Genomic DNA, 249,792 nt, shown 5'->3' on the forward strand with positions numbered 1-249,792 from the left:
AGTCACGACTGTTTCCCAAAACCGTATTGTCACAAATTGGTTGTTCAACCAAGTTGGTTAATGATGTCACACATGTGGTGGATTAAAAACTACTTTTAATGAATCTGTTCGAATTAATGATCGAATTAATGCTAGATGTTTTGCTATAAATTACGGACATGTCATCTGAGGACTCTCTCATATTTTTCTCAGTTATTTGCTTTATTTCCAGATTCAATCATAGGCTCGTTCTTATGCACTAGAGCACGTTCACACATGCACACTCTTCAAAAACGGTGCTTTAAATCTATTGACAAACTAAAAGACATAAAGGACATTTGTATGTCTTCTAAATAAAAGATACTGATTGTACTGAATGTCATCTTGCTTATTTGGCTCAAGATAATAATTTATTAAGCCCACATGTTATAATAACAAGAAACTCTGCTTCTAACCACAGGTCGAGAGCTGTCGTTCCAACCACACAACTCTGCAATGCTGTTTGCGAATGTTCGTTGGAGCGATGGTTTCGAGAAACACCGACTCGTTGAACTATGATGATAACGACGGAACTTGCTACCATAGTTGGCTAACGATGCTTTTGGGAAGCGCACCCCTGGTTCAGCTTAGCAGATGCCGCCAAGGCAAGTTCAAAACAAAGCGCGTGCTGTACTGTGATTGGTGGCTCGTTTGACCAGTTACATTTTTATCCACTCATAAATAAAAAGGAACGACTGATTTTGAAAATGTAGTAGAGTAAAAAGATATTTGACTTTGAAATGTAGTGGAGTTAAAGTAAAAGTCTCCCCAAATTTAAATACTTCAGTAAAGTACAGATACACAAAAAAGCTACTTAAGTACAGTAACGAATTACATTTACTTCGTTACTGTCCACCACTGAACATAGACATCTGTAGACATGAAGTGGCAGCTTCAGCCATTTGCAGCTATGAAAAGTTTGGCGGCTGCAGCAGCCATTTAGGTTTTGGCTGAGCCGGCTAGCCAGCCAATAACTTCATCAGCCAGCCATTATTCTCAAAACAAATGGCTTCGGGCTCTAGTTCAGCTAATAGGCATGCGTGTTCTCGAGTTGACTGACAGGCGATGTCTGTATCTGAAAGGTGATTGGCTTCCTTTTCTACACCCGTTTGCTGTTCCGATATCTCCCATTCATTTTAATAGAAGTGCTCCGTCTCTGCTAAACTGTCTCTGGTAACACACAAGAAGAAGAATGGAGGCAGCTGCCCATTAAACTCCTCAGACCAGGGGCGGACTTAGCAATAGGCAAAGATTGGCAACCGCTTAGGGCCCCCAAAAGCTGAGGGCCCCTTAAAAATACAAATTATATTTTATTATTATTATTATTATTATTATTATTATTCATGCAAATATCAATTTGATATTTGAAATATCACTGTTATATCACTGATATGATTGAATGGGTGCAAAAAAAACGATCGAACATGGTTATGCGATACAATTTGCACGCCGGTCACCCCGTTTCAACAGCGTTCTGTCTTCCACAGTTTCACCCAAAGACGCGCCAGTGATACAAGCCGAAATACACAATCTTATCGTGAAAAACGCGACATAGATTGTGCCAAATTGTCAAGCACAAAAAGGATTTTAAAGCCATTATTTTCTTTTTCCAAAGAAAGACGGCAGGCTTCGGCCATGCCTGGATCTGAGACATTTAAATTGTGCACTCATAAAACACCCATTCAAAATTATGACTCGGAACGGATCTTATCACATGTACGTGAAACTATGTGTCAGAAACACATCGCCCTGAGTCAAATGAGGGAGGAGTGTGACAAGGAGGAGGGCGTGGCCGAGCTGTGAGTGCACATGGCCGGCCTCCAATTACGCTAATCAGCCGAGGAGAGGGATAAAGAAGAGCCGGATGTGGCAGTTCGGGAGAGAGAGAGAGCCACATGCAGCTACCATGTGTTTAAGTTTATGTCTTTTTAAGTTTTCATTATTACAGCCAGTTCCCACCTCCTCCTTTCCCATTTTAAACCTTGTTACATCAATCTATCCATTGGCAGCAAACAGAACTTTTATAATTTGGCTTCCATGCAACCTTAGCATTGTCATCCCCTGTACCTCTGTCAACTAGAATATCTGCATTGGTCATATAAACACACTACAACTAAATGCCATCGTGCATTTGCTGGCGTGTGCTCCCCCTTGGTCGCTCCTGGTCCATTACTCCTGCTTTATAGACATATAGTCTGGTTTATCATTGTTATCACTGTTTATTTTATTTGGTGATAGAATTAAGTGTCTTTGCATCTGGAGTTTCGCAACAATGATCACTTGATTGTGTGTCTTATTGCTATTGTAAGTACATGCCAAGAAAATGTTGGCTTTGCCTTCGATCCATTTTGGATCCTGATATGTTAACAGTTATGGTATTGGCCAGGGTCATGTCTGCCTTGCTTGTCTGAGGTCATTTATGTTACAGTATTTGCCAGTGCCAGTAGGTGAACTTGGACCTGTACTGCAGTGCTTTTTTGCTTGTTTCTTGGTGTACTCTGGACTGTTCTTTAACTGTACATGGAGCTGAACTTGCTTTGTATTGTTGTCTGGTTTCAATGTTTATATTTTACAGGAAGTGGCATGAGTTTGCCCCAGGGAATCTAGTAACCGGGCGAGTGGGTGTCATTTTTACTTGAATATTGGTTCATTAGTTAGGGTGGCCTGAGCGCTGGTAAGTCGAGGGAGAACTAACCGTCATAGAGATGTGGGTTTGAATCCAGCTCTGGAGTACAAACCTTTGTATATCAAATCAGTTCTTTTGATATGGCAATAATACTGGAAATGTTTATTTTTAATCTGTGCTATAATATGTGATCTTATGATTTAATATGTCTTGTCTAAGAGCAAAACATTTTTTTATACTTATACTGAAAACAAACAGACGGTGTTTGACTTAAAGATGTTTTTAAGGGTAGAATTGTTATGAAATGAATCAAGGTTCAAAAAACATGTATAAAGGACATAAAGGATTGTGGGGGAGCGACACCAGCTGCCTCGTACCTGTTCACCAGGCCTGTGATCATGGTCAGCAGTCCCTGACCCTCATGTGAGGTGAGCACAGACATGAGGACCTTTCCGTGCTCATTGCCCACATTTGTGACCCAGGCTGCGGTCCCAGCTGCAGCTGCCACCAGTTTTTTGGCCACGTATTGTTGAAAACAGAATAATTCAATGAGCTGCCTTACATGTACAAAGGATCAAATGTATATGTACAGTTATATGTATTTAAAATAATCTGTGATTAATATGTTACATTTTTTGTGGAGCCCATCTTCAGGATGGAGCCAAAGACAGAGGTGACCCTGGCTTTGAGCTCACCATACCGGGACCAGACATCCTCCGCGTGGACAGAGAGGAGTCAGTTAGCGGTCGGTACAGGCGGCATGGGTGGTGGAGGTGTGATGGGCCAAGTTGTGGTGCCCTGGAACCGGTCACACACAGTGAGGTATTGCAGGGACCTCTCCATCCAGTCCTCACTATGCTGTTCACATAGCTTGTGATATAACATACAGGCACTGTTGCCGAGAGAGCGCTCCCTCATCAACTTAGCCACATGCATATCACAAGAGAACCTGTTAAAACACACAGAAAAAACAAGTAAAAGTGTATTAAAGTTTGTTTAAAGTGTAAATTTTTTCCCGAGAGTAGAGGGACATTTTTTATTGTTCAATTAGGATGGGCCGTTTACACAAACCGATTAGAACCACAACACCCTTGAAAAGTCAAGATTAATGGGGATGGGCCGCTTACACAACCCGAATAGAACCAAAACACCCTTGAAAAGTCAAGATTAATGGGGATGGGCCGCTTACACAACCCGAATAGAACCTCGACACCCATGAAAGTAAGTAACCTCACCGGTAAGTGAGGATAGCTGGGAACATCCTGCAGTGAGCCGGATCCAGCTGGTCCAGGATGTTGTATGACCACGCGGCCTGCTTCTTATGGCAGCGCTGACACTCCAGGTATTCTGTTGCCAGAAAATACCAGCCGTGTAAATTCAGCACCCGCCTCACTGTCTTGTAGAGCCCACAAGATGTCATTCGCTGACCGGACCGCCTGCAGTTTGGCAAGCTGCAGATCAGCTTGTAGGACCACATCCTGTAGGGCATCCACAAACACAGCGGCCAGGTGAAGAACACGTCTGGCGATGCTGGAGGCTGATGGTACTGCAGACGTGGCTGGGGAGGGTACCACCACATCTGCAGGTTATCAGTCAGCACTGCCTTTCCACTCTGTTGTCGGAAGAGGGAGCGGCCGATCCACTCGTGCTGTTCTTTAGGAAGGGAGCGCTTCCAGGCCTGGGGGAGAACAACCTAGACACACACATACACATATAGATTGATATGATAAAATTATACAATTAACATTTTTCAATATTTACTGACGAGACATAAAAGCACACTTGTGGTGTGGAAACTGTACCTCAGAAGACGCTGACACCAGAATTTGAGGGGCCAAGCGAGGTGAGCGGATCGGTGTGGAAGGTGGTGGAAGTACTGTGAATTAACATCCTTTTAACTTTATCATTAATTATTTAGTAATAATTGTCATAATTTTCAGTTTGAAGATGGTTATGGTTACACAACAATACAATATGATGTTAGTAAATGTATTTGTGATCATATAATACTGTCAGCTGAGCATGGATTCGTTTTTTCACCACACAACACTTACCCTGTGTCTCCACCTCCATGGCTGAAGCTAGCAGATCATCATCTGTTGGCTCTGTGGGCAGAAAGTTGATAATTTTATTCACATTTACATTAGAACATGCATAGAATTATGGCAAGAATAGATCTAAAAACTCACTGTGTGCTCTGGCTGGCTGGGAATGCCAGCTTTGGCTGGGAGGAGGAGAAGCCGGACGTGAGGGGTGCGGGACAACAGGCTGGGATGCAGAAGAAGTTTATTTTTCCCTTCAGCCATGATGTTCTGCTGGTCCCTCCGCAGGATGTATTTTTTAGGGCATCCATCTTGCTGCCTGCGTTGGTGTCCCGGCTCCTGATTAACCTCACGTAGCTGCATTGGAAACATATACAATGAAATAATACAAATGATAATAAAATAATACAAAACACCATACAATTAGCAAGCAAGCATAAACATATATTACCTTTTCCTATCCCTGTCCGTAGCCTCATAGAGCTCCTTGTAGGTGCTCTTCTTGTGGACCCCAAAGCCCACCAGACAGTCACCCTCACAGCCAGGTAAGGTGCCCTCTCTCTGCCTGCGCACTTTGATGGCTTCTGCAAGCTTCTTGAATACACAGGCATACTGGAGAAAGGCATCCTTGTTGGCCATGAGGGCACCTCTGTCCTGGCTGCCAGCCTCGCGCTCCCGCTGATGCTGATGGTTTTCCGCCTGTACTGACCAAACAGCATTGCCAGCAGCAGGTCATCAAAGGGATCCCCTCCACCTCGGATAACCCTGACCTTGGCCTTCCCCAGCACAGCCTCAGGGGATTTAGGCACAAAGGGCACTCCTTTGGACACCTGAGAAAGATTTAAGAAAGATGCTGCTGGACAGGAATGATGATTGAGTGTTTGAAGCAGCATGGCACTTGGAGGATGAGGGGATGATTTAGTGTGTCGATCAGCCAATCAGATAACCTGTATTTACATGGACATTTATGGCTCATTAAACTAAATTTTATTGTAAAAATTGGACCCTTTACAATGAAACCTCCTCATTTCTGCATGAATTGGATAAGTGACATGTTTTGCACTCAAAACTGCGAATGCTTCTTTTTTTGTATGTGTATTCTATATTGTGTGTATTGTTTACTGTACATTGTATATTATTATTGTGTTGTGTTATTATGTGTACATGAGATATGTAAATTCTGTTGTTTATTGTAAATTGGTATCGTCACTGCCATGACTGCTATGTTGCTCGGAACTGCACCCAAGACTTTCACCCACTGCTGCACTTGTACATATGATCGTGTGACAATAAAGTGATTTGATTTTTGATTTGATTTGAAAGTCGTCGATAAGTGACGAGTTCAGTTCGCATCCATAATCGATGCATTTTGTAGTTGAGGCATGGAGGATCAGGGGATGATTTCGTGTGTTGATCAGTTTTGGTGGACAACTTTGGGAAAGTTGACATGTCCTGTGGTGCTATATGCTGCATCTACTATTTTAAGCATGTTGCTGATTCTTTTATAATTAGTATTCATGCAGTTATGAAATGCCTGCGTACAAGTTCAGATCGTTTGACATTGTTTTGGGCTGCGAAATATCTTAATCTTTCAGAACTTTTAGACAAAGCAATGATCATTTACCATGCCGTTTCTGACGATCGATTTAAATATATATATATATATATAAGTGTTTTCAGCCAAACTGCAGCGAGAGATGGGGAGTACGTCTCAATCATTTTCACATAAATATATGTATTAGTCAAAAATATGTTTGTAAGTGTTGTATATTCAACAACGAGCCAGTGTGGCGCTGCTGAGCGCAGTCACCGTCACGTGCAGAGGCTGCGCTCTAGCGGCGGTTGTGCTCGCATTAATACATGATATATGTGGCATGTTGCACTTAATACATACAGTAGATAAAACAAATACAGTAAATGAATAAATCCTAATCAAAATATGGAGCGCTTCACGAATTTGCGTGTCATCCTTGCCGCAGGGGCCATGCTAATCTTCTCTGTATCGTTCCAATTTTTGTACATGTGCTGCCTAAGCAAGCACGATCTGCTAGTCTGGAAGAAATCTATTTATACCATGAACCTTCAAGTAGCTGTCTGAGAGGTGGTAACTAAACAAATTAATTAGTCAACTCACTTACAGCAGCTGTGACTATATCATAGTGTCAAGAATGCACACATAAACCTGTAGACCTTTAAAACCAGTAACATGTGAAAAAACACACTTTTGTTTAGGTTAACCGTAGTAATCTTCTGAGATACAGACAATATGCAAAAGAGCCTGCTCTCTATAAACTGGGATTGGCCCTCTGTGCGTGACGTAGTCGAGCTCTTTGTTACGTGTCTTGTTCCATCCCCCCACAAGACCTCCTCCGCAAGAGCTGCTCCGTCCCCAGCAAAGTCCACGTAAAGACTACACGTGCAGTCAATGTGGGCAGCCCAGAAATAAAGAGTTCTCTTACGAGAGGTGCTCTCGTATTGCGTAAGCTAGCTTACGCTACGGGAAAGATTCATCTTTTCTGAGATATTGAAGCCAAAAAATTATCCTTAATTTTGTATCCATTGTCAACGCAGTGCGGCAGCTGCAGACCTTGAGCGGGCTAGCTAGCGAGCTCATTGGTTGCTCTGCGGCAACTGCTGCAGCCTATAGACGAGCTTGGGCGAACTCGCATCCAATGAGAGGTGTCCGCGCGCTCACTGCATCAAAGCCCGCCAAAATGGGCGTGACTAGAGTGCGTAGTTCGTAGGCTGGAACCCTGATTTTCATCTCTTCAGCGAAGCTCTTCGCATCGCTGACCTGGAAGCCGCGTCGCCGTTCGAGGGGCATCAAGCAAGCGTGGACAGCGCTAGAAGAAGCCGGCCGTCTCAGCCACCTTCAGCCATCCTGCGAGCTACGCCATCCGACGACGTATCCTTTTATTCAGCAAGCTAGTTCTCACGTACTATTCACAAAATAGTACGAGCGTCTTTTTCAAGATGCCTCGCTCCACTTGCGCCTCATGTCGCGCCCTTCTCAGCACAGGAGACCGCCACATCATCTGCGCTCTCTGCCTGGGACTGGGGCACGCAGAGCTCGCCCTCACTGAGGGCGGATGCGATTTCTGCGAGGAGCTACCGATGTCGACTCTGCGGGCTCGACTCGAGCGCTCAAAGCAGAAACCGCCGCACCGCCTTACCTTCAGCCAGCGCAGGAAGAAGCGCCGCTCACAAAGGCTGCCGGAAACTGTGGTTGAAGCGACTGCCTCGCCGAGCCTCTCCCTCGAGCATCGCTTTCACCCTCCCGCCCCGGGACGCGCAGTTGCCGCCGGCGGCCGCACTGCTGCCATCTCGGATGACGAGGCGGAGGATAAGGGCCGCTGTTCCATCATGGCTTCGGACAGCGAGGAGTGGTCAGGCTCCCAAGCCTCCTCCTCGGCCCAGGAATCCAGCAGGACCAGCGCCGGGTCGAAGGGGAGTTAACACGCCTCCTCACACAGGCCGTCGACCGCCTTGGGCTCGAGTGGTCACCGCCCCTGAGCAGGCACCTAACAGACTCGACGGCTGCTTTCTTCAAAGCCATCGCCGCTCTACACCCGCGGCCGGGCCGCTCCCTTCCTGCCGGAATTACACACGGAGCTTGCAAAGTCGTGGAACGCTCCTTTTTCAGCCAGGTCCCGTTCCCACGTCTCCACCTCTCTCGCGTCGGTGGACGGCGCCACTGAGAGAGGCTACTCCTCCATCCCCCCGGTCGAGGACTCGGTAGCAGCACACCTTTGTCCGCCCTCCGCGAGATGGCGTTCCAAGCCTGTGCTCCCATCTAAGGCCTGCAGAGCGACTTCCGCCTATGTTGGCCGCGCCTATTCCGCCGCCGGCCAAGCCGCATCTGCTCTGCACTCAATGGCCGTTTTACAGATCCTACAAACGGACCTTCTTCGGGAGTGGGACGAGAAAGGCAGGCACCCAGAGGCTGTTACTGATCTACGAAGCACGACAGACCTCGCCCTTTGCGTTACCAAAGCTGCAGCCCAAGCTCTAGGGAAGTGCATGGCCTCGCTGACTGTGACCGAGAGACACTTGTGGCTAACACTAGCCGACATGGGAGAAGCAGAGCACTCCACGTTCCTCAACGCACCGCTCTCTCCGACCGGTCTCTTCGGCTCCGCGGTGAGTGGCATTGTTGACCGCTTCTCAGAAGTCCAGAAAGCCACCCAAGCCATGAACCTCTTCCTGCCGCGTCGCACTAGCTCCTCTGCAGGCCGCTCACGTGATCAGCCTCCTGCACGAGCCTCTTCACAGCGCCCAGTTCAACAAATTCAGACTTCTCAGCGTCGACAGGGCGGCCGCCCTTGATCGCGCTCAGACCGCTGCCCCCCCGCGGGCCTCGACCTAAGGTAACGCTGAAACCCGAGCAGCCGAAGTCTTCCTAACTGTGTTGAACAAATGACGGCTCAGTCCCGCCGCGGCCGGACCACCGTCAAAGCTTCGCCCCCTGTCAGTCCCCTTCTCTCAGGCTACTGCAGTGGTGAATTTAGCAGCCAACAAGCCGGTGACACTGCCCGCTTGCTCTGCACTCAAACGCCGTTTTCACGGCGACTCAAATAAATCTTGTAAAGAGCAAACATGTCTTATGTGTAGAAAATGTGCCCACAACCCAGTGTTCACCCCTACACACAAGCATAACACATTCCGTGCCCCTATCAGAGCACGCTCTCATAAAGCGGTTACTGAACCGCTCGAGCGTCAGAGTCAATGAAGGCGCCCACAAATGCGTCGTGCGCCCATTCTCTGGCCGCTCTGTCACACGACCAGCCCTATGTGTAGAAAATGTGCCCACAATCCAGTGTTCACCTCTACACACAAGCACTGCATGTCTCGTGTCCCCACCAGAGCACGCTCACATAAAGCGGTTACTGAACCGCTCGAGCGCTAGAGTCAATAAATGCGCCCACGAATACGTCGTGGCGCCCATTCTCTGCCCGCTCTGTTACACGGCCAGCAAACATTCCTCTGTGTGTAAGTCCCGTGCCCATGACTATGCTTGCGCATCACGTAACAGATGTGACACTTTCCCCATTCATTCCAATCGGGAGTCACTCACAAAACAGCCTGTTCATGCTGTATGCGAGCAATCATGCATAAACACACTAAACGCGCTCACAGATTTTGTTCAGCTCTGTGTGCGGTAATCAGAGCCGAATTGGCCATTCACCCTCTAGCCTTACGCTTCAAAGCGTGGGAAGCTATTCCAGGGATATCCAAGTGGGTGTTAAGCACAATACAACAGGGCTATTTGCTACAGTTCGATCGCCGCCCTCCTCGCTTCAGAGCTGCTCGAAACCACTGTGAACACGGAAGCAGCGTGCATGCTTCGTTCAGAAATAGCAAGCCTTCTGTGCAAAAGGGCCATAGAGAAAGTGCCACCCTCTCTGAGCTGAGTCGGGGCTTTACAGCCGTTATTTTCTTGTTCCCAAGAAAGACGGCGGCCTCAGACCCATATTAGATCTCAGGGTTTTGAACAAGGTGCTTGCAAAAGACCGTTCAAAATGCTTACAATCAGGAAACTCCTCGCGCATGTGCGCCAGGGGACTGGTTTATTTGTCTCGATCTGAAAGATGCATACTTTCAGATTCAGATAAATCCCGTCACAGGCCATTCTTGAGATTCGCCTCGACGGCCAGGTTTATCAATACAACGTCCTTCCGTTCGGCCTGTCCTTAGCACCCCGTACTTTCACGAAGTGCATGGATGCGGCGCTCGCACCCCTGCGGAGTCAGGGTTTGCGAATTCTGAACTATTTGGACGACTGGCTGATTATGGCACAGTCACATATGGAGCTTCTGTCTCACAGAGCAGTTCTCCTCAGCCATCTGAACAGTTTGGGTCTTGCAGTCAATTGGACCAAGAACTCACTACAGCCCAGTCAGACAATTTCCTTCCTTGGGATAGAATTAGACTCCGTGGCAATGACGGCTCGCTTATCTACACAGCGCGCGCGCTGTGTTCAGCGACTAGCCGCATCTTTTCAGATGAACAGCCTCACGCCTCTGAAGAAATTCCAGAGAGTGCTAGGTTACATGGCCTCAGCAGCAGCAGTACTTCAGCTGGGTTTACTGCACATGCGCCCGCTTCAGCATTGGCTAAACACCCGCGCGTCTCGCCGGGCTTGGGCCACAGGCCGCCAGCCCATCAAGGTGACTCAGACCTGTATTTCAGCTCTGCAGCCTTGGACAGTGGCCGAGTGGTATCAGCAGGGAGTGACAAAGGGAGCTGTATCTCGCTGAAAAGTCATCTCGACAGACGCGTCCAACACGGGTTGGGGCGCGGTCTGCGAGGGCTCTCCGGTTTTCGGCCTATGGTCAGTTCAGGAAAAGCTCCTTCACATAAATTGTCTGGAAATGATAGCGGTCGATGCACGCCGTGCGCTTTCTCCCGGTCATTCAGGGTCACCACGTCCTGGTCCGTTCGGACAACAGATCTGTGGTATCCTACCTAAACCGTCAGGGCGGTGTCAGATCCAGGAACCTTTTCCATCTGACGGAACGCATACTGAGTTGGTCCCAGTGCCACCTGCGCTCGCTGAGGGCGACGCACGTGCCAGGCCACCTGAACGACGGCCCGGACAGACTGTCCAGAGACAATATTCCCCAAGGGGAATGGTCCCTGCATGCTCAAACAGTCCAGAAACTATGGCACCTATTCGGCAGAGCAGAGATAGACCTCTTTGCGTCAGAAGAGAACTCTCACTGCCCAATATTTTTCTCGAAAAGCGAGGATGCACTGGCCCAGCCGCCCGCTTTACGCCTTCCCCCCCGTCTCGCTATTGCCACAGGTAATGCAGAGGATCAGGGAAACGCATCACTCGGTGCTCCTCATAGCCCCGCGTTGGGAGAATCAGACATGGTTCCTGGAGCTTACGCAGCTGTCACTGACAGCGCCGTGGCCCATCCCAGTGAGAGCAGATCTCCTCTCTCAAGCTCAGCGGCACAATCTGGCATCCCCACCCAGAGCTGGGCGCTGCATGCGTGGGTGATCAACGACTACCCGTCGCTCTGCCAGAAGGAGTAATAAATACCATTATACACGCTAGAGCCCCTTCCACAAGAAGACTCTATGCGTCAAAATGGTCTGTGTTCTCAAAATGGTGCACCGACAGAGACCTGGACCCGCGGACATGTGGGGTGTCGTCGCTGCTCGTATTTCTACAAGAGCTGCTGGATAAGGGCAGATCCCCATCCACGCTCAAAGTGTATGTGGCGGCCGTTGCGGCGTTCGCTGAATCCCTGCACGGCCAGTCATGGGGAAAAAACGAGCTGGTCATCTGCTTCCTTAGGGGAGCTAGAAGGATGAACCCCCCGCACCCCCCATCGGTTCCTATCTGGGATCTTTCTATAGTTCTCGAAACTATGAAAGCCCCCCCTTTCGAACCACTTCAATCCGTGGATTTGAAATACCTTTCACTCAAAACCGTTTTTCTGACTGCCCTGTCATCAGTCAAACGTGTGGGAGACCTTCACGCGCTGTCTGTCAGTGCTGCGTGTCTTGAGTTTGGACCAAGTGACTCCAAGGTCATTTTAAAGCCTAGACACGGCTATGTTCCCAAGGTGATCGGTACTCCTTTCAGAGCACAGGTCATTTCCTATCGGCGCTGCCAGCATCCGATAGCTGAACGCGACGGCAATCTCCTTTGCCCAGTCAGAGCACTGAGATTGTATACGCGCGCTCGCCGCTTTCAGACGCTCTGAGCAGCTTGTTTCGTTCGGAGGGCGCACCAAAGGTCTCGCTGCCTCGAAACAGACACTATCTAGATGGATAGTGGACGCTATTGCTGCTGCATACGTGTCAAAAGACCTGCCATGCCCGTTGGGCATTAGGGCTCATTCCACTAGAGGCATGGCATCCTCGTGGGCATGGTCCAGCGGGATTCCCATTCACGACATATGTGTGGCAGCGGATGGACTTCCCCTCCACATTTGTCAGATTTTACAATATGGAAGTGCCCGCTCTGCAGGCAAAACTACTAGTGGTTTAATACGCTACAGCTCCCCTGGTGAGCTGCACTGATGGGACACATTCCACACAGACCGGCACCGCCGCTCTGTCGCTCCCTTCCCACTATGTGCTTATATATTACACAAACACTGACCCGCATTCTTGCCGGCCAAATCTTATTTCCCCACTCATAAGGGCTCCCCGGTCCCCCTTAATTCCCTGGGGCTCATACAGTGGATGCTTGAGCGCACGGCGTTGACAATGGGTTCCGTGAGCGTAAGCTAGCTTACGCAATACGAGAGAACCTCTCGTGAAGAGAACGTATCGGTTACCTAACGTAACCTCGGTTCTCTCTAGATGAGGGAACGAGTATTGCGTAGCCGGCCGTGCTTCAGCGCCACGGCGACTTTTCGCTTCAGTCAATGAACCCCAGGGTTCCAGCCTACGAACTACGCTTATATGCACTCTAGTCACGCCCATTTTGGCGGGCTTTGATGCAGTGAGCGCGCGGACGCCTCTCATTGGATGCGAGTTCGCCCAAGCTCGTCTATATGCTGCAGCAGTTGCCGCAGAGCAACCAATGAGCTCGCTAGCTAGCCTGCTCAAGGTCTGCAGCTGCCGCACTGCGTTGACAATGGATACAAAATTAAGGATAATTTTTTGGCTTCAATATCTCAGAAAAGATGAATCTTTCCCGTAGCGTAAGCTAGCTTATGCAATACTCGTTCCCTCATCTAGAGAGAACCGAGGTTACGTTAGGTAACCGATACGTTTGGGCACAACAGGTCGGGAGGCTTTTTCTACTGTGCCACAGCAGAGGGAAAGACTGTGGAAGAGTGGCTGCAAGAGAGAAGACATGAAGGAAATCCTTCACTGTAAATATTTATTTGTAAATGTGTGAATATTTATTCATTGAAAATAGTTATTTATTTGTTATTGTGTAAATAAATGAAGGAAATCCTTCACTGTAGATATTTATTTGTAAATGTGTGAATATTTATTCACTGTAGATATTTCTTTGTAAATGTGTGAATATTTATTCACTGTAAATAGTTAATTATTTGTAAATGTGTGAATAAATGAATGAATTCCTTCACTCTAAAACGTTATTTATTTTTTACGTGTGATTTTTATATAAATATCCTGTTTCTATATACTTATTATTTGCCTTTTAATGAAACAGTCCTAAATTATTGTTGTTTATTTTAGAATGTTTATCTGCCTTCATAAAGGTCATGTAAATTGTCTTACCCATTTCTTTATTTGTATTGCTCAGTTTTGCCTCTATTTATTCATTAGGATTATAATGTAATTCAATTGTAATACAAATTTTTGGGAACCTTGATTCGTTTAATAGCAATTCTACCCTTAAACATATATTTAAGTCAAACACAGTCTGTTTGTTTTCAATTTTATTTATTAAGTAGTTCACACCACAAACAAAATATAAAAAATATATATAAATGTTAACAAAATACTAATACAAATATTAAAAAAACCGTTAAACAACAGAAACTATTTAAAAGCACACAGTACAAAATGAACAAAGATAAATGAAAGATAACGGTATATCAGCCATTTATTTGTAACAATCGTTTTAATAGTGACACAAACAATAAAAACTGTACAAATATTTCTTAAGTGTGTATCGTCAGGAACGAAATTTCACAAGATTAAAACCACATAAAGATTTTTCAACTGATAAATTATACAAAGGTTTATACTCCAGAGCTGGATTCGAAACCACGTTTCTATGATGGGTTGTGGTAGATCTCCTATGCGGGTTCAGAAGCTGAAACCCATCTTCGGATGTATGTTTTCCATTGTTTCAGATGGACCAGGCGCCGGATGAATTGTTTCACCATGCACCGCCCATTCTTTCCTCCGACGAAATGTTTCAGGGCCGTGCGTCTCTCCCATTGGCTGAAAGGGATCCTCGCCTGCCATTGGCTTGAGGTCTCGCCGGCGCAATCCCCAGAGACAACCACGAACCCGAGACACAATTAGCTGTTTTTGCTGTTCAAATTAGTAAAAAAAAAAAAAAAGAAAAAACAACGACAACAAACCGTTTTTTTAAAAAACGAACAAAAGAAAAATAACTCTGAATTTTTGCAATTCAATTCTGCATTTTTGCTACTCTGATTTTTTTTCGTTTGCACTTTAGCGGATCACGTAAGTAAACATATTTCACCCCTTTCTGTCTTGTCTTTAAAAGTTGCATAAGCGTTTCAGATATGTGTAATGCATGTAGAGGCGGCGGGAGAAATAATAGGGGTAATACTGTGCAGTTAGTAAAGTTGTGAGGAGGTTTGACCCGCCTAAAACAGATTTCAGTATTAAAAGTACTATTTCATTCATAATTTTTATGGACGCCAGTAAATTCAATTACATTTTTTTTTTTATTATTTTCTTTAAAATATGTGTTATGCATGGAGAATGCTGATCCGTTTGTTTGACCCTTTACTCACTTTATGTCCGTTTTCTGCCGCGAATAATCAACAAACTATTAAAAGAAAATGTTATTCGTTTAAAAACTATTTTAACAACTACAAAATAATCCTTACTTGAGTTGAGAAAATCTGATGGATCTGCTACGTTTTTATTTTGTGTATGCCAATTAATAATGTATATTTTCCATAAATATGTATTTTGTGTCTGGGTTTTTCAGTGCATTGTTTATCATAACATCAGGTTGCTTTACTGTTGCAGAATGGAAAGCAAACCCAACCTGCGTTTGGAGGCTGGAGAGCTGGTGCTGAGGGCATCTCAGGGGGCACTCACTGTGGAGAAAGTCCATCTTTCTCAGGTGTCCCAAGGAGTGCCATTTGTGCCTAAAGACCCTGAGGCTGTGCTGGGGGAGGCCAAGGTCAGGGTTATCCAAGGTGGAGGGGATCCCTTTGATGACCTGCTGCTGGCAAGTCAAAGCGCCATGCAGTTTGGTCAATACAGGGGGAAAACCTTCAAATGGATGCTTGAAAACAACCTTGGTTACTCCTTCATGGTCCTGTCTGGGCATCAGCGGGAGCGCGAGGCTGGCAGACAGGACAGAGGTGCCCTAATGGCCAACAAGGATGCCTTTCTCCAGTATGCCTGCACATTCGAGAAGCTTGCAGAAGCCATCAAAGTGCGCAGGCAGAGAGAGGGCACCTTACCTGGCTGTGAGGGTGACTGTCTGGTGGGCTTTGGGGTCCACAAGAAAAGCCCCTACAAGGAGCTCTATGAGGCTACGGACAGGGATAGGAAAAGGTAATATATGTTTATGCTTGCTTGTTAATTGTATGCTGATTTGTATTATTTTATTCTCATCATTATTATCATTTGTATTATTTCATTGTATACGTTTCCTACGCAGCTACGTGAGCTTCATCAGGAGCCAGGACACCAAAACAGGCAGCGAGATTGATGCCCTGAAGAAATACATCCTGCGGAGGGACCAGCAGAACATCATGGCTGAAGGGGAAAAAGAAACATCTTTTGCATCCCAGCCTGTTGTCCCGCACCCTTCACGTCCGGCTTCTCCTCCCACCCAAAGCTGGCATTCTCAGCCAGCCACAGCACACGGTGAGTTTTTAGATCAATTCCTGGCACAACTCTATGCAAGTTCTAATGTAAATATGAATAACATTATACATTTTCTGCCCACAGAGCCAACAGATGATGATCTGCTAGCTTCAGCCATGGAGATGGAGACACAGGGTAAGTGTTGTGTGGTGAAAAAACAAATTCATGCTCAGCTGACCGTATTATATGATCACAAATACATTTACTAACATCATATTGTATTGTTGTGTAACCATAACCGTCTTCAAACTGAAAACTATGACAATTATTACTAAATAATAAATGATAAAGTTAAAAGGATGTGTTATTCACAGTACTTCCACCACCTTCCACGCAGATCCGCTCACCTCGCTTGGCCCCTCAAAGTCTGGTGTCAGCGTCTTCTGAGGTACAGTTTCCACACCACAAGTGTGCTTTTATGTCTCGTCAGTAAATATTGAAAAATGTTAATTGTATAATTTTATCATATCAATCTATATGTGTATGTGTGTGTCTAGGTTGTTCTCCCCAGGCCTGGAAGCGCTCCTTCCTAAAGAACAGCACGAGTGGATCGGCCGCTCCCTCTTCCGACAACAGAGTGGAAAGGCAGTGCTGACTGATAACCTGCAGATGTGGTGGTACCCTCCCCAGCCACGTCTGCAGTACCATCAGCCTCCAGCATCGCCAGACGTGTTCTTCACCTGGCCGCTGTGTTTGTGGATGCCCTACAGGATGTGGTCCTACAAGCTGATCTGCAGCTTGCCAAACTGCAGGCGGTCCGGTCAGCGAATGACATCTTGTGGGCTCTACAAGACAGTGAGGCGGGTGCTGAATTTACACGGCTGGTATTTTCTGGCAACAGAATACCTGGAGTGTCAGCGCTGCCATAAGAAGCAGGCCGCGTGGTCATACAACATCCTGGACCAGCTGGATCCGGCTCACCGCAGGATGTTCCCAGCTATCCTCACTTACCGGTGAGTCGTGAAAATGTTTTTCTTATTATAGGCAAATATGCATAGGCAGGTGCAATTAAGTACTGAAATGTTACACCGTTAACTAGGCTTTAATTGCAACAATATCACAGAATTATATAAATAAAATTTTTGTAATACTGTTAAAATTTAAAATCAAAATTTGTACACAGAAAAATTATCTCAGTTTTGTAGTTCTTTCAAAAGACACCGTGTCTGACAGTCAAGGTTCTATTCAGGATGTGTAAACGAACAACCCCATTGAACATCGCTTGAACTTTCACAAGTGTCGTGGTTCTATTCGGGTTGTGTAAGCGGCCCATCCCCATTAATCTTGCCCTTTTAAAGGGTGTTTTGGTTCTATTCGGGCTGTGTAAGCGGCCCATCCCCATTAATCTTGCCCTTTTAAAGGGTGTTTTGGTTCTATTCGGGCAGTGTAAGCGGCCCATCCCCATTAATCTTGCCCTTTTAAAGGCTGTTTTGGTTCTATTCAGGCTGTGTTAAAGTCCCATTCCCATTGAACAATAAAAAATGTCCCTCTACTCTCGGGAAAAATTTTACACTTTAAACAAACTTTAATAAACATTTACTTGTTTTTTCTGTGTATTTTAACAGGTTCTCTTGTGATATGCATGTGGCTAAGTTGATGAGGGAGCGCTCTCTCGGCAACAGTGCCTCTATGTTATATCACAAGCTATGTGAACAGCATAGTGAGGACTGGATGGAGAGGTCCCTGCAATACCTCACTGTGTGTGACCGGTTCCAGGGCACCACCACGTGGCCCATCACACCTCCACCACCCATGCCGCCTGTACCGACCGCCAAGTGGCTCCTCTATGTCCACGCAGAGGATGTCTGGTCCCGGTATGGTGAGCTCAAAGCCAGGGTCACCTCTGTCTTTGGCTCCATCCTGAAGATGGGCTCCACAAAAAATGTAACATATTAATCACAGGTTATTTTAAATACATATAACTGTACATATACATTTGATCCTTTGTACATGTAAGGCAGCTCATTGAATTATTCTGTTTTCAACAATAGGTGGTCAAAAAACTGGCGGGAGCTGCAGCTGGGACCGCAGCCTGGGTCACAAATGTGGGCAATGAGCACGGACAGGTCCTCATGTCCGTGCTCACCTCACATGAGGGTCAGGGACTGCTCCCCATGACCACAGGCCTGGTTAGCAGGTACGAGGCGGCTGGTGTCACTCCCCCCACACTCATTTACGTGGACAGAGACTGCTGCTCTTCTGTAGGCACATCCACACCGGGTGCCTTGTTCAGCGGCTGGAGTGATCTGGTGGTTCGTCTTGATGTGTGGCACTTCATGCGGCGCTTTGCCGCAGGTCTGCTCACTGACAGCCACCCGCTCTACGGTCTGTTCATGGCAAAGCTCTCTGCCTGCATTTTCATCTGGGACGAGGGAGATGTGGCCCTTCTGAGGGAGGCAAACAGGAGGGAGCTGGAGCAACGACAGGGCATCACGGGCCTCACAGATGAGCAGCTAACCAGCAGGCTGACCTCCAGACAGCTGGCGCAGCACTGTCGCCGCTGCACACGTGGCGCGGAGGCGACAGAGAAGCTAATTGGAGAGATGCTGGAGGCCTTCAAGGACGCCAGGGAAACCATGGGCATCCCCTTGGTGGACCAGGAGAGGATGGACGTCATTTGGTGCATCCAAAGGCGACATCTTCCTTGTATCCAGGACCCTCCTGGAGTGCAGCTGTACACCCAGATAGGAAGTATAACAAAGGGAGGGCTCACACTTCCTGTCTACCGCTGCGCTCGGGGGTCCACTTCCCTGGAGTCCTTCCACAACCACCTCAACCGCTTCATACCCGGTAAGATTCCACCTCAAGATGTGTTTTCGTGATGATTCGTTCATATCTTTGGTATAAATTAGTTATTTAATGTTTACTTCTTTTTTTAATCAGGAACTAGCACTAACCTGGAAAATTTCCAGGCTTATTTGCTTGAGGGTTTGGAGCGGTGGAACGAGGACCGTGCTGCTGCTGCCTTCGGGCATGAGGCCCCATCATCGCTGCGCTGCTATGGTGCCTCGCTCCAGCACAGCCTCAATGAGCTCAGTCAGGATCTTCTTGGTGTCAGTCTTGTACAAGACTACTCCAAGCCAAGACAGTACACCGGTATGTGTCTTTAATGCAATGCTTATTTGTTTCCTTTTAATGCACAGCCATCTGTTTCAAAACCTTGTTTTCTGTTGAATTTTGTTTTGTCAGGCGAGCTCATCGGGGTGGAGTACCTGTGCTCGCAGCAGTCCTGGGAGTTTAGGGATAAAATTGGGAGGGACCCAGATGCCCCAGACGGAGTCCCAGACAACTTGGTGGAGGTAGAAGATGAGGGGGGATTTGTGGATGAGGTCGAGGAGCAGGACCGCACCATCTCTCCCCTTTCTTTGCTGTCCACCAAGGAAGCAATACGTTTGTCTCGGGATGTACCGTCACCCTCTCAGTCCTCCCAGGACCTGCCACTGGAGCCCCAAGAAGAGGTACAGTATGCATGCAAGCATCCTTTATCATGCCATCACTTGGAGGACATTTTCATCCATACTAACTGATCTTCTTCTTGCGTGTAGGTGTGCACAGGACCAGATGGCACTCCAGGGTTTGATCGAGTGGTGGAGCTTGCCAGGTACCTTGTCGAGCTCAGGGAAAAGCCTTGTGTCTCAGATAGGGAAGCTGCTGACATTGTCCGGCTGTGGGACAGACTGCTGGACAGTGACAAGCAGGGGGTTTCCTATCCATCGAGGAACAAGGACAGACTTCTGCAAGGCAGGTTCAAGGCCACTCACTTGAAAACCTCAACCTGTCATGGAAAGGAGAGCCTGAAGCGGTTGGTTAAACATTTTTTAGATAGCTAAACATTAGTTAAACAGCTGTGATAAAGTAAAAGATGGTACGCTTTCTATGCTATAAAGCCTTTCAATTTATTTTACAGGTGTGTGCTGGGACAGGGGTCAGGCCCTGCGCAATGGCCCAATATTAGTAGGATTGTGGAGGCAGTATGTCTGGAGCTCTGCTCCATTCATCCAGTGGGGAAGGTGAAGTGGGGTGTTTCTATGAACCGCTGGGCTGCCATTCTACATGACTACCAGGCCATACGGAGGCTGGTAGGGAACTGCCCTGCACTTAGGGGTAGAACCAAGATTCAGCTCTTTGATATCAATCAGCGGACGCTTTCTGTCTGGTAAGTCATTTCTTTGAGAGCCAGTTGAATTCGGAATTTTAGAATGTAGTGGTGCAATTCTCAGATTAATTTCATCCTATTAATTGTTCCATTTCACATAGGTACAATAACTACTGTAAGAAGCTGGAAGTGGATGTGCTGGCTCTGAATGTGCCCTTACCTCAGATCAGCATAGTGTCTCACACCCCGCTTCCAGCAGCCAAACAGAAAGCGTTACTGCATGCTGTGTCTGGGACAGAACTTCCACCCTTCCTCTTTGTTGAGAACCCTGACATGTCAGATCAGGCCACACGATGTGGGCAAAGACCTCCTCACCCTGCACCAACACTGCCAGCAGCCACTCCCTCTGCTCCTCCGGCAGCTGCTCCCTGTACTCCGCTGGCAGCTCCAAGAGCATCCTTGAGCAGAACATCTCTGTGGAGGAAGAGGAAGGCAGCAGAGCTTTTAGCTCGAGAGCAAGGGCTGCCCCGTCCCCAGCAAACTCCACGTAAAGGCTACACGTGCAGTCAATGTGGGCAGCCCAGAAAAAAAGTTTGGGCACACCAGGTCGGGAGGCTTTTTCTTCTGTGCCACAGCAGAGGGAAAGACTGTGGAAGAGTGGCAGCATGAGAGAAGACATGAAGGAAATCCTTCACTGTAATTATTTCTTTGTAAATGTGTGAATATTTATTCACTGTAGATAGTTAATTATTTGTAAATATGTGATGAAATGAAGGAAAACCTTCACTGTAAATATTTCTTTGTTAATGTGTGAATATTTATTCACTGTAAATATTTATTTGTAAATGTGTGAATATTTATTCACTGTAAATAGTTAATTATTTGTAAATGTGTGTGGTGAAATGAATGAAATCCTTCACTCTAAAACATTATTTATTTGTTTATGTGTGATTTTTATATAAATACTCTGTTTCTATATACTTATTATTTGCCTTTTAACGAACAGTCCTAAATTATTGTTTTTTATTTTAGAATGTTTATCTGCCTTCATAAATGTTGGAGTTTCAGGCACGTCCAGCTGGGAGGAGGCCTCGGGGAAGACCAAGGACTAGGTGGAGAGATTACATCTCCACACTGGCCTGGGAACGCCTCGGGGTCCCCCAGTCAGAGTTGGTTAATGTGGCTCTGGATAGGGAAGTTTGGGGCCCCCTGCTGGAGCAGCTGCCCCCGCGACCCGACTTCGGATAAGCGGTTGAAGATGGATGGATGGATGTTTATCTGCCTTCATAAATGTCATGTAAATTGTCTTACCCATTTCTTTATTTGTATTGCTCATTTTTGCCTCTATTTATTCATTAGGATTATAATGTAATTCAATTTTAATACAAATTTTTGGGAACCTTGATTCATTTAATAGCAATTTTACACTTAAACATATATTTAAGTCAAACACAGTCTGTTTGTTTTCAGTTTTATTTATTAAGTAGTTCACACCACAAACAAAATATAAAAAATATATATAAATGTTAACAAAATACTAATACAAATATTAAAAAAAATCGTTAAACAACAGAATCTATTTAAAAGCACACAGTACAAAATGAACAAAGATAAATGAAAGATAACAGAATATACAGCCATTTATTTGGTGGAAGCAAGAGCCTGTTGCTCTGCCAGCCAAAGTTTAACAGTTTTGCCCTCGTAAATGCTGCTGAAGGATTTGCCAAGATACGTGAGTGTCCATAATCCTTCGTCTTGGACTGCTGTCACATCCAGCAGGTAAGTGTTGTGCCCTTCTTTGCCCTTTTTTGAGGCAGCAGCGCAACAGATTCTGCTTTCTTCTTCCACCCCCAGGCAGTCGTCCGAGGCACATCTCTCACATTGTCTGCGGCTGCGTCCCTCTTCTGCTCAGACAGCCATTGGGAAGCAGTCTTTCCAGCTGATGTGGCACAGAAACTTTTCCCTCGGAAAAAACTGTGTCCAAACTCCAATCTCTTTGGCTGTCTGCAGGGATATCCCTTCAGGTAGGCTCGCCACGCAATGGCTTTGCCATGGATCAGGGCCTTCTTGTCCTCTTTGGCCCTCTTCTTTCTTCTCCTGGCTGTGGCCCTTGGCACCCGTTTAAGGGCTACATCAACCACAGCAGGAGGAGGAGGAAGCACAGCCAAAGATGCAGAAGGAGGAACTGTAAAAGACAGACAAAAAATATTATAGACAATTATTGCTTTTCATATGAATTAATTCTTTTACATTCATTCATTCATAGTTTAAAAATCTTACCTGACACTTTCACACCCTTCAGCTCTGGAGGCCACTGTCGACTGGTGGATGGTGTGGCTTGCAGAGGAGACTCTCTCTGCAGGCCTTTCCAGGACTATCTGGTTAACGGGGAGGCTTGGAGAGAAGACTTTCGTTCCAGGCTTTTCAGGAACTGTCTCCTTGTCTCAAGATCCACAGAAGATATCATTGGAGGCCAATGAGGTTTGCAAAATTTCTTCTTTTCTTTTTCTTTCAGAAGAGATTCTGCCTTGCAGACTCGCAAGGTTGTCTTGTCCATGTCCCCTGAGAGCCTCTCTCTGAATTGGCCGAGAGGGCTCCTTGCCTGCCATTGGCCGAGAGGGCTCCTCGCCTGCCTTTGTCTTGAGGTCTCACCGGCGCAATCCCCAGAGACAACTACTATCCCGAGACACAATTTTGATGTTCAAATTAGTAAAAAAAAAAAAAAAAACAACAACGACAACAACCATTTTTTTTAAAAACGAATGTTCATCAAAAGAACTCTGCATTTTTGCTCCGCGATCAGAACTTGATCAAAATTAAAAGAAATTCTGCATTTTTGCTATACAATAATTTTTGCTTGATTGCATTTTAGCGGATCACGTCAGTAAACATATTTCACCCCTTTCTGTCTTGTCTTTAAAAGATGCATAATATAAGCATTTCAGATATGTGTAATGCATGTAGAGGCGGCGGGAGAAATAATGGGGTTAATACTGAGCAGTTAGTAAAGTTGTGAGGACGTCTGACCCATCTAAAACATAGATTTCAGTATAAAAATTATTCATGATTTTTATGGACGCCAGTAAATGCACTTTTTTTTTTATTATTTATCTTTGAAATATGTGTAATGCATGCTGATTGCTTATCCAAATCAGAACTGATTTGAGAAAATCTGATGGATCTGCTAAATATTTATTTTGTGTATGCCAATTAATAATGTACATTTTCCATAAATATTTATTTTGTGTCTGGGTTTTTCAGTGCATTGTTTATCATAACATCAGGTGCATTGCTTTACTGTTGCAGGATGGAAAGCAAACCCAACCTGCATTTGGAGGCTGGAGAGTTGGTGCTGAGGGCATCTAAGGTGACGCTCGCTGTGCAGAAAGTCCATCTTTCCCAGGTGTCCAAATGAGTGCCCTTTGTGCCTAAAGACCCTGAGGCTGTGCTGGGGGAGGCCAAGGTCAGGGTTATCCGAGGTGGAGGGGATCCCTTTGATGACCTGCTGCTGGCAAGTCAAAGCGCCATGCAGTTTGGTAAGTACAAGGGGAAAACCTTCAAGTGGATGCTTGAAAATGACCTTGCTTACTCCCTCATGGTGCAGTCTGGGCATCAGCAGGAGCGTGAGGCTGGCAGACTGGACAAAGGTGCTCTCATGGTCAAAAAAGATGCCTTTCTCCAGTATGCCTGCACATTCAAGACGCTTGCAGAAGCCGTTAATTATCACAGCTAGTTAAACAGCTGTGATAATGTAAAAGATGGTACGCTTTCTATGCTATATAGCCATTCAATTTATTTTACAGGTGTGTGTGTAACAGCCTGGAAATGCGAGATAGAAATGAATACTCAGACAACGATGTTTTCTCTCCGGTAGCTCCACCAAGAATGAGGCATCGTGCTGAGAGCTCCCGCTTCCCACCTTGCAGACATAACTAATCAATCATGGATCAGTTTTCTCAAAAAGACAAAACTACCAGATCCGAAATCTTTAACAGGTATAGCTTACATACAAATGTTCTCAAACAGTATTTACCATGTTATATATTTTAGAATAGTTTTATACCTTCTTGAAAAGTTCAACAGTTTAACAAGCTTTTAATAGATGTGTTTACATTTACATTTATGAATATACTGTACTCATGAATTGAATTATGATCCCTCTGATCTTTGACTCAACAATTTAAAAAATGTTTAACAAATCAAAAATGTATAACAAATAACCCTATTACATGTGCTGGGACAGGGGTCAGGCCCTGCGCAATGGCCCAATATTAGTTGGATTGTGGAGGCAGTATGTCTGGAGCTCTGCTCCATTCATCCATCAGGGAAGGTGAAGTGGGGCATTTCTATGAACCGCTGGGCTGCCATTCTGCATAACTACCAGGCCATACGGAGGCTGGTAGGGAACTGCCCTGCACTTAGGGGAAGAACCAAGATTCAGCTATTTGATATCAATCAGCGGACGCTTTCTGTCTGTTAAGTCGTTTCTTTGAGAGCCAGTTGAATACATAATTTTAGAATGTAGTGGTGCAATTCTCAGATTCATTTCATCCTATTAATTGTGCCATTTCACATAGGTACAATAACTACAGTAAGAAGCTGGAAGTGGATGTGCTGGCTCTGAATGTGCCCTTACCTCAGATCAGCATAGTGTCTCACACCCCGCTTCTAGCAGCCAAACAGAAAGCGTTACTGCTTGCTGAGTCTGGGACAGAACTTCCACCCTTCCCCTTTGTTGAGAACCCTGAAATGTCAGGTCAGGCCACACAACGTGGGCAAAGACCTCCTCACCCTGCACCAACACTGCCAGCAGCATGTCGTCCTGACAACACAATCTCTATAAACTAACAGTTACTACCTAGTATCTCCTAGTTGTCAACTGTGTTTTGGTAGTCATAACCCTGAAGTACGTGTTCTGAGCTTAACAAAAACGTGGATGTACCACAAATTATTCTACATCTATTTTATGCCTAATATCCCTGCATACAGTAAGGTTGGTAAACTTGGTATGGATTTATCCACACTGTTGCTGGCTGAACTTCTCTGTATGGTAAGGGCTGATACTGGTAAGGCATTCTATTTGTCTGTGCTACACTATAGCATACAGGAGATCCAAGATGATCATAGGTGAGGATTTTAGGAGGTCGTCTTTCTCTCCTGGGTAAATCACGTCTTTGTTCTTGTCTCTCGTTATCACCAGAATCCGAGTATGGGGACATTGAAACCTCATCCTGTGCTTCTTCCAGTGGTTCATCATCACACTGGTTTTCCGCTTCCAACAGTACATCCTCCTGCTGCATCTCAGCTTTGTTTGTATTGGATTCGGGCTCATCCGTGTCCAGTGATGGTGTCTCTTGGTAACTGTCCTTTTGTGTGTCATGTTCTGTAGTTCTGTCTACAATGGGCACTTGATGCTCTACTACTGGCTTATAAAAGTAGACCCATTCCTCTTCGTCATCGTCTTGATCTGCATTTTCTGCAGGTGTCTCGGTCATCCTTTTCTTTTGTTTGGATGCTGCTTTCGGCTGAATTTCCAAAGGTAAGTGATCACATGGTAATAACAAGTTCCGGTGTAGGATTCTTGATCTTCCTCTGCCTTGCTCGGGTTTTGTTTCATGAACTGGGATGTTTTCTCCAACCTGTCGGATCACACTATGGATATTCTCTTCCCAGTGATTACGGAGTTTTCCAGTGCCTCCTCTTGGTGTCAGATTTCGAACAAGGACACGATCACCACGATACAAGACTTATGTTCTCATTGTGCCATCATAGTGTCTTTTGCCCCTCTCTGTGGGCTTCTTTACATTCTGTCGTACTATGTCATTGGCTTCCTGCATTTCTCGTTTCCATTTCTCCATGTATGTTCGGTGATCTTTTTTTCCTGTTTCTAAAGTGAAACCAAATAGGAGGTCAATAGGTAACCTTGGGGATCTTCCAAAAGCAGGTAGAAAGGAGAGAAATCTGTTACATCACATCGTGTACAGTTACAGTGGGTACGGAAAGTATTCAGACCCCCTTAAAGTTTTCACTCTTTGTTATATTGCAGCCATTTGCAAAAATCATTTAATTTCATTTGTTTTCCTCATTATTGTACACACAGCACCCCATATTAACAGAAAAACACAGAATTGTTGACATTTTTGCACATTTATTAAAAAAGAAAAACTGAAATATCACATGGTCCTAAGTATTCAGACCCTTTGCTGTGACACTCATATATTTAACTCAGGTGCTGTCCATTTCTTCTGATCATCCTTGAGATGGTTCTACACCTTCAGTTGAGTCCAGCTGTGTTTGATTATACTGATTGGACTTGATTAGGAAAGCCACACACCTGTCTATATAAGACCTTACAGCTCACAGTGCATGTCAGAGCAAAGGAGAATCATGAGGCCGCCATCTTCCTTGCATAATGCGATGTCTCTGTGACATTTTAATCCTGAGATTGGGAGGGCACTCCAATTTTGGTAGGTGTAATAATAACATTGCCAAAATGATAATCCCCCTGGTAAACCCATTTTATTAAAGCTACAGTCAAATGGTTTTGAGGACACAGCCTCCATAGGAAGATATGTCCCAGGTGTAAATGTGATGTCTCTGTGACATTATAATCCTGAGATTGGGAGGGCACTACAATTTTGGCAGGTGTAATGATAGCATTGCCAAAATTATAATCCCCCCGTTATACCCATTTTATTAAAGCTACAGTCAAATGGTTTTGAGGACACAGCCTCCATATGAAGATGTGTCCCAGGTGTAAATGTGATGTCTCTGTGACATTTGAATCCCTAGATTTGGAGGGCACTACAGTTTCGGCAGGTGTAATGATAACATCGCCAAAATTATAATCCCCCCTGATAAACCCATTTTATTAAAGCTACAGTCAAAATGCTTTTGAGGACAGAGCCTTCATAGAAAGATATATCACCAGCATAAATGTGATATGTCCTCAAAATGCTGAGTTGAGGGAGATTAATATAATTTTAGCAGGTATTCAAATGAGATGTTGTTATGGATAACGGATATTACAATTGATATGCTATAGCCAAAGGATATTATTACAGATCAGATTAATCTTTATACAAAAATAAGAATACATTTGCTTGTTGCAGTACATGAGCAAATAAATACTTGCACTGTGGAAATAAACGTTTAGGTATAGTACTAATTAAAATCTTTAAATCCTTTAGCAATTTTGGGATCTACCTTTCCCCTTTGGTGAAAATGTGAGTACTCTATCCACAAACATACTGGCTCATTATTTAACTTACCCTCATATATTCACTTCCATTGTCAGATTTGTCTGTGTGCCTTACTATCTAACAATATGTTACTTATTCTCTTGTTTATGGTCTCGTTGTATATACATACATTTTATCAATGTACTTTAGTATGTTTATTGAAATTTTATGTGTAAACCATAATGATACAGATTAATTTATATAAATGTGTATGATGTTCATATTTAGGTCCAACGATATGAGTTCATATAGTCAATATTACATATAAAATGACTAGAATAACACCATAACCTACATGAATCGCATGTCAATGCAGTTCAATTATACTTTGTTTTATCTGTGAAAGGAGTGAAATTCTTTGAATGCTTGTTCCACCAAAGTGCAGTCCTCTTACACATCATATATACATATTGCACTATTTAGCATAATGTACACATTTGACATAATAAACATATAACAATGCACATTACACAAACAGATTATTCACAACTGCAACGCTAGCAACATATGGTGTAACGCTTGCACTGTCGAAGCCTCTGCTCAGTTTCAGAATAACAAGCGTAGGCTACATCTCAGCTTCCGTTGTTACTTCATCAAAATGAATTTACTTAATGTTTTTTAATTCACACTATCATGCATTTAAATAACAAATTTAAGCCTTTAGGTTAATTGAGTCTAAAAATAAATGCAGTTCAGTAGCAAATAATTCCAAAGTACAGAGAACTGTATAAAACAAGAATAGCAATACAATATTTTATAAAACAAAACTAAGATTTGGAACCAAAAAACCTACCTTGTATTGTCAGCTGCCTCTCAGTTATGCAAAAATACAGGACATGTACTATAAGATTAATTACACAAATCACTGGGCTATTCAAAGTAGGCATCCATTTAAATAACATGCACAAGTGTCAAGAAAATGTGATAGTTAGTGTACAAACTACCATACATGTCCTCTTAACCACAGCTAACAAGTATAGAAACCACGTTGGTTACCTTATGTTTCTACAGTTACACTGTTTCCTTGTAGGTTTCACTTTAATGATAGATGTAACTGACTTGAATTGAAGTACTTGATTATTGAATTCTTATTAATTAAACCAGATTACATGTAGTCCATTACCACCCAACACTGCATTAAAGCAGTCACTTATCTGTGATGTATGTTTACAGTCAGTGTGTACTGAAGTCTACCCATTGATGACTAATAGGTAAATCTTAGTTTGGTTAGACCTTGTGGCTTGTGTGCGCTTCCTAAAGAGCTGAGAAACATCTACTGGTTGTACATGTATGGTAGCAGGTCCACGGGTTAAATTAATCATAGCTAACTGTTTATAGAGAATTTCTACAATGGCATTGGTGACTGAAAAATATTGCGTTTGAATGACCTTATATGTTCATGACCCTAAGTGTCAATGTAAGTCAAAGACAACATATTGAGCACCATACATAAATAAAAAAGAACTTAGAGCACTTTTAAGAAGGGATTGCCATTTATTTAAATTAGCTATTTTTTAAACTGAATGTAGTTGAGCAATCTTGAAGGAGGGTGTGCTTGTTATGCAATTTTTGTAGGGTTGATTTAACTTTTTGACAAGAAACTCTTTTAAATGTCACTAGATGTCACCCATTGTGTGGGTAAAGATGCATGTGTTCCGTTTGCAATAATCGGTCATTACAAAATTTGTGTAGTTTGACTAAATTGCTAGTGTAATGTTAGCCTTTGATTTATTCTGCATTCCATTTGAAGTGGGATGTGGGATAATCCAACACACTTATCTTGATTTCCTATGCTCAGAAGATGGTGTATAAAAAAACTAAATGCCAATGCTAGCATTTGCTTTGCAGGTGTTATCATGAGATACTGTAAGTTAATTTACTGTGTTTACAAACCTGTCTCAGCTAAACAGGTTTTATTTTCATGTAATGTAGTATGCCTTTGGCTCATTGAGGTATTTTATTCTATTAATAGTGTAATAGTGAATGTTTATCATTATCCCCCTAGGTGCAGCCATGTTCATGTGACAATATAAACCCACACCTCTGCAAAATCTGTGTTCTAGATTTCTGTTGAACGCCTGACACTAAGTGGCGTTCTTTTTATTTGCAGTACTTGCTTGTTGAGTTTAACGGAATGCAACATTGGTCTTAAATAATTTTTGCCCTCTCTCTCGCACACAACATGCTTTTATGTCATATGTTTATTAATGCTTCTCTTCCTCTTGAATCTTCAGATACGCCATGACTGATTGAGCAGATGTTCTACCAGATGTTCTGTTTGCATCTTCAGGTACTCTGCATCTATTCCAATGATTATCATTATCGTCTTCTGTAATCCCCGTAAAGGGGGGGCCCAGAATAAGTTTCACATCACTGATATAGAGGTTTTTCTATTATCAGGTGTCTTTAAAAATGTTCAACACATTAACCAGAGAGATGAAGAGACATTTCCACAGATGGAAAAGCAGTTATTTGCAGGTTGTCCAATCAATTTTATAAATCTTGTTAAGAAATGTACAGAGATCTCGAAACCTGACTACGGCAAATTCACTATTTACTAAAGTATGAACAGTGTGAAACATGATAACAAAATTACCCTGGATTAAAGGGATAGTTCACCCAAAAAAAATATTTCTCACATCACTTGCTCACCCTCATGCCATCCCAGATGTGTATGAATGACATTCTTTCTTCAGCAGAACACAAACAAAGATTTTTAGAAGACTATCTCAGTTCTGTAGGTCCATACAATGCAAGTGAATGGTGATCAGAACTTTGTAGCTCCAAAACTTAAATAAAGGAAACGTAAAAGTAATCCATATGACTCCAGTGGTTAAATCCATATCTTCAAAAGCTATATAATAGGTGTGAGTGACAAACAGAACAATATATGTCTTTTTTTTTTTTTTTACTGTAAATCTCCATTTTAACTTTCACTTTCAGGGGTCAATGTGAAACTAAACAGACACCACATGTGACTTTCAGATGTAAAAGTGAAAGTGGAGATTTACAGTGAAAAAAAGGACTTAAATGTTTTACTTTTTCTCACCGTCATCTATATTGCTTCTGAAGATATGGATTTAACCGGTGGAGTTTACCACAGATTACTTATGTTGATGTGATTTTTGATGCTACAAAGGTCTGATCACCATTCACTTGCATTGTGAAAACCAAGCTGAAACCTTCTTCTAAAATCTTAATTTGTGCTCTGCTGCAGAAAAAAGTCATACACATCTGGGATGGCATGATGAGTAAATTAAGAGAGAATTTTCATTTTTGGGTGAACTATCCCTTTAAAAGTGATGGTTAACAAATCTAAGTGCAAAAAGCCCAGTAATCTTAAACAGAAGTTTGTTGTCATAAGACAAGTTTTCTTTGTCATTGCAATGCCATTTTTAAAAAGAACCTCTTTCGTCAAGAATTATGGTATGTAAAACCGTATTTAGATCATAATCATACCTTTTGTATACTGATACCTTTGTTCAAAACAACAAAAACAAAACAAGCAGTCATTATTTCACTTATGTTTGTGCTTCTTTATTTTTCTGGTCCCTCACATTATATTTATTGAATGAACACTGTATCTGCAGTAGAGTTGTAAACGCAGAGTGTTTGACAAGAACATTTCCGTAAAGGTTCACACTCTGTGTTTTGAATGTGCTCAAGATTCTAAAAGTGCTTTTATATCATGTATTGCTAAAGCAAATGGCATTAAATTATCAGAAGAAATATAGACAATGACAGAAAAACAAGGGCTGTACAGAGGCTTTCATTAGTGCTGATAATACACACAGATTTCACATACAGGATGTATGTTTTCAGTTAGATGATGAAATGCATATATTCAGGTTTTCATGTGCCATGAACACTTGAAAAACAAAACAGAGTAAAACACCAATCGACAACGCCCAAACCTTACCCCATCGCAAAAAAAAAAAAAAAAGCTCTTAGAAATGATCACATTTAGGACTTACTCACTGTGCTTCAATTAGGTATAGCTCTGTTCTTATGAAAAGATGTCAATCACATTTAATATGAAGGTAGTTTTATATAATCAGACATGCATTATGCACTTTACTCTGTTATACCAGGTTACATCACTGTCAAGCCGGTAACTACGAATGTCCTTCATCCCAAATTATTTTCTGATTTGTAATAGACTTTTGTGCTGCTATAGTATGTAATTTGGAAGAGCAGATAGTGTTGCCTCTTTAGCTGTGCACAGGCCTTTTCCTTCTTAGGATGAGATTCCCATACGATGCAGAACCAGTTCAAGACATTTTTGTCTGCATTTTAACACAGTACCATTACAGACAGAGCCTTACATAAAAATTGCCACATTTATGATCCGGTCTTTCTTGAATACAATAAAAAAAGTCGACAGAAAGCACTAGAGAGAGGATGTATGATAATCGTTGGACATTCTCCCTGCTTCATATGTCAGCTCTTATAGTCTTGTACACCGAGTCACTACAGGAGCCACAACAGACCAGGGTAAAGGGAAAGGTTTGACGGTTCAAATGTGCACTAAAGATTACCTGATTAAGACCGAGAGGGATGGCGAGTTAAGGTAAGGGACTTATGTACATTTCCGAAGGAGTCAGTTAAACGTTGAACGATGTGATCTTCGATCCTGCCTTCTACATCACACTGCACTTGGCCTTCAGCTTGTCTGCACGTCTCTGCTTGCTGGAGCGCATGTTGAGGCTCATGTCACGCTTCTTATCCAGATTGAGGAGCTCCTGAAAAAGCTCCTTAACATTGGTGTTGGTCTTGGCCGATGTTTCCATGAACGCACATTTCCAGATGTTTGCCTGAGCTTCGCCCTCCTTGGTCTCCACCTCTCGCTGGGTCTCGTCGCTCTTGTTACCGACGAGCATTATGGGGATGTTCTCCACATTGCCTTTGATGGCCAGCACCTGCTGATAGATGGGCTTTAGCTCCTCAAGGGACTGCCTGCTGGTGATGGAGTAGACCAGGATGAAGGCGTGGCCCTTGGAGATGGACAAACGCTGCATAGCAGGGAACTGGTGGCTGCCAGTGGTGTCGGTGATCTCCAGTGTGCATACGCTCTTATCGCAGCTGATCACCTGCCGGTAGGTGTCCTCCACCGTCGGGATGTAGGTGTCCCTGAAAGTGCCCTTAACAAAGCGCAGAACCAGTGAGCTCTTGCCGACACCCCCTGCTCCAAACACCACCACCCGGTAATCGTTACTCTGCTCTGGCATGCTGCTCAGTTGGATTAGTGTATGTGGCAGTTAACACTCAATTATTCCCTGAGATCTGAAAAACAAAGTAGTACATGGTGCTTTTGATACATGCACACATAGAATAAGAATGTCTAATTTTTTATATCTTTTTTTCTGATGTGGACATTCTAACACAGATGATGAGAGAAACTGCATAAGCATTTAGACTCTGACTTCAAAACAGAAGTATTTATTTTATTTAAAATGGCATAAATTAAAGGCAGTACTACAAATACAAATACTGGAATAAAAACATTTTCCAAGTGAATAAATGTTATTTCTTTGCATTGCAGTAATGACAATTTGGTTGAAAAAACTTTGCATAAAGGGATAGTTCACCCCAAAAATGAAAATTCTCTCATTATTTATTCCTCATGCCATCTCAGATGTGTATGACTTTCTTTTATCCTGCAGAACACAAACGAAGATTTTTAGAAGAACAATTCAGCTCTGTTGGCCCATAAAATTCAAGTGGATGGTGGCCAGACCTTTTAAAGCTCAAAAAGGCAGATAAAGGCAGCATTAAAGTAATCCATAAGACTCTAGAGGCTTATGTAATGTCATCTGAAGAAATCCAATTGGTTTTGGGTGAGAAAAGACCATTATGTAACTCCTTTTTCACTTTAAATCTTGAAAGCCATCTCTTTAGCGATCATGATTTCAAGCTAGATCACAATTCCTATAGCCCCATCTAGTGCTCTGCGCATGCATCAAGCACTAGGTAATGTACACAAGCTTGAAATCATGATAATGCCTAGCGACTGCAATGGCAAGAAAAAAGAAGTGGTATTTTGGTCTGTTCTCACCCAAAACTGACTGCATCAATTCAGAAGACATAAATTAAACTACTGGAGTCGAATGGATTACTTAAATGTTGCCTTTATCTATTATCAAAGTTTTGGACCCTGTTGACTTGTATTGTGTGGGCCTACAGAGCTGAGATTTTCTTCTAAAAATCTTTGTTTGTGTTCTACAGAAGAATGAAAGTCATTCACATCTGGGATGGCATGAGGGTGAGCAGGGCTGGACTGGGAAGAGAAATCGGCCCGGAATTTGACAAAGCAACCGGCCCATTCGGACCATTTGCGGCCGACCCACAGGCCTGCTCAGTTCTCCAGATGGCCAGTCCGCCCCTGATTGGCCCCTAAGTGTGTCGGCCCACCGGGAAAATGCCTGGTATTCCAGTTTACCAGTCCAGCCCTGAGGGTGAGTAAATGATGAGAGAATTTTCGTTTTTGAGTGAACTCTCCCTTTAAATGTCCTAAAAACAGGTCTCAATTTCTATAAACAAAATGTCATTTCTTATTCCTTTCTGTTGATTTTGGGAATAAACATTAGCCGCACACTTGTTCTTGAAAGGTTTTGTGGGATTCACTCAGGCATCTTCACATTACACCACTGGTAACTTGGTGAATCTCCATGAGGGTCATCAGCATTTTCTTTATGTGAATGTGTGTGTGTTTTGCATATATAAGTGTATGAGACTGTAAGTCTTTGTAAATTCAGATGGACAGTTTCTGCTGCCATCAGCATCATGGTCAACTATTAATTACTCATTTATCTTGCTTTGAAGCAGCTGTTGGACTTAGTCCCCTGTGGAAAGCAAGATCACGCTGGATATTTCTGGCACCTTATTGAATTTTGACACAGGGGACACTTCCTAAATACCTCAATAGAGATTCCTGTGGATGATAGATAGATAGATAATGCTTCACATTCCAATGCCCCAGTGAAGTGACACTTTTGAATTACTAGTAATGATTACTATCACACAATCAGCTAAACGTGGAGCAGATGAGTCTCTTACTAAAGACTTTCTGTTTGATTGGTTGACTTGGCAGCATAAAATACAATCAGAGTGGAGTTACATTTTTGAAATTTAAAAGCATATTTTACCTGATTATGAAAATGCTGTCATCAAATATTCACCCTTGTGTTGTTCCAAAAACATAACAGTATTTTATTAATGGAACTCAAAAGGCATAATGGTAGAAAGTACTGATTCAGCCTCAGTCACCATACACTTTTTTAAACAACATGAGGATGAATAAATAATGATGGAATTTTCAATTGGGGTGAATTATCACTTTAAAGACTATTTTTGTTTTTCTATCTATTCTGCTGATTGGGTAAAAGAGCAAGTACATTTTCTAAGCATATTCTACCATTTGTCTCTCATGCCAAAACTCAGATCACATACACAGGTCAGACTTTTTAAGACTTAAGGACTTAAATATTGATCTTTTTCTCACCCACATCTATCATATCACTTCTGAAGCTAAGGATTTAACCACTGGAGTCATATGGATTACTTTTACACTCCCTTTATGTGCTTACTGGGGCTTAAACATATGGGTACCCATTCAATTGCATTGTGAGGACCTACAGAGCTGAAATATTCTTCAAAAAATGTTGTTTGTGTTATCTGTCTGCATATCTGGGATGGCATGATGGTGAGCAAATAATGAGAGAATTTTCATTTTTGGTTGAACTATCCCTTTAAATCATTGTAACACAAAGCCCATTGAGGTTTATTGCTTTAGAGATTAGCTGTATAACTTTTAGGTCACCTGAACCTGGCAGTCTTTTTCAACTTATAATGAAATCTTTTCTGTTGGTTTGTAACAGTTTGCATGTCAGAAGTCACAGCAGGCCTTTGAACACATAAGCTTGTATCAGAGATTCTTCCTGTGTCTCCCTGTGCATCTCAGGGATGCCTCTGTTGTGCATCTTTTTTGGAACTCTGGGAGTTCTTTGGTTACTGTAGAAACAAACCTTGAGAGCATGTACATGGTGATGGAGAGAGAATGAGCAAAACAGGAGAGAAAGTCATCAGTCATAGGGTAAGAATAGGGAAGATGCCCCTGGGGTAAGATGACCCCCCACCCCCTAACTTTTGAGATGGCTCTAAATTTCATCTCAACACCTTTATTGAATGTCTGAGCTCCTCTTAATTTTGATATTTCATCTGAATATCAACATTTGTGAGATTTATTCTATCCAAACAGTTTTTGAGGTTAAATTATAATTTTTTGTCATTGGAAAATAGTGATCTGTTACATTCTATTATGTTGGATATCCAAAGTTTGATATCCAACCCAATTGGGGGGGGGGGGGTGGACTGGGGTGGACTGTGTAGCTCAGTGAGTAAAGACTACCACCCCTAGAGTCGTGAGTTTGAATCCAGGGCGTGCTGAGTGACTTCAGCCAGCCCTGTTAAGCAACAAATTGGCCCATTTGCTAGGGAGGGTAGAGTCACATGGGGTAACCTCATTGTGGTCGCTATAATGTGGTTCTCGCTCTCGGTGGGGCATGAGGTGAGTTGTGCGTGGATGCCGCAGAGAATAGCGTGAAACCTCCACATGCGCTACATCTCCATGGTAACGTGCTCAAAAAGCCACATGATAAGATGGATGGATTGACATTTCGGACACGGAGGCAACTGAGATTCATCCTCTGCCTCTCAGATTGAGACGAGTCACTACGTCACCACGTGGAGGGGAGAAAAGGGGAGAAAAAAGTAAGAAAAAAAATCATTACGATTTTTGAAGTATAAAATATTGTTTTTATTTTGTAGTGACAAGATAAAGTTAGGCCCTTGGGGTGAGATCCCCTCAATTTAATGATTCTTTTTTTTCTCACCTATTTCTCGCCAATTTGGAAAGCCCAATTCCCAATGTGCTTTAAGTCCTCGTGGTGGCGTAGTGACTCGCCTCAATCCTGGTGGTGGAGGACAAATCTCAGTTGCCTCTGCATCTGACGCGTCTATCCGTGATATATAGATATATCTTATTATGTGGCTAATTGAGCATGTTTCCGTGGAGACATAGAGCATGTGGAGGCTTCATGCTATTCTCCATGGCATCCATGCACAACTCACCACGTGCCCCACCGAGAGCGAGAACCACATTAAAGCATATATATTTACCCCATGTGACTACACCCTCCGTAGCAACCGGGCCAATTTGGTTGCTTAGGAGTCCTGGCTGGAGTCAACTGCGTCAGCATGACCTCATTTGTTTTGAGATGAACTAGTCTTTGTCTCCCTCCAACGGTTTTCACACAAATCGACAAAACACTCACTTCACAGTTATTGCGGCCTTTGCATTTACCACAACAGCTATATGCCTAGGTTCACCAGTCACAATAGTCACCAAGTTTGGGCACATCTACTTGTTCTTTATTATTACACTCTACAAAATGCTGGGTTAAAAAACCAGCTGCTGTTTAAATATGGGACAGAACACATGTTGTTTTAAACTAACCCAACAAGTTGTGTTGTTCATTTTAACCCAAATAATGGTTAATTATTGCCCCATTTTACCATACTGATGAAAGAGAAGACCGACTTTGCAAAACATCAATGACTTCGAATGTTGGATGAGAAGAGAGTGGGATAGACATCATACTTCTGTCAGTTCAGTTACCCTAGTAACCAACTGCCAAACAGTGGGTTTAATTTACGTCACTGCAGCCTATTCATACACTGAGGTGAAAGAAGCAAGAAACTATTTTTAGTGATAAATGATTACAGCAGGATAATATAGCATCTCTTCGTGCAAATCTGCGGATCAGTTCAGATGTAGTATTTTATTGCTCACTCAACACAGTTTAATGAAACACTTTTTTTTCCTCAGAGAAATATTTCAAATGGAATATTTTACCCTGAGCTACGGAAATCCTAAAAGAACCTAGAATAGGAGACATGCAAACATCTTCTGGGATGTCTAAAAATACCGAGTGGGGGTTCAATCTTCAGCTGGCTGGCAGGAGCCGCCACTGGCAGGTCACGTGACCTGTCAGTGGATGGCTGGTAGCTGCCAGTCTGAGCCTGGCATGTCACGTGACCTGTCAGTGGCTGGCTAGTTGTCTGGCAGTCTGCCTTTGGCAAGTTTCAGAAACCATTGATTTTTGACAGTGTTTGTGTTTTGTGTTCCTCCCTTTCTAGCTCATTTATTATGCATCTGTTGATATGATTATGTTCTTTAGTATGATTGATGTTTTGGGGACTGTTATCCCAATATAACCAGTCAAATGGCCGTGATCAGACTGGCAGCTTACAGACGCTTGCTGGACGCTCATCCAGTCAGTCGCGGCTGATCAGCGAGTATTACGCGTTGCCTGACACTCTCACTGCAAGGAAATAAATTGTTTTCTTATTATGAATATAATGTCATGCATCTATTCTTTAGTATGATTGATGTTTTGGGGACTGTTATCCCAATATAACCAGTCAAATGGCCGTGATCAGACTGGCAGTTTACAGACGCTTGCTGGACGCTCATCCAGTCAGTCGCGGCTGATCAGCGAGTATAACGCGTTGCCTGACACTCTCGCTGCAAGGAAATAAATTGTTTTCTTATTATGAACATAATATGCATTTATTTATTTGTATGATTGATGTTTTAGAGAATTTTATCCCAATTAAACCAATCAAATGGCCCTGATCATGACTGGTTGCTTACTGTTACTGTTGCCTGCCTCTCATTCTAAGGATATAAACCTAATTTGCGGACGAAACGAGAATGAGAATGTTAAGGTCACAACAAATAATACATTTTTAACTGCCACCATAATTTAGTTACATTATAATGTAATGTTTTGTCTTAAGGTTAATATGTAAACATTACATTGTGCAGATGTTTTAAAGCACCTAACCCGACCCCTGAAACGCAGAGGTTAGGTCATAGGGCAAAAGGGGTTGCAGTCAGGAGAAAAAATATGTAAATGTAAAAGTACTTTACTTGCCTGCCATGATTGTGGATTATCATGTGTAAATTCAGAGACCTACTGAACAAAAGTAAATAAGGATACAAAAAATACATTCCATATACTTATAACAATCTGAAACAAGCGACATCATTAATATGAATACATAATCTTAAGTCATCATAATTGTTATCATTTATAATTAAGGTTTCCGGTAAAGTTCTGGAAGTCTGCGATACATTATTTTTGAAGTGGCAACATACAAGGCTACAATTAAGACGAAACTTAGCCTACCTCCCACTTCAGTAAGATCCCATTTTTATTGCCCTGGGTAGTTTATTCGAAACTGTCAAATTCTGATATAGTTTACAATTGTTTACGTAGCATACGTCAATTATAGGCTAAATTATTTTAATCCCGTTTACTGAAGTGGCAACATGCCATACACCTCACAATTCTTTCTTTCGTCATAAGATACCACCGTTTAGTGGGGTCGGGTGGGTAGGCGATTCAAACAGTCAGATCCCGGCACACACGTGACGTTACAAACAAGTTTATCTAAATATTTAGTTAAATTCATTATTAAAATATATATATATATGTATGTAGTTCACAATATAGTTATTGAATATAATTATATATTTAGTGAAAGTGTTTAACCATTAGGGAACAATAGAGAAAGATTCACTCACTGTTAGGCCTACTCTGTGAATAGATGGATACAGCGTCCAGCAAGCGTCTGTAAGCTGCCAGTCTGATCACGGCCATTTGACTGGTTATATTGGTATTACAGTCCCCAAAACATCAATTATACACAAGAAAAGATGCATGACATTATATTCATAATAAGAAAACAATTTATTTCCTTGCAGTGAGAGTGTCAGGCAACGCGTTATACTAAGCTGATCAGCCGCGACTGACTGGATGAGCGTCCAGCAAGCGTCTGTAAGCTGCCAGTCTGATCACGGCCATTTGACTGGTTATATTGGTATTACAGTCCCCAAAACATCAATTATACACAAGAAAAGATGCATGACATTATATTCATAATAAGAAAACAATTTATTTCCTTGCAGTGAGAGTGTCAGGCAACGCGTTATACTCGCTGATCAGCCGCGACTGACTGGATGAGCGTCCAGCAAGCGTCTGTAAGCTGCCAGTCTGATCACGGCCATTTGACTGGTTATATTGGGATAACAGTCCCCAAAACATCAATCATACTAAAGAACATAATCATATCAACAGATGCATAATAAATGAGCTAGAAAGGGAGGAACACAAAACACAAAAACTGTCAAAAATCAATGGTTTCTGAAACTTGCCAAAGGCAGACTGCCAGACAACTAGCCAGCCACTGACAGGTCACGTGACATGCCAGGCTCAGACTGGCAGCTGCCAGCCAGCCACTGACAGGTCACGTGACATGCCAGGCTCAGACTGGCAGCTGCCAGCCAGCCACTGACAGGTCACGTGACCTGCCAGAGCGGTCACGTGACATGCCAGGCTCAGACTGGCAGCTGCCAGCCAGCCACTGGCAGGTCATGTGACCTGCCAGTGGCGGCTCCTGCCAGCCAGCTGAAGATTGAACCCCTACTGGAAATACCACAGCGCGCCAACTTGCACAGTTTGATTAACGCTCTGATGGAATGCAGATCTGAGATTACCTAACCCGCAGTCACTCAATCAACGGGGTTTGTCGTTACATTTGCACTTAAAGTGGCCTGTAAAGCTGCAAATAGGTAACGCTCCAAATAGACATTCTGTTATTTCTTAATAAAGCACAGCAAATGCCATGCAACCTGAATGAACAAGCGCTTGGGAGGCCGTCTTAAATTGCGTTAATTCTACGTAATTTCATATCACATACAGACAGTAGCCTACCTATGTTTAAATACATCATCCTTGGTAAATTCGCTTTCACGTGATCGCACTGAACAAAAAATATTTTGAGAAGGAATTAAGAGAACGTTTTATTTATTATAATAATAATTATTAGTATTATTTACGTGTGAGGTCGATTATCGTCGGTCTGTTGTCCAAAGAGCATCGTTCACGCGCACAGGCGACGCAAAGTCTCCAAAGTCATTAACGTTGCTCTGGCCACTGCCACTGCCTCGATTCCACCATTCTCTGTGCGCCAAAAGATGCTATTGCGGTCCATCACTCAGAATTGTGTAAGCGCGTCATAGATATTCTAGGACGACTGTGCGCATCGATACACGACAGACACATTTGGCTTTACGGCGTTTTGTATAAATAACATAAATAGCCAATGAAAACGATTAATTCTTACCTGGTGACTGTTGCAACGTCCCAAATCTTGTTAATCATAAATTATAGGAAGCATTAGGAGATCAGATCCACGACAATTGTCTTACATTCTATGCCGTACACGTCTCGTTTCATTTTCCCGTGTTGTTTGCATGGCGCAAATCGAGCGATGTCGCTGAAAATGCTGTTATTGCTCTTCGGGAGGGCGGGCGCGCGCGCTCTAGCTATCCCACCACGTCCTCTCTGACGCACACAAGCCCACTGCTGCTCACCCCCGCGTCCTGTGTCCCGTTACACGACATCGCCAACGTGCATCAACGAGAACAAAAACCCCACCTGCTTTATTCCGTTGAACCCTCTATCTACGCCATGTTTATCATGCAACATTGTTCCGTCACCGAACCGAAGGGGCATTTGATTTTGAAAGAATTTAATAAAATTTATAATAATAATTTGTGCACAACATTGCTTCTATATGCAAACATGATGATCTCTTCCTATTTCGAATGCACTGTATCATACAAATTGTATGATATTTAGGTATAGGGAAATAGCAATTGATCTAATAGTTTACGCTGCTCTAAACACAATGTACAATGAACACTGAATTTCAGGTACCTTTGCCAAACGTGTTGTTAAAGGTTACCAATGAAGAACGTTACAACTTTTGTATTGCATAGAGCATTTACATTTAACTTCAAAATTAGATTAACTTTGTAATAATAATAATATTTTTTTATTTATATATATATATATATATATATATATATATATATATATATATATATTGGTTAAGACAGTGACCATTTAGATCTTGCAACCACACAGTCCCAAGATACACCTTAACTGCAAGGCGTGAGCTTGGCGTCAGCATGACCTCATTTGTTTTGTGATGAACTAGTCTTTGTCTCCCTCCATTGGTTTTCACACGAATCGACAAAACACTCACTTCACAGTTATTCGTTTTTCCACTACAGCTTTATAGTCACCAAGTTTGGGCACATCTACTTGTTCTTTATTATTACACTCTACAAAATGCTGGGTTAACTGTTTAAATATGGGACTGAACACATGTTGTTTTAAACTAACCCAGCAAATTGGTTATTTATTCAACCCAAATAATGGTAAATGTTTACAGGAATGCTGGGTTAATTTAATCTCATAAGTGGATTCATATTTTTCAGATTGTTTTATCCTTAAAAAATAGTGTAAAATAAACCACACCATAAACAAATGTGTAAACATAGTAGCACTTTTATTTTGGATTATTATAACTACATGTAATGAGTGCATCTAAACTAATTGTAATTTTTTTTAAATAAACAGCATGCAGGACAATAAAGTAACATTTATAATTAATGTTAAATAGGCAATAAAAACATTAAACACCCATTGTATTATTACAGTTTTTCCTCAATCACTTTGGCTCAATTCTCGAATGAGAATAATATTTTCAGAGCAATATGTTCAAATCTCTGAACAGTTAGTGTCTTGTTCACACGAGACTTGAATTTCATATTTTTTAAGCAAATTGCATGTGTTTTGGCACATGTGTGCAAAAGAGTAAGCACAACTGTCTACAATTTGCACAATCACAAATGCACATGGCTTGCTGATCAAAACTGATGAGTTGAGTGAAAGTGTCATACTCTTCAAAACTTATAAACATTCTTTCATTGTGTGAGCAATCACATGCAAGTTATCAAAATCTGTCAGACATACATGTGTATTCCTTTAATATCTATGACATGGAATGTCTGTTAAATCTCTGGTCAGACCAACAAGAGCGACAGGATCTCCACCAAGATGGGAACTTGTAGTGTTACATACAGTGAGGAGTTACAATTTATTTGTATTCATTTTATTCACAGAACTACTGCAGGTTTTTTCATTGTTGCAGGTTTTTCTTTTTTTCTTTTTGCATGGATGTGATTTTGTGGCAATTTTCTGTTCACAATATGAAAAATGGACATGCAAATGTGTATTTTTCTGTTTACCTGTAACACATTGCTACAAAAATAAATTTACTGTATACATACAAATGTGCATATCCTTTTACTGTGTATTACAGTATTGTACAGTATTGACATTCCCCAGTAATCTTTTCCCTTCTGTTTAAATTGGTATCTAAAAAGCTCAGTGTGATACACAATACCAATCAGATAGACACAACTGACATTCTTGTATAGTACAGTAAACAGTCAGTGTCAACAACAAAGTAGAACAAAAATGAAATTTGTATATAGCAAACATATCCAGGGTTGACTGCCATGGTGGAAAAAACATCTAAACATTTTGACCATTACGACTCACACAATGACAAAAAAAAAAAAACTTTTCATTTTGGAGGCTTTGGCCAATTTACTGACACGATAAGGTTTGAAGCATGAATTAAGTATTTGGGTGAGTTACTAAAGTTTGCCGACATGCAATAGAGTTGAGATGTCACATAAAACAGTTGTGACAATTGTACTTACACTTTAGAGAATGTTAAGTCTGTTTCAGAAAATGAGCCAAAGCGATTGAGAAAAAAAGGATAGTTCACCCAAAAATTAAAAATCTCTCATATGTTCACCCTCATCCCAGATGTGTATGACTTTCTTCTGCTTGTAAAATTATTTGTTTTTGTTCAGAATATTTCATCTCTGCTGGTCCATTCAATGCAAGAGAATAGTGGAAATATTGATCTGTTTCTCACAGTCATTTAACCACTGGAATTATATGGATTACTTTTACGCTGCATTTATGTGTGTTTTGGTCACCATTCACTTGCATTGAATGGACCAACAGAGCTGATATATACTTCTAAAAATCTTCATTTGTGTTCTGCAGAAGAAAGAAAGTCATACACATCTGGAATGGCATGAGGGTGAGTAAATGATTAGTTTAAATGAGTATATAAAATATTGGGTAAACCATCACTTTAAATATTACTAGTAATTCTAGTGTATTACTAGAACACTAGTTATGTAAGAAATGAACAAAATCCATAAAATGTATTAAATTAAAATATAATTCAAAAATATCCATGTGCAGGCCTGTTATGCTGAGTGTAGTGGAATAAGGCATTGACATCTCAGACTCATATTTGTTCCAACCTTCAAAAAGACAAGAAATAAAAGCAAAAAGGTTAAAGAAAGATATCAACTACTCTAACAGTCGTCAGAATACTGGAAGCATAATCAATGTAAATATTTCTGTGCAATAACAGGTCGAAGTTTGCACCAGTTTGTGATTTTTCACACAAGTATTTGCCTCACCGGTGATGGTTTTAAAGTACAAAGAAAAACTCGATATTCGATGGCTCATAATTTATTCATTAATAGTTACTTTATTTTTCCCCAGACTTTTTTCTACCCACGAGGAGCATAAATTCATAGTCACTATACAATTCTATAGTTAATATAAATATTGTATATTAAAAGACAAATATACTGTATATTAGCACAGAAGCTAAGCAGGGTTGAGCCTGGTCAGTATCTGGATGGGAGACCTACAGGTGAAACCTACAGACATAGGAGCAGGGGGTGCTCACCCTGTCCTATTGCCCCAGTACAGTGAGAGGGACACTATACTGTAAAAAGGCACCATCTTTCGGATGAGATGTTAAACCAAGGTCCTAACTCTCTGTGGTCATTAAAAATCCCAGGGCGCTTCTCGTATAGAGTAGGGGTGTAACCCTTGTGTCCTGACCAGATTCCCCCCATTGGCCCATATCAATTCGGCCTAATTATCCTCATCCATTAATTGGCTGTATCACTCTACTCTCTCCTCTCCACCAACAGTTGGTGTGTGGTGAGCAGCATTGGGGGTAACGCAATAAAAGTAACGTTATGTTATCAGATTACTTTTTCGAGTAACGAGTAAAGTAACACAATTTGTATTTTTATTTTAGACCATAATATCTGAGTTACTTGTCAAATAAAGTAACGCGTTGCTTTTGTACACCTCTACAGTAAAAGTGTGCAAACTTCGCAGAGGAGACGTAGTGCATGATTGGTATTGCAGTTCTAGATTGTGAGGCCAGAGACTATTTAGCAGATACGAGTCCCTTATATTTAAATGAATGGGAAAAATTGGAACTCCCAACCAAAAAGCTCTAGCACTCAACAGTCAATGGATTTAGAAAGGAAGTCCCACCTTGTAGGTACAAGAGCCAATCATCTTTTAGATACAGACATCGCCTGTCAATTAACTCACTAATGTGCCTGTGCATTTCGTGTTTTAGAGTATTATGAGGTCAACATTCAGTTGAGTGAAATGCGGTTGATTCATGTGTTAATACTCACTGCATTAAAAAATCAATAAATGCATTTAGGCAGAGGGATTATAAGAGTAGTCTTGCACTGGCGATGACATGATACACAGGGTAAAATACTCGCTCAATTCACTGACTTAAGTAACCAAACTGCTCTGTGTTACAGCTGCCTAACTGGGAGAATGGGATGAGAAAAGCTGACTCTGGATCTGTGGCTACGTGCAATGTTCTAAATCGATTATGTACACAGAAAAAATGTCTTAGTTTCTAAAAATATTCTACATTTTTGTTTTATAGTAGTAGTTTGATTCATGAAACAAACCCTTTTTATGACATTTTGGTAGCATTAAAAACTATTCCATTCAAGTTGTATCAAAATGCGCCTTTGATGTTGTGACGTCTGTACGCACCGTGATCAACACAAAACAAGCATGCTCTAAAATGACTTAAGTGAAAAATATTTATTTATTCATCAGACTTATTCCTTGAACATGTTAGACTGACATTTCCCACAGAATTTTATCCTGACTTCTGAAGAACATCTCAAGTTGACTCTGGCATTATAGATGGGCACAGCGCATGATGATATACGATGCAGGTTCAAGTGTTGGACTTTGCTGCTTTAGGTAAGTCAGTGGTTATTCTTTATTATTCATATTGGCTGACATGTTGATGTAAAAACAAAAATCATGCATATTCATGTTATTGATTCTTTATTATAAATATGACATGAATACCTACTTTCTAAATATCTGTTGTTTTGACATGAGTGTTGTACAGTAGCTTGCATGACCTGAAATGTCTCTTGTATGGAATGCGTAGCACATTAGAAGAGAAAGTGGCTGTGAGATAAATGTAACGCAAAAGTAAAGTAAGGCTTAATTTCCATAAAAAAATAACTCTTTAATTAATTAAGTTTCTTTTTTAAGGAGTAACACAATATTCTAATGAGTACTTTTAAAAGTAATGCTACCTAGCACTGGTGGCGCACTATGACTGCCGTCACATCATCCAGGTGTACAGGGTTGGGGAGTAACAGAATACATGTAACGGGATTACATATTTAAAATACAAAATATTAGTAACTGTATTCCACTGAAGTTACAATTTAAATAATTGGTAATTAGAATACTAAAGAAATTACTTTACATTTTTTACATTTATACATATAAATGATGCAATCCAATGTGCATTTGAACAGTGGTGAAACACTTTCTTATGATGTGTTACATTCATACGAGCAGACAGAGAAGTACGTTTGAAGTAAGTTTGGAGCAGAAGAAATAGAAATACATTTTATGTAAATTGTCAGCTTTAAAACTAAGCTAAAATGCAATTAATAGCCATTTTACATGCACATGTTACCAGACACGATCATATTTTTTAATCATTTTTTAATCTTTTTTTCTAGTAAGATCTTTGATATTAGGGCAAAAATCATCTTCTTGATAATAATTTTTGTATTGTTTTCCTGTAAAAATATAAATTTGATTTATCTTGTATATTTAGGTTTTTCAGAGAATGTATTTTTAACATCTGTATTTTGTCTTACTGAACTGGCAAAGTTTTTATAGTCAAAACAAGTGAAAAATCTACCAGTACTGAAGAACTAGTGCTGAAGTATTTGGAATACATTACTGACTTTAGGGTCAGGAATTTAATTGCCATCAGACCAGATTTTCAGCAGCATTTTTTGAGAGAGAGAGAGAGAGAGAGAGAGAGAGAGAGAGAGAGAGAGAGAGAGAGAGAGAGAGAGAGAGAGAGAGAGAGAGAGAGCGCGCATTGCATGACATCAGAGCGCGCAGCATCACTGAATGCAGGGCATCGTCTTCACAGAGAAAGACAGCACGGACTCCACGCCCAGTAAATACCACCAACGCTGCTTGAAAATGAGGTAAGATTCAATCAAATTAAAGCTATTAGCCTTTATGTTCAAACATGTACGACCAATTAATCACAAAACATGCATATGTACTGATCTTTTTGCGGTGTATGTGTACAGCAGCATTAACTCTGTGTGTCCGTGAGACGTGGTCCTGATCCGAATATTCATGAGGTCAACAGAGACGGCTACTCACGCTCGCGCTTTCCCACGAATATTATGCGTTAACGCGCTCAAATAAGATTAAATTAGCTTACCTCTGAAAATTACATATTGCTTTAAGGTAGGAAAAAAAAATACAGATTTTCTCTATCTTGTTGCGTAGAAGCCAAAATACAACGGCCAAGGTCACAAATAAAACAGCAAAGGTAAATTATCATCTACCTGAAGATTGTGAACGTCGTGCTCTTTAATGTTTAGAAGTCAGAGAGACAGGATAATTTCCTGTTTGATGAAAGATTCATATGATTTTAATGAAATAACGACGTTTGGGCATATACAGCCTTTGACGCCCTGAGAAGCATGAGGGGAACAGAAGCTTTTCTGCGAGTGTTTCCGCCTCACAGCTGCATTTTTACATGAGCACAAAGCAAATGCGACGATTCCTTGATTTGCATGTGAGATGCTATAGAATTTGTCAGTAAAAATTATTTGTTTAAAAGACTAAACTAGTCCCACCCTAAACCAGGCTCAGAATGGCTCATTACTCTAAATGTTTCAGTGAACATCAGAATTAAGGGGGGAAAATATTGGCTATATACTGTAGACTATAATAATACTAAAATGATGACTTTCATTTCTTCCTGAAGATTGCAAAATTTATTTTGGTAAATATTTATTCATGGAGCAAGAATAGGCCTGGGTCATTGACAAATAAGGTTGTCCAAGATGATAAAAATGATAAATATAAAAAACAAATCTGGTTTATAACACTATACATTTGTAGACATGTAATCTTTGAGTTCATGTTGTTTTTATAAATTGTTTTAAATACATTTATAGCATTTTGTAGCAAGACATTTATTTAATTGCATAAATTATTATTTATAATGATTTAATGACTTAATGGTATAAGAATGTAATGCGGTGCAACCATTAAGTAAAAGGTATTAAAATAGTTTCCTTGCACCTTGAATACATGAACGTGTACACAACTTCATCATTATCCTTTTCATTAAAATGTCAAAATATTGATAATTAATGGTATGACAAATAGTTATTTTGATTTAAATCTTCACACACAGTCTTGTGGGTCTAAAGAGATCTCTGTTTTATGATTTTTGTCACAAGACAACAAAATTTTTACCTACATGTTGGTTGCACCACATGACTTTGATTTGGTGGAGAAAATGACTTTGATTTGGTGGACGTTACACTCACCCCCCTAAACCTCACTCCCATCCGGGTCACGGCACCACTGTTACCAGTCCTGCTTGACCCGCAAATATTAAATGAAAATTGTTTCACTGCATTTTCTTAAAGAAATATTCATAATAATAAAAGTTTATTCAACACAACTCATGCCAACATTTATTTTTTAAAGAATATCAGCTTTTAATGAGACTTTGAATGTTTTTTTACTGTCTCCGGGCGGTTGCACCACATGACATTTTTTTTCTTTATACTTTTTAAGCCCCAGAAAAAAATATAAAAATGACTTTGAACTCAGTAATTGATAACATGTTCATCATAGAAGAGGTGTATTCAAGTAATAATTTTGTTTGAATTGAAGCGTCACATCATTGACCCACCAACATATTGCCTAAAAATCCCCAGTTTACTCATATGCATATGCATAGTGAGGTAAATGTAAATATACATTTTAATGAACCCTACAAAGTTGAAATATAATTTTTTTAAATGGGACTTGAACCAATAGACAAAATCTGTTTGTTTATTAATCATATTTGATACATCAGGCTTTAATGATCATTGTACAATAGTAAGGGGATGTCATGCTAGCTTGTAATGTAAATCAATTAAATTTCCATAATGATCAGGCTGTATATATAAAAATGCATATACTGTACTGTAAATATCAGTTCCTGGTCTAAATATATCTTATACTAATTGTATTTTAGTATTTTCTAAGGGCTGTTTTTTTTATTTGATTATTATGGTTAGAATAGGATTCGAACTGGCGACTCCGGCATGGGAGGTGGGTGCACTAACAAGGAGGCTAAAGGCTACAGCCTCTAGCATCAGTCGCTAGTGTGCCTCTTAAGGCCAGGGGAGTAAGGTTTACACACTGCACAGCTATACCGTACCAGCTGGCTCCCATTACACTCGCCCCCCTAAACCTCACTCTCATCCGGGTCATGGCACCACTGTTACCAGTCCTGCTTGACCTGCTCCGAACAGGATTGAAACCGGTGTCTCCAGCATGGGATGTGGGCGAGCTAACGACGAGGCTAAAAGCTACATCCTCTAGCGTCAGAAGCTAGTTTGCCTCTTAAGGCCAGAGGAGTGAGTTACACTCTGCACAGCTATCACGTACCAGCTGGCTCTCATTACATATACATGTATACATTGCATACATATTGCATATAAAAGGTTTTTCTCCAAAGCATTAATCATTATGTAGATGCTTTAAAAAAATCGTGGAGCAAAGATGATAGGCTTCATATGAATTTGACAATTATTGTATACTTCATCTAAAATGAGCTTGGCTATTGCTTGCACATAAGCTATGGCTGCATGGAAGCCGAAAGCATAAAGTTCAGATTACACCTTGCACAAAAGCCTCCTTTGGGTGAACTATGAGTTACTCCAGCTTTCAAGCAGCATTCATTTTGGATATTACTGTAAGGCTATGTGAGTCATTGTCCACGAGACCCATGTCTGGACCTTGGTAACTCAGACTAGTCCTCAGACTAGATGTGATGTTAGCCCCCGAAAAGTCTGAATGTTTTATTACAAAAAGTCTAAATGTTATGTAATGAATACTTTAAGAAGTGACAGCTGTTATATTTGTTATCGTCCTCTTCCTGTGTTGTGAAACCTTACTGTCTATTCAGACACAAGATGGTGGTGTTCTTATCAATTAATCAATTAGAAGAACTTCATCTAGCTGAGAATTGCTTTGGACAGGTTAGTCTGCATGAGGTATTTACTTCAAGAGACACTTTTCTAATCTTTAGATTTTCTAATAATTACATACAGGCCAGTCAAATACTATTGATTTGTTGAGACATTTTAGTGTTACAATGTAACAAATATAGGTCTAAATAATGAATAAATAGTTGATTGATTGATTGATTGAAGATAAACTGATGCTTGGTACACTTTTCTTTCAAAGCACTTTTAAAACTCCAAAACTGGTGATTTGTTGACTACTGGCTTCAATAAAGGTGCAGTCATGTTGTTGTCAGCATAGGTTGATATATCCCATGGGAGCTGATATGTTTCTATTGAAAGACATTTGAGAACTGTTTGACACTTTGAAGCTGAAACATGTCTACTTTTTAAGTGTCACTCAAGCCTGATCATAAAACAAGATTGATCTATATACTTGCACATTCTCTGCAGGTCTTTTAATGTAAATGGTCCTATCGTCCAATCTTCAGGGATGTTTTGTTACTGTGAAGGTGATATGAGGTATCAAACAAGGATTGTTGTTGGCAAGCATATGATGAAGGTTACTTGTAACGAACCCCGCTCCTCTAGTTCTCCCCGCTTCATCGAGCTCACAGGCTCGCTCCCCGAGCTCACACGCTCACTCCCAATCACCCCCCTCTGGCTCTCATGCACGCTCCCAATCTCCAGAGTATTAGTTTCACCTGTACTCGTCCCAATCACCTGGTTATTCGTTTCACCTGCACCGCTCGTTTTTTCCCCTATATATATCACAACCCTTTCGTTTCACTCTTGTTGGTTATTGTTTAGTTTACCCCTTCGCTTTGCCAGCTCTAGTGTTCCCCTAGCTCCCCTGTCTATTCAGCTCGCTTGTTTACCCGTTCTACTATTCTGACTTCCCCGGCTTCGACCCTACGCTTTCCTCGACCACTCTTTCGTAGATTTGCCCTTTACCATATCCTGATTCCCCGGCCTCGACCTTGCGCTCCCCCTGACCACTCTTCTTCTGGATTTACCCTGTTGTACTTTTGCCTGCTGATAAATAAAAGCAGTTTTCATCGACATTGTGACTGTCTCTTCTTGTGCGGGTTGCATTACTGCAGTGGTGTTTCTTTACATTTAGCAAATGTCCGAGGAATGCATGGTTGCGTATTTCTTGTAGCACCTCTCCTGTACTGCAGAATTATGCTGACCATTAGATGAAATTTTGATGAGTCATTATTATGAGGCCCTTGGTCATCTGAATAATCCAATGACCTTACCTTAGAAACACATGCTTGCTAGTTTCTTGATTGGTGAGTCCCTGGCATGGAGACTAGTGTTCACGTAGAGGGCAATGCTAAAATGCCTTCATATTGCACAATTTTAATTGTAAATTTCATAGAAATTTTTTTTGTACCTCCCTAAAATGGACAGCACTGCATTGGGTTCATCAGTTGATCTACACCTCAATTACATTTTCACATCTGGGTGAATTTTCACAAACCCATTTTCTATTTCACCTCAAAGTCAGAAGATAGAAATAAGGAATTAGGCTTTACTTTTACAAATGTTATATATATATATATATATATATATATATATATATATATATATATATATATATAACATTTGTAAAAGTAAATATTATGTAAATGTTATATATATATAACATTTGTAAAAGTAAAGCCTAATTCCTTATTTCTATCTTCTGACTTTGAGGTGAAATAGAAAATGGGTTTGTGAAAATTCACCCAGATGTGAAAATGTAACTGAGGTGTAGATCAACTGTAAACATTAATATAATGTTTTTATACAGTAAATACAATTGATAGTGTATATATATATACACTATCAATTGTATTTACTGTATAAAAACATTATATTAATGTTTACAGTTAGCAAATCCTGTATTACAATGATGAAATCTAATGAAAATCATCATCGTAAATAATTGGAATGATCAAATGTCCGGTAGCATTAAGGTCATGATAATTTTGTTGGGGAAATGTCACATGATAATAATGTCACAATGGCTTCTAAAATAGTATTTTTCTTGTCAAATATAACATTGGGGAGAAATGTGGCCTGGACATGTTTTCATGAGATTCATGACTATCCACTGCTTGGCTGATTATGGGTGAATTGCCTGAAATAGTGGCCACCATTTTATACAAACTGTCCACCGTACATTAGCTGTTAATGTAGTCTCTTAACAAAAACATGACCTGCTGGCTCGGATTCAGAATTTTCAGGCATGGTGCCTTCCTTTGCAGGTGCTGTTTCCTTGGTAACCAGACAGTCTGGGAGTGAATGGTTGTTGGGAGATAGATGTGGCCAGGGAGGGGGGAGGAGGGTAAGCATCCTCCATCTTCTTTGTTCTCATTTCCACTGCTTGTGGCCTACTTTACTGCACTGTATCAAAACTCCTCTTCTCAATGCATGTCTGGTTGAAATATTTATTGATCTCAAAAATGAAATAAATGAATCAGATCTCTACATCATTACTATCACAAAATAATAATTGTTCTCTTTTTTCTTTTTTTCTCGATAATGACTGGTCATACATTATCATGTTTATTACATGGCTAATTACTAAATAAATAAATAGACATTAAATATTTAATATTATTTAGTATTTGTTATTAAGTTATATTAATTAAGTATATTATATTATATTATATTACAGTATTGATCAAAATTATTATATCCTATTTTTTTATATGTTATAAGGTGATTTCTTACTTTCTCAATGCTCGTTTTGTACTGTTACTGTTTGGTGATGTGTGTTTTATCTATTTATTTATGCCTGTACAGAATTTGTTATTAAAAATATTATTGTCAGAAAAGCATATCATGTGACTGAACCAATTATCTGTTACACTATAAGGTCTAGGCTGTGTGATTTATTTAAGTACATTTATGATCTTGATATGGTCTTCATAAAATTTCCAGTACACTGTAAAATGAGTGCAAAAGCTCCCTTCTTCTTTACTAATGTCAACCATTTTTTCCAGTTGTTCTCATATATGACATCTTCATGTTGAGATTGTGTTCAATAACTTGCATTATGAGACATATACTCTCAATATATACTCAGGGGTCAAAGGTTATGTGAACTATTTGCATGTAATGTGTAGTAATAGTAATAGTTAGTTAAACCTAGAGAGCTGCCATTTTGACTTCTGCCTACATACTGTAGACAACTACCTTCTAATGTACCATCCTTACTAAAATGGTACCTAATAAGTACCTGATTACAATGAATACAGTAGAAAGCAACTGTGTTCATCATACAAAATAGTGCTTCTCATGTGAAGCGCACAGGGGACTCGACCGACAATTGATTTCAATATAGTGTTACACTAAGGTAATGACGGAATACTCTAATAAGCATAAAAATACATAGCACATATAGACTATTTAATATTTTTGTACATGTTTTATTAGAGCTATCCTCAATAATATTTTTGGTATTTCTATGGTTTCAGTTTTGTTGATATGATCAGTATGTTTTACCGGAGTATGAGTCATTCGAGTAAGTCACAGACTCTATGTATTGATTTTCTCTCTTTAATCAAATGACAACCGTTTTCAATCTAGCCCAGGGGAAGCGTGCTGTACACCTGAAGATCAGATAATACAGTGATACAAATTGTACATCTGTAGCACTTTTCCCATCACAATGCAAATTCAGATGCTGTGATTTTTAGCACTTTCCCTCCTGAAGGAGAGCAGGGATAGGGCAGTGGTTTAGTAGTGTCTGAAGAGGTGGGCATACTGTGAATGTATGAAGGATCCACTGCAACACATAAAATGCAGAAAAAAAGTCGAAAAGAAAGAATCACTATTTACTCTGCTGGCATCATTAATATAATGGTTATTGAGACACCTCAGGAGCCAATTAAAATGCAAAAACTTTCAAAGTCTGTGCATGGTTGCCAACTGGTCATGCATTCAGCCTTGATCTGGAATGAAACTTGCCAGATGAAAAAGCAGAACCAGCTGTGTTTAAACCCCTGTGGACACGTGCTTCATCATCAAACATCCCTCTATCCTTCAGCCACTATTATATACCATACACATACATTCATTCCCACACCAGCTTTAATTTTAGTGCCTCCTGCGCTTTCTAGATTAATGAATGTTCTCCAAATCCTGCAATGATATTACAGACAGATATTACATGACATTTTGTTTAGCTCTGTTAGGGTGTGTTAAGCTTGTGTTTGTGATTCCATCGGCCACTGCTTTGGCCTTTGTGTTCCTGGCAAAGTGGTTGTCTGCATTGATCTGTGAGTGTGAATTTTAATTAATTGATTTTGGGGCCGTGCATGAACTTTCCATAATTCAGCATGTCCTCAGATGGACCTCAGCTGATCATATAAAGGTGTTTGGTCCTCTAGAGAGGTCTGCTTGATTCCCGGGTCTGGCTGGATGTGTTAATGTAATTTAACACTGACTGAGACTGGGATCTGTGCAGTCTGGAGAACACAGCAGCTTGTTTGTGAGTAAATCTTTATTTGGCTAATGGGGGCTATTAGAGCAGAATTACAGAGACTTAATTTAGAAAATTAGAATATATTCTTTGTGATTGTAGTAAATGCCTTGGTAGTTTGTGTCTGTGCTGGCATTTCCATTGAGAAAATGATAAAACAGAAATCCAGATTTGTTTCATAGATAGGCCTACATTTTATTCTAAAATAGTCACTTTAGATTACTACTCTTACTAAAGAGATTAAGTCTGTGTTGTGTTCCAATAAGGGTTGGACTGCACTAAGGTGTCGTAGGCTGTTTACACTGCAAGTCTTAATCCACAGATCTGATCTTTTGACCGTATATAATTTTTTGTCCCGCCTGTTTACATATACTGAAGACTCAACTCGTATTGGATTTCTGTGTTTACATTAATCTCCCACCCAAACTCGAATGATTCCATTACTGATCACTTTCAATTATGAGCACCATGGTTCACCCTCAGGTTTTGAATGGCCTTGTGATATTTAGTATTATCAAAAGTACGCAAAATTGCACGTAATTAATTAATTAGGCAAAAAAAGGCAAAAGGAATTTTTCACTGCTGCCGTGGCAAGCACAGCTTTAATGATTTCAACATTGGTTAGACGTGTGTTGCTAAAGACCTATTCGGACGGGATTAGTTTTCCTGACATACTGTATGTCCGTTAAGTAATTATTACTGCGGACATCTGTAATATTTACCATCAATTTGTATTCACGGGATCATAGAAATCACATAGATGGGTGTGTCTACAGCATTTACACATTGCTGTCACGCATAACTTGACCTAATTGGAAAATGTATTATGTGCTTATTAATTATGCAGGCACATATACTGTATCTGTGATTATAAGAAGAAATTGATTGGACTATATGTCTAAATACAACAGAACTGGTGACATTAACAAGCCTGTAATCTTGTATTACACTCTTGAATTACACTCTTGTGCCTATTGTCCTGTTCATTTTTAGTAATTTATTGTACTGTCCCGTACTTTTTGCACTCGTTTGCACGTGCACTTTATATAGGTATGTAATTTAGTCTGTGTAGACTCATGTGGTTCTGTGTTTGTCCTATGTTGTTTTGTGTAGCACCATGATCCTGGAGGAACGTTGTCTCGTTTCGCTGTGTACTATACTAACTGTATATGGTTGAACGACAATAAAAACCACTTGACTTGAATTAAAAAATGGACAATCCCTTCACATTATGTAATTTTATATGTATTTCATTACTGTATGTGAAGCGCATATTCCGGACATTGTAAACACCGTAGCAGATTTACTGTATGGAGAATGGAGACTTTACCCACAAGTGAAGGTGTAGGGGAAATACAGGCAAGCTGCCGTATCTCTTCACATCAGCCGAAAACACTGACTGTCATCTGAACCTGTGTCAAAAACAAAACCACACGAGAGAGACCCCGCGTGTGCACGATAGATAGAGACTGAGAAGGACCTGGCAGTTCAGCAAGCTACTGCCCGATACTTATAATGGCAGCCGGAGAAAATAATAGCATTTAAATTGTGAAATTTTGTTTAATAGAAATTTTATATTTTAAAGGTGAGCTGAGTAATTTCCATCCCACTAGTCTAGTGTCAACAAGCAGTAAATCGTGATTTATTCACATCCCTATAAATATTATTTTATTCAAACAGCTTCTTTTCCTGTTCTCATGTATTCTATTCATAGAATGAGGCACTGAAACATATTTAATTTTTCCATGTAATCTGTTGATTGGACAGTCTCATATTTAAACGCTCCTACAAATGCCGGCCGGCCCCAGCGGACGGCATGGGCGGTGTCTGAATATTTGCAGACAGTACACCGTTGCTCAACTATTTCAACCTTCTTTCAAGCGAAGAAGAATTCGATGTGAGTGTATAAAGCCTTTAGGTTGTGTAATGCTGTGTTGAGCTGTGTTACGTTGTGTTGGGTTATTTTAGGGTGTGTTAAAGTAATAGTTCACCCAAAAATAAAAATTCTCTCATCATTTACTCACACTTATGCCATCCCAGATGAACTCAAATGAAGATTTTTAGAAGAATGTCTTAGCTGTTTTGGTCCATACAATTTCCATTGTTCATGGGATAAATATTGGGGTGGGGGCTTAATACGCCCTTGGCTGCAGGCATGTGGAAACGTCATTTAATATACCAATACTCAGGGTATGTGCATGCATGTTATTATTTGATAAAAAATGGGACAAAAACAAGGAATTGCCAGAAGAGAAGGGTGGAAAATGAGTGAGCAATTGAGAGAGAGAGAGAGAGAGAGTGGGAGAGAGAGCGAGAGCGAGAGAGGGGAAATAAAACTGTTTGATTTGTTCTTGATCCAAACTATTGTGGGGGATGGTCAGAAAGAGAGGAGCTGCTGGTAGCAGTCACACAGAGAATTAACACACCAGTGAATAATGCAAACCTCTCACATCTTTGTGCAAGGAGGCTCTGCTCAAACAGACAGATGGCTTGATCCTGATTTTTGGGACTGTCATCCATAAACTGAAAGGCATAACTCATCCAAAAATAAAATAAAAATTCTGCCATCATTCAGTCATCGTCATATTCTTCATATTCTTTGAGAACAAAAAAAGGAATAGTGTGTGTTTTACCTTGTTACAAATGCTCATTTGCCCTGTCAGGCTTTATGTGAGCTTTCTCTTGTACAGTAGCCAGTTTGAATGGCCCCACAGGAAGTGCATTCAGGCTTGGCCAAGTGTAATCATTCATGAAAAATCAAATAAACTACATTTGACAGATGATTAATTTACCTTTGTACTATCTGCTGACAACAGAATGAAATGTAACTGAGAGGTCATGAGTCTTTACAGCATTCACACCAGTTATCTGAGAGGAGTTCTGACTAGAAGAGGATGCATTTATGATACATGGATATATCAATGTCATTGTTGATCAGCTGGCCTGGAGATGTTGGAACTGTATTAGACCTGGTAGATCAACTTGGTTAAGCTGATAGACTAACAAATAAACGCCCCTTGCACACCTTGTAGGTCATGGGCAAGTGTGAATACAATCAATATAATGGGAAAAAGCCTTGCACACTAGCTTGTAGCTTGCAAATCTTTATTTCATTGCACATTTTTCTTCAGATGTCTTTTTCAGACATGGGGCAGTCAGATCATTTTTAGGTGTGTTGTACAGCCAATAGATTCAAAGGTTACAGCTAAACATGTTAAACCAGATGTGGAAACAGATAAAGTTCCTCCTGTTGGATTTGCAAGAACAACAACAATTTAAAAACACCAGATGGGAATATTCAGAAAAGAAAATTATTTTTTCTGTAGGAAAAAACAAACAAACAAAAAAAAAAAACAGAAAAAAGATCAAATTCGCAAAATGTCACACAATGACAAAATTGGCTACGTTCCATCCTACCACAACAGAAATGTAATTACATCTTACAACATTAAAGGATAAGTTCTCCTAAAATTATCTAATCATTTACCCACCCTCATTGCATGTCATATGTGTATGACTTACTTCTGCAGAACACAACACTTTAAAATAAATAAATAAATAAATAAAATAAAGAGATGCATTGAAAGTGAATGATGACTGAGGCTAGCATTCTGCCTAACATCTCCTTTAGTGTTCCATGGAAGAAAGAAAGTCAATAGTTTTTAGGAACAAACCAGTGCAAATAATGGCAGGATTGTAATTTTTGGGTGCACTAAACATGTTAAAAGGAAAAGGAAAATTCTCTCATCATTTACTCATCCTCATGTCATCCCAGATGTGTATGACTTTCTTTCTTCCCCCTGCACACAAAGATTTTTAGAATAATATCTCAGCTCTGTAGGTCCATACAATGCAAGTGAATGGTGACCAAAATTCTATGTTTTATGAAGCTATCCAATCAATTTTGGATGAAACCAGTCCAATCTCCTTTTTCACTGTACATCTTACTAGAGGTCTGCACGGGACTGTTTTCCATCCCGCTCCCGCTTGCTCCTGCAAGTTTCTATCCCGCACCCGAACGCTCCTGCTGAATTTTACTCCTTGTTCTCCCGCTCTCTGCCCACTGACCATTTTCCAGTCCTGGTTTCACATCCTTTAAGTGTGTCCATGATTTGCTCTGCCATTCTTGTTAAGTGCCGTTGACTATAGCCTGCTCTACATATTAGATCATTTGATGCACGTGTTGTGTGCACATTTTTACATTGGATTTTCTTTGTTGTTTCTTGTTGTCAAAAATAAATGAATTGTAAAATAAAATAATAACTATCCTGTTTTCTTTTTTTTTTTGCATTCATGAATTAATAATATAAATAAAATAGATTTCCACATCTGACTTTTTAGGCTCTTCTCTGACCGTGCGCTACTGCACACATCTCATGGATATACCGTCTGCTCCCGTCTTCAACTCAGAAATTTAATCCAGTTTCTATGTGAGTGCCGCGAGAATGCAGACCTCTACTTCTTGTCATTGCAGTCTCTAGGCTTAGTTTAGGTTTAAATTACACTTCCTAGTGCTTGACGCATGCGCAGAACGCTGGATGGCGCTAGGAAGTGTAATCATGCCTAAAATCATAATCACCAAGGATACTGCAGTAAACCACTGGAGTTATGTGTGGATTATTGATTATTTTTATGCTGCCTTTATGAGCTTTTTTGAGTTTCAAAGTTTTTGTCCCTATTCACTTGGACCTACAGAGCTGATGTATTCTACAAAAAAAATCGTCATTTGTTTTCTGTAGAAGAAAGAAAGTCATTCAGATCTGGGATGGCATGAGGGTCAGTAAATGTTGAGAGAATTTTCATTTTTCTGTGAACTATTCCTTTAACTTGAACATCCTTTGGAAATCACATTTGTATTTTAATTGCTCCTTTGTTGTATAAAAAAATAGATTTAATATTCTTTGCAATTCCACCAGTAGGCACTTAATCTGTTTCCACAAATAGTTTTGCATGTTTTATTATCTAATGTTTTTATGTCATTGACTGTTCAAAACACTAATAACCAGTTTATATTTTAAATATGCCGACTGATCATACATTGTCTTTAAAATGCCTGTAGAAGATCTTTGACCGAAAAGTTGTTGCTATTTAATAAAGATTTTCAAGCTACAGAAGTGAACAGGACTTTTTCTATTCTTTCCATTATAGAGCTATAGGACCAGCAAATGCGTTAGTTACCATGTACTAAAATTCAGCTTGACCACCTTAAGCTGGTATGGCTGAGTTTGTCCAGTAGTTTGTCTTAACAAAAGGGTCCTGCAGTGTACAAAGATCTGTGGACTCCAATGTTTTGTGTACACACCACCCATCTTAATTTCATTCTTACAGATGTTGATTGTGATCGCACTGAACTATGACCTTTGTCCTCTGAACTTCTCAGGGAACCCATCGTGTGATGATGTCGTACTCAACAGCCTCCTATGACCAGCTGGTGCGTCAGGTGGAGGATCTCCGGAAGGAGAACTCTCATCTGCGACGTGAGCTTCAGGACAACTCACACCACCTGTCCAAGCTGGAGAATGAGACCTCTGATATGAAGGTGAGTGAAGCTCTGATCATCACATCAAACACAAGATATTTGATTCTGCTGGTTATGTTAGATGCTCCTTTTTCTGCCATTGTTCACACAAACTAGTGAACACGTTGAAATGTGCCACGCAAAAAGTTAAGATCAGACTGAAATGATCAGGGACCTTGCTAAAAATGACCTTAGCCACTCTTTCCTTACTTTTGGATCCATTAAAAGGATGTGCAGAGTAGCGGGTGCTACACACTGCCAGGAACTGCACAAGGTTTGATGTTGGACTTTCCCAAATATTATTGTTCTTCTGGTGTGTAGGAATAATACCATCTTTACTGCCTTCTCCCTTTTACTTCACATGACTGGGCAGACCAAGTGTCTGAACACTAAATACATGCATCACTGACATGTAATGTAAATCTTTGCAATCGTATGTTAATGTTTCAGGTTGTCCGAGCCGTTTCTGCTGCCTTGTAAATGGTCTTTTTGGACTGGGGAGGAAGTTTTGAGTTCTAAAAGTTACAGTATGTTTTCATTGTATATAAAACAAATGTATATCAAAAGATCAAGGAGCATTTCATTTCTTATGATATGATCCTTTTAAGACATCTGATGTAGCTCTAGAAAAGCCTATTAAACAGATCAAAACAGAATTTAGACTCAATTTCACTCATTTGGAATTGTATTGGTTCAGTGTTTTTATGAAGTATATAAATGTGATGTCTTATAATATTGCTGGATATGTTGAACAATGAGCAATGTTGTCACTGTTGCATAATTTTGCCTCAGTCATGGCCCACTTTTTAAAAATTGTCTGGAGACTCTGATGGTAAATGTCCAGCATCCATGCACTGAATGATGCCTGAGCACATTTTAAATCACTGCCAGTCTCCAGATTGTGGCCTATTGCATTGGTTGTCTACTGCATTTGTCTGCTCTTTGTTGAGTTAGAAAGGAAATCATTAGACCACAGAAGTACTTTATTATTATTGAACCTGAGTCTTGAATTAAGAATGTTTTATGTGTCATATGAGCTTGATGTTAGAGTTCCAGTAAAGAGGGTGCCTTCTTTCAGTGACATTCTGGATCATTTTAAAGACTGAATTATTCTGCAATAAATAAATAAATTAATAATTCAGATTAAAAAAATTACTCGTGTGGCGGCGGGGCGTGGTCAAGCGGCAAAAAAAAACCTTACCTTTGAAGCCGACGCTGTTTCCCGTCTCTTCCTTAGTGGAAAATTCCACACTGGTGCCGAAACCCGGGAAACAGCGTCGGCTTCAAAGGTAAGGTTCCTTTTAATGGATATATTTTGAACAGTCTTATCAAATAACTCTTCACAGCTCTATTCTTGGCCTTGGTGTCAGGCTCTCCCTCTCGAGGCTCTGTGGCTGCTGCTTTTTATGCCGCTCTCCTCATGCTACTGCAATTAGACACAGGTGTTAGACATAATTTAGCTCAGGTGTAAGCGCCCTTACCGCTTTTCTCTCCCGGACGGGCGCTTGACCACGCCCCCGCTGCCACATCTTGTTATTGGGTGAATACTTTGGATTCAAGACCATTTTGTCAATGTATCTGTGCTTAGAGATAATAATAATAATCCTGTATGGAGTAAAACCTCTGAAGAGCTCATTAGGAAACCACTGATATGTTCTATCAGTTTTAGTTTAGTCTAGAGGTGATTTCAGATAGCACAATATGTCAATAATGAAGTTTAAAACCATAAATGTTTACCATTTCAACATTATATAAAATTATGTGTGGGTAGGTATATATATATATATATATATATATATATATATATATATATATATATATATATAAGCAATATCACACAAGCAAGAGTGCGATATGGCCCTATATCAGGCTGGCCGCAGGCACGAGGCCGCAGTCCGAGTGCCGTAGGTAATCACAGTAGTGCTGATTTAAACCATATAGCACGATTGCAAGTGTGATATTGTTTATATACAACAGTTCAATGAACAAGTACATTTAAAAAAATGACCTGTTGCCACACCCAAGCAGAGATGCTGTCAGCTTTCTCATTGGAAAAATAGCAGTCCAAGTGGGGGTAATTCTCCCTATTTTGCGGTAGCTGGTGCGCAAGAGTTTTTCACTATAGAAACAGCAATGTCCTCTGCCATTTTGAACAGTACTTTGTCTCCAATGTGGAAACTCCGGTAAGAGGTAAGCGCCTTGAGTTGTGTAATTAATCAGTCTGTTGTGTCTCTCAGCTGGAATGAGCCGTTCTTAAGTTGTTCGTTTAAAGCCATTTAAAGCTATTTTCTAGCTGTAGTGGTGTAGTAGTAATACGAGCGATCACAGAGCGTAGTTCTATGTAAACAATGATTGATGGATTCACTTCAGGTCACCGACTGCTCCTTTTACACACAAAAATTATCTTTTGCCACCACCTGCTGGCTAACATATGCAATAGTAAAAAATGTAATACAAAATAAATGTAAGAGACACTTATACAGTAACTCTTAACACATATGCACTACTCTTACAATTTAGTTTAGAACAGCACAAACACAAGTGGAGTGATACACACACAGGGAAATGTCGGAGTGCTGATGTTGTCAGACCATCAGAGCTCATGGAACGTCTCTCGCCCAATCAGATTCGAGGACCGGAACTAACTGTTTTGTGTGTGTGTGTGTATATATATATATATATATATATATATATATATATATATATACTGTATATATACACTGATCAGCCACAACATTAAAACCACCTGCCTAATATTGTGTAGGTCCTCCTTGTGCCACCAAAACAGTGTCAACCCGCATCTCAGAATTATATTATTCTCACCACAATTGTACAGAGCAGTTATTTGAGTTACCGTAGACTTTGTCAGTTCGAACTAGTCTGGCTATTCTCTGTTGACCTCTCTCATCAACAAGGCATTTCCGTCCACAGAACTGCACTTCCATCCACTATAACGTTTCAGAATGCTATAAATCACCATACTGTGGTCGATCCATGTTGTTGACATATCCACTTCTCTGGCTGTTCAATCACTATAGGAATAAGTTAGCTAAAAATAAAAGTTATTTGATTATTTACTCACCCTCATGCCATTGCAAAGCCTTTTTTACTCTTTTTCTTCCATGGAAACAAAAGGAGACATTATATGCTGGTGGCCTTTTTCCCCCCATTTGTCAAATTTGAACCAACTCAACTGATTCAATGAAAGGGTCTGACCTCAAAAGAATGATTCATTCCCAATTTGGACATCACAAATGTTTTTCATGAACGAAGGAGAGCGAGGGAAGATGTCAAGATTTTCAGTGAATAACAACTTCAATTAAAGTCTCATTGGTGTACGTCTTTGGTCCACTTTGCAGAGAAATCTATAATCAACATTTGAGAGTGTGATATATTGTATACTGTGATTGTGATGCTGTGTAAATACATTTAAGCCACCTCTTTGTGTCACTAAAAAATCTGTGTAATCACACGCTTTGATGCAACTTCTATGCAGAGTAAAATCACTCTACACAGACTAATTTAACCATAATATAACTGGCTTATAATGCTGAGACCAGGTGAGAGTGCTGAGAGTGGTGTGGCTTCTGAGAACTTGTGATATAGTCATATGGACTACTTTATCATACTTTTAAGGTGCTTTTGCATCCTTTATTTTAATTTGGAAAGCTCCAGTCGCTATACTAACTGTAACTGCAAGGAAAAAAATGGCAGGTACATCCTAAATTTTTTTTTCTTGTGTTCCATGGAAGAAGAAAAATATTATATACAGTATATAAGTAAGAAATATAAATATGGGTTTGGAATTACATACGGGTGAGTTAATGATAATAGAATATTAATTTTTTGGTAAATGATGCCTTTAAACAAAATCAACAATTGAAACCAGACCAGCAATGAGTGATTTCATGAGCTTATAGGTGATACATGGGGTCATGATTGCTATCCCATGATGCCACATGCCCAGATGCGCAGCATAATCCCTGCTAAAGCTTTCACTCTGACAGTAAATTCTCTCCTCAAACAGACGATGCAAGCATAAGAAAGATGAGGTCATCCTGTTTCCTCGACATGAGAGGAATGTAAATGAGAAGAGATGCTTTGAAATGTATGAGTTTGTTTTCACCAAATTGGACTCCACTGCAAACACAGACAGCCCATTTTTGTTTTTGTTTATTTGGCTGTTATAGGATGTTCTGAGGCAGCTGCAAAGCAAACTGGAGCAGGAGGCTGGAACTCTTGCCTCTTCAGGCAGAACGGATGTGTTGGACCAGCTAAAAGGTATTTCAGGAATTCTATGCAATTCTCTACACAGACGTCACTGTTCTTTTTAGCATTTATCAGTATATTTTAACTGCACTTTTCTTATTATTTAATTGTGCATTTGTTAAATTAACAATATATTTTACTTTTATTTTAACTACATACAAATTTCATATTTATCACAAATATCACAATGACATATAAGTGTTGGGAATTTAAAATCGGTTCTTATTTTATATATATATATATATATATATATATATATATATATATATATATATATATATATGCTGTTACTTTGCAGTACTACTGTGAATGTACTGCAAGCATACCTGTACTAAAAGAATTGTGAGTGAAAAGGTTCAATTGGAATCAGAACTACAATTAATTCTGATTACACTCACAATTCTTTTTTGTACAGGTGTGCTGAGGCCAAAAATGAAAATTCTCATAATTGACTCACCCTTGTGTTGTTTTAACCCTGTATGCTTTCTTCTTCTGTGGAACACAAATGATATTAGGCAGAATGGGAGTTTAGGGATTTCTAGCCTCAGTCATCCTTTACTTTCACTGTAAAAAAAAGAAAAGAAAAAAAGTGAATGATGACTTGGGCTAACATTCTGCATAACATCTCCTTTAGTGTTCCATGGAAGAAAGAAAATCAAATGGATTTGGAACAAAATGAGAGTAAGTAAATAATGACAAGATTTGTCATTTGGGAGTGAACTAACCGTGCTATATTCCTTATGATTAACATTTGCTAAAATTTGGCTGCTTTATTTGGCTTGGCAGGTAGTGCAAGTGCTTCCATGTTTTAGTGGCATCAGGGCCATAATTATCTTATACATTGGAGGGCGTTTCCCCCAATCACTCAGATTAATGGTCTATTCGAATTTTTCAATCATTATTTTTTCCATTTGTTTTCAAGTTATTCAATGAACAATTTTTTACAATTTTACCTTTGATCCCCCCGATAACTTCTACACCATTAATTTGCTGCCTTGCAAGAATTGGTTTTCAAATCTAGATAAAATCTTCAATCCAGATCAATTTGTTTCTCCAGAGCTGCATATGGACTTAACCAACTACTATGAGCTCAAGTACCAGCCTCACAACCTGCGTGCATTTCCAGAGACTATGGCTAGCCAGGTAGTGGAAGGCGATGAGAGACTCAGCGTCGGAAGATCCCGGAGTCCTGTCTGCCTGCCATCCCTTCAGACCTCATCTGCATCTGGAGAGGGCACAGCTTTACACCCAGGACACCCTCATCAGGGCATTGGCGAAGTCCGCGTGACTGCCCAACACTTAGAAGATCTCTGTAAAGAAAGGTGACATCATCACAACATCCAAACACTCATTAGCTGTGTTTCATTGTGGTCTAGCAATACAGGTTTTTCAACAACCGATACAGTGCTGATATCTAAAGAGCAGGGTGGCTGATGGCCAGTTTAAAGGGATAGTTCACCTAAAAATTTAAATTCTCATCATTTATGCACCCTCATGCCATCCCAGATGTGTATTGTTTTCTTTCTACTGCTGAACTCAAATTAAGATTTTTAGAATAATAATCTCAACTACTGGGCAGAGAGGAAAATTTATGATAAAAATGTCTTAAATATTGATCTGTTTCTCACCCACACCTATCATATTGTGTCTGAACACAAGGATTTAACCACTGGAGTTTACTTACTTTTATGCGCCCTTTATGTGGATTTTGGAGCTTCAAAAAATGCCTAAATATTCTGGTAAAAATCTTAATTTGTGTTCTGCAGAAGAAAGAAAGGCATCCACATCTGGGATGCCAGGAGGAGTAAATGATGAGAGAATTTCCTTTTTTGTGTGAACTATACCTTTAATGCTGATTTGCATGTACACACATTACAGTGGCAAATGAGATGTAAACAAAATTGCTGAATTTGAAGGAACACAAAATCTAGTTGTATATTTGGAACTGACATAATATGGAAACTACCAAATCTTTGCCAAGATTATCAATATATGCAGTATATATATATATATATATATATATATATATATATATATATATATATATATATATATATATATATACATATATACAGTGCCTTGTGAAAGTATTCGGCCCCTTGAACTTTTCGACCTTTTGCCACATTTCAGGCTTCAAACATAAAGATATAAAACTGTAATTTTTTGTGAAGAATCAACAACAAGTGGGACACAGTCATGAAGTGGAACGAAATTTATTGGATATTTGGATATTGGATATTTTTAACAAATAAAAAACTGAAAAATTGGGCGTGCAAAATTATTCTGAATGATCCAATGTTGTGTATATATATATATATATATATATATATATATATATATAATGTGCCAATCTGTCTTTCAATAGTGTCTTGTCTTTTAGTCCAAATGTTACTGTATCTTGAAAGGGGTCATGACTTTTTTTATTATTATTATTTTAATAAGTTCCTTGAGGTTCACTTATAATATTAGTGAAGTTTTTTTTGCACACAAAAAAACAGTCATATGTTTGTAAAACATAATTTTCACCCTTATTCTAAATCCTCTCAGAAAAACTTTTGGTGCTACTTCTCCTTTAAGACTTGACAGTAAAGGCCCACTGTTGTGATTGGCTCTTGATCTTCTTTCTCCTTGCACTCTCACTGCTCAGCACAACCAGGCGGGGCTATGGAAGTGATAGATAGGTAAATAGAGGCGATCAGTTGCAAATGCCTACTACAGTGTGACATCACAATGTGGAGGAAGTAACGAGACGTTTTGGCATCTTGATTTCAACAAATGCTCTTTTTGCTGAATTTTTGAGTTCTTGTTTTTATAATACAATGGCCTCTTATATGTTAAAAGATCAAGGAAAATTGTATTGCTCTTGTCATGACCCCTTCAAAATGCCAAGGGAAGTATGACATATGACATAATATTATTTGTTGCGTATTTATGTGAAAAATCAGAATATCACAAAAAACAGTTTGCAAATAAAGTAATGTTTCATTTGTTCAAGAAAACAAAGCTGTCACTTCATAGGAAATCTTCAAAAACACTAACCATAACCCTAACCCTTGTGGCTCTTTTATTAAAAGCCTGTTAGCTGCATATTCCAGTATGGGGATGGGCAACTTTGAAGGGGGCGAGGGTCAACATTTTTTCACCATTCTACCAAGGGGTCGGATTACAAATTGTAACAACTATAGCAATGTTCACCTCTTTACTCAATTTCCTCATTATTGTGGGTAATCTGTGCACATCTAATGCAATGTTCTTTTAAAGATTTTGTTACCTATATTAACATTTTATTTAACAATAGTTATAAAAACTAATATAATAATTTTTTAACTTGCATTTTTACTAAAACATGCCGTTCACATGTGCAAATGCTTGTTCAATTGACAAGCATTATTCTTCAGACTTACATTTTCAAGAAAAATATCTCATTTGCATTGTCTACATTTGCAACAGACAAACAAATGAACAGACAACATTTTCAACCCCACCTTATAAAGCAGCTTATAGGTATTAGTTCAAATCGAAATATTATCATCAACAACAATACTGGATACAAGAACAAAACATTTCAGTGCATTAATACATAACATTTCAGCACCACAACATACACGCATTGACTGACTCCCGTGCGTCAGAGAACATTCTCACTATTCTCAAGACTTTTCAACAATCAATCATGCGTTTCTTCAAAGTTTTTCCCTCTTATAACAACTTATAACAACTAGTTTTTCACAAGCACGAGTGAAACAGCATTAGATGTCTTTGGTGATTCCCGCACTGTCACGGATTTCATAAAAGGGCATCTTTGATGCCTTTAACCCTTTTTGTTACCCTTTACATCTGTGAGGAGAGGAGCTCTGGTGTATGTATCTCTTATACTGTATGCCTCTTTGATCACTTTGAAATCTTTAATGACAGATTTTGTATCCAGGCAAACAAAATACATGGGTTCCACCGGCGTACATTAACAATAGCATGCACAATGACGCTGACAAGCTGAGGTATAATTTAGCTCAATTTACCTTGTAAATGATGAGCAAGTGTAAGATTTTGCATGCTAGGTTCCTAGAGTGATCAGCAGGTCTGCTTCTGGTCAATAGTAGTAATGATATCATAAACTGAATGCAATCTTTACATAATCCCTTTTTATAAAAGTCTGTAGCTCTCTTCACAACAACACAAGACACAGGTCGGTTCCTTGAAATGGGCGTTTATTAATTTGGCACGTATCTGATGCATCCACTCCTTGCTCACGCTTTAGACACCCCTCGTTCACACCGTGAGAACTACATTTGTAAAGAAACATAATACAAAACACATCAACAAGTTATACAATACATGTGTAAAGTAAACAAAATTTGAAATGATCACTTAGCGCCAATATGGATGCTTTCATTCACGTCTACAAGTAAAACAAATACTTAGTTGGCTGCTTGTCATGAAAAGAGTTCCTTGAGTCTCTTAGAGATTCCGAAAGTCCCTTTTCAATGTCTGCTTAACTTCAGACATCAATAATTATGAGATTAAATCCAATATAGCAGTCTTCTCATCAGCAGTCCATCGGGAATGAACAACTATTTTATTTAGTGTCACGTTTTCGCACCTTATTATATTTTAACTGTAAACAATGAATTTATTAATCATCAAATAACCTCAGATAAAAATTTTAAACCTACATTAAATAGATTATTTATTACATAAAATTATGGAATCAATTATGAATCAGTTATCAATTGTGCATCATAAATAAAATATTTATGCAACAGTACTTACAAAATCAATCCTCAGTCTTACAGAGGGCCTTACATGGCCCACGGGCAGCCAGTTGCCCATCCCTGTTCCAGTACATAGAGATCAACAATGTCAGGTTCACATTTTTAGTTTCCCTTAAAATATTACACTTGCACTGACCATCTTTTGCTCCGCTTCTCATCTACCTTACATAATTAGCCAAAGATTTGCTATCACAATGGAAACCTAGAAAGTGAGAGTTGCTGACTTTTGAATGGAACAAGAAAGACACGTTTTTAACACTATTTAGACACATCCATATATGTTTAGTTTTCAATACTTGTGTGCACAGCTATTTAAGGTTCCTGAGTGCATATAGATAGGAGACATTAATTTCAGTTCCCGTTCTGCCACTCACTCGATGTAGTGACACAAGGGGTCGCTCTTAAGAGCCTCAAAACACCTCAGTTCTTTGAGCCATGAGAATTGGTGAGTGGAATTTGCATGCCACTCCCCCGGACATAAAAGGAGCTGGAATGCCCACTCGCATTCAGATTTTTTCTTCAGATCCGAACGTTTGTGTATCAGCGAGCTGAATCCCACTGCTGTTCCATTTACCTCTGAAAGAAGCATATGCTGTTGAATATATTGTGCATTCCAGCGGCTTTCTCTCCTTCTGCACGATAAGTGAAGCTTATGCCCCTGGGTGCTTCGACAGCACTACTAAAAGAGTATATATTTCTGCAAAGAGTATATTTTCCTCTATTAGAGCAGCCCATTGACGTGAACATATTTTTTAAGATGCCTTTCCGTCTTTGTGTGATTCCTGGATGTGGTCGTTATCTCCGACGGCCAATGTCGCTACCTCACATGTCTGGGCCGCATTCACATTGAGGCAGTGTTCGTGGATGTTCCTGTTCTCATTGCGAGAACATGACCATGGCAACATTGCAGTCGCTGCTTTCCTTCTTCCGGGGGAAAGCCACTCCAGCTGCCCCCCACGCTGCGCCTTGTCCCTACGGGTATGTGGCCGGCCCAGCGGGCGCTGGAGGCGATTTGGGGAGTTCAATGACCTTCCGTTCCCCAGCAAACTCGTTTGCCCCCGTTGAGTTCAGAGATGAGACCAGCTCGCCTCACGAATTGACGAGGTCATGGAGGGCACCTTTTGTTGCCCGAAACCAACTTCCCAGTTTGTCCTCACTTCCCTTGATGACAGGGCAGGAGGTCCCTCAGGTGGATAAGTCAGTTCTGCCTGTAGGACTACATTGTCTCTGGTGACCAAAGCCTACAGTGTTGCTGGACATGCCGCAAGCACGAAGGTCATGGCACGAGCGACGAAGGTCATGGCACGAGCACTCGGGCAGGCGATGTCCACCTTGGTGGTCAAGGAGCGCCACCTGTGGCTGAATCTGGCCGAGATAAGGGATACCAACAAAGTTTGCTTTTTCAACGTGACCATCTCCCAGATCAGCCTATTAGGCAACACCGTTGAGGACTTTGCCCAGCAGTTCGTGGCGGTGAAGAAACAGACAGAGGCCATACAACATGAGGCTGATGCATATGAGGCCGCTTCAGCACTGGCTTCAGACTTGAGCCCGAGATGGGCATGGTGCCACGGCACACATCGCGTGAATATCACGCCGATCTGCCGCCACTTATTCAGCCCTTGGACAGACCTCATGTTTTTGTGGGCATGTGTCCCCCTACAGCAGGTGTCCAGAGGTGTTGTGCTCACCACAGGTACCTTCAAGTCGGGCTGGGGCACCGTGTGCAATGGGCACACAGCCACTGGCTCCTGGACAGGACCATGTCTGTGTTGACACATCAACTGCCTAGAGTTGCTGGCTGTACTGCTCACCTTGCGGAGGCTATTGACATTGATCCGGGGCAAGCATGTGTTGGTCCTGTCCGACAACACAGCGACAGTAGCGTATATAAATCGCCAAAGTGCCGTATGTTCTCCTCGCATGTTGCAAATCGCCCACCATCTCCTCCTCTGGAGTCAGCAGTGGCTGAGGTCGCGACTGGCCACTCACATCCCAGGCAGCCTCAACGCCCCAGCGGATGTGCTGACGCAGCAGGTGATGCTCAGCAGAGAGTGGAGACTCCACCCCCAGGTGGTCCAGCTGATTTGGAGTCAATTCGGCAAAGCACAGGTAGACCTGTTTGCTTCCCGGGAATCCTCCCACTGCCCGCTCTGGTATTACCTGAAGGGAGCCCCCCTCGGGACAGATACGCTGGCACACAGCTGGCCCCGGGGGCTGCGCAAATACGCATTCCCCCCACTAAGATTACTGGCACAGACCCTGTGCAAGGTCAGGGAGGACGAGGAACAAGTTACCCTTGTGGCCCCATACTGGCCAACCCAGACTTGGCTCTTGGACCTCACGTTCCTCATGACAGCATCTCCCTGGCAAATTTCCCTGAGGAAGGACCTTCTTTCTCAGGGACAGGTCTGGCCCTTGGATGGGACTCAGAATTCCTAAGTGGCCTACCATCAGCAGTGGTAGATATCAGTCCCTCTATGAGGCAGCTCTATGCCCTGAAGTGCCATTTGTTCATGAGGTGGTATTCTTCCAGAGCCGAAGACCCCCAGAGAGGCGCAGTCGGGTTGGTGCTTTTCTTCCTGCAGGAGAGGTTGGAGGGGCAGCTGTCCCCCTCCACCTTGAAGGTATATGTGGTCGCCATAGCAGCTCACCATGATGCAGTGGACGGTAAGTCCCTAGGGAAGTACGACCTGATCATCAGGTTCCTCAGAGGTGCCCGGAGGCTGAATCCTCCTAGGCCACGGCTTTTCCCCTCATGGGATCTCTCCGTGGTCCTCCTGGACCTTTGGAGAGCCCCGTTTGAGCCGTCAGTTGAGCTGAAAGCCCTCTCCTTGAAGACGGCCCTCCTGATTGTGCTCACCTCCTTCAAGAAGGTTGGGGACCTGCAAGTGTTCTCTGTCAGCAACACTTGCCTGGAGTTCGGTCCGGCAAATTATTAAGTGATTAATTAAGTGATCCTGAGGCCCCAGCTGGTTCCCACGACCCCCTTCAGGGATCAGGTGGTGAGCCTGCAAGCGCTGCCCGGGAGGAGGCAGACCCAGCACTGTCGTTGTGGTGTCCAGTGCGTGCTTTGTACATCAACTTGTCTGTTTCAGCGGACAGTGGAAAGGGAATGCTGTCTCCAAACAGATGCTTGCCCACTGGATCATGGTTGTATTCCACATGTCGTATTGCCACATGTTACCTCCCCTTCGGGCAGGATATTGCCTCTGCAGGGTCTTTTCCCCCTGAAACCTTCCCTGATGTGTATAATAGTTAATGGCCCCAGCCGAATCTAATACTATGTGGAGAGGAAACATAGAGAGAAAAGGCCATGGCTGGCGCAGCCACCTCCCATGCTAGTTACGTTGCTTCCCCCACTCAGGGGTGTGGGGAACTACATGACATATTGTGGTGCATTGGGGGAGGTTACTTGAAGACTGATGCACCTGCTGTTACACACGCAGAAGCTTGCTTGCACCTGCATCGGCAGTTCATGTAACACGGTTCAGCTGTTGTGCCGTTTTTCTATAGGGCCCCCTTGTGTCACTACATCCATACAACATCGAGTAAGGGACAGAAGGTAATGTCACAGTTAGTGTCGTAACCTCCATTCCCTGATGGGAACGAGACGTTGTGTCCATCTTGCCACAACACTGTACTAGCCACTGAAACGGCCGGGACCTTGTCTCGGCTCCTCAGCACAAAACCTGAATGAGAGTGGGCATTCCAGCTCCTTTTATACCCATATGTCCAGGGGAGTGTCATGCAAATTCCACTCGCCAATTCTCATTGGCCTTTTCTCAAAGATTTGAGGTGTTTTGTGGCTCCTAGTGTCACTACATCGACACAACCTATCGTTCTCTCCATCAGGGAATGGAGGTTACGACAGTGACCGAGACGGTTTTAGGAGTGTGTCTATGTGTACTGTACTATGTGTGTTTCAGGACCATGTTGCTGAGAGAAATAGAGAAAGAAGAGAGTGAGCAGAGATGGTATTACTCACAACTACAGGGCTTGTCTCAGAGACTGGCTGAACTGCCGCAGCTTGATATGGTAAGAGGCCTCATCCTTCACTGACTGGACTGTGTGCATGTGTAGCCAACCTGTTAGATCACCTGGTTTGTATCGAATGACAGACCCAGATTCTTTTAAAACTAGATCAGATTTTTTTCAGTCAGGTGAAATATCAGCTATTAAGTAGAAATAAATAGTTCATCCCAAAACAAAATACAAATTATGTCATTTCAAACCCTATTACTTTCTTTCTTCCATGGAACACAAAATGACTTGTTTTGAAGAAAGTTCAAGCTGTTTTTGTCCTCATAGTGACAGTATATAGTGACCAGGGGCTGTCAAGTTCCAAAAAGGACAAAAAATCACCATATAAATATCATAAATGTAGTCCATATGACATATAAACTACAGTATATTCCAAGTCTTCTGAAGTTATGTGCTTTGTGCGAGGAAAATAAATGTAAGGTGTTAATCACTGAGCTCTCAATTCATTCTCAAGTATGTTCTCAAAAAGGAACTTCTCCTTTTGTGTTCCACAGATAAAAAAAAAGTCACTTGGGCTTGGAATGGCATGAGGATGAGTGCCAATTAGCCATTGTACAAAGGTGCCTGTATTTATTCCTGACAGGCAGTAGATGCCCTAGCCCCGCCCCATCCCTAATCCTAACAACATGGGGGCTGTAAGGTTGAGAAACCTGCTAGGAATAACCTCAGGCACCTTTCTTTTTTTTTTTTTCAGATAAACTTTACCTATCAGACTAACTAATACTTCCATTATATATGTTGTTTTAGGTTTTTTATTGACACTTAAATAAAACAAATCTGTGTCAAAAAAATTATATTGTGTAAATGTGTAAAAATGATTGATGATTCAAGTTTTTGTGTGGTTTGTGTGGATCTGTAAGTTGCTCTCACATTTCTCACCTCTCTCTCATATAGGTTTGACTTTACATAGCTTTGAATGTTTAAAAGAATGGTATGCATGCAGTAAAAATTATATGTTGACATTTTTCTGTGCATCACAGTTCTCTATGCAGGTGGATTTTATTCGTCAGCAGCTAGAGTTTGAAGGCCAACAACTACGTTCCGTGATGGAGGAACGTTTTGGCACAAGCGATGAGATGGTTCAGAGAACACAAGTAAGAGAATATTAGAGATTTAATGCAATGTGTTTCATCAACAAAGATTCAGATGTAAATCCAGCTTAAGTGTCACATGTCAGTCACAAACAAGTCAAGCTTTCATAAAACACTTGATGTAAATCACAATACTGATGCTCAAAGATCCAGCACAGTTGATTCCCTTTTGAAAAGACTATATTTAGGATGCTGATGTCCCCAACTAGACATCTTAACTAGCTTAACCAGCAAGACTTCTTTGGCTAACCAACTTCACCAGAATGACCATGCTGGTCAACCAGCTTCAACAGCTGATCAACTTCAGGTCTTTGCTAGACCAGCTACAAACGAGCCCAGAAATTCATGCTGGTCTTTTCAGCATTAACATTTATGCATTTGCCATTCAGTGCATTTAAGACATTTTTTTTTATCTGTATGTGTGTGTTGCCTGGGAATTGAACCCATGATCTTACCATTGTTAGCACCAAGCTCTACCAGTTGAGCTAAAGGAATTGAAATAACCTGCTCTCAAAGTGCCAATTTCAAAGCATGAGAGTTGTTTTCAGTCTGATCAATAACCAGCATATCTGTTTCTGCGTGCAGATCCGTGCTGCTCGGTTGGAGCAGCTGGAGAAAGAGTTACAGGAGGTTCAGAGCTCTCGTGGTCCTCAGGACAAAAGCGCTCTACCAGAGACTCAGGTGATACACACACCCCTGCCCTCTATTTGAGTTGGCATAATTTATATTAAATGAGATGTTACTGCAAGATAGCGTACTTTCAAAAACAGAAGGCAGATGCTGTTTGCACACTGGTGCAAGATATTTACACCCCAGTGCAAATAGTGGCAGATATTGTTTGCAACCCGACCCTGGTGCAAATAATGGTAGATACTAATTGCACCCATATTTATATACTAACATACAGTATGGGCATCACTGCAGAATGTTTGTTGTTTTTATTTAGAGTCCCACAGACACTACTTACACTAACCCATACAGCTAAATCTAATCTTAACCTTACCTTAGAAAAAAATAACCATGGTTTTTCTACAGTAACCATGGTTTCATGCAGGAACGACAAAACCCTTCTCTGCACTCCCCGACATTCCCCGTGACTAAATCACTGTGATTAACTCAACATTTATATTCCTTTGTATCTATTATTTTAAGTAGTATTTAAGGAAATATTAAGAGTGGAAACAGAAAATCAGATGGGAAAAAGACTGGGACAAAAATATGTATTCGAACCGCTGGCGCTAGGACAACACTACACATTAACACACTGTCTTTACACCCCATGCCACTGCAGTGACAGCTACTGTTTAATTTGTTGTATATTTCAGTGGTTCCACCAGACTATTGGGTTCAAATAGCTGCACTGTATGGCAGATGCTATTTACACCGGTGTGCAAATAGACACTCCAAAAACCTGGAAAATATCAAAAACTTTTGGCTCTGATATGGCAAAGACCATTTCATGTTTAAAAGTAAAGCAGTTATCCAAACAAACATCAACTCCTCACATTTTGTCATGTTGAGTAATTTTATAAGAATTCTTCTTCTTTTTTTATTGTCACTTTGAAAACTTTGATTTCCTTTCTGTGAAATGCTCCAAATAAGATTTTGTAGCACATTACTCTACAGTTATTTACCCATAAATAGTGGCACGTAATGCAGAACAATTTATAGAAGCTGTAAACTACTGAGGGTTTGGCATTGCCAGGGGCAACACGACAGGTCAGAAAACATTATTGATGGAACCAATGTGACATTTATGACTATTTATGATATTGATAATGGTTGACAAATTGATGTATAACACAACTATGCATACAAATTTGTGTTTTTATCAGATCTTAAAATTCAGAAAAAACTTTGATTATTGATAATAATAAGTTTAGAATGTTTTTATGGAACTGGTGTCTATAATTCTATAAATTATAATATGCATAGTTTAAATATCTATATATAAATATTGATTTTGTATAAATAATATATCTTTAATTACCATTAAATACACAGTATTTAAATAATGTTTAGGAAGTATATGTGGGCCAAACATAACAATATTGCATGTTTTATTTACATAAATTATTATAAAATATTTATGCTAACTCAATAAAACTGTGCAACCATTTCCTGTATTTCACTATGTTACTGCTGGAATATGAGTGTGGGTATTTGTATGCCAGCTCATGAAAATTGGAGACGTTAGTGTTCTAGACCTTTCCTCTTCACTGTACAGCTGCCAGTCCACCCAGTCTCACCTGGCACTGTCTCATAGCACAGGCTGGCATTGAATGTTGCTATGCAGAAAACAGGGCAAGCTGTATTCTATTGGTTGCTAAGTAGCTGGGATGCTTGGCAAGTGTGAGGCTCTCTGAGACTAAGGGATTCCCACTTGTAACCCGCACACACAAACACAAGACGAGACAGTCACAATGTCGGAGAAAACTGCTTTATTCCAACAAAGCAGGCAACAGTACAAAAACAGGGCAAATCCAGTGACGAATGGTCAGGGTGAGCGTGAAATCGAAGCTGGGGAATCAAGATAGGGTAAAGGGGCAAATCCAGGAGAGAGTGGTCAACGAGAGCGTAGGGGGTCAAAGCCGGGGTAATCAGAATCAGCGAGACGGGACTAAAGGGAGCAAAAGACAGGGGAACAAGGGGAGCTCGAAAGCCGGGGAATCAAGAGGAAAATGACGAGACTAGTGGGAGCAAAAGACAGGGGAACAAGGGGAGCTGGCAAGCTAAGAGGTGAACGAGAGGAGGTCAAAACTAGACGAGAGTAGCGGGGGGCAAAGACACGGGAAACTAAATACAATAACCAACAACCGTGAGACGAAAGGGTAGTGATATATATAGGGGCAAGTGCAGGTGTAAACCATGACAGGTGATGAGACGAGTGCAGGTGAAACTAATGTGCAGGAGTGCAGATGACGCGAGTGCAGGTGGTCATAATGTTCTGGGGGATTGGAAACGCGTGAGAAACTCGAGGAAGGGAGATTGCCTACGAGCATGTGCGCGAGTAGGAGCAAAGTGGGCGTGAGGGCTCGAGCGAGCAAAAAGAGTGTGCAAGCTCGAGGGGGCGGAGCGAGGGAGCGGGGTTCGTGACACCACTACATCTCAGTCATCTGTCTTCACCGACACTTACTGTTTAAAAAAACTGAGAACTTGTAAAAAACAAGATCAAATTAAAGCTGTAGCACAAGGTTGTCATTTAATTTACGAGCAATTAATAGATCTAATTTTGTTATAAATTTGACACCTACATTTTGGCTTGCCAAAATTATACCAAAATTAGTGGTTTTAAGTTGAAAAGTTGAAATGACGAGATGATCTTTGGAACATTCTCAACTCTTGCTTGAATAACATGGATCATCAGGTTTTGCACGAATTTTTGGAGCCCCTGCCAGCTCAAGTGCATGCTGTAAAAATAAGAGGGGCATAAAATATACTAAGAAATTAATATACATTTTTCAATTGTTACGCTGATAACATTGTTTATAATGAAAAGAAGAATCAAGACAGGTAAAATGGCCTCATTTCCACTGCTTTCAGATGTAAACTGTATTAGTTAACTGATACGATTTATAATCATCTCTATAATTTAAAAAATTATTTTCTAAAAAGTTTAGAACATATTCTGAGCCATATCAGTATTTTAGATTGTAATTTAGACCTCTGGAGATTGCATATGCACCACTAGCATGAAAGAATGAAGGGCTTTGGCACCGGTGGTAATTCAGATGGTGGGCACATGCTCACTCAAGATTCTGAACAGAAAAAATATGACGCTTGTCTACAAATTATCTATATTCACACTCACAATAGAAATGGATCATTCTTTTTTGTGATTACATTTTTTTTTTTTTATGATTCATGCAGTAAACAAGAAAAGAAAAACATATATACACAGAATCAACATTTAACCCCCACTATTACCCCTCCCCCCCAATCCTCGACCCTCAACAAACATCCCCGTGGTCACACATGAGCATATGCACACACAAAAAAATCACACACATTTACAACTACACCTCTCTCTCCACTGCCCTTCCCCGAGAGCCCACCAAGAACACCAAATAGTTGCCCCATTTCCCAACAAATGAATCCAAGTTCCCCAGTCTTCTAGATGATACTTCCTCAAAAGCCACCACCCATCTCCATGCACCACTACTGAAATGGGTGCACTCCAGCCTACTTCCATCCACTTAAAACAATTTGTCTGGCGATCATAACACAGGTCAGGACCATCTTTCCATGTGTTTATTCCCTCTATTGATGACCGCCCCATCACCCAAAATACAGATTCTGGGGCAAAATGAAAATTGAGTGCCCAATACGTCACACACACAAAACTCTGAACCGTCAACCAAAATTCTTGTACCATAACACACTTAAAAAACATGGGTTGTGTCTCCATTATTCTGACTGGCATTGCCAACAGTTGGGTGTCTTTAAGACCAACCCTATACAATCTAGAGGGGCCAATAGAATTGATGTAGAATCTTGAATTGCATAAGGCACACTTGCAGAAATTGATCATTTTTAAATATTTTAAAACATACAAACAAAATTGCATGAGTACCAAGAAGGAACAAATATGAATTAATTCCCTTTCTGTCCACAGAGTGCTGAGTGCCTCTCAAAAGCATCTGTTCCTGACATGGAATCGGGAAATGCTGGTACTTTGGAGGCCCCTGGAGAGGCAGGGAGCAAAGTAAGACCATCATCCTGTTTTTTTTCTTCTTCCAATATATATTAGCTTGTTGTTATTCCTCAATGCATGTCAGTTTGTTATATATACCAGTACATAAACAGCAGATTCATCAGCAACTAAAAAGTTTACAGGTTGTGTCAGAAATTAACTTTTTTTAAAAATTAAGATTCATAATACTTCCACTATACCCTTATACTTCTTAATCTAAACTATTATGGCTGGTAATTATAGAATCAAATCAACATCACATAAAAATAAAAATACAACAAGAATACATTTAAAATAATTGGCCTAGGTACTATGTAAAATAATGTTTAAATTATAAATATCTGGAGCAGTGGTTCCCAACTCTGTTCCTGGAGGCCCACCAGCACTGCACATTTTGTATATCTCCGTTTTTTGACACACCCAATTCAGGTCTTGGAGTCTCCACTTATGAGCTGATGAGTTCAGTAAGGTGTGTTTGATTAGGTAGATATCCGTAATAGTGTTGGGGTCCTCCAAGAACAGCATTGGGAACCATTGATCTGGAGCATTCTTGCACCAAGCCTTGGTTAATTTCTGGCCCTGTTATGCAGTATTCAAATAGCTTTAGATTGAACTTCTTGAAACTGGGCTCCCTTAGTAAAGAAAACCTGGAAATTGTTCAATAAAATTTAGATTTTCAAGCTTGGAAAAGTAATTGAAATTAAAGACTTTTAAAGATGTCATGGACATTTATATAGTGAAAATGCTCTGTAGTGAATGAACATTTCATTGGCTAGAAATTCTCTTGAGTGGAATCTCAATTTAAAAAAACCCTTATCACAATTCATTGTCCAAAAATGGCTTAAAGAAAATGCTTTAAGCCAAATGCACTATTCCCTTCTTTGTAATAGTGAGCTGTAAATAATACAATTGTTTATGTACACATACTGTACTATAGTTCTTCTGTCTTTATGATGTAGGTAGAGATGGTGTTTTGGCTGCTCTCTATGCTAGCCTCTAGAGATCGGGAGGAAATGTCCAGGACACTGCTGGCAATGTCAAGCTCACAGGAGAGCTCCATCGCTATGCGCAAATCTGGTTGTGTCCCGTTGCTTGTACAAATACTGCATGAGGGTGGAAGAGGGGAGGCAGCTGGGACAGGAGGCTACAGTCGAGAAGCCCGTTCCAGAGCCAGTGCTGCCCTGCACAACATTGTGTACTCGCAGCCAGATGAGGGCCAGGCCCGGCGTGAGATGAGGATTCTGCACGTGCTGGAGCAGATCCGCTCCCACTGTGAGAATGGCTGGGACTGGATCGAGAACCATTTAGGAACCCCCTCACCTGGTGGGACCAAGACCACAGGTGAGCCCTGACTAAGTTCAAAATATATCTGGAATCTCACCAATTAAAATTCTGTGCAATTTGTTATTGCCAGTGTTTCTCCCATACTCTAACCTACAGTAGAAGATATTTGGTCATGCATTAACATAATCAAATGAGAGGTACCTTTCATGTGTTAAGTAGGGTACAGTGGTGCTTTTTTCTGGTCAAAGGTGTTTCAAGATTCAAGAAATACATTTATTTCTATTGAATATTGATGGAGCAACATAATTTGTGTGAAAAGAAATAACAGCGGAAAGTTGTTTTGAATAAAATGTATTAAAAAAAAAAGTTGCAAGGGGGCCTTTTACCCCACATCTGGGGTAAAAGGCTTCCTCACTTCATGTAAACCCCCAAGAAGGTTACAGTAAACAAGTTTTCAAATACTTGCAAATACTTTTAAGACAGCAATATGTTTTTTTTTTTTACAAATTAAGATTATGCTAATTCAAAATAACCACTTCAGAAAAGGATCAAGTTTTCTAATATATATATATAGAAAACTTGATCCTTTATATAGTATATTATATATATATCATAATCTATATATATATATATATATATATAATAATCTCCATTGTGATCCATCAGTCGTTCTTCATAACAAATCTATTCACCTTCTTTTAAAAAAACAACAAATCATTGTGTTTAATAGGGGCCTTTAGCCTTTTTACCCCAAATATTATTCTATCACTATTGGATAGTTATTGATTTTTTTTTACATATATAATCACCTTGAACAAAATTGAAAATGACAAATAAGTATTTTGTCTCATAATAAATGTGATCATTTCCAGGATTTTCTTTAGCTACATAAATTTACATTAAAACAATTATTAAATATTGGGCCAAATTGCCTCAAAATCAACCTTTAAATATTCCACACAATGATGTTATGAAACAGGAAAATGTTGCAGTGAGTGGTGACAAACAGGTGTTAAGGACAGACCTGTGGTATTAGTTGATTCTATTTCGTGTTTTGGGAGAACATAAATTAATGGAGCCTTTAGCCCCATTGTACCATATTTAATTAATTGCATTATCAAATTATAGTCATTACCACATGTTTATTTAATACATTTAATTAAAAAAAAATGGTAAGTGCCTGCACACTGATTTATTGCTCCAAAAATACTTTATTGGCTTACAACAACCATGTTTTGACCATTAGGTCTTTGTCAGGCAATTAGGTCTTTGCTTAGGTCTAAATCAGTGTGTGGACATTTTTTCTATGTTGATTGCATTGTTGTGCCCAACTCAGGTTGGATGTGCATTTTATTTTATATATATTATATTATTATATTTTTATCAGTGATTTTCTAGCAAACATCATGCAGTATATGGTGATTGTAAAGGGATTCATGGAAAGGAGGAGGCGAGAACCGGCTTGACTTATTATAAATAATAGTTTAATATAAAACTGAACCAAAAAGACAACACACACACACACACACACACACACACACACACAGGTGTTGGACAGCTGCCCGTAAATCTCTCTCTCTGTCGCACTAACGTCTTCGGTCAGCCTTTATCTCTCTCGAGGTCTAATTAGCCTGATTAGGGGCCAGGTGTACGGAATCACGACCTGGCCCCGCCCTCCTCACTGCCACAGTGATATACTGTGTGTACTGTATAACTTTACTGCGATATAAAATTACTCATACGGTTATATTACATTTTGGTTGTGCTGCCCACCCCTCCTTAACATTTACATTGATATCCACAGAAATCCCTGAGCAAGTGGATCCCCAGATTTGCCAGGCCTTGTGTGCAATAATGAAGTTATCTTTTGAGGAAGAGTACCGTAGGGCAATGAATGAACTAGGTACGTGAATGAAGTGCAGTTTCTCTAAATATGCTGGAGAGTAATATAATGTATGCTGTAGTTGTAAATAAACACATTTACAGTGATATGTAACTCAGAGTTTATATGCGCATCTTTTAGGGGGTCTGCAAGCCATTGCAGAGCTAATTCAGCTGGACCAAGAACTTTATGGTATGCAGAATGAGCCAATCAATATGGCCCTGAGGCGGTATGCTGGAATGGCGCTCACTAATCTTACATATGGGGATGTTGTAAATAAGGTAAAATTCTAAATACAGGATATAAGTATATTTTTAGGTTAAGGTAAATATTAATGTCAAATTTTGACTAGCAGGTATTAATGTGTTAATTCTTTTTATTTACTTTTTCAGGCGACTTTTTGCTCAAAGAAAAGCTGCCTTCAAGCCATTGTTGCACAGCTTGCATCTGATAGTGAGGAGTTACAGCAGGTATATGAGCTACTTTTTAAAAACATTTTATGAGTAAAGCATCATATCATTGCTTTAAGACAAATAAATATCATGTAGCAGATAGCTGTAATTTATTGCTTTGCTCAATTGTAATAATTTGGGCCAAAATATCTCTGATTTGTCTTTGCATTTAGGTGGTGTCAAGTATACTGAGAAATTTGTCATGGCGTGCTGACATCAACAGCAAGAGGGCTTTAAGAGATGTTGGCAGTGTGTCAGCACTTATGAGCTGTGGTCTGCAGGCTACAAAGGTACAATCAAGATTTCTATATTATGCAGTGTTTACATACAAGTTATTTACGCAAGAAATTGGTAAAATGTATGCTCTAATACCATTCAATAGGTCATTGGAATTAATTTGGCATGGTTTTCCCTACAGGAATCCACCTTAAAAAGTGTGTTAAGTGCGCTATGGAATTTGTCAGCACACAGCACTGAGAATAAGGTGGCAATTTGCTCTGTCGATGGTGCTCTTGGCTTTTTGGTTAGCACTTTGACTTACCGATGTCAAACCAACTCACTGGCCATTATTGAGAGTGGTGGAGGCATCCTGCGCAATGTATCCAGCCTTATTGCTACCCGAGATGATTACAGGTATCAAGAGTATTCAAATTCACAAATCAAATGCCTTTTTTTTTATAGTACCGAGGACATCACTTATATTCCTCCTGTTTCCTTAGGAAAATCCTCAGGGATTATAACTGCCTACAGACTCTGCTGCAGCACTTGCGATCTCACAGTCTTACCATTGTGAGTAATGCATGTGGAACCCTCTGGAACCTGTCTGCTCGAAATCCAAAAGACCAAGAATTACTGTGGGATCTGGGAGCTGTGAGCATGCTGCGCAATCTGATCCACTCAAAGCACAAAATGATAGCAATGGGAAGTGCTGCAGCTCTGCGAAACCTCCTCACAAATCGTCCCCTCAAATATAAGGATACTGCTGTTATATCCCCAGGATCCTGTATGCCATCACTTTACATGAGGAAGCAGAAAGCGTTAGAGGCTGAGTTAGATGCAAAGCACCTGGCCGAAACATTTGATTCAATCGAGAAGCAAAGTTTCAAACATCAGAGTATTAATAAGCCACTGAGGCACATTGAGAGTCTAGCAAAGGACTATGCTTCAGATTCTGGTTGTTTTGATGATGATGAGGCCCCTAATGTGTCAAGCAGCTTAGACACAGGTTCCTTCTCCATGCTTTCTATGTTCTTGAACAATTCTAACTTCCTTAATACTCAGCCTCGAAAACGAGAGGTGGAGCCTGAACAAGACATTGAACCCATGCAAACCAACAATAAAAGGACACAACCCCCTGATGATGAAGTGACTGAAGCAGCTGAGAAATTAGCCAAGAAGATCACCAACACAGTGGCTAAAATTGACAAACTGGTGGAAGACATTACCATGAATACATCCTCCGAGGACAGTTTCAGCCTCAGCTCAGAAGATCATTTTGTAGATTGGAATTATGGACCAGATGAGCTTCATGAGGCAAGAGCCATTTCATGCTCCCCTTGCCATCTTTCTGATAACAGCTCTTTTTCACCTAAAGAGCATCTCAGCAGAGCACATGCTTTCTTGCATCTTAAAACAACCAACTCAAGTTTATCCAATGATAGCCTTAACAGTGGCAGCACAAGTAATGGGTATTGTGGCAGTCAGGATCAGATTCATTCTTCTGCAAGGCCAACAGAACAAATACGCCCAAATAAACTTGACCTTAAGGTAGCTCATAAGGAACCGTTGAACAGTCTTGTGCATATTTCAAGAGTCCTGTATGAAAATGAGATCCCTGAGAGAGATTTTGAGACAAACAAAGATGCTACTTTGCTTGATTCAGGTTCCACAGATACAGAGAAGAGCCAAGAACCTCTTATAGCAACACCAGCAACTGTATCAACCAGTGCTAGTATACCAACTATCAAGCTCTCTCCCTCGTATCAGCATGTCCCACTGATCCAGAGTGTTGCCAAATTTGGTGTTGCAAAGACTAACATTAATGTTCAGGCTGCACAAGCAATGCACAGACAGGCTTGGGTTCCAACTGTGATGACTGGCGGAAGTATTAACAAATTTTCCCCAATATGCTCTGCAAGAAGCCCCATAATAGGACAACTGGAGACACCACAGAAGTATTCTGTAGAGAACACTCCAATCTGCTTCTCTCGCTGCAGTTCTCTGTCCTCTTTGTCCTCTGGGGATGGAGTCCTTGATGGGCAGAGTCAAACTGAAAATGAGCTAGAGAGTGACTCCTCATTAGAGATCATAGAGGTGGAAGATGTTGAGAGAAAAGAGGAAGAGGATGAGACACTTTATGAGTTAAGTGACAGCCAGTTATTAGTAACTGATCAGAAAATCTGTCCAACCAGTAGTAACAACTCTGATCCAACTGAGATCCCTGGTACACTTAAAAATGAGAAGAGGTTATTTAGAGGAGTATCTCCAGTAATTCTTGAGGATAGGACACCATCCAGCTCTTCAGAAAATTACATTCATGAAACACCACTTGTAATGAGCAGGTGTAGTTCGGTAAGCTCACTCGGAAGCTTTGAATCCCCTTCAATTGCCAGTTCTATTCAGAGTGATCCATGCAGTGAAATGATAAGTGGAACTGTTAGCCCCAGTGACCTGCCAGACAGCCCAGGACAAACCATGCCTCCAAGTCGCAGCAAAACTCCATGCTGTGCAGAATCAATTGGGCCTGAAACACAGACTCTAAGCGGAAGTCAGTGGGAAAATAGCTTGCGCAAGTTTATGGAAATTGCAGACTTCAAAGAAAGGTTTAACCTACCTGCAGATTTGGACACAATGATCTATTTCACTGTGGAAAAACCAACTGAGAATTTCTCATGTGCCTCTAGTCTGAGTGCTCTTCCCCTGCATGAGCACTATGTCCAGAAAGATGTGGAGCTTAAACTTACTTCTTTACTAAACAAACAAGACAATGATCCAGATGATTCTGGAAAGGAAGAAGATATAGATGACCAAGACCAATACAGTGAAGGCAACTCTGATGATGACATTGAAATTCTCAAAGAGTGCATTAATTCTGCCATGCCTTCCAGGTTTAAAAAGGTAAGGCCCGCTGTGTTGCCCACCATATCAAACCAAGTTATCAACATGCAGGCTCGAAAATCTGTGCAATTACCAGTGTATATGGTGCTTCAGAATAAAAACAATCCAAGACAAAAACTTGGAATGTCTGCTAAAGAGATCTGTCATGATGATTCCTCCTACACTGACTCTGCTGAAGGTACCCCTATTAATTTCTCAAGCACCACTTCCTTAAGTGATGAAACTCTACAATATCCTGTGAGGGCTAAAGGAGTAAATGATTGGAGGTTAAGAAACAAAGAAACACAGGAGCTTGTTAATATTGAGGCAAAGAGAATTGAAGACCTACGCATGTTCTCTCGCTTCCACAAACCAAATAAATTGGCATGTCAGTCTCACATAGTCACAAACCATTTGAACAAAACAATCAGAAATATGGTGCCAACTCAAAGATTACTCATACAGAATAAGGAGATGGCAGCAAAAATGACCCAGCAAAGGATTCAAAGCCAGTCTCCAGTTCGACAAATTCAAAAGCAAGGACAAAATATGTCAAAAAGCATGCCACAGTTAGATATTCCCATAATAAAACAAAGCACAGATGTGTACCAAAATCAGAAATCCTCCTTTCAATCTAGGCATCACCTAACACCTACAGAATTGTCAATTTTCCATAGTAAAATAGACAGACAAAATGGACAGATGAATGGGACTGGACGGAAACAAATACGCAATGCTAATATACAAGATCAAGTCAATAATTACCAGTCCCACCAAAAAGGCTTTCACAGAATTAAGCAAAATCTCATTCTAGAAGAAGCACCTCCATGTTACTCTTTGAGTTCATCCCTTAGCTCTTTGAGTGATGAAGATTTTGAGGAGCATTATGAAAAAACTCAGCATACATGGATGAGGAACAGACAAAATGTAACATCGAACCATGGTCAGTGCCCTCCAAAATCACAGCAAGACCAAAACCAGTTTGAAGTGAACAGTTCGCCAAGCTCAGTCAGCATGGATTCAGAAGATGATCTTTTGCTAAAATGCATAACATCTGCTATGCCCCAACATAAGAAAAAGCAGGCTGCCAGAAAAAAGAAAGCTGACAAAACGCACAAACAAAAAGCTTCTCTTCTGAAAGCAACTGAGGAATGGAGCCCTAAAAATGACCTAGACAGTGATGAATTGGTATCAGACAAAGACTCTGATCTCAATAGTGTTGAATGGAGAGCAATACAAGAAGGAGCAAATACAATCATTACAAAGTTACAAGCTTCAAAGTCCCAGGAACCATCATCAGAGTCTGAGTCGGTTCTGTCTTTTATGTCTGGATCAAGCTTTACTCCAAAAGAGAAGAAGGTATTCAAAGATGACAAAAAGGCTAATAAGCCACTTGATTTTGCACCTCGTAAGCCAGTTCCAAACTTGCCTGTGGTCTTCAGGGGTAGAACAGTTACATACACGCCCAAGAAGGAGACAACCCTCTCTCAAAGACCACCACCCCAAAAAGTGATACCTAAAGCAGATGCCCCCAAAAATCCAAATCTAGCTCAGCACAGGTCAAGAAGCCTTCACAGATTGAGCAATCCCATTGCTCAGTTGTCTTTGCCCAAAAGAAGCTCAACTCCTCCTGCCCGGATCCCAAAGAGTTCATCATCAGGATCATCTCAAAGCTCAACTCCTTCCAGGCATCCTCAGAAAAAAGTAACATCCCCAACACAAACTATTAAACAAGCTCAGGAGAAAGTGGCATCAGCACCAAGCTGTCCACAATACAAAATGGGAAGCACTCCAAACCCCAATCAAAACTCAAAATCTCCTATAGACAAGAAAACTCAGAAATCCCCTGTCAGAATACCTTTCATGCAGAATACATTGAGACAAACAAGAGTAATTTCACCTTTGATAGCCAGCCAGCCCTCTATCATCAGCAGACAAAATACCCAGATGTCAGGGAGAAGAATCCTACCCGCAAACCGGTTTGATTTGGCTCGCTTGACATCTACTCATTCAAGTAGTGGTGAATCAGACCAGAATGGCTTGCTTAGACAACTTACATTCATCAAAGAATCGTCAAAAGTCCCAAGACGCAATGCTCCTTGTTCACGTTCTGTTCCTACATCGCAGCACGTCTCACCCCGAAGAACAGGCCCAGGCGCCCAAGCAGTTTTCTTATGTTCCTCTCGATGCCAAGAGCTGAAGGAAGCAGTTCAAGGTCCAAGAAGAATGCCTGTCACTCAAGAACAAATACAAGTGCAAGAACAGGGGGTTCATAGACAGGGCATGGCTCTATCAAGAGCTACCTCCATTGACAGGGATGTCACAGGGATGAAGCGTCCGGCTAGACGAACAAGCTCAGAAAGTCCTTGCAGGGCATTACAGAGCAATACACCTGTGCCAAAGCAAAAAGTAAAGAGGGGTGATACCTTTAAAAGATACTCTTCCTCACCAAGTATAAATATCTTAAGTCGAGTCACCAGCCACTCCTCTCTACGCTCTTCATCCTCTGACTCAAGTGGACAAGCAAAAAGTGAAAGGACCACAAACCAGAGGCAGCAGAGAGCCGGACTGCAAAACGCTGATAAAGTGACCTGGAAAAGAATTCGCGATGAGGACGTTCCCCAGATATTAAAGAGCACTCTACCACCCACTGCACTGCCTCTGCTGCCTTCACCCGAGGGCGTCAAACAGATGCCAACACCACTACCAGTAAAACTGCCAACTATTACTCTTGCATCACGGAAAACAAGTGATGCAACTGTTCAAACTGAGGACTTCTCAGTCAACAAAATAAACTCAAGCACCTCCCCCACAGTTGAAAATGGTCTTGGCATTACAGAAGAGGTCCCAAAAATGGCCCTTCCTAGAAAAATAAACATGGCCTTTGGGAATAACATACAAGATGGGTATTCAGATGGATCCCTCAAAAACTATAGCACAGCATCGACCTCCACCATTCAGTCAGTGGAAAGTACCCATAGTGGAGGTATTGGCCATTTCCGCCAGAGCTCTCCTAGTAAAGCTGTCAGAGTTACTCCCTTCAACTACATCCCCAGTCCCATGGTCTGCTGTTCTCTACAGATCCAGGATCAAGCACCAACAATGTCTAAGTCAGTTGAAAAACACGAAGCATAAAAAACCTGTGATCTGTCCACATTTCCAGGCTTGATTATGTACTATGCTTCTGATGCTGTAAAAACTCAGGTGGTAATGGACATGATTCTCTTTACCTCAATATTTAATCAGTTTTGTGCTTGCCTATTCATCAGTAGTTTAACTTAACTGGGGGGAAAACAACAATTTGGATGTAGACAATTGCCCATGTACATGTTGTGAAACTGGACACCACACTTTTTTATTTTTTTGTACAGTTGAATACACAGGAGAAAGAATGTCTCGGAGTGTCTCATCTATTGTTAAAAAAATGCCCCACATTTAACACAATATGCAAACCATTTTCTGAAAACAATTGTGATTCATTCTTTAAAAGACTACAGTATGTGCCACCTACAAACCGGAAAAGACTGTTGTACTCTCACAAGAGAACCATGTATGCACATGCCTTTATGCCATACTGACAGGTTAGAACAGCCTATTGCCTTCACTTATTGTATTACTACAGGTATATAGTTACAGTTAGTAAAATCTGCACAAAATGTCTATGTAATCATCATGGATATTTAGTGATACTGTTGTAAATACTGTTGATTTAAAACTGTTGTCTAATGCTTCCCAGAAGGCAAAATGTAATCCTGCTATTGCTACAAAAAGCATGCTACATACTCACTTACCCACTGTAACATGTGATGTTGACTTTGCTGTTTTTTCCATTGAAAATGACAGACTGTGAGGACAACCATGCATCTCTACCCAACATATTTGCAGTTCTGAATATAAGATTGTTGTAATTGTCGAGTATTCAGCAAATGTATGTAATACAATAACAGTAAGTGGCTGTGTATATTTCTGCTTTCTAAATGCTTTCATAATGTAATATTGTGTAGAGTCGCATTATGCTTTAAGTATTTAAAAGCGAGCTGTTCAGTAGCAACTCAATGGATTGAGACAAATGGAACTAATTGTCATTTAAGCACTGAACAGACTGCTGTAGAAAGTTAAAATGGCTTCCATTCCAACCAAAGCCCACTGGCAAAACTGCAGCTACACAAATATTGTAGACATGTTATGATGATCAATGTAGTTTCAATTATGGCTTAACAATTAGCCTGCACAAAAAGTGTTTTTGTCATTTGGTGTATTTGAGTTAAGTTTTAACTAATATAGCTGCTTAACTGAATTTGTCTCTTTTAATCAGAAAACATGCATTCTCTAATATTTGTCTTTGGAAATTCTGATAAAGTGAACTACATTTCAGGTGTGTTTTCTAATACCAACTGTTGTTCAAAAATAAAAGACTTAATGTCTGATTATAAGAGATACTGAAAATGACCAGTAACAGCGGTAAGTGTAATGCTGTTCCTTTACAGCGTTGGTGTGGAAAAAGCAATATGATGCAATGACTTGCTATAAACAATTATATCAAAATTATTATAAACCTCTACAAATCATTTTGATTTAATTGCTGAGCTCAATTTGATCTTCTGGGGGGGTGGTCAAATCTGTTTTGTGCAAATTTGAAACGTCTAGTTGTCAAAGCATGAATTGGATTCAAAATGCAGTGTAGACTAACAGTTAAACAGCTGTGGCCAAGGGTTAGAGGTCCTCAAATAAACATTCTCAAAGCCTGTTTCCAGATTTCATTTTATTGAGTGGAATGATTTAAGGGATGTGAGATCTTCAGATTAAATTACACTTCCTTTTAAAATAAATGTTTGCATAAACCATGGAATATATATATATATATATATATATATATATATATATATATATATATATATATATATATATATATATATATATAGTTTGAGAGATAGTATAGTTTGTTCAGTGGGTTGTACTCAAACATATATATATATATATATATATATATATATATATATATATATATATATATACATACAGTTGAAGTTAGAAGTTTACATACACCGTAGCCAAATACATTTAAACTCACATTAAAAGTTTTTCACAATTCCTGACATTTAATCGTAGAAAACATTCCCTGTCTTAGGCCAGTTAGGATCACTACTTTATTTAAAAAATTAGAATATTGAAATATTGAAAAACTAATAATAGTAGAGAGAATTATTTATTCCAGCTTTTATTTCTTTCATCACATTCCCAGTGGGTCAGAAGTTTAAATACACTTTGTTAGTATTTGGTAGCATTAAACATTTTAAATAGCCTTTCACAAGCTTCTCCCAATGATTTGCTGAAATTTTGGCCCATTCCTCCAGATAGAACTGGTGTAACTGGATCAGGTTTGTAGGCCTCCTTGCTCGCACATGCTTTTTCAGTTCTGCCCACAAATTTCCCATTGGATTGATGTCAGGGCTTTGTGATGGCCACTCTAATACCTGGAATTTGATGTCTTTAAGCCATTTTGTAACAAATTTGGAGGTATATTGGGGTCTTAGTCCATTTTGAAGACCCATTTGTGACCAAGCTTTAACTTTTTGGCTGATGTCTTGAGATGTTGCTTCAATATATCAGCATAATTTTTCTTCCTCATGATTCCATCTATTTTGTTAAGTGCACCAGTCCCTCCTGCAGCAACCCCCATGCTTTATGGTTGGGATGGTGTTCTTCGGCTTGCAAGCCTCACCGTTTTTTCCTCCAAACATATAGATGGTCATTATGGCCAAACAGTTAACATTTTGTTTCATCAGACCAGAGGACATTTCTCCTTTGCTGTTGTTCTGGGATTGATTTGCACTTTTCGCACCAAACTACATTAATCTCTAGAAGACAGAATGCGTCTCCTTCCTGAGCGATATGATGGCTGCGTGGTCCTATTGTATTTAAACTGGCATACAGTTTGTACAGATGAGCATGGCACATTCAGGTGTTTGGAAATAGCTCCCAAGGATGAACCAGACTTGTGGAGGTCCACAAATTTTTTTCTGATGTCTTGGCTGAGTTCTTTTGATTTTCCCATGATGTCAAGCAAAGCAGCACTGAGTTTGAAGGTAGGCCTTAAAATACATGCACAGGTACGCCTCCAATTGACTCCAATTAGCCTATCATAAGCTAATTGGCTAATTGCCTAAAGGCTTGACATCACTTTCTGGACTTTTCCAAGCTGCTTAAAGGCACAGTTAACTTGACCCACTGGAACTGTGATATAGTCAATTAAAAGTGAAACAATCTGGACTTCCTGTTGAGCATGTGAGAGAGAAGATGCACGTGAAGTGGGCTCCCGAGCATTTTGTCTTACATTTATATCTTTCAGGCTACCTGAAGCTTTTAACACACTTGGTGGTTTCTTTTTTTAATTACTCATTCTAAGATTGTAGCTTATGGCTTCTGAAAGGCAATGGAAACTTGAAACGTCAGCGACAGCAATAGAGGGCTGCAGGTAAAAGCAGTCATTGACTCAGCTCTTACCCCAGTTGTTCAGTCTTTTGATATTTAAAAATCGAGCATTGTGTCACAAGGACAGCATATTGACGAGCTTAATCAGCACTTGAATGACTACAGCGACCGCATTGTAGCACTGGAACAGACGGTGCTAAAGTTGAATTCGTTGAAGTTGAATTGGAGTCACGCTCTCGGTGTTGCAATCTTCGGGTCATCGGCATACCTGAGCGAACAGAAGGGAGCTATCCATTTACCTTCATGTAAATTTTTCCAGGATGTGCTTGGATCAGAAATCTTTTCAACTCATCCGCTGCTGGATAGAGCATATCGTATTGGCCCTGCGCCTTCGGCTGACCGGAAAAATCAAAGGCCTAGAGTGATGATCGTGCAGTTTCACTACTTCAGCGACAAAGAAAAGGCTGTTCGGCGTTTGAATAGGAACCAACTCTTCTATCAGAGCCGTAAGGTCTTCATTTTCCCTGACTTCAACTCCAGTGTTACTAAAAAGAGGGCGGCATTTACAACTGAGAGAAGCTGCGTGGTGTTGTTGTTTTTTTGTTTTTTTTCTCCCTTCACTTGTGGCCTCCTCTCTACATATATATTAACCTAACTTGACGGACAATACCAGAAGCTCAATTAGATTCCTGCATTGGAATGTGAAAGGACTGAATGGTCCCATTAAAAGATCAAACATTTTGACACATTTAAAACTGCAAAAACCGGTTGTTGTATTCCTCCAGGAGACTCATCTGTGCCTCAAGGATCAATGCAGACTCCAAGCTCGCTGGACATCGCATGTTTCATTCCAACTTTCCAGGTCTAGAGGAGTTGCCATTTTGATTAATAAGACTGTGCCTTTCTCTATTGACAATGTTATTTTGGATGGTAGATTTGTAGTTGTGAAAGGGGAACTTTCACCAGTAGTTTTGGTAAATGTATATGCCCCAAATTGTGATAATACCCTTTTTGCTCAGAATTTGTTGTCAACGATCCCAGCTCTAAACACACATCTTTTGATATTTGGGGGAGATTTAAACTGTGTTATTGATCCAGATTTGGATAAATAAAGTACTGTTATGAAAGTTCCCTCTGCCATGTCAAAGATATTTTCTGAGTTTATGGTTCAGAATGGTTACATTGTCCCTTGGAGACACTTTAATCCCACAGCGAGAAAATATTCGGATTTCCATCAATCTTTCTCTCGTATAGATTCTTTTTTTTATCAATAGTTCTCTAATTCCTCAGGTTGTAAATTCTGAATATCTGTCCATTTTTATTTCAGACCATGCCCCTCTAAGTCTTGACATTCTTTTATTTTCATATCACACTTCTTGACCGCCCTGGAGGTTCAATTCCTTGCTTCTATCTGAATCAGCATTTTGTGAATATATTTCTAATTCAATAGATGATTTTCTCTTTAATAATCAGACCGATTCAATCTCTTATTCCTTACTTTGGGAAACATTGAAAGCTTTTTTAAGAGGACAGATAATATCTTACTCTGCTTATGTTAAGCCTGGTGGTGCACTAACCTCAGATCCTGTGGAGATTAATTCGACTCTTAAAAACATTTAGTCCTCGCTGTACAAAACTGAGGCTTCTGAACATTCAGAGGACATGAACCATTTTCTTGGGCGTATTATGTTCCCTAAGGTTGATTCTCTTTTAGCATCTGAACTTGATAGATCCATTACCTTAGAGGAGATTATTAAATCAATTAATTTGGTACAATCTAAGAAATACCCTGGCCCAGATGGGCTGCCTTCCAAATTTTAAAAGAAATTTCATGCTAAATTGGCCCCACTTCTTTTGTCTGTATTTGAGGAATCTTTAGAGCTAGGTATGTTGCCCCCAACATTGAGACAAACATCTATAACTCTATTGCTTAAAGATGGGAAGGACCCAACATTATGTAACTCATACAGACCTATTAGCCTCCTCAATGTTGATGTTAAGATTTTAGCCAAACATTTGGCCTCTCCTTTAGAGGCAATACTTCCTAGTATTTCAACATCTCTCCCTGCTATGGTGTTCTCTTCTCTCACCTTGTCCCTTTCACATTACATGGATAAACATTAGTATGCTCTTCTCTCAAAATATCCTTCCAATTTCATCATCATTTTAAATTTACCTCGGCATCAACCATGAGTCCTATACGTAATAATCATCTCTTTCCTTCTCCCTTTTCAGATTCTGTATTCTCTTTCAGGGAAAGAAAGGTCTGAAATTCTTTGAGGATCTTTTCATTAATAATGTGTTTGCAAGTTTTTCTGAATTATCCTCATCATTTAATCTGCTTCCCTCTCACCTATTTCGTTATTTTCAAATTAGGCACTGTGCCTCCTCTCTGTTCTCTGGGTTTCCCTCTCTGCCTACAAAGTCTACATGGGAAGAGGCATTTAAACTGAATCCCCATATGGGTGGGATTATCTCAAAGATATATGCAGTTATCTTGTCAAAGGATTATTCTCACAGTATTAAAACTATCAGGACTTGGGAAGAGGAACTTGACTACTGGAGTAGAGTATTAAACAATGTATGTACCACCACTTTGTGTGCTAGACTTAGCTTTATACAATTTAAAACAATTTACAGAGCTCATCTCTCGAAGACAAAACTTTCTAAAATATATCCCAATGTTTCAGATTTGTGTGATAAATGTAAACTTTCACCATGTAACCTTAGCCATAGGTTTGTACTTTGTCCCAAATTGCAAAACGTTTTGAATTCTTTCTTTACAATAGTTTCTGATGTCCTAGGGGTCAAGTTAGTTGTTAGCCCTTTGATTGCAGTCTTTGGTGTTTCATCTCAGTCTCAGCCTTTATGCCGTAGACAGGCTGACGTTGTGGCTTTTGCATCTCTTCTCGCTAGGTGCAGAATCCTGTTATCTTGGAGTTCCCCACAACCCCCTTCGATTTCAGTTTGGCTCAAAGATTTGGCGTTTTTTTTTTACTTGAAAAAATTAAGTACAATATTAGAGGTAGGGGGAATCTTTCTTTGAAAAAATTTATAAAATTTTTTAATGATTTACCAACCTTAGACTGGACTGAGTGGAGGTGTGTATATATATATATATATATATATATATATATATATATATATATATATATATATATATATCACACATATACATGTATGTAAGTCCTGTTGTTCTGATTGGGGATTGTTCTGTTGGGGTTGGGTAGGGTTGTATATGGTGGGTGGGGTGGTATAAAATGTAAAAATACAATTTGCCATAATAAAAATTCTATGACGAAAAAACAAAGTGAAACAATCTGTCTTTAAACAATTGTTGAAAAAATTACTCGTGTCATGCACATAGTTCCTAAATGACTTAACTATAGTTTGCTAATATGAAATTTATGGAGTGGTTAAAAGAATTAATGACTTCAACCATAGTGCATATAAACTTCTGACTTCAACTGTGTGTATGTATGTATGTATGTATATATATATATATATATATATATATATATATATATATATATATATATATATATATGGCTGCTTTTCTTAATTATTCGGTTTGTCATCCATTTCAAAAACTTTTTTTTTAAATAAAATTTTAGTTTTGCAATTAAATAAATTAATATTTTGGCACAATTATATTTTTGTCTACAAAACTAATTTCAAAATTTTAAGCATACGCCTTCAGATCATAAGGTTTTTAAGATCATGAGAAACATTTCAGGCAAGTGACTCCAAACTTAGGTAGTGTATATATAAACTCCAGAAAACATGGAATGTGAAAATTAGATTGAACTAAGACTGCACACCCTATTGTATGGATTGTTGTTCTATCCCTCACAGGGATAAATATGGCATCTAACGTAACTACAATCCATTATTTTCACTTATACTGAACATACAACACACGATCATTAACCATGCTGATGTATCACAAACCATTCAACCAGAAATATTACAAACAAAAAGAAGGATTTCAGGTCAGAAATGTGTCAAAAGCATCAAAGTGACACATTCGAAGATCAATTATAATGTTGACAACAGATTGTGGATGATAATAGTAGCTAAGGTCTGGGAAGTGGAAAGGCTCTTCTCTGGAGATCATGTTAACATAGGAAATAGCACTGAACCTTGTGCATTTCATTTCCATTTAATGCACTGAAACTGGTTAGTCATGGATCAGTGTGTTTATCACTGACAATAACCTCCATAAATTAACGTGTCTATGCACCAAACATCCAATATGAAGAACAAATACGATTCTTCTGTTGATATTAATCTTTGTTTTGTTTTCATTAGTGCCATGGCCAGTCATCAACCAGTCAATAAACAAATCTCAGGTTCATAAGTTCAGACTTGAGCTTCCTCTGGTCCCCTGTGCGATGTCAAAGCACGCTCCTCCTCACCTCTGTCACATTTCTTTCCAAAGACTCCCCTGTTGCTTCAGCTTGTCTGTCCTCCGTGTGAGATCACTGCGTGCCTCCTGCAATCGCTCGTGCAGCTCTGTGTTACGCCTGCTCTGCAGGTATCTCACCACCACTTCTCTGCTTCTGAAACTGCCATTCAAATCTGAAAGATGACACCTCAGTGGTCAAAGGCAAGACCCAACATTTCCATTATGAAAAAGTGCCTGAAATTTGACCAGCAAACCACCTTAGGCTTGGTTCAACAGTTTGTTATTTTCCAGCAATGGAAGCACTTCACATTGTCTGTCCACTGCAAAGGGATCATAGTCATGTTGTGCTGCAATATTCATGAGATATTTAAAAATATAGTTAGGGGGTGTTCACACAGTATGCATTCTTGCCTTTAAAAAATATAGATGAAGTGCACTGGAATGGAATAAAACACCATCTTCAGATGAATAGCTCTTGATAATACCGTTTTAAAATAGCCATTTCAATGCTTATGGCACCATATATTGACACGGACGTGACACAATGAACAAAAGAAGTCTCAAAGGCATATGTACCAAGACAAACAATTACAATAGAACACTGATTCTTGGGAAATGTATATGCCATTTGATTTCAAATTTGATTTCCAAATTATTCAGGCACCAATTATTTAAAAAAAAATATTTTACATTATCATACACTCCCCACAAAAAATACAAATATGTAAATTCAAAAGAAACATTACTATGCAGAAGGAAAATGCTGAATTAAAAAATATTGTCTACTTCTTACATAAGCTTCCTCAGTTGTGTTTCTACTTCTTGTTAACACTGTTAGATATTTAAGAAAACATTTAGAAAATCAATGTAATAGAAAGTAAAAAAAAAAAGTACATTTAAAGTCATCTTGAAGGTCATCTTTCCATATTTTTCCTGCTTAAGTTTAACCAGGTCACACAAACTCAGTAATGTATTGCATTGTGTGTGTGTGTGTGTGTGTGTGTGTGTGTGTGTGTGTGTGTGTGTGTGTGTGTGTGTGTGTGTGTGTGTCAGATGTGGGTGTAATTAGTAATATGCTGACATACAGGAGTTGAACAGACCGATTACTTGTTATACTGCACTTCATTACAAGACATCATCAAACCAATGCAAAAGACTGATGAAAGGACATTTGACGTTTCGTTACTCTAAATTTGTAAAATGCATATTAAAACGCAAGGGCAAGGCTGTTGTGTTATGCAAATTTCAATGCACTTCTATTTTACAGTAGGCTATTGAACAGTTCCACAGGACACTGCTCACTTGGGCACAACAATCTGGGAACAGCAGCGCAATGTAACTGTGGTATGAATGCAAAGTCAGACAGGTATGTGTGCACCTTGAGCAGGCAAGCAGTAACACGTCTTTGAGGTAAAACCAGGGGGTGTACATGGAAAACTGCTTCCATGCCTCGGAAGAATAAAGGCTGCATTTGTTTTTTTCATGAAACGGAGATAAAATGAAAACCAGTAGAAAGAGGTCATACAGAGCCGTAAAGTACACGTTATTTGTCTGTTGCTACATCTTCTGGGTAAGAGCATGTCTAATACATGTTTAATGTATTCACTGTAATGGAGCATACATTTGTTCGTTAACATGTTGAAAGTATGTGTAGTGTTTTAGTAATTAATAATAATGTCCTTTCCATTAAATAGGGCTACATGTACACTCAAAAATATATATATTTTGTTAGATTTTCAAATAAAAGTAAATAGTAAAATTTAATAAAATAAAAAATGAAATATATATATATATATATAAATATTACACTGTTCAATTTGATGGAATGTTGAGTGTAATTTTTATTTTGTTTATTTATATATTTATTTATTGAGCATACTATTAAAAACAGATTTAAAAATACTTAATACTTTAATGTGCTTATATTCAGGATAGCTAATGTGGTGAAAGGTGAAAACGATGCTAGGGGCCCACAGGTCAGGAGAGGCCCACAACAAATTTTAAACTGTATTTTTGAATATGAAAGGGGCCTAGAATTCCTTGCATATTTTTTTTTACTTGTACTTTTTCTTAGTTATTTATGGTATGAAGTCATTCCAAATATTTTAGACAAATGAGTGTGATTTGGTTTAGGTATTTAGTGCTGTCCTGATTGCTGTTGGGATCTACGCGAAGGCTGCCAAAGAGTCAGGTATTAAACAACATTAAATATATTCTAGGTATGATTATTTTTATATTCAATTAAAGCTATTAACGTTTTTTATATTAATTATTATTAATATTTACAAGCATTATTGTTACATTCTATAATAACTGCCAGATCATTATAGCTTTAATGTCAGGGAGACCAGGTTTAATTGGCATAGTTGAGGGTTTGATCCCCTCTTACATTTTATCTTATTTTTTAGCCATAAATTAGGAAAATGTAGGAAATATTTAATAAGTAACTGACTTATTATTATTGAATAATTGACATTGACTCATCCTCATCTTTTTCTTCTGTGGAAAAATAAAAAAGTCAGTTGATCGGCAGAACCATTCACTTTTCTTGCATAATAAAATTAAAGTAAATGATAACTGAGGCAGTCATCCTGCTGATGATTCTTTTGTTTTCAACAGAAGAAAAACATATAGAACTACAGGAGAATGGGTAAATGACAGCAGAATTTTCATTTTTAAGATTTCATTGACCATCCCAAGTTGGGTTATCTTACATTTATAGTTCTATGAGATATTCAACTAAGATTTTCACATGCCAACCCACCTTCCTTCATTTAAAAAGAAATGTCAAGAAGCTTTGATTCAGATTGATTTATCTTTTGTTCCATTCTCTTGTGTTATATTTTGTTTACTAATGTTTCACAGACGTAGTAGACACGCTGATCACAGATCCAGCACTGTTGTTGATCATCGTGGGTTCTCTCATGTTCACCATCACGTTCTTCGGGTGTTTTGGAGCATTGCGCAACATCTCTGTGCTGCTGAACACGGTCAGATGGAGTTTTCACACCTAATTCAAAACTGTCTTCTGTCCTCTAGAATTAGAATAATATTTTTATCATAGTAGCCATTGGGTAAGCAAGTAAACACTAGAAAACTGCCACATTTTACGCAATTCATTAATTCAAATTTCTGTTGGCTAGTTTGATTATTTCTGTTCCTTTACAATCTGTGCTGTTAGTAGGGTATTCTTGGTGGTTTCTAGGACATTTTAAGACAGTTACTAGGGTATACTTGTTGGTTGGTAAGCAAATAAAGAAAGATTTATATATATATATATATATATATATATATATATATATATATATATATATATATATATATATATATATTATTATTATTATTATTTAAAATTAGGGTAAATAAACAGCAGGTTGTGACACCTTAAGTTATATAGTTATATAAAACCTGTTGTGTACTGCAGAGTTACGTTTTAGTGATATTTCAGCATTTTGTTTTTCATCAGTTTACAAAGAAATACTGAAGTATCTGTTCAGTTTGTAGGAATATTGTTGGCCATTTTGCTGCTGCAAGTCACTACTGCTGTGCTGGGCCTTCTCTTCTCTGAAAAGGTGCATACACAGACACTCACAAACAAACTTGCGTCTGCACCTAAACAGAGGGTTATTCCATTTTGGAGATATAATGTTTTGCCATAAATGTTTTTTTAAATATTAATCTCAATATCTGTTGATAGGTTCAAGAGAGGACCGAGCTGATGATGATGAATGCGATTGTGCGCTATCGGGACGATCAGGACTTAGAAAATGTTATTGATTTTGTACAAAAAAAGGTAAAGGAACCTTATCTGCCATTTTAATATAATTCCATATATGTGATACAAGAAACAGACCGATATATCAGTCAGACCGATATAATATTTGGCCATTTTGAGATTGTCAGCATTAGCCAATAACTGTGCCTGATTTGACAATTAACAAAGTTTGTCCCAAACCCGTATGACTTTCTTTCTTATGCGGAACACAAATGTTTTAAAGAATATCTCGGTCTGTCTTTTCAATACAATGATAGTGGGCAGTGCCTCACTTTAAAGGGATAGTTCACCCAAAAATGAAAATTCTCTCATCATTTACTCACCCTAATGCCATCTCTGACGTGCATGACTTTCTTTCATCTGCCGAACACAAATTGAAGATTTTTAGAAGAATTTCTCTGCTGTTTTGGTTCATACAATGCAAGTGAATGGGTGCCAACATTTTGAAGCTCCCAAAATCACATGAATCAGCATAAAAATAATCCAATCAACTCCAGTGGTTTAATCAGTGTCTTCTGAAGTTATATGATAGTTGCGAATGAGAAATAGTTCAACATTTAAGTCCTTTTTTTTACTATAAATTGTTCAGTCAGTCTCCACTTTAACTTTCACTTTTACATTCTTCTTCTTGTGTTTTTGGTGATTCACATGCTTCATGCATATCACCCCCTACAGGGCAGGGAGAAGAATTTCTAGGAAAAAAGGACTTAAATATTGATCTGTTTCTCACCCAGACCTATCATATCACTTCTGAAGTCATGGATTAAAACACTGAAGTGTTTTAAACACTGGCACCATTCACTTGCATTGTATGGACCAACAGAGCTGAGAAATTCTTCTAAAAATCTTAATTTGAGTTAAGCAGATGAAATAAAGTCATACATATCATTTACTCACCCTCATGCCATCCCAGATATGTATGACGTTCTTCAAGTTTTTATCATACACTTGGGTCCTTATTTTAAGCTTTAAAGGGATATTTCACCCAAAAATAAAAATTCTCTCATCATTAACTCATCCTCATGCCATCCCAGATGAGAGAATTTATATTTTTGGGTGAAATATCCCTTTAAAGCTTAAAATAAGGACCCAAGCGTATGATAAAAACTTGATCAGTACCGTCGCTCCCTATACGAATATTACACAGTCTGTGTAGGGATCCAACCCCCTAGGGGGCACCTTCTTACCCTAGGGAGGCACTAGGAACTCCCCCAGCTGCCCTTACTTGCATGTTATATATTATTTAAGGACCTGGTAGCAGTCGTAGAACACTCACACGCCCAGCGCTCGCACTTTCAATCATTTTCCCCCATCCGTTAATCTCGGTGGCCCTGATCTTGATGTCCATTGTGTGTAGATGAGTACATGTGAGAAGCTTGTTCTCAGTGGCTTGCGAGTTCATGTGAGAATTTGCATTCTTTTTAGTGCTAAAAAACACAAATTGAACTACTGTGAATGAGCTTTTCTCTTGGCGCTCATGGATGCGCAACAGACATCAAGACTCCTTTTGTGTTTTGCATGTGAAAGAAAGTCTTATGGGATTGTAACGACAAGAGTGTGACTGAGAAAATTATGACAGCATAAAAACTATTCCTTTTCTCTGTGTCCTGCAGTTTCAGTGTTGTGGGGTGGATTCCTTTAAAGACTGGTCTAAAAATATGTATTTCAACTGTTCTGCCCCCAGCCTGGAGGCCTGTGGAGTGCCCTACTCCTGCTGTATACGGCACAAGAATGAGGTCAAATATTAGGAATGAGCTACTCTTGTCATACTCTTATATAATTAATAGTTCGGTTTATAACAAGTCTGCATATCAAGTATGATTCTATCAATTAGTGAGATTCAGCAACTAATTCAGCTACTAGGCTATTCAATTTCAACATGGTTTTTAGATTGTAGGAAACAAACATGAGTGGTGTTTGCCTGGGCAAAACTCGCTGCCACAAATCTAAGGTGTTCTGTATAGTTTTGTGTGTTTTCTGGGTGCATACTGGCCCAAGTCAAAATAACCCACTCCCATGTCTCTACGTTTTTCTGGTTTCCACAAAATTAATAGCACACCTCTCAGCAAACTGCATGATTTGAGGTTTTATTCATGTCTGTAATTCAAACTGTGCAGGACAAGTTAAACACCTAAGTTTAATGCCTAGGGTTAGGGGTTTGCAAAGTACTTTAGAAGTTCAAGCAATAATTTATAATGATGCTTGCTTTAGGAAGCAAAGCTTATAATGTTCCTAAATGTATTCATGATTTCATTTTTATTCATTTTTAAGAATGTCTACAATGATTTATTATGAAGAGCTGTCCACCTTATACTACACTATATTTGACCATTCCTGTGTTTTATGTGTAGACTGTGTTTAACTCCATGTGTGGCTATGAGACACAAAAGACAAAAACTGTTTCCAGTCAGTTCATCCACACCATCGGCTGTCTGGATAAAATCGTCTGGTGGGGAAAACAGAACCTTCTGCTGGTGGGAGGGATCACCCTTGTCCTACTTTGTCTTGAGGTCAGGTTCACCTAACTTCATTTCTTTCTGAAAATGTGTATTTACATAGAGTAATTATTTCTATGCTTCAACATATATCTGAAGGTACAGTATATTGTGTCTGAAGGTATTGTGAAATTAGGTTTTGCTATGTCTTGTTTACCTTCATGCTTTCAATAACAGTGTTTGTACTGACTTTGCTCTGACTGAAGACACTGTAGAGAACACATACAAGAAGGATTAATAGGGTTGATTAAATCTTTCTTTTTAACTTATTGATATTAGTATGAATTTTAAAAACTACAAAGGGTATAGTGGGATCCAAAAGTCTGACACTGTATTGAAAATTCATGTCACAATAAAGTAAGTTAAATAACAATAAAGTTTATTTTGTATAGTGTCTTTCCAAAGTCCTTGGTAGCATACAGAAATGAAACCGAGAAAATTTGACAAATATACATTATTATAGGATAGGATCAAATACAGTATTTCAAGCAGGTGAGACACAGATGAGTAGTACGAGAACCAACTGTTCCAGAGAGGCTGACAGAGAACATACAACACATAGATCGTGGTCCAGAGCAGCGCAGGCAACAATAGTCACAGAGCAGGGGATGCATTGCATAAAGCATATTTGCATGACTAAATTCTTATAAATGGGCTGCCTACATTTACCCTGATGAGCCAAAACATTATGACCACCTGCCTATTATGGTGTTGGTCCTCCGCGTGTCGCAAAAACAACAACGACCTGCTGAGGCATGGACTCTGAAAGACTCCTGAAGGTGTTCTGATGTATCTGGCACCAAGATATTAGTCCTGTAAGTTGCGAGGTGGGGCCTCCATGTATTGGACTTGTTGGTCCAGCACATCCTATAGATACTCAATCGGATTGACATCTGGGGAATTTGGAGGCCAGGGCAATACCTTGAACTCTTCATCATGGTCCTCAAATCATTCCAGAAGAATGAGTACATTGTGGCAGGGCGCATTATCCTGGTGAAAGAGGCCACTGCCATGAGGGAATACCATTGCCATGAAGGGGTCTACCTGGTCTGCAATTATGTTTAGGTAGATGGTATCAAATTGACGTCCACATGAATGGCTGGACGAATTTACTCTTCCCCAGGTAAATGGCACACGTACATGGCCGTACACATGATGTTAAAGAAAACAGGACTCATCGGACCAGGCAACCTTCTTCCACTGCTCCAAGGTCCAGCTCCGGAGCTTGTGTGCCCATTGTAGGTGCTTCGATGGTGGACAGGGGTCATCATGGGAACACCCTGTTGCCGGTTTGTGGTTTGTTCTTCCTCGGACCACTGTTGGTAGGTACTCACCACTGCTGATCGGGAGCACCCCACAAGCCATGCTGTTTCATAGATGCTCTGAACCGGTCATCTGGCCATAACAATTTGGCCCTTGTCAAAATCGCTCAGGTCTTTACTCCTGCCCCTTTCTCATGCATCCTACACGTTGACTACGAGAACTGATTGTTCGCTTACCATCTAATCTACCCAGACCTTGACATGTGGCCTTGCTAGGAGATGATCACCGTTATTTGCTTCACCTGTGAGTGGTCATAATGTTTTTGATCATCAGTGTATATCGATGTTGCTTGACAGGAAATGGAATTTACAGTATGATAGGACGCACACGGTGCAATAGGCAGAAAAGAACCTCAGAATCAAATTGCACTTGGCCCAGCCCATTAGCGCTTTGCATAACCTATATTCACCTAGACTTAGCAAATGCTTGCACGAAAATATGAAATCTTAATTTCCATGCCCACTGACTTTGCGTGTATGACGTTTCACATAGCACTTCGCTTTAGGCAAAGCACTCTTAAAATAGGGCCTTAAATTAATAATGAATCTCATTTGCTTTTATATTAAAAAGAAATCTATTTATATTGAACTAATTCTGTTAAATTTGTCCACATTATATTTAATTAGACATCACAGTACAACCACAGAAACATTATCCCTGACATACAGTGTCTTTTATGTACAATGCATCGAATTGATTAGTTTCTCTGTTCTTTAGATATGTATGATGTCACTGGCTGCAGTACAGCTCTGCCAAATCAGAAATGTTCAAATGAAGAAGGGGAAAGCTAACGTGGGCCAAAACATTTGTTGCAACAGAAAGTCTTGACAGTTTTTAGACACCCATCTTTCACCATGTGTTCACATTGCGATTCAGTTATGCGCTGCATTAGAAATAACCAGTATATAAAATGTTTCAAATTAGATGCTAAAATGTGAATGGGTCATTCCTGCTATGTAGTATATTTTCACATCCCCATTACGTATACATTTTTTATACCGTTTTCATGGATATTGTTTTCATTGGTAATCAATTAACAGGGTTTTTCCCATCTCCTCAATATCCTTTTCAATAAACACATCATTCTCTAGGAGGATGACAAAAGCACAAATTAGCAATGGATTTTAAGAATTGTTTTGTGGGGTTGGTTTATCACACATTGAAATACCCCATTCAATTTGATAAAGTGATAGAAATCACTATGATAATATCAACATAAAAAAAAATGGTTAGAAACATTTGTTGACACCCTAAATGACACATGTATATAAACTCTCAATCCTTCACTGAGTAATGGCTAACTTTAGCTCTTTTTTGTCATCTTCTTAAGCTTCCAGTTCATTTTTTTTTACCATTTTGTAAAAGAAAGTTCTATAATTAAATAATTAATTAGGTTCTTTGTGCTTTAGCTTGACCAGAAAATATTTCTGTAAGTCTGGTATAACCTTTTATAGAAATACTTTCTTAAATTACAACACAAGCATATTTATTTTCCAAAATTACAGAGTCAAAAGTTACTGCTTCTACATAACAGAAATGGCCCATATATACTCTTTTATTTTACTGTGAGTTACTAAGACAAAAGCTGTGATTAAACTCATGTAATATCATGTTAATAAAATATATTTTACAACATGTGGCCCTTCTTTACCCGCTGTATTTAATTTTATTGACAGAATTACTATAATATAAAGACTATTTTTTGAACTCAGAGGAGAACACACGTGTTGGATGGTTTGGTTTTCATCATGCCCATGAAACTGAACTGAGCAGGATTGTATTCTGGAAGCTCATTGACTACTGTGTTTGGAGCATTCAGACTTTTCTCTCTGGAGGTGACACGGTAATGTGCTCTGAAGTTCTGGAGGGGGTTGTATCCAGGCTTGAGGCTGTCTGGACAGCGGAAGCCTTCTTTGATGAAAGAGCCGTGTTGGGATACAGCTACAAATCCATCCTTGTGTGGCATCATTTTTATGACTGGAGAGTACACATATTGGATGTACAGCAAACACCCTGTAATGCAATAAACAGAAAAGTCAGAAATTTAATTTTTTCCAAATGCAAGTGACTTGGACATCTTGGATGAAGGGATTATCGGCATGCATACTAAAAGTGAGTGTTCCAAGAACTTTTTAACTAATAATTTTATGTAACTTTTTAACTATAAATCATTTTTATTAAGGTTTTATGCAAACATTAAACAGTGCTCACCATTAGAGACATCCCAGACTTTGATGGTTTTGTCCAGAGATCCAGTGAAGACATATTTATCATTTTTTGAGAAGACAGCACATAGAACTCCTTCAAAATAAAAACCCTGTGGGATGAAATAACACATGACAATTTATCATCACACAACAGCTCTGTTGCAAAACCTAATGAGCTGCCTACATAGGCAGCATTTTAAGGCATCATAGGATGCTTCCGACGTGAAGGCTGTTCCAAAATATGGATAGCATGAGGCATCCAAGATATCATCTTTTGGCCAATTTCTAAAGCCCCGTCCACACTAATATGTTTTTGTTAGAAAATGCATTGATTTTGCAAATGCTTACACATCTCATCCACTCTGGAACTACGTTTTTGTCCACCACATTACCACATACTTAAGGTCTCCATGGTTTGGCCTTCTGTACACACTGAGATGGCGTTTCTGTTAGCAAAAACTGAGCTTTTTGAAAACGCACTCCAAAGTGGATACATTTGAAAATGGTGTCTTCACATTGTAGTGTGGACTGGGAAAATGGATATATCTGAAAACGATGACATATTTGTTGTCATGTGACGCAGTCATGTGATCCATTCAACCAAAACAATCAAGATGGCGGTCCGTGTTATAGTGGTGCTGTTGTGCCTGATATTCACTTGATAGCATTGTTAAAGATAATTGTTACTTTGTACAACATTCAAATTGCATTCCTTCAAAGGCTACAGGAATTTTATTCAGTTGCGTTTTGTGTTCAGTCTTTGCGTTTAAGACTGAACATGCAACATATTTTCATATTTTTCAGTGTGGACGAGCAACAACTGGGAAAAGCCTGAAAAGGGCAGTGTGGATGGAGAGCGTACGCTGTTTTAAATATATCCAGATTCATGTAGACGTAGCATAAGATAATGATGACATTAGGAAACTGAAAGCAGAGTTTTCAAACTAAAACAGATAAGCATGGATCTTTCATTACATGTATCCTTCACAGAGGGAAATCCCATAATGCACAAGCACAGTGAAAAAAATATTACATGATGCTATTCAATGCGAGATAAATGTTTATTATAATTAATTCAATACTGAAAATTATTTATAAAAATAGTTCAATCTAATAAAAAAAAATAAAAATGTTTTCCCTGCCCCTGCCTTGGTAGCCTTGGTGTGCTTTCATCAAACTGATCTCACTGTATATTCAGCTACAGTAGGATAACAGTTCATTAGCTAAAATAAAGGCACCAATATACTTAATATGAATGAGTTCGTTCGGAGTTCGTAACAGCTCGCTTGGGCAAACTTTGAAGAACATTTTGTACTGGCTGCTATACACCTTCTCACTACCATTGGTCCAAGATAATGATGTGAAAGGTGGGTATGAACAGAGACTCCACCTACTTTGACGCAAACATATTTTCCAGTTAATTTCATCGTTCCAGTCTGTCGAGGTCATACACAGGTAACAGGAAATAGATAACGACATCAACATGAACACATTGGAGTGCTGAGTTGACAAGCTGAAGCAAACATACCCATATCTTTACGAAGGGGTTATGATGGGCAAGGAGGAGGCGAGAACAGGCTTGATGATATAAACAACATTTAATTAAATAAAAGACACACACGCCCTGTCACAGTGAGTTTGAGTAGTATGTGTTGAATGCCATTATGAATGCCATAGAGATTTAAAAGATTCAAGTGATGGCCTGGAACTCCTGGAAGAAAAATTACAATGAAGCTTGGTGTCGATGACCCAGAATTATGCAAAGCAAAATGGAGAAACATCCCAAACATTTTTGGATAAACAATTGGAGAGTGGAGATAAGGTGCCGAGCACCAAAATACCCAGGCTGTTCTTGGAGATTTCTGGCTCAAACTTTTTTTTGGCATTCCATGCGACAAACTTTGTCCAACATGCCATTTTTTTTAAAAGGTAAGCTAACGTTATCCGATCTGTAACATGTCAGCTGTAGGAAGTTAGAGTTAGCTTGTGTCATATTTTCAACATACAATGTTCGTGTAAAAATAAATCTAATTGTTTGTAAAGTAAATATAGATCTTGCTTATTGTTGTGTGTTGTTGTTGTTGTCAAGCGCATATCACATATTTAAATGCCCCTCCAAAATACCGCTCCCAGAGGCGTCCAATTGTTCATAAACTCTATAGCATTACTCAGCTGTTTCGAACCACTTTTTACCCCTGAATGAAGAATGAAGAGGAACTTCTCTGGAAACATATCAGGCTTTAAGTCTGTGCTTACCAAAAGCCCAAGCGGGAAGTGTTTTTTTAATGTATGGCACGTGTGAGCTCCAGTGTCTGGGTGAAATGTCCACAGTGGGGCGCCAAAAGTGAGTTATAATGCGAGTTGTTTTTTGTAGATGAAATACAGTGAAGAGTAATGCATATTTTATTAACTACCCCCAAACTCTAACCCTAATCTATCAGTTGAGTAAAAATGCAATCGTAGAATGAAAATGTAACCTCCAAATCATGCTCGTCATTATTATATGAACACGATTACATTCTGGTTTCAACTCAGGATGCAAACCAGGTTCTGTGACACTCTTGGGCATGCTGACGTAGTGCACAACCAATCAGTAATACTTGCAACAACATAATGCAACAATGCCCCAGTCAGCAGAATGTGGTTGATGTCAAGGTATTGGAACATTAGTAGCAACATTTTGACTTTCCTTGTGATCATGTTGCCTTCATACTAGAGAAAGCAGTACTACAGTAAATTCAATTTCCAAAAGCACAAATTAACCTGCATGTCAGAAATTCTCATTGGTCAATGAATGCCTACACCAGAGTTTTTCAATAAAAGTGAAAACGTTTATCAACTTTTGGTCGCAATTACTTTGGGACGCACCATTCCCATTGCAGCATTCTCTGATGTAGGGAAATCTTCAGTGTTTAGATGCCCTTAGAAGGCAGTTGCCAATGTCCATAGCAAAGCCGCTCACTAGGTTTCAGAATAGAGCCAATATGGACTCCTCAACAGGCAAATTAAATAACTTGGTTTATTAAAAAACAGAACAATAATGATAGCAACCAGCATTACCCCTCACCTTGTACTCCATGGTGTGATCAAGCAAGACAGGCATCAGATTCCACAACTTCTGCACACAGTCCTGAGAGCCAATCAGAGCATGTGCATCCCAGTTGCTCATAGCGATGCAGGTGATGGCAGCACCATGGTGATCCATCTCGGTTGCCGTGGCAGTCTTAAAGTCATAGATCACCACTTCGCCACCAAAGGTCCCGTAGAGCAGCCTGCAGTCTGATAGCAGAGCCATGGCAGAGATTGGAGAGTGCAGCAAGCACAGTGAGTACTTCGCAAATGGGCCGTCCACACAGGGGAAACTATCCCTTGCCGTGATCTCAAACAGACAAATCGTATCTTCGTATACCACTGCGATTCTGTCCTCCTGGGGGCTGACAGCCATGCTGCGTACTGTAGGCAGGCTTTCTGGAGGGGGCAGGCATAAGGTTTCTGGGGCAAAATCCAGGGGGTAGATGAGGATAGTGCCAGTCCGCAGTCCACAGAAGAGTAAACGTTTCTGCTGGGCTAATTCCAAACACAACACTTCTGAAGAAGTGTCCATACTGTCTGACCGAAGACCTATGAAAGACATAAACAGCTTAGGCTCGATAACCATAGCTAGATATTGGCTCTGTTCTAAAACCTAGAAAGCTGCCTTGCTGCTTACATAGGCAGACATGTTTTGAGGCATCCTAACCATCTTGGAATCTCCTAAGACACTGATTTGGAATGTTCTACATAGGCAGCAACTCTGCACACCACACAAATAGTGCTCCGCACAGAAGACTCCACTTAAAATGAATTCCAATAGTTTCATATTAGCTTGTTACTAAGCTAATGGCACAATCCTCTAAAATACATAAATATATAGTACACACAAATACTGGGTAAAATCATAAATTTTTTATTTCACTGAATACTTTTAAATTAAATTTGTTTTTACCAACATTCTCTCGCCTTTTTAGCCATATTGCATTTCATTGCAATGTATTGTGGGAATGCCTTCCCTTCAAAGGATACATGTGATTGTTCGTTAGAATTTGGCCAACACAACGCATCTTTGGAGGCAGCATAATTAAGTTGCCTTCCTTAAGGAACAGACTTCAAGTGGAAGCATGCCACTAATGCTTTAAAATACAGACTCCATAGGCAGCTCACTAGGTTTTGGAACAGAGCAAATTTAGGTATTGTTTTGATTAAAAAAAATCTGTTTTTTATATACAACAATGAAAAGCATTATCCTCTTATTCCACGTTTCACCTTCCGAACAGCTCCATGTGAAAACTTCAGTTTTATTTCCTTCTTTGACATAGAATACACTATCACCCTCTTTAGACAGAACCACTAGGGGGCAGTGTGCTGGGATGCAGGTCTTGCTTTTGTGACAGGTGTTGTAGTCCAGGTGCCATAGCTTGAGCGAGTTGGAAATAACAGAGGCAGAGATAATAGTACGCTGATGTACAGCCAAAGAGGACACAACAGAATCCATTCCACTGATCCAGTCCAGCAGGGCTCCTGTGGTTACACTCCATACCTTTAAGAGTAGATCAAGATCAACTTCTAAAGATAATCCAAGAAAGTGGCAGTGAGGTAAAAATTGTTGGTTGGAAAACATTTATTAGACTAACCCGTATAATTCGATCCTGGGCGCTCGTGATGATTTCACTTCCTTCACTCTTTGAAACAGCACATAAGACAGAGGCATCATGCCGAAGATCCAGAACCTTGTGCATTGAAGTCAGCGTCACGAGGAACACACACAATGTTCTGTCACATCCTTCAAAAGTAAAATAAGACAAATGAGTGAAGTGAATTAAATCAAAGATGGGTCACTGTCACTTAAATTGAATGGGAGAAATTGGAACGCCCAAAGGGTATAGAAAGGAAAGTGCCAATCACCTTTTAGATACAGACATAAGCTGTCAACCAGCTCGAGAATTATGCATATTAGCTAAACAAGTCGGTAAAACTGAGTTTTTTTTTGGCATAATCTGAGGTAAAGAAGCACAAATTATGATATCAGTGTTGACTCACAGTGTTGTCATCTTTCTCATAATATTGACCAACCATTTAAGAGATTTTAGTCTTTCCCCCTTCGAATAGATACGAGCTGCACTTTATATGTCGCTGTATGCCGCTTGTTTATATAGAAAATTATTTCCAGTTTTCATGCACAAAAATCAGCGTATTAAAAAAATATGACAATGCAAGAAATCTGCATCAAAATTGCATCATTCTCTACTTATAATGTCAAACTGTGAAGAGGCATGCACACAACATATGCGCACACTGGATAAGTAGGTAAGCACACCGGTTAAGTTGTGGGCAAGATGGGCAAAAATCTACCTGTGTCGATCAGTTTATTCTTAAGCCATTTATGTCCTTACACAGATAAAAGAAAAAAAAATTATGCATTTACATAAACACACGTAATGTCTGCTTATTAAGCCTAATCGGTGTAAGAATGCGCATGTAAACACGCTCAGATGTTTGAATGATGATGCATCCACACAGCTAGATGTCAGTGTAAGTCTAAGACGACAAAAACACATAATTTACTGAGTGCACCTTTAGAGTTTCAAGCCCTATTTTGTACACTTTTCATAGAAAGTGCCTTCTACATTACAGTTATTAAAGGTGATTTGTGTAATTTTGTTAAAATAATTGTCCAATCCAAGCTTAATATGCAGCCAAAACTACAAGTAAGCCTTTCATAGGATGAGTTCACCAAAAAGTGTAAACACTGCAACACTGTGGGTCTATCAAAACATTGCTTGTTTTGTCTGGCAATTTCTGGCTCAACCAATAGCGTACGTTTAGGTCGTGACTACCTGTTTGTCCGACCAATGGAGTGGTGTTTGGGAAACCTGTGTGAGAACCATCATAATATTTGCAAATCCATCTCCGCTAGTGGCATAGAAACTACACTTCTCCTTTAATCAACCAGATAATGACATAATGTAAAGACACCTGCAAACAGTAGTTTTTCATCGTCAGATGAACTGAGGAACAAAGCTGGAGAGGGAAGATCAACCGTAGACTGAATGCCACTGCTCCATACCTGCATGCACACCCAAAAACCTTTCAATAAATCTGAAATATTCAAAATAAATAATATTTTGCACAGTCTTAACAAACAATACATGCATACCACATGCAGATGTTCTTCCTCGGCAATGAGGATCTTGGAGTGTATAGTGAGTGTCAGAGAGCAGATACTGTGGTCCTCAGCCAAGCAGGGTAGGGGAGTCTGGGTATTTTGTGTGCCAGTGGATACGTCATAAAAACAGAGCATCCCCTCGCTGCACATGCATGCTATTGCATCCCCCATAACACCAAGAACAGAACACACTGACGCAGTCACCTCGTACAGGGGCTCTGCAGTGTCCAAGTGCCAAGCTTTTACCTACACGTGAAAGTATGGGAGAGAAAGAGAGAAACTATATACTAACAACAGCATCCATCTCTGGATGAATAGTTCCTCCAAAAATGAAGATTCTGTCATTATTTACTCACCCTCATGTCATTCCAAACCAAAATTCTGTTGTTATTTTTTCTGAGGAACACAAAAGGAAAAATTTTGAATGATTTTCATGTAGCTCTTTTCCATACAAGGACAGTTCATAGTGACCACATCTGTGAAGCTCAAGAAATTATCTTTTAGTGTTCCAAGGAAAATAAACATTATACGAGTTTGGAAGAGCATGAGTATGAGTAAATAATAGAGAATTTGCATTTATGAGTGAACTATTCTATTAAGAAGAAAAATTAATGAACGAATGAATAAATAAATAAATGTCATCTAAAAAAATACGGAACAAATATTAGTTATCTCTCATACTAGGCCACTTGGGTTGCTTATGATAATCTTCCTTTCCTCATTCATATGGACATGTGCAGTGGTGTGTGTTTGGACAGACACTACATCAGGGATGCAGAAAAGCTGTTGTCCACTTATCAGACACCATTTTCTCAGTGTGCCATCAAGTCCAGTCGACAAACAGTTTGAGGTTTTGTCCATCAGCTTAAGGGACAGCACCCCCGCTACACAGAGAAAGAGAGAGATTAATCACCAAGCCAAGCAGTGCCAGAAAAAGTTCTGGGAAACTTAATCACCTACCCTTGTCTTCTACATTGCTACAAACCTACCCATGTGTCCTGAAAGTGTGTGTAGGGTCTGTAGTTGTTTTAGGCTCCAAGCTATGATCAGGCCGTCCTCTGAACCTGCAACCAGCAGCTCTCTCTTTGAGCACAGAACAACAGTCCTCACACCTTCAAATAAAGTACAATGATATTAAGATATTTAGCCAGATTGGCAGAAATAGCTGCAGAGGGCTTTATCTTAAATTCTTGAGACTGAGACTGATATTTTATATATGATCTCACCTTTAGTGAATCCAGTAAGGGTGCTCTTTAGTGGGCCCCCAGGGGCCTGAAAGAAGCTGCATTTGGGCACAAGCACTGGGTCAGTACAGGAACCAAACCAGTCTACGCACTGAGAACACAGCCGACCAATCATGGAAGGGTAGAGATCCGCGAGACACTGTAGCCTGGTGAAGATCTCTGTGACTAAAAGTGAGGGATCTTATAGAAGAGTGAGATAACAAGAATGAGTAAATTCACAAAAACAAGAGAAAGATAAGCAACATCATGATTTAGATTTCAAACGTTGTGTTACATTATTTTGAACTGCCAATACAGTTTCACGTCCATTCATATTAATAAATAAAAATGAAAATGTCCAGCCGACTGGAAGTAAAAACCCCATAAATGTTTCTCCTAAGGGGAATTGATTTTAAACGATAACTTATTAACCTTTTGTTAAAGGTCATTAATCAGTGGTATACTGTAAGCTTGTGTTGAAGCCATCAGTCTGCATAATTGTTAAAACGTTGGAAACCAAATGAGTTCTACAGCAACTGGCCACTTCAATGATGCACTGCAAAGGACGCAATTGAGAAGTTTGAACATATTTCTGAATATATTGTAATCAATTAAAAAAATATATATATATACTTGTAATGAACAACCTTAAATTAATATTTTGCAGTGATTCATGGGATTGTAGTTCATTCCCTTATGAAAGACCTTGAGTACAGTCTTTTGTTTTTGCCTTTTCTCCTATTTTCAAATACATTTTTGCTTCAAATCAAATTGTGTAATGTTGTGATTCACCTCAGAGCTGGTTGGTTTGGTTCATGATTCTCTTTCATGAAATCCCATGGAAAAAAATAAATGGGAAAAATACTTTTGCTACCAAGATGGCAGAAAAAGTGGACCAGCACTGTTGTGCCCTATAATAACCCCCTTACATATGGAGGATTTTAATTTAGAGTAAATCATTTTCAAATGCATTTACAAATGTATTTTCTTTATCCATTAATCCTTTATTTAGCCATTTGCCAACCAATAAATGCAATTGGACAGTTGATTCTGTGGAAGCAAGCAATTCAATTTAGACTACGCTGAAACACAAAACCCAGTTACAGTTTCAAGCATAATAAAATGCACAGTTAAGTAAACGTGTACATAGGCTGACATGGACACAACGACTCAATAATACTTGAGATCAGTGGTGGACTTTAATGCTTTTTTGTAAAAAAAAAAAAATGATATTCCCCTGCTCTCCTTATACAGTATAAGAGACATGATTCTTATTTCCATTTGTTCTATTTAATAAATCTGATTGTACAATACATACAGTAGAGCCCATGCAATTAATGCAAATTGCCAATACCTACCAGCATGGCCATCTCTAAAATCCAATGCGGGCTTAAGCAGCAGAAAAGTCTCTTTCAGCATCTGTATCTCAGGACAGTCTGTGAGGTTGGTGCAGATGGACAAGTCCTGTATTACACAGCTCACACCACAGCACAGAGTTTTACAACACAGCCAATCCAGACTGCCTGTAAGAAGAAAGGGACATTTGTGTGTTTGTTTTTATTATATACAAAGACAAATAAAATCTTACCGAGCACTGATTGGTGTAGCTCCTCCCATTTGCCAGCATGAGCAAGATGATAGGGCAATTCATGGAGCTTACGCATATTGGCAGCTTCTCCAGTGAACCACAAAGGCTGTGGTGACACCTTGGAAAAAATATATATATTATTAGGTTGAACCAAACATATTGTAAATTTGTTGCATAACATGTATGTACATATGTAAACCATGACATCTTGAATATACCAAAAGAACTTGAGAAATTAATTGCCTGTCTCAAGTTCACATAAAGTGGTCTTTACAATGAGTAGACTGAACCACTTAAAACGTTGACTAGTTGCAAATAAATTGAAAACGGGTTTGTCAATTTAATTATTTTATTTTTTTTACTAAATCATTTTAAAATGATTAAATGAATCAGTAAGTAGCATGGGAATCAGAACTCCTCTAAAACTTACCTAATTGAGTTTGTTTGACACACAAAAATAAGTGCATTTGTTTTTTCACACCATCTAGTGTAAAATGCTTGTCTGGAATATGTGTTGAGAACTAATTGTGGAAAGTAAAATAAATACAATTATACAATTGCAAACACAATACAAATATAGCACATCAGGGTTTACAGTGTACAGCATATTTATTTAAGACAAAACACATTTTGTGACCTATAACAATACCTTTCTGTCAGCATTTAGCAATGTGGTCAGTGAGGGCAGTAGGATCGGTCTGAGCTTACTCTTACTCCACTGGCCTGAGAAATACTCTGCAAGGATGGTGTGCATATCAGTTTTCATATCACTCGACAGGTATCTCTCCCTCACCAGCTCTGTAAACTGCCTGAGAAAAGTTAAGACAGATACAGAGCTTTTACAAAGTGACTGCAGGTCAAAGATAATGAATGTGGATCCTGAGGTCAAATGTGAAGTCCATGCTGGACTTTCAATGTATGCAAGAATATGTTACATTTAGCTGAGGCTGGTTAAAGTTAAGAAAACTCTCAACGGTTTGATGACAAACAAAAATGTTTAATCCAGTGCTTCTCCAACTGTAACACGTACAGGGAAATGTACAATAGCCTACTAAAAACAAAGTCAAAAGGTTTATCTGTGAGCAGACAAAGTGAGATGTTTGATTTCTTGTGCTTCTGGAGAGACGGAAGAGATTTACAGATCAAATTCTAAAATATCTTTAATATTAATGTGTTTGAATTGGATTGCAAAACTTCTAAATGTTACTGTTCATTATGTTATGTTTTTTACATGCCGCTCTGATAGAAGGGTGCAAAAGGGTGAGCCAAAGAGCTGATGAGGGTCTTGCGGCAGCATGAAATACAGGAACATTGATTGTAATCAATATGTGACATTATTTCACTCTCACAATTATTCTAAGAGACTCAAAGAATCAGTTTGCTCAATACTGAAAATATAGTGGGGATATTATATGGACTAGGTGGTACTTTGATGTCGCTTATTGTTTAATGGCACAAACATGGAAGTGTCAGAAGTTATTCCTGGCAGACTGCTCAGCCTTACAGGTTCTTTATGGATAGAATTAGGGATGGAGCAAAATAGGGCCTCTGCAGCCTGCCAGGAACAATTTCCAGGCACCTTTCTACAAAGGGGCAAAAAGTCAAAACTATTGGTCTATGCAAACCTTTACCTGTGGGAGAAGCCCAGGAGAATAACGCCACCCTCCCATCTCTCTGTCAGGTGATCTCTCAGGTCATGCCGGAGACGTGACCAATGAATGTGTGGGAAGCGCAGGAGAGTGTGATTTGGAGGAAGCCAGAACTTATAGATCTCGGCAAGAACATCATTATCTAAAGACAAGACATCTTGTAACTCTGCCTCTGATAGTCCATGTCTGTTAATATGCAAAAGATTCAGATACAGAAAGACTGAAGTTAGTGTGATAATACGTCAATAAAAAGATTTATTAGATTCGGCAACTGGCATATAGACCACAAAAAGCTGTATTTACACATACTTTTTAATTCAAGAGGTCTCAGTGCAACTGGTAAAATGGTCTCATTCACTTTCAGCAAAGTCAAATCACAAGAAATATTTAAGAACTTAGTAAAATAATGCATTCTATCAGAGGCATAACCCCTCCCAAATCTCTCACAGGGACCAGATGCTGTATGCAGATTAGATGCATTCTTTGTAAACATCAAACGACCTACTCGATCACAAGTTTCAACGGTCTACGTACATCTCCCTAAATTGTAAACCAAATCCTGGATATCATCAAACATACACATCTGAAATAACAATAGAATCGTTTAGTACTTGAGGAGAGAAGGCAGAGGAGCTCGGGGAGTCTGCAATCAGATATCCCACACAATTGCTGTGTGTAGTTTTCCATTGCCAGGTATATTTCTTTGACTTGTCTTTTATTTTTGGAACGTTTGTTTATTCTGATCACGTGTGAAATTGGCTTTGATTGACATGTTTTAAATCCTACCTGGCAAATAAATAGTTACTTTTTGATTTATTCTGTATTCCTCCGAAATCATTTAGATTTGAGGGACGCCTTTTGTTACCACAAACTTATGTCCAGGATAAAGACATTACTGGAGCTTATGAATACGAGAAAACCACGTAAGACTACCAGTCACTGCTTATCACTGTCTTAGCAAGTTGTATGAAACGTGACTAAATAAAACTATCATCTGGTTATGAGCAAGCAGTAGGCGGCCGAATCAGATGATATTAGTAAATCCTGCAACCGCTGACTATGAACAGGACTGGCGATTTTGTGTCCGTAAGTAATGCAATTGATCGGCCGGCATATGACTAATAGTTTGGTTTTACCCCTTTTTACAAATGGGTTGTGAACTTATTGAATTTAAGGCAGCTTTGATGCTGCTTTGTGTAATGCCACAGAGCATTAAACTTTAACATCATTAAAATTTAAAATCATGCTGTTTATGAGGTAATGCATCTTTACAAAGAATTTGGAGGTGGGTGAGATATCACTGAGCACTTAATCTCCGTAGTGTAAAGATGCCACTACTACAGTAAAACTGGCAAAGCACCCTCATAATATCAATCATTCAAAAGTCAAATTGTTCTGCCTTGTGAGAGCCAAGATGACCAAAAAAGACTAACCTTGATAACAAGATGAAACTTAGAGCATGACTAACAAGCTTCTTCCCATGATTCTCCTCAAGGGACTGCACAAACTGTGCCAACACTTCCTGCACAGTGATGCCCAGGTGAACATTAGACATGGAGGTATGTGAGGGCCACTGTTTTGCCGTGTTCAGCATGAGTTTCAGATGCAAAGGGTTTCCGCTCTGCTGAAAGCTAAGTAAGATGCTGTCTAACTGTTCTGAGGTCAGCCTGCGTCCAGCTGCATTCATGTAGGCATCAATGACACCATTCCCCTGATCAGCTGTGAGAAGTTCCACTTCAAAAATATTTTTTTCTTCTGAAACCAAAGACTTATGTATCTCAATGCAGTCATCTGAAGTAGAGAGCACAATATGTACATTTGGTGGGATCTCTTTAGGTATCCAGTGTAGAATATGGGGCTTGTTTGCCTCTAACAGCTTCTCCATTGAGTCTAGAATAAGTAGAAGACTGTCTCCTTGTTTTGACACATCATTGAGCATGGAATGAAAGAACCAGATCAACTCATCGTGCGTGTTGGCAATATGCGGGCATGGAAGTTGCAACCCTAAAGCTCCACACACCTGAAAACAAACACCTCTGAGAACTGAGTCAACATTTGAGCTGAGTGGAGATGTTCCCAGCAACCTCAACACCACAACCGCACGCTGGTCTAGGACAGCTCGCATTTCCTGTGCCAGTTTACAAAGTAGAGCTGTTTTACCAACCCCCGAAGGTCCATGAACCAACAATGGTGCATGGCATGTGTGAGTGGACTCCCACATGGTGATGCTGATCTTTCCCAAAATACTATCCCTCCCTCTGAACACAGAACACTTCTCCTTGCTCAACACAGCATGATGGAAGATCTCCTGTTTCAGCCAGGTCCATCCTGGATCTACTGAACTGAAACATCCAGCGGTTGGAAGAGCATGTCTACTGATCAGTTCCTTCATTTGAGATATGACCTTCTCACACATGTTTGCAAGGTATTCCTTGTGTTCTTTACAGCTCTGGTCCATGGCTCCTTTACTCAGCTCCATGCAGAGAGGTTGGAGATGACCTGTGTTGCTAATACGTTGCTTCAGGTTGGCCAGGAGCTCGCGGGCTTCTGTGTCCAGCAAGCCATCTGCTGTGATGTCTAATAGAAACTTTGCAAAGTTTTTCTTGTAGTCTTTTTTACTAAGTCGAGGCATTTCACGGAAAAACACCACAGCTGATGCATTCTTCTGAGTCTTGAGAAAGCCATGCTCCATCTCGTACTCCATGACTATGAAACAAATTTAAAAAATATACTTATCAGTATCAGAGGCGAATAAGGACAGAACTGTTTAAACTTTCTTTTTAATTCAGTGGTTCTCAACTGGTGTTTTGCTAAAAGCAAATAATAAAATATTACTAACCATATAAATGTGTATAGTTAGAATAGCTAAATGAATAGTCTTATCAACTTGTAGAAGGGAGGAGAAAATGCTTCCCTTACAGTATATTGTTGTTTATGAAAAAACTACTCGCGGTTAAATTAGATAAGATTAGATTCCTTTATTGTCATTGTAGCATGTACAACAAAATTTTGTGTGGCTCAGTAGAAATATGACTTAAGACTAAAATAGATACAAACTCATGGAATATTACAGGTTCATTACAACATAAGCTCAAACTCTTTAAAAAAAAAAAAAAAAAAAACTTGTGACACTTACTATGGAAGTGAATGGGGCTAATGTTTAGAAGGTTTAAAGGCAAATATTTGAAGTTGTTGATTTTATAAAAGCACTTCATTCATTATTTTGTTAAAACTTGTGAATTTGAGTTGTAAAGTTGTTTACATTTTGAGAGTAATTTTGGTGTTTTACGGTTTACAGCATTATGTCGCCATGGCAATGAAGTTGTAAAACTGGATAGACAGAAAAGGTTGCCAAGTTATTTTAATGCTTAATACGTGATAAAATCATGTTAACAACACACATATGTTCGACGTCTTATGGCTATAGTTTTGAAACTGTTAGTATTTTAATGTTTACAGATTGGTGCCATTCACTTCCATTGTACTGTAAATGCCTCACAAATGCTGTCGACTGAGCTTAATTTGTATTGAACTTGGAATATTTCTTTCAGAAACTTTCAGAATGTGTTTTGTGCAAAATTCAGATCAGTTTTCTATTGTCATGTTAACAATTGTTTATATTGTTGGGCCTATGCATTTCATGGTAATATTAATACATTGCAATGTTTGAACATTTCATTTTTGTACCATAACAAATTCTGGTACTGTGTTGGGTTGCCTGAAGAAGCAGAAGCAAAACCAGTTGAGAACCACTATTTTAATTAATATTCTCTAACCAGACTTGAAAAACTTGTGCTTATGGTCTACACTCATGTCCCCATCTCTCTCCGCCTGTAGGGCAGCTGTGCGGAGAGCCTTCAGCAGCCGTGACTCGGTCACATTCCAGGATGTGACATCATCATCACGCAACTGTCCACTAACTGATCCCTTGTCATTGTAATGAGGATAGTGAGCTGTGATTGGCTTGAGGATATATGTGGTTGGGACCGAGTTGCTGTCTTTGGAGAACCATTGGTTAAGGAGCTTTAAACTCTCTTGATCTTTGGAAAGCTTTGACAGCAGCAACTCAAACTCGGTTTCTGATATGAAGCGAGGGATTGGCCGATGACCATACTGATTACCAAGCAGAGCCTGAGAAGAACAAAGAGTTAGTTAAGAGATACAGCATTACACTAATGTTGGGGGAAACATTATGTTGCTGACCAACAGGTGTGAAATGGTAAGAGAATATATTAAGATTATTAATATTCGATTTCTGGGACACATACTATAAAGGTCGGTCCATCTGATATGGTCTGACAGGACTCGATTTCATTAATGCAGAGCTCAGTTGTCATATGATCAGCTGAGATGATTTCATGCACTCCCCATCTGAAATCCACTACCTGTGAGAAAAAACATATAAAATCTGCAACTTTTCAAAATCAAAATTAACAAATAAATCAAAATATAATATAAAGAAATTTAATAATCTATGAACAGGTGGTATGTTCAAAAGATGTAATAAAATGATTGTGGATCAAGAAGTTTGGGTTATACTTTTCTCCTCCACACTGACTAAAAATTAATTTTCAGCACAAACCTCAAAGACAAGAGCCAGACTTTGACAGTGGGCCTGCAACTGAGAATAAGCCCTCTCCCAGAATGCATTTCTCTCGCTTTTCATGTCTGTCAAATGAATTTAAAGTTCATCATGTCAGTTTTAAAAGCCCATCTGTTATATTCACCACAGGTATGTATGAATTGAATACAGTATATAAATGTACAGTCAGCCAGTCTTGTTATACCATGTGCCATGTAGGGGTTTATCATGCAATAATGATTCCCACTTATTAATGGCTACTTCCTCAATAAATGACCAAATGGTTATTAAATATTGATTTGAGTTGAAATTGTTTAAAGGAATATTCTGTGCTCAGTACAATTAAGCTCAATCGACAGCATTTAAAAAAAACAATTTATCCCCTTTTCTCCCAATTTGGAATGCCCAATTCTCACTACTTAGTAGGTCCTCATGGTGGTGTGGTTACTCACCTCAATCCGAGTGGCGGAGGACAAGTCTCAGTTGCCTCCGCTTTTGAGACCATCAATCCACACATCTTATCACGTGGCTCGCTGTGCATGACACCGCAGAGACTCCGTATGTGGAGGCTCATGCTACTTTCCGCGATCCACTCACCACTTACCATGCGCCCCATTGAGAGCAATGACCACAAATCGCGACCACAAGGAGGTTACCCCATGTGACAACTGGGCCAATTTGGTTGCTTAGGAGACCTGGCTGAAGTCACTCAGCACAAATCGACAGCATTTGTGGTATAACGTTGATTACAATGGAAGTGACTGGGGGCCAATTTTTGAATGTTTAAAAAACTACTCACTTATCCAAAAGTATAGCCACAATCAAGGACGTAGATTTGGCTTGACCATTGCAGCATGAAGCATTTATATGTTTCCATTGATAATGGTATTAATGTTTTGATTAAATCTATGCCCGTGTAAACATAATTCTGTTGTGATAAAATCCCTTACTAACCTTTTCTGTTATTTCTGTTTAAGTTATGGCCATGACGATGTAATGTCAACAAACCCTAAAACCCTAAAATGACTGTAAAAATTACATTTTAAACATCTTTACAGCTAAAATAATTAATGAGTTTTAACAGAATGAATGTAAGTGCTTTTATAAAATGATAAGCTACAAATCTTTGCCTTTAAACCCTCCAAAAATTGGCCCCATTCACTTCCATTGTAAGTGCACCAATGTAACCACTATGTTTGCTTTTTTTCAAAGAAAAGGAGGGACAAGTCTAAATAAATTGTTGTGGTAATCAACATTTTGCCACAAATGCTGTTGATTAAGCTTAACTTATATTGAACCCAGAATATTCCTTTATGTGAGAAGAAAGAAAACATACAGAAGCAATTACAAGAGCTAAGACAATAGCTGAGAAACTGATTACCTGGGACAAGGTCAATTAAAAATACAGTTTGGCGGTCATTATACAAAAATATTTGACAGCAGAATGCCACAATTGACCAATGAGAATCAAGGATTCCAGAAAGCCAATTAATAAATGATGTTATTGCTATACAATAACAATAAGATTTTAGGCCTGTATCTGTTTTAAAAGAGCCTTCCTTAAAATAGTACAAGCATTGATGTCAATAATTACTATAAGGATTTTATATCTATAAAAAAATAATAATTTAAATAATAATTTATTGGACATTTTTTCCAAATAAGATGCAAGATTTATGCATAATTACATTAGTTATAAACAGAGTTCCCACATATTAATCACCAATGAATTCTCATATTTTTTTATGTTCATGACTTTTTAGTATTTTTTTTTATTTCATAACTCTTCTGGAAATCGGTTTTAAAATTCCCTGATATTTTTCGGTTCCCAAGACCTTGGAAACCTTGTACATACAGCAAAAGATGTTTCAGAAAAATAAATAAGATTAACTGAAAGGGAATAAACAAAAACTACAAGTCTTACCCGAGTGTGTAGAGCTGATATATACTCGCACCATTCTGGAAGCAGGCTGCAGTGCATCAGCACATTGTCCTCGTAAAGCCTCCAGTCCAAGAGCTTCCCTCATCTCAACCACAGCCATCCTGATCAACACACCTCAAAGCTTCCGGATTAAGATTCCCTGTGCTCCTGTCCTCTTAACCCGCCTGGCCACCAGTGATCCGTAGCAGCCCTATAGCCTTAGGACTAAGCTCTCAAGTCGAACTATTGAGCATCACGGCTTAGTTTGTGAAAAGTGAAAGAATAAATCTGGAAGTCAAATATTATGTGACCACCCAGACAAAAATCCAGTTACCACTATAAGGAAATGCAAGCAACTTTCGTATGCGGTGTGCCCCAACTCATTTGTTTGTTCTCTTCTGCAGCCGTCATTTTATCCACTGAGATCAGTAACGCAGAGAGAGACCCGTGTTTACGACCCGCTGCCTCCCTCAGAGATCAGACCCTGGAGACCTTTAGCAGCTGCTCCATGTTTAATTAACCTAGTGTAATTGTGCAAAAACTGTTGCATTTCATATCTGATTTTATGTGCCAAAGATCACTGAAATCATTTGTCGCAATGAATTTGCTAAATTATTTTACATGACAAGTGGGCTTTGAAACAGGTTTGCTTTGCTGCTGATCTCACTCCCAGTGTAGCAGGTGATTTTATTGCACTCTTAACTAAACCTCTGCATCAGTTAATTGTTACTCTGTGTTGTTTGTTTCAGTCATGCCCCTTTAACATGCACAGATCCCAAAAGCCCTGGGAGAGATTAACCAAAGTATATGCTCACCAAGGAATCGGGCGTCAGGTTTACGCTTTGAGCTGCGATTTAAACTGAATTTGCCGCAGTCAAGATTGTGCAATACTCCTGAAACATTCTACTTAAACTGACAGATTTCTAATAGAAAGAATCACCAAAGAGATTCACCAAACAAAACCTGATGAATAAAATATGAATCGTTTCCTAGTGACCTGTTGAGAACCAAATAAGTGTTATCACATAGGTGACATAAGCCTAATGATGTTATGAGTGCATTGAAGCAGTTGCTCCTTTTTCCTGTAGGGAATTCATTATATTCTACATAAAACACTTCAGAAAAACAAAGGAGTCAACGTAGCATTTTGTTGTCTTTTTTTTTTAATTTGATACAATTTTCAATTTTAAAACAATGCTTCAAACATCCAAAACGAAAGTTCTGTGCACAGGTGCAGGGTCGGGAGAGGGTGTAATATGTGCATGAGCTTTCAGGATTTTTATAAGGAGGTATAAGTCTCTCTGAGGCTTTAACGGCTCTTCCTAATGTTCAGGCGATCAGCATGCACAGGGTGTGACAGACTCCAGCTCCACTGTCAGTCCTTTGCTTAGGAGGAACGCTTCCTGCTTGGGGTCTCTTCCCAAGAACTTCTTCAGCATGTCGACAGCATCCTCAGAACCACCGGGTTTCAGAATACACTTCCTGTAGTCCAAACCCACCTGTTCAAAAACAGAAATGTGAGAAGATATACAAAAGGTGTATTTACAAATTAACAACAACATTCAGTATCTAGTAGAAATGTATCTAAAATATCAGTACCAAATTAATTCAGGTCACAAGAGCCAGAATCATAGAATCAATCTTATTTAAAATATGTACCAGAGTGAAACATTGTATGTTAAGCCAACCTTGGGGTTCATGATGCCTTCCTGTTTGAAACGGCCAAAGAACATGTCCATGGAAAAGACTTCGCTCCACAGGTAACCGTAGTACTGAGCATCATATCCTCCTGCAAGGTGACCGAAGGTGGCCGGCATGTTTGTTCCTATAAGCAATCAAAAGAATTGAGATTGAGGAGCTGACAATGAGGGATGATTTCCAGTTAGTAGGGCTGGGCAAAATCTAAAATTAAGCAACATTGAGCATGTGAACATTGAGAATTTTAATAAATTCAATTAATTTCCATGAATCAGCTCAGATTCTGTGAATCAAAACTGTCCATTACAAAAAACTGGGGCCTGCCTTGGCATTGAAAACAGCCACAATTCTTCATGGCATGGATTACACAAGATATTGGAAAATTCCTTTGAGATTCTGGTCCATGCTTACATCATGCAATGTCTGCAAATTTATCAGCTGCAAATTCATGGTGCGAATCTCCTTTTCTACCACATCCCAAAGGTATTCTTATGGATTCAGATCTGGTGACTGGGAAGGCCATGTCAACTTTTGGTTTGTGAAATCAAGCAATATAATGCTTGAAGATGGGTAAATTGTGGCCTTGAAGGGATGCACATGGTCAGCAAAAATACTCAAATAGGCTTTCAAGCTAAGTTTGATTGGTATTGAAAGGCCCAAAGTGTGCCAAGAAAACATTCCCCACACCAATACACCACCCCCACCAATCTGGACTGTTGACAAAAGGCAGGTTAGGTCCATAGATTCATGCTGTTGCCACCAAATTCTGACCCTACCATCTGTGTGCCTCAGCAGAAATAAAATTAATCAGACCAGGCTACATTTTTCCATTCTTCAACTGTCCAATTTTGGTGAGCCAGTGCCCACTGTAGCCTCAGATTTCTGTTCTTGGTAGACAGAAGGGAAACCTGACATTGCCTTATGCTGTTGTAGCCCATCTGTCTCAAAGTGTGACATGTTGAATATTCGGAGAATCTGATACAACTGTACAGAGAGGTTAACTGAGTTACCGTAGCATTTCTGTCAGGTTGAACCTGTCTGGTCATTCTCTGTTGACCTCACTCATCAACAAGGCATTTCCGTTTGCAGAACTGCCTCTTCACTGGATGTTTTTTTTTTTTTTTTTTTGGCACCATTCTGAGTGAACTCCCATATTCCCAGGAGATCAGCGGTTACAAAAATAATCAAACCAGACCATCTGGTACCAACAATCATGCCACAGTCGAAATCACAGAGATCAAAATTTTCCCCATTCTGATGGTTGATGTGAACATTAACTGAAGCTCCTGGCCCATATCTGCATGATTTTATGCACTGCAGCCAAACAATTGGCTGATTATACAATCACAAATTAGTCAGTGTACAGGTGTTCCTATTAAAGTGCTCAGTGAGTGTGTGTGTATGTATGTATGTATGTATGTATACATATACGGCCACACACACACACACACACACACACACACACACGCACACACACACACGCACACACACACAAAATCACACAAAAGTGAGTACAGCACTCACATTTTTGTAAATATTTGATTATATCTTTTCATCAACACTGAAGAAATTACACTTTGCTACATTTTAAAGTAGTGAGTGTACAGCTTGTATAACAGTGTAAATTTGCTGTCCCCTCAAAATAACACACAGCCATTAATGTCTAACCCGCTGGCAACAAAAATGAGTACACCCCTAGGTAAAAATGTCAAAATTGGGCCCAAAGTGTCAATACTTTGTGTTGCCACCATTATTTTCCAGCACTGCTTTAACCCTCTTGGGCATGGAGTTCACCAGAGCTTCACAGGTTGCCACTGGAGTCCTCTTCCACTCCTCCATGACGACATCACAGAGCTGGTGGATGTTAGAGACCTTGTGCTCCTCCACCTTCCGTTTGAGGATGCCCCACAGATGCTCAATAGGGTTTAGGTCTGGAGACATGCTTGGCCAGTCCATCACTTTCACTCTCAGCTTCTTTAGCAAGGAAGTGGTCATCTTGGAGGTGTGTTTGGTGTCATTATCATGCTGGAATACTGCCCTGCGGCCCAGTCTCCGATGGGAGGGGATCATGCTCTGCTTCAGTATGTCACAGTACAAGTCAAGTCAAGTGGTTTTTATTGTCGTTTCAACCATATACAGTTAGTACAGTACACAGCAAAACGAGACAACGTTCCTCCAGGACCATGGTGCTACATAAAAACAACAAAGGACCAACATAGGACCACATGAGACTACACAACGAAATAAAATACCTATATAAACTACCTATATATACCTATATAAAGTGCGTGCAAACATGTGCAAAAAGTACAGGACAGTACAACAAATTACTGACAATGAACAGGACAATAGACAGTGCAGCGCCGACCAGTACTCAGTAGTGCAAAAGATGACAGTTTCTAAAAATGTAAACATAACATACTATGAGATAATGTTCTATGCACATAGCAGTTATTGAGGTAGCAGACAGTTATAAAGTGACAGTTATTAAAGTGCAACTCAGGACACGTGTGTGTCAAACCAGTCTCTGAGTATTGAGAAGTCTGATGGCTTGGGGAAGAAGCTGTTACACAGTCTGGCGTGAGGGCCCGAATGCTTCGGTACCTCTTGCCAGGCGGGAGGAGGGTAAAGAGTTTGTGTGAGGGGTGTGTGGGGTCAGTCCACAATGCTGGTTGCTTCTGTGGATACAGTGTTTTTTGTAAATGTCTTTGATGGAGGGAAGAGAGACCCCAATGATCTTCTCAGCTGTCCTCACTATCCTCTGCAGGGCTTTGCGGTCGAAGCGGTGCAAGTCCCAAACCAGGCAGTGATGCAGCTGCTCAGGATGCTCTCAATAGTCCCTCTATAGAATGTAGTGAGGATGGGGGTTGGGAGATGTGCTTTCCTCAGCCTTCGAAGAAAGTAGAGACGCTGCTGGGCTTTCTTGGTGATAGAGCTGGTGTTGAGGGACCAGGTGAGGTTCTCCGCCAGGTGAACACCAAGGAATTTGGTGCTCTTGACGATCTCCACAGAGGAGCCGTCGATGTTCAGCGGAGTGTGTTCACCTTGTGCTCTCCTAAAGTCAACAACCATCTCTTTTGTTTTGTCGACATTCAGGGACAGGTTGTTGGCTCTACACCAGTTCGTCAGCCGCTGCACCTCCTCTCTGTATGCTGACTCGTTGTTCTTGCTGATGAGACCCACCACGGTCGTGTCATCGGCGAACTTGATGATGTGATTCGAGCTGTGCATTGCTGCACAGTCGTGAGTCAGCAGAGTGAACAGCAGTGGACTGAGCACACAGCCCTGGGGGGCCCCAGTGCTCAGTGTGGTGGAGATGCTGTTCCCGATCCGGACTGACTGAGGTCTCCCAGTCAGGAAGTCCAGGATCCAGTTGCAGAGGGAGGTGTCCAGGCCCAGCAGGTTCAGCTTTCCAATCAGGTGCTGGGGAATGATTGTGTTGAATGCTGAGCTGAAATCTATGAACAGCATTCGAACGTATGAGTCCTTATTGTCTAGGTGGGTGAATGCCAGTACATGTTGGCATTCATAGTTCCCTCAATGAACTGTAGCTCCCCAGTGCCGGCAGCACTCATGCAGCCCAAGACCAGGACACTCCCACCACCATGCTTGACTGTAGGCAAGACACACTTGTCTTTGTACTCCTCCCCTGGTTTCAGCCACACACGCTTGACACCATCTGAACCAAATAAATGTATCTTAGTCTCATCAGACCACAGGACATTGTTCCAGTAATCCATGTCCTTAGTCTATTGTCTTCAGCAAACTGTTTGCAGGCTTTCTTGTGCATCAGCTTTAGAAGAGGCTTCCTTCTGGGATGACAGCCATGCAGACCAATTTGATCCAGTGTGCGGCATATGGTCTGAGCGCTGACAGGCTGACCCACCATCCCTTCAACCTCTGCAGCAATGCTGGCAGCACTCATACGTCCATTTCCCAAAGACAACCTCTGGATATGACGCTGAGCATGTGCACTCAACTTCTTTGGTCGACCATGGCGAGGTCTGTTCTGAGTGGAACCTGTCCTGTTTAACCACTGTATGGTCTTGGCCACCGTGCTACAGCTCAGTGTCAGGGTCTTGGCAATCTTCTTATAGCCTAGGCCATCTTTATGTAGAGCAACAATTCTTTTTTTCAGATCCTCAGAGAGTTCTTTGCCATGAGGTGCCATGTTGAACTTTAGTGACCAGTTTGAGGGAGTGTGAGAGCGATGACAGCAAATTTAACACACCTGCTCCCAATTCACACCTGAGATGATGCTACAAGCTTGGCACACCAATTTTTGGGCAGTTTCTCCCATTCTTCTTTGCGGGACCTCTCAAGCTCCATTAGGTTGGATGGGGAGCGTTGGTGCACAGCCATTTTCAGATCTCTCCAGAGATGTTCAATCGGGTTCAAGTCTGGGCTCTGGCTGGGCCACTCAAAGACATTCACAGAGTTGTCCTGTAGCCACTCCTTTGTTATCTTGGCTGTGCGCTTAGGGTCGTTGTCCTGTTGGAAGATGAACCTTTGCCCCAATCTGAGGTCCAGAGTGCTCTGGAGCAGGTTTTCATCAAGGATGTCTCTGTACATTGCTGCATTTATCTTTCCCTCAATTCTGACTAGTCTCCCAGTTCCTGCCACTGAAAAACATACCCACAGCATGATGCTGCAACCACCATGCTTCACTGTAGGGATGGTATTGGCCAGGTGATGAGCTGAGCCTGGTTTCCTCCAGACATGACGCTTGCCATTCAGGCCAGAGTTCAATATTTGTTTCTCAGAGTCCTTCAGGTGCCTTTTGGCAAACTCCAGGCGGGCTGTCATGTGCCTTTTACTAAGGAGTGGCTTCCGTCTGGCCACTCTACCATACAGGCCTGATTGGTGGAGTGCTGCAGAGATGGTTTTTCTTCTGGAAGGTTCTCCTCTCTCCACAGAGAAACACTGGAGCTCTGTCAGAGTGACCATCGGGTTCTTGGTCACCTCCCTGACAAAGGTCCTTCTCCCCCGATTGCTCCGTTTGGCTGGGCAGCCAGCTCTAGGAAGAGTCCTGGTGGTACCAAACTTCCATTTACGGATGATGGAGGCCACTGTGCTCATTGGGACCTTCAATGCTGCAGAAATGTTTCTGTACATTTTCCCAGATCTGTGCCTCGATACAATCCTGTCTCGGAGGTCTACAGACAATTCCTTGGACTTCATGGCTTGGTTTGTGCTCTGACATGCACCGTTAACTGTGGGACCTTATATAGACAGGTGTGTGCCTTTCCAAATCATGTCCAGTCAACTGAATTTACCACAGGTGGACTCCAATCAAGTTGTTGAAACAACTCAAGGATGATCAGTGGAAACAGGATGCACTTGAGCTCAATTTTGAGTGCTGAACAAAGGCTGTGAATACTTATGTACGTGTGATTTATTTGTTTTTTTTTATTTTTAGTAAATTTGAAAAGATTTCAAACAATCTTCTTTCAAGTCGTCATTATGGGGTATTGTTTGTAGAATTTTGAGGAAAATAATGGATTTAATACATTTTGGAATAAGGCTATAACGCTGCGAATACTTTCCGGATGCACTGTATACAAGCTGTACGGGACTGTACTATTGGTCCTGTTGTTGCACATATCGCAGGTTGCCGCCGATTTCGTCCAAAAAAGCGAATCGTCATGGTGCTGTTCAAGCTGGAAACCTCAACCAAGTAGCAGGGGAAATTTTCGGTCTTATTTATTTATTTGGGTCCCAATTAGCTTCCACAATGTGGTTGCTAGTCTTCCTGGGGCCCATAAAACTACTGAAACAAATGTACAGTTAAAATACACAAATATAATCAAGTAAGAAAGTTATAACGAGGAATTGGTTGAAAAGTGAACCTTTGAGTCTGGACCAATGGAGGAATATCATGGAGGAAATATGTGCAATGGAAAAAATGACCCATGACCTGAGACTGGAAGCACATAAATGTAAAATACGATGGTGGAAATGGACTTGTTATGTAACTCACTCAAATGTATGAAACAAATGGAAGACCTGTATTTGTAGTACCCTACTAGTTTTGTTGTTGTTGTTTTTTTTTTTTTTTTTCATTGTGAAATTTAAGAAATGCAAATAAAAAAAAAAAAGTTGGGGAAAAAAAAAAATACACAAATATAACATACATAAATAAAACATTCATATAACATTACCGCATGTATACATTTATCCACATATACACATTCACACTCATACAGCATTTGACAATATCAGTACCTATAAACAGTCACAAATTAACTGATGTAATACTATTAATTGTGATCTGTTTTAGAGTCTTTTTAAAATTACATATGTTGGATATATGCCTTGTTTTTAAATCCAATTTATTCCAAGCAGATGACGATCTAACTAATACTGTTCTTGCCATACAATTGGACCTTGCAGATGGAACCACTAACACACCTGAGCTCACCTGACGCGTAACATGTCCTAGTATAAGTATAACAGGTCTTAGTATAATGACCATCCATCGATGTGTATATGCTGTGTGCACAGCTATTAAAGAAACATTTATGCGGTGTAGTATCAGGGTTTACATATGATACATTCCTGATATTCAATAGGCTAATTTGAACAAGCATTTAAAGCATCGCCATCACAACTGCATTATTTCCTGCATATTTCTCCAGCAACTTTTAACAACCAACTGAACTTGATTGACATCTAAAATGTATTTAATGTCATAATGCAATTGACATTTTCTGAAGAAGCTCAGCAAATGCGATCTGAGGTAAAGAGGGTTAGATTTAAAATATTTAAACATTTTAAAATGTTCAAAAGCTTGTTTTCTGAAAGTGAACTCAGCATCTGAAAAATAGTTCTGATTCAAGTTTATATTCTTGAAAAAAGTGCAGAACATTCTGTGTTATTCAGCCGACTTTATTCATCTGCAGAACAGGATAAGGTTAATATAAGTTTGTGTAAAGACAGGCATGTGTATATATATATATATATATATATATATATATATATATATATATATATATATATATATATATATATATAATAGCTTTTTATATATTAACGTTTGGTACATTTATTTAATTTAATACAGGGAATTTTGCCAGCATTTTTTCAAAAGCTAAACAATAATTTAATAGAATTGGGCTTCGAGTTAAGTGTTCCAAAAAAAGCACACTGAAGCTTTTCTCCTAGTATTGTGTATTTATATTTATTTTAAAATATTATTTTTTCATTATTTTATTCAAATCATTATTATTTTGAAATGGCGTGTAAAAGCAAATTTAATAAATAAACGGATGTCTAACATGATTAAATTAAACGCAGTGGCCATTCATTTGTTCTCTGTGCACTTGTCGATGTTAACGATACAAGATGTGTGTTGTCACTCCTGGAATTGTCATGTTTGCAGATTGGATCTATACACCATTAAGATCAATCCACAATAATGTACAATAAATTGGCTTTCAAAGATGTATACCTTGTCGTCATGATTAACACAAGCTAACTATTGCGGTAAAATGTCATGTGACACTCCATTTTTGCGTTAATGCCAATTTTCTCGACAAAACATTTTTCCACAGTTTTTCGCAACATTTGAAGTATCGATATAGTTTATGCGCTAAGAGTTAAATGGGAAAATGTGAATGTTGAAACTTGTGAAATTTATGCGAAATGTAGCATTTCCATCATTTATATTTTGATGCGCTAAAATATTTTATGCAAAATATCCTTGGATGGAAACGTAGTTAGTGAAGAGCACTTTTTGCCAGTTCTGTCTGGTCCTGCGAAGGTGGGTTTGTGCCCATAGGCAACATTGTTGCCGGTGATGTCTGGTAAGGGCCTGCCTTACAACAGGCCTACAAGCCTTCAGCCCTCTCTCAGCCTATTGCGGACGGTCTGAACACTGATGGAGGGACTGTGCATTCCTGGTCTAACTTGGGCATTTGTTGTTGCCATCCTGTACCTGTCCCGCAGGTGTGATATTTGGATGTACCGATCCGGTGCAGATGTGGTTACACGTGGTCTGCCACTGCGACGATGATCAGCTGTCCTTCCTGTCTCCCTGTAGCGCTTCCTTAAGCGTCTCACAGTACGGACATTGCAATTTATTGCCCTGGCCACCTCTGCAGTCCTCATGCCTCCATGCAGCATACATAAGGCATAGGGCTGTGACAAGACACGACACGAGATTGGGTTCACGAGAACGAGACAAGACGAGATTTTTACACAATTTTTAAGAAATCCTCAATGATGAAATATATGAATGGAAAATAGTCTTTTATTCAACTGAAAATCACAAAATGCAAAACAATTTAGGTGCATTTTGAAATCAACTTGTAATGAATGTTATTTTACTTCTATTTTAATGAATTATATGCATTAAAGGACATGCAAACACTGCAAAATGTTTTGCTATAAACTCTACCGACTGGCTTCTCCCCTGTACGACTTCACATGAGAAATCTAACTCCTTTCCACAAATTGAACATAAAAAAAATAACAGTATAAATAAAATAAATACATAAATAACAGAAATAACACTTTAAATGCAAACAGTAAGTGTATCCATAATCAAAGTACTGCTCTCTCAAAACTACAAGTGCAAACAGAAACAAATTTTTTCTTCAAGCATGAAAAAGAGATAAATTAACTACACAGAACAGCCTAAGATATGGTCATGTTCTTTTTCAAGAATATAAGCATGTCGACGGTTCCAGTGTGCGGAGGAGTTGCCGAAATCCCAGATTTTCCACCACAGAAAATGGCCTCATATCAGCTGCAATGAAAACGACGATGTCTCTCGTTATTGCCGTGGCTCTTGCACTTGACGGTGGAAGAGATGCAAAGGCATTTAGAGTTGTTTGCCCTTTTAATGTTTTCGTCACAGGTGCAGCAGAGCTGTAGTAGAGAGCTGTGGTGGTTCTGTATGCGTTTTTGCATAGTGCTCGTGTTAGCCGCGGTGTACGGCATTATTTTCTTACAATGTTTACATATTGTGTTCCTCTTGTCTGTCACTCTTTCGCCATTTCTTATTTCCGGAGGAAAACCAAAATGTTGCCACACAAATGATTTAAAAGTGGCAGGGGCATCTTCAATACTAAGTTCACCCTCACACTCCATCACGCCATCACAACAATCGTAACACGAGATCTCGTCACACCCTTAATAAGGCACATTCACACAGATGAGCAGCGACCCTGGGCATCTTTCTTTTAATGTTTTTCCAGAGTCAGAAGAAAGGTCTCTTTAGTGTCCCAAGTTTTTATAACCGTGATCTTCATTGCCTTCCGTCTGCAAGCTGTTAGTGTCTTAACGACCGTACCACAGGTGTATGTTCATTAATTGTTCATGGTTCATTGAACAAGCATGGAAAACATTGTTTAAACCCTTTACAATTAAGATCTGTAAAGTTATTTGGATTTTTACAAAATTATCTTTAAAATACAGTGTCCTGAAAAAGGGACACTTTTTTTTTTTTTGCAGAGTTATACAGTATATAACTGTTATATTTTAGCATCTTCAAAGTAGTCACCCTTTGCCTAGAATTTGCAGACATGTACGCTTGACATTTTCTCAAACAACTTCTTGAGGTATCACTCTGTGATGCTTTTTAAACAGTATTGAAGGAGTTCGCATCTATGTTGGCCACTTATTGCCTGCTTTTCTTTATTAATATGGTCCAAGTCATCAATTTCAAAAAAATTTTTTTTTTATTACATTTTAGTTTTATAATAAAATAAATTAATATGGTGGCACAATTATATTTTTGTCTACAAAACTAATTTCAAACATTTAAGCATACGCCTTCAGATCAAAAGATTTTTAAGATCATGAGAAACATTTCAGATATATTTCGATTTCAGATTGTATTTTGACATTCGCTAACAAAAATCCATGCAAGTCCAGTTAAAATATCGAACAGTTCACTAACAGATGTGGTGTAATAGAATTCCATTTATTGTGCTAAATGTGACTAATTATGTTATTTTTCGATTCATTTTGTAAGACTGTTTATGAGAAAGAGTTTTTCCAAAAAAAAATTATCAGACAACAACGATATGTTATATCTAATTATTGCACATCCAATCTAGATCAAAATCAAATTTTACCTGATGAAGCAGGGATTCCCAGGATGTCCAGGCAGAGTTTAGCATACTCCTCAGCTGGGTCAACCCCACCCTTAGTGTGCAAAGCCTGGTCCACCTTAGCCAGAACAATCTGCCTCAAGTTAAACAACCCTGATGTACAGGAAGGAAATAAATATATCATGAAGTAAGATTTTTAAATGTATCTAGAGTTTTATTTGAAATGTATGAAAACTGGAGCAAATGTCTAATTCAATTCAAGTGTAATTCAAATTCTTCTAACTAGAATGTAATCAGTACCAGGTGTATGTCAAAATGACCACTGTCTGTTCTGTCTTTCTGGTTACCCGTGTTAGCGAGTCTGGACTTCATGAGCTTGTCCAGAAGCTCCTCTGGAATGGCGTTTCCTGTTTTGTAGTGTTTGGACATGCGCTGCAGTGGCTCCCTCTCCCAGACCCAGTTCTCCAACATCTGAGATGGAGCCTCCACGAAATCCCGCTCCACATGAGTCCCGCTGAACATAGCAAAGTCAGTCTGAACAAACAAAAGTACATCCATATTTTTGAACAAACTGTAAATTGTTGCAATACAGTGTAAATAATACCCAATATATGTTTGGATATGTGACTTTGAAGGACTTCATTCGGACCTGGGCACAGAGCTGGTGCATCACATGTCCAAATTCATGGAAGTATGTTTCCACCTCATCGTGCTGCAGCAGAGACGGAGCATCAGCAGTGGGCTTGCTGAAATTAGCCACCATGGCAGCCACAGCCATTTGCCTGGTTCCATCCGGAAGCAAACAGCCCGGTTGCAGGCCAAAGCATGCTGCATGGCCGTACTTTCCCTCCCTAAAAGGAATAATGGAGAATTAACCTTTAATTTAGCTCAGTGGTCCACAGCTGCTGGGTTGCAGGTCTCTTTGAGAAGGTTACGGATAATAAAATCCAACTAACCATATAATAATGCACTGCTAATGAAATAGAGAGGAGAAAACACTTCCCATATCTTTTATTGTTTTCCTCCAAGGCCATGCAGCCAATCAAACTCTGTCATTTTGGAAAAATTCATCAGTCGCTTGGTAGAAGCAAGCCAAATTAGGCAGATGCCAACAAAGACAATTTGCTTGACAGCCCCTCATCCTCAAATCAAGAACCAGAACCCAGACTACATGAAATGTGGATTCACTTGTGAGTACCAAGGCAATAATTCAAAGTCTTGTGGGTGCCACAAACTATGATTATCCATGGTTTGTGCCAACCACAGTGCTGTGAATTATTGGCTTTATAGATTTCAAGAGACATTTAGAAACCAAAATATCAGTGTGAAACGGACCAAGGAAGGGACGGAAACAGGCGTCAGCTTAAGGGGTAAGCTTTATTTTCTCAGCTTAATTTATGTATATATACAGTGAGGAAAATAAGTATTTGAACACCCTGCTATTTTGCAAGTTCTCCCACTTGGAAATCATGGAGGGGTCTGAAATTGTCATCGTAGGTGCATGTCCACTGTGAGAGACATAATCTAAAAAAAAAAATCCAGAAATCACAATGTATGATTTTTTAACTATTTATTTGTATGATACAGCTGCAAATAAGTATTTGAACACCTGAGAAAATCAATGTTAATATTTGGTACAGTAGCCTTTGTTTGCAATTACAGAGGTCAAACGTTTCCTGTAGTTTTTCACCAGGTTTGCACACACTGCAGGAGGGATTTTGGCCCACTCCTCCACACAGATCTTCTCTAGATCAGTAAGGTTTCTGGGCTGTCACTGAGAAACACGGAGTTTGAGCTCCCTCCAAAGATTCTCTATTGGGTTTAGGTCTGGAGACTGGCTAGGCCATGCCAGGACCTTGATATGCTTCTTACAGAGCCACTCCTTGGTTATCCTGGCTGTGTGCTTCGGGTCATTGTCATGTTGGAAGACCCAGCCTCGACCCATCTTCAATGCTCTAACTGAGGGAAGGAGGTTGTTCCCCAAAATCTCGCAATACATGGCCCCGGTCATCCTCTCCTTAATACAGTGCAGTCAGCCCTGTCCCATGTGCAGAAAAACACCCCCAAAGCATGATGCTACCACCCCCATGCTTCACAGTAGGGATGGTGTTCTTGGGATGTACTCATCATTCTTCTTCCTCCAAACACGTTTAGTGGAATTATGACCAAAAAGTTCTATTTTGGTCTCATCTGACCACATGACTTTCTCCCATGACTCCTCTGGATCATCCAAATGGTCATTGGCAAACTTAAGACGGCCTTGACATGTGCTGGTTTAAGCAGGGGAACCTTCCGTGCCATGCATGATTTCAAACCATGACGTCTTAGTGTATTACCAACAGTAACCTTGGAAACGGTGGTCCCAGCTCTTTTCAGGTCATTGACCAGCTCCTCCCGTGTAGTTCTGGGCTGATTTCTCACCTTTCTTAGGATCATTGAGACCCCACGAGGTGAGATCTTGCATGGAGCCCCAGTCCGAGGGAGATTGACAGTCATGTTTAGCTTCTTCCATTTTCTAATGATTGCTCCAACAGTGGACCTTTTTTCACCAAGCTGCTTGGCAATTTCCCGTAGTCCTTTCCAGCCTTGTGGAGGTGTACAATTTTGTCTCTAGTGTCTTTGGACAGCTCTTTGGTCTTGGCCATGTTAGTAGTTGGATTCTTACTGATAGTATGGGGTGGACAGGTGTCTTTATGCAGCTAACGACCTCAAACAGGTGCATCTAATTTAGGATAATAAATGGAGTGGAGGTGGACATTTTAAAGGCAGACTAACAGGTCTTTGAGGGTCAGAATTCTAGCTGATAGACAGGTGTTCAAATACTTATTTGCAGCTGTATCATACAAATAAATTGTTAAAAAAATCATACATTGTGATTTCTGGATTTTTTTTTTTTAGATTATGTCTCTCACAGTGGACATGCACCTACGATGACAATTTCAGACCCCTCCATGATTTCCAAGTGGGAGAACTTGCAAAATAGCAGGGTGTTCAAATACTTATTTTCCTCACTGTATATATGTCTGTGACACACAAGTATTCTTGGCCTTGTTGTCGGGCTCTCTCCCGAAGCTCTGTGGCTGCTGGCTTTTATCCGCTCTCCTCACGCTACTGCAATTAGACACAGGTGTTAGGCTTAATTTAGCTCAGGTGTAAGCGCCCTTACCGCTTTTCTCTCCCGGACGGGCGCTTGACCACGCCCCCGCTGCCACATACCCCCACCGCCCGACTCAGGCCGGGGCGCCATCCGCCCTGCCTACCACTCCCCCCCCATTTCTGGAGAGGAAGTCAGCGGCAGCCATCTGCACCCCCGGTCTGTGGACCACCTTGAACTTAAAAGGCTGGAGTGCCAGATACCAACGGGTGATCCGGGCGTTAGTATCTTTCATGCGGTGGAGCCACTGCAGTGGGGCATGATCCGAGCAGAGGGTTAAGGCCCGCCCCAGCAGGTAGTAACGGAGAGTGAGGACCGCCCACTTGATGGCCAGACCCTCCTTCTCTACGGTGCTGTACTTGGTCTCCCTCAAGGAGAGCTTCCGGCTAATGTACAGCACCGGGTGCTCCTCTCCCTCCACCACCTGCGAGAGTACGGCCCCCAGCCCTCTGTCTGAAGCGTCCGTCTGTAATACAAAGGGGAGAGAGAAGTTAGGTGTATGCAAAAGCGGCCCCCCACAAAGTGCAGCTTTAATCTGTGTAAACGCCTGTTGGCACTGCTCCGACCATTGGACCGGATCTGGAGCCCCCTTTTTAGTGAGGTCAGTCAGCGGGCTGGTGACATCCGAATAATTAGGCACAAAAAGTCTGTAATAGCCAGCCAGCCCCAGGAACTGCCTCACCCCCTTTTTGGTCTTGGGTCTAGGGCAAGTCGCAATCGCCGCGGTCTTATCAATTTGGGGACGCACCTGGCCATGACCCAAGTGGAACCCCAGATACTGTACCTCCACACGCCCAATCACGCACTTCTTAGGGTTTGCTGTGAGCCCCGCCCGCCGCAGCGATCTCAGGACGGCCCTCAGATGTTGCATGTGCTGCTGCCAATCATTGCTATAAATGATAATATCATCTAAATAGGCAGCGGCATACGCGGTGTGAGGTCTGAGGATCCGATCCATCAGTTGCTGAAACGTAGCCGGGGCCCCAAACAAACCGAAAGGAAGCGTCACAAATTGGTGTAATCCAAACGGCGTCGTGAAGGCTGTTTTCTCACGGGACATTGGTGTCAAGGGGATCTGCCAATAACCCTTTGTTAAATCCAAGGTCGAATAAAAATAGAGGAGAAAACACGTCTGCAAATTCCATTTGTAAATCGGAAACCTCTGTGAGTTGACGCGGTGAGAAGTGGTCTCCACAAGTAACCGGGGTGTTGAGATTGCGAGCTTTGTTTACCTCCGGTCCGAGCTCCGCCCTCTCTGGAACTACCGTGGCCAACGTCACAGAGGCCGCCTCTTCTCTCCACAATTTCAGGAGGTTGAGGTGATATATTTGCCGCGCGCCCCCTCTATTGGTACGTTTAACCTCATAATCGAGATCCCCAACTCGTCGTGTGACCTCAAAGGGTCCTTGCCACTTGGCGAGTAATTTAGAGCTCGATGTTGGGAGCAATACAAGTACCTTATCTCCTGGTGCAAATTCCCGTAGCCGAGCACCCCTGTCATACAGCCGGCGTTGGCGTTCTTGAGCCTGGAGCAAATTTTCCTGTGTTAGTCGCCCCAATGTGTGGAGTTTTGCTCTAAGATCAAGAACGTACTGAATTTCGTTTTTGCTATTAGAAGGTCCCTCCTCCCAAGCTGCGCGGATGACGTCGAGGACCCCGCGTGAGCGTCGCCCGTACAGCAGCTCAAACGGGGAGAACCCTGTGGAGGCTTGTGGGACCTCTCGTACTGCAAACAACAGGGGGTCCCAGCCACTTATCCCAATTTCTAGCGTCATCGTGTACGAATTTACGAATCATGTTCTTGAGCGTTTTATTAAACCGTTCCACTAGGCCATCAGTCTGCGGATGGTAAACGCTAGTGCGAATCGATTTAATGCCCAAGAGCTCGTAAAGTTCGCGGAGTGTTCGTGACATAAAAGTCGTGCCTTGATCGGTGAGGATTTCTTTCGGAATCCCCACCCGGGAGATTATCTTGAAGAGTGCCCCTGCAACACTACGTGCGGAGATGTTGCTCAGTGGCACTGCTTCCGGATATCGCGTCGCGTAATCCACTAGGATTAACACGAAGCGATGCCCGCGTGCTGTCCGTTCTAATGGCCCGACGAGGTCCATCCCAATTCTTTCGAAGGGGACCTCGATCAATGGTAGAGGGCGCAATTGCGCTTTTGGGGTGGCCGGTGGGTTTACCAGCTGACATACACGGCAGGCCGCACACCACCTGCGGACGTCACCGCCAATGCCCGGCCAATAGAAACGGGCTATTAGACGGAGAAGTGTTTTTCGTTCCCCTAGGTGACCGGCCATAGGATTATAGTGAGCCGCCTGGAAAACCATTTCCCGGCGGCTCTGTGGAATCAATAATTGTATCACTTCCTCGTTTGTTTGAGCGTCCTGCGTCACTCTATATAGCCGATCTTTAATCAAGGCAAAATATGGGTATGAAATGGCGATGCCCGGCCGAAGCTGTTGACCATCAATTACTCTCACTTGGTCAAGAGCATGTTTAAGGGTTTCGTCCCGCGACTGCTCCAGAGGGAAGTCCCCCCCAGGGAATTCCCTGAGAGGAGGGGTGGCCACCTCGCCCCCTCCCTCGTCACTCAGAGCAGCCGAGGACGGCCCCGGCTCCGCCTCCACTGCCAAAGCATCGCACACCGCGCACCTCTTTATGCAGGACCCATCCGCGCAAATACCCTCTAAAATATCTTTAAAACTCAGCCAATCAGTACCCAAGATTAGCGGATGTGTGAGGCGGGAACTAACCGCGGCCTCCACACTATGGTTTCTTCCCCTAAATTTAATTGCCAAAGTCACCATGGGATACTTGTGAACATCCCCATGCACACACCTCATCCTCACCAGTTTAGCTAAACCCAAAGCCCCGGGTTGAACCAAGCGTTGGTGGATGGTGGTCTGATTGCAGCCGGTATCCAGCAAAGCTTGGTAAATACCCCCCCTGATCCTTACCGGAATCCGGTATGCTCCAGCCCGATAGGGGGCAGCCTGCGGGACGTCGGAGACCCGCACCACCGTCCCCACCTCCATCAGCGGACACTGATCCCGGAAGTGGTCCGGGTCTCCGCACCTCCAACAGGCCGGCCCAAGCGTTGCGGCCGCACTTGTGCTGGCGGGCACCCCCACCTGAGGAGGAGAGCGGCTGAATGACGGGGAATGGGAGGGTACATTCTCCCAAGGCCGGGAAGCTGGTCTCTGGAACCCTCCACGCCTGCGCAGGGCAGGAACGGGCCCTGGGGAGAGAACGAGGGAGAGAACATAGGGGAGGGGGAGAGGGCAGGGGCAGACACAAGGGAAGGGGAAAGAGAGAGAGAAGAAGAGGGCTCGTCCGCCCTCGAGATCGCCGCCAAATGGTCCTCCGCAAGCTGGACAGCTGCCTCCAGCGACGCCGGGCGGTGGCACTGGACCCACTCCGCCGCTCTCCTGGGCAGCCGTTGCGCGAATTGCTCCAGCACAACCTGATCGATGACTCCCTCGACGTTGCGGTCCCCCGCGAGCAGCCACCGCCGACAGGCGTCCCGGAGCCGTTGAGCAAACACGAACGGGCGATCGGACTTCTCTAGCTTCATGCTCCGGAAGAGCTGGCGATTCTCTTCCGGGCTCCGACCGACCCGTTGCAGAATGGCCCTCTTCAGGTCAGAGTAAGCCAGGAGGTTTGTCGCCGGCAGTTGTTGTGCCGCAAGTTGGGCTTCCCCGGACAGGAGAGGAATTAGGCGGGCTGCCCACTGTTCGGGCGGCCAGCCCCAGATTTCTGCCGTCCGCTCGAACAAGTCGAGGAAGGCCTCAGGATCATCTGCTGCCCCCATCTTCTGTAACGTGGGCGGGGGTAGCGTAGCGTGGGTGTCCGGGGTCGCGGCTGGGGCCGACGCAGTCTCCTGGCTGAGGAGGCTCCGGATAGCGAGTCGGTCCTCTGCCTGAGCCCGCATGATCTCGAAAAAACTTCGATCTTGATCCTGCCGGAGCTCAAGCAGGGATTGTTGGTGGCCTTGATGGAGAGTAGCGAGGGACTGGAGGACTTCCGCCAGCTGGGAGGACTCCATGGGGTGTTCCATAACTTGGGAAAAAAAAGGTGTTCCTTCTATTCCCGGGTTTCGGCACCAGTGTGAAACGGACCAAGGAAGGGACGGAAACAGGCGTCAGCTTAAGGGGTAAGCTTTATTTTTGTATATGTATATATATATATATATATATATATATATATATATATATAATGTCTGTGACACAAGTATTCTTGGCCTTGTTGTCGGGCTCTCTCCCATAGCTCTGTGGCTGCTGGCTTTTATCCGCTCTCCTCACGCTACTGCAATTAGACACAGGTGTTAGGCTTAATTTAGCTCAGGTGTAAGCGCCCTTACCGCTTTTCTCTCCCGGACGGGCGCTTGACCACGCCCCCGCTGCCACAATCAGTATATGTCACTTAATGTAATTTTGCATATTGCTGGAATTATGCAGTTCGTGGTTATATTAATATATTTGTACAATGAACAATTATGAATAGTGGTGGGTTGCAACTTGATGTCCAATGTAAAATCTGGAACCTGAAACAAAACCAGTTGAGAACCACTGATTTAGCTGACATGCCACTAAATCTATTCACTAATTGGGTTCTAAGCCACAAAAATCACAGACACTGATTGCTTACCTGGGGAAAAGATCCAGATAAAACTGGCCCACCACATGGCCTGAGGTGCGGTCTTTAACGCTGTACAGCGTCACATCATCGTGCCAGACAGGAGCACCTTCTACCAGCTCAAAGGTAAGATTGAGCAACTCCTGATAGATGTCCAGCAGGCCTTGGGTCACAACCTCCATGGGAAAATACTCCTTCAACTGGTTCTGATCCACCGAATACTGGGTCTCTTCCACCTGGGTCATGTAGTAGCGCGTGTCCCAGGCGTGCAAATCTCCACTGAAGGGCAGGTTCCTCTTTTGGCACTCCTGTTCTTTTAGCTTTAGGATCACGGCTCTCTCCTCCTCACCCAGGGGCTTCAGCTTATGGGCCAGATCGTCTATAAGGTGCAGGGGTGGAATGGAAATAAAGGGTTAAAGATTTTAGGCTGCAAATAGGACTGGGTGATATAATTAAAATGACTACAAAAATCTCAATATTTATATATTAGCTTTGACCAGCCTGACCAGTAGATGGCGATATAAATGAATGCAAATCTACAAAATCAAAAGGAAGAAAAACAATGAGGTGAAAGTTGTTAAAAACTTAAAAACTGTTGTAAAAAAAGGACTTAAATACTGATCTGTAAATATTGACCCACACCTATTAAATCACTTCTTAAGATATGGATTTAACAACCGGAGTCCTATGGATTACTTTTATGCTGCCTTTTTATGCTTTTTGGAGCTTCTTAAATTCTGGTCACCATTCACTTGCACTGTGTGGACTTGCAGAGCTGAGATATTCTTCAAAAAAATCTTCACTTGTGTTCAGCAGAATAAAGAAAGTCACATCTGGGATGGCATGAGGGTGAGTAAATGGTGAGAGAATTTTCCTTTTTGAGTGAACAATTTCTTTAATATATACAAACACACCACACGATTCACTGAAACAGATAGCTTCAACTAATTTGGATGTAAATTAATTGAACTCAACTTACCAAATCTAATGTTTTCTTTGCCAATTAATTTTTTTATAAAAAGACACTATTAAAACATTTGTCTTAAAAGGTGCAGTCAGTCATTTTTGTTAGTCCTAAAGAAATAAATAGTAAATTTGAAACAGGTATAAAATCATGACCACTCAAGTAAGATGAAGACTCCAGTCTTATCAGTAACCTTATAAAAAGATGTTTTATTCTATATGGAGAGGGTCCTCTCATGGGGACTGTCATGTTAGTATCACATGACCATCTGATTACTGCTTGCTTAATCTCAGTCACCACCATTTTATTGGATAATTTTACTCATAGATTAGACTGTGATAAGTACATTGCTACTTTGACAATGGTAACTGAAAGCTATTGTGTTTGAATGATGCTGCATCTCCACTAGATGTCAGTGTAAGTCCAAGACAACATAAAAACTAAAATTACTGAGTGAACCTTTACCACTCTCAGACACAAGACAAGGAAGGATTGCAAAACAAATCTAACAAAGTCTTTCCAAAAAGTAATGGCTAAATATAAAATTCATTAAGGTTATTGCAATACAATGTTGCTTAACTTAATTCTAATAATCAGCATATTCAATACATTTCCCAGCCCTAGTTGGAACAAGTAAATGAACACTCATTCATTTGTAGGAAGGCCCACACTGTATCGGCAACTGCAAAATTCCACAGCAGATTTTCAAATTTTTTTAATGCTAGTCACAAAACATGCCCTGCCTCTTGTTTATTATGTTTATTTATTGTTTGAAATATATTACAATTGCATTATAACAGAGTTTGCATGGCATTTGCCTGTGAGAATTAAATAAATAATTCGATTTGATGTGGGTCTACTAGTTAGTTTTGCCTGTTTTTCTTAAAGGGATAGTTCACCCAAAAATGAAAATTCTCTCATCAGTTACTCCTGATGTGTATGACTGACTTTCTTCAGCAGAAAACAACAAAGATTTTTAGAAGAATATTTCAGCTCTGCAGGTCCATACAATGCAAGTTAATAGTGACCAGATATTTGTAGCTCCAAAAAATCAGAAAAGGAACAAAACTAATCCATAAGACTCCAGTGGTTAAATTCATATCTTCAGAAGTGATATAATAGGTGTGTGTGAGCAACAGATCAATATTTTAGTCGGATCCATTCACTTGCATTGTATGGACCTACAGAGCTGAGATGTTTTTCTAAAATTCTTTGTGTTCTGCTGAAGAAAGTCATACGCCACTGGGATTGGATGAGTGTGAGAAAATGATGAGAGAATTTTCAACTATCCCTTTAAATCTCCATTCTTGTGCATTTTCACGTGAAGATCAAAGAAGTCATTACCAAGGAAAGTTGAGACCTTCTTTGAGGTCTTGGCCATGTTCATCTCCAGCACAAAGTCAGCATGCGTGCTGAAGCCCAGTATACTGCTCTTCTGAGAGCGCAGCTCTACCAGCTCCTTCAGGATAGCAGAGTTCTCCTGCCACACAATAACATCAAGATAAAGTATTCATTTTCGATAGTGCCTATGCAAAGGCAACTAAAGCATCCACACAGTGTTATGGTATAATGTCCTTGTGCTGTTTACAGAGAGGTGATTTCTGGGATGTCTGACCTCTTTACAGCGCGAGTTGAAAGCCTCCTCTAATTTCTTTCGTGTCTCGGGGATGAAACATTTCTTCATGGTTGGGAAATAATGAGGGTACTTGAGAGTGAGCTTCAGTTTTCCGGACTCGTCCTTCTCAAGAGAGTTAAGAAAATCCTCAGGCAGTCCTCCTAAAAACAAAATTTACACCAGTCACATCTTATCAAAATTACAGGTAATTTTAATTTCTAAAAATCATTGTGGCATTTTACAGTTTTTTTTGGTAGCGAAAAATTTTGCTTTCATCTCAGTTATATAAAACTGATTGAATTTAGTTTAAACTAATGGGGAAAAATGCCAATAAACACAACAATAGGGGGGAATGGGTAGCTCAGCGAGTGAAGATGCTGAATACCAGCCCTGGAGTACTGAGTTCGAATCCAGGGCGTGCCGAGTGACTCCAGCCAGGTCTACTAAGCAACCAAATTGGCCCGGTTGCTAGGGAGGGTAGAGTCACATTGGGTAACCTCCTCATAGTCCCTATAATGTGTTTCTCGCTCTCGGTGGATAATAGCATGAAGCCTCCACATGCACTATGTCTCCACGGTAACTCGCTCAAGGCACGTGATAAAATGGCAGATTGACATCTCAGACACGGAGGCAACTGAGATTCGTCCTACGCCATCTGAATTGAGGTGACTCACTACACCACACGAGGACTTTTAGTGATTGGGAATTGGGCATTCCAAATTGGAGAATTTCCAGGAATAATTGTTTATTCCGATTATTATTAATCAATTTCACTATTTAATGAACAGTGGTGTATTTTAACATGTTGCTGCAGTTTAACTACTTATTTATAAATTACCATAACTCTTCTAAATGAGGCAGTGAATAAAATCATCTGTCTCTCTGAAAGGAAAGCAAAACTCATCCAACCTACCGAGCTCCTCTCGAGAGAAAGACAGGCAGGTTGTATCTTCATTCAGGTGCTTGTTGAAATCGATACAAAGAGTGCTCAGTTTTTTCTTGATCTTTTTAATCTCCTGTTACAGGGAAGATAAAAACTCTGTTACAGGCCAAGAGAGAGAGTTTGTGCTAATGTTACACAGCCACAGCAAATAAGATCTTAGCATCTGACCTCCTGCGTGTCTTTGGGAAGATGGAGGCCGTTTCTCTTGCCGAGTTTTATAAGTCTCTCCATGTAACGCCTTGCCTCGGGGGTCAAACTTTCATCTGACAGTTTCTCCTGTAAAAAATAAAATAACAATATACAAAAATCAAGTAAAAATTGAATGATCTGAATGCCTGATCTATTGGCTGGTTTGATAAGATAGAAAGAACTTTGAAAGATGCTTCCCTAACTTATATTGACTTTAACTGATTTTGCATAATTTGTAGCAAAAAATGAGGGATGTCAATAGATAACATTTGATTAAAATTGAATTAACTGATGCATAGATTAATCAAATTAAATCGCAAATTAGTCTCCAATAATACGCGTGAAAGTCTCTGCGCGTTACTGCCTTTCCTTTTATGTAACACAACAAGATTAAATGATATACATTTTCTCTTATGTATTACCTCGTTATTTCATCTGACTCCATAAATGAAAAAGGTTTTAATGATATCTGAGCATCATTAAAATTGAGCGAATGTTTGATTATTCTTTTTAACTCTTTAATTATATTTTACCCATTCAGATTAGGAAACTATGTCGCTTTGAGGTCTTTGCGATCACATGCTCATCAGTCTTTGATCATCAAACGGAGGTAATTCCTATATACCTAAGATCGGTCACATTCACGTTTACACAATCAAAGTTACTTCAGTATAGCCCCCATGGAATTGCATACACCTGAATTTAACTTAACGTTTTCTTCAGTAGAGGTCATGGCCACTATTACAGATATAAGTTGACCAACATAACTTCTCTTATAATAGCTTTGGATTGGCCGTGGTTTCCCGCGCACACTTATCTGGAGAAACATTAAATTAAAAGGCACCCGAATTTAGATTGGTCAAGCAGCATTTGCTGTTCTAAACGGAAATTCCCTTTTTGTCTTTGCAAACCAAGTACACTTGAATTGATGCCAAATATTATTCGTCACTAATCTGACGCAGACTTGCAGTAACATATGAATCGTTTAATCTACTTGGGAAAACTATTTCAGAGTCAGTCAGAATAAAATCAAATGTTTACAATTTATTGACCAGGTAAATAGAACAATTATTCAAAATCCAATTCATAGAGTAAAATCATCGATCAATCAAATATAACAACAACAATTTGGAAATAGAGGAATTTATAGAAATATTTACCTGGCAACGAAAACTACACACAGCGATCGTGTGGGAAGTCTACCTACAGACCCCTGAACCTTTTGCCCATTTTCCTTATAAACCCAGATAATTCAATATGCTTACCAAATGGTGGTGTCTGTCATTATAATTAGATTTTGATCCCCTGTTGAGGGATTCACAACTGTGGGATCAGAATTTGTAATTGAATGGGTTCTTGATTCCTGTAGATTTACATACAGGAGGTAGTTTGGATCTGGGGAGGGCACACCTTTAAGGGGCACACCACATTTCTCATATTTTATAACTTCTTTTAGCTTTTCATTATGGCTGGGAGAATGAGACCAGTTTACCAGGCACACAGACTCTTTATTATCAATTTATCATTTTGTATATAGTTACTTTTTGTACACACTTAACATTGCATAGGTTTTTAGTGAGGAGGAGAAGGGGGGGAGATGAGGAGACTGTAGAAGTGAGGTGTGAGCTGCACTGTGTGCTGCGTCTCAGATGTTGCTGTTACATATGCAAGAGAGAGTTCAAATGTTAATTCTCATGAGCCTTTTGTTTTGTCGAGGGGTAGTCCAGACTTGCTGGCACCTGCCTTACATAATCATATATCAATATTGCTAAGAAAAGCCAACACATGTACACAACTCAAAGATGTTGAAAGCACTGAATTAGCATTTCTTACAAAAAGTGCTTTCAAAGTCAATATGTAATTATGTGGATAATAATGTTGTTTCCATATTATTTAACATAAGCCTATTTATTACTGGCCTAGAGTCCACAGCAATACATTTTGCAGTTGAGTTGTCAATCTGTCTTTGGGGAGTGTCTGTGCCATTTTTTAATAGTTGGTTCATGTGTTAGACAGACATCTTTGACCATTGCAACACTGTTTTCTCAGCAGCTCGCGCCATGAGAGCAAACGTTTTACATGCTGTGTTAAGTAACAGTAAAATTAGTTTAAACAGATCCCTGAGATTATGCCATTCTATTTTGTTCTTGTTATGTATATCTAGCTGGTTTAATGCAAAAATGTGTCCTGTGTAAATAGCTTTGGAAAGAAAATTCCTTATTATGAAATTTATGTTTAGGGGGTGTGATTAAATGCACTTCATTTTGTATCACTTTTTAAAAAAATAATTATTGTACTAAATGAACGTATTAAATTGAAAGCTCTACTAAAAATTATTCACACGCTGTTGTCGTAACTCAAAGATGCTTCAGATATTTCGTTAACTCAGTGCACAGGTTTACTCAGCCGTCACAGTGCTCAGTTCAGTCCCTAACAGATTTTTGTATTTAGTTCATCTGATAGATACTTTGGCAATGTGACCCTGCTCACCTCCAGAGCCACAATTCTCTGATAAACATCCTCTCTCATGCTCATCTCCACATCAAACTCTGATAGCTTCTTGTCAGCTTCAGTGCTGGCAGTGCGGACATCCTTACAAGAGGACACATGCTGGGGGAAGTCCAACATGTTCCTCTGGACTGCAAATAAAAAATAAAAAAAGACCCAGAAACTGTAATTTGCTGTTTTTGAACATCACTGACTCTGAAGACAGGGGACTCAAAATATCCCACTATTTTATCTGCCATTTCATTTTCTTTTTAATAAAATTGACATTTCATTTTCATTCATGAACCTTAAACCATCAGTCCTCAGAACAAAACTCAATACTTCATATAAAGATACAAGCAGACGTTTAAATATGTATCTTGAAAAGACTCATTACAACAATGTTCTGTCATTGTTGAAGGTATTAAAAAAATAAAAAAAATTTTTTATAAAGTTGAGCTGCATCTCTATTTTTTCTTCAACTGACTGATATTTATGAAAATATTAAAAATAAATAGTTAACCCAAAAATACAATTGTTTACTCACCCTCATGCCATCCCAGATGTGTTTGACTTTCTTCAGCAGAACACAAAATAATATTTCAGCTCTGTAGGTCCGTACAATGCAAGTGATGGCCAGAACTTCCAAAAATCACATAAACTCAACATAAATGTATTTCATACAACTCCAGTGGTTAAATCCATGTCTTCAGAATTGATTTGATAGGAGTGGGTGAGAAACAGATTAAGCCTTTTTTACAATAAATCTTAGATTAATTATAATTTATTTTTTGGTCATTTGTACTCTTCGTGCTCATCACCACCTATGGTTGGAGCTGGGGCTGGTCAAAGGTGGCGATTTATAGTAAATTGATCTGTTTCTCAACCACACTTATCATATCGCCTCAGAAAACATGGATTTTGAAGATCTGGAACCAGTAATGTCTTTTGGATTGCTTTTATGCTTGCTCACTTTGATATTAGGAGAGTCAAAGTACTTGCCACAATTTGCACCACTTGCATTGTGAGGACCTAAAGAGCTCAAATATTGTTCTACAAATCTTTGTTTGTGTTCAGCAGAAGAAAGTATGTCAAACACATCTGGGATGGCATGAGGGTGAGTAAATAATGAGAGAATTTTAATTTTTGGGTGAACAAAAAGCAAAGTCACAAAGTCAATTGAGAAAGTCAACATTCACTCAAATTAATTTAATGGTATGTACATTTTGAGGATTTCCCTCATTTTATGTAGGTCATTTTATTAGCTAGCAACACTAGAAAACACTGGGATTCTGCATTTAATACGTTATTTTTTAAGTAATATGCAAAATATAATTATTTTGTCAATACTGCCATTATTAATATGACATATTTTAAAAATAAATCCTGTCTCAAGAATAATTTGAACAATTTATTTGGCATGACTGGTCAGATTGATAGTTATCAGTTTAAACAGTAGGCCCCAAACATTGTTAATTTAACATAATATCTGAACAAGTACCATAATGTTCATTTTTGTTTATCTGGAATGATACCAGTAAAAAGTCAGCCAATTCAACACCTAAACAAAGGCAAACCGCAGTAGAGCGTGCAGGCTGCACAGCGTATCATTATGTGAAAGTGCTGAGTGGTGTGTAGCATTACGTACAGCTTTACTGCACACACAGACGTTTTTGTTGTGCTTACAAGCGTGAAGCATGGTATTTTAACCCCTTGATTGAACTGTTTAGGTAAAACTGTTTGGGACTGAATTAAGGCAAAAATCTTTCTTGAAGTTTAGACAGTATCCATTAAACTTTATATCAGATACTGAACTTGCTGGTTTCGGGTACGGTCCACAACAATGCTGCAGACAGCACAGATATTGTTTGCATACACTTTTCAAATACCGCATCATTGATATGACAGCACTAATGTGTACCCGTGTACTCCACTTCCACATCAGCGAGGGCCTTGAGGGTGTTCTCATAGCTGACACTGGCAAAGTCCAGAGCACCCACTGAGTCATACACCTTTTTGGTCTTGGCAATGAGTTCATCAGTAAGCTGGTGGATCCGCTCTGGAGTGAGGTCCCAGCGCAGACGGTTGTCAGCACAGACCCGCTCCCCAGAGCCAAACACAACCTCACCTGAACATTCAAAGAAAACATAATTGACTTAAGACTGAATAATTCGCACTTATAAGATAAATATTCCCTTAGGGCTTAATATGATTTAACAGTACATGTTCCTAAACCAACATGACAACATTCCTTTCATTAAACTGCTGCCATTTGATTTTACGGTAAGGGATAGGGTTGGTTGACAGAAAATTCAAAGTCTTAAACTTCTCACATTCATATTGTTTTTTCTCTCTCTCCATAGGTCAGCTTCATCTTATCTGTGCATTTAAAAAATGTAGCCTACAAACATATAGGCAAAATAAGTTGGCAATAAGAATCTAAGTTAAATATAATAAGAATATATATGGACCATTAAACACATTTTATTTACAGGCCATGAGTTTTTAAAGTTAGGAAAGCACAATTAAAAAAACAGTCGGATATTTCCAGGTTTTCCCTGTCCGTGCATTATTCAGACAGCGGAAGAGTGTTTAATGATTCTGAAACACATAGCAAAAGATTTTCCTCTTTTTTTTTAATATTTATAAATGGAAGATGCACGACCTAATTGAAATGTATGTTGCCATATGTTGTAAGTGTTTTGCAAAACTGCCCCAAGAAATTTCAGTGTGTTTTAAGTGTTTGCACCTCAAAAGAAATTGAAGCACTTGAAGGCTAACTAACCCTGCTCCATTTTAACACAACCCTTCTAATTTTGCTGACCAAATATACCCTATTCTCACTTCAGGTTTTGGAATGTGGAAGTAAATGTTTGCAGGGTAAACTAACAGCAAATATTAATTTCACTTACCCCTTTGCTCCAAGAGCAAAAGTCCACTATTACATTTGAATGACTTTCCAGAAGAGGAAATAAATAGGGAGTGGTGGATTAAGACAATAAAATGGGAGGAGATGCAAAATTTACTGTCACTCTCTCAGCAGCTGTAATCTAAACCCCCTTGCAGCTGTGGTAATTCGTTTTTTAAAACTAATTCCAAGGTAATATAACACAAAGTATACAAGGCTGAATCCAAAATAACTGTTCCACTTTTAAAAATGGTGGGTCTCCCACTTATTTTCATTGGCTGTATTTTTATAAAGGTACAGTTGCATGAAAATCTGAGGCTGCGGTCGGCAGGTATTTCAATAGACTGTTGACACAAACATCTTCTAACGTGGCATGCGTGATAACAGTATGTAATTCTGACCTTCCGTGCCATTAAATTAAAGAACATTTTATTCTATTAAAATTATAAAGACTACAGTAAATATGACACCATGCTCTGACGTAAGGAAGTAGATAATATTAACATTACACTCGCTTGTAGTTTTCATTATGAACCCAAGAACATCATAAACATATTGGTGTAGTATATGTCTAAAGTGCCTATATGTGAAGTGCACATAGTTAATGTATCTTGTATTGTATAACTCTTGAATCGTAAAATATCAGCTGCAAAGCAATACAATATAAAAATTACAGTGTATGCCTAATGCTAAATTGCATACATTAAGAATGATAATATTCTTGGCAATCTGAAATGTGGTGGGATAGAAAAATAATAGACTAACATAATTAAAGATTAAATAATCTTTTGCTGCATCATCAATATAAATATGAATCAAGACATGATATAACAAACTTAAAGTATTGGACCTATCCAAAGCCCATAAGAATAAAACATATTCTCAAAAATAAAGAGAGTGGCAGGATAGAGAAAAAAAAAGACTAACGAAATTCTAAATATTTCAAATGTTCTACAAAATCTGAGATGGTGGTGGTATAGAGGGACTCAAACACTAAACAAATTAGCAATTTCATCATATTCTGATGTGATATGAAATATGATCCTCAAACCACAAGTATATGCCACCTATCTCCATAGCCCATAACTACATTATTCCAAATATTCTAATAAATCTGAGATTGTGGTGGCATATTACAACTCCAACACTATTGAAATTATGATAAGAGAAAGCCTACAATATTAGCTATAAATATAGGTGCTGTAGACATTTACTGCACCAATGTCAATGATGCTCTTGGGTTCATAATTAAAGACATCTACAAGAAAGTGTAATGTTACAATTATTTACTTTTTATCAACTTTTCTGTCACAGCAAGCCTTTAAAAATAGTGTGCAAAAGTCTGACTTACTGTGTGTGAGTACTGTTACACATAACATGTTAGATGATTGATAATAAAAATGATAAAGTAAATCAAATCTCAATAGTAAACATTGTCTAAAGTCATCTTTACACAGACTGTCACATGAAAATGGAATATGGGATGGATGAGTCTTATGTAAGGCACAGGCTTGCTTAGCTTAAACGTTGTCACAGGAGCCTTTTATAGAAACGTTCAATTATAAATGATGCTGTGAAAATAATTTCACACATGTATCTCAACAGTCTACTTAAATAACAGCCGACCACAGCCACAGATTTTCAGTGCAACTGTACCTTTATTCCTATTTGCCACCCATCTTTTTTTTTTTTTTTTTTTTTTAAAGTTGGAATGGTTATTTCGGCAAATAAGGAGCTGGATTCAGCCTCATACAAAAAACATAATGTTCTAAATTTACACTCAATGTTTAAAACATGAATAATATAAAAACATTGGCGAGATTTACGCTGATATATAAGGCGGAAATGCGTCATCACAGTCTGTTTATACTAAACCTACATTTTAAAAAAAACATACAAATACAGTTCTACATCCTCCAAAATATACTGCGCACTTGTGCTAAAAACAGAAACTGACGAAGTAATCTGACGTATTATGAAACAGCCTGTGCCCTGTGTGTAATGACTGAATGAGCGACACGCTACCAGCTGTGCCGGTGTTGTGTTTCCCTCCTGCAGCATAGAGGGAACAGTGCTAACGCAACGGTAACATTCCACGCTGTCAAAATGCGTTCCCAATGTACAACACTACCCTACATATAACCCCATACCCTAACGGGACAGATTCCGACGGGGAACACAATTCGATACAACACCTGTGGAGGAAAGCGTATGCGGAGCTGTGCGGCACCGAATAATAGCTCACTGCGCTAACCAGCTGCAAACACAACACCGGCAATATTTATGCTTCATTTAAATGGCAAACAGTTGTGTTTGGACTGTTGTTCTCTAGCCTTATAAAGCATCCTTGTGTAGGTTCTGATAGCGCGTGTTTCTTACCTGTAGGTGCCATTAATTCATTCAGCACAAACACCGCGTGTATCAGAGCAAAGAACCGCGTACTTCGCCCACTCTTCCTGCTCCGGTCACATGACCTTCAGAGCAGATACAGCGATTAGTTGCTTGCGTCCGCTGTCATCCAATCCATTTTAATCCAACCTTAAAAGCGTTGCTAAGCGTTTACCTGTGTTCTTTTTCTTTGCTTTTTAATTGTTATTAAATGTTCTGTATCTATCTTGATGTGTCATGTTGTTTAGCAGTTGTTTATCTTTGATACCAAATTGTCAGCACACTGGAAAAACCTCACACGTAGGATTCCCTTTATGCACGGACAGTAGCATTAGAGAAATTAGAATATTTTGCTTTATTTGCAAAGCACAAAGAATTGCTAAAAATCTCACTGTAAACAATGATGTGACCTGATTGAACATTTTATTACAGTAGGCAGCTTGTCTATTCTCTATGGTGTAATGAACACAATTACAATAATGGCCTTAGTTTTCAAATGAACTTTCCTAATATCCCTTATACCATTAATGCTGATTCTGTAAAGGACTGAATATATGAGAGCTAACTAATGGACCCTTTTCACAGATTGTGATGACGCAGTTTTGCCTTAATAAAGCAACATAAATCTAGAAAACATTTTATAATTTTAATTTTTCGATCGTTGTAAATTTTAAACCTTGTGCATCAATAAAAAAAAGTAACTCAGAGGTTCTTAGAGGACAAAAATGTCCACGTCAAAAAACTGCCATAACAATATTATATATTAATATTATTTTCCACTTTCACTGACTTTTCAGATTTTTTTTTAACCAACATCAGTCCAAATCATAACTATATCCATTCATTTTCAGGATTTTAACCCTTTAAATGCCAGATTCGTTATAAAATGCCAATATAGTTTTACACACACACTTCTCAATACACACATACAAACCAACACACCCACACAACTTTAACTGCATAATTTATTCAATTGGCCTGCAATGCACTATAATACAGCAAAAAGAAAATAGGAAAAAAGCATGTATTTGCTCCATAGGCTAAACATGAGAAAAATGGTGCCATATAGTGGAAATATTAAACATTCAAATTTTGAAGCCAGTGCTCCAGAATAAAAGCATAAAATCATAGAATTCATGATTTTAAGCTTTAATGGCACTGGGATCAAATATTGCAGTTTTATTGGGTTTCAATAGGGACATTTTTGCCCTTAAGGTCCTGAGTGTAACTATTTTGTGTACACAGTGTATTATAGATTTATTATAGGAACTGAGGTTGAAAAATTCAAATTCCCCCCAAAATACACACCTTTGGAAAAATTTATGCCATTGGCATTAACACAGCCAAAATAATAATAATAATAAAAAAAAAAGACATAAATGTCCCTAAGGTCACACAAGGGTTTTTTAAAAAAAAGCTAGCCAATACTACTGTGATGGGATTTCAAATAAACGGAGTGACAATTAATTTGGCATCTCGTTTGTAAAGATGTGGAAACTATTTTTCTGTGGAGAAAATGGGGGGAAAAAGGAAATAGGTGTACTGGTCTCCCATGCAACCATACAGAGATTCACTCCATTATTGTTTATTTCCATGTTCCAGGAACTGTGTAAAGGGTCGATTAAAGCACAAACATTTTACTGGCAGACATGAGATGTAAAAAGGAGTGGCGGTGGCGTAGTGGGCTAATGCACACAACTGTTAATCAGAAGGTCGTTGGTTCGAGCCCCCACAGCCTCCACCATTGTGTCCTTGAGCAAGGCACTTAACTCCAGGTTGCTCTGGGGGGATTGTCCCTGTAATAAGTGCACTGTAAGTCGCTTTGGATAAAAGCATCTGCCTAATGCATAAATCTAAATAGCAGTAAGTGCATTCCCAGCAAAACATTCCAAAGAACCTGTTTTATTAACATCTCAGTTTAAGAATGATTTCTTTGAACATGTCAAATATGGATAATTTGGTATCCATATTTGAAATTCAAAACCAGAATTACAATTCTAATTACTCAACCAAAGAAGTGATAATGACAGCAAACTTAACAGCTTTAGGAATTTTTCTTTGATAACTGTGACATATCTCCTCCATGATTTTTAATTATGTGTGCCCTTGCCTGATTCCATTGAACAAAGCATTTCCCACATTTTTTGCATCCGTATGGTTTTTCACCAGTGTGAATTCTCAAATGCTCTCTGAGATGACAGCCCTTATAGAATCCCCTACCACACACCCTACAGTGGTAGTTTCTAATTCGTTGGTGCACACACATGTGGATCTTTAGGCTCTGGTGACGTTTAAATGGCCTGTCACATATTTCACATTGGAAAGGAAATTGTTCAGTGTCTTGACTTTGTAGGTCCAAATTAAGGTGCGATAACCCCTCAGTTGTTTGTTCACGATCAGAAATGGGATGGGGGCTTGGTTCATCGTGTACAATTATCACCTGGTCGCTAATACTTTTATTTGGAGCTGAGATATTAGAACAGGTGTCCTTTGTCTTAAAATAATCTGTTATAACTTGTTCCATCAAGTTAATGCTTAGATCAGCCCCCTCTTCTCTATTAACTGAGGTTCTGTTTACACTCAGTTCACAAGAAGTAGGTGAAACACACGGTGAGTGCTGTGGGATTCTGTCCATGTTTATGCTGTCTGGCATCAGCATTATTTGCATTTGGGAGAACTGTGAGTCCGGTGGTTCTTCAATGGAGTTCCGAACCTCTGCTTGTCTTTCTGTTGGAAAAAAAATGTTCTTAAAATAAAGTCAATAAATAACATGCTCAATTAAAAACACAATGTTCATTACATCATAAAACTAATTATTTCTGTAATGGCATTCTGTTAATGAGACGTCCATAGCTTTACATCAGTATAGAAAATCTCACCTACAGGCTAAATTGTTTCCCCCTACTAATGTCTCTTTTAATATTTGTGACTGAGAACTTTCTGCTGAAGCTGCCCTGATAGTCTCTTCCCAATATAATTGTTTCAGTCAGTGCTTTAAAGGATGTTTAACCCCAGCAATTTCGAAAAGTATTTATTTTCATCTGATCAAGGTGGAGAGACCAACATTATCACATTACTACCATTAGTGGGTAAAAATAACTGCTTTCCCCTGCAATCGTCAATCTTCAAAGTGATGTAAACAATTTAAATGACATATAGGCATAGCACACAAAAAATGTCCCTACTACCTGACAGATATTCCTTAGAAATCAGTCTCTGTGACAGCAGGCCCTGTGAACAGCAATTAGCAGCTAATGAGCTGAATCAGATGTAAATGTGCACTCAGTCATGTTTCCCTCATTAATAAAAGTTTAACTCCTAAAGACATGAGTTGTAATTTTGCAATACATGTAGGAAATGAAGGTTTTATTCTACATGGAGAGGGTCCACACAAGGGGGCTGCCATGTTAAGAATCACATGACCAGCAGAATAATACTCACTTAATCTCAGTTCAGTAACTATCCTGTTATTTGACACTTTCACTCATTGATTAAACTAATCATGGCTGACTGAGAATACTAAATTTCTACAATGGCATCTGAAACTAAAAAAATATAGATTTTAAAAGATGCTGCATACACACCACTAGGTGTCAGCATACGTCCAAGATGACACAAAGACAAAAGTTACTGAGTGCACCTTTAAATAAGTGAGATATCCAAAGTGCTTAAGAGTACCCAGGACTAGAATTAAAAAACACTGTCCCAGAGCACATTTTGTCACTAGTATTCAAGGTGTGCTTCAGTAGGTCTTTTCTGCCTAAACTGCCATTAGACAATACAAAGACTCTGTTCCAAAAACTTGGAGGGGAGCGGTGTCCAAGTTCCACTAAACAGCTACTGGGGTACCTCAGGGTTCAGTGCTTGGAACCCTCCTCTTCTGCATATACACATAATTATTTGGATCTACCATTCAGGTACATTCATTTTCCTACCATTGATACACTGATGACAATGCAACTCTCATTCCAGCCTGACGATCCTAGGTAGCTGCATGGATCTCCTGCCTGCTTGGTAGATATTTCATGTTGTATGAAAGATCCTTATCTTCATCTCAATCTAGCAAAAGAAGGAGCTTCCCGTTCTCCCACAACTTCACCATTCAGCTAGACTCGTCAAACGTTTACATCATCCAGGACAGCCAGAAACTTTGGGGTTGTGTTCGGTGACAAGTTGAACTTCATAGATCACAATGCAAATGCAACCTGTTCATGCAGATTTGCATTGCACAACACTAGGGAGAGTAGAACTTTCCAATCTGAGCATTCTACACAACTCCTTGCACAGGCTCTTGATATATCTAGACCGGACTATTGAAATGCTCTTCTTGCAGAACTTCTTGCATTTGCATGTATAATCAAACCATTGCAACAAATTCAAAATGTGCAGTGCGTTTGGTCTTCAACAAGCCCAATAGAGTGCTCTTCATTGAACTGCTCTGGCTGCTCGTATCAATATCAAGGCACTAATGCTTTCATATAGAACAGCCACTGGCTCTGCATCCCCCATCTACTACGTCATGCACATTATCTTGAGGTGGGCTGTCTTGTCATGATGGAGCAGCTGAATGGCCTTCTTGCTTTGGGAAGAGTTGTATTTGTGGTATTGGTGCAACTGTAATATCTCATAATGAGGGCTGAAATGGCTGCTATGCCCATACTCCACCAGCCTCTATATACCTGCGAGCTCGCTCAACTGTTTTTGCAGATAGTAAAGACCGACTTTAATGTCCAGCAGTTGGTTAAATATTTTGACTGTCAAGGGCTATGTTCCATGTAAGAATTTTGAGCCAAGGTCGGACCTTTCGTTGGGTCAGTCACATCAAGCTATCGCACACTCAATACACGTACACAAATGGTCATCGTTTAGTGAATAAACGGTTTCCATTACCTTAATGTATATATTGACTTATGTGCAACTCTAGAAAAACAACCTCTGCCTAGCAAATTTTGAGAGTTTATGCACATGTATAAAGTTTGCATAAAAGTTACTGGAAGTAAACCCAGCAACTGTCTCTTACTTTACTCTCTACTTGCATTTGTAAGTTACTTAAGATAAAAGCATCTGCTAAAAGTAAATGTTAAAACCTAGTGAGCTGCAAACATAAGAAGCACTTTAAGGCATCATCGTGTGGGGTGGAAAAAAAATCTGTAAAGATGAAACAATTCTAATAAGTAATCATAAACTCTCCCGTATGTTTAACGTGACGAGTGATATTTGTGAGACGTGCAGAGGTGCTGCCTTAGTTAACAGTTCCATTTAGGACACAAATAGGTTTCAGTTAGGATGCAGTCTTAAAAGGGAGTAGAGAGCAAGGCAGCTCACTAGGTTTTGGAATAAAGTCAATATCTGCTATACCTACAGTGCCACATTAACAGAATCTAATGGTCCATTAACCTGACAGAGAAGTGTTTAATATAGTCTGCCATTTGTATAATTGTATTTTATATACATATCTTTCATATATTTATAGAATCCTTTGCACACCACCTGACACCCTTCGTATGTTTCCTCATGTTCTAATTTTCACATTTTCAGCTGAATTGAATTTCAGAGTGAACGTAACTGTGTATCTCTTATCAATGTTGCTGGTATTGTTGGGCGGAAATTCTACTTTAGAGAACAATAAATTATAATCATCCCATCCGACAATCAATCCATAAAGCGATAAAATAATATGTAACAATATTCACAACATGATTTGGAAGAAAAGGAACATTGTCTCTCAGTTACATGTTTTAATATTTGATTCACAAATATGTAATGAAACTTAGGTGATAAACTATTGAATTATTTCTTTTTGAGTTTTAAGACTGATCACAATGAACTGTCTTAAGGTGCCATCTGACAAGATTGGACCGAGAAAAGCCCCTTCCACACTCTGGGCAGCTGTAGCGATAATCACCTGTATGAAGTCTCTCGTGTTCTTTCAAATGTGTTTTCGATTTAAAGCGCCTTCCACAGGAATTACAGCAGAAAGGTCTCTCGCTCTGGTGAACTACCATATGTTTTCGCAAGCGACCATTGTTGCAAAAAGACTTGCTGCAAATCTGGCAAATGAATGTGCCCTTTTGACTTTGCAGTGCTTTTTGCGTCACCTCATCAAGAGAGTGCAGGTCTTGTTCAGCTATTGGAAGGTCAACGTGACCATCACTGATATAGCTCCGTTGTTCTAAAGAGGAGTTTGAATTACTGGCTTGAACCCATAGATCTGATTTAACTGCGACTGATGATTGCATATCGAAACCATCTTCTTCATTCTTCACCAGTACCTCTGGCTGGTGTAAGAGGAACTGAGTGGGTTCCTGACCTTCTGAGAGGACAGATGTGATGGTTGAAGCTTGACTCATTGGCTCATGAGACACCACTTTGGCAACCTCCATCTTCACTCTTATTTCTGAGAGTTCTGAATCCAATGGACCTTGCAGAACTACATCTGAATTGGTGCTCTCAGCATCTGTGTGACAGAAAATCAGATTTTTACTACAAAAGTAAAACAGGGATACAAAAAAATATTAAAAGAATAGTTCACCCAAAAAGGAAAATTATTTCATTACTTACTCACCCTCATGTCATTCCAGATGTGTATGACTTACTTTCTTCTGCTGATTACAACATTTTAAAGAATTTGGTTCTTATGTTGGTTCATACAATGCAAGTGAATGGTGGCCAGAACTCTAAAGCTCCAAAAGCACATAAAGGCAGAATAAAAGTAATCCATACGACTCCAGTGGTTAAATACATTGCATTCAGAAAATATTCAGAACCCTTAATTTTTTTCACATTTTGTTTTGCAGCCTTATGCTAAAATGCTTAAGTTATTTCTTCCCCCACATCAATCTACACTCCATACCCCATAATGACAAAGCAAAAAACAGATTTTTCAAAACTTTGCAAATTTATTAAGAGTCAGTACTTAGTTGAAGCACCTTTGGCAGCGATTCCAGTCTCAAGTCTTTTTGACTATGATGTGACAAGCTTTGCAAACCTGGACTTAGGGATTTTCTGCAATTCTGCTCTACAGATCCTCTCAAGCTCTGACAGGCTGGATGGAGACCACCAGTTGACAGCCATTTTCAGGTCTCTCCAGAGATGTTCGATTGGGTTCAAGTTCAGACTCTGGCTGGGCCACTTAAGTACATTCGCAGAGATGTTCCTAAGCCACCCTTGCATTGTCTTGGCTGTGTGCTTAGGGTCATTGTCCCATTGGAAGGTGAACCTTCAGCGCAGTCTGAGGTCCTGATTGCTCTGGACCAGGTTTTCATTAAGGATTTCGCTGTATTTTGCTGCGTTCAGCTTTCCTTCAAACCTGACCAGTCTCTGCTGCTGAACAACACCCCCACACCATGATGCTACCACCACCATGCTTTTAGCATAAGGCTGCAACATAACAAATACTGAATGCACTGTGCATATCTTCAGAAACAATGTAATAGGAGTGGATGAGAAACATATCAATATTTAAATTCTTTATTACTATAAATCTTCACCCTTGACAAACCCTGACCAGTAGGTGGAGATATGCACAAAGAATGTAAACTGCCACAAAAAACAAGAATGTGGAGATTTCTAGTAAAAAAGGACTGAAATATTGATCTGTTTCTCACCCACTCGTATCACATCGCTTCAGAAGACATGGATTTTAACCACTGGAGTCATAATGATTACTTTTTGCTGCATTTATCAAAGTTCTAGCAAGCGTTCACTTACATTGTATGGACCTACAGAGTTGAAATATTCTTATTCTTAAAAATATGTGTTTTTTGCAGAAGAAAGTCATACACATGTGAGGGTGAGTAAATGATGAGAGAACTTTCATTTGAGGGTGAATTATTCCTAAAGGTAGGTACTGTAAGCAATGTTGAAAATCTCAGCACATAGTACATCATTCATCAGAAATCTTCTCCTAAAAATCTTATAAGCTACTCTACAATAAACTACATTGGTGTCATTAGATTTTATCGAAAGAGTACTACCACCATGATATTACATTGTACCATGTTCACAGAACACGGTAATATTATACAGTATTATATAATATGGTAATATTTTGTAAGTGTACAAATTGTACTTAAAATAATAATAATAATTATTAAAAAAATAGTTCACAAACAAAATTGTACGAAATGAATTTAATCGAATGAATAGGCCTGACTTCAATACGCTGATTATCTCTCTTTTAAGCATAAGAGAACGCAAAAATCTCCTTTCAGAAATTAGATAAAGTTCGTATTTTTTTTAATAATTAGTTTATAAGTGAATGCGTTACTGACCATTGTTTGTTTCTGCACGACTGCAGTTCCTGGTGTTAGCCAGTGTGTTCTTCAGACAACAGTTCTCCTGCTTTAGGCGCTCTATCTCCTGCTGATACTCAATAACATTGTCTTTGACAACGTCGAATATTTCTTCGGCTGCTGCCATCATGCGCTTTATCAGAAATGAATGAACAGACACTAATCCAATCATGATTAATTTTGATCGAAAATCTTACGTTCAAATCTGTCTTCTTCGTCTTCCTGTTCCTGCGCGTGAAAAAAACAACAGTGAATACAATTACAAGTTGCGGAAGTAGAAGCGCCCCTTCAGGGAGGAGCTGTGCAGTGTTTCGTGCTGTGTGAGGAAAAAAACGAACAAACATGATGTTATTAAGACTTGTTATAAGTTATTGGCTTTTATATGTTCATTTTACTGAATAAAAAAAAAATATAAAATGTTATTTGTAAAATAATTACTTGCAGTGTGTCTTTCTTCTATTGAATTCATTCTATTGAGTTCAAATGTATGTAGGGTTTTAACATAAATACACGGTTTCAAAGTATCTTAAAAGAGAACAGTACATTACAACCCTTATTTCAAATATTTGTAATAATAGGCTATATCAAATGATATGCTGATTTAAAAAAAAAAAAATTGTTTTACTTTTTTATTTCTCATGGCTGTCAATAGTGTAAAATAATCCCAATTGATCTCATGATTTCACAATCATGTCAACACTGTTTTTCTGTTTACACTTTTTTTTTCCTCAGAACTTTTTCACAGACCCACTAGCACCACCTTGTAGATCCCTGGGGGTCTCCGCCCGGATCCCAGATTGAAAACCCCTGACTCAGAGAACAACAAATTCAGATTCCAATTCAGAGAGTTGTCTTCATTTACTCATCCTCATGTTGTCCAAAACCTTTATAACTTTCACTGCATGAACTGTATATGGACTAGTAGACTCCTGTAGAAACTGCTGAATTTCTGCTGAAATAAATAAATAAATGTATTTATTTATTCCAGAACACACAAAAAGACTGTGCAAAAGTCTTAGATACATAAGATGTTTCACAAAAGCATTTGTCTTAAAATGGATATTTATATCTTCAGCTTTAGTGTGTCAATAGGAAATATAAATGTTAGACTAACAAACAATAATTTTGCAAATAGAAAAGATTAGAATAGAAGAACAGGGAGCCCTGCAACAGATGTCATGGTCCCCACAAAGCCCCCCACTGAACATCATGTCAGTCTGAGATTACATAAAGAGACAGAAGCAATTGAGACAGCCGAAACAGACAGAAGAACTGTGGCAAACTCTCCAAGAAGCTTGGGACATCCTATCTGCCAACAACCAATAAAAACTGTGTCCAGGTGTCCCTAGGAGAATTGGTGCTGTTTTAAATGTTTATATCACCTTTCAGTACTTGACACCAAATCTATGACCACCATCCTTTTTGGGCACAATCCCAACTGGAAAGGCTTAGGCAGAGTACTATGGCTTTATAATTCCAGCTTTCAGCATCTGTTCCAGTTGTCCCTTAAAATTGGATTGTTTATCCAATATGGTCTTTGATGGGCAGATCCTGAGTTGTGTAGATCCTGTGATGCAGCACATCAGTTTTACCAAGTCACTGCATTTTAACTCATGGAATGACAGATGGTAAATCATTAATGTATATACTAAACAACAAGGGACTTCAAATGGATCGTTGAGGAACCCCTATGGAACAGTTAAGTAGAGAAGACACTTTTCCATATTTCAGTGATGTCTAAAATCCAGATACATAGACCTCAATTGTATTGTATTTGGAGATATATTATGTGTTCATAATTTAGACAGCAATATATCATGATTAACTGTATCAAACACTTTCTTCAAATATATAAATATAGCTCCAACCACTCCCCCCTTGTCAAGCATGTTTTTAATTTCTTCTACAAAATGACAATTTGCTGTTTCTGTAGAATGGTTCTCTCTAAAACCAAATTGCATAAGGTGAAGAGGATGTTGATGTCACGATTCCCTTGTTGTCTGCCCTGTGTTTCCCTTTGTAAAAACTACACTTCCCATGATTCCCGGCCCTCATCACTGCCAGCCCTGTGTCATTGTGCTCACCTGATTGTCGTTTGTCATCATCATGTCTCCTGTGTATTTAAACCCTGCTGTTTCTCCATTCCCCTGTCGATTGTTGATGTTTATGGATGCTTGTTGCTGTGCTCTTTGATGTTTATCCTGTCTGTTAAACCTTCTTGTGTATTTGTTGTATTTCCCCATTGCGGGTGTTTCCTTTGTTTTGGTTTTGTCTATTTAGTTTTTCACCCTGTCAAATAAAGCTAACTCTACAACTAGATCCTCGCCCCTCGTCTGCCTTCCAGCTCATCTTAACAGAACAATCGACCAACAATGGATCTAGCAGGGTTCCTCACGGAGCTGACACAGGCGGACTTGTCTGTCCGGGAGTTCTCCCACTTCTTCACCAGCATGGCCAGTTACTCTGGCTGGGATGACCACACTTTGAAGGTGGCGTACCGGTTCGGTGTACCCAAACACCGATGGTGGGAACTCCCGGAGACTACACTTGGCAAAAGTATGTGGGCCTCATCGTAGAGGAATTCGCTGCCGGGGAGCCACCTCTCCTGATCCCGGCTCCCGCCTCTGGGCTTTCCTCTCCAGCCATGGTGAGTGAGCCAACCCCCACACCTGCCGTGGTCAACAAACCCGCGCTGCTGACTTCATCCGTCCGGAGGAGGAGGAGGAGAAGAGGAAAGGCCTCTGCTCTCCAGCCTCCGCCAATCACGGTCAACCAGCCAGCGCCTGCAGCCCCGAACCTCAGTGAGCCAGCGCCTGCAGCCCCGAACCTCAGTGAGCCAGCGCCTGCAGCCCCGAACCTCAGTGAGCCAGCGCCTGCAGCCCCGAACCTCAGTGAGCCAGCGCCTGCAGCCCCGAACCTCAGTGAGCCAGCGCCTGCAGCCCCGAACCTCAGTGAGCCAGCGCCTGCAGCCCCGAACCTCAGTGAGCCAGCGCCTGCAGCCCCGAACCTCAGTGAGCCAGCGCCTGCAGCCCCGAACCTCAGTGAGCCAGCGCCTGCAGCCCGGAACGTCAGTGAGCCAGCCTGTAGCCTGGAATGTCAGTGAGCCAGCGCCTGTAGCCTGGAATGTCAGTGAGCCAGCGCCTGTAGCCTGGAACGTCAGTGAGCCAGCGCCTGTAGCCTGGACCCTTCCAGGGCCAGCGCCTCTCGAGCCTTCCAGGGCCAGCGCCTCTCGAGCCTCTCAGGGCTCCGCCTCCCGAGTATCCTAGGGCTCCGCCTCCCGAGCACCCTGAGCCTCTCGAGCCTCCTACGGCGCCATCCCCCTCAGCTCCGCCTCAAGAGCCTTCCAGGTCTTCGCTTCTAGAGCCTCCTACGGCCCCACCTCCCTCGGCTCCGCCTCTGGAGCCTCCTACGACTCCGCCTCCAGAGCCTTCTAGGTCTTCGCTTCTAAAGCCTCGTACGGCGCCATCTCCCTCGGCTCTGCCTCCTACGACTATGCCTACCGAGCCTCAAACTGCTCCGCCCCCTGAGCCTTCCAGGGCTCCGCCTCTAAAGCCTCCTACGGCGCCGCCTTCCTTGGCTCCGCCTCCTGAACCTTCCAGGGCGCCGCCTCTAAAGCCTCCTACGGCGCCGCCTCCGGAGCCTCCAGAACCTCCCTCAGCTCCACCTCCGGAGCCTCCAGAGCCTCCCTCAGCTCCGTCTCCTGAGCCTCCAGAGCCTCCCTCAGCTCCGTCTCCTGAGCCTTCTACGATGTGGTCTCCTGAGCAGTCCACGGCTCCACCTACCTTGGTTCCGCCCTCGGAGTTCCCCATGGCTGTGGTCCTGAGGCCGCCTCCCAGGCCTCCTGAACCTGTCTTTGCTCTGTGGCCAGCTCCCAGGCCACCTGATCCAGTCCTCTTGTGTCCACCTTGGACTGCCTGTCTGCCCCCTGTGCCTCCTTGGACTGCCTGTCTGCCCCCTGTGCCTCCTTGGACTGCCTGTCTGCCCCCTGTGCCCCCATGGACCGCCGCCTTGCCTCCTGTGCCTCCTTGGACTGCCTGTCTTGTGCTCCCTTGGTCTGTTTGTTTGCCCCTCGTGCTCCCTTGGTCTGTTTGTTTGCCCCTCGTGCTCCCTTGGTCTGTCTGTTTGCCCCTTGTGCTCCTTTCGTCTGTCTGTTTGCTTTTTTTTTTTTTTTTGAGTATTCCCTTTTTCTTTTTGTTTCTGAGGAGCGTCTGGAAGCCGCTCCTTTGGGGGGGTGTTATGTCACGATTCCCTTGTTGTCTGCCTTGTGTTTCACTAGTCTTTGTCTCAACTCCTATTCCCTTTGTAAAAACTACACTTCCCATGATTCCCGGCCCTCATCACTGCCAGCCCTGTCATTGTGCTCACCTGATCGTTGTTTGTCATCATCATGTCTCCTGTGTATTTAAACCCTACTGTTTCTCCATTCCCCTGTCGATTGTCGTTGTTTATGGATGCTTGTTTCTGTGCCCTTTGTTTAAACCTTCGTATGTTTTCTGTGTTTTTGTTGTATTTCCCCATTGCGGGTGTTTCCTTTTTTGGTTTTGTCTATTTAGTTTTTCACCCTGTCAAATAAAGCTAACTCTACAACTAGATCCTCACCCCTCGTCTGCCTTCCAGCTCATCGTAACCATTGAACAGTGTTTAGATGAGATATTAACTGATTTGCAACCACCTTCTCTATTATTTGAGATGGTATGGGAAGTATACTTATAGGTCAGTATTTAGCTAATTCAAAATTATCTCCTGCTTTAAAAAAGTTCACCAGTCCCAGTGGTGTTTTTGCACTACCATTGACAAGATATAAGGTTTCATGGGTCCAAAGCTTAAACTTGGTGTGTGTGTGTGTGCGCGCGTGTGTGTGCGTGTGTGTGTATTTATCACTTTGTGGGGACCAAATGTCCCCATAAGGATAGTAAAACCCGAAATTTTTGACCTTGTGGGGACATTTTGTCGGTCCCCATGAGGAAAACAGCTTATAAATCATACTAAATTATGTTTTTTGAAAATGTAAAAATGCAGAATGTTTTCTGTGAGGGTTAGGTTTAGGGGATAGAATATAAAGTTTGTACAGTATAAAAACCATTATGTCTATGGAAAGTCCCCATAAAACATGGAAACACAACTGTGTGTGTGTGTGTACTCCAGTAACAGTGATGGCCTTTCTGTGCCAGGAATCAGTGCTGCTGGGCACAAGCAACTGCTGCAGAATTAAATAAGGGTTAATAGTGGATAGCTCAAGGCCTGAATGTCTATAATAAAATAACCAATTAGTTTTCTCAAATGGTAGATTAGTTCTTGCAGAATGTGTCTTTGAATTCATAGCATTCATAGAGCCATGAGGAGTTGGATACAATGACACCCGGGGCGGAGAGGTTTGGCAACCTTGGTGTGCACACATGTTAAGTTTGTATATTTGTACAGAGATGATTTCACCTCTAAAGAACTAAATTGTGCCAAAAAATGGCTAAAACAGCAATTGCGAGGGCTGGCCACCCCGTAGCTCTGTCACTGGGCAGAAGACAAAAAGTCCTATGCTCCTGTTCAGAGCCAGAGTGCTGAGTGGTCTTCCTTCCCAAGTGGAGAAAATTTGGAATGCACTGAATCCTGGTCTCATTCCAGTCACTGTCCTGAACTGGTAGCAACACCCTCTAATGGCAACACATGGCTTTGTTGTTCTGGAGTGGTATGATTTGTAGAGCATCAATATAAATGGCGTCAAAAGAGTATAAATAACAGGGGTTCCTACTAATTATAAAAGAGATTAATTCGTGGCTGTCTATATGTGTCAATATGTCAAACATTTTAATTCTATGAACAAAGAATCTTATTGGCAGCAATAAACAGGGTTGGGGAGTAAGGGAATTCATGTAATGGGATGGTGTATTTAAAATACAAAATATTAGTAACTGACTTCCTGTAAAATAACAATTGAAATCATAATCAATAATCTGAATTCAATTACTTTCAAAAAGTATTTTGATTCCTGAAGAGATTACTTTGCATTTTATTGCCATTTGTTTAATTTAATATTTATTCTATTCAGTTGGAAAACACATACCAATATAAATAATGCAATCTGAGTAGCATTTGAACACCGGTAAAATACTTTATGATTTGTTACATTCATAGAAGCAGACAGATGGCGCTTTCACATGTTGTGAGTGAAAAGGTTGGACATGTTGTCAATGAGGAACTTTCCCTAGGGGTCTTGGGGAAACTTGGCTTGCAGTTCCCCTCTGGCTAAACATCATGAAGCTATTGACAATATTAGTTATCTATGTGTAATACAAGTCATGGTTTAAATTAATAAATTAAGTGAATGTTGGTGGTTAATGTCTTAACTAAAGGATTTTGAAGGATCTGTAAGATTAGGGACAAAGTCTTTGAAATTCATCCTGAATTGACTGTGGAAGTGCACATAGATGTCATTTGTTATTTGGCGGATGAAGGCTTTGGTTGGCAATTCATTTACTGTCTACAGTATGCAAGTTAGATAGTAAATCTTTATTGTCCTTCCAAAGGCAATTTCTGTTGCAGCATCTGATGACAAACACCAACATACATCCAATATACAGAATAAAACAAATAAAGCATATACAGATCACAACTACAAAAATGGAAATTACAAAGTAGTACAGCACCATATTTCAAACTTTATATAAACAACTTTCCTTATCATCTCCTACCTCTGGTAAACATTGACATCTGTCACAACATTTACTAAAAAAGATCTTTAAGCTCTTACAGTCCTAAACTTTGGAGCTCTGTATCACCGACCTGAAGGGAGGATTTCAAATGAAAGGATATGAGAATCATTTAATATGGTCAAATGGTATTTAATGGTTTTATGGTATTTATACATTATTTAGCTCTAAATTACACCATTCATTTTCACATAAATTAAGCAATATTTTTGTTATTTTTACTTCAATAAAAACCTTTAGTGTCAAAACATCCCAATTTGTAATGCATTGGGGGTCTCAGGTGACATCTGCTGGAATAATAATAATTATAATAATTATAATAAAAAAAACAACAAATATGGCCAAATTAGTTGACTTCAGTGCTCTATGTAACAAACTTAATTTCTAGATATTATCACAAGTTATGCATTGGATACATGTTTAGACATTTATTTTTTAAAGTGTCAAATTGTAATGATAAAGTGTCAGATTTTGCAATGATGCTCCAATATAATGTCAAACCTGACCATGCTGCCATAGTCAAATCTGATTGTGCTACAAAGGAAATACAGCAATTATTTTATTAATTAAAATCAATGTGCTTGATTATGGAGATGTTTTGTATCTGCACCATCCTCTCATTGGTTCATTGGACACTATTTATCATGGTGCACTTAGATGTATAACAAATTGTAACTTTACTACTCATCATTGTGAGTTGTATAATAGTGTCACTTGGCACTCATTGTCCTCATGTAGACTAAAGCATTGGTATCTGTTCATTTATAAATACATTTTGGGCTTATTGCCATCATATCTCTGTTCTCTTATCCAACATTAAATTGCTGTAAAGAATTCCCTACGTTCTCAGAATTTCTGTACCCTTTCGGTTCCATTTGTTTGAACAGAATTAAGGAAACAAGCTTTTCGGTATGCTGCTCCTGTGATTGGAACACTCTACAAAATGATTTAAAGATAAAAAGGCTGGTGTCAGTTTGTGCTTTTAAATATCTTATTCGAGAATTTGAGAAAGACGTATCAATTTGCAAATGTTTTTAAAAAAAAACTCCTTTAACTTAGCATTTTTTTTTATTTGAATTCGTATTGTTATATGTTATTTAAGACTGTAAACATCTGCGGCTGCCTGTCTTGTCCAGGACACTTCTGTAAAAGAGATTCTTAATCTCAGTGAGTTTTATTTCCTGGTTAAATAAAGAACAAATATATAAATAAATTTATTTCAAACATCAGACTTTTTCACAAATCTAACATAAACTTTGTCACACAGGGGTCAGACTCAGACTTCAACCTGTGTGGTATTAATGGTATATACAGGTTTGTTTACACATGTAAGGGCCAAATGTCCTCCTCGGTAAAGAAAAAAAAACTCTTGAATGGATCAGATTAGCATATGTTTGTGTGATGGTTAGGTTTAGGGGTAGAGCTGGGCCTGATGCTTTTATCCAAAGTGACTTACAAAAGAGGAATAATGTGGCAAGGCAAGGTCGGGGCCCCTATTCAGGCTGATCAAGTCTGAACACGGAAACGGCGCACAACAGAAAAAGTGAAAGGCAGCGTACGTCAATGGAAGAACAGCCCCCCTCCATTTAAATAGGCTACAAATCTAATGGGGATTTACATTCAAGGGGGTCTGTTTTGGACCCTTAGACCCAACCACAGTTTTTGCACCTCAATATGTCAGAATGGCCTGACCTGAGATATTGCCTAACATCATACAGAACTCTTGCACCTAAAAAGGAAGTGTTTTGCACGTACACATAGGGCTTTAAAGACACATATTTAGGTGGCATACTTACCTCTCACTCTTTTGCTCTCTACAACTGACTCCAACTCTGGGGCCTCATCTCAACTTTAAATTTAACTGTTTTAATTTTCATTGTTCATTAGACGAGACAATACTCTGTACTATTAGTTTTGTTCCAAGACTTAGTCTTTGGGTAGATCTTTAGATATTATTTACTCAACATTTATAATCAAACATTTATTTCTGTATATCTCATTTATTTAATATTCATTTTTATATTGATTTTATTTAATTCATTCATTTTTACAAATTAAAGTTGTTATTGTTTCTACAAATCGTCTGATTCATTTAAGTCAATCTGTGCTGCAATAGAATATCTGGTTCAGTTGAAGCTTTGTTCTTGTCAATTTAGCCAGTAGTATTGAATAAAAACCTTGGATTGTTGTGGTTATTTTCTATGAGTTTGCTCAAATATGCAGACTTGGTAGCTTTTAGAGCTTGTCAGCAGCTAGAGACACTTCTGTTCTTCCATGCACTGCAAAAATACCTCTACTTATGTACTTAGACGAGGCTTAAGTTTATAACAATAACCTGGGGGAGTAGACTCATTTAAACAAATATATTCATAAGGTTTAAGCCAGGTTTCAGTCAAACAGACAGAATCCAAATTATGATCTGAAATAATGTAATTTAGAATAAGTGCTTTGAATGACAGCGATGTTAAGTAGCCCTACCTTTATATAATGTTTATCTTCAAGTTTAGCTTCAAGTTTGACATAAATAATTTTTTTGTGTTTGGTAGTTCGGGGAACAGACACAGTCTCTCTATCTAGGTTATATCAGTCTTTGTGTGTTAGTGACCTGTGTGACATCCCAGCTTGCAGACGGATGGTCAAGCTTCCTGCTTTCTGACCTGGGCCCCAGTTAGTCAAATAATATCAATACTAAGACTATGAGACAAATTATTAGAGAGGAAAGTGGCACCTTTACCTGGATGGATGGAGTCTGTCTCTCAGGTCTACCACAAAAACTCATCCAATTGTCTATAAAATCCTATGCTATTCTTCAGACACCACTCAGACATCCAGCCATTCAGTGACCATAATCTACTAAACCTCATCACCGCGATGAGCAGGGACGGGGCCAGAACATATTAGTGACTGACGTAAATTTTGCAAGTTCACTTACCTCTTCAACTTTATTTATAGTGATCTCCGATTGGCGAAACCGGACATAGTTAGTGCTGATGTGAATACAAATCTTAGAATATCTACATTAGCATTATGAAATTTGAAAGAAAGCAAAAAAAAAAAAACTTATTTGGATACCAATGGTCTTTGGATTTTTCAAAATGTTGTAAGTATAAATAAATAATAGTACTTTTACTTGAATTGATTTTAAAATGAAATGTTCAACTTCGCTATAATTATTTTTCATCAAAATTACAAAGTACAAAAAAATATAAATCTGTTATAAACTAATATGCACTGTGCATGGCACGATGGAAGCCCGCAGGGCACAGCAGCATGCATAAACTGCTGCCAGTGTCCTCTCTTCTCTAGATTCTTCAAGACTATCTGCCCTGTCACTATACAAAAACTGTAATACGGTGATATTCTGCATATTTCATTTTATTCTGGAAAGGAGCTGTTCATTCAGGTATGAGGAAACCATCTGAATGCATTTAACAACTGAAAAATGTCATTTGTTTTTAAGATAGGCAATGATTTAACAGTGTCAAACATTAACACAATGTAGTTTGACATATATATATATGGGGATATCATGTTTATTTGCTACTATACAGTATGTCTAAAACAAACTTTTTAAATACCTTAGAAAGATACAATGCCAATAGTGTCAGAAATTTACGGGGACTTGCGGCAAAAATGCCACCGAAACTGACAAAAACATCCCTGAAATTAAAAATATGGGGGCAAAAAATGCCCACACAATGAGTTCTCGTGTTTTATTAATAACATCTGATATAGTTACAATTACATACAATGGCAATCTTCTTTTGACTTTTCACTGAACATAATTTTTTCCCCCACCATCCGGTTCCTTGCACAGACGGGCTCTCCGCTTCTATCAATCTGCAACACTTCGGCATTGTACTCCCGCGTTAAATATTGTAACCGTTCACCCCTCTTGTTAAAAATAAACTGTCCTAGCGGGTAACACTCTTGCTCACTGTGCTGAACTATACTACCCTGTCCTGTGCTGCTGTTTATCTGACTGAAAACCCTCACCAAAAGTATGCAAGGGAAGGATTTTATATAACGAAGGTATGAGAAATCACAAAGCATAATGTAACCACATTCTACAATATACTTAATAAAATCTCAGTATGTTAAAGAACCATAATGTTAATTAAGACTGTATTACAACTGTAATACAATAATACATATATAGAACATCCACTTTTAGTGTTTGAATCAATCATATCTCTCACTAAACACTGACATTTTTATTTTCGCCTTATTTTGTTGGCATGAAGGAGTTGAAAATAGTTTGCTTAATAATCTCTTTCCATATCTGGATAATTCCTGAAATATCAAAGAGGATATATTTCCTCTATGATTTTGCATTATATGAGAATAAACCTTAAATAGGAATGTGTTTCAGTCACAATGCACATTATGTAGTTTAGAGATGATTTAGAGACATTTAGAATGTTACAAATGGCTATTTCTATTTAAATAAATGTTGTATTTGTCCAAGAATTCTCTTGCAGCAATGCAGGTCTTTGGCATTTAGAAGCTGTTAGTTTAGGACCTGCGAGGAGTCTGTTTCTCAAACTAAAGATTTTGATTTACTTTGATGCAAACTTGTTTTTGTTGTGCATCTGGCCATCTATTTCTCTCTCTATCCTGGTTAGAGATAATTTTTTCAAAACAGCATGGAATAGCCTTCATCTCTCTAAAACAATAATAAAATTTACTAGTTTGACAATCTAGGACAATCCTTTTAATCTCCCCATTCTTTTTTTCAACAGTTAATCCTATTCAGAATGACCACACTTTCTATGAGAACGAGTCAAAATCTCTATCTATATCTATAGACTATCTGGTCCCATTCTTCATCACTTCTGTTTTTGAGGGCATGTCTGGGTTACAGATTGAAGCCAGATGCTTAAAAGCAGGTCCAAGATCTGAGAGCATCTCAGGATCAAACTCATAGCTGGGCATGTCAATGGGGTCCAGGTTGACAATGTTCTCAGAGTCATCCTCAACAGCATAAAGGTGAGGCTCGTGACCAGGCAGCTCATTTTCTATAAACTGTATTGAATGCAGCCTCTGAAAGTTGAAGAAGAAATAAAGAAATAAATAGTAATTTTGAAACAAATGTAAAAAAATCAGGACCAGTCACATGTGATGAGGACTCATATTAGTAACCTTATAAAAGCTGTTTTATTCTACATGTAGAGGGTCTCCTCATGTTGAGATCACAGTACCAGCAAAATACTACTGGCTTAATCTCAGTAACCACCCTATTATTGGAAAGTTTCCCTAGTGGAGTAAATTAATTATTGCTGACTATGAATTTTTAAAATGGCATCTGTAACAAAAAAACATTCATTTTTAATGATACTGCATCCATATCGCAAGGAGTCAAATGCAGTTGAGAATTCTCAGGGCCATCAAAGCCTTCTCTGCTGGCCTAACATGCCAAATAAAAAATGATGTTTTCACCCTTTCATTCTCATTCACCTTTATTTTCAATCGCTTTCCACTCCAAATTCATCTACAAATGAATTGGGGAAAACTAAAAGTTTATCCAATCAGAATTTATTACCTGACGCTTGTTTCAAATTGCATGCCGAAGCCGAGCTTGTTATCTGAAGCAGCATGCGAGTCTGAGTTCCACCCCCTTAAGCCTTCCGAATTACAATTGAATCCCTCAAAGGTGCAGTGAATAGGCATCTAATATCAGATTGTCAGATTCATCAGCCAGTCAGAATTATTTATTTGTTCTTGGTGGGTGTGGTCTTTTATATATGTCCTAGTCGAGGCCTTCTAGCTGGCCTTGAAAGACGCAATCACACATTGAGTGATGGACATAATTCTAAAGCATAGATTGCAAGACCCTGCTGACAGAGTCGACTGTCATTATTGCCACTATTGCCATTGAGAAAGAGATCCTTATGGATTTTAAAACCTGAGATGTTCTGCATGATCGTGTGATTAATTCATTTATTAAACAAGAAAGGAGGGCTGATTTTCACTAAGTAAATTGGTAAGTGCATTTTGCATTATTTTAGACTGCTTGAGAATTCAGTGTCTTTTCAAGTTTTGAAAAGTAATCGAGTACCATGATGAAACAATTAATTTCAAGCTACATTCAAATCGCTTTTTCCAGGTATCGTAGAACTCCTAGGTAGATTCATATGAAAATGTTTTAATGCCAGTTCAGGAGACATATCCAACTCCTATTTAATAAAGTATTTCACAAAACAATCATGCTGCAGTTAAAATTAGGCTGGCTTGAGCATTCAGCATCTTTTGGCTTTCGTGCATGGACATGTTGTCAACCAGTGATGTTAGTTGGCTGCGACGTAATGTATGATGTCCATAGGGCCTTATTATTTGTGAAACAGTGCATTAATCGCAATGAAGGCCTAGACTTAAAATACACAGGTCGCCACTGGTCAAATGATACAAACAAAAAAGTTACTCAGTGCACCTTTAAACCTGTTGATGCTCATTGACCCCACCCATGGGTTTGACTTTACTTTGCTTAAATGAGTTCACATTTACTATAGTGTTCTGTTCAAAATGTTTCATAATGTTGACAAATTATAGATCTGTCATGACATGCCTTTTTATATTTTAATATTTTCCTTGATGTTCACATAATATTAGCAAAGTTTTTTTTTGGCACAAACAGATTTTTCACCTTCATTCAGACCCTCTCAGAAACACTCGGTTTTGGTATCCTTAAGTCTTGGCAATAAACGCCCACTGTTATGATTGACTCTCTGCTCTTGACTGACCTGCTGTTCTTTGCCATCTGACTGCTCAACGCTACTGGGTGGGCTGCGGAAGTGATAAGGTAAAGAAGGCATTGTTGTGTTGTTGTGGAGGTGGTCAGATTCAAATGTCTATCACAGTGTGACATCACAATGTGGAGGAAGTACAAGGAGAACAAGTAGTTTTGGCAGCTTGGTTTAAGCAAATGTTTTTTTTTTTTTTTTTTTTTTTTTGGAGTGAAGAGGAAGTTTTGAGTTCTGAAACTTACAGTTTTATATCTTATATGTCAAAAGATCAAGGAAAATTGTATTCCTCTTGTCATTGATTCCTCTTGTCATCCAATTAAAATATCCTAAAGTGATCTTCAGCTAAAAAAAACATTGAAGGATCTCTAAAAAATATGTCCAGGTCACAATTCACCTCTCTCTCTCTCTCTATATATATATATATATATATATATATATATATATACTCTATAAAGCATATTGTATATATTGCATAAAAAAAGCCTAGTCTGGTCTTTATATTTCTATACTTTATAGTTTATATTTCTCATTTCTGTAATACAGTAATTCTTACTGTATTAATGTAAAAAATACTTTACAATATAAATAATATAATAAATTAATTTAATTCAAATTTTAGAATATTTAAAATAAATAGATAAATTGATCAAAATAACTCTGTTTCATCAGTGCCACTATTTCAATCCATGTAACAAATATTCATATATTATATCACTGGTTGTGGTGTACCACAGATTTGCAGTACGCTGCTTGTTTTCTTTTCTGTTAGATTGTGACTAAATCCACATAAAGTTGCCATTATTTGCTTATCCCCACAAGTAGAATGAATGATTAATGAATGATCAACTAAATAATTATCTGTTCCATTGTTGGTTGAAAGGATTTCAGGTGAACTGGGTACATTGGAACTTACCAAATAGAGCAAACTCTGTATGGCAGATTGACTGATGAAATGGCTGTTCTGTCTTGTTTGTGAGCTCCTCCTGCTTAGTGTTGTACCCTAAGGGCACAAAACATAATCTATATAAATTATTATTGATCTGAAGATATTTCACAAGAGCACACTGTTTCACACAGTGCTAACAGATTCAGATATATCACTCAAAACTCAAAAATAATCAAAAGTGACCTGATATCGGCTGTCGCTACGATACAGGGGTTGTTTACACATCCATGTCTGTTGGTTCTGTTGGATCATAAAAATGTTTGCAGTTACAAAGGATCATTACATTACTCATTTTGTGGTCTTTTTTAAATTATTGTGAAAACGTTGTAAATGAACTGCAGTAATTGAATGTATGTTGTTTTACCTCAGTAGAGTAGTACTGTGATCTGTCTCTGGACGTGTATTCAGCCGTTTGAATCGAGAAACTTTGAGGACTTGTTATCTGTTGACAAAAATAAAATAAAGTTAAAATGCAAAGGTTTTATTTTTAGTCTTGAAACAACTCTTGAAACAATATTTAAACATTTGCAGGATTTTCCCTTTTGTTCACATTATGAAAGGAAGATAATTATAAACCACTTATTTTTATAAAGACGATAAGACTTTTCATGATAAATGTACTCTTGCATTGGTCTTCTAATATCTTGAGAGACGTAAGATATCGAGCAGCGATGTACACTGGTTTTTACGATGCATTCTGGGAATTTTTAAAGGAGCGAACATTTCAGTTTATTGGAACTATTTTGAGAATGGGACAGCTCTAGACTCCTTGGCCGATGCCATGACTACTGAACTGGTCCACACTGAACAACTAGTTTTTAATACAGTGTTCACTCTCTTTTAGACCTTGACAGCTCATCTTAGGTGAAATGCTAGAAAATCACAGAAACAGAGAGGTAATTGAGTCCAATGGTAATTGTAGATCCTTTTTTGGGGGACTTCAACCCCCCTGTTTTCATCATGGCGCCTTATCCGCGTCCTTCATCTCCGTTAGCGTCAACCACAGATGGCGCTCAAGGACAGTCAAGTTAGCCATGGCCCGGCCGATGGATTGGGCGGTGGCCTTTGTGGCTCGCAGGGCTACGTCCGTGGCGCTGCGCAGGTCCTTGAAAGCCTCAGGTTCAGGTCCAGACTAGTCCATGGTGCGGAGAAGTTTGGCCTGATAGACTTGTAAAACTGCCATTGAGTGAAGCGCTGACGCAGCTTGGCCAGCGCCGGCGTATGCGCGACCGGCGAGAGCTGAGGTGGATCTGCAGGGCTTCGAGGGATGAGAAGCTTTGGCCTTCCATCCAGCGGTGGAGGGTGGGCACAGATGGTTGGCCACGGCCTAATCGAGGGGCGGAGTTGCCTCGTAGCCTCTTTCTCTCGCGCCGTCCACTGAGGAGAGCGAGGAAGAAAAAGAAGGCTTTAGGCAAGCAGAGTGCGGGGCTTTCCACGACTTCATGAGTTCGTTGTGGACTTCGGGGAAGAAAGGAGAGGGTCTCTGTCGGGGGGCCTGCCGGCGCCCTGCAGGAACCACTCGTCCAGCCGGCTGCGGGCGGGTTCTTCTGGAGAAGACCAGTCGAGCCCGAGGTCTTCCACGGCCTTGGACAGGATACGGACGATCTCAGAGTCCATGCTGGTGCCCACGCTCGTGTCCGCTGATGTCGATGGCGCGGGGTCGAACGAGCCCGGCCAGTCGTCGGATGCAGCGTTAATAGAAAGGCTGTCATCCTTTTCATCGTCGTCCCCTGACGTGCCAAACGAGACGAGACCCACCGCTCTGTTGGAGGGGTGCAGGTCCGCTCTCGTGAAATGGACTGGCGGCGGGGAGATCTCTGGTAGTGGTGACGCACGCGGGGACTGGGCCGGCGTGACGTCACCGAAGTCTACGTGCTCCGGCAGCCTCTGTGAGCGGCGCTTTTTCTTGCACGGCTCGAACTGAGGTGGCAGCACGGTGGAAGCAGGCTCGTTTGCGCGAAGCGGCAAAGCGAAGCGCAGCTCGGCGAGGCCCAGGGAGTCGCGATTCGGGTATCCGCCCTGAATGAGTGCAGCTTCTGCGTGGTCCGGTCCCAGGCAGCGAGTGCAAATGACGTGCCGATCTCCGTCAGGAAGAGGGCCTCTGCACGAGGCGCAGGCTGAAGGCATTTGAAACAACGCCTTGAAAAATTACTCTTTTACATTAAAAAGCGTCGCGAGGCGGCGTTTGCAGTAAAGGATATGCGATGCGCGCCGGATGGCGTAGCAGAAGGCTTCAAGGCGGCTGAAGGCGCCGGCGTCCTCTTAGCAGTCCTGCTGTAGGCTTTTCGATGGCGGGCGAAAGACTCCAACAATCCGGAGGATCCAGCGAAGAGAAGGTCTTCGCTGAAGGAGATTAAATCTAAAGGAACTCGCATGACGGGTGCCCATTATATAGCCTGGCTATGCTAATTTCGGCGGGCTCTGAGCGCTGAATCGCGAGGCACGCGCCCATTGGTTGCGCGTTCAGAGTCGCCCCGTCATTGGTTCGAGCAGTTGCCGCAGCACAGCCAATGACCGAGCTGCCTCGCTCATTACTGTCTGCTATGCAGCTGCAATGCGTTTTACATAAAGACTTCAATATTTCTGGAGAAACAGAGTTTTCCCATAGCGTAAGCTACTTACGCAATAGGAGAGACCTCTCGATAGGGAACAACAGTGTATTCACGCGAGCACCCAGAACATCATGTCAGGGCCCTACGCAGTTGCGTGGTGGTTAAAAGCACTACTGACTGTGACAACAATGTAAATTTTGGGAGTGACGATAATTATTATGATAATTTAAAGGATTTCATTTTTAAATGCGGTTGTCACTCCCAAAGCTTTGGAGTATGTATATAGTAACAAACAGAAATATTGGCCATACCTGCTGAACGCCAGATATATTTTGAAAACCATTATTGTCAGGAGGTGCCTCCTTTGATTGAATATCAGAAGTTTTCTTTAGTAGAACATGCGGGACCTTCAAGCAAAGAGAAATGTATGCAATATAACAACATAATCATTGGTTATCCTTGTGTATGACTTTTTTTCTGGCATATCTGTTGCAATTATTTAAATTAAATGCCTATGAATGCTTCATTTCGGATTTTGTCAGACTCCAGTTTAATGCCAGTATTTTTAAGGCAAGGTCTTACCATACAATCTGTGCCAGGTTCCTCAATGTTAGAAGCCAGCATGAAATCTTCAAAGATGTGATCCACTTGCAGCAGAGACTTTATGGTCCCACAAGAGCAAGTAAGGAACAGCAGCAGACATGCTAGGAGGAAAGACATTAGAATTTTATTAAACAATTACATAATTTCATTTAGAGTCAAGACTTTCTTTCTTTCTATATATATGTGTGTGTGTGTGTGTGTGTGTGTGTGTGTGTGTGTGTGTGTGTGTGTGTGTTCTTAATCTTTGTTGATGTTCTAGTAGGGTCACAGACACAAAAAATAAAAATGCAATTAAAATAAATGGCAAATAATGAAATTCAACTAACCATAATATTTTGTAAATGGTTAGTTGTGTTTACGGTTAAATACAGGACAGTGCATAGACAGCTAAATCAATTAACTTCTCAATTTAAAGGGGAGGTGAAAAGCCTTTGCATATCTTTTGTTGTTGGCATCAAATGCCATCAAATCAATTTTGCATTCAAATCAATGCATTTACAAAATGGCTAAGACAAACTTTTTATTTTTTGCACTATAAACACATTTCCATATTTACACTCCTAAATTTAACAAAACAATATTTAAGCAGATACATTAATTTATACAAAATTTAACAAAATTCTGTCTATGCTTGTTAAACGGATCAAAACTATTGATGGTTCTTTTATTTTAATTTAAAATGTGCATTTTTTTCAGTTATATACATTCTCTTATCACAGCTAAAGGGGATAGTTCGCCCAAAAATGATATGTCTTTCATCATTAACTCACCATCATGTCATCCCAGATGTGTAAATTTTCTTTCTTCTGCTTAACACAAAAAAAGACTTTTAGGTCTCATAAAGGCAGCATAAAAGTAATCCATAAGACTCCAGTGGTTAAATCTATATCTTCAGAAGTGATATGATATGAAGAAACAGATCATTATTTAAGTCCTTGTTTACTGTAAATTCTCCTCCCTGCCCAGTAGGTGGCAATATGCACAATTAATGTGAATTACCAAATACAAAAGAAGAATCTTTGTTTGTGGTCAGCAGAAGAACAAAAGTCATTCACCATTGGGATAGCATGAGGATGAGTAAATGATGAGTGAATTTGTATTTTTAAGTGAACTGTTCCTTTAAAATGCAGAGACAACTATAAGTAAGCCATTTGTAGGCAAATTTTCTCTGTGATGCTATAGAAATTCATCTGTTTAGAGCGATCCGTCCAGCCCCACACAACAACATCAGCTCAACACATGGTGTGATTCGGGGGCGGGATGATCTGTTTGTTCAATAAACAGCAGACAGGGGATGCATTCAGAAGGCTGTTTGAAAACCGTGATTATTTGTGCAATTCTGTACATAGCACTAGTCACAGAAATTAGGCTACACACTTCAAATTTACCTGAAAAATTTAGTTACAACAATGGAACTTATTTTTATGGTTTAGATAAAGTAATAATAGGTTCTTGAGGTAACAGTGGCACATTTTTATGTGTACCACCTGCCAAGAACTAGAATTAGCAGGTAGCAAATAATGGTTTACAGTCGCTCTTACAACAAATCTAAACCAGCCGCAAACATGCCGCTCGTTAGTTTGACACGAAAATTAGCTTGTTTAATTGTCGCAAATGTTTGCCAGAAGTTTGCAGCTCTTCGCCGGTAGTGGTGAACTTCCGGCAAACATTTGGCAAAAATGAACAATTTGCAGTAAGTTTGCCACAAATTTGCAATGAACTCTCAATTTTTGTAAGGGAGGTCCTGGCCCTACTTCCTGTAACAGTAGTAAATAAATATGTAAAGACCCTTTTCAAATAATTTCATGTGCTTTTTAAATCTCCGGTAATCAGTGCTCACCCAGAATTAGCAGCAAGGCAATGATGACAGGTCCAGTCACACCACTTCCCGCTTTCTGCTGTGAGTTGCGCTGCAGCAGACAGTTTGGTGAGACTGTACAATCGCACACAGACACCGTGAGGTTCTGGAGGACATGTCTGCCCTGCTTATCGGATATTCTCACAACCAATGTGTACAGACCGACATGAACGCTTTGGTGTTTCACCAAATGCACCGTGTTACCTAAAGAACAAAGCAAGATAGAGAGGGTAACCAGGAGTTTGCACCAGCTCTAAAGTTTAATGAAATGTTGAGAACACTGTGATAACAATCATCAACCGGTGTGTTGACTTTTATCTATGGGGCAAATGTACAATGATTAGCCCATACATTTTATAATTGCATGTCTATCAACATGCTTTTTGTCATTGTTTGTTTTTATAAACTGTCCAAATGATTTTCTGTGGTAATCTTCAACATGCTTCAGATGCACTATGCTGCTCTATAATCAGTATTTTTGTCTTCCATAAAACAAGATACATTTATCAATATATGATTGTCATTCTTACCCATTCACATTTTTTTTTAAACATAAACCTGTCTAAATGTTGTAAGATTTATGCACAAAACCAGAAGAAGAAAATAAAATCTAATGTGGTTAGAAAACTACATTTAATTCTAAATATATTGTCTTAAAAAGGTCTTATTATCCTACATTATGTAATTTGGCTTCCAAAGTAAAATTTTCTTGTTTTCAGGATGTATTGACATTTTAACTGGAAAACAAGACAAAAATACTGATTATAAATATATATTGGTTGCAGAATACTGTCGATAAAGCTCAGCCAGAATATTTCTCATGATAGGTCATTTTTCATCTTGGCAATAGAAACTATTTGGATCTGGGCTTCTTCTGAATACTTTGAATAACATACATGTCTTCAGAGTTTGTATATACACTAAATCAAGTTTTTCTCTTTACCATGGCTAGGGTCAAAGTTCCATTCTGTCTTAAGATGCCCTATTAATTCAAAACTGAATGGACCGCTGTATGGATCTCCATCGGAATCATTAGCTGTGATCTCTGTACTCGACACACCATCAGATAGGCACACAGAGACCATGTTCTCCTGTAGCATGGGGACATTATCATTCTTGTCTTCAATGTAGATTTGAATCGTAGCAGTGCTTGTCACTGTAGGGTCATCTGGCATGGAAAGATATAAATTAGAAAAGAAAGAATAAGAATAAACGTTATACGTAGTTTTGATGAACTCTGCAGGGATTGCTTAACATTGCCAGTTTTATTTTGTGTGCTCAATGGAAACTGACTGTATTTTGCTTTACCTTTCTCTGTCACAATAACAGTGATTGTATAAGTGCTGTTGGCTACATAACTTGATTCTCTGTCCAAGCTCTCTTTTAAAAATATCTCGCCTGTTGTTTCATTTACTGTGACCCAGCCTTCAGGGTCTTGTTCAATGGAATACCTGATGGAGGAAACAGAAGTGTCATTGATGTTGGTAAACCTTGCGTCCCCACATTTATAAATGTTGGAATTTCATTGTGATGGATAGAAAAATATAAAAGCAAATGGCATCTGTAAACGAATAAAGCTATAGCTTTTTTCAGAATTAACTTCCTTTTTTTGGGCAATTTTTTTTTTACTTTCAACCAACTGGTACCAAGCACATCAGTTCAGTGCACCTCTCAGGTTCATACAGGTGTCCAAGCAGAGTAACCACAAGTTTTTTTGTTACATGAACTACAGTCATGTTTAACTCAAGTTTAACAATCCCAAAGTGTGCATATATTTTTTGTTTGTCATAATGTTGAACAATATGTATTGATTTAAAATTAGAAACTGAACTGAGCTTTTTATGAGATGCTTTGCTGGAAGTATTTGTACTATATTTCTTTCAAATAGATGCCACTGGGATTTAATTTCTTGTTATTTAATGCAAAGACTTCAAGTTTGACTGAAGTGTCCAAATAATATTGCATAATTTTACACTGACTTTTATTTTGCCAAGACAACATTCTCTGTTGGACCAGTTAAGATCATAGTTTTGAACATAAGTTTTTAACAGAACTATAAAAGATAACGTCTAGGTTACGTATGTAACCTCTGTTCCCCGATGGAGGGAACGAGACGTTGTGTCAGAGAAGCGACACTAGGGGTCTCTCTTGAGCGCCGATATTCACCTCTGGACTATGAAAAAAGGCCAATGAGAGTTGGCAACCAGTATTTGCATGTCCTGCCCCCGGACATACGGGTATTTAAGCGGCGCAAATACGGGAGTTCATTCAGGATTTTTCTGAGGAGCCGGAAATGGTCCGGCCACAACAGTGGCTCGGGTCAGCGGCGTGGCAGGGGAGACACAACATCTCGTTCCCTCCATCGGGGAATGGAGGTTACATACGTAACCTAGACGTTCCCCTTCTGTCACTCTCTCCACGTTGTGTCAGAGAAGCGACACTAGGGGTCCACTTATAAAAGTGCCATGCACTGAGCCGTGTACGTGAACTGCTGATACAGGAGCGAGCAGGTATTCTTACATGCAGGACGACCAACTGTATCAGGCTGCACGTACCCTTCCCCAATTCCCCATTTAAGCCATCAGGATTCCTTATCGTTACCCTGGAGGGGGGAACAAGGTGCTGGCTGCCAACCTGGGAACGGGCCAAGCCTGGCCGGGCCTCTTTTCTCTCTATGTTTCTCGCATAGAGCAACTAAGGCCGGGGCCCTTACATGCATTGAGGGAAGGGGGTCTTAGCCCTTATTCAGGGCGGAGAAGACCCTGCAGAGGCCATGCCTACCCGAGAGGGGAGGCAAGTTTAAGTGGCAAATCCATCAGAGGCCTGCTTAGGGCCTATGTGGAAAAGTTGGTGCGGTGGTGGATCCAGCCTCATAGAGGGGGGAACATACAGCACGGCAACAGAGGCAGCCATGACTGCCTAAGGGAAACACGGGAGTCCGCTCACCAGAGGGGACAGAACCGTGGTGTTACACACAGGGGGAGTCCGAAGGAGGTCTTACCTGTGGAGCACCTATACCAGTACAGGGTAGCTTGCGGTACCCGCAGTGGCTTGGGTCAGCGAGTTCCTCCGCTGAACTGCGACCCACAAGGGCTAGGGAGGAATCAACCAGTGTCCCAAACTTGAGATCTCCTGGGAATAAAGGCGCACTGTTTCCCCTGGTTAGGGGGAAGGGCGCTAGGTGCAAGCGATTCACCCGGTCAGATCGTGGGCGTGCCACCGAGTTCTACGGGCTCGGTACCTGAGAAAACACGGGACGATACTGACTCAACTTGGAGACTGTAGAATCTCGCAAAAGTGTTAGGTGTTGCCCAGCCCGCTGCTCTAAAAATGTCTGCTAGGGCAGTGCCCCTAGCCAGTGCCCATGAGGACGCAACACTCCTGGTGGAGTGAGCTCGGACCCGCAAGGGGGGGGGCACGGCCTGGGTGTGATAAGCCAGGGAAATGGTGTCAACAACCCAGTGGGCGAGTCTCTGCTTGAAGACAGCGTTCCCTTTCTGTTGTCCCCCAAAGCAGACGAAGAGCTGCTCAGAGCGTCTGGTGCTCTGTGTGCGGTCCAGATAAATACGTAAAGCACGTACTGGACACAGCAGTGAAAGGGCTGGGTCTGCCTCCTCCCGGGGCAGCGCTTGCAGGTTCACCACCTGATCCCTGAAGGGCGTGGTAGGAACCTTGGGCACGTAGCCCGGTCGCGGTCTTAGGATCACAAAAGTATCTGCCGGACCGAACTCCAGGCAAGCGTCGCTAACAGAGAACGCATGCAGGTCCCCAACCCTCTTGATGGAAGCGAGCGCGATCAGCAGGGCAGTCTTGAGAGAGAGGGCCCTGAGTCCAACTGAGTCAAGCGGCTCGAAGGGGGGTCTCTGGAGTCCCGTAAGGACGACCGAGAGATCCCAGGAGGGGAACAGGTTAGGCCGGGAGGGAGTTATCCTCCGGGCACCTTTTAGGAACCTGACGATTAAGTCATGCTTACCAAGAGACTTGCCGTCTACCGTGTCATGGTGGGCCGTGATAGCGGTGACATACACCTTGAGGGTGGAGGGGGACAGCCCCCTCTCCAGCCTCTCCTGAAGAAACACGAGCACTGACCTAACTGCGCACTTCTGCGGGTCTTCGGCTCGGGAAGAACACCAGTCAGCAAACAGACGCCACTTTAGAGCGTAGAGATGCCTGGTAGAGGGGGCTCTGGCTTGATTGATTGTATCTATGACGGTCGGTGGTAGGCCGGCTAGATCTTCCGCATTCCGTCCTAGGGCCAGACATGGAGGTTCCAGAGGTCTAGGTGCGGGTGCCAGAGCGTGCCCCGTCCCTGAGAAAGAAGGTCCGTCCTCAGGGGATTCGCCAGGGAGGGGCTGTCGTGAGGAGCGTGAGGTCCGAAAACCAAGTCCGGGTGGGCCAGTAAGGGGCTACCAGAATGACTTGCTCCTCGTCCTCCCTGACCTTGCATAGCACCTGTGCAAGAAGGCTCACTGGGGGAAATGCGTACTTGCGCAGCCCCGCCGGCCAGCTGTGTGCTGAGTGGGCCAGTATGAGCCAGTCGTCGAGGTAATTGAGTATGCGTATGCCGGCTTCTCGGAGCGGGGCAAGAGCTGCCTCTGTGACTTTCGTGAAGACGTGAGGGGACATAGACAAGCCGAAGGGGAGGACTTTGTACTGATACGCCTGGCCGTCGAATGCAAACCTTAGAAAGGGTCGATGTCGAGGGCGAATTGAGACGTGGAAGTACGCATCCTTCAGGTCTACTGCTGCGAACCAATCTAGATGCCGGACACAGATAGAATTTGTTTCTGGGTGAGCATTTTGATACGGGAGTTTGGACAAGGTCCAATTGAAAACTCGCAGGTCCAAGATCGGTCGTAAGCCGCCGCCTTTCTTTGGTACAACGAAGTAAGGGCTGTAGAAACCCTTCTTCGTTTCGGTTGGAGGGACAGGCTCTATCGCATCCTTTAATAGAAGGGAGGTGATTTCTTCTCGCAGGGAATGGGCATGTTGGCCGTGTACTGCGGAAAAATGTACGCTCACTAAGTGGGGCGGAGACCTGGCAAACTGAATTGCGTAACCGAGTCGAATGGTCCGGTGCAGCCAGCGTGATGGGTTGGGCAGTGAAAGCCACGCCTCTAAACTCCGTGCTAGGGGCACCAAGGGGATGAGTTTTTTGGACGTACCCGGCGGGGCTTTGCAGCGGTGCGGAACAGGTAACGCGGCGTCGGGAGGCAACGTGGTGTCCCGAGGCTCTGGTGCTGAGAACAAACTCAAAGCACTTACCTTGCTCCGCGCATCCAGCAGGGGGCGGGTTCGTGACTGAGGAGGAGGTCTGATGCTGGTGTCCTCTGGACTCGTCTGAACCGGCCGGCCGGGGAACAGTCGTGGCGCTGAAGGCGGGGACACCGCGTCCATCGAGCCGGGACTGTTGCGGCCTGAAAGCAGAGTGCCGTGAGAACGGCATTTGCGGGCCACGTGCCCCAGAGACAAAGGAAATAGCTCTTTTATTGAGAATTTTGTACTGCAGCCCTTGTTAGGGGGTGCGGCAAATGAAAAAACAAAGGATACTTTTGGAGGATGCCCTCCACCGGGGGACGGAGCAGTCTTACCACCTCCGGAGCTAACGTCTTGGGCTCTGGGTGCGTTGTCTCAGGAGCGCCTGGGAGCCTTCCGGGTCCTCGAGGGGGTCCGTGAGACAGGGGGCGTGCGCTTCCCGCGGTTTGCTCGATGCTGGGGCTGAGAGCTGGGCCCAGGTTGAGGCGGAGCAGGGGCTTGCCTTCTGGCCGCGGGAGGACGCCCTCGGCGAGCAGACGGGGCATGGGCCGTGGCGGCAGGCTTGCAGCGAGGCATGATGTGAGAGATGGCCTCCGTCTGCTTCTTTACCGTGGAGAACTGCTGGGAAAAGTCCTCGACGGTGTCGCCGAAGAGGCCGAACTGGGAGACAGGGGCGTTGAGGAAGCAAGCCACATGAAGGAGGAAGCGAGACCATGTTAAGCCACAGTTGACGTTCCTGGACCACTAGCGTGGCCATCGCCTGCCCGAGCGCTTGCGCTGTGACCTTCGTGCACTGTGACCTCTCAGGGCGAGGTCGGTCGCTGAGCGCAGTTCCTGAAGCGTGTCGGGATCAGGGCCACCCCCGTGCATGTCGCGTAGTGCCTTGGCTTGGTGGACCTGCAGGAGAGCCATGGCATGCAGGGCGGAAGCGGCGCGTCCGGTGGCGCTGTAGGCCTTCGCTGTCAGCGAGGAGGTTGCTGTACAGGTCCGGGATGGGAGTACGGGGCGACCTCGCCAGGTGGTAGGGGTTCCAGGGCATAAATGGATCGCAACCGCCCTATCCACCTGGGGAATCGCCTCGTACCCATGGCGCGCTCCGCCGTCGAGTGTGGCTAGTGCGGACGAGCCTGTGGCGGTGTGACGAGTGGAGAGGGGTACTCTCCACGAAGACGTCAGCTCATCATGCACTTCCGGGAAAAACGGGACCGGGGGGGGGCGAGGCTGTGAGCGGCACCCAGACCCCAGGAACCAGTCGTCCAGCCGTGATGGTTGTGGGGAGGATGGAGGGTTCCAATCCAAGCCCACGCTGTTGGCTGCCCGGGAAAGCTTGTCGGTCATCTGTGCGTCGGCCTCAGCCTGGGCGTGCAGGCCCGAAAGCGGCAGCCCAGGGGAGTCCTCGATAACACGCCCTCCGATGCCGCGGCGAGCTCATCTGCTTCCATCGCAAGAGGGTCGGCAGACTGGCTGTGAGGCGAGTCGCCACTGCCTCCAGCACGGACGGGAATCAACGAGTGTGCTGGGGTGCGGATGGTCCGAGGGGGCGTACCCGGCGGAGCTGCACCCGCTGCCATCCCCAAATCGCCTCCATCGCCAGCCGCATCGTCCTCAATCCCGTGGGAAGAAGGAGTGACACGGGGGGCGGCTGGAGTGGCTTGCTCACGGTTGTAAGCAAGCCGCGACCGCAACGTTGTCATGGTCATGTTCTCGTAGTGAGAACATGAACCATCCACAAACACAGCCTCAGTGTGATCGCTACCCAGACACACGAGACAACGCCTGTGGCCATCGGAAGCGGAGAGCACTCTACCGCATCCAGGAACAACACAGGGGCGGAAAGGCATCTTTATAAAGACGCGTCCTTAAAAGGACGTTCAACGCCGCTGTGTTTTGCTCTTTTAGTGAAATTTACTCTTTTAATAAAAATCACTCTTTTGTGAAAAAAACTCGTGAGAGCTTTTTTAATCTGCACTGTCGATGCGCCCAGGGGCAGGAATGCACAGCCGTGCAAACAGGAGAAAGCCGCTGTTGTGCGCCGTAGAATCCAACAGCATGTAGCAGAGGGATAACAGGAACTCGGTGTGTACACGCAGCAGTTGCAGACACGACCATCGGCTCCGAAGAAATTTTCTGAATGAACTCCCGTATTTGCGCCGCTTAAATACCCGTATGTCCGGGGGCGGGACATGCATATACTGGTTGCCAACTCTCATTGGCCTTTTTTCATAGTCCAGAGGTGAATATCGGCGCTCAAGAGAGACCCCTAGTGTCGCTTCTCTGACACAACGTGGAGAGAGCGACAGAAGGGGAACCTGAGTTTACTGGAAACATTGAGCACATGAAGAATAGAAGAACATACTGTAGTTTGTGGGGATGTAGGGTGTCAGGATCTATTGCTTTCACCCTGTCCACAAAAATTCCAGTGACACCATTCTCTTCCATGATGATTTTCCTCCCTGGCTCAGGGAAATATGGGGGTTCATTGACATCTTCCACTGCAATGGTAATATTTCGAGAGGACGGTGTTGATGGATTTGTGATGACAGTCCAAAGGCCACTTGCAGATCGCTCCTTCACCTCGCATGAAAAATAAGGTTCTTCGTTCTCCACAAAAATGGTAATTTTTTGTTGAGCTTGCTGTTCATAGTCTAGAAGCTGCATGCAGAGAATTGCAAATGAGTTCATACTGTATTCGTGAGTATTCCACTCTTTGTTTGGGAAAAATACTTGACCTTAAAGGGATAGTTCACCCAAAATGTTTAACAAAGCATATTTTTATAAAAATGTATCTGTTTCTCACCCACACCTATCATATCATGTCTGAAGACATGGATTTAACCACTGGAGTCATATGGATTAATTTCATGCTCCCTTTATGTGAATTTTTGAGCTTCAAAATGTTGGCACCCATTCACTTGCATTTTATGGACCTAGAGAGCTGAGATATTTCTCAAAAATTTTTCATTTGTGTTCTGCAGAAGAAAGAAAGTCATACACATCTGGGATGCCCGGAGGGTGAGTAAATCATGAGCGAATTTCATCTTAATATAGCTGTACTTATATGATTAGGATTAGGTGTGGGGCGGGGTTGGGCATCATCAGCCTTCCAGGAACAATTCGGGTCACCTTACTGCAATGGGCGTCTGCACTCTCATTGGTAGTCGCTGCATCAGTGTGCATTTGCTTAAGTTTACCTTTTTTGCATCATCCACTAGACTTTTGAATCTATTCTAAAGAAATATTAGTTCAGATTCATTCAGTGACCATTTTGTGAATTATATATTTGTTGCCAGTAGGTGGCGACAAATGAGCATCTTTAATGCGAATGATTAACTGAATCATTTACAACCAAAATAATGAAAGGGAACAAGAAACAATTTGTTCACTTAAACAATTATTTTTGAAACACAGATTCATTCATGAATGAAACACCACTATAACCAAAGTCTCTCGCTCAAACAGCCAATCATAATTAAAAACAAATGACTGCCAGTCGCTTAGTTACTGAAAATATGGAAGTGATTATTTGAATTGATTGTCGCTTATAATCTTTTGCATTGTAAGGACATGTATTACCCTAAACCTCTAAAACAAAAAACATTCTGTTGAGGGAAAACATCTGTTTTGTAATTCAGAATGTTTCCCTGTCTCATTAAAAAAAAAAATTATATAACTTAATGATTGTACTGTAATAAAGAAAAGAATATACCCACATAATGTACCATCTGCGCACTAAACAAAATGTACAAAAAATATAGTTGAATCTGAATTTAAAATAAAATGTTTTTCTTCTTTTCATCTCCAGACATTGTAAATTTAATCATAACATTAACATAAAATCTTGCAGCTTGTAAACATACCTTAGCAACTGTAAGGATTCCATCATTGGTGTCTGGATCAGTGTGGATGGAGAAGTGGCCACCCTTATCTCCCTGTATGGAATATCTGACTCTCCAAGCTGCAGTGGGACGTGTGTCAGCATCAGTTGTGTGTATGCTAATGGGGGAGGTACCAGTTGTCCCCTCCACAACTTTACCTGAACCCTAAATGAGCGGAACATTTAAAGGAATATTTTAACCGAAAATGAAAAGTACATCATCTTGTACTCACCATCATGTCATTCCAAACCTGTATGCTGTTATTTTGTTCTGTGGAACAAAGGAGAAATTTTGAAAAACTACTTTAAAAGGACCATTAGTAGTGACCATGTGTATCAAAAAGGACAAATAAATAAAACACCATACAAAAACATGACAATTTAAGGCTAGGAATAGAAAGAAATTTACATAATTTTCAGTCATACTCTTTCCCTCCACCTTGTCGAAATGCCATTGGTTTTCGGATGTGGTATCCAAATATGATGCCACTAATTTAATATGCAAAATAGAGAATATGATTTAAAAACAGCAGTGTAGGTTTAGATTTTCAGTGCATAACAACTTAAATTTTAGTCTGTTCCTCACACAAGCTATCCTATGACTTCAGAAGACTTGGCATATAGCAGAAAAGTTTTTGTGGTTTTTGTCCATCGTCATTATTGGAAAACAGCACAGTGAAGACTCTACAAAAATTCTCCTTTACACTTACACTTACAAATAACTGCATACATTCTGAAACAACACGGGTGTGAGAAAAAAATAAAATTTTTGTGTGAATAGTGTTTTATTAACTATTAACTAATTAAGTACCATTATTTATTTATTTTTACCGTACAATTTAACACTAACCGTTTGTCCTGTGATAACTGGTGGATGATTGTTGCCATCCAGCATATTGACAATTATAGTAGCTGTGCTTGACAGCTTTACAACCTCTCCACGGTCCTTTGCTTCAACCAGTATAGTGTATTTTTTAGCCAACTGAAAAGAAAACCAGTAAGACACTAATGTTTAGGATATAAACAAACAAAAACAAGCATTTTGCATAATTTATTTTATATAAATATTGAGAACTACATTGCTGTTCAAAGGCAAAATGCATCAGATTAGTCTAAAAGAGACCAAAGAAGGCAGATGAGTTCCGTGCTGAGATTCATGTACAAATCTAACCAGTGCCTGTACAACACATTTGGCTGGAAAATCAAAAATTAGTTTGTGTTGGCGTTGTCTTCTGTTCTCTAAAGACTGCGTGGGTTCATGTGTACCTTTCAACCCTTTTGTTAGAATGCATGTTTATACATACTACTATTATTGCACATGGGACTGAACTTCAATACAGATACCTGTTGGTTTACCGTGTCATGCACTAACATGAAAACTCATGCCTGAATCCCATTCAAGCACGACGCACATGTTTTACAAGCAATAGCAATTTAGTTACAACAAAGAAATAGTGTGTACATTGAGATTACTGTACTATATGCAAATTATGCCTCCAATGTGCATCAACGTTTTTTTACCTCATAATCCAGACATCCTTTAAAAGATATTGTGCCACTATCTTGAATGTAGAATTCTACATTTTTAGTGCTCGGGGTTACAGAGAGGAGTTTGTAATCAATAGTGGAATTAAGAGTTCCTGGTTCGTCTTGATCAATGGCTAATACACCTACAACAAATGTGCCTGCAAACAGATAACGTGCAGAATATTTATTCATTTTTGTTTTTGTTGTTGTTAAAGATATCAATAAAGTAAAAAGACATAATATTTCCTGTACAGTTTTTACTTTATTAATATTTGAATATCATGTGCTCACAAAGACGGTGACCCATAAAATTATTTGCAGTATTTGCACTTGGATGTTTTGTTCTACAACATAAATTACACACAGTCTTTTTTATTTTTGTTCCCTTTTTTCCCCAATTTCATAAAAAAAATGTTTTTTGCCTATTTTTGCCTGAGACAGACTTCTGAGACAGTCAATCCACACGTGGCTCGGTGTGCATGACACCATGGAGACTTCCAGCATGTGGAGGCTCATGGTACTCTCCGTGATCCACGCACAATTTACCAAGTGCCCCATTGAGAGTGACCACGAGGAGGTTACCCCATGTGACTCTACCCTTCCTAGCAACCGGGCCAATTTGTTTGCTTTGGAGACCTGTCTGGAGTCACTCAGCACACCCTGAATTTGAACTCGAGACTCCAGGGGAGGTAGTCAGCGTCAATAATCGCTGAGCTACCCAAGCCCCCAATTACACACAGTCCTATCCCAAACTATTGATTTTATGTTCATTTATGTTGTAGAACCAAATGTCAAAGTATCTTCAAGTATTACCACAGGCCTTATTTTACATATGTATTTAAAAACCCATTATAAAAGTCCATGGAAAATTCCAGAGGGAACCCATGGTGAATTAGTCCTCCGCCATCGGCTACAAATTGCCGTCACAACTGAACGGCTCTGTTGTTATCTTACAGATATATTTCTACTCGATCTAGTCATTACCTAATGTCAGGTTGATTTAATTAGGTTAAATCATAGTTAATACTTCAATAAAACCAGTTATTTTAGATTACATAAAGCACATTTTTAAGGTTACCTGACAAAAATGTGTTTACAGTGTATGCAGTAAAATGGTCATAATGGCCGACTTACTACCAAATCTTCTGTGGAGAAAACATCGCCTTACATAATGTGAGTGCAATGCATTACCATCACCCACATTGTGTGAAAATGTATGTAATTTGAGAAATACATGTTGGACTGAGGTTTGCTAATGTGCTAATGTAACTAGCGACAACACATCCTTTCTTAGCAGCAAGAAGTCATTTTAAGTGATTTAGGTGTCCAAATAATTTTTGGGGCCATTGTATATTTAACACATTTATATGCAGTATGGCTATGTTGTACCTGAAGTCACATGATACTGACCTTGTTTAGTTGCTTCATGTAGACTGACTTCATAAATCTTTCTCTGGAAGACTGGCGGGTTGTCGTTGATGTCTCGTATGTTGACCTCTATGCCTAGTTGTGTGTCTATAGCCTGGTTGGACTTATTTCTTGCTTGGAAGATCAGCTTTGAAGCAATGATAAAATTGGTTTTAAATGGCCTTCATATTATCAATGTAGTAAATAGAAAAACTGGATTTCTCTTACCACCAAAACTTTGTGCTGCTCAAAGTCAACTTTGCGGTAGACTTTAATGACTCCTGTTTTTGAATCGATAGAAAGGACACCCTTTGGCTCTTCATCCACACCTTTGCCTTTTAGCATGTAGTTTACTAAATAGCTACGTTGCAGTTTAATCTAAAGATTGGGTAAAGAAATGTTCTCAGGAATGCACTGAAAGCTTTTATAAAGTTATGGTACCTTGTTTGTGGTCAAATAAAGATGGCTAATCATTTTTCATTAAAGTGATGATTTTTATTCAAAGGAATTTAGGATGCACTTATCACAAGCTACACTTATTCTAAAAATAATTTGAGGCTTAATCTCCTGCTCAAGGTTCAGTGTTGTATTCTTACGTGCTTTTCAATTGTAATTCAGTTCATGAATTTAAATGAAACTGAGCTAGCACAAAGGATGCAGAATTGTAATTTGAATTTAAGGAAATAAAACATGTTTCCGTTTCCTAAATAAATAAATAAAACATTACATTTTTGTTCAGTTTAACATATGGTTTGGATATACGGTTAAACATAGCATATGGGGTAAACTCTTCATACAGTTTTGATGGCTGTGTTCATTGTTTAGACAGTATTGAAATATGTGTAATAAGTAGTAAGTTAATCAAAATGAATGATGTAATTTTGTTTTGTTGATAAACTAAGACTAATGAAATTCCTCTATTGTGTGACTGTTGAATTATTTAAATTACAAATTGGTAAATTCCTTTTCTGTCATTAAAATTTCAATTTCAATTCAAAATCCTTCAGGGCATGGCCAGTTCAATTTATAACTCATGATTTGGAAAACAGCCAATTCACAAATTCTGCACTCAAAAAAATTAAAAAGAATTATTAATATAAAAAAAGTATATATTATATTATTTTAAGGTTTATGCATTTCAATATCTTAACACAATTCTATCAAATTGGATTTAGTTAGCTTTAATAAAATAAAGCACTAACCAAATTATGTTTTATTCATTTAATTTTGGCAAACATTACACAATTGAATTTGATGGAATTTTGTCATGAAATCAAAATGCATAAATCTTATAAAATAGGCTAAAATAATTTAACCAAAAGGTTACACAAGCTCATCAGTCTCACATTGTATTGTAACATTTAACATTTTATGAGCAAAATGTAACATTTTATGAACTCTTTCGGGATTTTCTTGTACAGCAAATCAGAGCATTGATACTTTCCTGTCCCAAATCATATGGAAAAGGTCCTGGGTATTCCTCCACAATCTCAAAGGAGTCTAAAATCCAGGATCTTTTAGGACGTCTGAGAAGCTCTGTGCTGCACAAAGATAGTGATCCCTTTTAACAGAAACAGAACATGTGTTATTTTTTTCTTTAAACATATACAGTAGTAGCTTTAAGGAGCTTTAAGGAGCAGTCACCATTCACTTTCATTGCATCTTTTTGAAAGTAATTGAACCAATGGAAGCAATGAAAGTGAATGGAGACTGAGGTGGTCAGTCAAATTAAAGAAAATCATTTAAGTTTAGAACAGCATGAAGGTGATTACATGATGACAGAATTTTCATTTTTGGGTGAATTATCCATATAAAAGTCAATGAAGTCAAAAAATATTTTCAACAGACCACCTTTAAGAGTAGACCAATGTAAATCAAACCCTCAAAATGATGAATGTACCCTTTTCACATTTGGAATTTGGAAATAAACTATTGCGGGGTAAAGTATTGTAGTGCACAAACCATAGCAAAATCATTTCTGTGTTTCCATTTACTCAATTTGCAAAAGAAATCCGCTATTACAGTTCAGAGAAATATATATACTTTTAATTCTTTCAGTCAAGTAAACACAGACTGTTAAAGTTGTAAAACAGGTTTGGGAAAGGCTATGTCTGACTCTCTTTTGTGGCTGTTTTTTGTTGTTGTCTGAACTGACCAACAAAAATATAATACTCCCAACTATGGGCTAATATTACAGAAATAAGCGTGTAAAAGCTCACTTTGAAGATAGTTGGGTCATAAAATGAGTGTAGCAGAGAAGGTGAAAAAATTCTCATTACTCTCTGTTACACAGTAAAGCAAGCAATACAAGATTCATTTAAAAGAACTGCACAGTCTATATAGATCAATACAACAACCAATGACTGTGTAGTATCAGAAAGACATTTATATAACATGATTTTTGCTCCTCATGTTTAATTACAATGTCAGAACAAAAACAAGAATCACAGCGCTGTGAACAAGTTTTGTCTTATAAACTAAAAAATGTGCTTCATTTAGTGACATCAAAAATGTACTGGTTTTATTTAAGTCAAAAATATTATGTAGTAAGACAGGGTCAACTTTAAAACATTAGGTTACACCCAAAAAAGTGATTTTAAGGGTCAGATCAAGGAGAAAGAGCACACTGAGGTAAATACTGTACATAATTCATATTTTACACAAAGCTAACCTGAAAATGTGCTTAATGTGGTATCATCTAAATTAACTGTCCGTTTTCAAGTCAAAAATATTGTTTAGCATGTCTGAATAAATGATTACATTTATTATACACCTTTAAAGTGTATTTTCCTTTGCAAAACAATGTTTAAAAAATAGCAAACCAAACAATGAATGGACTGAAAAGACATATCGATTTACCCTAAAGCTATAATTTAACCTTGAAGGGCACCAATTACTGTGACGACAACACAAAATGTACTTACCAGAAGCATCAAATAGTAGAACATTTTTGTGTCCTTGCAGTTCAGAAGATGAAGAGGTAATTAACACCAGCTTCTCACAAACTCTCTTGCTCAGTCCTGCTCCTCACTCACACCTGTTAACAGAAGTACATGTAACTCTGCCCTAGGGCAGTGTGAGCTAGTGTACCATTATGTACATTATAGAGAGAGACATTATACATACATGTTTCTATAGCGGAGAGTGTGTGTGTGGGTTAAGAAGGGAGCTGAATTTCACTGCTTGGTCATCTACTTTTTTATTGTTTTGGTTTTTATATCCGATGGGATTTAAAGTGCCTAAAATTGTACAGGCAGTCACTGTAGCACAAATAGTGCTTTTTCACCGCACGGTACAACTCAACTCAACTCTGCTCGCTTTTTGGGGGTTTTCCACTGTGGATAGTACCTGGTACCTGGTAATTTTTTTAGTACCACCTAGGTCGAAGTTCCAAGCGAACCGAGCCGATACTAAATGTGACGTCAAAAAAAAAAAATGGCACTACCTGTCACGATTCCCTTGTTGTCTGCCCCGTGTTTCACTTGTCTTTGTCTAAAACTACACTTCCCACAATTCCCGGATCTCATCACTGCCATCATTGTGTCATTGTTCGCACCTGTTTGTCGTTTGTGATCCTATAAACCCTGTTTGTTCTCCACTCCTTGTCGTTCGTTGAATGTTGATGTTCTGACTGTTTTGATGTTTCCCTGTCCTGATGTTCGCTCTGCTGCCCGTCTTGTCATATTTATCCTGCCATGTTTATCCGTTCCGTGTTCCTTTGATGTCTCCCTGTTTTAGTTTCAGTTTCCCCTCGTGGATGTTTCATTTGTTCCAGTTTTGTCTTATTTTCACTTTTGTTCAGTAAACCGCATTTAGATCCCACTTCTTGTCTGCCCTCGTCTGCATTCATAACAGAACGAATGACCACAAATGGATCTAGCGGTTCTTCAGGCAAGCTGCCGCCTCCTGAATTTGAGGCAAGGAAGCCACCTGGTGGAGGACCATGTTAGAGACTTCCTGGACCTAGCGAGTGCCACCTACTTCCATGACTCCTCCCTGGTGGTGTTCTTCCGGGCTAACCTGACCGATTCGCTCAAGGAGCGGTTGCCACCAGCGACGCGCGGCTGAACACTCCACGATTTTGTGGAAGAGACGCTTCTGGCATGCGGCTCGCAGTTCACTGTGGGTGTTGTTGAGGAGGATCCTGCCTCTCCTTCCACAGTGGTGACCCTCCAGTCGTCCATGGCTCGTCCTGTTTCGCCTGCCCCACCTGCCAGCAAGCCAACCCCCACGCCTGCCTTGATCAACGAGCCAGCGCTGCCAACTTCGTCCGCCCGGAGGAGGAGGAGGAGAGGAAAGGCTTCCGCTTCCCAGCCTACGCCTGCCACGGTCAGCGAGCCAGCGCCTACGCCTGCCACGGTCAGCGAACCAGCTCCTGCAGCCTCTACCGTCAGCGAGCCAGCGCCTGCAGCCCCTACCGTCCCAGAGCCAGCAGCCTCAACCGTCCCAGAGCCAGCGCCTGTACCCTCGACCGTCCCAGAGCCAGCGTCTGTAGCCTCGACCGTCCCAGAGCCAGCAGCCTCAACCGTCCCAGAGCCAGCGCCTGTACCCTCGACCGTCCCAGAGCCAGCGTCTGTAGCCTCGACCGTCCCAGAGCCAGAGCCTGTACCCATGACCGTCCAAGAGCCAGCGCCTGTAGCCTCGACCGTTCCAGAGCCAGAGCCTGTAGCCATGACTGTCCAAGAGCCAGCGCCTCCCGAGCCTCCCAGGGCTCCGCCTCTCGAGCCTTCCAAGGCTCCGCCTCTCGAGCCACCCGAGCCTCCCAGGGCTCTGCCTCTCGAGCCTCCCAGGGCTCCGCCTCTCAAGCCACCTGAGCCTCCCAGGGCTCCACCTCCCGAGCCACTCGAGCCTCCCAGGGCTCCGCCTCCCGAGCCCTCCCTCAGCTCTGTCTCCTGAGCCTCCCACGGCTCCGCCTCCTGAGCCTCCAGAGCTATCCATGGTTCCACCTCCCTTGGCTCCGCCTCCTGAGTCTCCCCCGGCTCCGCCTCCTGAACCTCCAGAGCCTTCCTCGGCTCCGCCTCCTAAGCCTTCCTCGGCTCCGTCTCCTGAGCCTCCCACAGCTCTGCCTCCTGAGCCTCCAGAGCCTCCTTCAGCTCCACCTCCTGAGCTTCCAGAACCTCCCTCAGCTCCGCCTCCAGAGCCTCGCTCAGCTCTGCCTCCTGAGCCTCCCACGACTCAGACTCCAGAACCTTCTACGGTTCCACCTCCTGAGCCACCCATGGCTCTGCCACCTGGGTTTTCCACGGCTCCGCCCTCCATGACTCCGCTACCAGAATCTTCCATTGCTCCGCCTACCTCGGCTCCGCCCTCGGAGTTCCCCATGGCTGTCCTGTGGCCGCCTCCCAAGCCTCCTGAACCTGTCCCTGCCCTGTGGCCGCCTCCCAGGCCCCCTGAACCTGTCCCTGAGCTGTGGCCACCTCCCAGGCCTCCTGAACCTGTCCCTGCCCTGTGGCCGCCTCCCAGGCCACCTGACCGAGTCCTCGTCTTGTGCTCCCCTTGGACTGCCTTCTTGCCCTCTATCCCCCCTTGGACTTTCTGTTTGCCCCTTGTGCTCCCTTGGACTGTCTGTTTGCCCCTTGTGCCCTCTTTGGTCTGCCTGCCCCCCTCACTCCTGGGACGATTTTTGTTTTTGGGTATTCCTTTTTTAATTTTTCTTCTTTCAGGAGCGTCTGGAAGACGCTCCTTAGAGGGGGGGTTATGTCACGATTCCCTTGTTGTCTGGCCCGTGTTTCACTTGTCTTTGTCTAAAACTACACTTCCCACAATTCCCGGATCTCATCACTGCCATCATTGTGTCATTGTTCGCACCTGTTTGTCGTTTGTGATCCTCCTGTGTCTGTGTATATAAACCCTGTTTGTTCTTCACTCCTTGTCGTTCGTTGAATGTTGATGTTCTGACTGTTTTGATGTTTCCCTGTCCTGATGTTCGCGCTGCTGCCCGTCTTGTCATATTTATCCTGCCATGTTTATCCGTTCCGTGTTCCTTTGATGTCTCCCTGTTTTAGTTTCAGTTTCCCCTCGTGGATGTTTCATTTGTTCCAGTTTTGTCTTATTTTCACTTTTGTTCAATAAACCGCGTTTAGATCCCACTTCTTGTCTACCCACGTCTGCATTCATAACACTACCAGTGTCACTGGATTTGACACGGGACATCAACCCGCTAGTTTTAAAGTTAACTACAGCAATAGCAGTATCATTTGTTCATGTGACTTTTGAATTGTAAAAAGAAATAGCTGTGCGCAAAACAATGCTATGGTCGATAAATGAGGTGCAGACGTCCCTCTTGTTAGTGATGAACAAAATGGCACAAAATGAAAAAGTCTTTCAGGAATTGTCTCAAATAAATGTCTTTCTCTTCTGGGAAAACAGACCAAAAATGTTGACGAATTTACACATTTTTGTCCAAAAAAATTACTTCTAGTGAAATAGATGAAAAATTGGTGTGACATCATTTTGAACAAAAACTGGCCAAATTAATGTGTTTTTGAGTTCATTGCAGTGGTTAAACACCTTTTCATGCCATTGGCATGTCCATAGGTGGGTGTGTCCCAGTGCTCCACCAACTGATCTTTCTCCAATTGACTTCTTCACTTCTTCGAGAATTATCTAAAAATGAATACAATGAAATGCTTAGTTGTCAAGCTGGTGCAGACTTAACTGTATGATCTGTATGATTATTTGATTATTATATTATATACTATATTGATCTATTATGATTATCATTTTTTTTAATATAAAGTCTACAAATGTCTATAAAATACAAATACAATGAATGATAGATGGTAAGTGGTGAATATTAAGGATACAAAGGCCTACAGTGTGTTAGTGTTAGCATTAGCATTAGCACAATTAATGCAGAATGTACACATTGGAAAATTGAGGCCTATTCACATATAATTAATGACTAATTTGCAAGACGAACTGCTGACAAAAGGTCTGTTCACACCGAGACCGAAATAAATAAAATGAAAAACAATTTTACCCCTATAAACTAGGCAGCACTGTTGCTGTTCTATAAATGTATTTTGTTTTCCTGATCCTTTCCTGAACTTATTCAGCTGTCAATGCATAAGATTAATATTTGTAATGCTGTTAAGGCATTTATTGAACTATTATGATGTAACTGTTTCATTATGTTCTGTCCATGGTTTAATGCATTTAAAGGAAAATAGCATATGTGTAATGTGAGTGAGATGAGTAAAAAGCACTGTTGCATAACTATAAGTCCTCTCTATATTTGCACATGTAGTTTGCTCCGAGAATATTCCAAATGGCCTCCTGAACCGAACTGAACTTCTCTTATTTAGGACTGGATAATAGGCTATAAAAAGTTGCAGTGATATAAATATGCTGTAATATACATGGAATAATATACATTAAAGAAAAACAGGTATAGAAAATAAGATGCATAACATAAAAATTATATAAAAGAAAACACAGGCTCACTGTCTTTATTTTATCATTGCATATTTGTTTTGAATTCAGGATTTATTGTGCATGGTGAGAAAAAGAGCACACTTACTTAAATACTTCATATTATCCTTGCAATAAAAATAGCAGTGAGGTTAATTAATTTGTTTGTCTTCACTTGTAGTAAAATATTGCATGTAAAGTGTTTTTTATGCAATATTTTACTACAAGCTATTGTAGTAATGCTTGTATAATATAAGAGGCACAAAAATGTACAAAAAGACACACCAGGTACCTGTATATTATCAAATGTGAGTTCAGCACATTACATAAAGAATGTGTTAACAGCTTCTAAATTATTTATTTATTGCATGTTTACATTGAATTCAGAGTTTTTGTGCGTGAGACGAGTAAAAGAGCAGCACCTGTGTTTGCCAGTTGATTATCTCCATCAACAACTTGTATTTTACTGAAACAGCTGCCCGGTCCCAATAACCCCACTTGTGGTTTTGGACTTGCCACTTGTCATCTGTATTTTCAGTGATTGGCCACAATGTGCAAGTATATGTGAAGACTGCGAGTGTGTGTATGACTGATTGCTTGTTGGGACACTCGTAGACTTAACGATGCTGGTCCCAGTTGCTACAGATGTTTTTGTAGTTGCACTCTGAAGACTAATTTTTGTTGATAGCAGTGACTGTTATAGCCTACTTAAACTAATAAATAACTGAACAGTTTAACCATCTTTTCATTTATTATTTATATATCCTGAACATGATGAACTCTTGGATACACTTAGCCTGAAAGACCGCTCTGAAGCTTTACTCAGGCTAGTGTGTATTTAGTGTGTGTTAAGAGCACTGAGCTTTGGCATGTTAAGACATGGGAAGGTCTTGAACACTTACTCGGTGCTGCGTGCAAGCACACTTAAGGGACAGGGCGTGCGACTCTGGAAACATGACAAAAATGCAGTCTGAAATTTGTATTATTATTATTCTCCATAAAAAAACAAAAAAACCTTTGGATTGTCAGCCGACGATTTGTCAGACCCAATGTGAATAGCACCATAGGAATGCATTGTTTCTATACAAAAGCTCATTCACCAAAAAGACGGGCTTGTTGTGGATAGGATTTACACATTATCTACTGCATAAATGTAATTTTAAATCCTCACCTAGCATTTCCAACAGCTTCTTTTACTGACCTTATATGCATTTTATTCATAGAATGAGACTGTGGCAGGGCAGAGGGCAGGTCCGGGTCGTGATCCTACACACCCGGTCCCGTATTAGGCTAATTATGCCTCTGTGAGGGTTAAAGGTCGACTGCAGAGGATCGTGCGGGAGAAAGAGATCATGAAAGAGAACATGTCCGTCATGTGTGTGTGTTTATGTTGTCTTTTGAGTTTATCATTAAACTATTATTTATATTGAAAAGCCGGTTCTCGCCTCCTCATTTCCATTGAATACGGTTACAGAGACATGTAATAATTGTTAACACATTTGGATTTCACATTATATATGTTTTACATGTATTCTGTTGACAGGACAGCGTGTGTCATATATAAATGCTCCAAACGCTGGCTCCAGCGGCATGTCAGTGTCCAAATTTTTGCCAGTGGTATACCGTTGCCCAGCTAATTTGACCTTCTTTCTATGAGTGAAGAATGAAGAAGTGATTGTGTGAATGTATCGGAGCCTTAATCCTCCATTAACCTGCCTCTGACTACCAATAGCAAGTATCAGATCATGTTCGTGGCAATGATATAAATTAAATGGCCTAATGGCTATTTGTTAAAAAGGACGAGGTCTTGGAAATGTCTTCCTCAAACTTCATGTTTCAATAGGAAATATGTCAGGAAAGAATACTGTGCAAGAGATCACAGAAAGATCCACGTCAAACCTGCACAGTGTTTCAGTCATTCCCTCGTTCAAACACAGTTCAAATGGATAAAACTTCAACATTCTGCAGCTGGGATTTGGCTTTATTTTGATAGCAAAGCATATGATGTTGTGGACAGCAGAAAGACATATGACAAAAAAAATAAATAAAGAAAGACAAGACCACAACAAGAAAGAATTTCTGACATCTGTAGAGTATACACGCAACAGTTACAGCATTTATAACTCAAAGCGGTAGTTTCACACATTTAGTCTCTCTACTGAGCACCATCAGTTTTTGTGAGAGTATATTTGTGAGAGTGTGTGGGTATTACTAAATATGTGATAAAATACAGTAAAATGTTTATAAGAAGCAAGTGACCAGGACAAAAATCTAGGTCTGTCAAAGTGTAAAGAATAAGGACTTTAAATGAGGAGAATTTTACAAGCGTTCATGAAGGTCTTTGGTAGATTGACATATGGCTAAAACCAGTCAACCCATGCCTGAAACAGTCTCAAGCTAAACAAATAACATTTCCCAAACCGTCAGTAGTAAATGAGAAGGCAGTTTATTATAAGAGGGCAGACTGATCACTGGCTGTTGGCATCTCTGTCCGTAATAGGTTGTCTTCATCATCTGATTCAACAATGGGAGTTTTTGATCTGTCATCATTGGATGCCTGGCTGTCACAGGTGGAGTTGGAGGAAGTGGACAGCATACGTGATTTGACCTCACAAGGGTCAGGAATTCTTGAGGACATGTCGTCTCTCTGCAGTCCACCATCTTCAACATTATAGTGCCCAAGATCTGTAGAGGAAATGTCATATTACAGGTACTGTAAACAAAAAATGGTCCTATGCATGACTGATATCACTCAAATAGGTGTCCTGAGAAATCAAACAGACAATGAGTGACTGTTTTTTTTTAATGATACATCCCTGTACATTTATTACTGGCAAGCAATCATTTACAAAGTTGTTTAATCCCAGAGCAGTAAGTTTAACATGTCATTGAATGGTTTGTTGCCCCATACCTAAACCAGCCATGACACGCGACAAGACATTTTGTGGATTACATGAGCTGTTTGGAATAGCATTCTACTCTTACTGCTTCTGCAGTATAGAGTGCAACAGTGCCCACCCACTTTTTCAGTCATCTTAGTCCAATAAATATTTTTCCTAATAATATTGTTCTGTAGCTATTTAAAAATAATTAATTAAAGAGTTCTAAGACATGTAAAAAAAAAAAAAACTATCTGGACCAAGGTGAATCCCATTACAAACTTTGATTTGAAGCAAAAATAGTATTAGAAAATCAAACAAAGAGGGTAAAAGACATTGTACTTTCATGACGGAATGAACTACGTACCGATGAAGCACTGATGAAGTACATAATTGAATAAAAAATTATGGAAAGATATAAAACCATTGATTTAAAGTTGTTGATTAGAAGTATGGAAACATATTGCTAAATATTTATATATTACGAAGAGAGAAGAGACGAAGAGAGTACAGCAGCCGGGTTCTGGAAGTAAAAATCCCATTTATTTTTTCCATAGATGAATCTTTCTTTAGCAATAACTTGTAACCCTTTAAAGACAGACCTACTGTGAGCTCCGATGTTGCTAATTGATGGTGTATGCTTCTGTTGAAGCCATAGTCCGTGTTGTTTTAAATATTATTATAATTTATTTATAGAAAAATTGTGTTTAAAAGTTGAATTCCTTGTGAAGAGCAACACTACCCATGATCCTGAAGAGAATTCACGGCCAACAAACAAGCACTGTAGCAACCACCCACTCGCATGAAAGATAGAAACAAGTCGGTCTTCCTACACTCTCAAAATAATTATATATTTGTATATATCTGAATAATTTGCAATAGAATCAAATTTTATACATATAAGTAACATAACATTAAAGTTTTCCGATGTTTTTATCTGACACCAACAAACATCCATGAGATTATCTAATCAGCCAATCATGTGGCAGCAGTGCAGTGCATAAAATCATACAGATATCGGACAGGAGCTTAAGTTAATGTTCACATCAACCATCAGAATGGGGAAAAATGTGATCTCAGTGATTGGAGCGTGGCATGAGTGTTGGTGCAAGATGGGCTGGTTTGAGTAACTGCTGATCTCCTGGGATTATCATGCATAACAGTCTCTAGAGTTTATTCCGAATGGTGCCAAAAACCAAAAAACATCCAGTGAGCAGCAGTTCTGCAAACGGAAACACCTTGTTGATGAGAGGGGTCAACAGAGAATGGCCAGACTGGTTGGAACTGACAAAGTCTATGGTAACTCAGATAACCACAATTGCGGTGAGAAGAATGGCATCTCAGAATGCTATTCTGAGATGTGGGTTGGTGCTGTTTTGGCAGCACGAGGGGAACCTACACAATATTAGGCTGGTGGTTTTAATGTTGTGGCTGATTGGTGTGTATCTTAGCTGGTGATTTGGAGCTCCCGTTCATTTTCTGAGCTCTGTCTGCAGCTATACCCTTCTCATTCTATTGCTTGCCATGATTCTCTGATTGAGGGAAATTTTCTTTTCATTATCATAAGTGTAGTATAGTTATTCACTGCAAATTACGCTAATGAGCAAAATTTAAAAAAAAGAATGAAGCTAAAAAACCATGTACTCGCGGCTTTATCAGAAGCATACAGTATACAGTCAATTAACAATGTTGGAGCACATGGTAAGTAACATAACTTTATAAGTCAGCGTTAAAAAAAAATTCACCGATGGAGCATATTAATGGATTTTTACTTCTGGAACCAGATTGTTTCGCTCTAGTATGAAAACTGTGCACAGCATGCACATTTTATTTCCAAGATGATAACTGGATGGCACTTGCTGAATTAAACATGCATGTCAATGTGACAAGGTCAATACAGCATACTGTTTTAAACATTGTTGCATTATAGTATGAATGAATGATACATTTATATAGCGCTTTTCTGACACTACACTCAAACTCTCCTCAACCACCACCAGTGTGCAGCATCCACCTGGATGATGTGACAGCAGCCATAGTGCCAGTGCTCGAATTGAGTCAAGTCTTATGGGGGTCCCCAAGTTTTTTTTACGGGGTGGGGAATGTAGGTTTAGTCTTGCAATATACACTTTATACAAAATATACAATATATTTGATCATAATATGCATGTATATATATATATATATATATATATATATATATATATATATATATATATATATATATAAATAATTATTCTTTTAAATTACTTACTAAAGTAATACTGGATTTAGAGGGCAGCAGACCCAAAACAGCAACTATGGCAAATATACCAGGGCACTACATATAAGGCTCTTGAAGACCCGTAAAAGCAAGTAACTTCAAAATACATTGAAATGTCTCAAAAACAGTAGCAAATAATCAGATGGCTTCCAGACTCACTGGATTTCATTGATGTACAGCCATGGGGAGTATTGTTTCCTCCATATCTCTAACTGATTTCTCCAGTTATCAACTTCCTTGCTCTGAGTTTTTGTGGTGCTGAGCCGTTCAGAGCTGTTGGTGGGAGTTAGCTGTTCTAAGCTGTTGCTGACCTGCTCTTTGCTTTTGTTGATCTGTGCTGAGCTGCTGTTGGTGGTACAGACCCATATAAAGCTGTTATCACTGCATTTGTCCTCTTCTGAGATCTTGTCGCTGCTAACCTGTGCTGAGCTTCTGCCACTGCCCTCTGCTAAACTGGAATGGACTGTGCTTGCCTTGGAGGTCCTCTTTACCTGCACACTAGACAATGCCATGTTTTGGTTTCAATATTTTTATTTTTAAATAAATACACATAATGAAATGAAATATACACTACCATTCAGAAGTTGAGATCGATAAAATTTTTTTAATGTTTTTAAAAGTCTCTTCTGCTCAAAGCTGCATTGATTTGATAAAAAAAAAATTGTGAAATATTGTTTTCTATGTGAATATATAGTAAAATGCGTGATCAACGCTGAATTTTCAGCATCATTACTCCAGTCTTCAGTGTCACATGATCTGTCAGAAATCACTCTAATATGATGATCTGATGATCAACAAACATTTATGTAATAAACATTTATTTTATTTTTCAGGATTTTTTGATCAATAGAAAGTTCAAAAGAACAGTTTCTATTTGAAATAGAATCTTTTGTTACATTATAAATGTCTTTACTGTCACTTTTGATCAATTCAATGCAACCATACTGAATAAAAGTATTAATTTCTTTCCCAACATTTTAAAAAAATACATTCTTACTGACCACAAGCTTTTAAATGGTAGCGTATAATGCTACAAAAGTTTATATTTCAGATCTGAAGGATCATGTGATGAAGACTGGAGAAACGTTGGTGAAAATTCAGCTTTGATCACAGAAATAAATGATATTTTATTGTATTATTATTTTAAATTGTAATAATATTTCATAAAATTACTGTTTTTACTGTATTTTGCATCAAATCAATGCAGGCTTGGTGAGCAGAAGAGACTCTTGAACTTTTGAACAGTAGTGTACATCCAACAGAATGATTCTAGCTTTTTTTTACCAATGTAGTTTTTACCCTAAAAACAACTGGATGATTAATGTGGATTATGTGACACTGTGATAATAATGTTTGTTCCAAAATACTTTAAAGATTAAATGATTAAATGGATGAAACTTGTTTATTAGATATTAAACATATAGATTGTGACAAAACAGGCTGTCAGTCTGTGTGTTGGTGGGGATTTTTCAACTATTTCAGCACATGCGATTTTTACATAGTTACGTCCAGTAGGTGGCGGAAAAGCACTGTTATGAGTGAGTAAGTCAGCAACTATTCAACGACCATTTCAGTGAAAAAGGCTGCTTTATTCAGAAACAAACAATGCCATGGCAATCAATGTCAATTATTGCTATTTCAAGAGTGAATCCCGCATAAATGCGTATGTAATTCCCGAAACTTTGTGTTTACGTGGCCATTGGTCCTGGCTGGCAGCATGAAAAACAAGATTTATACAAATTCTGAATGGAAATTAGAAAGCATAGAAAGCACACAACGATCGCTCCCTTTACTAAAAAGCTGTTATCCATCTCTGTCGAGCTCTCTATATCTACCCACACCATATCGGGGCTTTTGTATTCCTTGCGTAATTGGAAACATTTAGGCTTAAGTTACTATTTTTTTCATTATTAATAGTCCTGGTTCTATGGGAGTGCTAAAGTAGAAAGATATATAGAGAGAGACAATTACCCCTCAAAAAAGTCGGTAAGAAGCTTTCTCTTCCCGACCTCGAGTGGAGGTTTATTTTTCTCAATTTTTTAAAAGTTAAAATTAGCTTCAACGGAGCAGCGCCAATCAAACAGTCCTGTCAGTCAACGATGTCATGCGCACAGCACTCTTTAGATGTAGGGCGGGGGCGGGGCGTTTACATTTTAAAGAGACATGGCAACTAGCCAACTTTAAAAAAAGTTATTGTAAATAATCAATTCACGAAATTTACCGTATCCATTGCATGCATTTAATCAGATTTGTTATTATTATTTTTTACTAAAATAAAAATATCTGAGGGACCCCCCTAATTCTATTTTTTACTTCTTATGGGGGGGTCCCTAATACCTTATGGGGGGTCCCGGATCCCCCCAGCCCCCCCTCAATTCGAGCACTGCATAGTGCACCAGTATACTCACCACACACCAGCTATTGGAGGAGAGGCGAGAGTAGAGTGATGCAGCCAATTAATGGATGGGGATTATTAGGAAGGCATGATTGATAAGGGCCAATGGGGGAATTTGGGTAGTATACACTGTGCAATGGTCAATTTTTCAGGCAGTAAAGCACACGTGATCCACCCTAAAAAGGTCAATTGGATACAGCAGTTAAGCCAGCACATCTACTAGCAACAAACATTTCAGCAACTTGTTGATCTGCACTAATTGCTGTCTATGCAAATTACCCTTAAGAGTGGTGTGCAGCATATACAGTACCTTCCTCCCCGCTGGCACTGAAGAACACATCCAAAACCTCCTGATCAGAAATATCCAATAGGTCCATCTGCTCTAGCATATCCACGTTCACCTCCATTGAAGAGATGCTTCCTAACGGAGCTGGAATGGGAGGAAGCCACAATATTTGACATGAAAAGAAAGTGATTGAAGTTAGATATGGTGTTAATGAGTGTGTTCACACTCACGTCTCATATAGTCTATCTGCAGGTGCGCAGATGAGAGGTAGACGTCCACATCTTGTTGAAACACCTCCTCAAAAAAGCGCTGTCTCTCTCTCAGCCTCATATGCTGGGTCGACTCTCTGGGACTCTCTGGGACTCTCTGTGCATGCTCTGTCTCTGCTACCAACAACAACAGGAGCAGTCTTCTCAGTCAAACTTTATATGAAGACTCATTATCATTAATTCTTAATTAGCAATAGTTCACCCCTCAAAATCTTTTATTGTTTTATTTTCTCGTCTCAAACCAAAATTCTGTTATTTTTTCAGTGGAACAAAAAAGGTTCATAGTGACCTTTCAGGCTCTTAAAAGGACCATAAAAGTAGTGCATGTAAGTCATGCACTATATTTCAAGTCATACAATCAGTGACTTTCACCACAATTATCTACATACATCATTGCACCAGCAGGTGGCAGAATTTACCACTTGTAAATTTCTGTATTTTAGTTTTATTTAATGTAAATAAAAACTACCTCATTGGTCCATAGCATTGCACTGAATATTTATTTTTAAACTGCTGCATAATGCAACCAGCAAACACGACCTGTAGTGTCCATAAAATCCTCTCTTAACTAGGTAGGGAGGACAGGAAAAGAACACACTGTACTAAATGCTGTGCTAAGACGAAACAAACAAACATTTGTCCATGCAAATTATGAGACACATGAGGATGTGTTAGAGATATGTAAACATCTTGTGTCTGTATGTTCCAGTATGTCTGATGAGTCAGTTGATAAATCTTCTTTACTTAAGCCTTATATAAGAAGCTAGAATGAATGTGTCTAGGCATTGTGTGCACTAATGCTCTTAAGTAGACTAATAATATAGTACAGCATGTAAACATTACATGTTTTTATGTATGTCACATAGACAGACAGACAGACAGACAGACAGACTGATAGATAGATAGATAGATAGATAGATAGATAGATAGATAGATAGATAGATAGATAGATAGATAGATAGATAGATAGATAGATAGATAGATAGATAGATAGATAGATGTTTGTATATGTGTGTGAGTTTGACAGCAGTTTGTAAAAAAGTACTTTTTTCCATGTGAAAGATAATCTCTATTATCCGTGTACATTTTACTGACCAAGACACCTGACCTGTGGCATGGAAGCTGTAGTCATTGGTTAGTCATTGGTCTATATTTGGAGACCTCTCCATGTGTGGGCACACACACACACACACCACAATCTTCACATAGACAATCATGTGCCACCATGATCCCAGAAACATCCCCATTAAAAAATACAGACAAAATCAACTCTGATTAAACAATGCCAGAGGACTTCATTTCAGCTCATGATTTCATTGGATGCAGTAATACTTCAACTTAAACTTAATAGAGGAAGTATATCATTAGACTGCATTTTGTATTTTTTCATTATATTAGATAAGCTCTTTACATGTATAAAAAGCAAACAAACAAACTAATGATAGGTTTCGGTATGCTATGTTGAGTTTTAAATTAGTGCTTCACTGTCCTTGAAAAGTGACATGGGAGCTTAGCTAAAATAACAGGCCTTCCACTCGCAGCAGGGCTCTAGAGGGTTAGAGAATGCCATTCTTTTGCTTTCACAAGCCATTAATACATTCAGCCTCACAGAGACTGTGTCCCGCAAGTGAACCATAATTAGAAAGCAGCGGCTTAGCCTGAAATAATTGGATCTGATTTTAAACTGGGTCTAAATTAGGAATAATGTAAAGATTATCTGGTCTGTGCTGGTAGTGCTGATTGCATTCAGGTGCCATCACCGGACAAGCTCTAGAAACAGCATTCAAACTCTTGTGTCCGAAACTTAAAATGCTGCTTTTGCAGGCAGCATGGAGGTAGGAGGGCATCTAGACATCATTATACAAATACCCAATATGGAAGATGTAGAAAAGAAAGTACTGCCTTACAGGTAAAAGAGCAAATAACCTTTCAGATATAGACATCGATTGTCAGACAACTGGAAAACATGCATGCGCATTAGCTGGACCAGCCTGAAAAATAGTGGGCTGGTTTTGCGCGATCTTAGCTAAAGACGAACAAATATGATACCATAATAGTCAGATTTAACTGTTGATTTAAAATATATTCTTTGATCGCAGTCTTGACCAAACCTTTTGGAGAGTGGATTGACGTGCCTTAAAAGGGACTTCAGCAGTTGAGTAAAGTAACTAAGTACAAATGCTTTGTTACTGTACATAAGTAAAAATTTTATTTGTGTAGCCTTTTTACTTTTGTAGCAACTTTTACAGGTAACACTTTACAACAATGTTCCATATGTGAACATTAATTAACCTTTACACACACCCTTTTTGAGCACAAACCATGAAAATGACATACCTGGACTTAAATGGTTGTATTTACAGGACCCTATGGACACAGTTGTAGTATTTTTGAAAGAAGAATTAATATATGTTGTTATTTTTTAAAGTTAGAGCAACTGATGTTTATAGTAATGGAAATGTTTTTACAATCTAAAAAACAATAATAAAAGTACCAAGACAACCCAGAAATGGAAGTGCAACGTAGTACAGCGTAGTTCTAGCGGGAAGACTAGCAGCTGTACATCATCACTTCATTAGCGGGGTAATTCCATCATCACATTGCTGTTTCAGTGTGCTAAAACACAGGCAACCTCTGCCACCCCACCACCACCACCACCACCAGCTGAGCCCTGTCCCGCGCGGGGGGTAGGCTCCTCGCCCCTGCCTCCTATACTGGATATGACGGTTCCGGGCACAACTCCCTCGGACCGCCGGACGTGGCCTACGCCAAAGAGAGAGTCATTACTTTGTTTTACATTTATCAAATAAATTGCATCTTAAACTTCACTCAAGCCTGCGTGTCTTCCCGTTAGAAATACAATGTTCTCAAAGCCACAAGTCTAAAGAAGTTACAAATATCTAAATTGTTTCTGGAGCATTGCTATCGTGAAACAGAGATCGGATATCAATGTTGAACCCTTAGACCTTTGAAAAGATGTATAATTTGTTAACATTAATTACATTTATAGATGGTAAATTATATATTAGATGTAAGCAGAGTGACGTCACTACCGTGTGCGGGCAATTGCGTATCAACAGGTTAAACAAAATTAGCTAACATGCACTATGAACTAAAATGAACTAACAATGATCAATTGTATTTTTATTAACTAACATTAGCAAAGATTAATACATTCTGTAAAAAAAATACTTGATCAATTGTTTGTCCATATTACCTAAAGCATTACCTAATGTTAATGAATGGGACCTTATTGTAAAGTGTTACCCTTTTACTTTTACTTGACCTTTTTTTAGCCAAATAAATACGTTTTACTCTGATACAGGCCCTCTTGTTACACATTACCCTGATTACATAAGTTTGCTTCATTATTTGTGAAAAGAGACACTCAGCGCATGTGCTTATGGAGTCAGCATCTGACCAGCGTGCCACGCTTTCATGAAGGACTACAGTTATGGTCTGAACTTAAATAAGCCTACTGCTTGCAAATGTACAGACAAGATCGAAATTTCACTTTCACTGTGTACAAACATGACTTCTACATGTTTTAATACATCTTTTGAAAGGAGCTTTACAGAAAATCATGCATTCACAGAAAATTAAAACTGAAAAATCTATAAAGTCTTAGTCATCATTGAGTATTTTCATTAAATATGATTGTAAACTGTATAAAAATAAATATTTAAATAATTAAATCAACTGTATTTAGAAACCTAGTGAGCAAACCGAATTGTGGCAAGGAACACAATAGTCCATAATATGTTGGTAAATGGAGGAAAAAACCTTGGGAAAAACAAGGCTCACTGTGGGGGCAAGTTGCCCTCTGGCTAAACAGCATTAAAATAATGCCAATATTAGTTATTTATGTGCAGTGCAGGTCACGGTTAAAAATTATTAAACTAAGTAAGTTAAGTGTTAAGGGCCAGTGTTTAAACAAATATTTTGTATGAACTCTAAGATTAATTACTAATGTCTTTGAAGTTCAGCCTGGATTAACTGCAGTTCAGATTGATGCATTGTCCTTTGTTAATTTGCTGATGAAGGCTTTTGATGGCACATAATTGAATGTCTATGTATTCCATTTTAAGAGTGTAGTCCATCACGATACCAAGGTGATGCAGGCAGTGATCAATGAGGTGCATCGCAGTTCCACCAGCAAGTTCAGTGAGGTCTATCCTAGGTTCAGGCAATGGCATATTAAGTATCCCATGTCTTATGGTTGGGGTTGGCATCAGTTCAACCCCTGATGTCCATCATAATAGACTGAAGTGAAGTTTGGCTGGCAATGGCTGCATTAAGTCGTCATCACTCAGAAACACATAGCAGTGGAGTCTGACACCAAGAAGGAACGGAGGTGGATCTGGGCAGCTCTGGTTACCACAGGATATGAATCCGGAGGTTGAGATAGGGAAACAATTAGAATAAAATTTTTGGCAGCGTTATAGAGCATGAAACAAAATATGCTGACACTATCGCTACAGACACTATCCTTCCATGTACTGGGAAATACCTCTAATTTGTATTCTTCCACTTGCGCTCCATTTTCTGAGCTGCTCTCTTGAGAGCATGAATGTGATCATTGTACGATGGTGCGGGGCTTTTTTCTTTAATGTTCTTTAATCAAAGGGGGACGACACTATCAAGAGTGCTAGAGAAGAATGTATTTATATTTTCTGATATTACTTCAAGTTAATAGAACTTCAAGAATAGTTCTACCCGAACGATAGAGTGGTGTAGAGTAACATTATCTGATCGTAGTTTACAATAGATGAGGTAATGATCTGAGAAGTCATCACTTTGCGGCAGAATTTTAATAGTACTAATATCAACTCCATATGACAGAATTAAATCTAGCGTATGATTATGGCGATGAGTTGGTCCTGTCACATTTTGTTTGACTCCAAGAGAATTGAGAATATCGATAAATGCTAATCCCAATGTGTCATTTTCATTATCTAAGTGAATGTTGAAGTCACCAACAATTAAAGCTCTATCCACAGTAACTACTAGATCTGATATCAGTATATGGACCAGGTGATCTATATACAGTAGCAATCGCAAAAAATGGCAGAGATTTTTTTATTGTATCTGATGGGATCACATAAAGCATTATTAGTTCAAAAGACATAAACTTATATCCTGTTCTCCGAGTAACATCAAAATCTTCACTGTAAATTGCAGCACCACCCCCTCCTCGACTTTTCAGGTGAGGCTCATCTTTATAACAATAACCTTGGGGAGTAGATTCGTTTAAACTAATATATTCATCCAGTTTAAGCCAGGTTTTGGTCAAACAGAGCGCGTCCAAACTGTAATAATTTCATTTACAATAAGTGCTTTGGTTGAAAGAGATCTAATGTTTAGTAGCCTTACATTTATATGATGTTTATCTTAAAAATTTTTGTTACTTTTAAGTTTTACCTTAATAAATTTTTTTCTAAATGATTTAGGGAGGGGTTTGTGTTTTGTAGTTCAGGGAACAGACAGTCTCTATGGGATATCTAGGTGATACAGTCTCTATGTGTTGTTGTTTATACACTCACCTAAAGGATTATTAGGAACACCTGTTAAATTTCTCATTAATGCAATTATCTAATCAACCAATCACATGGCAGTTGCTTCAATGCATTTAGGGGTGTGGTCCTGGTCAAGACAATCTCCTGAACTCCAAACTGAATGTCAGAATGGGAAAGAAAGGTGATTTAAGCAATTTTGAGCGTGGCATGGTTGTTGGTGCCAGACGGGCCGGTCTGAGTATTTCACAATCTGCTCAGTTACTGGGATTTTCACGCACAAACATTTCTAGGGTTTACAAAGAATGATGTGAAAAGGGAAAAACATCCAGTATGCGGCAGTCCTGTGGGCGAAAATGCCTTGTTGATGCTAGAGGTCAGAGGAGAATGGGCCGACTGATTCAAGCTGATAGAAGAGCAACTTTGCCTGAAATAAACACTCGTTACAACCGAGGTATGCAGCAAAGCATTTGTGAAGCCACAACACGCACAACCTTGAGGCGGATCGGCTACAACAGCAGAAGACCCCACCGGGTACCATTCATCTCCACTACAAATAGGAAAAAGAGGCTACAATTTGCAAGAGCTCACCAAAATTGGACAGTTGAAGACTGGAAAAATGTTGCCTGGTCTGATGAGTCTTGATTTCTGTTGAGACATTCAGATGGTAGAGTCAGAATTTGGCGTAAACAGAATGAGAACATGGATCCATCATGCCTTGTTACCACTGTGCAGGCTGTTGGTGGTGGTGTAATGGTGTGGGGGATGTTTTCTTGGCACACTTTAGGCCCCTTAGTGCCAATTGGGCATCGTTTAAATGCCACGGCCTACCTGAGCATTGTTTCTGACCATGTCCATCCCTTTATGGCCACCATGTACCCATCCTCTGATGGCTACTTCCAGCAGGATAATGCACCATGTCACAAAGCTCGAATCATTTCAAATTGGTTTCTTGAACATGACAATGAGTTCACTGTACTAAAATGGCCTCCACAGTCACCAGATCTCAACCCAATAGAGCATATTTGGGATGTGGTGGAACGGGAGCTTCGTGCCCTGGATGTGCATCCCACAAATCTCCATCAACTGCAAGATGCTATCCAATCAAATTGGGCCAACATTTCTAAAGAATGCTTTCAGCACCTTGTTGAATCAATGCCACGTAGAATTAAGGCAGTTCTGAAGGTGAAAGGGGGTCAAACACAGTATTAGTATGGTGTTCCTAATAATCCTTTAGGTGAGTGTATGACCTGTGTGACGTCACAAGGCAGCTAGCAGACATTTGTGTTAGCCACTTTGTCTGCTTCCTGACCTGGGCCCCAGTTAGCCAAATACTATCACTATTAATTCTATGAGCAAAATTACTAGAGAGGAGAGCGTCACCTTCCATCGAGGGATGGAGTCCATCTCTCTTTAGCAAGTCAGGTCTACCCCAAAAACTCTTCCAATTGTCTATAAATGCTATGCTATTCTCCGGACCAGCCATTTAGTGACACTAATCTAGTATAAACCTTGTCATCACGACAAGCAGGGAGGGGGCCAGAGCATATTACAGTGTCTTTCATCGTTTTTGCAAGTTCACACACCTCTTTAACATTATCTTTAGTGATTTCCGACTGGCGAAGCCAGATATCGTTAGTGCCAACATGATTAACAATTTTAGAAAATCTACGTTTAGTATTAGCCATCACTTGTAAATTTGATCTTATGTCAGACCTTCTGTCACCAGAAATACATTTAACAATAGTGGCTGGAGTATTGATGTCTTTATTATAGCCCAGCCATATCACCCTGTAGCTTAAGACTGGTTGCCCACTGAAGCTAAGCTGGGTTGAGCCTGGCTAGTACCTGTATGGGAGACCTCCTGGGGAAAACTAAGGTTGCTGCTACCAGGGGGTACTCATCCTGCATTCTGTGTGGATCGTAATGCCCCAGTATAGTGATGGGGACACTATACTGTCAAAAGGCACTGTCCTTCAGATAAGATGTTAAACTGAGGTCCAGACTCTCTATGGTCATTAAAAATCCCAGGGCACTTCTTGTATAGAGTAGGGGAGTAACCCTGGTGTCCTGGCCAAATTCCCCCATTGAAAGAAATGCTATATAAACTTAACATTCATTAATTCATTCCATTTCCCTAACAATAGAATCTCCTAAAACCAGGGCTCTTTCAACATGATTCTTAGTGGGAGCGTCACTGAGTAGGTAGAATTGATTGGAATCCCCAACAGGATTGTTGGGGCTCTACAGCCAGAACCAAATTGTGTGTGTTGCTCACTGTTCTACCCTCATCCAAAACAGTATCTACCGGCTTCTCTTTCTCACTGTCCTACACTAGCATTCAGATGTGTCTCTAACTCATTAAACTTCTCCGTCAACCTGACTAATTCCTTACATTTATCACATGTAAACCCCTCACTGCTGATGGAAGAAACTATAGTAAACATGTTGCATGCCATGCAGGAAGCAATAATATGAGCGGATACCATGACTTACCGCAATTGTTTTTTGTTGTTGTTATGGTTGTTCTTGAGCGGTGACGGTTTGAGATTGATGTGAATCCCTCACAATCCAATTTTTTGCTGTTGTTGTGTTAGTTCCTGATCAGCAGTTGTTATTTTTATTTCTGTTCACAAGAATCCACGAGTCATATTTGACAGACAGACCTCCATAGTAGGCAGTTGTGTAAGGTTTAGATTGCAGTCATTCTCTCTACACTAGTGCCAGCAGTGAGGATGTTGGGAGGCATCCAGGGGCCACAGCGCTGTCACTCTGAATAACTAATTAGATCTGAATTGGCAGACCGCCACAGCTAAAGAGGACAGGGGAGAAGCTGGAAGTCACAGTCATGTGTCCATCTGACAGTAGGATCAGCATAATTTGTGTAAGCTTGTGTGTCTGTGTTTACAGTGCCCCCACAAAGTATTTGGACACATTAGCCAGTAGTCACACTTAAAAATGTATGAATGGCATTGCATTATATAACAAAATATAAAACTAAATTGCATTACAAAGTTAGCACAAGCACACATTTCAAGCAAAATGTAAAAAAAAAGAAGAAAAAAAAGGTTTCAAATAATAAAACAATAGATATATTGTTTAAATGAAGGCAACAGTATTTAATGACTACAGACCCGTCGCTCTGACGTTTGTGGTCATGAAGTCATTTGAGAGACTGGTGTTGGCCTACCTAAAGGAAATCACTGGACTCTTTTCCCCTTCAATTTGCTTATCGAGCAAACAGGTCTGTGGATGATGCAGTCAACATGGGATGTAACATCTGGACAGACCAGGGACATATGCATGGATCATTTTTGTGGAATTCAGTTTGGCTTTCAACACCATCATCCCAGCCAGACAACACTACTGTCATTTGCCTCATCCAGGAATACAATGAGTCTGCATACAGAAGGGAGGTTGAACAGTGGACTTTTGGAGGAACACCCCAACATTGACTCTGCTCACCATTCTGAAAAGCACTGTGACAGCAGTGGAGTAATTTAGGTTCCTGGGATTTACCATCTCACAGGACCTGAATTGGGAGACCCACATTTTGAAGAAGGCCCAGCAAAGGTTGTACTTCATTCACCAGTTGAGGAAGTTCAACCAGCCACAGGTGCTGCTGATACATTTCTACTCAGCAATCAATGAGTCTGTCCTCTGCACTTCAGTATCTGTCTGGTTTGGTTCAGCTATGAAAACGGACATCAGAAGACTGTTCGAACTGCTGAGCTGATTATTGGTTGCCCCCTGCCATTCCTGCAAGAACTGTACACCTCCAGAGTGATGAAAAGGTCTGGAAAAATCACTCTAGACCTCACTCACCCAGACCACTACCTTTTTGAAGTGTTTCCTTCTGGCCGGCACTACAGAGCACTGAGCACCATAACTGTCAGGCACAAGAACAGTTTTTTCACTTAGGCTATCCATCACATGAACAGGTAAAACTGCCCCATTGAACAACAATTTTGTGCAATACACAGCTTAGTCTATTTATATGTATCCATCATATCCTACCTCTTCTGCCATTACTTTCCCTTGCACTATCTGTATATAACAGATTTGTATTTCTACATATATACACCGATCATCCACGCCATTTAAACCATGAAAACATTTAAACGTTGAAACATTTAAATCTCCTGGGATGAAAATCCCAGGAGATCAGCAATTACAGAAATACTCAAACAAGCCCACCTGGCACTAACAATCATGTCATGGTCCAAATCACTTAGATCAAATATTTCCCCATCCTGATGGTTGATGTGAACATTAAATTAAGCTCCTGACCATATCTGCTTGATTTTATGCACTGCACTGCTGCCACACGATTGTCTGATTCTATAATTTTTTGATGATTGTTGGTGCCAGTGGGGCTGGTTTGAGTATTTCAGTAACTGCTGATTTCCTGAGATTTTCACAAATAACAGTCTCAAAAATTTACTCAGAATGGTGCCAAAACCAAAAGGCATCCAGTGAGCAGCAGTTCTGCAGATGGAAATGTCTGGTTGATGAGTGAGGTCATCAGAGTATAGCCAGACTGGTTCAAACTGTCAAAATGTCAGATAACCACTCTGTACAATTGTGGTGAGAAGAATAGCATCTAAAAATGCTGTGATCGATGTGGGTTGGCACTGTTTTGGTGGCATGAGGGGGTCTACACAACATTAGGCAGGTAGTTTTAATGTTGTGGCTGATCGGTGTATATATATTTTTTCTTATTGTGTATTTCTATGTTTTTTTATTTTTTTATTTTTTTTTATTTGCCAGGATAATGCATATTAACAACAGTATGCCTGTAACATGCCAGAGTTAGCCAAAGGCTAATTTTCATCTGTAGTCCTGTTTGCCAGTTGTATAATGGCACCCTAGAGAAAATATAATTTTAAATAAGTATGTATACTTATATATACAGTCAGGTCCATAAATATTGGGACATCGACACAATTCTAAGCTTTTTAGGATCTATACACCACCACAATGGATTTGAAATGAAACAAACAAGATGTGCTTTAACTGCAGACTTTCAGCTTTAATTTGAGGGTATTTACATCCGAATCAGGTGAACGGTGTAGGAATTACAACAGTTTGTATATGTGCCTCCCACTATTTAAGGGACCAAAAGTAATGGGACAACTGGCTGCTCAGCTGTTCCATGGCCAGGTGTGTGTTATTTCCTCATTATCCCATTTACAAGGAGCAGATAAAAGGTCCAGAGTTCATTTCAAGTGTGCTATTTGCATTTGGAATCTGTTGCTGTCAACTCTCAATATGAGCTGTCACTATCAGAGAAGCAAGCCATCATTAGGCTGAAAAATCAAAACAAACCCATCAGAGAGATAGCAAAAACATTAGGTGTGGCCAAATCCTGTTTGGAACATTCTTAAAAAGAAAGAACGCACCGGTGAGCTCAGCAACACCAAAAGACCCGGAAGACCACGGAAAACAACTGTGGTGGATGACCGAAGAATTCTTTCCCTGGTGAAGAAAACACCCTTCACAACAGTTGACCACATCAAGAACACTCTCCAGGAGGTAGGTGTATGTGTGTCAAAGTCAACAATCAAGAGAAGACTTCACCAGAGTGAATACAGAGGGTTGTAAATATGTAAACCATTGTTGAGCCTCAAAAACAGGAAGGCCAGATTAGAGTTTGCCAAACAACATCTAAAAAAGCCTTCACAGTTCTGGAACAACATCCTATGGACAGATGAGACAAAGATCAACTTTTTTGTACCAGAGTGATGGGAAGAGAAGAGTATGGAGAAGGAAAGGAACTGCTCATGATCCAAAGCACCTCATCAGTGAAGCATGGTGGTGGTAGTGTCATGGCGTGGGCATGTATGGCTGCCAATGGAACTGGTTCTCTTGTATTTATTGATGATATGACTGCTGGCAAAAGCAGCAGGATGAATTCTGAAGTGTTTCGGGCAATATTATCTGCTCATATTCAGCCAAATGCTTCAGAACTCATTGGACGGCACTTCACAGTACAGATACATCTGAAGCATACTGCGAAAGCAACCAAAGAGTTTTTTAAGGGAAAGAAGTGTAATGTTATGCAATGGCCAAGTCAATCACCTGACCTGAATCCGATTGAGCATGCATTTCACTTGCTGAAGACAAAACTGAAGGGAAAATGCCCCAAGAACAAGCAGGAACTGAAGACAGTTGCAGTAGAGGCCTGGCAGAGCATCACCAGGGATGAAACCCAGCATCTGGTGATGTCTATGCGTTCCAGACTTCAGGCTGTAATTGACTGCAAAGGATTTGCATCCAAGTATTAAAAAGTGAAAGTTTGATTTATGATTGTTAATCTGTCCCTTTACTTTTGGTCCCTTAAAAAGTGGGATGCACATATTCAAACTGTTGTAATTCCTACACCGTTCACCTGTAGAACACAGCATTGGAACTGACTTAACGTTTCGGAGCAATTACTTTTAAATAACTCGTCTAAAGCTCACTCTGATTCTCTGATTCTGGACAGCTGTCCTTAATGTTATGAACTACACCTGTAATCTAGTCTAGTCTTCTAAGACACCAGTGTGAACATGATGGGATCTGACTTCATGCATCCACTATTACCTTTAGACAAGTTATTTAAAAGTAATTGCTCAGAAACGTTAAGTCAGTTCCAATGCTGTGTTCCGGACAACTCTGAATTTTCCCACCTCCTACTAGAAAATAATGGCTTCAGTGCTGCTTGAAATCAGACATCTGACTAGTGAAATTGGGGTAGATCAGTCTTCTTCGACCTCAGCGTCATATTACGTAATTTCTAAGACGATTGGGACCAATGAGCATAATGAGGAGCTGGGTTTAGTGAAACATAAAAACTAAATTTTAAGTATTTTTACTGCCCGAAATGCATGAACAATGGTTTTGCCATAACTGCACCATCTTGAATCTGGAATGCATATAAGTGAGAAGAATATAGCTGCAGGCCAAGCTCCAAAAAGGGTTGAGAGCTCCAAATGGGCAGCAAAGATGTGCAAAGCCCATAATTCTGAACTTACCCTAACCCTAACAGTGGGTGGAAGTGCCACCCCCTTTTTGGAAGTTGACCCAACCCCCTTCTACCCAACCCAATTCCAAGTAGGTATAGCTAAAGTTCAGAGACCCTCAAATGGGTGTGGAATCTCAAAAATAGGGCAGGATTCCTCTAGAAGGGGGCATGGTTACTCCAAAAAGGGATTGCACCAATCCCAAAAGGGGTTAAGTTTAGTGAAAGGGTTAGGTTAGGGCCTCCCTATATCTTTAATGGTGGTTTGGAGCTTTAGGAAGAAGCACTTAACACTCAGCAGATATGTCATGAAATTATGGATATTTCATAAGTGGGGTCGTGTGACTGGATCCTTCGTTTATAGAGCACTGTTCCCATGAAAAATTGGTAATAAGAAAGCTGTTTGGCGGCCTGGGGAGTGGATCGTGGTACCAAACCCAAGACTACCTGGAGGTGGTATGAGCTTGGTTGCATTGGAACTGTGGCACTTGTTCAGGAAAATACTTGATCACATTCGGATTTGGAGCACAACAAACATGCTCAGTTTGCTCACCTGGCAACCACCCAGCACACCATAAAAACAACATAGAAAGTTGCTAAAAACCATTCAGAACACCTCAAGGCCAATTTATACTTCTGCGTCAAACCTAAGCCCTAGGTAACACGTATTTATGTAGCCTAGCGTGCACCCCTCCAAAACTGTAACTCCGTGTCGCATTAACGCAGACCACAACAGCTGTGATTGGTCACTTTGTAACCAGAGACCATGCCCCAGAACACATCTGAGGTAGCGTCAATTTTTTCCAAGATTATTTAAAGCTATATGCAATGTATCCACTTATCAGTGATCGTATCACATTGAATTTGGCTAAACGTGAAAATGCGACAAAAAGACATCTGTTTACATATAAACTCTAAAAGCTGTTTTCTCAGGCCTATTTGGTTGGTCAGGGAGACCTTTCTGATCTCTATGATGTTTTTACAGTATGTTTGCATAGTAGAGATAATCAAAGTAGAAATAAACAGGGTAAGCCGAGCTTCCACAAAAACTGAGAAACAAAAGAGACACGAGGGTCAAAAAGTACAAATAAACTGGGTAAGCCAAGCTTCCACCAAAACTGAGAAATAAGAGACACAAGGATCAATAAGTACAACAGGGAAAAGACTTATCTGCGAACTGGTCACAGGAGGAACACGGAACAAAGGCTCAAGACTGAACACGAAGGGGAGAAACAAACTTATATAGGGTGAAACACAGGTGAAGGGAATGAGGGTTGATGAGTGGATGGTTGAAGCGGGTTAGGGGCATTGGTGCCACCTGCAGGAGTGGAGAGGAGCATTGCATTGGAGGGCCAGGGGGAATGCCCTCTGCTGGTCTGGAGGAGAACAGCACCCCAAAGAGGAGATCCCTTACAAGAGTCCCTCCCCTAGGAACGGCTCCTGACGTTCAACAGTCAGTTCCCTCGGGATTGGTGGAACTTCGCGATGAGGGAGGGATCGAGGATGTCTGGAGCGGGGACCCAGGTCTGCTCCTCTGGGCCGTAGGCCTCACAGTCCACCAGATATTGGGTTGTCCCCCAGACCCGGCGAGAATCCAGCAGTCTACGGACGGTGTATGCTGGTTGGCCATCAATGACACAAGGTACTGGGGCAGGCTTCCTAACAGGAGACAGAGTGGAGCAAACAACAGGTTTTAAGCGTGAAACATGAAAAGTGGGGTGAACCTTCATGGACTTGGGCAGACAGAGTCGGTAGGAAACAGGGTTGATCTTCTTGAGGACCTTGAATGGGCCAATGTAGTGTGGAGCCAGCTTTCTGGACTCCACCCACAGAGGAAGATCTCGGGTAGATAGCCAGACTCTTTGCCCTGGACGAAGCATGGGACCAACCCTCCGACGTCGATTAGCCTGCTTCTGTTGTTGTCGGCCGGCCTTCAGTAACGCAGCGCGTGCTCTCTGCCAAGAACGTCGGCACCGGTGGACCAGCTGTGTAGCAGCAGGGACTTCCACCTCTGGCTCCTGTCCGGGTAACAGGGGGGGTGGGGGGGCATACAGACGTTCAAAGTGGGACATGCCTAGGGAAGAATGGAAGAGGGTGTTATGAGCAAACTCAGCCCATATTAATCGAGGACGCCAGGTAGATTGGTTATCGGAGACCAGACATCCTATAGTCCTCTCAATGTCCTGGTTGACTCTCTCAGTCTGGCCATTGGACTGGGGGTGGAAACCGGAAGACAGGCTGATGGAGGATCCGATGAGTCGGCCAAACGCCTTCCAGAACTGTGATGTGAACTGTGGGCCTCGGTCAGAAACCATATCCTGCGGGAACCTGTGGATCCTGAAGACATGCCTAATTAATAGTTCAGCAGTTTGGTTTGCAGTGGGGCGCTTAGGCAAAGGTAAGAGGCGACAAGTTTTAGAAAATCTGTCTACCACCACCAGAATTACCGTATTTCCTTGGGATCGAGGTAGACCAGTGATGAAATCCAAGGAAATGTGGGACCAAGGGCGTCTCAGGACGGGTAGTGGGAGCAGCAGGCCATGAGGGTGGGTCTTGGGTTCCTTGTTCTGGGCGCAGGTGGGACAAGCAGGTCCGGACATCGCCCTGAAGCTTGGGCCACCAGAACCTCCTCTGGACCAGCTTACAAGTCCTGGTAGTTCCCAGGTGTCCAGAAGGGAGGGAGGCATGAGCCCACTGCAAAACCTCAGAGCGGAGACGGTTAGGAACAAAGAGACGCCCAGGAGGGCCATTACCTGGTCCTGGTTGCTGCAACTGGGCCATCTTGACAGCCATCTCAAGGTCCCACTGGATGGGGGCAATCAACCGGGAGGCGGGGAGAATGGGTTCTGGACAGGACTCCCCTCTGGTGGATCAAACTGCCTCGAGTGCGTCAGGTTTGAGGTTTTTGGAACCTGGGTGATAGGAGAGAGTAAAATTGAAATGGTTAAAAAAAGAGGGCCCAACAGGCTTGTCGGGAGTTAAACCATCCAAATGAGGAAAGGGTGTTTGGCCCCCTCCAGCCAATGCCTCCACTCCAATGCCATCTTAATGGCCGGCAGTTCCCTGTTCCTAATATCATAGTTCCTCTGCATTGGGGTAAGCCGATGAGAAAAAAAAGGCGCACGGGTGAAGCTTATTATCATTCTTACCCCTCTGTGACAGAACAGCTCTGACTCCCACATCTGAGGCATCCACCTCCACTAGGAAGGGTATCTCTGGATCAGGGAGGATAAATATGGGGGCAGATGTGAAGAGTCGCTTTAGCATGTTGAAGGCTTGGTCTGCTCTGCTGGTCCATGTAAACTGTCCGGTTGATTTCTTGGTGAGTGAGGAGAGAGGCTCTGCAACAGAACTGACGTTTCTGATAAATCTTCTGTAGAAATTGGAGAAGCCAAGAAATCACTGTACCTGTTTCACAGAAGTTGGACAGGGCCAATCCAAGACTGCTCAAACCTTGCCAGGATCCATTTGGAGGCAGCCCTTGGACACGCTGAAGCCGAGGAATGAGACTGAAGGGACGTGAAATTCACTCTTCAACTTCACGAGGAGTTTATGCTTAAGTAGCTTTTCAAGGACCTGCAGAACATGCTGAACATGTTCTTGGGAGTTGTGGGAGAATATGAGAATGTCGCACAGATAGACAAACACGAATTTGTTGAGCATCTCTCTGAGGGCGTCATTAATGAAGGCCTGGAAGACAGCTGGGGCATTCACCAGACCGAATGGCATTACCTGGTACTCGTAGTGGCCCGTCAGGGTGTTGAATGCGGTCTTCCACTCATCTCCCTCCCGGATTCTAACAAGGTGGTAAGCATTCCGAAGATGGTGGCACCCTGCAGGATCTCAAATGCTGTGGACATCAGGGGAAGAGGGTAGCGGTTCTTGACAGTTATCCGTTTAGACCTCGGTAGTCAATGCAGGGTCGAAGGCCTAGCTCCCCTCCTCCTGGACGAGAGTTGGCTTTTCCCAACAATTCAGGGCTTGCAGAGTGAAAATGCCCTGACCTGCCACAATAGAGACAGCATCTCTCCTCATCCGTCAGTTGCGCACTGCCTGGGAAATCCTGGTTCTTCCTAGCTGCATGGGTTCCTCGAAGTCACTAGGGAACGAAGGCAGTTTAATGGTGTTAGCAGACTCCCGCAATCTGACCTCCTTCTGTCGCTCCTGTTGGCATTCTCCTGATGGCCAGATCAATGACAGACTTACTAGCGGGGTACTAGCAGATCCCTGGTCCCATAGGGCGGAGGCCCAGTCCAATGCCTTGCCTGTGAGAAGGGTTATGATGTAGGCCACTTTACTACTTTCAGTGGGGAAGCTGCTGGGCTGGAGCTGGAAGGCCAGGGTGCACTGAGTGATGAACCCTCTATACCTCTCAGGGCTGCCATCGAATCGTTCATTGGCTGGTAACCTGGGCTCAGATGGTAAAGGTGTAGGTCTTGGGGAAGCATCAGTAGAGTGGTCTCAGGATGAAGTGGCTTGGGACTGGCGACTCAGAAGGTGAAGGTTCTTTGCTAAGGCCTGGTCATGCCTCTGAATGGTCGCAGCTTGGCTTGAGAGGGCTGACAGTATCCGTTGAAGGCTATCTTTTAATAGTAGAGATAATCAAAGTAGAAATAAACAGGGTAAGCCAAGCTTCCACAAAAACTGCGAAACAAAAGAGACAGGAGGGTCAAAAAGTACAAATAAACTAATAAATAATATGTACCTAAATGTCAACATGTTCACATATTTTGAACTTTTTTGAATGATACAATAATTTAATAAATACTTTTGAAATGACATTGCTTATATTGCTTTTGTGTATTTATGAAATGTATAATTAGCATTTTGGCTGTGTACTCACAGAATGATGCAGACATATCAAACAGAACTAAAAATGCAAACCAACACTTTGGCCACTACGTGGTGCCTACACCATAGGTTTGATGCAGAAGCATAAATCAGCCTTTAGTTACTGCAAAGCAATGCCCTGGCAACAACCTAGAACACTCTACCATTGTGGTGGTGGGTTTTGCAAGGATAATAAAAAATGTAGTTGCCATTATCATAAAGTCGTTTTTTATGCTATTGATCAGTCAGTGATTTCTAATCCATCTGATTCAAGGATTGATTAAAAGTGAATGACTCCACCATGAGTTTACTGATTATTGATATGGAGAATAAACAGCCAAATGAGGATGAGATAACTTGTGTATATTTCTGTTCCTCACTCAGTCTTATGCCTTTCAATCATCCATCCCCTTTTGAGAAAGTCTTGTCAGATCAAAGGAGAAGAAAAGTGGATTGTCCTTGTTGGACTCATGTGTCATCCAACAGCCTAAGCTAGTGTGTCTGTTTAATGTAAATGCACAACACTCACACTTGGTAGAGTGTGTGCAATAAACTTTCTTCCTCTAAATGAAAAGGGAGGGGGAGAGAAAGCCTTATATGTTGTCACCTGAATGGGGTAGATAAAACCTTGTCAGAAAAAACGTGCATTGCGTCTCCAAATAAGCCCATCTGCGACTCCGGAGTGTCAAGAAGTCTCACCCTGTCTGCCTCGCGCATCTCTGAAAGGTTTATCCAGAGATGCCACTCGAGTGCCACCATACGGCCTATCGATCTTCTGATGGCCTGGGCATTAATCTTGGTGTTGCGCAGCATCAGAACATTAGCCAAACGGTTCCATGCTTCGCCTTCCGACGCTACAATAGACACTACATCATCGTCTGGAGATGTGCCAAATGAAATTGAACCATACATCTTAACTGAGGGACAAAGATATTAATTGGCGTACTCCATGGGCAAAAACGCTGCAGATGGAGAGCAGGAAGTCCGCAAAGCTTGCAACAGTGGGAGACCTTTCTCATATTCTCCGAGCTCAATGTCTAAGCTTTGCGTAAACCCGCCTGTGTTCCATTAGGAGACACATCTCCGGATGCTGCAGGAGGCTGTAGATGTGGCAGCATAGAATGTAGAATCTTGATGCTCATGCACTCACAGTGAATACATTGAGCATCCACAAACAGATGCTGCTTCAGCGTGGGCACTGCCCAAGCATAACATACAGTGATCGAGCCCATCTTGTTGTGGAATGTGTCTACCACATGGGATACACTTGCAATATTCAATCCTTAAAAGGATGTATATATCACAAGCATTTACTCTTTTAGTTTTGTTGTTGATCAAAGAACATGCACACAAAACAGTAATAACTGCAAGGAACAGAACGTATTCTGCTAAAACTTGTAGGTGAAAAACTCACACTGCAAGGTAGGGGGGAATATGTCTCTGTCCACTGAACTCTGTGCACAACTCTCAACGAAGGGCGTGGTCCACAGAGAGAGATCATTCTCAACTCTAAAGGAGAAGTTCTGTGGAGGCTGTCATTCGATCCACCTTATATATGCTCAATGCGCATGGAAGGCATGACTTTGAAAGACATCTGCAATAAAATTGGCATGATGGAAAACCCTTCAGAGAGATCGAGGGCTCTCAGGAGCAACCCTTAGTGTCAACTCTGAAAGTTCCAAATCTCGACTCAGACTCAGCCCTCTCTAGTCTTGGTCTTGATTCGAAGTAGACCTACTCTGGTCTCAGACTGGAATTGGACTCGGATGAGTTGGACTCTGGGTGTGGGTGAGAAACAGATCAATATTTAAGTGCCTTTTTGATAGAAATTCTTCTAAATGCCCAGTAGGGGGCGATATGCACAGAGAATGTGAATCACCAAGAACACAAGAAGACTGCGAAAGTTAAAGTGGAGATTGACTGAGCATGGAGGAGAAATTGGAGTGAAAAAAAAAACTTAAATATTTATTTTTTCTCACCCACACCTATCATATCACTTCTGAAGACATTGATGTAACCGCTAACTTATTATGGATTATCTATATGCTGACTTTTGTTATTTTTGGTGCTTAAAAATCTTGGCACCCATTCACTTGCATTGTATGGACCTACAATGTCTACAAAATCTTAATTTGAGTTCAGCAGATGAAAGAAAGTCATACACATCTGGGATGGCATAAGGGTGAGTATATTATGTTAGAATTTTCATTTTTGTGTGAACTATTCCTTTGTGTTCAGATTTTAATTGACAGAAATGTACTGAAAGCACCTTTAATTCAAATTCCCATTCATGAATTAAAAAGAAGCCTATCCCTGACTTTAAAAAAAAACTTTTACTGCCTAAAACCAGCCCTACAATAACCCTCTAAGGACAGTTTGAAAATAGCACACAGGAAATTGACTTTCTAGTGAAAGAGTTAAAAGTTTGTTTGCAAGCCCTCATTTAATAACTTAGAAATCTTCAAAAGTATGATTGAAAAAGCAGATGATGCATTCTGTCATTGAAGAATGACAAAAAATTGGTTCTCATGAACAAATGTTCTCCAACTTTGACAAGAAGTGTTGTGAGTCTGCACCAGCAATGACCATACTGGTGGTTTTGAAGAGAATGTGGATTTTCAAACCCATAAACCAAAATTTAATGAAGACTCTGGATGAGGGATGTGGTATTCAGCTGTAATCACAAGCTTTTGAGACACTTGCCTCACTCTTTGACCTCAGAATCAAAGAGGGGACTTTTTTCTATAAAGAGAAAGACTGTATACATTGTCCTGGATATACTGTATGTGTATAATAATAATATATAAATAATTGTATTGAATAACTCTGACACCGTATTAACACTGATGCACAGCAATGTATTATACCTGTGTCATTTCTAGTAAATCAGTTGAGCTAGGCATGCATGACAACAGTCTGTTAACATATCTGCCAACTCCTTGGGTCATCAGAGTTATGTAACAATCAGTCTCAAGCACAATGTGATGATGTCACAAGTCAGTTATAAAAGATGTCATGTCATAGAAATGTCATGATTTATCAGGTCAGTTGTAACTGCTGCTGTTAATCAGTGTCTGCCCGGTTTTCTGATCTCTGACCTGCTGTGCTTTCACAATGCCACCCAGCAAGCAACACACAGAATGACGCACGCTGTGCTGTCTGTTTGCAGTATGATCACATTGTTTTAGTCCCATGCCATCATCTGGGTAATCAAGTGTAAAGTAAAAAAATAAATGCTTAAAATTGACTTACAATACAATCATTCCGTTCCTCCTTTAAAAAGTACAAAAAGAATTCTCATCCTCATCACCTTTTTATTTATAAAATGGTAAAAAGTCCATATGAGCTTCAATGATTTAAAGCTAGCCCTGTTGGAACTATGATGGGAGGTCATGTTTTAGGGATCTCAGTTACCGGTACTCTTTATCCACAGTTTTCCTGAGCAACCACTGGGCGGCGCTATGATGATTCTAATTGCCTGTTTTGAATTTCTGGTCGTGAGACACCAAGTAAAAACTGCCAAAACGAGCGATCCAGAGAAGAACAACAACGATTTAAGTGTTGGTTAGTTTAAAAGTGAATTTCAGGCTCAACTTGCGCAGTAGTTGACTGTCATAACAACTCAGAATAATTAATGACATCAACGTAACTAACCTCTGACCATTGCTTAATGTCATCTACACACAGGTGAGGCACTGTCTATAAAAAAGGGTCATCTATACTCTGTGAAGTATAATCATGTTTTTTTGAAAATGCTTACAAATGTAATACCTTAAACATTACATTACCTGCTAAGAATATACACTGATGCGAGTGAAAGCACTTGAGACCGGAAACTGAAAACAGTCGAATCGTGGAACACTTCCGCGTTCAGGAAAAAGGTGGATATTCTATTTTCATGGTGTCAGGGTAACAGAAAAACACAACAGGTGAATCAGTGATGTGTTTATATTTTGTTATTTTATGTGTGTTTTGTTGCACTGAAAAGAAGATGTACACAAAAAAAAGGTGCTTCATGTAATAATAACATTAACTTAATTAACTGGTTTTATTGAAGTCATAAATATTATTTACCATCACTGAATCAGCTACATTAGGTTACACTAACAAAACACATTTTTATGGTTAGATTAGGCTGAAATAACTCCTTAAAGGGATAGTTTACCCAAAATGTTTAATGCTCTCATCATTTATTCTCATGCCATCCAAGAATAATTTCTCAGCTCTGTAGGTCCATACAATACAAGTAAATAGGCGCCAAAAATGTGAAGCTCCAAAATCCACATAAGGGGAACATAATAGTACTCCAGATGACTCTGGTGGTTAAATACATATATTCAGAAATAGGTGTTGGTGACAAAATGATCAATATTAAAAAAAATTTTTTACTATAAATTCTCGTCCCTGCTAAGTCAATCTCCACTTCACTCCACTCCACTGTTTTTGGTGATTCACATTCTTCGTGCATATTGCCCCCTACTGGGCAAGGTGAGGTATTTCAAAATTTTGGCACCCATTGTATTGTGAGGACCTACAGAGCTGAAATAGTTTTTCAAAAAACCTGTAGAATGCCATACACATATGGGATGCCATAAGGGTAAGTAAATAATGAGAGAATTTACCTTTTTGGGTGAACTATCCCTTATAATTGCAGATTACTAGTTTTTTTCAAATGTGGGCTGTAGCTACTGTTTGCTTACTGAATATACCTGTATCTTCAAACAGGACATTCAGCGAGAAAAAAATTAGATCATGAAAAGTGTCTATATAGAAAAAAATAATTTCAGACATTTTTATGACATTACTAAGATTTTATTCAGAACAACATGCACTGGTGAACTGAACAATAAATGTGTGCAAGCCAGAGCGTGTGGGTATGCATGTCTTCGAAATAAAGACAGAGAAATACTCAGCTGCAGCCCAAGCTCCCCTCCTAGAGCCATTTAATTCAGCATCTTTTTTAAGGCGACCACTAATTGAGCTGTTTTATTTTCAGAGACACTAAATATCCCAGGAATGTACTGTATGTGCCACAGAGAACAATCTGAGTGGAAGAAACAGAGGGCCATTTCTAACAGATTCAACAGAATGAATGATATAATGTTCAGTCATAAGGAAAGTATGAGACGGGAAGTAGGGAACTAGATAGTGAGTCTGTGCTATCCACTAAAGGGAGGGATCACATTTGGAATGTTATCTTTGTCTCAAATATCATTCATTACGTATCTGCTACCCACACAACAATGACTAGCTCTCAAATTCCCCTTAGCTTCAAACAAATTTCTCCCACCTTTCTGTGCCATCTTCTAAAGCATGCTGTCTTGAGATATGATATATATATATATATATATATATATATATATATATATATATATATATATATATATATATATATATATATCAATCCATAATTCAATCTCTATCAGAGAATTTTAGCTTTTCATTTTAAAAAGAAAACCTGCTTCACAATATTAACATTTAAATGTTTGGTAACACCGTACAATAAGGTTCCATATTTTAACATTATTTACATTAGTTAAACTAACAATGAACAATACGTTTACAGAATTTATTAATATTGGTAAAAGTTCATTTAAAAATATATTCATTTTTAAAACCAAAAGTTGCATTTGTTAACACTATGAACTAACATAAACTAAAAATGAACAATTGTATTTTTGTAAATTAACATTAACAAAGATTATTAAATGCTGTAAAAATATATTGTTCATTGTTAGTTAAGGATACATTATGCATTAACTAATGCTAACAAATGGAACCTTTTAGTAAAGTGTTACCAAATATTTTCTTTATTAGTTAATTACCATTAACCTATCATGCTTGCACACTCAAAGCTATGTAGGTGAATCTCACAAAAACATGTCCAGGTCAGATTTCATCCCTAAATCCATTGAGATTGTGTTCATTTTGTACAGTCACAAATCATTATTCCATTTTACCATGTGGCCTCTAGACCAAATTTCCATTTCCATAATTGTGAGTCTATATATATATATATATATTAGAGACCTGTTGTCTACACAGTGTAAACTTTGATAGACTAAAATAAAACAGCCTCAGATGGTTTTAGGTAATCTTTCCATGTTCAGCCAAAGAATTGTCCAAATAAGGAAGGCATTTTTAATGGTGGAAGTAGTATGAGAAGTCCAAACTACAAATACCTGTAACTTCTTTCCTATACAATAACAGTAGAAATGTCCAGTAGCTTTTAGCAATAATGACATTTAGGCATATGCCTACACAGAAACTGACTTTCAAAAATAAACATACCCCTAGAGATACTGACTGGAGTAAAAAGTGTGAAAACTCATCTCCCTTAAACGTGCACAAACAACATGCTTGTCATGCTTGTTGTCTGGCACAGTTGAAGAAGAATCAGTGCTATATAAACAGTACAATTTGCTTGTGACAGAAAGAGGTGAAATACTCACATGGCAGGCGTTTGTTGTGGAAGTTTGTACCTTTTGAACTCATGACTCCAGATGGAGTTGCACAGCTGGACATTAAGCAGTAAGAACTGAGTTCTGTAACAGTACCCTCAGTCAGACTCCCGTCCCAGAGAAAGACTGGACTCTGACACGGCTCATCTCTCTCTGTTGCTCTCTCTCACTCCTGTTCTCTCCCTCTGTGACTTTTGACTTTAGAGTCACAGTCATGCACTTCCTCTGCAGCAGTGCCAGTGGTCGTGTCTCCTGACAGTGTGTGAGCTGCTTGGACTCAGGATTCAGGACTAGGTCAAATGGATCATACCAAGTCGACCCTCATGGGGGGAGGAGTTACAGGAGGGAGCATTTATGTAACGAGTAAGGATGTGCTAAGAAAACTAAAGCCTACTCTGTCTCACGCTCAAGTTGTCTTACAGTATATGTTCATTTAGACAGAAAGTATACACCCTTTGCTAATCCTTGCCTTAAAGGGGTCATGACATTTGGAATCAAATTTTCCTTGATCTTTTGACATTTAAGAATTCATTGTGCTATAAATAAATACTGTAAGTTTCAGAACTGAAAACGTCCTCCTTAATTGAAAAATAGCATTTATTAAACCAGGCTGCAGAAACATGTTTGCCATTGTCTCTTGTCAAGTATTGTTAATGTAACCTTGTTTGCTAAGTCAAGTTTAAGTCAACTTTATGTTCATGTTAATTGTTTATGTTCATGTTTATGTTTAGTTTAGTTCATGTCAATAGTTAGTGTTTTGGATTTCACGTATGTAAATAAACTGCACTCTGTTTCTTCATCTTCACATCATCGTCTTCGTCATTGTCAGTGACAGCACAATGTTACAGAATACTTGACCCACCAAAATGAACCCAGCAGATCTACTAATATGTCTACATCAAGGAAAACTTTCTATAGAAGACTACGTGGAGGACTTCTGCATCCTGGCAGATGAGGAAGGCTTCAATGAGATCTCCCTCAAACACTTTTTTTCATGCAGGCTTTAATGAGCCGGTGCACACCCGGATGCCTGGCAGTAGGAGTACTTTCAATCTGGCTCAATATATCAACCTTGCCCTGCAGATAAGTGGTTCAACTTTCACTGTGGGGGAGGCGGATAATGAGCCAGGGTCCCCCGTCATGGCCGCCTAGCCAGCGTCCCACGTCATGGCCGCCGAGCCCGAGTTCCACGTCATGGCCGCCTAGCCTGAGTTCTACATCATGGCCACCAAGCCCGAGTTCCACGTCATGTCACCGCCACGCCAGAGTCATCTCCAGACCATGTCAACGCCGTGCCAGAGTCAGCTCCAGGCCATGTCACAGCCGTGCCAGAGTCAGCTCCAGAACATGTCACAGCCGCGCCAGAGTCAGCTCCAGGTCATGTCACAGCCACGCCAGAGTCAGCTCCAGGCCATGTCACAGCCGTGCCAGAGTCAGCTCCAGGCCATGTCACAGCCGCGCCAGAGTCAGCTCCAGGTCATGTCACAGCCGCGCCAGAGTCAGCTCCAGGTCATGTCACAGCCGCGCCAGAGTCAGCTCCAGGCCATGTCACAGCCGTGCCAGAGTCAGCTCCAGGCCATGTCACAGCCGCGCCAGAGTCAGCTCCAGGTCATGTCACAGCCGCGCCAGAGTCAGCTCCAGGTCATGTCACAGCCGCGCCAGAGTCAGCTCCAGGCCACGTCACAGCCAAGCCCCAGACTGCTCCATGCAATGTCACAAGCCTGCCTCTGCTCCACAGTCCAGGCCCGCCTCTGCTCCACGGTCCAGGCCCGCCTCTGCTCCAAGGTCCAGGCCGCCTCCGCTCCACGGTCCAGCACTCACGCCTGTATCATGTCATGTGTTTCCCTTCATGTTTCCCTCCATGTTCACGTATCTTGTTTTCATTGGTTTATTGTCTTATCAGTTCTAGTTTGTCATTGGTTTAAGATTATTAGTCTTGTTATCTTGTTTACAGTCTTGTCTGTTTATTTAAGCCTTCACATTTGCCATTGTCTCTTGTCAAGTATCGTTAATGCTAAGTCAAGCTTGTTTGCTAAGTCAAGTTTAAGTCAAGTTAAATTCAAGTTTATGTTCATGTTAATTGTTTATGTTCAGTTCATGTCTATATTTAGGGTTTTGGATTTCACGTTTGTAATAAACTGCTCTTGGGTTCTTCATCTTCACGTCTTCGTCATTGCAAGTGCCAGCACAACGTTACAGATTAGTGTGTTATGAGAATTGTTAAAGCGATAGTAACAGTTCACAGCATCAAAATTAGTGTGTTATGAGACGGTATAAACAGCTCTGTTCACTTTAGCCAATGTTATTAGTGTAATCGCTATTAAATTAAGTTTTTCTCTTTTCAAGTGACTGTAATAATCTCCACAGTTTTTAATCAAATTACTGTGTAATTGAACAATTTCTTTTACAAAAAACTTCACATAAATATGCATTACAATGTCACTCATCATACCAGCCCACGTAAAAATATTATCCATTACGTTTTTGAGAATACTTTGCCAAAAAATGCGTCATTAATTCCAATGGGGAGTTCTGCAGAGCTTATCAGAGCGAGCAACGGTAACCAAGGGGGGCGGAGCTTAGCAAAGGATCAAGGGAAACTAAGAAATAACACAAGCTTACGAGGACTGTGTCGTGACAAATATAATAAAGCAAAATCACACGAACAAGAGTGCTGAATGGCCCTATATCAGCACAGCTATGATTCGGCTGCAGGTACTCACTGCCATGCTGATTTAGGACCATACAGCATGATTGCGAGTTTGATATTGCTTTTATACACCAGTTCAACAAACAAGTAAAGAAAAAGAGAGAGCGATTGAGCATGTGTGATTACCTGCCTTTGTTGTGACTCCCAAGCAGTAATGAACAGTAAAGCAGAAGCTCTTTAACTCTATTCCTCAGCTGTAGTGTTTGTAAGCTTGCTGAAGAATTTTGGTCAAATACTTTATGTGGTCTGTTGTGTCTCTCAGCTGTGTTAACCTTAAGCGATGAAACTGAAGCTGTTAGTGTAACTCTATTTCTCAGCTGTAGTGTAGTAGTAATCCGAGCGATCATGAAGTGAGAGACAATGCAATTAACTGCAAAGAAACCCACTGGCTAACTGACAGCGATGACTCATACCCAACTGGCTCATAACACATTAAAATGGTCTTTTGTCACCACCTGCTGGCTAAAATATTTAATGTCAGAGCAGCTAGATTTGTGTCTTTTCATTTATTCCTATTACATATCTGCTCTGCTCTAACACTTTAGTTTAGAATGCCAAGAACACAAGCGAAGTGATACAAACAGTAAAGAATCCGAGTGCTACTGTTCTAAGACATCAGGACTCTTAGAATGTCTCTTATCCAGTCAGATTTGAGCTTAAAATGGAGTTTCATAAAGTTCAGGAGGAGCATGTTCATTTAATCCGACCAATCACATAGGCAGGGTAAACATACAGTATGTAAATGTATAAATAAGCATATATAAACGGATGCTTACATCCATACTGCAATGATTCCTGCAGTATTTGGCCCCACCCACTTACCCACGGCAGATCCATGAGACAGTTTTTGATGAGACACTACTCTGCAAAGCATTTTCCCTCATCAGATAAACTCTTCCGTCGCAATCGTTAAGTTATTCATCATCAACGCTGGCTGCAAGTTTACCTGTTGTTTTTGCACTGTCTTTCTTTTATTCTTATCTTTCCTCACTGAAGCAGACATCGAGGCTGCCTCTGCACAGGCCGCTGCTTTTGCTGTATACCTGTTTTACAGCCCCCTATGTCTGTACAGAGGTCTTCTCATTCTATTTTTCCACCCAGAGCAGTCCCTATTGCGTGAGGCTGTCTCCACGAGTGGGCACTGCTCTGGCTTAATGCCACTTGAGCTCTATTACAGCTTTAATTTAACAAGGGAATGATGAAATCAAAAGATTAACAATTTAATTCAAACATTATTCCATGTACTCCAGCGTTTCAATCTGGTTCTCCCGCACAGGTGATTCCTGTCAGACTTGCAGCTCGTTTATGGCATGATCTATTCTGTAATCATTCCCATGTCCAGCCATGGGCATTGCAGAGTCTTCCAGAACTTCCTGGTTTGAGTAGAAAGTTTTTAAATATACACTACCGGTCAAAAGTTTCGAAACACTTGACCGAAATGTTTCTCATGATCTTAAAAACCTTTTGATCTGAAGGTGTATACTTAAATGTTTGAAATTAGTTTTATAGACAAAAATATAATTGTGCCACCATATAAATTTATTTCATTTTAAAACTAAAATTTAATTAAAAAATTTTTTTGTTTTTTTTATTGACGACTTTGAGCAAATAATAAAGAAAAGCAGCCGATATGTGCCAACATAGATGGGAACTCCTTCAATGCTGTTTTAAAAGCATCCCAGGGTGATACCTCAAGAAGTTGCTTAAGAAAATGTCAAGAGTACATTTCTGCAAATTCAAAAGAAGGGTGGCTAATTTGAAGATGCTAAAAAGCTACAACACAGCTTTAATTTATTTTGGATTTAGTTTAGTCACAACATAATTCCCAAAATTCCATTTATGTTATTCCATAGTTTTCATGACTTTACTATTCTAAAATGTGACCAAAAAGAATTATAATAAAGAATAAGTAGTCTATATATGCAGTACATATGAAACTTGGGTGGGTACACATTGGAACAAGCGCCATCTAGTGGCAAATAGGATTAAATGAAACCAGAACAGATCGGGTTATTTCATTTTATCAGTCTGTTCTTGATGTATATTCAATAGGTGTGTAACATGCAACTCTAAAAACATCAATTCCACTACAACATGTTGAAAGATACGCAATAATCAATATTATTTAGTGCATTTTTTTGTTTTGTCTGTGCACTTAGGCAACACTGGGGACAGAAGTTGTGCATGCAGCTGATAGAATCAGAACGTTAGTGTCTGTTTTAGGGCTGAAACTGCTTGTCAGAAGATATTCAGCCTCAAAAGTGCAGCTGAGCTTCTGTTGCGACTGAATGTAGATAGTTTACCACAGCTGTAAGTGTGTGTGGGATGTGTGGAAAACATGATTGTATCAGCATTAACTCTCTAAATGTCACAAACACACGTCTACATTCCTGACGTGTGTGTGTGTGTGTGTGTGTGTGTGTGTGTGTGTGTGTGTGTGTGTGTGTGTGTGTGTGTGTGTGTGTGTGTGTGTGTGTGTGTGTGTGTGTGTGATAATGAGCTCTTATATGAGTCAGACAGAGAATCCTTGTGAATGTGTGTGGGCTTCACTTTGTGGCCGCAGCATGTCACTAACGTTTTGAGTGCAAGCGTAATAAAAAACATAAGTACAGACAGGTCAACCTGATAATATTGACATTTCTGGTTTATATATTGATCCAGTGGTGGTGGGGACATACAGTTGAACAGGAAATGTAAGCAAGTTAAAAAATACATAACACTGTATGACACTATCAGTAAAAAAAGAGAACCCACCTTAATGAGATCTAGGCCCTACTGTGTGCAAACTACATCCAAATGTATTAATCACTGTAATTGATTTACGGCATGTAATAAGCATATAATTCCATAATCATTATGGTAACTGCCCACTTATGTAATTAAGGGTGAATTTCTATTATTAATATTAGTAGTTTGAAACTTTATGGCTTCAAACTTGCTAGGCAAGCATCACTGTTATTACTCTTACATTTTACTCCCTTAAATATTAAACTTCACATATTTCACACACTTGTCTTGCCTGTTTAAGTGCTACAGATATTAAGGATACCTCAAATCATTATGAGAGGTGTGCTATTACTTTTCTAAGTGATCAGACTTATGGGTGAAACAGGCTAAATAAATTCCACTTACATTAAAGGAATAGTTCATCCAAAAGTGAAAATGCTCTCATCATTTACTCACTCTCATGCCATGACTTTCTTTCATCTGTTGAACATAACTGAAAATGATTAGAAACATATTTTAGCTCTGTAGGTCCATACACTGCAAGTGAATGGTGGCCAGAACTCAAGATCCAAAAAACATATAAAGGCATCATAAAAGTAATCCATACAACTCCAGTGGTTTAATCCATGTCTTCAGATGTGATATGATAGATGTGGGTAAAATACAGATCAATATTTAAGTCCTTTTTGTTACTAAAACTGCTGTATATAAATGTATATTCACTTCCACATTCTTCTTCTTTTGTTTTTTGGTGATTTGCAGTCTTTGTGCATTTCGCCACCTACTGTTTGGGGCTGGTCAAAGGTGAAGATTTATAGTTAAAAAAGTTCTTAAATATTGATCTGTTTCGCATCCACACCCAGGGCCACCAAAAAGGGGGAACAACTTGACCTTTTGTCCCGGGCCCAGGAGTGCATCTAAACATGTTCAGCGGGAGACGCGGATTTAAACATGGAGACAGCAGGCAAAAGCGAAATCCGCAGGGGCAGTGTACCTTGATGGAAGAACTGGGACCCAAACCATATCTAGGGACCAGAATATCATAAATAAATGGGGGTGGGCTCTTTTAACTTAGGCATGTAAGTAACTACCAAGCTACCACTCAGAAAACCCTAGCAACTACATAGTAACTACCCAGAACACCCCTAGCAACCACATAGCAGCACACTAACCACAACTCGGTACACCATTGCACCATCCTAGCAATACCCATCTGTTTATCAATGCCCAAATAATCACTCAGAACACCTTAGCAACCACATAGCAACGCCTTGGTAACAGGTCTAGCGTCGTGGCAGCAAGTTTTTAACTGGTACTGGGCACTCATATTTTCTTCAGATAATGTAAACATTTTGTTTGGGGCCTGGGTAGCTCAGCGAGTATTGACACTGACTATCACCCCTGGAGTTGCAAGTTCGAATCCAGGGTGTGCTGAGTGCCTTCAGCCAGGTCTCCTAAGCAACCAAATTGGCGCGGTTGCTAGGGAGGGTAGAGTCACATGGGGTAACCTCCGCGATTAAGTGGTTCTCGCTCTCAATGGAGCGTGTGGTAAGTTGTGCGTGGATTGCGGAGAGTAGCTTGAGCCTCCACGGTGTCATGCACAACGAGCTACGTGATAAGATGCGCGGTGAAGCAGTCTCAGAAGTGGAAGCAACTGAGTCTTGTTCTCCATCACTTTGATTGAGGTGAGTAACCACGCCACCACAAGGACCTGGTAAGTAGTTGGGAATTGGGCATTCCAAAATCTGTGAGAAAAATATAAAAATATAAAAAATTTGAAATAAGTCAAACAATTGAGTTATTTCTCCTATTCTGCTAGTGGTACAGAATTACAAACTTCACTATTGATTGTGCTAAACAACTCCATGGCTAAATATACACTATATTGTATATTTAATGTAAGTATTTATAAAATATATTGCAGAGAAAGAGAGATAACATGTGTGTGCAGAGAGAGAGAGAGAGAGAGAGAGAGAGAGAGAGAGAGAAAACTTTAGCTGTCAGACAGAATTGAGAGAAGAGTGGGAGAGACTGAGAGAGAGTAGGAGGAATAAAAGATAAAGAGTTTGTCTGCAAATCAGCATCAAAACTGGATGCACTTTGTCAGCGTTTCATCAGCACAGACCCTTACGTGTCTAGAAATTGAGGGTGTCTAAAGGTAAGATAATTTTTTAATAACCTGTTTTTGGTGAAACCACAATATGCTGACCACAATAATATCGGCCAATTCTGATACCTTTAAATTCAGTATTAACACGAAAGGCTAGAATTTAGTAATAACTGTAGTATCTTTTATTTCACCCTTTTATTTGATAACAAAAAATGGCACTTCTGTGTATTTATTCCATTAGCAATACTTGACAATCAGTATGTGAATGTATTTTTTAAGTTCTGTTGCTTTGAATGTGTGACATTTAAAGTCTTCCATATTGCTTTCATTTTGCATTCGTTTTTTCGGCACTTTTATGTTCACGATAACTTAGCCTATATCATTTCATTTGCATAGAACTGCATGGATGAATATTTACCTATATATGGTATATGTAGATACAGTATACTAGGCAACATTAAATTACATATTATAGAGATACTCAAGGATTCCATTAGAACTGTTTGAAATCGGCCAAGTATTCTTCTGCCTGCTATAGATGAATTGCAGAACTGAGGAGGATTCTTAGATCATTCAGGTCTTCATGCAAATCCGATTTATGTTCCACATCGTTTCCATGAAAAATGCTCACTTTGCATGTAAACAGCTATCAGGTGTCAAAGAGTAATAAAGTTTTTTTTTTTCACTGATGAGAGCCATAATATTGTGTATTTGACAAGCCTACCTGTATCCTCAAATGCATGTTTGCATATCCATCATTCAAATAAGCCCTTTGCTGTCACCATTGCTGATGTTCTTTATAGTATTACTTTAGAAGTAAAAATGTCCTCTCTCTATGCTGTAAAGTGGAATGTAATAAGTAGATTGAGGGTTATAAATACTGCATGACTCATTTAAATGAATAGCCAGGGCATTTGAATAGGTAAATACCTCTTACGACATTTAATACCTCAGGACTGTAAATTTCCTTTAGAAAGTAGTCATAAAGTGTAATATAGTCATGTGTAATAAGCATGTGTCTTTATGATAGCGTGGGAATTGAAAGGTAAGGCTTCACAAGCCACAACAATGTGGGTTGAAAATCCAATGAAATGTACAGACAGACGAACTACAGTATATCCCATTGGGACATGAGATGAGACAGATATTCAGTCTTCCTTTTTTTAATCCAAACCGTGACTTTGAAACTTTGTTACTGGTCATAATTGATTTACTCTGACCCTGGTAACTCTTAAACACACTATTTTTATAGACCACTCTTTTCACAGTGTTACAAAAACAAGACGAGATTAAGATATGTTAAAACTGAATAAATATATGAACATGTATAAATGAGTCACCGATAGCATTTTGTGTCGCCTTTCAGAAAAAAAATATAATGCAAAATTATTTTCAAAAGCTAAAATGAAATTTCTTTTTTTCTTTCTTTCTTTTTTTTTTTTTTTTTTTTTGGACTATTGGGATATTTCTATGGGTTTTATAATAGCAGTTTTGTATTTATGTAAAATAAGGTCTGTGGTAAAGATACTTGAAGACAAGTAGACACTTTGTTTTACAATATAAATGACAAAGTTGAAGCTGTATTGAAGCGACATACGTAGAATAAAAATTCACATTCAGAATTCAGATTCAAAATTCGAATGTATTTTTTTATTTTGACGGGAATGACAACGAGGCTTTGAGGGATAGACATACAGTCTCTATTGTTGTTTAAAGTGTTTTGGATCATTCTGCTATTGAAACTTTGAAAAAAACTAGCAAGAACTTTTAGTGGATAAAAAATTTAAAAAGATGAAAAGGAGCTTTATACAGCTTTTTAAAGTGCATGCCATTGAAGAGAATAAGTCAATCCCAATGATGTCACTACTGTGAATAAGGTCTATTGAACAATTGTATTACACCAAACATTAGTGTATCAGTGAAGAAAGTAAAGCAAATGGGTTTGTTTCTTATCATTATGTGCACTCAGTAATTTGTTTCCCTATTAATAAAGTGTTACTCCTAAAGAAATAAATTGTAATTTTGAAACAAATGAATAAAATCATGAGCACTCACATGAGATGAGGACTCAAGTCATATCAGTAACTTTATAAAAGCTGTTTTATGGGAGAGGGGCGCCCTCATGGGGCTGCCATTTATGCCACACATGACCAGCTGAATACTACTCAATCTCAGTAACCGTCTTGTTATTGGACACTTTCACTCTTGGATTAAATTAATCATGGCTGATTGTGAATAGTGAATTTTTACAATGGCATCTGTAACTGAAAACTCTTGATTTTAAATGATGCAGCATCCACACCACTAGGCGTCACTGTCCAAGTCCAAGATGACACGAACGAAAAGTTAATGAGTGCACCTTTAAGGAAGTTTTGCTACATTTATATCAATCACTAACATTGTATAATTTATCAATTTATCTTTTTCAGATATTCTTGAAGAATCATTGGAACAGCACTGGAAACCACCCAATAGTTACCCAATCAGCATGATGCCACACGTCTCCTATGAACCCTAAACAATTTACTCATCACAATATCTCAAAGAACTTTTGTGCAAAACCAGTCCATGCACAAAAAATATCTTCTGAAAACTTCTCAAAAGATCTTATATTTCCCCATAAGCATTTCCACCTAGCTGATTTTATTACTATATAATACTATATACAACAGCGTAAACAAGATTATTGGCAATTTCCCATAATCACTAAATTAGTCATTTTATTGAGGGGAAGGAGTGTTTAGGTCAAAAGTGATGCTACAAAGCTGCTGTTGTCGCCATGGCGAATAAGAATAATTCCTCCTCAGTTTTAGAGAATCTAGATTCTGTGCAAAATTGCACTGAACAGTCATCTGAGCCCATTTTTAAAACCCCCTCTCCCTTCTGGAATCAGGATTCAGTATTCAGAAGAACTAAGCATCTACGGGAACCCACACCTGATGTTGCCACAGATGCATTTAACCTCTATCCATACAGGTGTGACGTAGCTTCCATCTCAAACCCTGAGCTCTCTTGTGTTATAGGAGCGAATCAGATCCACCCTTCATTGAGTCTGAATTTATCTAGTAGCAGATATCTCACACCTTCATCAAAAATACTTGTAAATGACCCAAATAGGCTGCACAGCATTGGAAGAGGCAGATCATATTTGAGTTATTTAACTTCAGAAGTAGAATATGGACTTGCCAAAGGCTTTCGAAATCTGCACGGGTCACAGATTGACCAGTTTCCAGCTTATTACTACAGAGGGGTTGTTAGGGATCTAAGAAGAGATATTCTAAGTGAGGATATCAAAATGGGCATGGAGACACAGAGGTATTCGCATTTGTACCATGGACCAGAGAAGCAGAGAATTCTCCACAGGTCCAAGAGAGACCATGAGAACCTTTATGTGAGAAACAACCCACTTCTTGGTTCTTTTCTATATACAGATTTTCATAAAGAATATTTCAAAGACAGTACAGAGAACAACCATCATCAAATGCTCAGTTTGGACCACGCTAAACATTACGTGCCTGAGGAATCAAAGTGGGACGATGAAAAGCAAACAAGAGAGGAGCTACTGGTCTGGAGAGGAGACGCGGAAAAACACAATCCCCAAACGAACTCTAGCACTCACTCTGAATCATCCTCTTCTGCTCTTTGTGTTCTCCATCGCTTTGTAGAAGGTTCACTGGTGGAGCTTGAGGGTGGTCGACTGAAGCGTGTGGAGGATTTAAAGATGGAGGATTTGGAGCAGTGTGCTGAACTACATCCTGAGCTGATACTGAGACGTTTGATTGTGTTAAACATCACACCCTCACACACACCTGAGCTGTCATGTTTACATGTGAAGCTTGAGCATGATCACTCACAGGTATGAATATACATGCAATGAAGGTACTTGCTGCATATTTGACTTAAAGGGATAATTACCCAAAATGAAACTGATTTCATAATTGACTCCCCCTCGCATTGTTTCAAACCCATATGACTTTATTTCTTCTGTGGAACACAAAATCAGACATTTTTAAGACTTGGTCACTCTTTATAATATTACGACTTATTCGCTATGTTACAAGTCTTCTGAAGCCATACGATAGCTTTGCGTGGTAAACACTCATCGAAATTTAAATATTCATTCACTGAAAATCTTGACATATAGCTCTCCTTGGCACATTCATGAAAGGAGTATAGCAATGTTTGATTCATGAACAAATCGTTCTTTTGAGAAATGTCTTTTCAATGAATCGGATGATCCAATTCACAAAACCGGTCTGAATGATTCATTCAGGAATTAGCCTGATCTGGTTCTCGATTCTAACTCACTCAATATTCTCAATAATCCAGTCGCAAAGGTTACCAGCTCTCTGGAGGGGAAGATTATCATATGAATTATGATTCAAATGTTATGCACAACATGTGCATGATGACAAACTTTAGATTTTTGGGTGAACTATTTGTTTGAAACATCTCTATTCTCTCTGCAGTTGTTTCTGGAGGTGAGTGAGGGGTTGCCCTTCTTTGTATGTGGACGTGGCTGGTCCTCCTGGAACCCTCAACGCACAAGTCAAACCTGCAGACTGCAATGCCACCAACTAAAGGTGGGTGATGTTTGCCTGGCACTGACACACGTGCCAGCACCACAAGCACAGCCTACCAATCCGAGCCCACCTGAAGAGAACAGTGGTCACATGGTCCCAAAGTGTGAAACCGAAATGAAGGCCACACTGCTGAGAAAGAATACATCACGAAAGAGACACTTGACAGCACCTGAGCTCAGGGAAATTTCCAAGATATTCCACGTCAAAGATTGAAAACGACAGGTTGTATTGCATATTTTAAAATTATAACAAATCCCCTTTTATTCCTGATCAGTTATCCTCTAATAATATAATTTGTACTTTTTCTTTGTATTGCAGATAACTGTATGTATATTGTAAATTATACATATTGCAATATCTACATACTATTTGTAAATTTGTACATACTGTATGGCAACCTATTTACAATATAAAACTACCAAAGTACAACAACAATGGGGTTTTACAGTGGTGCAATGTTATTTTTATGTTTTCTAGTCACCAGTGTTCTTATGAAAGCAGGATCTCGCCACGGAATAAAGAAATTAGAGGTAATTCTCACTTTATATCTCACGTTCATGATTTCATTTTTTGCACTTGTGAGAAATAATGTCACAATTTCAAGATATAAAGTAAAAATTGCAATTATATAAAGTTGGAATTGTTTGTTATCAAATCGCATATGTGAGAAATAAAGTCTCGACTTCGTCTCGCAATTGTGACTTAAAGGAGTCATGACATTGACCCCTCAAATGTTTCTTTAAAATGTTTACATGTAAGAGGTCATTGAACAATAAAAGCATACTTTAAGTTCCAAAAAGAGCATTTATTGTTTCCACCCTGCTAAAATGACTCAAAGTAGATTCTCTAGCTGGCGAACATCACTTATTTCCCCCCAGGGCCGACCGTCATTAATAACATTCTCACTACAGCTTGATACACATTTATTACACAATTGCAGCTTGCGTTTGACTATTTTCGCTGTATAAATTTATTTTATCACCAAATCTTGTATGCCTGATAAGTATTGAAAACAGTGGGATGATTTAGTTGTTATTGGATGATTATTTGTTATTTCAGTTGAACAAGTTTTGTACATAAATTGGGACCAATGTCATACATTCAAATCAACGATTGCCTGGACTGAGTGCTTTTTAGTGATTTCTTAAATCGCTTGCATGTTTAAATTGTTTAATTCTTGTAAAATACAGTTTCACACTCGTAATGGCATGAGGGTGTTTTCTTTTCAATGCTGTAAGCCAGTCATAACAGAGGGCGTGTCTTAAAGGTGAAGTACGCAGAAAACCGAGCATTTCAGACAGGGGGCCAAAGATGGTAGAAAAAGGTCATGCTATAATACATTTTGACTGGTATTTTTGTGCAATAAACTTTACTAACAGTAAAAGTGAAACTCAAGGGAAAAAATGTCATTTAAAAAAATATGCATGTCATGACCCCTTTAATAACTCGCAATTTCTATTTTATATTCCTCAAAATTGTGACTTTATAATTTGCAATTACAATTGCGACTGTATTTCTCTGAATTGTGAGAATACATTTGCAATTGCAAGAAATACAGTTGCAATTACACAAATTAAATTCAGACATTTTGAGATATAGTCAGAATTACCTTTTATAGTTTTTTATTCTGTGGCGTGGTCAAGGCACCATATTTTCAGCAAGCAAGTACAGTGATATAAAGAACACCTTAAAGGCCCCAAAATCTGAGTTTTGTACCTTTTAGTCCATGTTGATTAGCTTTGAGGTCATCTGTATGCTAGTGTATTCCTTAATGTCAACGAAGTAAACTTTTAGCAAGTAAACCCATTCAATATAGTTTTCCTTTGAAATGGACCACTCATGTCATCAAGGAGGCATATAATACCTGGAGAGGGCTATCCGATAGATAGCGTTCCCATATCTCAACAGCAGTTGTTTTGCTGACAAGTGACATGACCTTCAATATGTCTCTAACTGTTTCAATAGGAAATATGTCAACACGGGAAAGAACACTGCATTCGCTATTCTGTTTCATGAGTTCTTTAAATTGATGTTTTAATCAAAATGGCAAATTTGATTGATATTAGTTATACACATGGGGCCACAAATAACAGATGCCCATTTTATAACAATAACATTTTAGAAACATTGAGAAAAATAATTTGTTTGGCATTTAAAATGATTTCCAGTTCTGCAAACATCTGGTTTGGAAGGTCACCTCTTACATCACTGGAACCTCTCTTTAATGCATGGCTACAAAGTTGTATTGTTTTGATGTTATTGAGAACAGATGCACGGTTCAAACTTTCATCTTCCAAAATTTAGCGCACCTGCTACTCTTTAGACAGCTTCATTCATTTCATTTTATCATTTGATTAATTCCGAATGTTCAGATCATAACCAAATGCTCTCTCCTGATACCGCCCACCTGGCCATGCATCACTGGCGGGAGAGGGCTAAGTGATGACTCTGATACTGCAGGTGGACATACTGCAACACTGGCCCTTGAGAACGGGGTGTTTTCACAGCATGAGGGGCCAAATGCACACACAAACACATATGCGTATGACATACACATTCACACACTCTTCATAAGAAACAGATTGGCAAATTCACACAAAATCAATTTCTCATGAGGCAAAGAGAACAATGAGTTAGACTTTAAGTCCTTAAAAGGCCAAATCCATGCAAATGGAGGGTTTGTCTTTTTATTGACTCTGAGCGATAACTGCTGAGAAAAAACATGTGGTCTTTCATAAATGTGTTGAAATCAAAGTGACTTCAAGGGCAGATTAAGTTTCATATTTTCTGCAGTCTTGTTTAATCGAGGAGTGCAGAACATCTGTGAAAAGGGTTTGTTTAGTGTCCTGAATAAGTGGAATTGAGAACAATTGCTTTGAATTATTTTAACAGTCTCACATTTGCATTTCTATCTCACATCTTGTGCTGAAATACAGTATATTGTTAGAGCAAGCATGTCAGGGCCATCATTTTCCATAAACTACTTGAGTGAACTCCGAAATTATATAAATCAATGATCCTCTTCAACCTTAAAATTGTTTGTCCACAAAAAAAAACAAAAATCACCTTATCCGTTTCGCAGAAGAAATAAAAAGTCATATGTGTTTGAGAGCATAAAAGGTAAATGATAAGTGAATTAGCATTTTTTTTGGCTGAACTAGTCCTTTAAATTCAAAGTGGTCAAAAATGTACAATGAATATATTATAAAGTGTTCCACTTTATTGGGCTGAATTGTTTTTTACAGTGGAATATTTTTTTCCATGGTAATATTAATACATTTTAATGTTTGACTGCAAGCATGTTTGTACGATGTGGAGCGGAGGGGGGCGGCCAACACGGTGCAAAAAGGAGAGAGAGAGGAGAGAGAGAAAAACGGGCATGTCCGTCATTTGTGTTTGTTTATGTGTTTTTGAGTTTTCATTAAATTATTATTTATATTGACAAGCCGGTTCTTGCCTCCTCCTTGCCCATCCTTTAACTGTTTTACATTGGTGCCGAAACCCGGGACGGAGGAGGGATGCCCGTCGCAGAGTCCTCGACACTGCCATCCACCCTGGGGAGCGCCGCTGCCATCTGCCGGGTGTCGGAGTAGCCCGACCGCCCGGATGCGGGGAACGGCCGTCGTCCGCGGGGCAAATGGGGACAGTCCTCCGCCCCTGGCAGCGGCCCTACCGCTCCGGGCGGTCGGAGAGTTTCTTCCCTCCTCCCCTCGCAGACGGCGGTCTCCCTCGACCCCTCCGCGTCTCTGGGGACGGCAGGGCACTCCTCCGCCCCCGGCAGCGGCTCCTTCGCTCCAGGCAGTCGGGGTATTCCGTCCCCACTTGCCCCGCGGACGACGGCCATTCCCCACATCCGGGCAGTCGGGCTACTCCGACACCCGGCAGATGGCAGCGGCGCTCCCCAGGGTGGACGGCAGTGTCGAGGACTCTGCGACGGGCATCCCTCCTCCTTCCCGGGTTTCGGCACCAATGTAAAACAGTTTGTCAATATAAATAATAATTTAATGAAAACTCAAAAACACATAAACAAACACACATGACGGACATGCCCGTTTTTCTCTCTCTCCTCTCTCTCTCCTTCTCACACCGTGTTGGCCCGCCCCCCTCCGCTCCACATACGATAAACAGTTTGTATGATGTTGCCACTTGATGTCCAATGTAAAT

At 40.3% G+C, this 249,792-nt stretch overlaps 8 protein-coding genes and 1 non-coding gene across 15 annotated transcripts; 2 read left to right on the forward strand and 7 right to left on the reverse strand.

Moving 5' to 3' along the window:
* Nucleotides 1–6,619: 6,619 nt before the first annotated feature.
* Nucleotides 6,620–6,727, reverse strand: LOC127633083 (U6 spliceosomal RNA). The gene has a single exon (XR_007969171.1). It is a non-coding gene; the product is annotated as a U6 spliceosomal RNA (small nuclear RNA).
* A 24,343-nt stretch (nucleotides 6,728–31,070) lies between these two features.
* Nucleotides 31,071–41,047, reverse strand: LOC127632626 (GTP-binding protein Di-Ras1-like). 3 transcript variants are annotated; one of them, XM_052111325.1, is made up of 2 exons: nucleotides 40,801–41,047; nucleotides 31,071–32,832 (listed from the first exon to the last, which is right to left on the reverse strand). In XM_052111325.1, exon 2 carries the CDS (start codon nucleotides 32,775–32,777, stop codon nucleotides 32,190–32,192), a length of 588 nt encoding a protein of 195 aa, XP_051967285.1. In that variant the 5' UTR covers nucleotides 32,778–32,832; nucleotides 40,801–41,047; the 3' UTR covers nucleotides 31,071–32,189. The 3 variants fall into 3 exon arrangements, 2 of the variants coding, with proteins under 2 accessions (XP_051967285.1, XP_051967286.1); XM_052111326.1 differs by lacking the exon at nucleotides 40,801–41,047 and adding an exon at nucleotides 40,514–40,703; XR_007969122.1 differs by lacking the exon at nucleotides 31,071–32,832 and adding an exon at nucleotides 35,981–36,279.
* Nucleotides 41,048–46,881: 5,834 nt separating this feature from the next.
* On the forward strand, nucleotides 46,882–90,309 carry LOC127632697 (adenomatous polyposis coli protein 2-like). The gene is made up of 15 exons (XM_052111436.1): nucleotides 46,882–46,930; nucleotides 59,851–60,009; nucleotides 64,179–64,269; nucleotides 65,315–65,579; nucleotides 72,959–73,067; nucleotides 74,054–74,167; nucleotides 74,750–74,845; nucleotides 78,780–78,869; nucleotides 79,817–80,198; nucleotides 81,946–82,044; nucleotides 82,165–82,304; nucleotides 82,416–82,493; nucleotides 82,649–82,765; nucleotides 82,894–83,108; nucleotides 83,195–90,309. The coding sequence occupies exons 2-15, from the start codon at nucleotides 59,866–59,868 to the stop codon at nucleotides 88,704–88,706; spliced, it is 7,452 nt and encodes a 2,483-aa protein (XP_051967396.1). The 5' UTR covers nucleotides 46,882–46,930; nucleotides 59,851–59,865; the 3' UTR covers nucleotides 88,707–90,309.
* A 7,518-nt stretch (nucleotides 90,310–97,827) lies between these two features.
* zgc:113223 (uncharacterized protein LOC541424 homolog) lies at nucleotides 97,828–105,609 on the forward strand. The gene is made up of 8 exons (XM_052111324.1): nucleotides 97,828–97,981; nucleotides 98,545–98,602; nucleotides 99,277–99,401; nucleotides 99,909–99,983; nucleotides 100,109–100,204; nucleotides 101,800–101,922; nucleotides 102,538–102,696; nucleotides 104,722–105,609. The coding sequence occupies exons 1-8, from the start codon at nucleotides 97,910–97,912 to the stop codon at nucleotides 104,830–104,832; spliced, it is 819 nt and encodes a 272-aa protein (XP_051967284.1). The 5' UTR covers nucleotides 97,828–97,909; the 3' UTR covers nucleotides 104,833–105,609.
* Nucleotides 105,610–105,712: 103 nt separating this feature from the next.
* nwd1 (NACHT and WD repeat domain containing 1) lies at nucleotides 105,713–123,497 on the reverse strand. The gene is made up of 19 exons (XM_052111300.1): nucleotides 123,380–123,497; nucleotides 121,456–121,541; nucleotides 121,142–121,258; nucleotides 120,650–121,004; nucleotides 118,307–119,579; nucleotides 116,856–117,059; nucleotides 115,874–116,033; nucleotides 115,225–115,342; nucleotides 114,995–115,159; nucleotides 113,640–113,837; nucleotides 113,403–113,525; nucleotides 113,095–113,297; nucleotides 112,405–112,659; nucleotides 112,224–112,314; nucleotides 110,882–111,030; nucleotides 110,505–110,787; nucleotides 109,279–109,832; nucleotides 106,216–106,321; nucleotides 105,713–106,017 (listed from the first exon to the last, which is right to left on the reverse strand). The coding sequence occupies exons 1-19, from the start codon at nucleotides 123,495–123,497 to the stop codon at nucleotides 105,713–105,715; spliced, it is 4,863 nt and encodes a 1,620-aa protein (XP_051967260.1).
* A 1,025-nt stretch (nucleotides 123,498–124,522) lies between these two features.
* Nucleotides 124,523–154,493, reverse strand: thop1 (thimet oligopeptidase 1). The gene is made up of 13 exons (XM_052111310.1): nucleotides 154,414–154,493; nucleotides 151,048–151,254; nucleotides 149,130–149,278; nucleotides 146,619–146,726; nucleotides 146,421–146,523; nucleotides 145,508–145,668; nucleotides 145,237–145,372; nucleotides 142,941–143,307; nucleotides 135,782–135,983; nucleotides 135,480–135,666; nucleotides 135,157–135,285; nucleotides 125,065–125,201; nucleotides 124,523–124,875 (listed from the first exon to the last, which is right to left on the reverse strand). Exons 1-13 carry the CDS (start codon nucleotides 154,424–154,426, stop codon nucleotides 124,714–124,716), a joined length of 2,061 nt encoding a protein of 686 aa, XP_051967270.1. The 5' UTR covers nucleotides 154,427–154,493; the 3' UTR covers nucleotides 124,523–124,713.
* An 891-nt stretch (nucleotides 154,494–155,384) lies between these two features.
* LOC127632616 (zinc finger protein 765-like) lies at nucleotides 155,385–162,943 on the reverse strand. 3 transcript variants are annotated; one of them, XM_052111312.1, is made up of 3 exons: nucleotides 162,696–162,943; nucleotides 160,733–160,879; nucleotides 155,385–157,149 (listed from the first exon to the last, which is right to left on the reverse strand). In XM_052111312.1, the coding sequence occupies exons 1-3, from the start codon at nucleotides 162,886–162,888 to the stop codon at nucleotides 156,467–156,469; spliced, it is 1,023 nt and encodes a 340-aa protein (XP_051967272.1). In that variant the 5' UTR covers nucleotides 162,889–162,943; the 3' UTR covers nucleotides 155,385–156,466. The 3 variants fall into 3 exon arrangements, with proteins under 3 accessions (XP_051967272.1, XP_051967271.1, XP_051967273.1); XM_052111311.1 differs by having other exon boundaries at nucleotides 160,328–160,879; XM_052111313.1 differs by lacking the exon at nucleotides 155,385–157,149 and having other exon boundaries at nucleotides 159,404–160,879.
* A 9,714-nt stretch (nucleotides 162,944–172,657) lies between these two features.
* LOC127632613 (cadherin-like protein 26) lies at nucleotides 172,658–195,731 on the reverse strand. The gene is made up of 16 exons (XM_052111309.1): nucleotides 195,631–195,731; nucleotides 194,415–194,564; nucleotides 194,190–194,334; nucleotides 192,774–192,937; nucleotides 192,103–192,234; nucleotides 191,236–191,418; nucleotides 189,735–190,030; nucleotides 183,431–183,573; nucleotides 183,066–183,290; nucleotides 182,105–182,326; nucleotides 180,244–180,365; nucleotides 179,973–180,068; nucleotides 177,474–177,551; nucleotides 177,293–177,349; nucleotides 177,077–177,163; nucleotides 172,658–174,463 (listed from the first exon to the last, which is right to left on the reverse strand). The coding sequence occupies exons 2-16, from the start codon at nucleotides 194,529–194,531 to the stop codon at nucleotides 174,230–174,232; spliced, it is 2,301 nt and encodes a 766-aa protein (XP_051967269.1). The 5' UTR covers nucleotides 194,532–194,564; nucleotides 195,631–195,731; the 3' UTR covers nucleotides 172,658–174,229.
* A 7,809-nt stretch (nucleotides 195,732–203,540) lies between these two features.
* On the reverse strand, nucleotides 203,541–233,774 carry LOC127632627 (dysbindin-like). Of its 3 annotated transcripts, none has more exons than XM_052111329.1 (4): nucleotides 233,520–233,774; nucleotides 209,653–209,808; nucleotides 209,447–209,566; nucleotides 203,541–204,284 (listed from the first exon to the last, which is right to left on the reverse strand). In XM_052111329.1, the coding sequence occupies exons 1-4, from the start codon at nucleotides 233,560–233,562 to the stop codon at nucleotides 204,049–204,051; spliced, it is 555 nt and encodes a 184-aa protein (XP_051967289.1). In that variant the 5' UTR covers nucleotides 233,563–233,774; the 3' UTR covers nucleotides 203,541–204,048. The 3 variants fall into 3 exon arrangements, with proteins under 3 accessions (XP_051967289.1, XP_051967290.1, XP_051967288.1); XM_052111330.1 differs by having other exon boundaries at nucleotides 209,653–209,805; nucleotides 233,490–233,774; XM_052111328.1 differs by having other exon boundaries at nucleotides 233,490–233,774.
* Between the last annotated feature and the right edge of the window lie 16,018 nt (nucleotides 233,775–249,792).

The sequence above is a fragment of the Xyrauchen texanus genome, chromosome 39 (assembly GCF_025860055.1).
Source record: "Xyrauchen texanus isolate HMW12.3.18 chromosome 39, RBS_HiC_50CHRs, whole genome shotgun sequence".
In the NCBI taxonomy this organism is placed as follows: domain Eukaryota; kingdom Metazoa; phylum Chordata; class Actinopteri; order Cypriniformes; family Catostomidae; genus Xyrauchen; species Xyrauchen texanus.

Excerpts from the sequence above, each read along its gene's own strand:
- LOC127632626 (XM_052111325.1), bottom strand. The coding sequence starts at position 32,777 with ATGCCAGAGCAGAGTAACGATTACCGGGTGGTGGTGTTTGGAGCAGGG.
- LOC127632697 (XM_052111436.1), top strand. The coding sequence starts at position 59,866 with ATGATGTCGTACTCAACAGCCTCCTATGACCAGCTGGTGCGTCAGGTG. Across the intron at positions 65,580-72,958 it reads GAAGATCTCTGTAAAGAAAG|GACCATGTTGCTGAGAGAAA; the intron begins GTGACATCATCA and ends TGTGTGTTTCAG. Across the intron at positions 82,494-82,648 it reads ATAGTGAGGAGTTACAGCAG|GTGGTGTCAAGTATACTGAG; the intron begins GTATATGAGCTA and ends CTTTGCATTTAG.
- zgc:113223 (XM_052111324.1), top strand. The coding sequence starts at position 97,910 with ATGAAAACCAGTAGAAAGAGGTCATACAGAGCCGTAAAGTACACGTTA. Across the intron at positions 99,984-100,108 it reads GCCTTCTCTTCTCTGAAAAG|GTTCAAGAGAGGACCGAGCT; the intron begins GTGCATACACAG and ends ATCTGTTGATAG. Across the intron at positions 101,923-102,537 it reads GTATACGGCACAAGAATGAG|ACTGTGTTTAACTCCATGTG; the intron begins GTCAAATATTAG and ends TTTTATGTGTAG.
- nwd1 (XM_052111300.1), bottom strand. The coding sequence starts at position 123,497 with ATGGCTGTGGTTGAGATGAGGGAAGCTCTTGGACTGGAGGCTTTACGA. Across the intron at positions 113,526-113,639 it reads CCTTACTGGATTCACTAAAG|GTGTGAGGACTGTTGTTCTG; the intron begins GTGAGATCATAT and ends CTTTATTTGAAG. Across the intron at positions 106,018-106,215 it reads AGTCTGGGATGTCTCTAATG|GGTGTTTGCTGTACATCCAA; the intron begins GTGAGCACTGTT and ends ATTGCATTACAG.
- thop1 (XM_052111310.1), bottom strand. Across the intron at positions 135,984-142,940 it reads TATCTGGATCTTTTCCCCAG|GGAGGGAAAGTACGGCCATG; the intron begins GTAAGCAATCAG and ends TATTCCTTTTAG. Across the intron at positions 135,667-135,781 it reads TGCACCAGCTCTGTGCCCAG|ACTGACTTTGCTATGTTCAG; the intron begins GTCCGAATGAAG and ends TTGTTTGTTCAG.
- LOC127632616 (XM_052111311.1), bottom strand. The coding sequence starts at position 162,888 with ATGATTGGATTAGTGTCTGTTCATTCATTTCTGATAAAGCGCATGATG. Across the intron at positions 160,880-162,695 it reads TCGTGCAGAAACAAACAATG|ATGCTGAGAGCACCAATTCA; the intron begins GTCAGTAACGCA and ends TCTGTCACACAG. Across the intron at positions 157,150-160,327 it reads ACACGAGAGACTTCATACAG|AAAGACAAGCAGAGGTTCGG; the intron begins GTGATTATCGCT and ends TTTTTCCAACAG.
- LOC127632613 (XM_052111309.1), bottom strand. The coding sequence starts at position 194,531 with ATGCTAAAAGGCAAAGGTGTGGATGAAGAGCCAAAGGGTGTCCTTTCT. Across the intron at positions 192,938-194,189 it reads ACATGAAGCAACTAAACAAG|GCACATTTGTTGTAGGTGTA; the intron begins GTCAGTATCATG and ends ATCTGTTTGCAG. Across the intron at positions 180,366-182,104 it reads TGCCTTGCTGCTAATTCTGG|CATGTCTGCTGCTGTTCCTT; the intron begins GTGAGCACTGAT and ends CTTTCCTCCTAG.
- LOC127632627 (XM_052111328.1), bottom strand. The coding sequence starts at position 233,562 with ATGTCCAGCTGTGCAACTCCATCTGGAGTCATGAGTTCAAAAGGTACA. Across the intron at positions 209,567-209,652 it reads GCAGATAGACTATATGAGAC|CTCCGTTAGGAAGCATCTCT; the intron begins GTGAGTGTGAAC and ends CTCCCATTCCAG. Across the intron at positions 204,285-209,446 it reads CAGTGCCAGCGGGGAGGAAG|ATCTTGGGCACTATAATGTT; the intron begins GTACTGTATATG and ends TTTCCTCTACAG.